General features: G+C 34.7%; 2 protein-coding genes across 6 annotated transcripts; both read right to left on the bottom strand.

Moving 5' to 3' along the window:
- Positions 1 to 7,424: 7,424 nt before the first annotated feature.
- On the bottom strand, positions 7,425 to 93,254 carry LOC143257519 (uncharacterized protein ZK1073.1-like). 3 transcript variants are annotated; one of them, XM_076516291.1, is made up of 14 exons: positions 93,105 to 93,244; positions 91,550 to 91,630; positions 69,294 to 69,344; positions 41,514 to 41,577; positions 34,589 to 34,706; positions 30,145 to 30,207; positions 28,467 to 28,527; positions 27,653 to 27,739; positions 23,194 to 23,271; positions 20,638 to 20,747; positions 20,218 to 20,256; positions 13,953 to 14,088; positions 13,636 to 13,687; positions 7,425 to 11,108 (listed from the first exon to the last, which is right to left on the bottom strand). In XM_076516291.1, the coding sequence occupies exons 1-14, from the start codon at positions 93,150 to 93,152 to the stop codon at positions 10,951 to 10,953; spliced, it is 1,146 nt and encodes a 381-aa protein (XP_076372406.1). In that variant the 5' UTR covers positions 93,153 to 93,244; the 3' UTR covers positions 7,425 to 10,950. The 3 variants fall into 3 exon arrangements, with proteins under 3 accessions (XP_076372406.1, XP_076372407.1, XP_076372408.1); XM_076516292.1 differs by lacking the exon at positions 91,550 to 91,630 and having other exon boundaries at positions 93,105 to 93,254; XM_076516293.1 differs by lacking the exons at positions 91,550 to 91,630; positions 93,105 to 93,244 and adding an exon at positions 73,811 to 73,844 and having other exon boundaries at positions 20,638 to 20,749; positions 23,193 to 23,271.
- Positions 93,255 to 104,971: 11,717 nt separating this feature from the next.
- Positions 104,972 to 209,819, bottom strand: LOC143257518 (protein FAM184A-like). Of its 3 annotated transcripts, XR_013031895.1 has the most exons (19): positions 209,319 to 209,819; positions 159,508 to 159,639; positions 152,345 to 153,051; positions 151,010 to 151,085; positions 150,314 to 150,434; positions 145,962 to 146,143; positions 145,528 to 145,734; positions 142,264 to 142,548; positions 140,554 to 140,675; positions 137,948 to 138,086; positions 132,758 to 132,970; positions 132,141 to 132,294; positions 129,374 to 129,501; positions 125,414 to 125,598; positions 123,938 to 124,084; positions 121,549 to 121,666; positions 119,431 to 119,541; positions 117,397 to 117,473; positions 108,636 to 108,773 (listed from the first exon to the last, which is right to left on the bottom strand). XR_013031895.1 is itself a non-coding variant. In XM_076516289.1 (18 exons), exons 1-18 carry the CDS (start codon positions 209,454 to 209,456, stop codon positions 108,156 to 108,158), a joined length of 3,783 nt encoding a protein of 1,260 aa, XP_076372404.1. In that variant the 5' UTR covers positions 209,457 to 209,819; the 3' UTR covers positions 104,972 to 108,155. The 3 variants fall into 3 exon arrangements, 2 of the variants coding, with proteins under 2 accessions (XP_076372404.1, XP_076372405.1); XM_076516289.1 differs by lacking the exon at positions 117,397 to 117,473 and having other exon boundaries at positions 104,972 to 108,773; XM_076516290.1 differs by lacking the exons at positions 117,397 to 117,473; positions 159,508 to 159,639 and having other exon boundaries at positions 104,972 to 108,773.
- Positions 209,820 to 248,199: the final 38,380 nt, after the last annotated feature.

Here is a 248,199-nt window from a genome sequence, read left to right as displayed (position 1 = left end):
TGTCTACTAATTAATCACAATAAAAACTTGAGCCAGATTTACAATTTTTGTAGTTGTAATAGTGCTATGAAATTAATTTTTTTTCTACTGGTGACATGCTGCTTTTAACACCCCATCACTGTTTATTTCCTTGGTTTAATGGAAAACTTAACACAAACTCAACATATTATGTATGTTTGGGAAGCGTTTTTAGTCGTCTAACATTCAGAAATTATTATACACTTGTGTATGGTACGTACTCAGATAAATTTGCCCCAGAATACTGGCGACATTAAATTGTTTGTTTGTTTATGAATTTCGCGCAAAGCTACAAGAGAGTTGTCTGCACTGTCCGTCCCTAATTTAACAGTGTAAGACTAGAGAAAAGGCAAATAGCCATCACCACCCACCACCGACTCTCGGGCTACTCTTTTACCAACGAATAGTGGGATTGACCGTAACATTATAACGCCCCCACTAACTGAAAAAGCGAGCATATTTGGTTTGACGGAGATTCGAACCCGCCACCCGCAGGTTACGAGTTGAGTGCCTTAACCACCTGGCTATGCTGGGCTACATCAACTTGTAAGTTTAAGAAAGCCTGACCCATCATGTAAAGCAATAACAGTCTTTGTAATAACAGTTATTAAACAAACAAACAACAACGACAAAAAACACGTATAAAAGTGTTAGAATTCACATTATTGGCGGAAATGATTATAATTAAATGTTTATTCGTTTGTTTCTAAAACACTATATTCAAAGCACAACGACAATCACTTAAAGTTGGTGGCCACTGTTTGCAAAATCCATGGTTTTCTCATGGCCAACTCTATGTTGGGGCCCGACATGACAAGATGGTTAGGGTGTTCGAGTCGCAATTTGAGGATCTCGGATTCGAATTTCCGTCATACCAAACATACTCGCTCTTTCAGACGTGGAAGTATTGTATTGTGACGGTCAGTCCCGTTATTAAAAAGAGTAGCTCAAGAGTTGACGATTGGTGGTGATGACTAGCTTACTTCCCTCTTGTCTTATACTGCTAAGTTAGGGACTACTAGCGTAGGTAGCCCTCGTATAAACACACACACAGAGTTTATTATGAAAGGGAGATACATATAAGATAGAATCTACCTTCCCATGTAATTTCATATTCATACGAGTTCACTATTATTATTCAAGGGGTCCCAGAAGAGAAAAATGTTAGAAACCGCTGTTTTAGATGACGGCTGGAAAATCACAGAACTGATTTAACTCAGAATCCGCCAGACAATATGAAATCGATCAATATTTAATGCTTCATATGGTTCTGATAAACATTGTTCCAAACAACTGCAGGAATCTTTGATAAAAAATGAATTCAGCCAACAATAGAACTATGTATATGTATTAATAATTATAATCGTTTTATTATCTAATTATTATTCCAATTTCATTTTATTGAATTTTAAAGTGTTTTACCAGACAATGTGAAACACTATCACTACCAAATACTTCATACAGCTAAAACTTGTTAATTTTTAACTGTTTGTAAGTCTCTTTGGTCAACTTTTCAAATGCTTCCTTATAAAATTGCCCCAAAATGACGGAGGCGGATTTAGCCCGGCATGTTTATTTTGTGATGCAGTTTTGGACAAGGTTGGAAGTTGATGATGATAGGCCTGATTGAGCATACCTCACCTTTTCTGGATGAACCATCATATACAACTACGGACATCAATCCACGAGTTTATACACACCACCATGACACTAAGGTGACAGTGTGATGTTACAGCTAACTTTGTTTTTGAACAATACTTTTTGAAGAACCATGGGCACATTGTCTGCGAACTTGCACAGTCAATATTGCACGGTATCTTTCAATACTACAGAAAAGAAATGTGCTTGGTAACTAGATTAAACAAATCTTGCAGAAGCACTTTCGTGACATAACTATTTCACGACATCTGCTTTATGAATGACCATCTCATTCGCCGGATCTAACGACAGCTAATTTGTAGTTGTGAAAGTAACGTGCGTACCGGAAAGTATTGTACAATTTTGATTCTTAGGGATGCAATTGTCTAGAAAATGTTCATCATACCAAATAGGTGAGCGTTGTTGATGTAATATTTATGGTCACGTGGAAGCAATACATTCTATACGCGGGAAGGACATGTTTTGAACAATTCCGTGATTGATCAGACATTAATTCACAGTGGTGACCCCTGGTAGAAGCACGTGACAACTGTGGTATTTATATTCTCATGATACTCTTAACACTTCTATGCAATTTCACCTTCCTATACCAATCGAGGCCCGGCATGGCCAGATGGGTTAAGGCGTGTGACTCGTAATCTGCGGGTGGCGGGTTCGCATACGTGTCGCACCAAACATGCTCGCTTTTTCAGCTAGTGGGGGCGTTATAATGTTACGGTCAATCCCACTATTCGTTGGTAAAAGAGTAGCCAAAGAGTTGGCAGTGGGTGGTGATGACTAGCTGCCTTCCCTCTAGTCTTATACTGCTAAATTAGGGACGGCTAGCACAGGTAGCCCTCGAGTAGCTTTGCGCGAAATTCAAAAAACAAACAAACATACCACTCGTTTGTGAGATATGGCATATTGATTTGCGAAACTTTCTTTACAGTTACCCATTATAACTAATTTTCTTTTATAAATACGCACCAAAAACTGTGAACATTTACGATGTAACATAATATTGCAGAAACTCAGAGAAAGAACATGCAAAATACATACACACTGGAAGATGAAATCATCTAACGGCTCGCTCAACTCACAAGCTTTTTTTTTTTACAACGATAAACTATGTGTATGTGTGTTTTCCTATAGCAAGGCCACCCTGAGCTATCTGTTGAGTCCACCGAGGGGAATCGAACCCCTGATTTTAGCGTTGTAAATCTGTAGACTTAACGCTGTACCAGCGGGGAACCGATAGGTGGTGTTTCGAAAAAAATAGTATTGATTAAATAGTTCTGACACGGTTAGGTAGATTCATCATCTATGTCAAACTTTGTTCCATTATCAGAGGTCACGAGCTTTGAAGCTGGGTTTTGGATGCGCGTTATCTGTACAGTGGTGTCGCTATCTAGTAAGTTATTATTTGGTTAAGGACACTAAATGATGAGTCACTGATCGATGGATTACGTCATTAACTCAGTGGGCTCCTTGTGGTCAAGGGTCAAGGTATTATGGTTAGGCTATTCGCAAAATGTTGCTTTGTTTGAATATTCGTTTCCACCATATAGTGACTTTATTTGTATTTATCGTTTAATACTAGTATTTTCAAACTATTATAAATTTGATCCAACTGTAACAACATACAGTACTCACAGTTTTTCCAAGTAGATTATGTAACTGCTTAAAAGAGAAGTAAAGATACGTAACGGATGAACGAAAGATAAATGTATAACAAGAAGAAGAAAAATATTTTTATGCAAAAAATAATCAGTTTCCTATCAAAAGAGGGTGCTACGCGCGCAACTGAAATTGTCGAGAAATCAAATTTAGGTAGAGGTTCTCGTCTTTCCTTCGCCTATGGTAAAGAGACCGTTGACCTAAAGGTTTATTTATTGGCTTACATGTTGGCTAACGACCTGAGGGATTCGGAGTCCTCTGAAAGTGAGACACGAGGACTGTTGAAACATTTTTGCAGGAAGATATCTTAGGCATAAGAAAAAAAAGTTACAAAACCTCTCAGCCTATATCATCAAGACACACGAGCTTTATTGGCATATTGTGATCATGTTCATCACGAAATGTTGCTTTGTTTGAAGATTCGTTTCCACCATGTAGCGACTTTATTTGTATTTATCGTTTAGTAACATAATACTGCAGAAATTCAGAGAACATACAAAACACATACATACTGGAAAGCATTGTACAATTTCGGTCCGTAGGGATGCAATTGTTCAGAAAATGTTCAACATACCAGATAGGATTACACGTATTACAACATCTGCTGTGATAACTAGATAGAATTAAGATGCACGTTATCTGTACAGTGGTGTCGCTATCTAGTAAGTTATTATTTGGTTAAGTACAAGATCGGAAGAGAAATACGGTTATTGATAACAATAAGAGGTATAGGTAAAGAAATAGTAAATTTGTGAGTAGATCAGACTGTACACAAAGTTTAGCTCAACAAACGTGTTCCATAAATTATTGGTTACGAGTTGGTAAGTAGTTAATAAGAATTTACTTATTGTGAAATTTTAATTAGTAAGTATCTGTTACTTGTCTATTGTTTGAACAAAACAGGTTTAGTCTGACTCAGTATTGTTTGATAGGGGTGTTTACTATTCAAACTCATATAGAGCTAGTTCTCACAGCATGTATTGTTACCCAATCATTTGATTGCACCTATCAAGAAAACAAGGATGGGAAAGAGGGTTAAGCATTTTTAATCACACCGTTGATGAGTCTACAAATCGTAATGGAACAAGCCCAAAGTAATCAGGTACCAAGGTACTCCTGCTAATTCAAATACAGATAGTACATTTTTGTACTTGTGTAGTATCTTGGTTCCATCTCATACGTAGGTCAAACGTCAAAAATCTCACAATTTAGCTCAACAGACGTGTTCCATCGTACTGTGAGAAAAACAAACAAACTATATTGTGATGAAAGAAGAAAAGAATTATCGATAAAAGTTTGAACCAAGCTAAAATATTCTATGATAAAAGTACAAGTATCAATAGAACATCGCAGAATAATATTTATGTTTCTTTATCCGTGTTTCGAAACATATTTAAAAACTCTACAAATGTTAATAATGTTCTTATTTAGAAATGTATTTAAACTACAAAGGTTAAAATATTATTTGGAAACATATTTAAAACTCTAAAAAAGTTGACATTTTCTTTTAGAGTTTACTTATTGACTATAAATATTATTTTATTACAAGTTACAGGTTTTACAACATGGAAGAATATTGTAAAAACAGATGCTTGTGCGATCATTCTCGGTTACTTCAGAATGTAACTAATAAAATAAACAATATAATATATCCTGTTAGGAAAAAACATTTAATAATTTATAAAAGCTAACAACGTTTATGTTTAGTTACGTAAAAGAATTATATTGTTTGTTTTGTTTTGAATTTCGGGCAAAGCTACACTAGGGCTATTTGCGCTATCCGTCCCTAATTTAGCAGTGTAAGACTAGAAGGAAGGCAGCTAGTCATCACCACCCACCGCCAACTCTTGGGCTACTCTTTTACCAACGAATAGTGGGATTAACCGTCACATAATAACGCCCCTACAAGTGAAAAAGTAAGCATGTTTGGTATGACGGGGATTTGAACCTGCACTGCTTGGATTACGAATCGAGCGTCCTACCTACCTGTCCACACTGGGCTTAGCTTTACGAGTTGAAATCATCGTGACCCGGCATGACCAGGTGGGTTAAGGCATGCGATTCGTAATCTGAGGGTCGCAGGTTCGCGTCACCGTCGCACCAAACATGCTCACCGTTTTAGCCGTGGGAGCATTATAATGTGACGGTCAATCTCACTATTCGTTGATAAAAGAGTAGCTCAAGAGTTGGCTGTGGGTGGTAATGACTATCTGCCTTCCTTCTAGCCTAATACTGCTAATTTTGGGACGGATAACGCAAATAGCCCTGGTGTAGCTTTGCGCGAAATTAAAAAACCCCCCAACAAATCATCGTTTCTGGATGATGCAGTATTTTAACTGATATTTCTCATTAACCTATAGTTTAAATTTTTTGCCACGTTGTATTCTCTTGTAGCTTTGAACACTTCTGCGGGGGTACTTACTGACATTTTTAGAGGTGTAATATGGACATCTACTATACGAGTAAAATGCGCATTAACGTGGTCATATATATCAGATCATCTCATATGTAATATTCATAAATTTAATACAGAAAGTGCATCATCATTTCTGTCTTTGTAGAAGGCTTTAATTGACTAAAATATGAAGTAGGACGTTTATAAAAATGTTCAGACAAATAAAAGAAACTAACCCAACTCCACTTTTTCAGATCATTAATCAAATAAACCCTTGATGAAGATGAATGTGTCTGAGGAGCATATTAGACATATAATGCTTTATGAGTTTAAAAAAGGTAATAGTGCAGCAGAAACTACACGAAACATTCAGGGTGTTTATGGTGCTGAGTCTTTTAATGAAAGAAAATGTCGAAGGTAGTTTCAGAAGTTCATATAAGGTGACTACAGCTTAAGTGATGTGCCACGTTTAGGTCGTCCTCTTGAGTTTAATGATGACTTGCTGCTGGCTGCATTTGATGAAGATTGTGCTGTAACAGTTAAAGAACTAACACAGAAGCTTAATTCAACCCATTCAACAGTTTGCTGTCATCTGCAACAGCTTGGAAAGGTGTCAAAACTTGGAAAATGAGTCCCCCATGATTTGATAGAAGCCAACCTTAGAGCAAGAGCAGACATTTGCATTTATCTGCACTCTCGGGAATGTAACTCACTTTTTTAGACAGGTTAGTGACTGGAGATGAAAAATGGATATATTATAAAAGTGTTAAGCACGCAGACAATGGCTCAGTGCAGGTAAACTGGCTAAAGCACAGCCCAAAATGTACTTCCAACCTAGGAAAGTCTTGTTAAGCGTTTGGTGGGATATTGTTTGTGTAATCCACTTTGAGTTGCTACCATTCAAAGTAACGATTACATCAGACTTCTACTGTCAACAGTTAGAGTGTTTGAATGTTGCATTGAAAGAAAATAGGCCTACTTTGATCAATTGTAAAGGTGTTGTGTTACACCAGGAGAATGCATGGCCCCATAAAGCAATGATCACATCTGCAAAGGTTGAAGAGCTAGACTGGGAAAAACTTCCACATCCTCCTTATTCTCCAGACCTTGCCCCATCTGATTATCATCTATTCCAAAGTTTGCAGAGCTATCTTGATGGAAAATAGCTTGGAACACATGAAGATGTCAATACTACCCTCTTTACATTGTTTTTCTCCAAACCACAAGAATTTGGTAGAAGTGGCATTCAGAAGCTTGTGAATCATTGGCAGGAAATAATTAATAATAATGGAACATACGTTATTGATTAAATAATATTAAATGCTTTTGAAATCCTTTCTCTTTTAATGAACCTAAAATCGGACATTATCTGAGGGATGACCTGATACATTTAAAGGTTATTAAAATTACGGGAGTATGATGAAAAAGTATCGACTATTGTAATTACATAAAGCTCTCCGCACTAAGAAAATACCGGATTAACAGCAGAAATACATACAAAATAAGCTGTACTTAACATATCAACAACAACAAAGGAATTGACCAGAAATTAGGTATTGGTGATTGAATAGGTATCCAGCAATGACAAAACAGTAACTAATGAGTATTTAGGCTTAGTTGATACTAGATTTAGAATTAACTTCACTCTGCTAAATATTGGCGAGAATGAAAGAAATGATAACAACAGTAAAACATATTCTTTTTAAAATTCTTTATTAGATTTTACAAATCGTGCTTCACATTAGAATAATGTACTACTGGTTAATGGGTTTCAGTGACTAAGAAACACAACCGTTCTTTACAAGCGGTCTCGACGATCCTAGTGCCATCTACAACATGCAATGAATGAGTCATATATAAATTCAAACACTAATATCGTGTGGAAATACAAAAAGATACTTTATGCCCTGCAAAAACAACTTAAGACTATAAAAGCTTCAACGCAATTGATTACTTTCAAATTCATTGTGGTCTTAAAAAAATGTATTTCAAAAAATAATGTTCAGTTCCTGTTACCCGCCACTATAAGCTACTTCTAGAACACAAATCGTAGTAATATATTGCACATAAAAAACACCAAAACTAAGCTATAAAACAAAGCAACTTTGGAGTTGATTTTACTTGTATAAAAGTTCTAAATTATTTTTAGGCGATACATTTAATGTCTCTGAACTTAAGCTTAACTTGTTTATTCTCAGTACTTTGTTAAAAAAAGTAAAAATGGAGCCATACTATGACTTTCAGAGTTGTTAGGAAAAATTGTAATCAATTTATAGTACAAATTTTGGTGTAAATATTAGTCGTTAAATGAAATGATATACAATGGACCACCTGTGTTTTAAACCCTAATTTTTAGCGTTATAAGCCCACGGACTTATAGCTAAATTGGTGATGGTAGGTAGAGATAGCGTAAATAGCTCAGTGCTAAAATTTTAATTCAGTATGCAGATGTTGAAAAGGTTTTTGAAAAAGCAAAATCATCATAAATTTATACTTCATAAAGGTTAATAATTAATCCAGTCTTGTTTGTTCGTCGGTAAGCCCAAAGCCACAATGGGCTATCTGTGCTCCGCAGTAAAGCATATATATAAACCCGATTTTTAGCACAATAGGCCCATAGATTTATCATTAAATCACGGGAGGCCTGCTCTAGACTTTTATGTCAATTGTCATTTAGAAATTTTATTGTTATACATTAGGAATTTATCTTCTAACCACGTATATAAAGCTCAATGTTTGATTTCATTATGATTCTTGTTTTATACTTTATATATATACACACACACATATAATATCAATTATAATATGATGTTATTACATTCGAAATAACTGACATTATATATACACACATATAATATCAGTTATTTCGAATGTAATAACATCATATCAGCAGACACTTTCATACGCAAAGGCTGAATGATTACCTGTTGGATTATTTATTGGAATGACTAGGAACATAAAAGGCTAAATCCAAGCATTTTAGTGATTATATCAATGGAGTAAATGAATTAAAGTAAACTGTTTCATCATGGAGCCTTCAGTCCCCATGTACAAAGAAACTTACTTCTTATTCAAAACGAGATTAAAAACAAGAATAAACATTTTCTCTGCTGCTAACGTAGAGGTATTGTTTCAAAATTAGAATGTTATAAAGATACATGATATTTCTAAAAAAACCACAATAAATTCTAGATAGAACACAGTAATTTACTGTGCATTTATATACACCATGATACATCATTTTCCATTTTTAGATGACAAACAGTACGATTTTTTTCTCTTTGTAAGCAATATGTTATAAACTCTCAGTATTTGCAACACTTTTTTTTCGGTAGAATATATCCATACTAAGATATAGATGTTTTTATAATAAGGGGTTAAATGCATGTCTGCTTCCTGCTGTATTGTTTCTATGAGAGGCTAAATGTATGGTTTTTGTTGTAATGTTTCTATCAAAAACTAAATGTTTATATGTTTCATGATATAATGTTTCAATCAAAGGCTGAATGCTTATATGTTTTATGATGTAATGCTTCTATCAGAAGCTGAAGGTTTATGATCTATTATGTGATGTTTCTATAAAAAGAGGTCGAGTGTTTATATGATTTTTCGTAATATTAGTATAATAAAAAAATGGGGTTTATATGATTGTTTCTGTGACGTTTCGATAATAAGAGACCAAGTGTTTATATGGTTTTCCCCTTGCTTTTCCCATAGTAAAAGGCCAGGTATTTATATGATTTTTTTCTGCTTTTCCCATAATAAAAGGCTTAATGTTTATATGATTTTTCTGTGATTTCCCCACAATAAAAGGCTCAGTATTTATATGATTTTCCCCTGCTTTTCCCACAATAAAAGGCTTAGTATTTATATGATTTTTCCTGCTTTCCCACAATAAAAGGCTGAGTGTCTATATGATTTTTTTGTGATTTTCCTACTATAAAAGAGGCTGAAATGTGAATAGTTTATGCTATGATGTTTTGTAGGAAGAGAATAAAAGTGTTTAGCTTATAATGTTTCCATAGGAAGCATATTAAGCCTAAACTATACAACTTATTCATATTTTAAATTTTATCAAAATATAATTCATAATGTAATAAAATTTAGAACAGTTTGGTTGATTCATATTAAACCTATTTGAATGGTTAGTTATTTTTAATATCTTTGTACGAAGTAAAATGTGCGTGTTACCGTAATCACTGTTACAAGTTTTTAAAGTTGTTATCATACCAACGTTACCTTTGTTTTTTAAATAGTTACCGTAATAAACGTTACCTAGTTTTCATAATGTTACCGTAACGAATGTTAGACGTTTTTTTCGCATTGTTACTGAAGCGAATGCTACAAGTTTGATCACACTACAGTGACCTATTGTTAAAAATAGGGATTCTCTACGTAAAAGAAAAAAGAGTGACAGCTTATTAAGCTAACTTCTCTCATGAAATACAGAACTTAAGACACTGAATAAACAGACTCGGTGCAACAATTCACTATAATATATCTATCAAGCTAGATACGTAACAAACACATTAAGACTTCTTTATAAACGTTCTAGAAAATTAGGTTTTATGCAAATATTTACAGATGTGAAAAAGCATTGCTGTTAAGTGCATAATTCTTTCTACTAGCTGTTAAGAACTTGTTGAAATATTCTAAGAGAATGAGTTCCTTTGTGTAAACAAAATCTATTTTTAATTTAGCTAATTGACAGATTATAATATTTTATAACTTGGAATAAAAACAAGTTACGTTTACAGAACACGTGATTAAGGGCCGTCAGTCTTTTAATGGTAACTATGTATCAAGATTAATTTTCATTGCCTTCTGGTGACGAGAGTATTTTAAGCAATATTCTGTAAGTCTTGGCTGAAAAAGAAAGTTAACTAGTAATAGGGTTAAACGCCTATCAAACAATAACGGGCAACTTTGTTTTGTTACTGATTATTTAACACGTGGGGTTTTATATCCTGCATGTATAATAAACATTTTTCACTAATCGACACGTATTTGTACTTGTAGCCGCAATAGTTGAATTAAACACAAATAACAGGAAATCATTCCCTTAGAAATGTACATATTACCTATCGCAAGCTCACATACACCAAACTGTAATATATTAGACGTCGTGGTTTTATTTTCGTAAACTTCATCCGATAAAACAGCATCATATTTCTATAACATTGGCCTGAACTTGTATGTGAAGTCCAGCATGATTGGTTACTTCACTTCTGGACAGCGGTCAGAGAGGTTCTTCTGAGCCGTGGCGTGTCGTAGTCTTCCATGGACATAGTTCTTCGCCGAGGACCCGCTCCAAACGCTGCTTGATCTCCTCCGGAGAATGTTCGTTGTCTCTCGACTCCAGGTAGGGTCACTGAGGTCACTAGTGTTAGAAAGAAAAAACATTCATTATATATATATACACACACACACGTGTGTGTGTGTGTGAAGTATTTATTTTTTATTTTTCACCAGAGGTAAAATTGAATAGAGAATCTGTGACGTAGAGACCTAATGCATTCTTTGATTGGCTGTACCCTTTACTGTGGACTGCAGTGTTTGCTTATTCAAGGCTCATCAGCACAGCTTGAAAGAGCAAACCAAAGAAATAGAGTTAGGCCTCTTATAATAGTGAAAAGTATATAATATCTATGAATAATACGTTTGACGGAATGTCGTAATGTTATTCACGTATGTAAATTAACCTAGGTTACTTTGTTTGTTTGTTTTGGAATTTCGCACAAAGCTACTATCTGTGCTAGCCGTCCCTAATTTAGTAGCTATCTGTGCTAGCCGTCCCTAATTTAGTAGTGTAAGACTAGAGGGTAGGCAGCTAGTGGTGATGACCACCTGCCTTCCCTCTCGCCAACTCTTGGGCTACTCTTTTACCAACGAATAGTGGGATTGACCGTAACATTATAACGCCCCCACGGCTGGGAGGATGAGCATGTTTGGCGCGACTCGGGCGCGAACCCGCGACCCTCAGATTACGAAGTACACGCCTTAACGCGCTAGGCCATGCCGAGCCCTTCTAGGTTACTACATGTGAAGTGAAACAGACTCAAAACACCGCTGGCGTTTGTTTGTTTTACAAATGAGTAAGAGTGATTTGAGAAAAGAAATAGAGAAACTAGGTTTGGTCATTCAGGTGATGGAATCACAACACTGCAAGGTGTAAAGTGCAAAAGTTCGGAACACATAATTAGTAGTATTAAAAATAACTTGTATTAACTAATTGTTTGTTTCTTTTTCCACAATCTTCTTTAGGCCAGACATGATCAAGTGGGTAGAACGCTTGAGTCTGAATTTGAAGTTGGCAGGTTTGATCTTCTGTCACATTAAATATGCTCGTCTTTTCAGCCGTAGTTGAGTTATAATGTAATGTTTAATCCCACTATTCGTTGGTAAAAGAGTAGCCCAAGAGTTGGCAGTGGGTGGTGATGATTAGCTGCCTTCTCTCTACACAGTCTTACATTGTTAAATCATGGACAGCTATTTCAGATAGCTCTCGTCAAGCTTTGCGCGAAATTCAAAACAAACAAACAAACTCAGTTTATTAGGCACAATATAATTTAGTTAGCATTACCAAGACTTCTTGAATAGAACATGTCAATTATTTCGTTTTTGTCCTTCTTGCTAATAATAATCGGTTTAAAAGGTTTTACAGAAAACAAATACATTTTCATAACATTAACATCTACACTTTAATTTTTTAGAAATAGTTTAATATTCAAACTCATATACAGCTAGTTCTCACAGCATGCATCGTTACCCAATCATCTGACTGCACCTATCAAGAAAACAAGGATGGGAAAGAGGATTAAGCATTTTTAATCACACCTTTGATGAGTCTACAAACTATAATGGAACAAGCCCTTAAGTAATCAGGTACCAAGGTACTCCTGCTAATTCAAAGACTTAGAAATTTAAAACGGAATGACTCCGAGTAGGACCCGGCATGTCCAAGTGTGTTAATCCGTTCCACTCGTAATCAGAGGGTCGCGGGTTCGAATGCCGGTCGCACCAAACATGCTCGCCCTTTCAGCCGTGGGGGGCGTAATAATGTGACGATCAATCCCACTATTCTTTGGTAAAAGAGTAGCCCAAGAGTTGGCGGTGGGTGGTGATGACTAGCTGCCTTCCCTCCCTTCCCATTGCTAAATTAGGGACGGCTAGCGTAGATAGCCATCGAGTAGAGCTTTGCGCGAAATTCAAAACAAACAAACAAAACAAACAGACTCCGAATAACGTGTGACTAGCAGAAGCAGAGGCCAATTTCAGTTGAAAGTTGGTTATCTACACGTCATCAGGGAGAGGTTTATTTAAATATAAAATTTTTTATAGTATTTATTGAATACCAACATGTTACTCAGGAAACGTTTGTTTAAATGTAAAGATTTTTATAGTATTTATTGGATACCTACACGTTATCCGGGAAACGTTTGTTTAAATGTAAAGTTTTTTATAGTATTTATTGGTTATATACACGTTATCCTTGAGACGTTTGTTTGAAGGTAAATGTTTTTTTAGTATTTACTGGATACCTACACGTTATCCGAGAAACGTTTGTTTAAATGTAAATGTTTTGTATAGTATTTATTGAATTTGAGTAGTATTTAATACAATTCAAGACCTAACCAACTGAAGTTAAATGTACATAATATTTTTACATGTACTGTTGTTATAGGTTTATAATTGCATAATTTAAACATTTTATGAATGAATGTATATTTACCATTCAGAGATAAAAGAGGAATATACCCTTCATGGCTTCAAGTACTAGAACAGTATTTTTCAAAAATAAAAACAAAAATGTTTAAAGATAAACCCTGAAAACAAATATATTTAAAATATCCAGAATACAGAAAATAACAACAACGTTTAAAACTAAATATTCAAGGTGTACTCACAGTATCCCAGTCCTTTTACAAAGAGAAGCAGGTTCTGGGCAAGCTTTACAGGCTAAAAATGGAAAGAGACACAGAGTGAGAGTGATAAAAATATTAGATAAACAAAACCAAGCTATAGAAATAACAAACTTTCCTGACTGAAAGACTCTTCGGTGTCACGTTGGTATATTTTGAAATGAAAGACGTACCTGGAAAAGACATAACCAAATAGTTTGATTTATACCATAAAATTCAGTTAGAATGCTGAACTAGTTACAATATACGAATGAAAATGGCTGTATTATTAATATTTTTCACGTAGTAGCGCATGTACTTACCGACCCCTGGAGGACGTCACCCACACTGTCTATTTTTAGTAACGTAGCCTTTTGTTTACTCATCCTCATGAACATGTTCTCCACAGCTTGCATGTGAATTGATTTTGCTCCAGTCACCATCATTACATCCGTTGACCTGCAAAGAAAAGTAAGAAGAAGTAGTTTTTGTTTTTTTTTAAGTTACATAGACGTTAATTATTAAATATCGATATTGCTGTACTACAGTGATTTCTATGTCAGTGGGTCAACTGGTACGGAAACACAGCGTGGTATTCATAGCAAACAAACGACTACTAGGCCTAAAATAAAACTTTAACCGTCTTTAAAACCCAAAACGTGCCTGGTAGGGTTAACTCTCCTATATTCAGACGTCTTTTAAATAGGAGCACCAGCGATTAGTTCAAAGCATTCATTTGATCACGTAAACTTTTACGTCGTTCAGGGTATTTTACGGATAACTTCTGCATACATTGTACTACGGTGGAGATGGCTTAGAATACAAACGTTTAGATTTTTATCTTTCCAAGCTTTATTTACATGACGCTGGATTTAATTGAATCTTGCTAATCCAAACTCCTTGATTGGGAATATAAACTAGTCGATACATACACCAGTTCAGTGAGGAGAACCCATATATATATATATCACATAAATGAAAACAAAATGTACAAAGTTCAGTAACATTTCTTCAAGTTTTCTACACGGAAATCCTAATAAATGGTTTTAGGATGACAAGTATATCATCAAATAATCTTATGTATTTGATCTTCATAACATAAATATCTGAATCAGTGAATATGTTTTCATCTCTAAATGATAATTTGTTCTTCCTCTGGTACACTATGTTTCTCCTTCGGTTACCAAGTTTATCAATTTAAATATATGTAATTAATTATTTTCGGTAAAGTTTTGTTGACCGTAAAATTTCAAGTTACTAAGCTAATATTATATGTAGCGGCACCTAGTTTTATCGTATATATGTAGTAGTAAATATTATTACTCTTAGCTTACAAGAGACAACATAGAGTACGGAACAGTAGATATTATTACTGTTAGTTTACAAGGGTTAACATAGAATACTAACGGTAGCTATTATAACTGTTAGTTTACAAGGGTTAACATAGAGTACGTAACAATAGATATTATTGCAGCTAGTTTACAAGAGTCAAGATTTACATGTTTGATGAGCTGACCACTAGGCTAATTATTTTAATGATGATTTGTTAAAATGGAAGAAATGAATATGAGAGTAATCAATAAGAAGTTGTTTAGAAAGTTTTTAATATTGCTGGTAGGTGGCGTATTGGATCCAATTTTTGAAGCTAGGAGCAAGTCTCATAATTAAATCTTCCTTCTCATAGATAATATAGCAAACACATGTACTAAAGATGCGATCCACATATACGTACATTACAAAAATAAACATATTTGGTAACATGTTTGCCTTGTCCATATGGTAGTTTTTAATAAATATCTTTTGTTAGTAGCTGCTCCCGAAACATTTATATTTTCTTTTTACTGTTAAATCCCAAACTTCAAGGGCTGGCATAGCCAGGTAGTTAAGGCACTCGACTCGTAATCCGAGAGTCGTGGGTTCGGTTCCCCTTCTTATCACACATGCTAGCCCTTTCAGTCGTGGGTACATTATAATGTGATGATCAATCCTACTATTTATTGGTAAAAGAGTAGCCAAAGAGTTGGCGGTAGGTGATGATGACTAGCTGCTTTCCCTCACTGCTAAATTAGGGGCGGCTAGCCTAGATAGCCCTCGTGTAGCTTTACGCGAAATTCGGATCAAACCCAAAATATAAATTTAATTATTTTATAAATGTTTCTCTTCTATTTTAATCAGGTTTTAAATGTATGTTATATTTATTTCGATTTCTCAGGAAAATGCTCTACGAATTACATCTTGAGATTAGGGTTCGAGTACTAACTTTGCTCGGCATGACGTTGTGGTTAGGGCGCTCGACTCTTAATCTACGCCCCACCAAACATGCTCGCTCTTTCAGTCGTTGGGGCGTTCTAATGTGACGGTAAATACTACTATTCCTTGGCAAAAGATTAGCCCAAGAGTTGGCTGTGGGTGTTGATGGCTAGTTGCCTTTCCTTTTGTTTTTCACTGTTAAATTGTGAGTCGAGCTCCTTGGCCACAAGGCTAATAAAATGTGAATCAATTTCACAAGATTAATGTTTTTCATTTTTTGCAACAAAACAGATAAATTGATATTAAAGGAGAAATGCACCGTAGGGGGTTCTGGCGTCATCCGTGTTCATATTGGAACATGTAGCCTGACTGATTGGTCCCGTGGCGCGGCCTTGTTAGTAAGACAGCAAACACTCATATATAAATATTGTATTTCTTTGAACGACATACATAGGTATTAGTTTCTCCTCAGAGACGAAAGATAGATTACGTCAATTTTTTAAAGAGAAAGTAAGTTTCTTTTTTATCAACAGTATTTTCGCGTTACGTAATTAAATGAGTAAAAAAGTATGTATTGAAGCATAGCGACTAAATGTTAGTTATCTTTTACTTTTTTTTTTCATTTTGCTTTTTAACTGGGAAAAGGCTACCTTTTTCTGTTGTTTGGCTTAGCACGCCAAGTTCTGTTTGTGCGAAGTAAATGTTTATTTTAAGGCTTATTGGATAACCGATTTGACTGCCAAGTTTTAGCGACTGAAGTCACTAAATAATTTAAATAGAATTTTGTTTTTGTTTGTTTGTTTGTAATTAAGCACAAAGCTTCACAATGGGCTATCTGTGCTTTACCCACCATGGGTATCGAAACCCAGTTTTTAGTGGTGTAACTCTGCAGGCATACCACTGTGCCACTGGAGCGCTTAAATGGAATTACTAGAAGCAAACAGAAGTAAGCAGTTTAAAGATATTCGGAAAATGCTATTGTTTGAAGCTCAAACACAAAGTTATAGAATGGGCTATCTGTTCTCTGCCCACCCCGGGTATCGAAACTTGGTTTCTTGCATTGTAAGTCTGTAGAGATAACGCTTCGTCCACATGGGTGCACCATAAAGGGATATTGTTTGAACAAAGATAAATAAATTATCGAATAAATTTATTTTTCATTTGTTGGGACTGTCTTGTCGGATCCACCGCCTAGTGGTACAATGGCATGTTTATGGACTCACAAACTGGGTTTCAATAACCTTTTCGGGTAGAGCACAGATAGCCCACTGTGTAGCTTTTGTGCTTGATTATCAAACAAACAAATAATAATCGAATCCGTAACGGTGAAGTCTGGTGGTTAAGGCGCTCGACTTGCAATATATGGGTCGTAGCTTCGAATTCCCGTTACCTAACATGCTCGGTCTTTCAACCGTGGGGGCGTTATAATGTGATGTTCAATGACACTATTCTTTAGTAAAAGTAGTAGCCGAAGTGTTGGCTGAGGATAGTGTTGACTAGTTGCCTTCCCTCTAGTCTTACACTGCTAAATTAGGGACGACTAGATACAGTACCAGTATTACAAGACCACCACACTTTCAAAGCTATACTAAGGGATTTTGTGTAAAGGTATGTTGCTGTCAGAGGGGAAAATTTGGAGTCGCTTATCGGCTTTTAGGCTTAATTATCTAAATTCCAGAAATCTATAAGTCTAATAAATAATCAACTAAAAACATTATCTCATCTAATTTATTTATCAAAACGTAATTTCTCAACACATAAAAAAGCAAACTATAAATAATGGAGCGGGGAAAAGTATTGATAACATTTCTCCTGTATTTTATCAAAAGTCATTTTTAAAAGTCGTTCCCCCTCTATACCAAGGCTCACTCTAAGATTTACTGAGTAGAATTTCTCAGTCTTAAAATGTATGGTATTCAAAGCGTTCTTAACGTAACACAGTCAAATGAATTATAATAAAAGTGAGGCGGTAGTTTAACCGTTTGGTTTAGTTGGTGGAAACACTTAACATGACAAAAAGTGCCATTACTCTTGTGCTAAGCCTCGTATTATTAATCTTCAGAAAGCTGCCCCTTCTCAAACCAGTTTGTTTTCAAGGCTTACTTTGTGGTGATACTGCGAATTATAGTTCCTTAGGTACACGATAGGTGGCAAACCTTTTTTTTTTTAATTTCGCACAAAGCAACTCGAGGGCTATCTGTACTAGCCGTCCCTAATCTAGCAGTGTAAGACTAGAGGGAAGGCAGCTTGTCATCACCACCCACCACTCACGAATAGTGGGATTGATCGTCACATTATAACGTCCCCACGGCTGAAAGGGCGAGCATGTTTGGCGCGAAGGGGATGTGAACCCGCGACCCTCAGATTACGAGTCGCACGCCTTAACACGCTTGGCCATGCCGAGCCTGGTGGCAAACCTATAGGGCAACATTTTACTTGCAGGTGTGGCGCCCTCATCAACCATGACCGATAAAGTAAGCATCATGTTGATGAAGTCCGTGTATTGCTTCAGCCGTTTGCTTCCCCTTTTGAAAATTGACGAACTTTGCCTATATAAACCAAACACCAAACAAATAAAACATGTCTACTTTGAAAAATACAAACGGACTTTTCGTCACGATTAGTTCGACTTTACAAAAAAAACAAAACAAAACAGAAGTTCAGTAACATGTAGAAAATATTTATTTAGAAGAAGAGTATAAATAGTCAATTTGTTAATATAATTAATCAGTTTATGTAATGTTTGCTTCCTGAATTTCGTACGAAACTACTCGAGGTCTACGTGTGTTAGCTGTCTCTATCTGGGAGTGATAGACTAGAAGAAAGTCAGCCAACCATTTACCGCCAACTTTTTTACTTTCCTTTATCAATGACAAATGGGATTGACTGTTATAGTATAACGCCCTCACGACTGAAAGGGTAAGCGTATTCGTTAACGCGATTCGAACCCGTGATCCGCATATTGCGAGTCGAGCATCCTAAATACCAGGCCTCACCGTCAAGGAGCCGATACTCGTCTGTTTGCTTGATAATTAAGCACAAAGCTACACAGTGGGCTGTATATGCTCTGCCCTTCACGGGTATCGAAACACTCAAATCACCACACTATTCCAGCCCCTACCCCTTAATAATTCATAGTGGAATTATGTGGTATCATTGTAGTCATTTATGATTTTTTTGTTATTCAACTGTATATATATATAACACATAAAAATAATTGTTTGATATCCTCCACGTGCGAAATTTTAAAAGGCATAGCATCCTATATATCCAACAGCAACCGAGTTCAAAGGGCATAGCTAGAAAAAATAATTATTTGTTTTACTTCTTTATTCATTGTTCTATATTTAAAAGTAGTTTAATAACGTATTTCTAAATAGTAATAATAATAATATATACATATAATGCATAATAATGGAAATGTGATTTTATATTACAAAATATCAGTAGCCCACTAAAACACAGCCAAGACAGGGTCACTTTGTAGAGAGTCAAGTTCAGTTTTATATTATGGGATAAAGTAACATGAGTGCAGTTGCACCAAGAAAATGCAAGTTATGTAATGTTAGTCAGACACGACTATAAGGAAATATAATAAAAATAATAAATACATAACGTTACGAGACTTAAAGCCTCTTAAACTAAATATCCGTAGTTTTTGTTATAATTTGTAGTCATTATAGCACAAAAAAGAATAATTATATTTCGTAATTTTTATGATGGTTACGAGGTGGGTCAATTAACAGATCCTTCAGAGTTATGATAAAGAAAATAACATAAAATATAAAGTCTTACTGAAAACAAATGTATTTAAGAGGTTTTATAGATTAAACAAACAATATTTGAGATTTTTGGGACGAAGAACAGTTTTTGAATCATAACATGAAATCACTTCGTATTTGGACTAGTAATGAAATTTTAACAAACAGATCTTTAATAAAAATATTTCATTAAAAAATCTGTTTTTTTGTGCACAAAAACTTGTAATCTTTACTAAAAGTTTACCAAATTTTGTAAAGATACACTTATTGTATCAAGATTTATGATGTAAATATTTAACGTGTGTGAATGTGTATAAGAACTCATGTATATTTTACCAAGTCCGTTGTCCTTTAATGGCGTACTCATTCAAATTAATTTTTAGGATCCTCGTCAGAGGAGTTAGCAGAAGAAAGACACCTTTCAGTCAGTGACGTCAAAGATTCATTTAAATAAATAACTAATAGTTCCCTGCACAATCTGACCTATTTGAAACAAGAAGATATAAGGGTGTTATTATTTAAAGTTAATTTTTTGTTGCTTAACTCAAGTTTTATCAGTGCTCAAAACTTTACTTACGTGAGATTAGATTCAATTGCAGCGGTTATGTCCTTTCGACTGTAAGAATACACCAGAAGAAAAGAATTAGAATTTAACCAGTATGATTTAAACCCCCTTCAAATATACGTAATAAAACAGTTTTATTGCTTAGAAAAGTAACAAACACACGCAAAAGAAGAAAAACTACGGCTAGCATCTATTACTAATAAAAAGTATGAATATTCCAAACTACTGTAGAACGTTTAAAACAGTTTGATTTTAGGGTTTTGGCTACTATCTAACGATTACGGTTTTGAAGCGTGTAAAAAAAATTAAATATCAGCAGGTTTTTCATTATTAAATGTCATTTTCAACACAGTTAGAGGAAACGAGGTTAAACTAAAAAAATCACTAGTGTTTTTGTTCTTTTTTGGTAATTTATACAAAATCATATCTTACTTCATATAAGCTTCAACGTAACGTCTCAGGTTCAAGGGATTCACTTTCTTTTTAAGTGTTTCTGTGTATTCTTGAATAAGTTTCTCTTTGTTTTCTACTGCCTCAATTTCCTAAACGATGAAATAATTTTAAAAATATGCAGATAAAACGTACGATTCTACGTTGTTCTGATATTTCAAACTTAAAATCCGAGTGAATATGTGACAAGATGTAAACTAGTTAAAAAAAGGACTATTTTATTTCCAGAAATAAACTACGTTTCATAGTTAATTATTGTATTAATGGTAGCGGTAAACATGATGAAGTGTATCTGATCAAAGACCAATCCTTTATTACTGGTGTCAGATAAGATGGTAAGTCGGTTAGAGAAAAGTACAACAAAAGTGATATTTTAAAATAGTGCAATACTAATAGTTTAGGCCCACGTTTAATATCACCAATACAGAAAACATAATGTGGTCCGAACAAATACTAGTTTTCGACATTTACAATCAAAAGTCTTAATATTTCAGGTACAAAGTGTTTTATGTTATCTGAAATAATATTTTATACAATGAGTATTGCCAAAGTTTTAAAACGAGTAGGTCTTAAACCAATCCGACATTTTTTCTTGAAATACAAACGTGATATAAAAGAATGTGTGTTTAACCAACTAAATGTAACCTAAAGATATTTATTTCAGTAAGTAAGAGCGTTACAACAATGAGATAAGGCAGGCAACTTTCGAAAATGAGAAGTCATGCACTAGTTTTGCAAGCTGAAGGTAACGCCTACAGTATAAAGCTTCAACATAATACAATACCAGTTCACACTGTAACAGTTTTACTTTATTCAAAGTTTTCGAACAAATAACGTTACCATGATATATAACAGTTATTTTAGAGAAATATTTCACGTTACCTCCTGCAGGAAGTTCATCAGTCAAGGAGAACACCAGGGTCATCGGCACACACAGATGGACAGACAGACAGAGATACAGAAGAAGAAATAAACTAAAACCTGTAGTATATTAGCTTTACACAAAAATGGGAGTAAAGAGGCAAAGACAAAAATAACACACAGCGATCTACACTGATATTGTTTAGAATTTTGTTAATAATGAGATTTGTTTTAAAACGACAAAGAATTAATTATGAAACTGTTATTTGTTTTACATACGAAGATTGGTTGGATTAAGGACAAAAGAGATTTAAATATATATATATTTCTTTCAGGAAACGTCTAAATCTAGATATAGTTAAAAGGACTAACTTTCACCATCACAGAATTACTAAGTTATAACGTTAGTCACACAAAGCTGAGGAGAGAGAGAGAGTTAATTGTACAAATGTCTCACTGAATTCATCAAATATTCTGGTGATGTTTGTTAAACAAGGTAAAAAAAAAAAGCCCATAAAACTAGAGACTAGAGTTTTAGAGTCCACGTGGATTTATTTGAAATAAAACCATTACGGGACTTTGTTTGTATGCAGTAACTAGCAAATAGGAAATTGTACGATAGAACACACACTCAAAATGATAAGTCATATTGTTTTTTGTTATGAATAGCTATAGGACATGCAATAAACAAAGTTATTTAAAACATAACACTTTGTCACTAGACCAGCAAAGTGGTTGTAAAGTAAGAATTATAAATTCTACATTTTTGTAAAGATGAGGTAATTATTATTCCAGTTCGGTTAGGCATTTGATTAAACTACAGAAATAGAATGGGTAGATTTAAAAATCTGAGAAAGGACAACACGGTATATTGGAAACAAAAATTACCAAAAAATAAAAAAGAAGAAACGTTTCCTAGACAAACAAAGGTAAGTTGTAGAGCTTAAAATAAAAAGAGTCCTTCCTGTATGTGTACACTAGGTGAAGCTGACATCTCATAATATAAATATCAATAATTTCGTAAAACTTCTAAATTGTGGACATGAAAATAATCCAAAACTGACGATATGTCAAGTTTCCTAGCGCGTTCGTTGGGAGGCTCTCAGTAGAGTTTGAGACCCATGTCTACTTTGTTTGTAGTAGTAAGGGTAAATGTTTCAGTATAACTGACAAATAAGATTGGTTAGTCTGTTTAAAAAAAATACAAAGTGCTCAGGTGACGAAAAAACTTTCTTCGTACAGGAAAAGGTAAATAAAAAACAGAAAGAAATATCAATAACCCACTTTGACTATTATGTTTTTTTGGTAATAAAACGACTTCCTGATTGATGCTACTTTCAAATAATCCATTGTTATCCATTTAACACGTTCTTCTGCAACCAGAATAATCCCGCCAATATGTTTCGCCGTTTTCCAATCGCTATATTATCTTGCAAATCGATTGTAGTATGTTAGGGGGCTCTGTATTACTCGAGTTAGGCTTAAAGATTCAACCTAAAACTGTGTATCTTAAACTGACGTATTGCTAAACATTTATGAGGAATCAGCTCCTGTAAACAACATCAATTTATACAGTGGTTTAATACAACTCTTTTTGTCCAATCAGTCACTGTATGTAACAGAATACTAACAAGAATCATGACAATATAGAAAACTAACACTCGTCTTCCATCTTACCGGTCCAAATTTGTGAAGAACAAGAAACTGCTCTGCTGTTGGGTTCACTCCGATCGTTTGTAAGTGCCAGTTCAAAATCTGCATCCAAGAAATAATAATAGCATTAATGTCTGATGCAAGTTTGTTACATTCAAAATTGTTTAAATTAGCCTTCAGGTTCTTGTTCTTTTAGTGGAAACCTACACAATGATTTCTGTCCATTGCGGGAAATCGAACCTCGAATTTTAGCGTTGTAAGTTTATAAACTTACCGCAGATCCACTGAGAGGGCAAGTCTTTCAAGTGGAAATCTATTTTGTTTATTTTCAACATACACGAAGTTGATGTATTCATATATATTATCACTTGAGAAAGCTAAAGCTACATTTAAAGTTTCAAAATATTTACGTACCAGAGACCCACAGAATATATGCTGTTAAATAAGTATCTTTATTGGAATAGATCTTTATAAATAAAGGATTTTTGAAAGTAATACAAAATAATTTTAATCGCAGACACCGAAATATTTTAAGTCCGCTTGTCTTAGGCGTAACGTGAGTTAAGCCTTTATTGAAGTACGGTCTGTATTCGATAAAAATCTCTTTATTTTTGTTTGAATTATTTCGATTATTATTATTATTTTCTATTATATAAATTAACATCTCAACTTGTATATATTATTTTGCTGTAGTTTAGTTAGGGCTAAACTTAATCGTTCTTAATACTATCAAAAATTAAACTTATAATGTGATTTACCGACCTGACGTTTGACACTTTCACAAATGTTGATAAGTTGTTTTTATAATACGGTGTAGAAAAAGTATACTAAACTACATTTACATCCGTTGAAATTAGGTGCATGCGCTTGCGCATATTCAGGAGAGATAAAAATTGAGTATATTATAATAGGTTAAGGATGGAATGATTTAAAATAACGACAGGTTTACTTTTTTAAGAACTAAGAAAGCCAAAGGAAAATCCAATAGCAATATGATAAATTATTTTCAACTTAACAAAAAGAACAACAAAATATTAAAGGTTGTGACTGTTTACAGCCATTCCTTTTATGTCATTTGTAAAATTTCATGTCCTTCATCTCTTTGAAATACATTTAGCTTTATTTTCTTCAATAAATTCTTTGAACACATTATCAAATAAGTTCACCATAAATACGGTACTGATTATTAAATATTTCATTAAAAGAAATTACTCACTTAACAGTTTTATGTTAGTTTTACGTTAACATTTTCTTGGACTAGATTTAAATAAACTTACAATCTGATTAGATTTTTGTTGTTTGTTTGTTTGTTTTAAAAGTACTCTAAGAAAATCTGATACTTGTTGCGGTATACCTGAAAAGAAAAATTACCTTGTTTGAAAACGGGCTATTTAGGTTCTTAGTAACAATATTAAATGCTCTTTTGTTTCATAAAATGTGTGAAACTCAAGTGAAGACCACTACCAACCGACGATTAATCGGTAAGGATGATGGTTGAAAACACAACAATTGTTCATATTCTTAATACGTAATATTAGCATACAGGGAAACATATAAACATGGGAATAAAAATATCTTATTAGATAAACAGTAGTTTTATAATAGTTTAGTTGTTTTTAGCCTCATATTAAAAAATAAAACAAAGAATTTTATTGCATAACTGAAAATACGTCGAGTTTTATTGCTTAAACCCAGTTCAGTAAGTGATGGTAAACACAGTAACACACTACACAGTCTTTATTTTCATTTAGAAAGTCAGTTCAGTCAGCGATGGTAAACACAGTAACACACTACACAGCCTTTATTTTCATTTAGAAAGTCAGTTCAGTAAGCGATGGTAAACACAGTATCACACTACACAGTCTTTATTTTCATTTAGAAAGTCAGTTCAGTCAGCGATGGTAAACACAGTAACACACTACACAGTCTTTATTTTCATTTAGAAAGTCAGTTCAGTAAGCGATGGTAAACACAGTAACACACTACACAGTCTTTATTTTCATTTAGAAAGTCAGTTCAGTCAGCGATGGTAAACACAGTAACACACTACACAGTCTTTATTTTCATTTAGAAAGTCAGTTCAGTCAGCGATGGTAAACATAGTAACATACTACACAGTCTTTATTTTCATTTAGAAAGTCAGTTCAGTAATCGATGGTAAACACAGTAACACACTACACAGTCTTTATTTTCATTTAGAAAGTCAGTTCAGTAAGCGATGGTAAACACAGTAACACACTACACAGTCTTTATTTTCATTTAGAAAGTCAGTTCAGTCAGCGATGGTAAACATAGTAACATACTATACAGTCTTTATTTTCATTTAGAAAGTCAGTTCTGTCAACGATGGTGATTAGTTTCGTATCTTGATAAACAGAGTAACACACTACACAGTCTTTATTTCATGCAGAAGCCTAATATATGAAATGAAACTTAAAAATATACAATCTTTTTCTTCCATAAACGACTCATATTTTGAAAGATATTTGATAAGTTATTTTTGTAGGTGATTGTTTTCAATGTCACATTGAAACGCCCTCTTCTAGTTAAGTGTTCAAATAAATATGGATTTGTCTTTTTTAGACAAGTTTTATATATCAATGTATTTAAAATTGGTACAGTAGTTTTAGAATTTTACGATTCGAGAAAATAAATCTAATTATTTATTAAAAATACTAATTAAATATCATTTGTTCGCATACATTCATTCAAGTACTTCTTTCCTGAAAGTTTTAAGAAAATAAAAGTCCTATAATGCAACACCACAGAAATATCATCAAAAACCTCACTTATTCATGTTTTTCTGTGAAGAACGTGACTGTTTTATTTTGTTGTGTACAGTCCCCAAGCCGGACTGCGATGATATTACGGATTTACAACACTAAAATCCAGGGTTTGTTTCTCTGCGGTAGACACAGTAGTTAGTTTGTTTGTTTTTGAATTTTGCACAAAGCTACTCGAGGGCTATCTGTGCTAGCCGTTCCTAATTTAGCAGTGTAAGACTAGAGGGAAGGCAGCTAGTCATCACCACCCACCGCCAACTCTTTGACTACTCTTTTACCAACGAATAGTGGGATTGACCGTCACATTATAAAGTCCCCACGGCTGAAAGGGCAAGGATGTTTGGCGCGACGGGGATGCGTACCCGTGACCATCAGATTACGAGTCGCACGCCTTAACACACTTGGCCATCAGCAGTTAGTCAAACGCAGCGCTATCTGAAACAAAGAAACGAGAGAATTGCAATTTACAATCCGATTTCATGCCTAAATCATAAAACGATCTAAGGTGGTGCTGACTGGTATAACAAAGGATTTAGTAAAATTCAGATAATTCATTTTGGGCACCTGTAGTACACTTTGGAAACGATTTACGGGTGTGATGTTTTTTATTTTGCGCAAAGCGATTCAAGAATTATCTGTGTTAGCCGTCCCTAATTTTAAAGTGCTGTATTACAGGAAGACAACTAGTCCACACCACATACTGTCAGATATTGGGGCACTCTTTACGAATGAATAATGGGACTAATCATCATATTTAACGCCCCTTCCCCTCCAAGGCTGAATGGGCAAGTACATTTTAATTAGGCGAACCGCGGATTGTGGGTTGAAAGCCTTAAACAACAAGCTATGACAGGCCACCATGTTGTAAATAATATGTCTTCAACGAAATTCACTTTATACCTTAGTATATTACTATTTTACTGTAAGAAAGCGGGAGAAATTGAAACTGGTTTTAATTAAAAATCTTACGATAAAAACTGTACCCTCTGTAACAGAGGAATTACTTATCCTCATTGTTTTCAAAATTGATTCACCAACAATCAATATATTTTAACTTATATTATCAAGTGAGCAGATCTTTTCATCCGAGTACAACGAAAAAGTAAAGCAAGACAACGAAAATAAACAAACAACAAGATATTATGAGCTGTCAGTACATCTAACAAATCCCATTTTTTTTCTCTACTAATTGTTACGCTAGAGCACATATAGTAAGGCTACTCATTCTATTTGACCAAAGAGAAGTCAGCCAGTTAACAACCCTCTATCATCTACATTATAGTATTCAATGCCACTCTTATAACGCACCCACAGTAGTGGGTAATTATTTGTGGTATCGCATGGTTTCGAACCTAACTCCAAAACTTTACCATAGGGCATACATGCAATCTCCAACCCATCCTAACTGAATTCTGTTTTATACGTGAATAGAAATTACTGATTGAAATTTGTTCGTTTATGATAGGATGTCATGGAATGATTTTGTATTATATTAGTTTGTTGTTAAGAGCAGAGATAAATAATGGGCTGTCTGCGCTCTGCCCACCGAGCCATCAGTGTGAGGATAGGGTTAGCAATATTGCACACAAATGTGACCATTTTAAGATGCATAACATTAGCGTGTTTTTATGAGGTGAGTGAAAACAAAAAAAAAGAAAACAACTTTAAAAATGAGTAAAACAGCTATGAACTTTTCTTACCTTGTCCTTGAAATATTCCATCATTCCAACTCCCTTGGAAACGCAATGAATCAGGATAAGTCCAAGAACACGGGAGGGATGAGTGAGCTATATTGTGAAATAGAGAACAAGACAGACAAAATGAAATTTTTTTCACCTATGTTAAATTAACATTAGGGGCATAAAGCATGTAAAATAACTTGTTTTGTTGTTTCAAACATCTGTCAGAGAAGTCACAATACAAAAGTCTCATATATGAGATACAAAAACGGTAGATTAATTTATCATTTTTTCATAACAAAGGAATTTTATCATGTTACATTTTTAGTAGTTGACCTAAAAGATTGAATTAATGAAATAAATATCAAAATATTAACTACAACATGTTTTATTAATATGTACTTAGCAGAAGTAGAAGAACAAATAATTTCTAAAATATGATACAGAAAATTATAATTTCCCCCAAAGCCGTGGAAATAGTGAGTAAACAGAAATGACCCTGCCTCCTTTCAAGTTTATGTGGGTGACTATAAAAACCGTATTTTGTTCGTTCGGCTTGGCTTGTTTTGAATTTCGCGCAAAGTTATTTGCGCTAGCCGTCCCTAATTTAGTGATGTAAGACTAGTGGTAAGGCAGTTAGTCATCACTACCCACTGCCAACTCTTGGGCTACTCTTTTAACAAATAATAGTTCTGAAGGGCAAGTATGTTTGGCGTGAAGAGGGATTTGGACCCGCGACTCTTAGATTACGAGTCGAGTGTCTTAAACACTTGGCCATGCCATGCCTTAGAAGATAGTAATCACTTCACAAAAATCAGATATTTGTATTACTTACAGCAAATCTAACCAGAATATTAGCTCCAGCACCTTCTCCAAACCCTACGACGAGTTTGATCCTAGTGGAAATAGAAAAAGATTAAAAAGGCTAAACAAAACTAAGCCCATTAGAAGTTCTATTTTAAAACCAATTCATTTAAACGAAGGACAGTGAGCACAAAGTTTGTTGTTGCCATGCATACCGTAATATTCTTCGGCTCTTATTAAATGGTTCGAGTTTGGAATTATCTATTATATTTATCGGAGTGTTTTTCTTCTGTTTACTAAAAATTTGCAAAAACTAGAAAGATAAAATTATTCCAAAAAAAACAAAACAGATTACGAAATATTGTTAAAGATTCAGTATCTAAACACTGCAAGTTTTTATGTTAACACTTACATATATTTTTATCGTTGCTTGTATGTTTTGTTTGTTTTTGAAATTTGCGCAAAGCTACACGAGGGCTATCTGCGCTAGCCGTCCCTAATTTTGCAGTGTAAGACTAGAGGGAAGGCAGCTAGTCATCACCACCCACCGCCAACTCTTGGGCTACTATTTTACTAACGAATAATGGGATTGACCATCACATTATAACGCCCGCACGGCTGAAAGGGCGGTCATGTTTGGTGTGACGGGAATTCGAACTCGCGACCCTTGGATTACAAGTCGAGTGCCTTAACCATCGAGTCGTGCCAAGCCTCTAGCTTTGCTAGGTAATTAACAGATCCAACAGTTATTAGATATCTCAACGATGAACTTACATTAAAATGATAAATTACTGAAAGCTTGATAATGAAGTAAACTTTCAGTTAGAGTTAACGTTTGGTTTAAAGTTAAGCCTCGTTTATCTGATCTCCAAGTACAATAACCATCCAATCGAAATTTTACAAGTGGAATTATGTGCAAAGGTTCTTTTTGTATTTGTAAGTTGTCCTTCCTTCAAGTCATTTGACTTGGAAGTTCAAAATATAACAAATTTCCTTTACTAGGGAAACCCTGAAATAATACCACAGTAGAAAAAAAATGAAGATTAGCTAAGTAAATCATCTGATTTAAACTAGCATGAGAATTCGACTTTAAGGTTTAATGAAGACACATTGCTCCTTTCCTAAAAGTAGGTTTAACTTCTTTTAATTAATAGTGTAACATAACATTTGCATTCCGTTTCATCACGTTAGAGAGAGATAGAAAAAAAAGCGATTTTTTAAAATAAACTCATACACCAAATATCTGAGTCATAAAAGTAATTTTGGTCAATTTATTTTAAAGTACAAAGAATTTGTCTAAACATGTCAGAATACAGGTTTCATATAAATGGCATATAGTACACATAGTAATTTCGTATATTTAAAGGTATGCATGTGGTAAACCTTCATTTTAAATGTTATTTAGTAGGGTTCTTAAAGCATCGTTTCTTTGTTTCTCGTAGTCTGAGGGTCGCAGGTTCGCATCCCCTTCGCGCCAAACATGCTCGCCCTCCCAACCGTGGGGGCATTACAATGTGACGGTCAATCCCACTATTCGTTGGTAAAAGAGTAGCCCAAGAGTTGGCGGTGGGTGGTGATGACTATCTGCCTTCCCTCTAGTCTTACACTGCTAAATTAGGGGCAGCTAGCACAGATAGCCCTCGAGTAGCTTTGCGCGAAATTCAAAACAAACAAACAATTCTCGTAGTCAATAGCCATTTGTTACTTACTTCAGGTGGTCTAAAATCTTGATTAATTCTTCGCCCATCATCTGAATTGTAGGATAGGGTACACTAATGGAAAATAGAAAGAAGAAATCTTAGCTTAATCATTCAGAAACATTTGCTACAGATACATTCGCAGAGAACTGTTTGTTGAAATTATTTTCACAATTGTATTTGTGTGTTAAATTGTAATTTTATTTATTTATACTAAATTTTCTTTTTTACTTTTACTTTTGAACAACATTTATTCTGGAGAAAACTTTGACAAATATCTGAAGATAACTTCTATCACCTTAAAAAAGTGTAAAAGAAATTTATGTTCTCAGAACACCAAACGTTTGGGAAGCTATGAAATAAACACGTGGAGCATGTGTTTTTCTGTCCAATAGTCTTATTTGTAGTGGTGCATCATAAGAGCTGAAATGGGATGTGGTTAAAGAAACAAAAGCGCTAAACTATTGTTCAGTGCAATCGACGGCATCATTAGTAATTGTAGTGCTCGCTTTTTAACCAAGATCATTTTAGCTATTTTAATTTTGGTATTGATTTTACATTGACATATTTCCACATTTTACCACTTCTTGTTTTGTTCTTAATATGATATCATTGCTGAAGTTGTTAATATGAATTTTAAAACCAACATGATGTCCTTTTCTTCAGCTTATTATTTAATTAATGTATCACTTAGATTTATTAATTTCATCATTCTAATTGGTTAGTTATTATGCTTAATGTCGATTTGTATGTATATTCTACATTCAGGTTGTGGATTAATCTTTTAAGTTCACTACCATACTGACCCGATTATGAGGCTATTTTTTCTCTAATAATTAGGCTGTAAAATTCATAGTCGCCTTATAATCGCGGCTGACCACAGATCCCTTTTCCTTTACCTTAGCTTATTGCATTCCTGAATATCACAATAGCATTCGTCTGGGCATGTGCTATAGATGTTCGCTCACGGTATTTTATAATTCTATCAAATAATCCACCTGCAGGCTGTTCAGTCATAGTATTGAATTCACTGACCTAAAAATGGACGTTATGAGGCTCAATGATTTCCGTGGTTCCTGAAAAGGGGGTCGCCTTATATTCGAGATCGTTCTATAATTGGGCCAGCACGGTACTTCTTAAATAAGAAGAGCTTTTGTGTGAGAAGATAAGAAAGCGTGAACATGAAATAATGCAATATTTTAATATAATAGAGGGAAAATCACTGAAAAGAAAATATAAGTACAAACACCATTTGGAAAGACGGATAAATAGTATCAATAAAGTGTTTCTGATTAGTAATGTTAAAACACATATTATGTTTGTATTTTTTCATACTCTGGACACGTCTGGTTTGGAAAAATGAAGCTTTACAAATTCTACACAGATGTCACTAAATGGTACCGACTTAATTTTCAAACATGGAACCGATAATCGTTGTTAAAATAAAATAGAGAAAACATGACTAAATTGAATGCACTACCTTCTACACAAACAGAAATTAATTAAATTATAACAAAAATTCAATATATATTAATTAAAACCTACTTTTCTGCACTATCATAATAGTTTTCAAGTATATTAATACTAAATTGTGGTTTCAGCTGTTATACGAACGTAAATGCAGAAGATATTGACAAGACGATGGGTCATTATTGACTGACCTTCAGTGTTAACAAGTGTAAAGAGGTGTCAAAACTGACGATGGAATTGTTTAAGTTTTTAATGTTTGCTGTCACCACTAAAAGAGATCATTTTAGCAAATGCATTCTTATTCAGAGTATGTTTAATCTGGACTTTTGTGTTGGATTAAAAATTATGAAATGACTTCTCACCTTTCCTCTTTGGATCAGTATAAATTAATTATAAAAATTATCATAGTATATTAAGTCTTGTTTTAGTTCTTTAAAGTGTATTTACTGGCATGTCAGTTGCAACTTTACACTGTAACCGTGCTAAAAATCAAAGGTTCGATATCTCATGCTAAAAAAGTGCAGATAGCCCAGTTTGTAAAATTTCTAAAGTTCTTCGCAAAAATGTATTGCGTTTAAGTAGCTGTTTGTGTACAGTTAAAAAAGGTAAAATATAAATCAGTAGTGTTTGGTTTAATCTGAACTTCGCGCAAAACTACACGAGCGCTATCTGCACTAGTCATCTCCAATTTAGCAGTGAAAGACAAGACGAATGGCAGCTATTCATCACCACTCACCGCCAACCATTAGGCTATTTTTTTTATCAATGAATAGTGGCATTGACTGTTACGTTATAATGTCGTCACGGCTGAGAGGGTGAATATGTTCAGTGCCAGGGATTCGAAGCCTCAACCCGCAGATTGCGAGTTAAGCGCTCCTAACCACTTGACCACGTCTGGCCCATATGTTAGTAATGCTGTCTAGAAATGGTATTAATAACATCTAACGTTGTCAAATAGCTTATTTAGCGCAAGTGTTGGAATTAGTTATTTTCAGAAGTGATAGTTTATTGCAGGTTTGCTTACTTAGCTGTTTACGAATCGCGCGTTATGTAGTTCCATACTTATGAATTAGTGATTGTTATGTTACTGAAACCTTCTGAGTTGCATTATAATATTTAGCAGTGTGTGTGGAACGTTTTAAACCTATTCCAGGGTATAAATACGTATACGTCGAAAGTATAGTTCAATACAGTTAAGTCTGAACTGCGTGACATTGTGATTTTAGGTATAATTGGCTTAAAGTGAAATTACCACATAATGTATTGTAATAACAGAGTAGAGAAGAATAATTCATCTTGTCCATTGTGTTTTAAAGCAATCGAACCAACCTGTGTGGACTTTGACGAAAAAAGAGACAATGATTTAAAGCTCTGGATACAACTGTGATAACCAACAGTCTAACGAACATTTGTATATACGTTTGACTTGTTTTAATATAATATTTTAAAACGAGTGAGCTGTGTGCTGTTTACTCATTATTGATATTTTTTATCTACAACAAGTCACTGGCACTAACTGTAAAGAATCCGGTCCATAAATAAAAACCTGAAAATATCCAAATGCAATGCAGTGTGTAAGAATATGAATGAACATAAATTACGGTTTTATCATAGCTTTTCATGTTATTTGATTTTTTTTTTAATAATCACAGTAGTTTATTGAAACTTACCACGTTTTCTACAGGGATTTTACTGAATGCACGAAATCCCAAAATGGGTTCACTCCTTAACCAGTTCCACAAAAGTGGCAACAAGACTATCCAACAGTTTTAATCTATACACTGGCTATTTATTGGACAATTATATAATACTTCATTCTTCAGATGGGCCGAGCGTGGCCTAGAGGTTAGCGTACCGAGGTTTCTGGTTCGCGCCCTGTTACTGTAGAAACGCGCTATGAAATTTGAGTTCATATATACATTATAAAAGTGAGTGTCAAATTCTATTATTCGATTGGTATTGACTACTTGTCTTTTCTCCAGTTTTCCAGTTCGAAATTAGGCACAGTTACCACAGATAAATAATCCTTGTGAAGCACTGAATTTTCGAAAAAAATTAACGTATTAGACGCTAGACAAGACTGCATGTAGTAAAATCACAGTGTTAACAGTTTTGGAACTATAATTTCAAACTATATAAATTAATTCGTAAACGTTGTCTTACGTTTCGACACATACTAAGGTCTTCCTCTGCACTATGGATCTAAACTGAAACGTTTTACACGTATATTAAAACATTCCGCGAATACGATCGAACACAGAAATATAGTTCTAGTACTTTCACTTCATGAATTAACGTATTTTAAAGAACTAGTAGAATCAGATACACGACTACATTATTTTTTTTTCTGTAGCATCCTTACATTCAACGCACATTTACTTAACACTTTAAATTATAGGACATCTGTTTTCAACACTCCAACACAAAACGTTTTTCCTTGATACAAAGTCTAATTTATATTTTCTGTAATATCCCATTCCACAAGAGAATTTTATTTAACTCGACATCTCAAAATATATTTATATTTTATAATATTTTAACCCACAAAACGTTTTGTCTTTCATATCATTGTCCACAATCGGTTTGCCTTTCATATCTTAATCCATAAGACATTTTATTTTTAATACCTTAACCCACCAAACGTTTTACTTGTGATATTTTAATCCACAGTATCTTTTTTCTTTAATACTTCACTCCACTAGTCTTTTCTTTATTATTCAATTCAACTAACCATTCCTCTTTAATACCTATTATCATTAACATTTTATTTAATACCTAATACAGTGCCTTTAATACTTCACCTTCACTGGATAATGTTCTTAAAACATAGACTTTTGTACAAATTTATAAGATTTGTCTAATGCATAAACTATGTGGTTGTTATTGCACATCTGGAAAGAATAATATTTTTTTTTACAGAAATTCCCTAAACGAAAGCGTAAAGCTGCATTGTCCTATCAATTACGAAGCTAGTGGCGCCACCTACTCAGTCGGCCAGTTGGGAGCATTCTCTTCTTGACCAGGAACATCGACGTGGATGAACACCGACCGCGATTTAACTTCAACCATACTTTCATGGTCGACAAAATTCTTGAAGGAATTGTCTAAAAAAAAAAAACAAAGACAAGAAATTTTAATTATGTTTGAAAACAGTATTTAAAGTACCTAACAATAATAACTTGAAGAACATTTAGAAATAACACATTTTTTAAGGGTGACAAATGAAGTTCATAAAAAAAGCAAGTTTAAAATTTAAATGTGCTGGTAGACAACCAATACATTAAGACACGTGGATGTTGTTTGAATGAGTAAACACTTCGGATCAGGGAATTTTTACATATTAAACCGCTTCAACAAAGTCTGATCATAAAATAAAATATTTCGCTGTTAAGGTTCAAAATGTGAGTCGCTTTTGTCAAATTATGATATTCAGAAATACAAACATTTATCCAGATGAACAAAATACGTTTCAAGAATGGAGATTAAATTATACGTTTATTATTTAATTCAGTGTTCTTTGTTCATCATATATTTATTTGTTTGGTCCTTCATTTTTTCACTTTTAAAAAACTAAAATGCGAAATTGTGTTTGTTTGTTTTGGAATTTCGCACAAAGCTACTCGAGGGCTATCTGTGCTAGCCGTCCCTAATTTAGCAGTGTAAGACTAGAGGGAAGGCAGCTAGTCATCACCACTCACCGCCAACTCTTGGGCTACTCTTTTACCAACAAATAGTGGGATTGATCGTCACATTATAACGCCCCCACGGCTGGGAGGGCGAGCATGTTTAGCGCGACGCGGGCGCGAACCCGCGACCCTCGGATTACGAGTCGCACGCCATACGCGCTAGGCCATGCCGAGCCCCGTGAAACTGTAACTATGCGTGCTTCAGTTACTCCTGCATATTCATTTTTTAATTCAGACTAAAATAATATAGTTACAAGACATTGACCAATCGGTGTGTTTTCTGTATTACGTTAGGAATAGTACGTTTAACGTGATTTCTTGCTGGTTCACTAGCTCAACCGAATGAGAAAACGGAACAACAAACTAAGGTATATGTATAAATAATTCGTTATTAATCTTTATCATAATTTTGGAAGATCAACGAAATTACATATATTTGTTCGAAATTAATTATTAAATCCCCTCAATAATAGTAAAAATAAATGGGAAGCCAAATCTAATATTCGATTTCCCACTTATCACTGCGTTTTCTAATTTCGGGGAATTCCACTTCTCATCAGTAACTTCAAACAAGGGCCAGTCGAAAGAGTAGGCCCAAGTTTTATATAGTGGTACAGTGTGTATTATAGTTATACATGTGCTGTGTGAAATTATTTTAATAGTTTTATTCAATGGAGTGATTCTGTATTTATATTTTGTCTGTCATTGTCTAGCTTGAATAACGAGTTCTTGCACCTTAGAAAAAGTCTCTTAGTGAACTGTGGAGGCTGAAGACATCTTAAATACAATTTTTATATGCGTCTGATTTTGAATCCAAAACTAAATTAAGAGGAATTAGAAAGAAAACATCTAAAGGTTACGTCTACTGGTATGTATAGCCTTTAAGCCGTGCGCCAAACATGCTCGCCCTTTCAGCCGTGGGGGCGTTATAATGTGACGGTCAATCCCATTATTCGTTGGTAAAAGAGTAGCCCAAGAGTTGGCGGTGGGTGGTGATGACTAGCTGCCTTCCCTCTAGTCTTACACTGCTAAATTAGGGACGGCTAGCACAGATAGCCCTCCAGTAGCTTTGTGCGAAATTCAAAAACAAACAAACAAACTTTAAGCCGTAACTCTTGAGAAATAAACCACACTTTTCTTTGGAGTATGCGTTCGTATATCTTTAAAGTGATCTTTTCTAACCTATAATCTTTACAGAAACACATTAATTCAAAACAGACCTACTATCGACAATAGGATCTTGATGAGGTAAAGCCTCTATATAGAGAGACCGAAGTAAATTAGTTTGTATTTTTAACACAGGAGGTTTATAAGCGTTTTCCAAAGCTTTCAATTAGGTAGTTTTTTTTAAATGCTTAGATTAAAAACAACTTGAAAAATAAATAACTCAGGCCTGCACTGCTTGAAATGAACCATGAATCGATGTGATTTTTTTCTTGAGTGATTTCAATGTTAATTAAGTGTGGTTTCTAACTTTTCATTTGGCTCTGATAACATTTGCCTCTAACGAAAGTTTTATTTATGTCGTCAACGGACAAAACAAAGTCATATGCATGTAAATTTGGATAAAAGATAATAAAAACTAAAGTAACATATCTAAATAAAACAGTTTTATTTTGTGAAACGTTCTAGGCTGACGCCCTTCGTCAGATAGTAAAGACCGTGAAACGACAGCATTGAAATCAGGATAAGAAAGACGTTGTTAAGCTATTGATTTGACCCGATGGGTTAAGGCTTTCGACTCGTAATCTGAGGGTCGCGGGTTCGAATTCCCGTCGCATCAAACATGCTCGCCCTTTCAGTCGTGAGGGCGTTATAATTTTACGATTAATCCCACTATTCGCTGATAAAATAGTAGCCCAAGAGTTGGCGGTGGGTGGTGGTGACTAGCTACCTTCCCTCTAGTCTTAAATTGCTAAATTAGGGACGGCTATCGCAGATAGCCCTCGTGTAGCTTTGCGCGAAATTAATAAAAACAAACAAACAAAGAAACCTATTTATTACTTTTTATCTGGGTTTTTGTACTCACGCTTAGGGAATAACAGCTACTCATACATATATCGTTCGCCAAAATATTTTAAACTCTGTTGCCCTGACGTTAGAGATATATCCTATTATATTCAGAACGAAAGTGAACTATTTATTGGCACGTAACTTTTTTCAACAAGAGAATTAACACGATCAAGCCGCATTTGCCGCCATCTTTATGAGTGTTAGTCATACCTAGCAACGGTAACTATGGTGTGATTAAGTTGGCGGATCGATCACGTTACGTTGCACAGTATAGTATTCATAGTAAATATATTTCAACCAGTTTTTAATTCAAATATACTAATAAGGGTATATACACAAAGTTATGTGTTCATTACACATTGAATATTTACTTTGATTATGTTTCTCATCAATTTTTGTTATTTTCAACAGCGCGTATTAAATCTTAACTATTATTCTAAAGACGGGCTTTATACCTTTGACTGTATCTTTCATCTAAACCACACAAATTGCGTATAGTTATCTTAAAATATAAACTGCCAAGTGAAGTTGATAACGTTTTTATTTAAAATCCAGATTATAGAATATTGGGAAAAGATCAGAGCAACTCAGGAAGATAGTAAAAATACAGTTTAATTTAGAAAATAAACTGAACAACATAAGCGCTTTCAAAAAGAGGACTTTCTTTTTTCAGAGGAGAATGGCATAAGGAGAGATTGGAAACGAACTAATCTATAATCTTCTAATGAGTCATCGGAAAGCCTACAGACTTGTAATGCTAAAATCTGGCGTTTAATTCCCTGCGATGGATAAAGCGAAGGTAACTAAGCTCCATCTTTTTTAAAAATTAGAATGCAAATTTAATTTCAAGATATATTGAATGTTTTATTCAGCTGTTTAAGAGCCTCATTCATTACGCTTTCATAATTTCTGCGGTGTTAACAAGAGTTAGTGCTAAAATAAATGTTAAGTATAACTATTACTTAATATTCGCTCTTTATATATATAAAACAAAATAACACGTATTTAACTAACTCGAGCGCATGTAGGGCGGACTTATAACAATCCACCGGCTCGTTTTATGACTAAATATTTATGGTACTATTTTGATAAAAAAAGTAATCCTGTAAACAATGTAAACTGTGTAGAACATATAACGAATAATGTGTCGTATAAACTAAACGTTATACAGTGAATATTAAACGTTCTAGTTATCTGTGTAAAGCATACAAAACCGTGAAACATGTCCTTTAAAACTAGTCACTAGGGGAGACAATATATTGATAAACATGTTAGGCGGAATACGAATGCTCGTAAACTGAGAGTTTTTGTTTTTTTATGGAAGTTTTTACCATGTCAGGTTTTCACGAAAACAACTACTATTGCGTTTTCATTTCATTGATAATAAATTCGATATATAAAGGACACGCACGATCTTTTTATTATTATAACCGTAGTCATGATGAATCAGAAATATAGAGGTCTCTCATTATGCCTCGTCGCTGACCAATATGGTTTGAGTGTGAATGACAATTCAATAATGGGTAACGTGATGCAATAAAATACGTATATTACGGGAAACGCCCTACTGAAAATATATTTATTAAAGATATTGCTCGAGTTCGTGGAAAGCTTTGAAAACAGTTAAATTGATCCAAGTGAATCGTTGACGATATGCGCGGATCATTTATTAGGGTTAGCTCAGTTGGCGGTGATTTTGTTATCAATGTTTTGTTTCTACTGTGTCCACTGTTTTCATAGAATATGTTCCGTTTTTACCTGTTTATTTTGCTGGGTAAAGGAGGTGATCTTTCCGTTTTTTTTTTTGTGTTTTTCATAACGCGGTAAGTTTAAAAGAAGACACTTTTCACTTTTGTTTTGGGACTCGCTAGCGGTAAGTAGTAGGCCTCGCTCCAAAAGAAATAACGTAAACTTCAACTCAAATTTTCCTTGTTATAGTTAACCCTAATGATATCAAACTTAGATTAATACACGCAGAAAACGCAACATCTGTAATATAACTTAAAGTGACGAATTTCAATGTGTATTGCTGTTGACAAGTGTGACACAATATTACAAAAATAAAGGAATTTATTAATCTTGGATTTATATCGAGTACTCCATAACCCATACAACAGTGGATCTCGTTAATCCACATGCAAGAAATAACCGAATAACACCAGCTGCTTAGAAGCATACAAAAAAGTAATTAGTGTGTTGTCCGTTCTATTTTACATCAGGATTCAAGAGCGACTGTTTGACATTTTGTGCCTTTTTTATACCCTTGTTTCTTTTTATTTTTGTAAAATACTCGGGCATTATAGAAAAGGTGTTATGAACATGACAGTGTGTTAAACAATTAAGTATACTCAACACTATAAAATCAAGACTTGAGGAAAATCTAATGAGACCTGGGAGATGGTTATCGGTGTGGAATTCGTGCTGAGGATTATGCAAATATGTTTGACAAAAGGTATATTAAGCATTAGAAATAATACTTGTTCGCTGTCGTTAAACAACAAAGGTACCACCTATTGTGTACAGTTTCTGAAACCTTCGATGGCAATGTAAACGTTACTAGGGAATATTTTAACCTGTGAAAATTATTTAGTTGTGTGCGACTTCAAATGCCAGTCTAATCCGGTCCAAGTTCAAATAAAGGTTAAGCTTAAGGTAAGCAGTGTGGGTTTGATATTAGAATATTTAAAAATGGAAGGAAAAGCTTTGTATTCTGGTAAATAAAATATGTACAAGGTACATAAGTATGTTTCTTTTTTAATTTTCTTTAAAAATATACGAGAGCTGTTTACATTAGACGTTCCTAATTTTTGAAGTAAGATATTAGAGCGAAGACAGCTAGTTAACACCATCCGGCTCTTGGTTTGGATACTCTTGTCAGAACGAATAGTGTGACGTGACTGTTATCTTATCATGCACTTATGGCCCAAAAATGTGGAGCACATTTTTCTTTCTTTTGTAAACAGGAAGAGAACCTTATAACCACGCTATGTAACGCATTGGTTCGCGCTCGGCCAATTTTTAAATAAACTACGTTGTTATAGCAAAACAATTCGTTTGTTTTAGAGTGAAACCATGTCGGGCTATTCGCTGTGCCCATCACAAGAAATCGAACTCTGGTATTTAGCTTTGTAAGTTTGTAAATTTATCAGTGGACTGACCAATTAGATAGGGCTGAATGAAACCACATCATATTTACGTCAAATATCTAAACAGAATTTTAAATATTAATAGGTGGGAAGGTCTAGTTGTTTTGATCTATGAAGTAATGGGGTTTGGGCTAATAAATTTTCGTAAAGCATTAAATAAAATCGGAATTTCAATGTTTGATTGGGAAGCTTTAGTGATGTCTGGAATGGGATTTGGGTCTACTGGTCTTTAGAAAACCACTTTTAAAATTTAGTTATCTTCGCCATATTTAGTCACAGCATGATAAACTGTGCCATGAATTTGTGTTTGTGACGTAGCTGCTGACTTTGAAATTTCATAACTGTTATATTGGATCGTGTGAGGTCTAATAGTCAGTGTACCGAACTATGGATCTGTTGTTCCATCATTGGCACTTCGTTTTCGCAAAAATAAAATATGTCACAGTTCTATGCAGTATAAAGGTGACTGTCAATTTCCACTGTTTGGTCAGGCAAGAGTAGCCCTAGTGTTGGCAGTAAGTGCTGTCAGCTTGCTGCCTGTCATGTAGTCTATCCACTCAGAATTAAGAAGGATCTTGAGTATATATCTATTGAGTAACTTTGAGCGAATATCTAAAAAACAAAATGTTATACTGAAGAGTAAGAGCTAGGCATATCTTATAGTGTGTTATAAAACTTTTCACAAATTGCTTAGCGCCACTACACGAATAGAGTATATAACTGTGATCGAAATGAACATAAAAAGAGTCACGTTGTATATTCAATTAAACCCATGTATTTTAACAAACATATAACTAACTAACTCGCTGGAACGTTTTACTCGTGTATACACACACATAAACACACAATCTCTAAGAATAAAATATGACTTGTTAACGTAGATTTATCAAGAAAAGACTTTCTGGATCCGTGACTTACATGTCACACACACACACACAAAGCAATTTGAGTCCTTTTGAAAAACAATAAACAAGTTAGATTAATGTTCTAAAAGAAATATGTTAATCTAGATTTTACAAAGAAAGGAAGAGATTGTTTTAACCCAGAAAAAAAAGATGGAACCTACGATTGCTTCCAAGATCGTGGACTGTGAGGAAAACCGCTTTGTTCTCCACTTTTTCCATATCACCCTAAAACAGGAGAAAAAAAATCGTTCTTAAATGTTAAAAACTAAAAGAGTGTGGTAGAATAAAAACACGTGGGACCAATACCGTATATCTATAATTAATAATTTCAAAGAAATGAGCAAGTAAAAATCTATCATTTAGTTTTCAGCGACTGTAGTACTTGTACGACAGATGTTTTTTATGACAGTTGAAAAAAAAACGAACAGAAGTTCGTTACGTTATATTAAAACGATTTTTGGAGCATCACCACGTCATTGCAGTTAATTTCGCCAAGTCCGGCCATGCTCCACCTGACGACCGTGCATAGTGACAATAGTTCTGCAGTGTAGTTTCCATTGCAAAAGACTATTGTAAAGTTTCATGCCAGAACCACACCACCCCTCCCTGCTGACTTTCCATAAACCATATAGTGACGTTTACGAGGATGATGGTTTTCAACAGTCCCTTTCATCAGTTTGATTGTACAGAAATTCATAGGTACTGCATCCGAGGACTTGACTGGCATGCATGGAATAGTATGACTTTTAATTATCTATCTGCTTGAGATATGGGATGGTTGAACGGATGTTTTGTGTACACGTGACTTGTATTGCTTTTCCAGAGGGACATTACTCTTGATTATGTTGTATAATGTTGACTGAACCAAATGGATAGCTTTTAACATTGAACTTTGGGCTTGCGAATTCTCACCTGTTACAAGGCACTGCACTTTAATTACCGTGTCTGAGTTATGACTTGTTGCAAATCTTTTTATGGATAGTCCTGGTGCCTTATATTGGCCCATATTCCTTTGTTACATACTCTTTCCAAAAGTCATTAAACATCAGTGGCTTCACAATACCTTTATAATGCCAAACAATGTGAAATATAGTTCTGATACATTCTTTTCCACTACAGCTTTATATCGGCTGTAGCTGTGATGGGACTTAGGGGTCTAAATACTTAAAATCACTTCAACATAAAGCGATGTTATTAAAAAAAATGTAAAATAAACTTTCATTTCGTGTTAAGTTTTGCAGTGTTTATATGGTGTATCCATTGTTCTTTCGAACGTACCCTACATGTTCTTTTATTACAAATTTAAAAAATAGCATTTTGTAGGTTATTTGCGTTCCGACTGTGATAAATTTTATTTAAATAAAAAAAGCACTTAGACTGCGGGTGTTTTTTATAATTTTATTTGCCTCTAATGATTTCAAAAGGTAAGCCTGAAATGTTTTGTTTGTTTAGAATTAAGCACAAAGCTACACAATGGGCTATCAGTGTTTTGCCCACTAAGCCTGAAATGTTATTTTTATATATCGACTTGAAATATACAAAATGACACATTAAGGGAAATGTGAAAAACATACGGTGTAAATTATTTTTATCATAAATTACAGCCCTGTAGGTGGTGTTTGTTTGTTATTCAGCGCGGAGCTACACAATGAGTTATATGTGCTATATTCATTACGGATATCGAAACCCCGTTTTTGGCGTTATAAGTTTTCAGGCATGTTATCGAGCGCCAATAGGTGGCAGCACTACTGGATGCAAGATTTTGGCTTTCAAAACGCAACTAGTAAAAGTCATATGAACATAGAATGTTGAGAATATTTCCTGGTCTGAGTTGTGAAATATATAATTTTTTTTTTTCTGTAGCAGTTGTGTAGCAGACATGGAGACTCAACGACTTTCCAAACACGATACAGATTTTACATAAAAAAATGAGTGAAAATTGTTTTTTTTGAATTTCGAGCATAGCTACACCAGGGCTATCTGCGCTAGCCGTCCCTAATTTAGCAGTGTAAGGCTAAATGGAAGGCAGCTAGCCATCACCACCCACCGCCAACTCTTGGGCTACTCTTTTTACCTGCGAATAGTGGGATTGACCGACACATTATAACACCCCCACGGCTGAAAGGGCGAGCATGTTTGGTGCGACGGGTATTCGAACCCGCGACCCTCAGATTACGAGTTGAACGCTTTAACCCACTTGGCTATGCCGGGCCGACAGTGAAGAAAACATTAAAATAAAAATAGGTAACGATAATAAATGCTAATTAAATTTTCGGTTTACTGTATACATATGTGTATTGATCAAACTTCCAATTCTTTTCAACTTATCCTCAGGCTGACTAATACTAATAACGATTATAAATGTATAGAAATATCACACAAGTTGATTACAAGGGACACAAAAGTTGATGAAAACAACCATTTTGACCCACATGTTTACTAATGATTCATTTCTCTGTGCTGTTACTCTTTTCAAAGTTCAGAATGATTCTTTTTCTAGAATTGTTATTGGCCCGGCGTGACCAGGTGATTAAAGCTCTCGACTCGTAATTGGAAGGTTGCAGGTTCGAATTCCCGTCACACCAAACATGCTAGCCCCTTCAGCCGTGAGGGCGTTATAATGTGATGGTCAATTCGTTGGTAAAAGAGCAGCCCAAGAGTTGGCGTTGGGTGGTGGTGACTTGCTGTCTTTCCTCTAGTTTTACGCTGCTAAATTAGGGACGGCTAGTGAAGATAGCCCTCGTGTAGCTTTGCACGAAATTCAAAACAAACCAAACCAGAACTGTTCTCCGTCGTCTTGTCTTTACTGAAAAACAGAACCTTGTTACAAAAATAAACATTTTTAAGTTCAGTAACACAAACTAAGATCAGATCATTGGTATAGCTTTGGGAAATCCATTCTCGATCTGTGTTCTGCAACTTATTAATGGTTTCCAGTGAGCCAGAGATTCTAACCATCACAGCCTTCCCTCCTATACAACAAAGTTAGGTATTTCTAGAATCACTTAACAAATAACATCTTTCTGTAAATTCACCAAAGAACAAGAAAATAGTTTATCATTTCTAAACGTCCTCAAACATAGATTATATCAAGGCTTTTCCACGATTATAATCGTCAGTAATTGATTAAAAGGCCACCTACACTGACTTCTACATACCTTGGAAAGATTCACCCTCACTTATCAAAAATGGAGCATTTTGAAAACTTTTGATTTGTAATGATACAACTGTTTGCAATTCTGGAGACATTTTGATTTCACTAATCTTCTAAAATCCTGTTTCCTTCACATAGAGAACTGTAATTGAAAACACGCACGCACGCACACACAATTATGGTTAGTTTGATGTCCTAGATAATTAAAACAAAAAAAAAAAGACATCAATACCCTTTCTTTAGGTTTCAATCCTTGATATTATCGCTATTTCGTGGATGTAAAACATATAATATTCATCAAGACTTAATGTAATTTTACTCCTGGCATAAAATTAGGTTATCTTCTATCAAATACATTAAAAAATTACTACACAAGTACAAATGCCTTGACCGGGGTGGAACAGGTAGAACACACTATGCCCCTATAATAAAAGAGCACAATGAACCTTCTTACATCTTTCAACAAAACTGACCACATCTCTTGTCATTCGTCTCACATAATTCCGAAGGAAAAAAACAACTACAAAAGAAAAAACGATAGCCCTGTCAGAAAGAAATAATAACATTGTTGGCAACTTTATTTATTCACCAGTGGCATTTCAGTTACTTTATGATTGGCCAGTTTAAATCATGGTTATGATAAGAGCACCAGTCGATAAGTCGTATCTGTTCTTACTTGTTTTCATCTTCAGCTGTAGTCATTTCAGAATCTTAAAACACTTTAATAATATGTCATTTATCATAACAACGGTACGAAAATATAATGTAAAATATAGAATTACAACACAGATTTCTGAGTGCACTATATTATTTTTTAACTTTGTAACATTAACAGTTTTAACACTAAAATCTTGTAATGATGAGAATTATATAAAAATAATACATATCGTTGAACCACGAACTAGAAGCAAGAATCATTTATCTTAACCAATTGGCACTAGAACCTTAGCCAAGTATAAAAACACACTTAATAATCAGAAAAAAGAAAACACTATAAGCTCCAGGAAGGAAACAAATTGAACAAACTCGGACACACTAAGAAGTGTCTCACCATATCGTGGCTGTGTAGCCAAAAATTTCATAAACATTTGGAAACAAAGATAATAAAGACATAAAATAAACATTAAAGATACTTTTATTCAAAAACCGAGCAATAACCTGAGGAAAATTTATTGTGGTGCTTCAACATCTCCAAGAATCAATACGATTGATATTGTATCGATGCAATAGCACTTATTATTATAGTCGAAACGGGAGTGAACATAAATATTACGATCGAAGTATATAACAGTCTCTCATCGTACATTAACAAACACACCATGAGGAATCAATATCTGCTACTTTGAGACATTGCGTGTTTTGTTTGTAGGTAAGCACAAAGCTGTATAAGGGATTGGTTATCTGTGTTCTGCCCACCACGGGTATGGAATTCTCGTCTTTAGCGCTGTAAGTCCGCAGACATACTGCTGTGCCACTATGTAATGAGAACAACATAAACGAAAAACAAATAAGTGTTAATTATTAGTGAACTAAAACCTAGTTTAAAAGAAATCACAAGTGTCATTCTATACGTTTTCTAAATTGGAACAGAATGTCCACCCAATCATCTAGTATTTCATAGAGTTACTTCATGATCACCACATGAGTGAGAAGTCGAAACTTTGTTACAAAGTAAAAAAAAATAAATAAATATATGTATTTCCGGAGTCTCATCTAACGTATACGGTAAATTTCGTCTTCTTACAACGAGTTTCGACAACGTTGTTTATTTAGTACGGTAATAACGTTATGGCCGGTATTTGGTTATGTGCAACTTCGGAGGTTCAGGTGCTAATTATTCACATTCCTCTCTTGTTTATGGTGTTGAAGGTATTCTGTCAAATGCTATATTAATATTAAGAGATCAGAGCATAAATATTTTGTGAATTAATCCTTATTTTTAAGACCATGCGCATGAATATTATAGTATATCACTTAGTGGTAATGTGTCGCATCTCTTTATTTGGTTGTTATACACTCGTAAACAGTTCCATTGACGAATTGTCGCTTTTTCACCTGATCAGTTAATTTAAGCTACGTTTTTATTGTCTAGTGTAGGCGAACTTTTTCTTTTACTCAGTAATGAGAGATTATTAGGACTACCATCATCGTGTATGATATAATGGTCTATGGTCATCATCATGTATGATATAACAATCTGTGGTCATCATCACGTATGATATAATGGCCTATGGCCATAATCGTGTATGATATAACGATCTATGGAGGTTAGTAAATCATTCTTGTATAGATTCTTATCTAGAAGTCTTTCGTGGATTGGTTGTGTATTTATGCATTAATCTCTTATTTGTTCTTCTGAGTAACCTGTAAGTTGTAGTAATTACTGACTTTTGTATTATTTCTAATTTATTAATATTGGACAGTACTGAAGTACTCCTCGCTGAAATTACATATTCATTGACTGAGCGTGTATATTATATACGTATATATTGATTATAATTTCTGTTAATGTTCCATTAGTCTTATTTGACGATCTCGTTATCGTGTTTTATTTTTGATTTGGCTAATACGACGTCTCCACATTAATCTCGAATTATTTTGCAGATATATATAGCACGTTTGTTACGTGGTTTTTTAGGTACTGTTTTACAATTGGTGTCTACAGGAGTGACGTTTTTACTGTAGTTGTGATTGGTCTTTTCTGGTAATGTTGTGACGTACATTGTATAATATGGTTTAGGTTTATCGGATCCTTTGAAGTTTGTTGTAGGTAGGTACGTGTTTACGATCAGAGTAATAAGATTTTCATGATCCCTTGAACATTGTGTACTTGGATGGTTTCCGCACAGCGTGGGAGAGATTACAGGTTCGTTGGTAATTAAAACAGTGCGTCACGCTTACAACTGGCGTTTCTGATTCCTCGACCCAAGATCTCTGATACCAGAGTAAAATGCAGTTTAGTACTACAATATCTGTGTGTTCGGTACCTCGTTATCATGTACTTTGATTTCATTAGCTAGTTTTTGTGTTTAAATAATTCTGTATCGTGTGTTCACAGGTTTAATTTATTCCATATCATGTGTTTATACAAGTTTAATTTGTTCTGTATTGTGTGTTTATACAAGTTTAATTTATTCCATATCATGTGTTTATGCAAGTTTAAGGTATTCCGTATCATATGTTTATACAAGTTTAAGGTATTCTGTGTCGTATTTTTAAACAAGTTTAAAGTATTCTGTGTCGTATTTTTAAACAAGTTTAAAGTATTCTGTGTCGTATTTTTAAACAAGTTTAAGGTATTGTGTATCGTGTGTGTGTTCATTATTTTGAAGTGTATCACGTTGTGTGTTCTTTAATGCTCATTAGATACTTCTTCTCATTTTTGTATTTTGTTTTTATTTGAAATTATGGCTCAAGATAATTGGCTTCATTTCATATAATTGTTATGACGTTGTTCTGTTATTGGCGGGCTATTTTAAATTATCTGATGAAAATAATTCAATGTATGGTCCACGAAAACAGTAACATATTAGTTTATTTCTTTTTTTTACGTGTCTGCACGCACGAACACTATAGTAACGTTTATAATAACACTACCTTTTATACATTTTCGTAAAAAAACTCAATATATGCTGTATGTAGCACACATCAAAATACTGTATTAAAACACACTGATCGATTTACTTTACAAACGTACTTAACTTTCTTCATGTTTATATATAATCCTCGTTCTTGATACTTCACAAAGTTTCTAGGATTTCGTAACGTAAATTTAGAATATTCTAGGCCTGCTCTCACAAGCGTTTTCTTATCTTAACGTCATGCCTTTTTTAGCTAACTTTAAATTACAACGTCAAAAATAGAGCTTATAACAATGTATACCATTGTAATTATCGTATTCCTCACCCAAATTGTAATTATTTCGTTAATTAAATGATGCCCCCGTGTTTCATTACATTGTTTTCCTGTCAGCAGTCACATCGAATAAAGAACTTGTAATGATTGAAATAGTGGTGTTGGTGCGTGTAGGTTTGTTTTAGTTCAAAGTTCATGTTTTTTAGTTATTCAATAATGAAGTTCATGTGTGTGTGTCATACGTTCTAAAAATACCAATCTTAAAATGAGCTCTCTCGACGATGGCAGCTGGCTTGGAAGAACTGGAAACATGTTAAACAGAAAAACAGAAACTGAAGCTTCCATATTCTGCCGCTAGGTTGTCAAAGATTTTTGTTTGCTTGTTTAGAATTAAGCACAAAGCTACACAATGGGCTATCTGTGCTCTGCCCACCACAGGTATCGAAACCCGGTTTTTAGTGTGTAAGTCCGCTGTGCCACTTGGGGGCCGTTTGTCAAAGAAGAAATAAAATAAATAAAAAATTCAAAATTTACCGAAGTAAAACCACAACCTAAACAATACGAAACCCTCACAGTTTGAAATAAATCTGATATCGTGATCTTGGAATATCGCATTCACAAGATCTGTTTCTGGCGGACAGATGGACGAGTTGCCTTTTAACACCTACCCCTCTCCACACTCATACACACACACATCGAATCCAAAATTGGTAAGGGGTCACAGAGGGTAATATGAAATACCCATGACTTAAATAAAATGTCTAACAAACATAGGCTTACTCTAAAAATATTGTACAACTTAGAAAATCTCTTGAAGGCTGGATATGGCCTATTAGTGAGCGTACTTTGAGAGTTAACACATGGCTTGCAGAACACTGCCGAAAAACGCGCTCCGCACTTTGAGGCATGGCATGGGTGCGTTATGGGAGATATGGTCAAATTCCAATATTCGGTCAGAAAAAAGTCGCCCAAGAGTTGGCGGTGTATGCTTGTTGACTAACAACCCCTTCACGTATTTACCAACAACTAATACAAATGTCCCAATGGATACTGTTACAGGTAATCAAATACCTTCTGAAGTTTATCGAACAACATAACCAATTATAAATAGACATACACGTTTATATGAGACTTACTGTATATTATAAAGGTGCTGAATCTGCGCAGGCGCATGACATGTTAGGTTGGGTACACCGAAAATAACACACATGAGAGAGGTTATTTTTGAGACGATACCTAAAAAGACTACAGCTAGGAATACTGACAAGTTATTCAGGAACTGTCAGAATAAAACTTGAAGAGACGAATATATATTTCACGATAAGAAATGAATGACAGTTGTTTGATACCAACTCTTAGTTTTAAGTCATTTCATAATTTACTGTTCTTAACTGAATTTAGTTATTCACGTCTCAAAATATCTCGAAGACACACAGAACTGACCTAACTTCAATTCATGAAGCTCAGCTACCTCATAAGAGTGAGAATTACACTCTACGGAATTTTAAAAAATTAATGTTTAGTGTCATTTTGTACTTCGCGTCAATCTAAATTCTCCTGAGATAAATTTCTCCTTGTTCATAACATGTTCGGTATAAGACCTTGCTGTCTCAAACAGGAAACAACTTTAAATGTATTGTAAACGTCGTCTTATGATTTTACTGCTGTACAGAGCTGTATCGTGAGAAAATTCTTCTGCAGGGGATAATTATTCGAGTTTGTAATTACATGCAAAACTACACAAAGGATTATGTGCATGACTATCAACCCTAACGTTTAGCGTTAAAAACGGACTTATCGCTAAGACACTGTTAAAAATAACGTTTTAAGTTGTTGTTTTTGACGTCATAGGTGGTGGAAGGATAGATGGCGCTTCTGATATGTTTGTTTGTTTATGAATTTCGCGCAAAGCTACTCGAGGGCTATCTGCGCTAGCCATTCCTAATTTAGCAGTGTAAGACTAGAGGGAAGGCGGCTAGTCGTAACCACCCATCGCCAACTCTTGGGCTACTCTTTTACCAACGAATAGTGGGATTGACAGCATATTATAACGCCCCCACGGCAGAAACGACGAGCATGTTTGGTGCGACCGGTATTCGAACCTGCGACCCTCACATTACGAGTCGAACGCCTTAACCTGTCTGGCCAAGCCGGGCCATCTGATATGTAAGGGTCAATTAGATCATGTTAGAAGCATGCCGTTTACCGGAACGTGTTGAGTGTATTTTTTATTTTAACCTTATAAAAATAAATTTATTTTTCACCTGAAACGTCAGTGCCACAAATTTTATTTTTACCAGAAATATGCTTGTTTGTTTGTTTTGGAATTTCGCACAAAGCTACTCGAGGGCTATCTGTGCTAGCCGTCCCTAATTTAGCAGTGTAAGACTAGAGGGAAGGCAGCTAGTCATCACCACCCATCGCCAACTCTTGGGCTACTCTTTTACCAACGAATAGTGGGATTGGCAGCTAGTCATCACCACCCATCGCCAGCTCTTGGGCTACTCTTTTACCAACGAATAGTGGGATTGACCGTCACATTATACACCCCCACGGCTGGGAGGGCGAGCATGTTTAGCGCGACGCGGGCGTGAACCCGCGACCCTCGGATTACGAGTCGCACGCCTTACGCGCTTGGCCATGCCAGGCCCCCAGAAATATGCACAAGCGCTGTTAGCCTGACATATTGAAAAAAAAAAAAGAATTATTCTATTACTATATTTTTTTCACTTTGGTAACATACAGTGGTTATAAGTAACAGTGAATTATTTCTTTGTTCGTTAGTTCTATTCGCTTCTGTTATATTAGCTTCTAAAATAACATACGTTTATATGTTTATTATCATATAAAAAAACTAGGTTCAATATTTAAACATTCTTAACAGGCCCCTCACGAGCTAGTGGAGGATATTTTTGTTGACAAACAAAACTACCCAATCCGGTTTTACTTAATCTGAATTGAAATGTTTTTGACATTTTTATTGGCTACAAGAATGCATTTTCTGCATATGTTTAGTGATGAAGTTTGTTGAAGTGGTAAAGTGACTAAAATTCGTCAGCGCATCACAAACTTAACGGCCAATCACAACAAGAATGGGATTCTCCAAATGAAAACAAATATACTCAGGAACCATTTAGAACCACCGTGGTAGATATTGTACAGCAAGCCGAGTACAGTATTATACCTGTAACTGCTTTTAAATTGTTCCTGTTTACTCATCCTACTGCTGACTACCGTGATGATTTGATCTTCCATATCGAATCGCAGGTGAAATCATTCGTATCTCAGTTGTAAGCTAAAAATTAAAAGGTAATAGCAGAAGCATAAAAGGTTGGTAATTGCTTAATTGATGATGATAGGAATGTGGATTTATTAATAATATACTGAATTAACTGCCACCAGGTAGATCTTAGTACTAGCTAGTGTGGAAACTTGAGGATATTGTATTTTATTTTTAAAAAAATATTAATTAAGAAACGAAAACTTGTTTCGAAGTTGGTCCAAAAAGATACCTCCAAAAACTACCCACTTTGGGATATTCTGGTTGAACTTTTAATATTCAATACACTGTTGTATTAAGACACCCCTTGGCTCCTGAGGGATATGTTAAAACTCATGTACTGTTATTATTGTGTTCTCCGACAACAAGACATGCACTTACTACTAAACCTTTTCTTTAAGCATACCCCACTATTAATGAATTGTTGTGACAAAATAGGGCCACTTAAAAATTTATTCCGATTCATCTATTTCAATTGCAAAGCTATCATATTTTATTTTACAAATGCTATTACGTTTGTCAGTCCAAGTGACATGTGTTGTTTTGCGTATCATTTAGATTCTAGCGTAAGAATAATTACACGCTCCTTTGTTATGTTACGTGCTCAATTTAATTTTGTGTATGCACATTACAATCGAACGTTACGAAGACTTGCACAACAGGTAAACTCAGAATTATCTAACCACATTTCAAGATTTCATCTCAATAAATTCGATTATTTCATTGAGCCAAAGATTTAATTATTGCCGTGAACATGGACTTAGCTAATGACACATTTATTTATGGTTATACGATAAAATAAAAACAGTTAAATAATAGTGATTAATTACAACAAATCTTAATTTCTTAGCGGTCCCTTACTATAAGATTCTCTTAGCGGGATCTAAAGGAACTTTTATACACACACAGACGCCTTATTTCAGATTTATCGTTGTAAGATGAAAGCACAACAAGGCGTTAGCTGCTAGCTATTGATCGCCATGTTGAAGTGAATAACCTTTTCGTCAGATTACTAGGTTTTTGCTACTCAGTAGGCTTAGAGAAAACAATACGCTTTTCTACAACTGAAATATACAATATGCACACACATATATGTTACAGCGAATATACGATAGTACTCTAACATTGAGAGAATAAAGATAGAAACCAAACTTTACTGTTACTTACCTATTGTAACTGAGTACACTATGTTTAGCTATCTTTTAAAACACTAATAATTGATTATTAATATATGTCAACATGAACTTTCTGTTCAATGGTTTAATTTTTTGATATTGGTTTCCGAAAAAAAAGGATGACAAAAGGGTGTAGAGGTGTGTACAGGTCAACAACAACAAAAAGGTGTTAGTTAAATATAGAGATCTAAAGAAACCTTAACTCCACATATTTTTCTATACAGATTGCTCGTTCAATACATTAGAATCAGGCTCCCCGATAAGGGGAAGCAAAGTGGGCAATTGCCCAGAGGTCCGACCGAATGAAACCTGGTTATGACGTAAAGTCCACGAATCACCCTCAGGTCATGTCTACATCATAAAACAATCCAACAGTTTCTGACTTTTATCTGCATATAGACATTTAATACATTAAGAGTGATGGAAATAATAATTTCAGTTATAATTAATATATCTTTGTTACTTTATACACTAAAAAGATATTTGTTGTTACTTTACTGCGTAGGTAAGTGATTTCATCAACTTGTACGAAGACTCAAAACTCTAATGTTTGTTCTAAACATCCGTGGAAATATAGAGGAGAGTTTCGTTATTTGTGTTACTGCCGAACTACTATTCATTTTCTTGTATTATCTCCGAGATAACACACACGAAAGTGTACAGTATTAAAACAAGTCTAACAAGGAATGGTGAGGAATATAACAAAGAGTTTTATAGTTTCAAGACAAACTTCGAAATCGAAGCGATCTTAGCTTAAAATAGTTCTCTGATTCTTCTGTTGTATTTTCTTTTTCTCAGGAAAAGCGTACGTTAGACACTAACGTACAAGAGTGATTGGAGCTTGGTTCATATTAATCGATTTGATTGAAGTAAAAAAACTCACTAAACGATTTCCATGGAGATGGAGACGCAGAACTAGCTTATTTTCCCATCATCTACGCCATACAAAAGAAAGGAAAATCTGTAGGTAGCTTAAGTAATATATCTGTATTTTATTTTATAACAAAACCCATCGACAGAAATTTAGCTTTGGAATTGGTACGTTTTTTGATTTTACCGTTTAAGTTGTAATCTACGTAAAAATCGTCACATTCTTTTTAATTATATTGTAAATAATTCTACCGTTATGCGAATCTTTATAAAGTTTCTTTAACACCTGAAACTTTATTATTATTTGAATATTTTTCTAGTTTAATGAAACGCTGTGGAACATATATAAACTTCTTTATAGACTTGTCTTTAACAGTTTTATTTAAACGTTTCTAGTTATAATTTCGAAAGTTATTTTTATATGTACCGTAAATACACTACAAACTCTTTCCCTATATTGTTTTTATTACACCTTAAGTTTATAAAGTATTTCGTTATTAACTGTTCAAAGGAACCCTTTAACAAACTAGCTCAGTAACACAGAAAGATATCGCAAACATTTTCCACCGCGGGGAATCGAACCCCGCATTTTGGAATTATAAGTAAATAAACCTATAGAACTCATTGGACGAATTAAAAAAAGGTATTGTTTATTTATTGTTAAGCTCAAATGAGGAGCTTGTTGTGCTCTTCCCCTCAAGGCTATCGAAACCTATTTTCTATCGTAGTAAGACCACAGAAATGCCGCTGTGCCACTGGGGGCTGTAAGAGGTAATCAGATGAACAATAAAGTTAGTGATATATACTGAAAACGAAATAAAAGTTACCGGAAAAAATTAAGGACATGTTAATAGAAGACAAAACAATGGTGAAATCAACAAATTACCCATGGTAACAATGTTTAACAAATTTTTACCAATAAAGAAAGTCTAAATTAATTTGTAAGGGGAGTATCTTCTAGAATAGGACGTGAATTATAGAATTCCATAAAATTAAAGAAGATATTACAAAAGATGAAATACAAGCCTTGGGAGAATATAAGAATAGTCCTCAAATTACAATTAAAAATATGTATTTTTCTTATAGCAAAGCCAAATTGGATTATTTTTTGTGTCTACCGAGGGGATTAGAACCTCTGATTTCTAATTTAAGATTAGATTAAATTAAAAAAGACCTAACAGGTTTTCTTGGTTTTGCTGACCAAAGCTGTGTTGATGAGCCTTGAAAAGCCAAAATGCAGTCCGGACTAAGGTACAGCTGAGGATACAACCAATCAAATAATCCAATAAGCCTTTTCGCCACAGATTACACTGTGTAACAAAATTTTTACTTTTTCTTGTTCCTGACAGAAAGTGTTATTTCCCAGTTGCTTATGCCTGAAGTAAATGGATTTGATGTTTTTTTTGAATTTCGCACAAAGCTACTCGAGGGCTATCTGTGCTAGCCGTCCCTAGTTTAGCAGTGTAAAACTAGAGGGAAGGCAGCTAGTCATCACCACCCACCGCCAACTCTTGGGCTACTCTTTTCCAACGAATAGTGGGATTGACTGTCACTTTGTAACGCCTCTATAGCTGAAAGGGCGAGCATGTTTGTGTGACGTTGATTCGAACCCGCGACCCTCAGATTACGAGTCGAACGACTTAACCCATCTGGCCATGTCGGGTTAAGTAAATGGAAAAGACCTATTTTTCTCTTCAAACTTTGCTTTTGTGAGCTGGGAGAGTGTAACGAAAACATGATGGGAGACTGTTTGGGGGCTGATGTATGAAAGTGATTTACATCAAAGTCGCAAATCTCGAAAAACTACTTCTAAACATTTTTGCTCATTTTTGTATAGCTTTAGTATAAATAGATGCAAATCTTGTATCATTTGTTGTTTTATTCAGACCTTATGTAAATGAAGATGTGCAAATTTGCCCGTTTTTACATAGAAAATAGGTTAATTTCTAAATTTCATTATCCAGATCACAAAAGCAAAGCTTGAAGGGAATAATGGCCATTTTCTGTACTTTTACAACATAAGCAATTAAGAAATAACATATACTATCCAGGAACAAAATATGTGTTACATAGTACTAGCTTTTTAAATTTTACCTGGGATGGATGAGAAAAAGGAATCTTTAACACATATATACAATTCGTTTTTTATTTGTCGTTGTTGTTTTGAATTAAGCACAAAGCTACTCAATGGGCTATCTGTGCTCTCCCCACCACGGGTATCTAAACCCGGTTTTTAGCGTTGTAAGTCCGCAGACATATCGCTCAGCCACTGGGGGCTTTAAATAATATACACTATATTATTTTAAAATAACGTGTAATCCCATTCTTCCTCGTGTACGTGAGCACAACATAATGTTTTTATGTTCACATTTTGGAACACTAACAATATTCGCCCGGCATGGCCAGCTGGTTAAAGCACTTGGCTCGTAATCTGAGGGTCGCGGGTTCGAATCCATATCACACCAAACATGCTCGCCCTTTCAGCCGTGGGGACGTTATAATGTGTTGGCCAATCCCACTATTCGTTGGCAAAAGAGTAGCCCAAGAGTTGGCGGTGGGTGGTGATGATTAGCTCCCTTCTCTCTAGTCTTACACATTTAATTTAGGGACGGCTAGCGCGGATAGCCCTTGAGTAGCTTTGCGCGAAGTTCAAACCAAACAACGTTCTGGTGAAATGCTACTACATCCAGGTTTTGGCAGTTATTGTTGGGTCTTCGTGGAAACTGTAATCTATAATCAAACTGGAACTGAACTGTTGATCCATAGGTTAAAAGATAACTTAGGATGTACTGAAGTGCTTTCTACAATTAAAACCTAATGTGCAAGTCTTGTTAATTTCATATATATTTTTCATTTAAATAACAAATACCTGGAAAAAAAATGAAGAAAACGGGTTCATTTAAGTGAAGGTTTCAGTTCAATTTAAGCTTAATTAGTAATATATTTTTTTACTTCCTCTAATATGAGACAGTTATCGAACACGTGTGTTTTAGGGCCTTTTACCCTGTCGCACTAGTTAATTACACTTTGTAGCTCGCGCATTAACTAAACGCGTCTTTACGACACTAAAAATAAAACAAATTGGCAGATGGAGAGGACGTTACAAACTTAATTTTTTCAACGATGTGTAAACATTTTAATAATGAACATAAAATAAAATCATATAGAAATAGCAACGAGAATAGCATAAAAATTATTGGTCGAAAATAAGAACTGAAGGCAAAAGAGGGTTAACTAAATAACGATATTTATAAATTTCTTGGGCTACTTTTTTTTTATTAACGAATCGTTGGATTGACTGTGATTTATAGTGTCCCTATGACTTTAATGACGAGCATGTTTGGTGACAGGAATCCGAACCCATAACCCTCAGACTCCGAATCAAGCGCCCTAACCACCAGGTCATACTTCCTTGTGACAACGTTGCCTGGTTATTAACGCGCCAGGTCGAAATATTTCAGGATCGAGTCGTGGCTCGTGTCAGTGAGTACGTTTCACATGCAATTGTGCAGGCATTATAAGTGTGAGTGTTAATCCCATCATAGGCTTTGAGGACTGCTGGTTGAACACTTTCCCACTAAATATGACGTGGTTAAATTTTGGGGGATTTCTTCCTTCTAAATATGGGATGGCTAAGCCTTGGGGGACCTCAATTGGCCGTTTAGTCTCTGGATTGCAAAACTTGTTATACAGGTTAAAAATATTAAACATTTGTCAAATATAAGCGAGACAGAAAAATAACATGAAAGTATGGATATAAAGTATTGTAAACATCCGTTGTGTGCGTGTTCGAGACAGTTCGGACTTCCTCATCCTTGCTATGACCATAGCCGAAGAAATGGGGTACCAGTGGACCTTGGTTCGTGAACCTTCAAAAGTGACGTGAAACGAAATTTCATTTCCAATGTCTAGGGTTTAGAGTGAAAACAAGAGCAATTAGAAAGACTAGATAATCTCGCCTGGCCGCACATTTTTTGGTTTGTGGTTTGAATGTATACCACAAATTCGGTCCTACTCTGGTCACTTTTTACAGGTATTATCAATAGACAGAGGAAATGACCTATATTATTGTTATAAAAATATTTCAAAGTAATCAATAATCCACACCAGCCTTGGAGAGGATAGTCCTATAAAAAAGACACCCTATCTTCTCACAGAGTTTTACGTAACACCCTATCTTCTCATAGAGTTTTACATAAGTCAGTTTATCACTTTTCGAGATACGCCCGGGGATATACATACACGCGGACACAAGTGCAACATCCTCGTCTCCAGGCCCGGCATGGCCAAGTGGTTAAGGCACTCGACTCATAATCTGAGGGTCGCGGGTTCGAATCCCCGTTACATCAAACATGCTCTTCCTTTCAGCCGTGGGGGCGTTATAATGTTCAGTCAATCCCACTATTGGTAAAAGAGTAGCACAAGAGCTGGCGGTGGGTGGTGACGACTAGCTGCCTTCCCTCTAGTCTTGTACTGCTGCCAAGTTAGGGACGGCTAACGCAGAAAGCTCTCGTGTAGCTTTGAGCGAAATTCAAAACAAACCAAACCCTCGTCCCTCCCCCAATCCGAGTCAAGGAACTTAATGCTGCTGAATTACAGTAGGTTCCGAAAGCTTGTCAACTTGTCATATTGCGCATCAATAATTGAAAATGCTATAAAAAATAACAATGTAAAATGTCTTGTAGAAAACGATTTCTTCAGCTAATTGTTTGTTTAGATATGTCTGGGTTGGACGGCAACTGGAAGGCGTTCTATCTTCGAATTCGTCATTCAAATTGTGGCATTCTGGACAATAGTACACAAGTTGTTTTGCTAGAATTGTTTGAAGAAAACCACACTTCCTTCAGTATTAGTATCTCACGTCATTTCTAACTATTTCTATTGTAAGTGATTTCTAGAAATTATTTAAACGCTAAGGTAATGGATTGTAACTCAGAGTAGTTTGAGACCTGTTGAAGCACAATCTGTGATTCATAGCCCCATAAATCTCATTAAACCAGCTACTTCTGTGCAAACATGTGGCGTTCTATTCCATCAGATATTCATCAAAGGATGGTGGCAAGTGTTATAAACGATTTCGTTTGTGGTTAACACCAAAAGTTGAAATACTGTTTATAAAATGTGGCTACAACAGCGAAAAAATAATTCATTTGAATTTCCTAATAAATGTACTGGAGCCTTTAGGAGTATATTTGAATCTACATACTTTTGTTAAAAAAACAACACTGTATTTGATTTCATGGAACCTTTCTAAGGCAAGTGATATTTAAGGTCACGTATTGTTACTAGTCACAGCACCTACGCATTCTTATACTACACAGTGTTTACATACTATTATATGTACAATGTTTCAGACTAAGTCATCTGTTATCATCTTAAGAAAAACGAGATAATCTATTAGTGCATTCAAGAGAATCAAATTTATTTATGTATTAGATATTTTTAACCATTAAGGAGGTAATTTTGATTTTAACTTATAAACAACAAAGCTACTGAAGCCTTCTTCGCGCCCCCAAGTGACACAGCGGTATGTCTGCATATTTACAACGCTAGAAACCGGTTTCGATACCCGTAGTGGAAAGACAGCACATTGTGTAGCTTTGTGTTTAATCACAAATAAACCTTCTTCGCACTGTTACCGAAACTTTTCACTGAACTCCTTGACAATTGAAGATAATATTTACTGTTGGTTTACCCAAGTAGAAACAAGGTTATCTTACCTAATTACCAATTGTTACCGTTTAATATGATTATAAGCGTAAGATTTCCTAGCAATGACATGTGTAAGTTTTCTGGTTACTAGGGTGACTTCATCACTACAGTAACCATCACACTTCCTAGCAATGACATGTGTAAGTTTTCTGGTTACTAGGATGACTTGATCACTGGAGTAACCACAAGACTTGCTAGGGATGTCCGATGCAGCTTTTCTGGTAACTAGGATGACTTTAACACTATAGTAACCGCCATATTGATATTGGTATAAATGAATATCACCTTTTCAGTATCACTAAGCAGAGTGGCCTTGTTACAGAGTGATATTTTTAAATATTCAATCAATAAGTTCCTATGTTTCACGTGTCACGTGCAGCAGTTAGTGTTGAAATTCTTAATCTGTCTGAAGAGCTAACAAATTTAAAGTTACTGAATGCATATTGCATAAACATTAAACAGACTGTAAGATTATTTTTCCCTTTTGAAGTGCAGTATAATGTAGTTGTTCTATTAGATGCTTCAAACATGAATAGGAACACAAGGGTAAATATGCTTACGAAGTTTGTACTTTATCGGTTTTTGAAACCTCAATTAGGGTTTGGCATCTCAGCTAAAAGTATCTACTGGAAATTCCAAACAATCCATTGTGAACTGTAGGCATATTTGGAATTACAAGCAATTCGTTTCATTACATACCTAAAGTGGACCGTGAGAAATGAACATTGCGTCGACTATTTCAATATACATATTTATCAAACTGATCTTTAAATAGAAGTAGTTTAGAGAACGACTTCTAAATAGATAGAGTCAAATGATAACACACATGTGTAAGTGCAGTTATGCAACGTTGGCACACAGGGAGCTATATGACAGATAAACTATGAATATGACGAGTTGAGCTTCAGTATAGGTGTGAGTTGCGGTATTCTGCAAATAACAGGAGGCTAGAAAAGATATGTTGACTAAAAATAAAATGATCATGGTAACTAGAGAAATGAAAGACACGAATAAATAAGATTTTTATTTTATAACAAATAAACAAACAAAAACGCTGTTAGATGTTACTTATAGCTATAAACTTTAAATACTGGACTTCCTATTATTTTGCAAAATCTGATGGCTGCTAAACTAGAAATGAGTAGAGACTTTTTCAAAGGAGGTTTGAAAAGGTCTGCTATCAGAACAATAAAATTAACGTGAACATAATTGTAAAACAATGAAGCAAATGTTTTATTTATTACACACACAAGGTAAAATTGAGCGCGCTACATTTCTGGTCGTTTATGTAGTAGTGAGTTAGCTTGTCTAACTGCTTCACAATTCCAGGATATATTTATCTAGTTTCTCGTTATATTTATACATTAAAAAATGGTCATTATAACGTTAATCTAATTTGAATTTCTAAAAAAAAGTCTGTATCACCCTTTCATTTTGTTTTGATTTACACTCCAGGGAGGGGTGAATAATACAGGTGCTTAGCAAAGAGTGTATGTAACCCTAGTCTGAGACAAGGATTAAATCATACTTATGATTACATACACTCTGTACAAAAGGCATTAGCTAAATGCAGAACACCAGCTTCGAAATTAGTTAGACTATGGTTCTAGTGTTGTATTCCATAATCCCAATCATCACTGATGATTTTTCTATCAGTTTAGAGGGGATTCACGATAGCTGGTAGTAAAAAATGTCATAATCATATTTATATGTCTGGCATGACCAGGTGGGTTAAGACGTTCTACTCGTAATCTGAAAGTCACAGATGCTCGCTGTTTTAGCCGTGAGAGTGTTATAATGTGACGGTCAGTCCCCCCTATTCGTTGGTTAAAAAGTAGCTCAAGAGTTGGCGATGGGTGGTGATAACTAGCTGCCTTTCCTCTAATTTTACACTAATAAATTAGGGACGGCTTGCGCAGATAGCTTTCACGTAGCTTTGCGTGAAATTCAAAACAAATCAGTTAAGCTTCAGGTTTGTTACAGATAATTAAAGTGAAAAATATAATGTTCATAGTAAGCCTAAAAAAACTGATAATATACTTCATCAAATGTCTAGTTCTGTGCTTCAGTGATAAATATACGTGCTAACATCAATAAAAATCGAGTTTTGTTACTTCTAAATTACATATCAACAAAGGACACGCTCATAGGTTTAGGAGTCAATCTGTACATGAAGCAGTAACTTAGGCACAATAAACAGAAGGTATCTGTCGATTTGTAGTCAGTTAAAACAAATGAACTTTTAAACCATGCTACTTTGGTCATATAAGTAAAATACCCACATTATCAAAGCAAGAAATAGAGAAGAACCAGTGATACTCTTACCCCTACCTTCGTCAGCCAGTCTGATTATCTACCCAAGAGACAAGTCATCTCCATATGTAGTTCAATGGAAAACATGTATGTTTTGTCAGGTAACTAAGCTGAAACGTGCACTATTTTGAGCGATTAATTTCAAGGTGAGTGAACACGTTATTCTAGTAGCACAATAAACTCGTCATTGACGCTAGAACAGTGACCTGATTTCAGAAAGGTTGAGTTATGACTTTGGATTTTTTTGTTTGTTCTCAGTGTGCTATCGATGATTAATTCAGCGTAATTTAAGTCTAGTTAAATATGAGTTAACTCGTGTTTAAAATAGCTTTGTTACCATGGAAGTTAGTGAGTGTGACGTGGCAAGCTTGAAGCAGTCTGTGTCAGTATTAACAAATACGTGGAAATGCTAACACTGATCTACTATCGATAAAAATCTGTTTCCTTCTGAACCACAAACGTCGAGAGTCCATTGTACCTTACAGAATAGTGAAAATTTCATTATTTTACGTCACCATTGTCATCCGCTAATCCTGGCTGTTGATAAGTTCCACAGTAAGTTGGATTTGAATGTCTTGGAGCTCTTCAAAATTTAGAAAGACATTTTTATAAGTATCAAGAATCTGAGAATAAAAGGGTGGGAACTATAGCTTCTTGTCTGAGAGGAAGGCCACTATAATGGTGGAAGGTGTTTAGATCAGAAGTGACTTTCAAAGAGTGGGAAGAAGTTAAAGAGACACTGAGTAATTAGTACCTTGTGTTGTAAGATATCTTATTGTCTAAGGAACTCTTCAGGAAAAAGTACCATGCTAATACAGGGGAGTTAGTTGAGACTATTATTTGGGAAAACTTGTAAATTATGAAAGCATGAAAGAGAACTTGTATAAAATAGGAGAAAAATATGAGAAATGCACATTTCTCTAGGAGAATACTTGGAACGCCATTTTGTTATAACTATTACTGATATGGTTAAAGTTACCAAACAATACGAGTAAACAAGAAACTTTAATAGTGAAGTAATTAAAACTGAACACTGTAATAGACCTGTGTGATGCTATACTTCTAATCAAATAAGGCACTTATCTATGCATTGTCCCAGGAAAATAACACATGTAAACAGAAAATGAAGAAATGAAGGACAGTGTTCGGGATACGAGAGTAGGGGTCAGAGAGGAGGTTTTGAATCTTTTAAAAATCATATCCTTCATTAACTATTTAACAGAAACTAAAATGAATCTGTCAAACCTGAGCCTAAAAATTAATAGGCTGAATGTAGTAAATCACAAGGATACTGTGTGGGATTATACAGTACTAAATGAAAATATATGGCAACAAATCTGGAGAAATGATACATTATTTCAATTAAAAACTTAGATTAAAGGTAACGTGATTTACAGATGGAATAAAGAACTGTCAATCATGAGGATATTTTGAAACAAAACTATTAGTAACAATGTTTGTTTGTTTTTTTAATTTCGCGCAAAGCTACACGAGGGTTATTTGCCGTCCTTAATTTAGTTGTGTAAGACTAGAGGGAAGACAGCTAGCCATTACCACCCACTCTTGGGATACTCTTTTACCAACAAATGGTGTGATTGATCGTAGCATTATAAAGCTCTCTCGGCTGAAAGGGCGAGTATGTTTGGTGCGATGGAGGATTCGCACCCGCGACCCTCAGATTACGAGTAGAGCGCCTTAACCACATAGCCATGCAAGGCCTTCAGCAAAACAAAGTAACCTTAAATTATTTCACAAATGTTCTTGAATTAAATGTTAGGCATGACTGTTTGTTTGTTTGTTTTGGAATTTCGCACAAAGTTACTCGAGGGTTATCTGTGCTAGCCGTCCCTAATTTAGCAGTGTAAGACTAGAGGGAAGGCAGCTAGTCATCACCACCCACCACCAACTCTTGGGCTACTCTTTTACCAACGAATAGTGGGATTGACTGTCACATTATACGCCCCCACGGCTGGGAGGGCGAGCATGTTTAGCGCGACGCGGGCGCGAACCCGCGACCCTCGGATTACGAGTCGCACGCCTTACGCGCTTGGCCATGCCGGGCCAGGCATGACTGACCGCAGATGTACATTGTTACATTGTTCACATTTAAAGAGTAAAGACTGGACAATTAAAGCAACTTGTATTGATATATTCTGATATTTTTATCATTGCAGATTTATTTGACCGTAGCATTATAACCACTAATAACTGTTTAACTTTTACTTTCTCGCAAAGCTTACATGAAGACTATCTGTTTTCTGCCCACGACGGGTATCGAACCGTGGTTTCTAGCAGTATAAGTCCATAGCCACAACGTTGTGCTACTGAGGGGGAGGAGAGATTATGCTTGTGTTCATCATTCATTTATTATTTCCTTCAACTGTTTAGTTTATCTATGAATTTTAGTTTCATTAAAACGATAATTCTCCTTCTACATAATTATTTATATTCTGAGTAAATGTGTAAGTATGTCTGATAAAACTGACACCAGCTTCCCTATCGGTGACTAATAGATCCTCTTCACATTACAGAAGATGTAAATTTATGATCACATGAGATTTGCTCTTGTGACCTACTCAGTGAATAACGACTCTATCAGACATATTAATAAGAGAAATAAGAAGAGAGATTGTCATGAGTTAATTATTGTTGATTGTCACTCAGTAATGTTATAGATGTTGAAAGTATTGTTTGAATATTGTGATCGCTCTATTTTTTGAAATTGGTTTTTCTTTCTTCTTTTTCCTAGTTCTATTTTTACTGATTTATTAAAATTTATGATAAAGTGTATATTAATATTGGTGTGAAGTCCTGGCGATACATTTGTTTATTAACTGTATTGAATTTATTTCTAAGTGTCGTTATTGTGAATAAATTGTGTTTTTATTGTTGAACCCTGATTGTAGCGGCGTGTTCATTTCAAACCTTTGCATGACTAGGATAGATGAATCATCTGCCATTGATGTGTGTTACACAAAGTTTGTTTGTTTGTTTTGAATTTCAAGCAAAGCTACACGAGGGTTATCTGTGCTAGCCGTCCCTAATTTAGCAGTGTAAGACTAGAGGAAAGGAAACTAGCCACCAACATCCACCGCCAAATTTTGGGTTACTCTTTTACCAACAAATAGTAGGATTGACTATTATATTATAACGCCTTCACGGCTGAAAGGGCAAGCATGTTTGGTGTGACGTGGATTTGAACCCGCAACTCTCAGACTACAAGTCGAGTGCCTTAAGCACCTGGCAATGCCGGGCCACTATACAAACTTTGTAAGAGTTGTTGACAGAAACCAACAATGAACTAATGGAAAACATATTGAAATGACATATCTTATATGTAAAGAAACACGAACAACACGTCAAAGCGACGTTTTGGTGTTTACGGAAGTTCAGAAAAAAAGAATACTGTGACAAGACAAGGAAATCACATGCAACATGCCTCAATGTTTTCTTATTCAGGTGTCTACTTTAAGTAAAATCTTATATATCGCAAAGATAGCATATTTGGTTGTTGATTGTTCATTTACCAAGAAACAAAAGTTGTAATCTTAAATTGTGATTGAAAACTTTTCCGCCGGTTGTGTCGTTTTCTTTCAGGTTTTGATAAAGTTTAGCAGTTGTTTTTATACACTCTCCTACTTTTAGTGTACTCTACTACCATATGGTCGCAGATTATTGTTTTAATCATTATTTGAGTAACGACCAGCAGTTAAACTTCCGCAAACTTTCGGTGGCTTGTTTTGTTTTACATTTCATTATTTTTTGGCGGAATGGCTTCACTTGTTTCTGGATATTTTATTCTTTATAGAAAGCTGACTGTTCGATAACTTACCACGTGATTTGATTAAATTTATAAGAAACGGCAAATAAAAAGAATACTGATGAAGTAACTCCTTGCGTGGTTCATCCTCAAGTGGAACCAATGTTGAAAAATAATCTAATCAAATTACAAGCACACACACATATATAGTGTGTATATCCACTGGTAACACGATATTATCATTTATTTCTTCTTCGCTTGATGGCCTAGATAGTGGTGCCCTTGATCTACAGTGAAGGTTATATCCAAGACGTCTACAAGCTGCGCATGTGCAATCCTTGGCTATTGGGGCCCTGCTGGCCAAGTAGAAGAATAAATAATGAATTTGTCAGATATCTGTGGAGTAGCCACATAATATGAAAACGCAAAGAGTTTACAATCACTCCGCCAAACGTAGAAACAGCCAATCGTTCACAATAGCATAAAAGAAGAAAACAACATAATATTTTGGAATTCAGAGAATAGGAAAAGGAATTTCGCTTAGTGGTGATGTGAAATGAAACACAGTAAAATAAGATGTTATGTGAAATGAAACGCGGTAAAATAAGATGTTATGTGAAATGAAACACGGTAAAATAAGATGTTATGTGAAATGAAACACGGTAAAATAAGATGTTATGTGAAATGAAACACAGTAAAATAAGATGTTATGTGAAATGAAACACGGTAAAATAAGATGTTATGTGAAATGAAACACGGTAAAATAAGATGTTATGTGAAATGAAACACGGTAAAATAAGATGTTATGTGAAATGAAACACAGTAAAATAAGATGTTATGTGAAATGAAACGCGGTAAAATAAGATGTTATGTGAAATGAAACGCGGTAAAATAAGATGTTATGTGAAATGAAACTCGGTAAAATAAGATGTTATGTGAAATGAAACACAGTAAAATAAGATGTTATGTGAAATGAAACACGGTAAAATAAGATGTTATGTGAAATGAAACACGGTAAAATAAGATGTTATGTGAAATGAAACACAGTAAAATAAGATGTTATGTGAAATGAAACACAGTAAAATAAGATGTTATGTGAAATGAAACACGGTAAAATAAGATGTTATGTGAAATGAAACACAGTAAAATAAGATGTTATGTGAAATGAAACACAGTAAAATAAGATGTTATGTGAAATGAAACACGGTAAAATAAGATGTTATGTGAAATGAAACACGGTAAAATAAGATGTTATGTGAAATGAAACACAGTAAAATAAGATGTTATGTGAAATGAAACACAGTAAAATAAGATGTTATGTGAAATGAAACACGGTAAAATAAGATGTTATGTGAAATGAAACACGGTAAAATAAGATGTTATGTGAAATGAAACACGGTAAAATAAGATGTTATGTGAAATGAAACACGGTAAAATAAGATGTTATGTGAAATGAAACACAGTAAAATAAGATGTTATGTGAAATGAAACGCGGTAAAATAAGATGTTATGTGAAACGAAACGCGGTAAAATAAGATGTTATGTGAAATGAAACACAGTAAAATAAGATGTTATGTGAAATGAAACACAGTAAAATAAGATGTTATGTGAAATGAAACACAGTAAAATAAGATGTTATTTCATAAACATTTCAAAATATTTTCATAGCACCAGATGTGTTTGCAGTTTGAACACTAGATTATGGGTTTCAAGTTAATCATAATGTTACAATGGAAACAGATAAAACAGTATTAAAGTATATGATACAAGTAACAATGGAAAGAGATAAAACAATATTAATATGAATGATACAAATAATAAATAATGAACTTAGTATGAGTGGAGTGGATTATTATAGTGAAGACATCACGATGAAAACCACAAACCTTTTGTATTAATTTTACTTGAACGACTAAATTGAAATGTTTGAGATGATGTAATAGAACCACAAACTAGGTAAGTGGAAGAGAGAAACAAAATAATTACTTTTCTCGACTTGGTGGTTTTGTTATTACACCTTTTCATATTTCAGCGGTAACTCTTTTTAGTTTCGGGAAACTTAGAGTGACAGCCCTAATTCGTTAAGAGTTTGTCGTAGGGAATAAAGATAAAACAACAACAACTCACGAAAAACTAAAACAAACAAAAAAGATTTGTGTAGATGTTTTATTGGATGCGAGAAACAGCTATCAATAAAAATAACATTAAATGAAAATTAACGACTTGTTGAGGTTAAAGTAATTGTCTCAGGCAATCCACGTATAAAGCTTTGAAAAGGCCTAAGTAACTAGGATTTTGTTTGTTTGTTTGTTTGGGAATTTCGCACAAAGCTACTCGAGGGCTATCTGTGCTAGCCGTCCCTAATTTAGCAGTGTAAGACTAGAGGGAAGCAGCTAGTCATCACCACCCACCGCCAACTCTAAGTAACTAGGAGTATAGGAACTAGTTGTGTTCACGCATTTAATACAGAGACTTATTCGTGCTGGCTTAGATCGAAAGAAAATTGATTCGTTTGTGAATCGGTTCAGCTGAAAGAAAAAATTATAAAAAATGAAGTGTAAAGCCTTCATGTCAAACTACAGATAAAAATAATTTAACAGAATACTTAATAGTTTAATAGTATCAGTTTACTTAAATACCCCTGTCTATTGAATGTTTTGCATTGTTTTCATCAGTTTACAAAATGTTGCAATATTAATATTACTTATAAACTACTGTGGTAGTGATAAAGTATGACATTTAATTATCAGTGAAACATGCTTTACAGTTCATATAAGTTTATACCGAAAAGCTAGATACAAAGATACACATATTGGCTGATGACCCTGAAAATCTAGGTCTGTTTAATGACGTACTTTAAAAGAACGAGTATTGACACCGAAAGACTAGGGCCCGGCATGGCCAGGTGGTTAAGGCACTCGACTCGTAATCTGAGAGTCGTGGATTCGAATTCTCGTCACACCAAACCTGCTCGTCCCTTTCAGCCGTGAGGGCGTTATAAGTGTCAGTCAATCCCACTATTCGTTGGTAAAAGAGTAGCCCAAGGGTTGGCAGTGGGTGGTGATAACTAGCTGCCTTCCCTCTAGTCTTACATTGTTAAATTAGGGACGGCTAGCGCAGATAACCCTCGTGTAGCTTTGCGCGAAATTCAAACAAACCAAACCCTCCACAGCGCCCTCTCTCCATTGAGTGTCCATACAACCACAACAAAACTTGATTCTTGTTTTATTTCATTGTATTATGTTCGTATTTCGATTTGACTTATTAAAGTTGTTTTTTTTAATAATCTCCTCTGCTGACTCCCTCTTTTGACAAACTCAGTCAAATTTCACAAAGCAATAGGTTCACACTCAAGTAATATAATATACAACAGACGTCCTATTAAGCTGACCTGACACCTTGCTCTTTAGGAAATCCATGTAACAGAGTGCACCACAGAGCAGTATGCAAGAAAAATATTACTACAATGATCATGGATATTATTATTGCAGAGGTTTGTTCTCCTTGAGTGGGAGTATGGCCACACTCTTTAACACTCCGTAAAATGAGTAGCCTAAGAATTGGCGGTGGGTGGTGATGACTAGCTGCCTTCCCTCTAGTCTTATACTGCTAAATTAGGGACGGCTAGCGCAGATAGTCCTCGTGTAGCTGTGTGCGAAATTCAAAACAAACCAAACTGAAAGATTATGAGCTATTTAATGGTACACTATTTAAAACTGGGCATTGACAATAAAAATCAGAAACTATTCAGTGACACGTTGTAAAAGAGTTTTGTGAACTCAAAAGCAATGCGCAATTCTACGTATAACAATTTCCACTCACCTGTAGGAAAACAGTCAACTTTCCACAGTTCTGGGTTTGTACTTCATACTTCTGTAAAAGAAAGAAAACACACTTAATGCGGTAATTCAATGTTATAGAGATGAACTTTTAACTATATAAGCATTAAACTTCACTTGTATATGATATTTAGAGGTCTCGTGAATTTAGAGGTCTCGTGAATGTTTAGGTAGAACTTTGTAGATTTTGCAAACTATTTCATTCGTGGATATGTTATGTATAACAATTAAACTTTAGTTACACACATTCTTAGAACCACTGACTGACGAAACCGAAGTTCATGTTAATTGAAGAAACCTCAGTTATTTTTGTTTCATCGATAAAAATTTAATGATTATTACATAATATAGAAGAAAAATAATAATTTGACACATGGTAAGTTTTTCCTTTCCTGGACTTCCCCTTATCATCACACGCTAAAATCTGGGTTTCGATACCCGTGGTGGGCACAACATGTAGCTCATTCTGTAGCTTTGCGCATAACAAGAAAGTTAAAACACCTTTCCCGGATGTTCTACGTGACCCAGTGGGTTATAATGCTAGGATCTAGAGTTTGATCTTTGTGACTGTCAATCACAAAATAACCCACTGTATAACTTGGAGATTAAACAAAGAATCCTCTCCTAAAAGGTTTCAAATCTAGTTTACTGCATGAGGTTCGTTTTTGTTGTCACTGACAGAAGTATGTTTCTCATTTTTGTTGAAATATACTTGGAAGAAGTTGAGAATTAGGTTCCTATTGAGTGGACCAGAACAATCAAATATTATTAGGACACTGTTATAGTTGGCTTTATGGTTCCGCGTTACTCAGTGATGAAATGTGAAAAACCTATCGACGTTTGTAATAACGTTTTTCGACCTCGTACCAGTAGCATGTCGGAATGGGATTGCATTATTAGAAGAACAGCTGATACCAAAACAGGTGTCTAAAACAATAGGAAGTAATCGTCAGTTTAACATTAGTACAATATCTTGTTGCAGAAAGTATAAAATGGAGGCAAATACGTCACACGATCCTTTATTATTTTGTATTTGTTTAAAATAGAGCAGCATGCATTGTATTTATGCTACAGTAAGGTTATCTATGAATGACCGTAAAATATTATTCCAAATGTTCTGTATTGTTTTATTCAAATCAGCTAAGTTATTCGATTACCTCTAACCATCTCGGTTTCTGTATAAACTAGTATACATCCCATGGATTTAGCTATCGCTTTTAATTAGTGGTTTTTGGGCATGTATTTAGTTTATTTAGTTCTAGTGTGTACCTCACCGTTCTTGGGATAACATTCACGCTTCTACATATAGATAAGGATGTCTATTGGTCTGTTGTGTATCATGTAAAGAGAACATCATGAGTTACTGAGCGATACTTTTAAACAGTAACTTCAGTTGATTATCCACAGTACTGATTAACCTTACACTCTTTACAGTTTTCATACAGCTTATCCACAGTACTGATTAACCTTACACTCTTTACAGTTTTCATACAGCTTATCCACAGTACTGATTAACCTTACACTCTTTACAGTTTTCATACAGCTTATCCACAGTACTGATTAACCTTACACTCTTTACAGTTTTCATACAGCTTATCCACAGTACTGATTAACCTTACACTCTTTACAGTTTTCATACAGCTTATCCACAGTACTGATTAACCTTACACTCTTTACAGTTTTCATACAGCTTAAACATAAACATTTCTCAATTTGTCACGTGAAGTATCCTTCACCAACCAAACATTTCATTTATACACGTTCATTATGTAATACTTTTGTCTTGGGGGCCACGAGTGTATGTTCACACTACTGCTGGGAACAGTACAACTGTATGTAATTTAATGGGTATTAGGTAGGTGTGGCACCTTCCGATTAGCTGAATGGCAACACGTCACGTGACTCCACTTCAAAGAGTTCATTTTCATAGAACGAAAGGACAGAATAATATAATATTTGATTACTGTTTCCATACTTATTTCCAACACTACATATTCTCTAGTTTCGCCATTTTACTGACAAAGTTTACAAGCCAAATCACTTAAGGAAGCAACAACTCTCTATAAAACTGTTGTAAAAGTCACTTCTAACTGATTTTGTCTCTCTTTAACTCGGCTACAAGTAATTAGGAAATTTGAAGGGAGCTGCATTTCTTGAACTCAGCATAAAGATTATATTAGATCTCACCCGCCCTTGTGTCCGTACCTCACGAAAGCCACATGAAACAAGGATGCCTCAAGATGCTACCATTTTACCAGTTTTGTGATTGGAAGGCAACAAAAGAGAACGTAAATCACCAGAGCAGTTTTGGCGTGTTCATTCACTTTCAGAGTTGGGCTTCGTTTGGCTTGTTTTGAATTTCGCGCAAAGCTACACGAGGGCTATCTGCGCTAATCGTCCCTAATTTAGCAGTGTAAGACTAGAGGGAAGGCATTTAGTCATCATCACCTACCGCCAACTCTTGGGCTACTCTTTTAACAACGAATAGTGGAAATGACCGTAACTTTATAACGCCCCCACGGTTGAAAGGGCAGCATGTTTGGTGTGACGGGGATTCGAACCCGCGACCCTCAGATTACGAGTCGAACGCCTTAACCCATCTGGCCATGCCAGGTCCATAGTTGGGACTCGCTTAAAACTCTAGTGTTTGTTTTAATTTCTAAGTTGTTAAGCCTGTTTTTTTTCCTATCAAATGAAGATTTTGTTTTATCTTAATTTACTAAATAAAGTGACTTTTTATTTTTTTTATTTAGATACTGTTTATTATTTCATTTATTCAACCAGTTAAATGACTCAATATACCAAGATTAATTGGCCATTGTCCCACTGTTTCGTCTCCTTCCATTTATAAAAATAAAGTCACTATATCTGTTTGACGTCGTATAGTGTCTTGTCTCTTTCACTCCACTCGCGGCAAACTATTAAATCTGTCCTCACAAACATTAGACTCGCGAGCTTATCGTTGTTTGACTATATATTTAATCCATTTTGAATCTTCAAACACGACAGTCCTGCTTCCACAAATATCTATCTTCGTAGAGATACATTTTTATTTTCCAACACTAGTTTGTACTTTAGGTTTCTTTGTCTATTCTAGAAAGAATCTAAGCACAGTAAACATTTTCATATGAGATTTTCAGTTTAGCTTTAGAAGGACTTTAACTATATTAAGCACCCACATATAAAACTTTTAGTTCAACTTTAGAGACTAAACTAGAACTAAGTAAGCGTTCGACAAATCTCATAAAACATTAGTTGATCCTCCACCGACCACTCAAGTTTTGGGCTGTTTAATTCTGCTAAATAAGTTCTGGAGGTCATATGGATTCGTTTATTGGTCGTGTTATTGGCTTAAGATGTGAGGAAGCCAGGCTTCATATCATGTTATAACACACAAATTATGTAATAATAATAATAGCAATACATCACTGTATATTAACCGAATTGAGATTTGTAGCTATGTGAATAGAAAGATCACTGTTGGATATTGGTTGGTGCTTTTACAGTCTGTTCATCAAAATTAAATGAAAAACAAAAAGGACTTCCTAATATTCCCTAGCACAAAGTCACTATACTTCAATGAGGTATTTAAATATAAGAAATAATAAATATATTCAAAAGGTAGCAGTTCATATTAAAATTGAAGAAGACACCTTTCTCGGGCGAATGCAACACGTGTCCACCACTTAGTCCCAAGAAAAATAACCGTGAGAAAACACAGAAATATTTAAAACTACTTATATCACTGCTTGAGACCTACAAGAAGGTATTTTTGTACCAAATCCCATGTGAGTTGGTTGACACACACAAGAATAGTTCACGAAAGCCCTAAATTGTGATTTCCTCGTTGAAATATCGAGCAAAAGAAACAAATTACAAAATTTCCTATATCTCTGTTTGAAACCTGTAGCAAAGTATCTTAGTACCAAATTTCATGTTATTGGACCAAAATACCAAAATATGGCGGAATAATAGTAAAACAATCCTAAAGTTATGTTTTCTGTCACATCTTAACCCTCACTATGATTACTAAAAATGGGTTAGTTCAAAACTTCTTGGTTTCTCAACGTGTGGGACCTTTAGAAAAGTATATTTGTACAAAATTGATTGAAAAATGATCAGAATAAGGCCAAGCAGTTGACCAAAAATGATTGTTTTTTGGATGTTCCGACTCTACTGAAAATATTCAAAATGGTCAAATTCAACTTTCTTTGAGTGAACGTGCTGGGAACATAAAAATTGATTTTAATGTCAAATTTTCATATTTATTGCTTTAAATACGAAATCAAAATACTCAAAATTAGATTGTTCTACCTTTGACCCCATAAGGTCCTTAAAAAAGGTTTAAATAAAAAGAAAAGAAAAAATAGTTTGAATGTTACGCGTTAAGTGATTAACTAAGTCTGCCCGGCTGTTGACAGCCAACATTTGCCAAAGATTAAGGTGTCTGGTAAGTCATTATTACTGTAGTAGTTCTGTATCATATCGGTTGGTACTTACGAGAACGTAGTTTCGGTGTGTTCAGCACATTCTTCCACTGTGTTTATGTAACAAGAAGTGTACTGTAGTTTCTTTGATGGATCGCAGAGCGGAGAGTGTGGGTGGATGAAACAGTTTAACAAGAGACTTCCTGTAACGTGCTCTGAGTGAGCTTTTATGCTGTAATAAGAGTGCATTTTATCGTCTTCCTCGGAAATAGAGTATCAAAATTGATATTATATTTCTCAGAGTACAGTATCAAAAGAATGTAATCTTTGAAGTGAGTTAAGCTTGATAATGATAATACTTAGGGTTGTTAGAAATCACAAATAGACGAAGAAGTGATTTGGTTTGAATATCGCGCAAAGCTACGCGAGGGCTGTCTGCAATAGCCTTCCGTAATTTAGCAGCGTAAGACTAGAGAGAAGGCAGCTAAACACCCACCGCCAACTATTGGGCTACTATTATACTAACGAATAGTGGGATTGATCATCACATTATAACGCTTCCACGACTGAAAGGGCGATCATGTTTAGTGTGAACAGGATTCAAACCCGCGATTCTCAGATCACGATTCGAGCGTCTTAACCATCTGGCCATGCCGGAGCCCTTAAACAAAGATTTTTGAGTTGAAAAGGAATATTCGGTATTATTGAAGGCTACAGTTTAAACACCAGTCAGTGTCAAAAAATATTATATGTACAACCTTACTGCAAATTACAGATCAGGTTGCAGCTAAAGAAAAACAAATAAAAATATATTTGAAACAAATCGTGTTTGAGGAGTTACAACAGCCTGCACCTGAAAAAAGAAAGAAGTAAAGAAACAAAACTGATACCTAATGTTTTTTGGGCGTTACTAAAGGCTTGATTTGGAAGGAAAAAACAACCAAATGAAAACCTTATATTGTATGGCGTGTTACAAAATATTCTAAATAAAGACAAACAGAGAGGCCCGGCATGGCCAAGCGTGTTCAGGCGTGCGACTCGTAATCTGAGGGTCGCGGGTTCGCATCCCGGTCGCGCCAAACATGCTTGCCCTTTCAGCCGTGGGGGCGTTATAATGTCAATCCCACTATTCGTTGGTAAAAGAGTAGCCCAAAAGTTGGCGGTGGGTGGTGATGACTAGCTGCCTTCCCTCTAGTCTTACACTACTAAATGAGGGACGGCTAGCACAGATAGCCCTCGAGTAGCTTTATGCGAAATTCAAAAACAAACAAACAAACAAACAAGATAAACAGAGTAGAAATCTGTGTTTGTTTTTAACAAAGCAAAGTTACATCGGGGTATCTGCTGTGTTCACCAAAGGGAATCAAACCTTTGATTTTAGCGTTGTAAATCCATAGACTTATAAAAGAATCATTATAAAACTAATGTTGTGTAGAGTGTTATAAAGGTTTCCAGTCAATAATACAAAGAAAATTTAAATTTAATTTTATTGAGGTGTTACAAGAGATGCAACTGAAAAAAAAAGTTAAAACGCAGTGTTTAGTGAGGCGTTATTGTAGATTGCAGTTTAAAAAAATAACGAACCTGGAACTTAAGTGACTGTAAAGCGTTGCCAGAGACTTGTGTTCAACGAAAAGATATTCCTGAAATCTAATACTATACAGACCAGTCAAGGTATGAGAGTCGGTAACTCTATCTAGTGCAAACCGTGAATGTAATAATTGTCTTATAAATACACCAGACGACATAACCCTTGAAATATAAAAATTCACATCAGGTGCTTTTGACTTTACAAATTGTAGTTTTTCTCTCATACACACTGATTTTGCTTCCGTTAGTTTAGGGACTTCTTGTGTTCACCCAATTTGCTCAAGTCTGACTTTTCCAATGAGCTTTCTTATCGAGACTTACAGGTAATACATATTTATCTTACAGAAACCAATAATGTCGTATTTTAAGTTCAAATCGTAAAACTGGCAAAGAATAACATCGAATTAGTCTTTATATTTAGTTTTTCACACTTCCTCTTGTTCGATATTGTTTGTGGTGAATAACCTAATTGTATGTGCATATCGCCCCTTCTCTTCATTCTGGTTTTCTAATATTTTAAGAAATTTTGGTTATTACGCAGGGAAGTGCATGTCCTCTCCAGTTTTCCCTTGTAGCAAATGGACGGTTTCTTACGTAACGACCACGCGGTTATTTGTAACGGTTCGACATGTGTTTCGTGTTAATCACACCTGTTTTGTGATATTTATGACACATTCTCAAGTTGATCAAGATGGATGCAAAAAAACATATTGACTGAATACTTAAAAGATGAACATGTGAACAAAGTGACTGGTGCTTAAATAACGAACTAGTATAGAAATATTCTGGAAGCGTTTGAAGAAATACTTGGATTTTATTATTATGTTTGTACAAGTACTATAGACTTGGGTCTATAGGCTTTCTAATTATAGATGTATTCAAGATGTGGAAAGGTTTATAACCAAAATTCTCAGTGAACACTACCTATCGGTCATTACCCTAACACATCACATCATCACCACTACTGATAACGAATAATGACAGATCTTTATTTGCTTGAACTCAAATCGAAATTTATAAACAACCCCGTAAAAGAATTACTGGCTGAGTGGTCATAGTGTTAATAACTAGAATTAACAAAGTGACAGTTTTAATTTAGGAAAAAATAGTGTGGTGAAGAGATATACACTATAGGCTTAGTTTTAAACTTATATTTCAACGGACTCGAAGTTAGAGAAGACATAATCCTTAATATTTGTTTATCATGTGATACGTGATGATAACACAAGTCAAATGATACCAACTATGAACTAAAAACTCGTGACTTATAGTTTATTGTCCAGATGATGTAAGTTTTGTACTGCAGCTACCCCTAACGGCAAGATAATACAACACATTTGTCTAACCAAGAGGTGGAGAGTACATTTTCGTGTAAAGTATGTCTGTGTTTTGTTGTTTGAGAGCAACTTTTAAAGATGTGCTGTTTTTTTGTGTTGGACAAAACTTTACCCTACATTTATTCAACTTAAAGTTGTAAACAAAATCAATTTGTTTCAGATAAAGCTATCCGAGGTCCATCTGTTGGCATCCTGGATTTAGAAATTATAGGCTAAAGAGAAAGTATATAGTCAATATCCACATCGATATCTCCTGTCTGGTAGTATAAAGGAATTTGGTTGTCACATATCGATAACCTACGGCCCAGATCTAGAAAGATTTTTTTTTAGGTAAAGGGACGTAAACTACGTTCCCTCGGAGACATAATTCAGCAAGCTAACCCTCGCCCAGACATACTGTTTAGATTAGTTTCAGTTCTCAAACTTTTCTTCACGACTAGTGTTTATAAGATTAGTCTTAATTCTTAAAACGTTCTTAAATGTTTTTGATAAAATGAGTTGTAGTTCTCCAGAACTGACGTTTATAAGTTTAGTCTTAGTTCTCCAAATGTTGTTGATTTGTTTATCAAGTTATTTAAAATTCCTAAAAATATTCATGGTGAATATAAAAAAAAAAAGTTGAAATTACAGATGGCAATACTGTTACCATTTAAAACTATAAAAACACAGAAACTAAACCTGCCGTCTAAAAATGTGGCTTAATGTTTCTTTAATATCTTGTTTTTTCACCCTGTTTTAAGCTGAGGCTATAGAGTAGAGATGGTATTCCTAAAACAAGCCAGCAAAAAACCAAATATATTTGAAATCTCGTCAGTAAGTTTTATTTCGCATTTTAAATAGCAAAGAAAACATTAACGAACCGTATATTTTAATCGGAATCTTGGATGGTAATTGTGACATCTAAGCATTGTGGGAGGTCCAGCATGGCCAGAAGTTTAAAGTGCTCAACTTGTAATCTGAGGGTCGCAGGTTCGGATCCCCATCCCACCAAACATGCTCACCCTTTCAGCGGTGGGGGCGTTATAACGTGACGATCAATCCCACTATTCGTTGGTAAAAGAGTAACACAATAGTTGGCGGTGATTACCCTTTAGTTTTACACTGCTATATTAGGGACGACTACAGCAGATAGCCGTCGTGTAGCTCTACATATATTGGGATTGCTATGAGCAGATAGCCCTCGTGTAGCTTTGCGCGAAATTCAAACCAAACAAACAATTGGTTTCTTAAAGACGCTTCCTCCTCCTCATAGATTTCTATTGTTTGTGCAAATCCCCCCTGGGTGTATCAGAGGTTGGTTTAGGGACTTAGAACGGCAAAATAAAAGGTTCGATTCCCCGCGATGGACAAAGTGTGTTCTACAACTTTGTACATCCTGCAAGAAAAGTAAAGTTTGAAAAGTCTAGAGCAAAATATCAGGTTTATTATGTTTTGAAGTTAAACTGTTAGTTTTACTATTATTTTTTATACTTTAAAACATCTTCTGTTATTTTTGGATAGGAGTGTGTTTTCTTATAGCAAAGCCACAGCAGACTATCTGCTAAGTCCACCGAGAGGAATCGAACGCCTGATTTCAGCATTGTAAATCCGTAGACTTACCGCTGTACCAGCGGGGGACTGTGAACTGGAAGAGAAACAATACACTGATCTAACGTCATGCTGTTTTACGAATATGTTTATTGACTCTATTTTGTTTAACCTATGCCTTTCTAGATATACTTGTCTTGAAAGCTGCAGCGTATACATTGATTTTGATGACCACTCTCTCAGGGCGTGTACGTGAAAATTGAAATACGAGTGGACGGGACGTGAAGTCCATCTGCACACTTGTAGCTCTTATTCGTCGTTGGACTTGAGATTAGTGATAACATCAAACGAACACGTGAAAACACACCGTCATTAATTAGCTGCTTGTAAAGCAGTCAAAATGCTTTATTTCTTATTGTCTCGATATTCTGTAGTGTAATGTCCGAAGCTTTGAAATACCAGCAACACTCATATGAACTCTGTATCGACTTATGCTGTTCTTGTCACCAGCAGTACAAATAAGGTCACCTATCTTATCTATTCAATTTAAAAAAAATAGTGTTCAAATCTACATTCTCTGAAGGCCCGACACGGCTAGATGGTTAAGATGCTGGAATTGCAATCTGATGATCGTGGGTTCTAGTCACCGTCCCAACACTTATACTCACCCTTTCGTCCGTGATAATCAATCCCACTACATGTTGATGAAAAAAGTAGCCCAAGGAGGTGATGGTAGGTGGTAATGGTTAACTGCCTCCCCTTACACTGCTAAAATTAGGGACAGCTAGCGCAGATAGCCCTCGTGTAGCTCTACGTATATTGGGATGGCTATGAGCAGACAACCCTCGTGTAGTTTTGCACGAAGTTCAAGCTAATCTTTATTGAATCTGTAAAATAAAATCTTCTTCAATGTTACAATTTGGGTGGAAATAGTTTTAAAAAATTGCAAATGGCTTCAAATTGGATCTATTTATATTGCTACAAACAAGATTAACCTGAATCTTTTCTCTATGCTACAAGTGAATGAAGTTTCCATTATAAAACCCTCCATAGTAAAGCTGTTATGTCCAAAGAATATCATTTCTCCCTGATGCTTTCCACAAGCCATTCATTGTGCGAGGACGACAGTTTCGTAGACGACTTCTCCAGGTATGTCTTCATATGGAACAGTTTGAATGCCCACTTTATTCTTCAGTTTCTTAAGAAAGTGCCAATTAGATTGGAGGTATGATGTAAAAACTCACCTTAGCAAACCCTTTTGGTCACGTTTCCAGACAAAGACCTTATTGACTATGTCGCGTACTGTTGTCTGGAGCTAATGGACAGGTTTTACCACTGAACTTTACGTTCGTGAGGCCTCACCTGTAACAAGATGTCATATTTCTTTCACCATATTTGGTGTAGGACTTGTCGCAGGTCTCTTTCTGGATGATTCTAGCTTTCTAAATTAATCTATATTCATTTGTTTTACATTTCAATTAAGTATAAAGAAAACCCTATTACATAAATTCTAAATCACCGATCTGAGCAAATCTTTATGATGTAATTGTATAAACATTTTTCATCGGAAAAGGTTGATTCAAACCCTTCCAAAATGCAAAGGCTTTATCGGTCATAACATACTACTTATGAAATGACATATAATGTTAAGTTGCTGTTCTGATACATGCCGTTCCATTATGACTTTATATACGCTGTGGTCGTCATATAGTTTGCAGAAAAACTCTTTTAAGGATAACGCATTCAAACCCTAAATATTCTTGACATAAAATTAACCTACGGTTTTAACGCAAAATTTATGTTTAAAATTGAGCTTCGATCTTATTTATAATATTAAGCCCACTTTTGTCTTATATTAACCTGAACTTTCGAAAAGACGTAATTCAATGGTATTACACCAATTTTGGAGCCTAGTTCAGATTTATCTTAGGAAGGAGGGGATTCTTCTTTACAAGTTGTATGTTACAGCAGACTCAACTGGCAGCATGCAATGGTAGTATAACGTAAACACATTTACGTTATACCTTCCCTTTACATAGAGGGAGGGAAGGTTCGTTTAACTTCTGAAACAGATGTTTGTTACATCCAGTTTTATAATTACGACTACTTAATACGGGGTAGCTCAATACATATGCCGAAGGAGCCGTACACTATATCTGTACTCTCGTGTATATAAATACACGACGAGTTTAATTGCCATTAATCACCAACGAATTAGATCACAACACAGAAGAAGCCAGTGATGCCAGTATTTGGCATAAGGAAAATTAACACAACTGTAACTGTACAGACGTTCCTCCTAGGCCCGGCATGGCCAGGTGGGCTAAGGCGTTCGACTCGTAATCTGAGGGTCGCGGGTTCGCATCTCCGTCGCGCCAAACATGCTCGCCCTTTCAGCCGTGGGGGCGTTATAATGTGACGACCAATCCCACTATTCGTTGGTAAAAGAGTAGCCCAAGAGTTGACAGTGGGTGGTGATGACTAGCTGCCTTCCATCTAGTCTTACACTGCTAAATTAGGAACGGTTAGTGCAGATAGCCCTCGAGTAGCTTTGAGCGAAATTCAGAAAACAAAAAACAAACATAATCCGTGATGACGAGAAAACCCACTTGTAGAGAGAAATATATATTAAAAACGGCTGGTATGGGTTGAGAAAATTGGATCTATACCAGCTGTTTTTAAATATATAAAAAATAAACATATTGGTCAACAGAACTGTTGTGGAAGATAATTCAGGTATTTTCGAAAAACAAGAAAAACAGTTAAAGGTTTGAAACTCTTGTTTTTGAATGATAAGTAAGCGATACTGTTGCCTGTTTTATTCTGTTAGACACTTCTGTTTATAATTTTATATAAAACAACAACAACAAAGGACTTAAGGTTATCGTTCAAAGCTGTGCAACCAAAAATAAACGAAAATTTTCTCTGTGTAGAAGTGTCTAACCCTGAACTATAAATAGCTACGTAGAGCCTTGCATCACGAGTCTAAGCTACTTGTATACTAACTACGAATATTGGAACAGAACGTGATTTATTACTTATTGTTTAAATACAAAATACACAGAGCTATCTGTCATTCTTTAACAAGTAACCCCGTTACATGCATTGAAGATTACTCTGAAGGTAAGTTAGATGTATCGAAATATTTGCTGTTTCCATGTTCATTACACATGTGGTTCAACTTACATGAGTATATAGTATGACTCGAGTATGTGAATTAGTATCTGTGGGTAAGTAACGAACACGCGCTCGTGTGCGTTCGTGCGGTGTGTGTGTGTGCAACACTTTATTTTTAACGTTTATTAATTGTTGGGAAGCACAAAGAGAAAACAAAACTATGAGCATAGTTTTTACAAAGCCAACACATCAAAAATTTATGAAAATGTTCTTAAACAATGATGTAGTGTTTATTCAATAAATTGGTTATAGAAATTCATAGTTCCATTCTAAGACAAGTCATGACCAAATGTCACCACTTCAAACCTAGTGTTCATGTCTATTTCTCTTACGATATCATGACCAAATCTCACCACTTCAAGCCTAGTGTTCATGGCTGTTTCACTTATATCATGAGCAAGTGTCACCACTGCAAGCCTGGTGTTCATGACTGTTTCACTTATGATGTCATGAAAAAGATTAAAGTTTTATTTGCCCTGAAAGTAAAACTATTTTATTTTGAAAATATTAAACCATTATGGTTGGAATTGCAACGTTTTTTCTTTTTCTTCTAACTTTTAGAAAACAGTTTTCTGTTGTTACTCTAACTCTATAGAAGATTTGTTTCATACTTCCATTTCTTAGTGTATGCTATTATTACAGGCCAATAACCTCTTGTATATTTACAGTAAACCAGTGTAACCTCTTTTAATTTATATAAACTGTGACCAAAATGCTTATATCAGCCTAGTGTTAACTAACTCACTTCATAAACTCGAATGAAATCTGATGAAAAGTGTTACGTTTAAAGTGTATAAGAAGAAATCTAAACGATCACTCAATCTATTAACGATTAATTGAGCTTATATCTGGGAGTTTGTCTGTATGTTTGATTATTGTAAAATTTCGCACAAAGTTACTCGAGAGACAGCTGCGCTATCCGTCCCTAAAGTTAAAATAGAAGGTAGCCAATCAACACCACTGCCAACTTTTGGGCTAAGCTTTGCCAATGATTGTGTAATTGACCGTGGCATTATAACGCCCTAACGATCGAAAGGACGAGCACGATCTTCGACGATATTCGAGCCTGCGATTCGCCTACTGTGAGTCAAGTGCCCTGTATACCAAGCCATTTTTGAGAGTTCTAAGAAATATTGCTAAACCATGGAACACCACAATTACCAAATACTACAATTAAATTGAGGTTTCTGGTAAATTATTGTCGCAATATATTTTGTCGATTCTCTAATTAAACGATGCTAACAAAGTTAATTAATTTTGTTCATGAATTTTCGTTTTTAAAACATGTCTCATTCCCAAACCTCCAGAGTGATGCCAAACGTTTCGTCATAGCTACGTGTCTCAGCTTTCATATGGAAGAGTATATATATTTCAGTTGTAGGTTATCTATTACCTACACGTGTATCCCTTATTTATCTTGATTCACGTCAGATCTTAAAGTTAAAGCCAGATTGCAAATAACGATTTACGAAATCCTGGTTAAATTCACGTTAAAATCTGACATCCACATGAAATACAAATATCTCCAGTTTCAACTTGGTTTTTATCATCACTGAATGAGGGTTTTGCTAGACATATCTTGATTAATTCAAGCTGCGAGAAGATTTCTTTTCGTTCCTTTATTGCTTTTCATCTCACTTTTTCCAGGTTTTGAAAACTCCGTAACAGAATTATTTCAAAACCTGAAACTGAATCGTAACGGAATTACTACATTTCTTGTCACAAAGTTCAGTTTATTTCCATGCAATCGTGCCATTTTTCCGCCATAGAAATGAAATATTCTGTTTTCATAAAATAAATCTCGTCTCTCACTGTAAATCTGATAAACTGACGTATTTTATTTTCATACGATGGCCCTACCTCTCACTATGCTGTTAAATTATTCTGTTTTCATGCTATGAATTATTGTTATGCATCAAAGCTCTAATTCTTAATTAATTATTCACTAGTGTAAAATTTTATACCGTGGGATAATATTAATTTTACACGTCTGTAGAAGCGAATAATAATATTCTGTATTTGAACTTGAGGCAGTGACACATTCCATAACACCTGCAAGTTGTCAGCCCTCAGTTGTTAATACGGTTTGTTATGAATTTCGTGCAAAGCTACACGAGAGCTATCTGCTCTAGTCATCCCCAATTTAGCAGTGTAAGACTAGTGGGAAGGCAGCTAGCCATCGCCACCCACCGCCAACTCTTGGGCTACTCTTTTACCAATGAATAGTGGGACTGATTGTCAAATTATTACGCCCCCACAGCTGAAAGAGCGAGCATGTTTGGTATGAAGGGAATTCGAACCCGCGACCCTCGGATTACGAGTCGAGTGCTTTAACCACCTAGCCATGACGAGCAATCTCATGTATTCTGGTACATTCACAGTCCTATAGTTATGAATTCCGATGTCCCTAATATGTAAGTGATTTTTTAAGTCCACCGTACATTGGTATCCTGAGGGCGCTTACAATCGGCTCCTCATCCTGGAGACTAAGATGGAGGGCAAAAGAACAAAACGACTAAAATTCACAACTTTTCCTCAAGAACTGTGATGTTTTACATTCTAAAACTACATTACAAATACAGGAAAAGAGGTATTATTTAAAACTATAGGGTCCTTTAATGCAATACAATAATATAATATAAACTCCCTCTGAACAATCAACAAACTATTACAGAGAGTTTAATCGTCACACTGATTACTTTATATTTGCCATTCATGCATTTGTTTTTGAATTTCGTACAAATCTACACGGGAGCTATCTACACTATCCGTCCCTAATTTAGCAGTGAAAGACTAGAGGGAAGACAGCTAGTCATCATCATCCACTGCCAATTCTTGGGCTACTCTTTTATCAACGAATAGTGAGGTTGATCGTAACATTATAATTCCCCCACGGATGAAGGGGTGAGCATGTTTACTGTGATGGGGATGTGATCCCACGATCTTCGGATTAAGAGTCGAGCGCCTCAACCACCTGGCCATGCCGGACCCATTCGTTTGATGTTGCTGTTGTTTTTAAAGTGTTGTTAAGTTATATTTGTGTAGTGTATTTCCTGATTTGATTTTCACGATGTGGATCTTGTTAAAGTCACACTGCTGTATTTCTGTAATATGATTACGTCAACATTGGATCTTGTTAGTAGATTATATCTCTGCTTATCTTTTAGTTTAATCCTCGTAATATAGATTCTGTTATTATCGTTAAATTTTCACTCTTTTAACAGCCGAATTTAAACTTCAAAAAAGTTGTTTTGGTTCCAGTAACAGATTTTCTATGATTTAGCTGTACAAACTTTGAAAATAATACATTTTTCTATCACCTTACGATTTTTTTTTCATAAATCTTAGTTAAATCAAATTATTATTTCGTTTACCACAATGAACATTATTAATTATCATGTTTGTTTCTCGTGGGTTCTATAGCGATCAATAAAAATCTCGCGTCGCGATTGGTCTAGAGAAATCTATAGCCAGCGGTTTTCAAGAATTTAAACATAACAAAATGTGGCCAGATTTCAATGAAAATGATTAACTTACGTAAAAGTACAGATGGCGTTTTGTAAAAACTATGTAATGGAGAAAAGTTCATGCCTCGAATTTAACGTACAAGAATTATTGTAGAATATGTGAACATCTCAGGACAATAAAACCATCGAAGGCTTGGGTAACTAATAATCTTGTAAGTTGTTGGTAAACCTAGATAAATAATTAATTATTTTATAACTACCCATTACACTGGATATATAATTACATATTTTGTAAGTAGCAGATACGTACATCTGTGTAAATAATGATTTATTTTGCAAGTTTTTTTATAATTTTTGTTTATTTGGAGCTATACACAAAGCCACATGATGGCTGTGCCTACCATAGGTATCGAAACACGGTTTCTAGCGTTGTAAATTTGCAGAAATACCGTTGTGCCATTAGGGGGCTATTTTGTAACTAGCAGGAACATACACCTACATAAATAATTAATCACCGTATTGTAAGTTACTGGTACACCTAGAAAAATAATTAATCATCTTTTAAATAACTGGTAACCTAGATAAATAATTAATCATACTGTAAGTAACTGGTACACATAGATAAATAATTAATCATACTGTAAGTAACTGGTACACCTATATAAATAATTAATCGTATTGTAAGTAGCTAGTACACCTATATAAATAATTACTCGTATTGTAAGTAGCTGGTACACCTATATAAATAATTAATCGTATTGTAAGTAGCTGGTACACCTATATAAATAATTAATCGTATTGTAGGTAATTGGTACACCTATATAAATAATTAATCGTATTGTAAGCAACTGGTACACCTATATAAATAATTAATCGTATTGTAATAATGTATGAAGCATCAGAAATACGACACATGAGAAAATAACCTTTTAGTTGATAATAGACAAGTTCTTGGTATGTTTGATAAAATAAGAATAATAATATATTTATTAAAAATGTCATGGCCTTGACAGGAAAACCAACAACAGTGTCATTCCTGTAAAGTTGCATGCAAGGCCTTTATTTGATTGAAAACGCCTTAAGCCATTCACTTATACAAGTGAAGCCATTTTCAATTGCAGAACATTTAAGTAAAGCAGTGAGAGGGCGGTTCTCGCTTTCCAGGACTTTTTACTTTGTTAAAAATAAATAGTGTGCTATATAAATTGCACACAGTTTTTTCTTATGATTTGGAACAGTTAGCAGTTTGCGGAAAGACACATTGGATTACGAGAGCACAAAAAATTACATCGAAGGATGTGTCGGTAGATGTTGAATGTAGTATGAAGTACCCTTGGCTGAAGGCCAAGCTGTGGGGTGCTTGTCACGTGCAAGAAAATTCGATCGAAACAATTTATATTCCATATGTTGCTTCATGGTCGAAGTGGACTGAAGATGGGCGACAGGGAGACCGTAAACAACTCGTTTTTTGTTTGTTCCACGCGATATTTGACGAACAATGCTATAGTGAACTTCAGCAAGCTGTAGAATTATTTCACGTGGGATGATTTAATCACCAGATTACTAAATATTCGTCCCCCGCTGGTACAGCGGTAAGTCTACGGATTTACAACACTAAAATGAGGGTTTTGTTTCCAGTTGATGGACTCAGTAGATAGCCTCATGTGGCTGTGTTACAAGAAAACAAACACGCTAAATGCTACTCAACACCTATTAACACGATAAAGATAGTGAGTTTTGTAGAGAAATATACATTTTATATGGCATCCAGAAAACAGAAATGTGCTTTTTATGATATATCACCCAGATATGTGTGCTTCAACCAAATATATCTATAATAACACAATAGAAATCTATTTGCTACTAAAATATTTGGATCATTAACATCTTTCCAATACGTATATTTGTATTTCTCTTAAATTGGAAGACACAACAGTTTTTTTCTTTCATTGATTTTAGTCGAATAAACCCCAGGCAATGTTGCGGATCTAAACAAGTAGGACAATATATTTCTAGCTATTTAGTTTCTGACCCAAACTGGGCTGATGTGCCTTGAATAGGCGAAATCACAGTCTACAGTAGAAACACTGCCAATCAGGGGGAGTATTTACTGAGACACTGCCAATCAGGTGGAGTATTTACTGAGACACTGACAATCAGATGGAGTATTCACTGAGACACTGACAATCAGGGGGAGTATTTACTGAGACACTGACAATTAGGTGGAGTATTTACTGAGACAGTGCCAATTAGGTGGAGTAATCACTGAGACACTGCCAATCAGGTGGAGTATTCACTGAGACACTGACAATCAGGGGGAGTATTTACTGAGACAGTGCCAATTAGGTGGAGTAATCACTGAGACACTGCCAATCAGGTGGAGTATTCACTGAGACACTGACAATCAGGGGGAGTATTTACTGAGACACTGCCAATTAGGTGGAGTATTCACTGAGACACTGCCAATCAGATGGAGTATTCACTGAGACACTGACAATCAGGTGGAGTATTTACTGAGACACTGCCAATCAGGTGGAGTATTTACTGAGACACTGCCATTCATGGTGCGTATTTACTGAGACCTTGTCAATCAGGGGGAGTATTTAGGTCTCTAAGTCACCGATTCTTCTTTTAGTTTCACTTTTGTTGAGAAAGAAAAGAAATATCAACCACTAACTGATTCTCCTTAGTTGTAGGACATGGCCAGCTGGTTAGGGGTCCTCGAATCGTATTCCGAGGGTCGCACCAAACATGCTCGCTTTTTCATCCATGGAGGTGTTATAATGTGACGGGAAGCGCCACTATTCGTTGGTAAAAGAGTAGTCCAAGTGTTGGCGGTGGGTGGTGATGACTAGCTGCTTTCCCTCTACTCTTACACTGGTAAATTAGGGACGGCTAGCGCAGATAGCCTTCGTATAACTTTGCGCGAAATTATAAACAAACCACATTAATATTCATTTCGTTTTTTTCTTTTTCATGCCTACAATACCTATTACCATATCATGAATAATAACGGCCACTGGTCAACTACAAATATACTTAATAATTTAGTAAAAAGTTGTGAATAAATATCCTGCCAGAAACTTAACAAGACTAAAAGAGAGCGTGAGCGAGCGTCACGAGATAGTCACGGAAGGGTTTAGTTATTACTGTTTATCACTCAGTTTGTTATTAAAAGGTATTGTTATAATTTTTTAGAAAAATAATTCATGATGACGAGAAGTCCAATAGAAATAAAAATGTGTTTTAAAGACGGCTGGTATGTGTATTAAAATTGTAATTAAAATAAAGTACAGGACAACGTTTCGGCCTTCTTAGTCATCTTCAGGTTAACATGGTTGAAACGTTGGTTTGTACTTTATTTTAATTAAAGTTTTAATACCCATACCAGCCGTCTTTAGAACACATTTTTTTAATTAGCTTTTTTTTTTTTTTTTTACTTTCTAGTTCTTTTTCCTGGTCCTATTATTAATGATTTATTAATATTTGTGACAAATTATTTATCATTATTGGTGTGAAGTCCTGGTCTGGCAAGGGATTTATTTATTAACTGTGGATTGTTTTCGTTGTCAAACCCTGATTGTAGCAATGTGTTCATTTTAGAACGTTACGGATTGACGTAAATTTTGCTATACTTATAAATCTTGATCACAGAAGTTGCAAGGAAACGACGGCTATTGTTATCAGACGACCCTTAGAAAGTTCCTACCGAAAAAATTAGTTTTCCCTACTTTAAGTAGTTTTCCCCTACCACAGCATGGATAGAGCTTTTTTATGATTAAGAGAAACCCACTTGAAGTAAAACAAACTGGATGAGTGGGTCGGTGGGGTAAGGAAACGTAAATGAAGGGCTATCTACTTATAACCAGCCCTGATTGTGAACCGACAGCAGGTTACTCTTTTCTGACCAAACATTAGGATTTGACCTTTTAGTACTCTTTGCCCTTAATGACATCCTGGAATTTACAACTTGAGCATGTTGATTCATAAGTCATTTAAAAACGCTAACGCGGTTAATTATAATTTGTAATAAGAATACCTTCGCCTCGATACATATCGTAGAAATATGTCAGTATATCTTCCCTGATCCACAGAGATAATATCGTAGAAATATGTCAGTATATCTTCCCTTATCCACAGAGATAAAATGACTTATAGAGGGTAGTTTTCAACCATTGGAGTAACTTTTGTTTGTGTGTTTCTTTATCTTAAATTTCAGGTAAAGTTACACGAGGGTTATTCGCGCTAGCCGTTCTTAATTTTGCAGTGTAAGACTAGAGGGAAGGCAGCTAATAATCACCACCCACCGCCAACTTTTGGGCTACTATTTTACAAACGAATAGTGTGGCTGGCCCTCACGTTATAATGTCCCCAAAACTGAAAGGGCGAGCATGTTTGGTGTGACGGGGATTCGAACTCTTACCTCACAGATTACGAGTCGAATGTTTTAACCACCTAGTAATGCCGGGCCATAGTTGCTTTTAATGTTCACAGAACAATTAAAAAGGGCTAATGTAGACAATTTTTCAACATGGAACGTTCTGGAAAAGCAAAAATAAAAGTTTACTTAGTTACTGTTTACTTAGTTACTATTAGCTTTGAAAATTATATGCTATAATTCAATGGGTGTGATGTTGTATTATTTTATTATATTTTAATAGAATTTGTCTATGTGATTCATACCATATAAAAACATCGAGAGAACTTGATAATATTAACGGAAGAGGGAATTGAAATGGGCTTGCTTTCAGAGTAATATAAAATAATGTTTATGCACACAAACACAGTGCTTCATGAGAAGATCAATATGAAAACGTTTAGCGGTTATTCGTTTATGATAAATTAACGATGCTGCTACGTAGAAAGACGAGTTTTATTAAACAAAACTGAGATATTAAAAACATTGACTGAGATTACCTAGTTCGTTAGTTCGTTGGGTTTTTCTTTCAGTGCGAAAACTCTTTAAGGTGTAAATACGGCAGTGTGGGGCCACAAGAGGCCAATTTGAAATCACTCTCATTGTAAGATTGCCATATTTTGTTTTGCGAGAGAGATGGTTTAGACATCTCATTGGAGTATTCCTTGTCCGAAATCACACACACAAAAAAAAAACACTATCAATATTCCAAACACAAACTGAACTTTGGTTGGCGAGTTAGAAGTTTTCTGTAAACACCTCAATTCGCTAGCTTTCAATGTCATCGCAGAAGAGTCCTTCAGTTTGATTTTATCTCAAAGAAACGGACATGCTGTTAATCACGCCCTTTAAAATTCTAATCATGCTGTTCCTTTAGGTCAAACATCGACTGTATGATTGATTGGATTTCGGACTATGAACCTAACGCTCATGAAAAAAGTGATGAAAACGAGGCAAAAAACTCAACTAAAAACGATGAAAGACGAGAAATGAACACAGAAAAAAATAATATACTTAACAAGCAAGATCCAACAGACGCAATATAGTTGTTTTACGTTTTGGGATAACTTCTCTTTTATCATTCTGTACACGTTGGAAACATCTTTATTCGAAGTACCACAAAATACTTCACTATCTACAGTTGCTCATTTCCTACATCTGTCAATGCAGCATAAACGTTGCTAGGTGTTTAAAAGCTTTGGGCTCGGTACCACAGGCACAGGGATTTTCGACGTTTCGGTATGATATAGATCATCGTCTTCTATTCTGATTTTTCAAGATACCAACTGAGCATTCGAGCACTGTCAAATTTAACGTTATAACACCCCCACAACTGAAAGGGCGAGCACGTTTGGTGTGATGGGGATTCGAACCCGCGACCCTCATATTGCGAGTCGAGTATCTTAACCACCTGGTCATGCCTGACCCCTCCTGAATCAGAAGAAATTATTACGGTTGCAGATAAATCAAGATCCAATAACGGAAGTAATATTTCTAATCACTCAAAACACAAGTTATAACAGAATACATGAAAGTTATGTACAATGTACTTTATCTGTATTTGTAGGAAATTAGTGATAATTTAAAGTTTCGCGTTAAATATATGACGTCTCATCCATTTTTGCAACAAAAACAAACGAACAAGCAAACCATTCTTCGTTTTGTAACTGTGGGTGCGTTATTGGAGTGAAGGTTAAATCACATTACTCAATTACACAAGAATAAGATTACTTTCTATAGTCTGAACTATCACTCCATAATTATTGATGACGAGAAACCCACTCGAAATAAAAATGTTTTTCAGAACGGCTTCAGGTTAAGTTTGTTCTTAACCTGAAGACGACCTAGGAAGGTCGAAACGTTGTTCTCTCCTCATCAGTAAAACTGCTAATATCCATACCAGCCGTTCTGAGATACATTATCAGTCCATAGGTTGTGACGTTATGTACAAATAGCCCTTACTGTAGCTTCGCGAAAATTGTAAAACAAAACAATATATATTTCATACTGCCTTTACGTCTGCGATTCTAAAATAAAGAGTTTCACGATATATTTTTAATGTTGTTAATCGTATATAAGCGGGAAGAACATGAGACGTTACAGAGTAAACTCCTCAATACACTTAGTCATCTCTAAGGCTTTTAACTCCTGTTTTACAACACAAACAAATTTCTTTGGCCGTCATAATTGAAACTACATAGTTTTCAATATTTTAGGGAGTCAACTTTGTCATTAATATACTAGTAAATTTTTTACTCTAAATTCTTTTTTTACTGTTATCGAAAACCTTCACTGACCTTTAACCTCGGCAGTCGTGTGATTTTCTTAAGCAAAGCCTTCACGGAAGTTTGGCTCTCAAAACTTACGAAACTATTTTTCTAAAGTAAGAGACAAGAACCCTTCAATGGTTTAAGAATGGTTAAATTGAAATAACTACTGTTAAGATGTTAGAGGGAATTTGATTGGTTTATACAACACTTCATCACAGCGAAATATAAAGTTACAAAAATAACTCAGAAATTCCATTTGTACATTATTTCTAACATCCAGTTGAATTCTCAAAGCTAAGAGTTTTTCTTTTTATAGTTGTGATTGATAATAAGGTATAGGGGTTGAAGAAACGATAGTCTAGTTGTAGTGATATAGCTATCAAACATTTTGTATCAGAGGTGAGAAAAGTCAGAATAATAACGGTGGAAAGTAAGAAGGTCAATAATGTAAACAAGTAATTAGACCTATCAGTTTGGTTTCAATTTCGTCCAAAGCTACACCAGGGCTATCTGTGCTAGCAATCTCTAATTTAGCAGTGTAAGACTAGAGGGAAGGCAGCTAGTCATCACCACCCACCGCCAACTCTTCGGCTACTCCTTTACCAACGAATAGTGGAATTGACCGTCACATTATAATGCCCCCACGACTGAAATGGCGAACATGTTTGGTGTGACTGGGATTCGAACCCGCGACCCTCAGATTACGAGTCGAGTGCCTTAAACACATGGCCAAGACCTATCAGATGCAATAACATTCCAGTTATTTAATCAAAGCTATAGAAACTTTACAAATCAGAACTTTGTCTGATAAGATAGTGGATATTGTTTACAAATCAGAACTTTGTCTGATAAGATAGTGGACATTGTTTACAATACTGCTGAAGGGGAAGAGAACAAAATTAAATTTCATCACAAAAACCAATAAGAGAAATTCTATTAACACCGTCTTAAGGATGTGTCATACAATATGATATTGTAGTGCAAAGATGTGAAACGTCTTATTTTAAAATATGAGAATTAGTAAATGTTTTCAACCAAACCAGCCCCTAGCGGCACGTCTTCTGACTTAAAAACACTAAAATGTGGATTTTAATATCCGTTGTGGGCAGAGCACAGATGACTCCTTGTGTAGCTTTGTGCTTAACTTCAAACAAAACAGAAAATTAGCAACACGGAAAAAAAAGAAATTCATATTAAATGATGTAAATGGGGCAGAATTACTTATTTGGAGATAATTTTTTAACGTTTTTATTTTTCACATTGTTGTCACATGTGATTATCAGTATCTTAAGTTAATTAATTAAACCAAAAACAGATTTTCCTACATTATTTCTTTAAACGTTTTTGTGGATTCTGATGTGGTATTTATTTTTATCATTGGAATTTTGCAAAGCGAAAAAATAAAACTACCTCTCATGATTAGTGTTCTGTAATAACTTAGTGATTTTTACGTTACCCAGGAAATCTCTAGAAACTCCATCACTGCCATCTGTAACGATTAGGTTGGGATACGAGAAAGACAGTGCAGATATTGGTGCGATTTTTATACACAGGAACATTAATGAGAAATATTAAGCCTCACCTTGTCCTCTACGATTTCTGGCACAGCATTATCGTCTTGTTCTGACATAATGAAGGCGTTTAGCTTCTATTTCCTCCGAGTGTAACAATGTAAATACGCTCACAATCCGTCTACGACTGAAAGACGCCTGATTATCGTGAACCGCGTTTAACACTCCGTGGGAGAGAAAAATCTGAGGCGCCGATGCTTGCGCCATCTGTTGATTACCTATAGATAATTTAACTGCCAATAATATGTATAGTATGTTGAATAACGTTCTCGCACCACTAAAGCAATTAAAACAAGTAAGAAAGAAGTAATAATAAAACAAAACCAACAAGTTCTCGCTTTCAGATCACAGAATCAGAATTAAAAAGAAAACATAAGGGTCATTTCTGCCTAATTTATTAATGTCATCCAAGGTAACCTACATACGCTCCTTGAATAGGTTTGCTTCATGTTATGTTTATCTTTTATAAATGAAAAAAAAAATCGATTTTATAATTATCAAGCTACTAACGAACAGGGAATTCTGTGGTTAAGTGATACATCAAATACTGTGTATGGTATCTATGTATTTTTGTAAGAACATCTAACACCCTCTTTATACATTTCATACATTGTAAGTTGTATGTTACAATAAAGTTACTTTATTTATTATATATGTACATATGCTTGTCTCATGCCTACAAATTTTATACTATATCATAAGTTCTCTGTTATCACAAGTAGACTGTAGAAACTTCACAGTGTCTTATTATATTTTTATTATCACACGTCACTTATAATAATATTCATACTGTGTTGTGATATGTATACTGATGCATGGATTTCCCACAAAACAAAGTGTAGGTTCCGCCTGAAAAGAGGCCTGACATGTATCATAATACATGTTATGGGTTCATAACAGAGAAGGATTCAACATACACAAATTTTACGGAGTGTTAAAGAGTGTGGCCATATTCCCACTCAAGGAGAACAAACCTCTGCAATAATAATATCCATGATCATTGTAGTAATATTTTTCTTGCATACTGCTCTGTGGTGCACTCTGTTACATGGATTTCCTACAGAGCAAGGTGTCAGGTCAGCTTAATTGGACGTCTGTTGTATATTATATTACTGAGTGTGAACCTATTGCTTTGTGAAATTTGACTGAGTTTGTCAAAAGAGGGAGTCAGCAGGGGAGATTATTTAAAAAAAAACAACTTTAATAACTCAAATCGAAATACGAACATAATACAATGAAATAAAACAAGAATCAAGTTTTGTTGTGGTTGTATGGACACTCAATGGAGAGAGGGCGCTGTGGAGGGTTTGGTTTGTTTGAATTTCGCGCAAAGCTACACGAGGGTTATCTGCGCTAGCCGTCCCTAATTTAACAGTGTAAGACTAGAGGGAAGGCAGCTAGTTATCACCACCCACTGCCAACCCTTGGGCTACTCTTTTACCAACGAATAGTGGGATTGACCGAAACATTATAACGCCCTCACGGCTGAAATGGACAAGCAGGTTTGGTGTGATAGGGGATTCGAATCCGCGACCGTCAGATTACAAGTCGAGTGCCTTAACCACCTGGCCATGCCAGGCCATTGTAGAGAGAACCTTTTTATAGTTCTTTCTCACGAGTCTTCTATAAGCCCTTCCCACCAGAAACTACAAGATATTAAAAAAAAGTTAAATTACAAAATATAAATTACATCACATGCTGTTTTTAAACAAAATTAAAGAAAAATCCGACAAAATCTAAAAACCACAAAGTATTTTAAAGACCGCACCTAAAATATCGATCTCGTCTTATGAAAAGTTTAGTGAAAATCTGCCTAAAATGGGGAACCTTAACTTTTATTTCCAAAAATAATAATATTAACAAAAATAGGTGTCAAACCATTCACGCAGGAAACCCCATGGGTCACAGTTTTGTGACAGAAAGACAGTTCTCTGCTTCAGGACATCACAACTGAACTCACAGCAGTCTTTCATGAAATAGAATCGTGATTAAAGGTCAGCTAGTATATTCTAGTTCCTTGTGCAGCTGAACAAAAGGAAAATGTATTCGTATGTTTGAGTGGCTCTTTGCATCCAAATTCGGCTGAAGAAAAAATAACACAAAATCACCAAAAGTTTTGAAATATTTACATACTAACTAAGGAGAGGAGTAACTGATGACTGGCAGTGTTATGTACCACGTTATTTAATACAGGTTTCGTTATCACAGATACCCGTCAAACCTTCAAATTGTTTTATACACGTTCCATTATCGTAAAGCAGTGGTGAACTCCTTACATGTGTTCTGTTATGACATTCCATTTAACCTACTCATTGTCTTTCCCGTGTCTTATTACCACGTTTCTGTAAAACATTACCACAAATTACTTGTGTAAGTTCCCAGCTCTTGTAGTTGTTTTGTTATTAAGCGTCGTTTGTAATATCTTCACATTGTTTTACACATGTGTGATATTGATGTCCACTGATATCCAACGTAAGAGTTAAAAGTATCTGGAAAATTCTGGTCAACAAATGTTGCGCAAAAATTAACTCAAATTACAATTGCAAAGAAAATTCACGAACGTGAATTAATAACTGAAACATAAAAAAATTAATATAATTGTATAACATTTCAATTACTGGCCTTAAGTTTTACTGATTCGCATGTTGTATTTCAGAAGTTTCAGTGCACTGATGTGGTGCGTTAGTATCGTTATATATTATCGATCTGTGCATACTGACGCACCGGCTTGTCGGCGCAAATGAAAGACGTGACGCCATGATCGCGTCGCTTAGCAATTACGTAAAAATTTGGTTTACGACTAATTTCCAATCACTGGACAATTCAACGCCACCGTGGAAAACATTTATGGATGGAGAAATGTGTCATAGCTTTTCCAAAGATAAATATTTGTATAATAGGGATAATAAAATATCTAGAGTCAAAGAACATACTTTAATAAGAAGGTTGTTTGGTTTGTTTTGAATTTCGCGCAAAGCTACGCAAGGCTATCTGCGCTAGTCGTCCCTAATTTACCAGTGTAAGACAAGAGTAAAGGCAGCTAGTTATCACCCCTCACCGTCAACTCTTGGGCTACTCTTTTACCAACGAATAGTGCGATTGACCGTGACATTATTACGCCCCCACGGTTAAAAGGGCGAGCATGTTGGGTGTGACAAGTATTCGAGCCTGCGACTCTTAGATTACGAGTCGAGGGCTCCCTAACTACCTGGCCATGCCGGGCCTCAATAAGGAGGACTTCACAAAAATAATAAAAAAAATTAACGGATTCCAGGGACCGACCTGTTATAGAACAACGTCTTTATTTCTTGATGACAACAAACCCACTTGAAATAAAAATGTATCTCAGAACGGCTGGAGGCCCGGCATGGCCAGGTGGGTTGAGGCATTCAACTCGTAATCCGAGTGTAGTGGTTCGAATCCCTGTCGCACCAAACATGCTCGCCTTGGGGGCGTTATAATGTGACGTTCAATTCCACTATTCGTTGGTAAAAGAGCAGCCTAAGAGTTGGCAGTGGGTGGTGATGACTAGCTGCCTTACCTCTATTCTTACACTGCTAAATTAAGGAAGGCTAGCGCAGATAGCCCTCGTGTAACTTTGCGCGAAATCCAAAAAACAAACAAACAGAACGGCTGGTATAGGTATTAAAACTTTTACCAAAATAAAGTAGAGAAGAACGTTTCGACCTTTTTAGGTCATCTTCAGGTTAAGATAGAGATAGTTTGAAAGTGACCGTTGCGGCACACATGTCATAGGGTCGAGAGTATAAACGGGTACCAAATTGTAGGGTGCGTTGCAGGTGGATGTCAGGTCATTAATTAATGTAGGTATAAAGGTATTCTTTTATATTGGTTTAACTTTGATTTCAGTTGCTGTATAAGTAGGGCTTCTTTGATTTTACGTATGCTTATATTTGTTTCCCTACTTAATATCTGGGTGTTTTCTATGGTTATGTTGTGTTTATTTAATTTACAGTCTTCAAAAACGTATGAAGGTGTTTTTCTGTGTTCTTTTACAACATTTTCATTTAAAAAGTGAAGGCTATGTTTTGGAAAGAAAACATACAGATTCACAGTTATTGTGATAAAGCTAGACATATCTTCTGCAACAAAAGAATAGACGAGGAGTAAATAGAGGCTCATAAACCAGAAGTTCATTATATTTCAGCCACACATCAAAACCAACAGCTGGTTTAGGTTTACATGGCAGAAGGAACAGAATCGCTCACTTCTGCAGCTTAGTACAATTAACCTGTGTAAATTTGGCTTGTTTTAATGTTGTTTTAAAATATAACAATTTTTCTCTCTTTTTGTTTTGTAGGAAAATATGTTTAAAAATTTTACGTATGAGTTACCATTGAAGACAGGGTGAATCCATTGTTGTTTCATTATTTAGTCTTAATGTATTATCTGAAACGTTCATAAATTCACATATAGTGGAGGAATTATATTTCCTTACAGTAGAAAGTGGTACCAGTGTGAAATACAGAATGAATCGCTAGATTGCTGGAAGGACTATTAATAAACTACGTTATTTATAGTTAGATTGTAGTTCAGCGATAATATAAATAATTTATAGTTTTTTTTTGTATTGAACACAAATAATTTTTTTTGTAGATTTATTTTGGTAAAATAAGTTTTTGTTTTCTACAAGTCAAAATTTTTTGAATTCACCTTAATGTTGAAGAAAAGTAGTTTTTGGGTTTGATTTTTACTCAACGAACACACGTAAATTAGAGTAACTCAGTAATAAATATGTATGTATGTTACTTACACCTCAAATTAATAATTTATTATTTACATGGATTAGTTACTCTCAGGTTTCTGCCATAACTGACCACTTTTGTAGTTTTTCTAAACACACGTGACATTTTTATATTAAGGTGATTGCTTTACATCCCTCCAGTGGAACGGTGAAATGTCTGCATACTTATAAATATACAAAACAGATTTCGTTACTCCTGGTGGACAAAACAGAAATAACTCATATTATATATTTATATTTAATTACAACCTAAATTATTATTCGTACAACTGAGTCAGACGATACTGATATTCTCATAATTTTCAGGAGAAATAAAACTATTTTCAATTTTAACGTGGAAATTACTTTGCACTTGGAGTGTTTAACATTTTGGACTCTTTATGTTTATGGAGAAACTTTTAGTGAAAATGCTTTGTTAAAAATTTTGATTTTTTTTTCTACAAGTGGCTCTTAATAATTACTAGAAGCTTGCAAAACTTCGTGAAGAAGCAAAAAAACATAATTATATTCTATAAAAAAACAACAAACTGTTGAATTGTCACCAATTGCTTAGAATATATCTTGACAAGTGATTCCTTGACAAAATATGTGGATAGTATAGTCTGTGAGGTTAGTGAGGAGAAAAGAATCAGAGTATGTTACTCAGGAGTACAGGTGGAGGATATATCTAATAGAGTGGGAGGCAAAATAAAGGAAACTAGCAGAAATACAGTTTTCGTGGTGCATATTGGCAAAGGTGGATCAAGGGAGCTAATTAATTAGTACAATGGCTTCATAAAGTCGTTTAAGGAAAAATATAATAATTTTGTTAGGAATACTGCCCAGACTGAGCTATTAGAACGAAATTGTAAGTAGGTCACTAGGTCTAAATGCTGGGCTTAAGTTAGTATGTAAGGATGAGCAGATAGGTTGGTTGGACTTTGGGATCAGTTCAGCGGAAGTATAATGCTTTTTGGAATGGATTATTTACATTTAAATGTTAGAGAGGCTGGCTTATTTGTTGTAGCTATTAACTCAGGTGTGAGGGAAGTTTCAATCTTACTGGGCAATGGTAAGAGTCAGGAAAACTATATGTAAAAAGAATAGGAGACAGAAAAAAAGTTTAATATAGGAAATGAGTATAGTAGTTATAAGGGTAGGCGTAGTTTTTACTATTGTAATGTCAGGAGTATAAGGTATAAAATAGATGACTTTAGAACATTGGTAGGAATGGGAGATTTTGATACAATGGGAATAACTGAAACGTAGTTAAACACAGATTATGTTGATGATAAAAATTTATTTTAAATACAGGGTACAGATTGTTTAATAAGGATATAGTACCAAAGAGAGAGTTATAAATGGCTTTATACGTAAAATGTCAGTTACATCTTTTTGAACTTAAGGCTATCAAAGATAACAGCAAGAAGGTTGAACCCATTACGGTTTTTATTAGTGGATTTATAGGGAAAAGGCTTTCAGTGGGAATTTGTCTCAGGCCACCAGATGATGTTGATGAAATTAGTGACAAACTTTACAGAAGAGTAATATTTCAGCTGTTAACGAAGTCATAATGATGGAAAATTGTAATTTCAGATATAGATTGGGAAATTCTAGAGTCAAATCACGAGAGAAAAAGGTTTTTAGAAGTTGTTCAAGATGGCTTACTAGGAGGTACGCACTAGAAACAATGATACTTTAGATTTATTGTTAATTTTAAATATAGAAATGATTGAGAAGTTTCAAACTGTGGAACACCTGGGTGCAACTGATCATTGCTTCATTAGGTTCAATGTTTTGCTCCACATGAAGATAAGGAATAATGATATTTTGGAAACAAGTTACAAAAAGCAAATGTTGAAGGATGCGACAAGAATTACCTGTTGTGAATTGGCAGCTGAGTTACTTGGAGAACTGATCACGTGTGGAAAATTTATAAATATTCAAGGTAAATATATTCTCTATAGAAAGAGAAGGGTAGCTGTAAATAAAAACAAAACAGATTTAGGTACAAAGAATATGAGATAAAACTAATGAAAAACATAACAAATTTAAATTGACTGGTATGACAGAAGACTTAGAAGGTTTTAGAAGAGGAAGAACACTGGTGAAATGGATAATTAGGACACTAAAAAGGATGTGTGACAACAGGTTGAGTGAAAATGTAAAATTTAACAGTAAAAATTTATCTAAATGCAATAAGGGTAAACAAAATGTTAGAATGGGGGCTAGGACCTTGAGGGATGATAAAAGGAGACTAATATTTGATGAATATGAGATGATTGCGGTATTAAATTTTATTTTCTTACGATTTTTAATAATAATGACTTAATCAGTATTCCACATTTTGAACAGTTGATAAATGGAAACAAAAGCTCTGTATTAATTCTGAGCTGGTTAATGAAAAAAGGGAAGTTTGAAGAACGATATGGACAAGTAAATATTTTCTCAAGGATTTTGAAGGTAGTTAAAGATTGACTATGTGAGCCAATTCTCACTATTTTTTGTCAGTCCTTGGATAAGAAGGATTAGAAATTAACTAATGTAATTCTTTCTTTCAAAGAAGGTGATAGAAATTGTCCCAGTTATTATAGATCTTTAATCATGCATAAATTATGAAAAAACGTTCAGAAAGCCTTGTAAAAGACGATTCGTAGAGCCATTTAATAAATTTTAGAATTTATTAGAATTGGATAGTCAATATGGTTTCACTAGGGAAAAATCTTGCTACATAAATCTTTCGAAATTATTTTAAAAGTTGCTGTTTATGTAGTTGGGGTTAATAGGTACATATGTCGTGTATGTTGATTTTCAAGAAGCAGTCGACAAGGTGCCACATAAAAGGCTTATAAACATATCTCTATAAATGTTGGAGAATAACTTATCAAATTGGATAAAAGAGTGACTGAATTGAAGAAAGCAGAGAGTTGGTATAAATGGAGTTCAGTCAAACTAGGTTAATGTCATGCGTGAGGTACCTCATGGTTGAAACTTAGGACTTTTGCTCCTTTTGATTCAAATAATCAATAAATTACTTATATTTGTTTACAATATTTAGGTTATGAGTGTTGCTGCCTGTGAGAAGGACTTATATTATTTAGTGAGTTTGGTAAACAAATAGAAAATGGGTTTTCATTTTAATAAGCACAAGGTAATGCATGTGGGTTATCATAATTTAGGTGGAAATAATATTAACAATGTTATGAAAAAAAGGGATCTTGGTGTAGTGGTTGAAAATCAGTCTCTTAAGCCATTCAGCAGTGTGCTGTTGCTAGAGGGAGGACAATTAGGATTTTTGGTTGCATGATATTTACAGAAATCCTGATCTTAAGTCTAAAAATGTTATGATTTTATTGTATATATCACTAATTTAGCCAATTTAGAGTATAGTGTTCAATCTTGGGCTCCTTACCTTACGAAAGGCATTGAGTTATTGAAAAAGGTTCACAAGAGAGCTGCTAGAATGGTGCCTGCAATGGATAAGTTAAGATCTCTGAAATTATTTTCTCTTGAAAAAAACGAATTAGAGTGGATCTGATCGAGGTGTTTAAGATGGTTAAGGGAATTGATGATGTTGAAGCATCAAAACTTTCATACTTAATGGTGAAGATGTTAAAACTAGGAGTCAAAAATATAAAAGTTGGCAGGGTAGAGGTCATCTTCAACTAAGATAGTTTTTCTTAATAGGGCGTTTGGCCTCTATATCTTGTGATGGCTATAAATTTAAGTGAGCTTAAGAAAATGTTTGATAACTATTTGAATGATAAGATCTAGTTTTAAATGTTTTATATTTAATAGTCTTAGTTTAGTTTAGAGGATTGGACAGCTTACTTACATAGACCAATATGTCCCTTGTTGTCCTTAAACATTATGTTGTGTTCAGTCTTCGTGATTTTCTATTTGTACACGCGAGCTGTTAGCAGTCCCCAGAAAACAAAATCCACAATAGTCAATTACGGGAATCTTGGGGACCATTTATGGTAACTACGCCTGCCAGCACAGTGTTCTGGGAAGGTGTCATTCAACCAAACACGAACTTCTGTGCTGCAAATTACCTGTGGTTCCAGACTTCTAGGACACCTTAAGTTACTTTCAAAAAGTAGACTTAATTGTTCTTTGTTGTTTAGAAAAATTCTGTTATTTAAAGTTAATATTGTATGATTTCTATGGTGTTTTGTAACAAGGTTTTGATAATAGTTTTATAAATGATTACCTGAAAATAACTGATTCGTAATAGAGTCGAAAAGTTACAATTTAAATGAAGTAATTACCATACATCTTCAAAATATTTTTTAACTTTACAACATTAGAAGCAACAAAACGAACGATAAGTAGGTAACACCTCAAAAGAAATTAAGAGAAACTTGAAAAAAGTAATTAATATTATTTATCCTCACACTTCATGACTAAATTGTGTGTTTAAATCTGGAAGTTTGTTTGTTGTTAAGAGCAAAACGTAAGTGTGCCGTCTATTGAGCAATAATATTACTACAATTTCTGAAAATATTTCAAATCCATCATAAAACATGCATTCGTTATCTTTGGGCACAGTTAACGAAACGAATATTCACATGTTAATACTTAACTTTTTAACTGTTTCATATTTCAGAACCTTCGTTATCTTTACGTATTTTAATAACATAATGTTTAACAATTATTTAAAAAATATTAGGAAATGGCATTAATCAGAAGAATATCGCAGTATCAATTTGGTAATAATATTAGGGGACAAAACGTACGTATTAAATTACATAAAAACCAGTTTGTTATATATTGTTAATAATTAGAGGTACGAAAACTAATATAATAATGACTTTGTAGCTTAATAAGTAATTACATCAAGGAAGCCGATATCAAATTTAGATTTTATCGAACACATTTTATTAAATAACTAATAAACTGCTAAAAAAAATAATTAAAGAAACAAGTACGTTTTATTATATAATTTATCTGTGTTCCAAATGTGATAATAGTTTTATTTTTTGAGGTAATTTGCCTCATTTTAGTTACATCTGTATCCATTTTTTAGTGTGTGATGAACGGTAAAACATGGAGAAATAAAATTTTCAAAAATGACTAATATCACCAAAACTGATATTCCGTATGAAACAATACTTTAAACAGTTTACATGCGTTTATTCGAGAAATGTTTGAAACATTCAATATCTAGTGTGACCTCCACGGGCTGTGAGTGTGCCTGACACCGATTTGGCACACTTCGAATCTGTCTATCAATGTTATCTTGGGGTATGACAGCCCACTCGTTTACCAGGGCTTTCCGGAGTTCCTGTACATTCTGAGGAGGGTACTGGTGTTCACTAACACGCCTCGACAACATATCCCAACAATGTTCAATCGGATTTAAATCTGGAGATCTGGCGGGCGACTCAAAAGTCTCTGTTCCTTCCTCGTCAAGGAAGTCCATACACAGTTTGGCGACGTGGGTTCGCGCGTTAAACTGCATGAGAATAAACCCATCGCCGATTTCACCGGCAAAAGGCCTGAAAATTGGTTCCAGAATTTCGTCTCTATATCGTTGTGCGTTCAGAGCACCCCTGTCGAGTATGAGTAAGTCCGTGCAGCTAGCTACACAAGAATATGCCTGCCCAGACCATATGGCTGCACGGTGGCGTGCTGTCAGAATAACGCCTCTTGCAGACCGTCTGGCGCTAAGGCGTCCTTCATGCGGTCGATTGCGAACTGTTTCGATCGGCACACGGGTTCCAGTCGAATGCTGAAGGTCATTTCGCAGTGACCGAGCCGTATCTAACCTGTCCCACAGAGCAGTAGTCACGTGGTAGCGGTCCTCTGTGGCTGTTGTGCAGCGATGACGGATCTTCTGCCATAAGAGTTCGTCTCCTGGTAGCGTTGCCAAAGGCGACTGATGACACTTGTTGACACATTGACGGGCTGTGCCACCCTCCTTTGGATCTGGCCATCCACCAGCATCTGAGTCGTCCTGGTTACCTCGTTCTTTGTCAGATGGCGCCTCACTGCTTGGGTACACAAGATGAAAGTACACAGTGACGAAACGAGCTGTAAAAGATCCACGTTGGTGTTTGTTTCGAGAATTAATGAAGAATGCATAGTTTCACGTAACAGCCTTATATAGGGAACTTTGAGTTGTATTCTCCATGAGTGAGGTGAGTTTCGTTTGAGTTGCTTCAAAATTCACTCGCAAGCTTAAAAAATACACTTGTAGACGAACGGATGTTTTTCATACATAAATTTAGTTATGACAAAAATATTCTGAAATATGTACTTATTCCTTTAAATTTTTTGAGCAGTATATATTGATTAATAATTAAATAATCATTTCGATGCTCATCAATTGAATTACTATCGAATTATTTAAATTTTACGAGGTACTTGTTTGTAAACTTGTTTTAGGAAACAACGAGTCATAAGTTTGAAATGGTGAATAAAACTTTGGGTCAACTGTACCTATTTTGGGATTAAGGGCCGTTTCGAGGGCTAAAGCTACCAATAAATATTTGTAGTAGTATACTCATTAAATGATTATTTGAACAAAACTGAGGTACCAACAGCATTATGAGTGCACTGGTTGTTGATAATATTATATTTGGTAAATGAGCTAAAACAAAGGTAAATTGGAAGCCTTACTGGAAAACACGAACAAAGAATCATGGAACATTTCATCGTTATGTCCCACGTACTCCAACAGCAGCAACTAAACTAATGATATGTTGTGAATAAAATATCCACAAAAGAAAAATATTCATTGTATTCTAATTCTGGGATAAAATGGAAGAAGTATATGAGTTTTGAAACATTTCACCACAGAACTAAAATAACCAAAGCAAGACTATCATTTAACGAAAATTTTTTCTAAGTTGTGTTTATTTGTTATTAAGCACTAAAATACACAGTGAGTTATATGTTAGTAATTAAAAAACAACAACCAAAAAACAGTCGTTTTTGAAAAATGTAATTAATGAAGAGAATTAAAATCTTTTTTCCTTACATCTACTAGTTCTGTAAATCCTTTACAAGTATGCATTTAGTTTACAAACATTACAGAACTGTCGTAAAAGTGTTTTGGTTTTTAAAGAAGTATTATACAATGTAGTTTAGTGCTAATAAAATAACAAAACTCCCAAGTAAAGTAACTGCATATATAAATCTAGTTTATTTCAACAAGCTCTACAGTTTAAAATCAACTGTAGATAATAAAATGGGAGTGCAAACAATTATTTTTCAAATTGGTAATAACATCAAAATAAGTACTGATCGATTACGTATGTTTGTGGATCTCTTATCACAATGGTAAATGATCTGATAAACTATACAAAATACGTGATTCGGATCGTACTGTTAAAGGGGAGGACTAAAGTTACAAATAAATATATATGCAGTATGATACTGACTAATAATTATTTTAATACGTTATTAGAACATTAGGGGCATCATAATCTGTTGCATTATAATCATTATTGTTTGTTAACATTTTGTATATAGATTAAAAAGACAAAAAAATAAATTCACATAAAATTCCACCGACACGTAACTCTGTAACATTACATCTGTTTCACGTGAAATGACTTTGAATCAGAGTTATCTCACCCTAATATACACCACTTTACACGTGAGTGTAAAAAAGGGAGAAATACACCAACCTGGCGGCTAGAGTATTGCTAACGAATAAACAAAAATCACCATGTTCTTGATATTCCCACAACGTTATTGGTAAGAATTCACGAGTCAGTTTTACGTAATTATGTTTAATACTGAAGTCTTGTTACACACAGCTTGCCATGTTAGTAACTTATTTACGTTGTTTTTGTTGGATATATAACAAAATAACACAAACGTTTCTCGTATGCCATCTAGAAACCTGATAGCTGCACGTAAACACCAGGGGGCGTGAGTTTTCATACCGTGTTTTAGTTTTTCTGCAACTCGTATATTACTTGATGGGGATAAAATATATAGGTAACTTACAAACAAGGGGTTCCCTTTGGGATTTGTATATATTACCTAGAGTTAAAGTGCTATGACATTTTGTATGGAAATATCTTCTAATTGTTAAGGACACTAGAAAACTTGGTTATATCGAATTTATTCTCACTCAAGGAAAATGCTACTTACTCTAGCAATCAGTTTTAAACTATTATGATAGAGAAGATGGATGACTTGTATGTTAACACTTAACAGAGTAAATAGCTACTAGTGTAACAACTCCAACACTAACAATCAGTTACCGCACTTGCTACACAATACGTACCTCTACATATGGAGAAATGGGTGCTATACAGAAATATTTGCATGTTACAAATGTTAATTTCACTAAACACGTATTACAAAGGCAATACTTTATGAACTACATTAGAATCACAAAAAGCATATTGTAATTACCTATTTAAGATAATAATTAATCATGCTATTCTGTAAACACAGCTATTAGTAATAATAATGTGGGTACTTACACAGAGATAGTAATGTTATTATATAAGTACTAGTGTTAGAACAATATTATAAGAGCCTTTTTAAGATTATAGTACTAATACTATAATATTGTAATGAGTTTTACAGAGATCATGAATTTATTTGTAAGATAACAATACTACAATACAGTTATGAACACTGTTATAGAGACAATAACACTATTTTACAATTATCAGTACATAAGTATTATCACAAGAACTGTTAGAAAGATAGTAAGGTTATTATACAACCATTTTTGTAACAACACTGGTGTGAAAACTGTTACAGTAGCACTATTTTACAATTGTCAGTATTATCACAAGGACTGTTAGAAAGATAGTAAGGTTATTATACAACCATTATTATAACAATACTGGTGTGAACACTGTTACAGAGACAGTAACACTATTTTACAATTATCAGTACATAATTATTATAACAAGGACTGTTAGAAAGATAGTAAGGTTATTATACAACCATTATTATAACAACACTAGTGTGAAAACTGTTACAGAGACAGTAACACTATTTTACAATTATCAGTACATAAGTATTATCACAAGGACTTATAAAGATAGTAAGGTTATTACACAACCATTATTATAATAACACTGGTGTGAAAACTGTTACAGAGACAGTAATACTATTTAACAATTGTCAGTATTATCAAAAGGACTGTTAGAAAGATAGTAAGGTTATTATACAACCATTATTATAACAATACTGGTGTGAACACTGTTACAGAGACAGTAACACTATTTTACAATTATCAGTACATAATTATTATAACAAGGACTGTTAGAAAGATAGTAAGGTTATTATACAACCATTATTATAATAACACTGGTGTGAAAACTGTTACAGAGACAGTAACACTATTTTACAATTGTTAGTATTATCACAAGGACTTATAAAGATAGTAAGGTTATTACACAACCATTATTATAACAACACTAGTGTGAAAACTGTTACAGAGACAGTAACACTATTTTACACTTATCAGTACATAAGTATTATCACAAGGACTGTTAGAAAGATAGTAAGGTTATTATACAACCATTATTATAATAACACTGGTGTGAAAACTGTTACAGAGACAGTAACACTATTTTACAATTGTCAGTATTATCAAAAGGACTGTTAGAAAGATAGTAAGGTTATTATACAACCATTATTATAACAATACTAGTGTGAACACTGTTAGATTACAATACTGTTTTACATATATTAGTATACAAACAGTGTAATGCTATTCTAAAACTTCCATTGTTTGGAATTTGATATCACCATAAGTAAAAAATTCAAAGAATATTACACTTCATTAACCTCACAGTAGGAAACTGAGGTAAATGTCCACAGTATTTTTCAGGTGAATTCTGAAAATAGTTACTAAAATAGTGTAGTTCTGATTCATGTTAATAACTGTGCAAAAATACCAAGATACTGATGAAAAGCTTTTAATATAAATCATTAAATATTTAGAATGAAAACAACCCTGAAGGTACTGAGTAAAATAATGAATAAAAAAGTGAATCATATAAATATAAGACAATACATTAATAATGAAATTTACATTTGAGTGTCAGAATAATATAAAAATCAATACCTATTCAGCAACTGAGCCCAAAATTCTTGTTGGATAATAAATAGTGTGCCAAAGTTTCTTTTTATACATTGTCAAAAGGCTTGAGTAATATGCACAGAAAACAATATTGTAAAACATGTTTTGCTTTGTAAATGACAAACTAGTTCTGCAAAAGCCTGGATTTTTAATATATCTATATTACATATCATGTTGGCTTTTTAAATTAGAAGTGTATTGAGAATTTTATTTAACTTTAGTGTATGTCAGACTTCAATTATGTGTTGCCTGTCATAACTGACTCTCTGTTACGGATATTTCGTCTACGAAGTTACTGCTGGAACTCATCGAGATTTTAGTCTGTTGATGATGGTGTGTCAGATGATCATGAGTTTCACCCTTAGGTTCAACTGGAGAAGTTCCTTCATCACATTCATCAATAGTGCCACACACCAGATGAGAACAGGAGGAGAATAAGGGTGATGACGACCTGTGCAGAGTTTGACTGTTCATTAGTGACGTCAAAGGTCTGTCATTTAAAGCAACAGTCACTTGATCACAGGAATAATTGTCCTGGGTTAAATTGATGCAACTAGTGGTCTTTAGGTCTGCAGGATCATAACTGAAATTCAAAGGTTCAGAGCTATTGCAAACATGGGACTTATGAAGATTTTCTCCTGCCCAACTAGCTCGTTGACCAATAGATCTTAATTTTGGTCTTGCTAGTGGACTCAGATTGGTTCGACAGCTTGAGCTGTTCTGTGAACCTTCAAACATTCCATCTGGGCAGTGACTGTTAGAATTCCAGTTTTGATTAACATTTGATGAACAAGATGTAGATATTCTACGTGATAACAAAGGTGAACTGACGTGTTTCACGACAACATGGTCAATTGGAGGTTTTCTCTTCTAGAGAAAAAAATAAATTCTAACTTGATATATACTATTAAATTCATAATCTGGGTGAGAAAAACAAATACTATACAAGAATACAGAAAGTATGTAAATTATAATTATAGTTATTCAAATAATAAAACTTTAAAAGGAGTACATTAGAAATATTCAAAATAATGGTATTCTTCTAAATAAAGATAAAATTGTTTAGCAATGGTCTAAGGAAACTATTTTGGTAAAACTAATATTTTACTATAAAAATTACATAGTATTTAACAACTTGAATATTTAAAGGTTAGGTCTGTAAAGGAACTGTAAAACATCCTATTGAAACTAAAGTAAAAAGTATACAGTAAAAAAAACACTACTTCTACAATTACAAATACTACTAGTTCCACAGTTGTAACACAACTATCATTACTACATCTCCAATATATTATTATTAACTAGTATTTCCATCAAAGCCACTACTTCTGCCACTATTACAGCTATATTTTTGTTTATTTCTAAACACTAGCTAACCTATCTCCTACTGAACATTAAATATTAAAGAAGTAATTTTTATATCAAGACACCACTATGAGATTCTCATAATGATGACCTATTAATATTAAGTTTGTGATAAATTACATGTGACATGATTTGGTAAGATAATAAAAAGTTTTAATATTCAAAGTTTGAATGGTGAGAATGACAGAAAGATGATGAGTGAAACATTTTATTTGCTAATTAAAAACTATTATTGCAAATATTCACTTGATCTTTTATTTGTGATTTAATATTATTTCTTTCAGAAGTCCCTAATATTGTCATTGTGAATAATGTTTTCTGGTTTGTGATTACTGCTATCACTGTTTTTCAACTTTTGATACTAACATTGTTGTGTTTCTGTATTTGAGTTTGGTTTGCAGATTGAGTTGTTTATTCACATAGTCCTAGCTAGGCATTCTTTTATTACTATTTAATATTTTGTAAGACTGGTGTTTAATAAATTTTCTAATGTCCTTGTAGTAATGTCATTATTTCATAAATTAGACTACTAATATAGCCACAAATATCACTACTAGGGATTAAAACCTGCCTGTATTAACCAGAACTCAGGTACCAGTTTTACTGGGACCTCAAGTACTGAAAAACAGTACCAAGTTTTGTTATTTACTGTATTTCTTGGTACCTCAATTTGAAAAGTGCATGAAAAGGTATCTGTAATTGCAAAAATTTATTTGGTACTCCATCCATTATAAGGATAAGCCCTTTAAAAGATAAAATATTATGTGAAATACTCAAAAAAAGAATCTAAATACAGAATAAGCTTCTAAAATCTATTAAAAACAATACTGATGAATATATTTTAAAATTTAACTATATTACATCATCTTGATGATGAGAAACCCACTTGAAATAAAAATGTATCTCAGAACAGCTTTAGGTTAACCTGAAGACATCCTAGGAAGGTTGAAACGTTGTTCTCTCCTTGTCAATAAAAGTGTTAATACCCATACCAGCTGTTCTAAGATACATATTTAAACTACATCTTATCCACCTAGATGGTTTCTGGAATGGAAGTTGTATGTACTTAAAAATATAAAAATTAATTTTTCTTGTATGAAATTAAAGAAATACTATACAGATTGATTGTTTCATCAGTTAAAAAATATGATTCAAGAATTGCAAGAAAAATATGTTATAGTTCCTATTAATAAGGCTAACTATAATATTGGTATAATTGGTAAAATGTTTTATGTATTAATCATGATAAAATAAAAAAAATAGAACACAAACATTTAAACTTGTTAACCAATCCAAAGATACAGTAATTAATAATTTCATTAAATAAACTTTACTCTAAACAAAATCCTCATGTAGATTTACCTTTTCTTTATGCTTTCCCAAACTTCTGGAATCTCTAATTAAATTTAGATTTATTTCTAATTCAATAAGAATAATTATTAAACAACCTGCTATATTATTAAATAAATTACTTACTATAATGCAAGTGTTAATAATAAAAAAAACATACTTTTTGGATAATAAAAAAATAATGAACCTATTTTAAAATATCTAAAATTGTGAACAAATAAATATTCAAACATTTTATTTCACCACAATTCCATTAAAAGATTTAACCTTTGTTTTAAATTCATTAATAGAACAGTTCTGTTATCCTTTTATAGAACTGGAAGAAAGAAACTTCAGCTTCAAAAATATAAAAGATATATTAAGTTTCTGTATTTATAATAATTATATATTTTTCAATAACCAGGTTTTTAAACAAGTAATAGTTGTTCCAATGGGAGTTAATTATTCTACTCCTATAGCAAATTTATATCTTTACTATTATGAGAATAGATTTACTGAAAATTGCACAGATCCAGATATTTTTACCCTAACGTAAAAATTTATATTAACGTTGTTAATATAAATAATCCTAAAATAAATAATGTTATCAACACCATTTATCCAGTAGAATTAGAAATTGAAAATAATTCAGTATCTAAACATGAAGCACATTATTTAGATTTATAACCATTATAATTTTGCAGTTATTCAGATATCATAAAATTTTGTCATAAATTATATTATCAGTAATGTTGAAATACTGATAAAAATTAATATTTAATCGATTTAATAAAGAAACTTTAAATAAAATTATTAAGCTATTCTGTAACAAATATAAGAGTGTATTAAGTAAATATAAAGAAATAAAAATTAGAAAAATTTTACTAAAAATTTCCAATAACTATATTTAGTTATGAATAAGGTCATTTAATAATTTGACACTACTTTATGCAGATGTACACCTTGGCATACATAAAGGCTTGTTTAGAGCATGATAGTTGTAGTAGACTTAGTAACTGAGTTGTGGTTGGATGGCATACTAGTTTATTTAAATAAATGGACCAGATAGTACTTAAGCTAATTTCATAGTGTTCACATTTTCCCTATTAAATGCTAAAAAAGTTTTTTTTCTTAAATTTTCCCTTTTCTTATTTTCATCTTTTGAAGCTCTACTCAAATAAGTGGTTGAGTCTAACAACACAAAATGCATATTTTTTCTTTATATTCATTGGCTTTAAGATTTTAGCCAGCAGTGTAAATACTTACTTTTACTACTACCCAAAAAGTAAGTTCCTGACAAGCTGTAACTAGTATTATGGAAAAAAATCATAAATGCAGGGAAAGGACATTCTGTACCTAGAATTAGGAGTAGGATATGGAACTTGCACCTAATCTTAGGAACAGAGTTTGTACGTCTTGTTGGTGGTATTATGAGGCAGATTATGTCTTTGAAACTTCACTGTTGGAGAGGAAACAACCTCCTGCAACTGGAATTAACAATAAGAAGAAGCATCTACTATAACAACTACAGAAACCAGACATTACAAGGAGCATCTTGCTTAGGAAAGTCCTCCTCCAACCAACATTAGTCCAATTGGGAAAAAAGCATCAAGGGAAAATGGAAGGAGGGAAACCAGGTGTACCTTCTTTTCAATGAGTGAATAATCATGAGTATGTATGGTACAGTAAATTTCTATACTCACTCAGGAGGAAGCCTTCATTGTCCACCACCCCAACATCTGGAAAGTGGTAAAGACTCTCACACTCAACCAGGAGAAAAAGCAGGAATGTCATATCAAAGAAAGCCCATTGGTTTGTTAGAACTTCCTATTTTAAAGGGTAGAATGGCACTGATTCATTTAATCCAAGGATCAGCAGAGATTGGAAGAAATCTTCTGTTTCACTCATAAAGTCCATGAGTCATGATCAACCATCACTTGAAAATTATTGATATACAGTTTTTATATATAGTAGACATATCACTCGGTTAGCCACCCGTGATTTTGCAGAAACACCCTATCTCAACAGTGACCAGTATATTGCAAACAGTAAATAATATGGGTTTGAGGCAAAGTATGCCTGACCATTTAATCCCAGCTGCAAAATGGGATCCTAACAGCAGTGATGAAAACTAGTAATTGAAAAAAATAAAGAAATGAAAGGAGTGATGAGACTTACCTCAATCAAAGATGAATGGGTGTATATAAAACAGCCATGGGTGGAAAACTATATCCATCAGAGGGAGATACAGGGACACATATTAGCTATGTATGATCAAAGTAGACAAATTGAACAACCTGGTGCAGATGGATGAGAAGGGGACAGAAGCCATAATGAACAGACCAGAGGTGGAAGGTTGATCATCACCTTTGGTAAACTGCAGTGGAAGAAGGTCTGAAGAGTAAAATGCAACATGAAGAGTCAGTCCTTGGGCTGAGGCAATGGACCTGATAAAAGCCAAGCATGTAGATGGAGTTCAGCAACATCTGGATGAATGATATCCAATCAAAACTGATGGAGTAAAGACTCATACAGAGGTAAGGAGGGTTTGTACAATTAAAGTTCAAAGCAGAGAGAACCATGACAGCATAGGCCAAACTGGAATTATAAACAAGACTAGCTATGGAGTGGTTTGAAGGAGAGAAAGAACTTTGAACATGAGTCAAATCAGAGGGTATGTATAGATCTAAAGACCCTTTCAATACTGACTAAATGCATCCACTACCAGAGCTAATGGAGACCAAAAAGAAGGAAGTTTGGTATTCCAACATGTGGCAAAAGCATTGATATGATATGTTTTCATGGAGGGACCACTCTAGGGAAAGAACCTGGTTAGGGCAAGATAATCAGTTTACAACCAGATACAAAGCACCAGAATGATGGCAGATTAAAAGCCACCATGTGTTAAATATGAGCCCAGAAAAGAAAATCCAGTGTCTCAAAACACAGAGACCTTGGTTACTCCTTGCTTGGTGATATAATTGACAGTGGAATTGACCATAAGCACCTTCCCCACAGGAGAGGAAGGAAGTGGGACAAAGCCTGGCAAAATGCTATAAGTTTGAGAACAATGTTGGTATGAGGGCAGACTCCTCAACAAACCACAGGCAGAAAATTCTTCAGAGTTGAGGAAAGTATCCCAACCCACTAAAAATGCATCTCTGAACATATACAACTCTGTATAGGGTGGAGAAAGGGGAACCCCACTGTTGTCTAATACCTGTTGAGCTATCAATGCAGGTTGGCCCTGATCTTGAAAGGAAGGGTTAACTGGATGGCTTATGCAATCCATAGAGAAGGTCTACTGAAGTAAACAAATATGAGCTCAATCCATGGGAATAAGAGCTTCCAAGAAAGCCTACATCCCCAAAAGAGAGAGAGAGAACCTCTTGAAATGTGAAATAATGTGATTTGAGGGCCATTGAAATTGCTTGCTTCATATCTTGTAGATGAAGTTAAGAAGATTTGGCCTGGCTGAGGTTTGAATTGAAGTAAATCCTTAGATAAGTAAGGTCTTGAGTGAGGGTATGAAGAAACTTCTTCATCTTGATCAGATAAAACTACCAAAGGAAGAGATAGGATTCCATAGTAAAGTGAGGAGGGTCCTGAAAATAATTGAACCAAGACAGATCAATGATAGATCTCTAATCTTTTGTCTTATTGGAGTCCATGAAGAGATAGGTACAAAATCTGGATAAAATGAGTACACCTGCTTAATATCTTCTTTGTATAATAGATCTTGAAAAGCTTTGTTAAGATGACTTAGAGTTGAGGGATCCTGGGAAGGAAGAAAGAAAAAAAGGAGGTGACCCATGGATCTTTTGTGAAATGCTACAACACTGCCAAAAAGTGGAGCAACCTACCCCTCACCAGTCTGGGAACCTCTACTATGTTACTGATAATGCTTGCATCTGTGAGCCTGGGTGCAGGAAAAACGAGAATAGGGACATGAATGCCTGGAGGAGGGTAAGGGTCTGGGTGAGAAAGGAGTGCAGGAAACAAGGACAGGCAAATCCTGGGAGGAAATGGGAACTGTGTAGTCAGGAAAGACAAGGAAGAACATAAATAACCCAAATCAATCCTGAATTCCAAGGAATGAGGATGACCCCAAAATGGTATTGCATATAAAGAGTGTCTGACGTAGATCTCATAGAAAAGAATGCATACCTCCCCAGTAAGCCCCAACAACACAGAAGCCAGGTATTGAAGGAAATGGTGGAGGCTGATAGACGAGCCACACTGAACCAAAAAGAGAGGCTCTGAGCTCATCTGAAAAAATTTGAAAGAATTGATGAAAATCATCAGACAGTAAATAGAGAGACGAAAGGTAATATAATGAAGAGAGAAAGGAGAAACCTAGAGAACTGAGCCTGACTAAAATGGATTGAAGTGCCTGGATTCAAACCTTATACAGGAATAGAGGATCTAAGTACTTAGAATCCAAAAATGGACCCACAGCACAATGGTAAGCCAATGCACGTTGATCCCACAAATTAGAGGGATGGGGCATGCCCATATCTGACTGAAATTAGTTTAAAAATTTCTGAGAATTTTAAAATCATATGATGAGTGAAGGAGGAAAAATATAGCAATCAGAAGTTGGAATTTCACTCAATAAAGAAAGGGAGGCATCATAGTTAATGAAAAAATACTTAAAATACTATTTAATACTATTTAACATACTACACAGCTGATTAACAAGTTGTCAAAAAAGGAGTGGAAGCTGAAACCATTGGAATAGTTGTAGAATGTGACCAAAAAAAAGAAGCTACTGGAAAAAGAGACTCCAAATTTTTGTCATCCTAATGGTATCCTTCCTCAGAAACATGTTCAGGATGAAAAGGGTGAGAAATTGCTGGCTGAAAATAGGATTCTAACTCCATAAAAATTAAAATCTGTACTTTCTCAGCAGATGAATGTAAACCCTAGTCTTTGGTAGTTGTTGAATTTACATGACTGACTATCATGAGAATTTCGGTTTGTGACACACTAAACCTCTAATTCATATTAATAACACATACAATTTGGAAAATGGAAAAATTTCAAATACAAAATTATGAAAACAATTGCAACCAAGAATTAAAACGTAAACTGTTGAATAAAAACTTTGGAAACAACAAAAAATTACAATCAGAAACTGTACTCATACTTGGAAAATACAACACATGTCTGAACGATGGTGTGCCAAATGATAAAGTGAGGAATGAGCAGGAATAGCAGAGGGAGCCAGTTGTGACAGTAAAGGTGACACAATACTAGTGGTGGAGAGTATAATCCCATGATATGTACATATTCAGAGAAGGTGCAAAATTGGTGGTACATACAGACTAGTGCACTGTAGGGGAATTTTTTTAGCATTGCTTAGAGGGCAGACAACCATCAAGACAGCTTTGTATGAAAGTAGGTAAGACTGTAAGTGATCAATAGTTATTTATTTACAAACACAAATATAGTGTTTGTACTTGTTTTAAGAACACTGGATGGTGATTTACCTTGGATTAGGTATTTTTGACTATCAGGAAAATAAATTAATCTATCAGAATGTTTAAATTCAACTTTCCTTACCTTGCAGGTAATATTGGGTGTACCCAGAGTAACTACTATTGCTCACATGACTGGTCATTCTCATTTAAGCATGGGGGGCCTGACATGGCCAGGTGGTTAAGGCACTCGGCTCATAATCCAAGGGTTACGGGTTAGAATCCCCATCACACCAAACATGCTCCCCCTTTCAGCCATTGGGATGTTATAATGTGACAGTAAATCCCACTATTCATTGGTAAAAGAGTAGTCCAAGAGTTAGCAGTGGGTGTAGATGACTAGCTGCTTTCCCTCTAGTCTTACATTGCTAATTTAGGGATGGCTAGCGCAGATAGCCTTTGAGTAGTTTTGCACGAAATTCAAAACAAATCAAACCAGGCGCAAGGGATGCAGTAACCTTGAGATACCATCTAAATTACTATTGAAATACACTACTGCATACATTTTTGCACAAGTTGGAGTACCAGTGCCATTTCACCTATGGGTAAAAATATTACAAGGAAAAAGAATAGCCAGAATGACAGTAACTCAATGACTTTCTTGCCCATGCATTATGGGAAACCTGCACATATACAGAATAAATGATAAATTAGAACAACACTATATTAAAATAAGAAGGTAAAACCATAAACCACACTAGCCCCACCAAAACTAGAACTTATACCATTTACACTTCTACTAGTGGTACTACTATTAGTACCATTACTTCTATAACACTACTGTTGCTAACAGTGGTGCTTCATATAAAAACTATTGCTATTACTACTATTACTGTTACTTATGTTACCACCATACAGAGCATTAATCATGTTATATCAAAACAATTTTCAATATGAAAACCAGCAAGTCACATGATAAACATATAAAACCACAGAGGAATGACGTGCATCAGAACTACATTTTAACATTGTTTGACATTTCACAGGTAGTATGATGTCACCAAAAACATATCTTTTGGGAAGAGTAAATAGCAGCCCTTTCCAACACAAAGTATTAATATACTTAAATCACAGATTTGGAATTTTTAAGGTGGGGATATTCTTTCTCCTTAATAGCATTGTAAAACAAAAGAATACGATCACTCTTCGAAATTAAGGGCCATTCAGAAAGAGACCTGAAATAAGTGATATCCAAGGTGTGGTAAGCAAATTGTGATATCTTATAACAGGAAAGAATTTGTAAGCACAAAAATTAGTAATACAAATCTTTTTATTATTCTATGCAACAGTGTCCAGTCATAATGAAAAAGGATCTGTACCTGGAAAAGTGACACAAGTCATATGTCAGAAGTTGCTTGCACAACATATCTGTTCAACCATCTTATACTTCAGGCAGCTGGAAAATGAAACAGATATTCATGCTATTCTATATGAAGATATATCAGTCAAGTCATTAGATTCAGCACTTTTCTATATGGGTGTGGTCAGATTAATGAAATAGGTTCCATCAATTCATCATCCTTATACACTAGATGAATTATGGATAGACAGCTGAGAGGAGTGGTGTGTTTTGGACATAACAGCCTTGTGATAAAGCCTTTTATGATTATAATGGAACCTATGCTGTAGGGTTATTGTCAAGATGCAGGTAGAGCATGATTATATATGGTACAATGAACTTTAGCAACACAACAAGACTACAGAATTACTCTCTGTATTGTTATTGATTGTTTCTGCATTTTTGGAGTATACATTAGTGCAAGTTGTTTGTAATTTAATTTTAAGTAGCTTAACGTTTTGAAATTACTTTCACTTGGGTCGAAGATAAACTTATATTTGTTAATAAACTGAAATGATGGGGGTGAGGCTTCAAAATAATTTTTATATAACATATTCAACTTCTGTTTTATTAAATACTAGGTGTTCTGCTAAAACTACTAGTTACACTTATGAATATACCATGCATTTCTATCATCTTGCAATATTATAGTATTTATTCTGATTTATCGTTTATTCTGTACAAGTGCAGATTTCACATGACAAACTGTCAAGAAATCCATTAAATTTTTTTCTTCTAGCAGCTTTTGTTTTTTTTGTCAATACTGCAAATTGTGCAATGGTGTTGATAGCAGTGGTAGTTCAGATGATATACAGAAGTCTCATTTCTGTTGGAATAAGAATGGCTCATTGCACATGAAGTGTTATAGTTTTGGATTAATCTGAGATTTTTGCAAACTACAGAATGTTGCCTTTAAACAGCCTAGAACACAATTTTGAAGAGTAAGTTTGTAAGAGTATCCATTAAAAGTGACAATCTATTATATGGTATAATGTAGGTATAAATATTGTGTTTGTAAGTGTTTAATATAGACTGTTCACTGGACTTTGTGTCCAAGCCCATTATTCCATATCAAATCAACTCAGTTAGTATGAGATTTAGTATTAATTTGTAATCAATATCCTGATCAAATCTACTGTTATTAAATGGGCCTATATAATAGTTCATGAAAATTGATCCAGTTTCACTTGAATATATCCAACTGCTAATACTTCTACTAGTGCAATTACTACTACAGCACTATTGCTAACACTAGTGCTTTTAACAAAACTGCTAATACTTCTACTAATGCTATTACAGGTACCAATAATAACAGTTAGGCAAGTGTTGCAGAGCACCCTAAAACTGAGCAAACAATACATATCCAGCACCCCAAGTTATTTGAAAACATTGGTTCTAATAAAGGTAACTAATTCTGCTATCACTTTTACTAAATACTACTAGTTCCATGTAAACTACTACTTCGTACCAGTACAACTTTTATTAGCATCATTACCACTACTGTGGATACTTATTATGTAAAGAAATGTTATAATAAATTGCTTAATAATAAATAAGTATATATGTTTTGTATTAGTACATCTGAACAAGTACAGACAGTAGTGAATTTTATTAATAAAACTCAATTTATATTGGTATGTAATAGATTATTTTACAAAAAACAATTTGTTTCATCAGGATGTATAAAGTTGCAAATGTCAAAACCAGAAATAAATATTTTAATATGAACAAACTTAAAATATCCATCAGTAAATAAGTTATGACAATAAAAACCTTGAAAACCACCAAGATATTTAAAATTATTTTCTTAAAGCAGCAAAACCTATCTTTGAGCTCCTGAAAAAAACCAAAAAACATGGCTGCTAAAATAACTCTGTGATGCCCATTAAAAACTGATACTCATCCAAACTTATAACATTTAACAGTACTGAGATACCCTTTAATAAGTCTTGAATTGGTTCATTTCAGCAATGTTTTAAAATTAGCTTTAATAATACTTATTACTCAAACTTACCTTGACAGAGGCAAGAGGCTCAAGAAAACTGACAACAGGTTGACTGGAAAACATACGATTGAAGTTTGTTTCTCTGTTGAGCAGTTCTAATCGAAGATTCTTTTTTTCTTCCTGAAAACAAAAATATTTTTTGTAACTCTTTAAAAGCTTTAGATTAATTCACATTCAGAGTAGACTTTTTTTCACATCATCCAATGCCAAAAGCTTGCAATTTGTTTAAACTCTGTTAAAAGAGGATTTTCCGATATAAAAGTTTCATAAGTTTCGCATGTAATAAAAAGGGAACCTTTTAATCTGTAAGCTCATTAGAAGTGAGTGGTATTAGAATAGGAATGAATAATGTAGACAATTTATAAGTATGAGAAGAGATGCTAGAGAAAATATGGGATGTCATTTTTGTAGACTTCAGGTAATCTGTATCATAACATAAGGTAGGGGGCCTGAGGGGTAAATATCTCCAACAAAGTTTTCTGAAATGTAATTGCATTGTTTTTTAATTTTTTAATGCTTGTTGTGTTTTGCTTTCCCATATTAAGTTAGCTTTGCAATCCAGGTTACATGTTTTCCAAAGATAAATGAGGTTACAACTGTAAAGAGAGAAAGCTAATCTACATGGTTATTACCAATACACATGTTCTTTGTTATAACAGTTTGTTATTACAAAGACCTCTAGTTTTCATCAATCTATAAAAGGCAGAATTTATCTAACAGCTAGAGTAGTGTAAGAATACCCCATCTTCACTAATATGAAAGTTTCTTGTTATAAGTTAGCACTAATCAGAGTCATACCTAAAGTTAAATAAAGCAAGCATACAGAAAGAAGAAACACCGTATAAGTAATTACTGATAATAAAACTCCAGTGTAATCAGAGATCTTTAGCTTAATATTGACAGTGAAAGGAAATCCAGTGTTTAATTAAGGCCCTGAAATTTATCTGCCATCTAGAAAGTATGATATATCTAAATGAACTAAATTAACATGAGAGTTATTGAATAGGTTTTCAAATAACTGGAGGTTTATTCACGAATTTGTTTATGGATTAATACTAAAATTTTTACCAGTTGAGTTGATGTTAAACAGAATAATAAGACTGGATAAAAACAAGATATGCAATCTTTACCCATTCTAGACGATTAACCTTTACTTCAGACTTTATCAATTGAGAAAAAGTCAAAGTTCAAGAATGACTAAAAGCAACATTTCTTAGTTTGCAAAAAACCTAGAGTGACATGCACAATTCAGTGTTCATAACCTGATCAACCACTGAAGGATACTACTGTCAATGTTATTACACAATGCACTACACTTGTATGTAGGAACCAAAGGAGTGATGATAGTAGTGTTTTCTTTTACCTGCTCTCAACACCCAGCTCTTAAAGTCCTTCCACGATGTTTCACATTACTAATTAACTGACAGTTGTTGGCTGCAGAGGTGTCTTATGGGATGAAGTTGTAAGGTCACAGGTCAAAGTTGGAAGTGAGTATAACTCAAGAAACTGCTTTTCATATCAGTGTTTTACACAGTACATCACACAATGACCATAACCTCTAGATTATATACAACATAAACAACCACTGAAGAACACTGCTGTTGACATTATTACATAATTATGAATTAAGTGATGTTCTACCTGGTAGTACCTACTTCAAGAACAGCAAGAGAACAAAGGTAATTTGAAACAAGATCTATTTAACAGTTTTTCAACCATGTGTTACACAAAACCTACACATATTCAGAAAAAAGAATGAATTCAGAATAACTGTTTAACTCCATAGGAAGATAGAAATCCATGGCTTATTGTAGTGTAACAAAAAGTTTATACAGATCTCTATACTGATATGAATGATTTTTTAAATAAAATTTGGTTATGATACAATGTTATGGGTTTGATATAATTTTTAACCATAATTTGATTTTAAGTATACATCACTGTCATATGTTAAGTTTAATTTTAATCCACTTACACTGATGTTTATGTGATATGCATAAGTCATGACAAGAATGTTACTGGCTGGGAGCCCTAACCCTTATCATAGTGTAAAAAACATAATATCATATTAAAAAAAGAGAAAAGAATGTATAAAACCATCAGAAGGTTGTTTTATTATAATATAACCTGAAGTTTGCACACTGAGGCCTCCTTGTCTGTGAGGCTCTTCTGTAACTGACGAATAACTTCCAAATCTTCTGGACGAGAATTACGAGTAGCACATCTTTGTTCTGCTTCCTGCAGCCTTTCAGGTGAAAATTTTTAGACAAATTAAAATCTGTAATATACTTTATATACACACATATATATCATTTAGCAATATAGAATTAAATATTATTCATGCTATTAATTACTTGTGTAACAGCAAATATATACAAGGCTTTGAAAATGATAAAAAAGGAATGTTTTCATTATTTAATTTCAAGTAATTTTTGTATTAACATTTCTATATACAAGAAAGAAGTGCAGTATATCATTAATAATTATATGGCCAAACATTAATCTTTTGTTAAAATAATATTTCTTGTTTAGGTGGATACATATATGATCATATAAATATAAATTATGCTAATATGTTATTATCATTATTAATTAAGTTATCACCAAAAACAGGGTCCAACAGAAAATACAATGTGTTTAGTTGTAATACACAGAGTCAAATGCACTATATTAATATAATCATGTGACAAGAACAACTGTTTTAATCTGGAGTATGAAAGGCATGTATCAGAACTACATTTTGACATTCTTCAATGTTTGATGCCAACAAAAACTGATTGCTTTGGGAAAGGTTTGTTACAACCTTTTCAGATGCAAAATATACATACAATCCAATTATAAGTATTCAGATTGAGAATTTATAATTTATAAGAGGAGACTTCTGCTGTAGTAAAATTTCATTGGAAAACAAAGGAACATGGATCAACTTGTGACACCAGGACCACATGAAAAAAGACTTGTAACACGTTGCAAACTAAAGTGTGGCATTTTATAACAGGTGAGTAATAAACACAAAGATCAATGGTAAAAGAACTTGTCCCAAGCAGCAGTATGTGACATAATCATGAAAGTTCCCAGTCTGGAAAAGCTACACAAGTCACTTCTATGTCATACTTCACACAGTAAGAGAATGAAATGGGTATTCCCTGCTCTTTCATGTGATAACATACTTATCCATTAAGTCACCAGATGCAGTACCTATGAATTTCTGTGCAGTTAGATTGTTGAAATGGGTGGTTAGGCACTGCTATCCTTGTATCCTATATGGAATATGGACAGCCAACAGGGAGGAGTGGTGTTCTATGGACCTATGAGAGGCTTATAAAACAGTCTTTTGCAATAAAAGTTATGGTTCAGAGCTATGGTCTAGATGTATAGTTGTCAGATAGAGTATGACTAGATGTAATGACAATGTGTTGAAGCTCCAAAACCGTTCTAATGTAACACACTCAACCTCTGTACTGTTGCAACGAAAATACCCAAGCTGTAAACAGCTGTTACTTTTCTATTTTTAAATGCTAAAATGTATAGTAAAATAAACAGTAGAAACCAGTAATTCAAAATTTATGACATGTTTTTATCACTTAAATATTAACTAGCATTATTTAATGCCATAAATCAACACATAAGAAAACTAAAACCTCTAACAGTTGGAATGCATGGAATTGTCACATGGGTACTCATTCTGTTATTGATACTTTAAGTTGTAATCTCATTGCAAAAGCATTTGAAGGTTTTCACCTAATCCTAAAACCCTAAATTATGTCAACAATATAAAATAATCTTTATAATTAAAAGAAGTGTAAAAATAATTAAAAGACATTCAAGTTAATGTTAAACATTATAGTCAATAAAATGTAATACAATTATATTTTAATAAATATAATAAAATACAAGTTGCTTACTAATAACAGTTTATCAATACAAAAAGAGCAAACTAGAAGTAATTACAAAAAAACATGGAGATTAAGAATTATAAGAAAAGCATACTAGCCACCTACCCACAATAATCCACATTAATGCTAGTTATTTGAAGATTTAGACACTATTGTAGTGCTTATTTTGGGAAAGGAGAATCATGTATTTTTGTTTATTCTTTCCTAGGTTACTAACGAAGGGTAGAATTTTCTGAATGTGGTATAGGTAAGTGATTCATAATAAACTGAAGAATGAGACTATTATGATTCTCTTTGACCAAAATGCAGAAATATGTTTGATTGAAATTTCGATAAAAATTAATTTTTCTTGAATGATGAACATTTAAATTCAGCACTGCTTCTAATTGTTTTTAAATTTTAGGCTTACACATTAACTTCTGTGATGCTTTGCATCATCTATGGAACATATTGATAATAACTTTAGCAATAAAAACAAATATAAAACACTTGTTTATTTTCGATGGATATGTGTATAGTTAGCATGTGCAAATGAATAATAAGCATGTACATATGTGCATCCTAAGTAGTGAACAGATTAAAAACCCTAGCACGTATCTTTTGAATAATTTTCAACGTACATTTTCTGAAGGAGACGAATCTTATCCTTCAAAAGTCTCTGGGCCTTGTTGAAGTCTGTTAACATAGTTTTTTGATGTTGCTCATACTCAGTAGCTGTCTTCCTGAGTTCTTGTGCAAATCTTTCTTGCCAGTAATTTTCAACATTTCTAATAAGTGAGAGTGGTAAGTACAGACTTATTAAAAATATTGCAAAACTGTGGAACATACCTAAAACTATAAACAAATATCAAACACGACTTATTACCAGATGTAATCAACTTGTGTTATAAGGGGAGAATATCTAAAGAGTGGTTATCATTTATTGAGGATCATTATTTAGTTAAAACTATTGAATTAGAACAAGAAGAGTGAATAATCTTCATAAGTTAAGCATCTGATTTATAAACAATAACAATAACTTATTTTAAAGGATTTTACTAAACGTTTAAAGATGGAGATGGCTGATTTCTAGCTTTAAAATCTAAAACTTAAAACGAACTGCTCCATTTAAGAAACAAGTATGTTCATTAGTATGTTCAGTAGGCCAGAATGTAATGGTCACAACTGAAATTATCTGCTTTAGGCTTGAGTCTAGATAGTTCAGGTATAAAACATTGGTGTCAAAATCCAGGTCATTGTAGATTCCTCAACATGTGGACTTATTGTACTGAGAACTAACTATGGGCCATCTGAAGTGAGTACTTTGTAAATAAAATTATGTACATGCTTGGCTCACCTGGATGTAAAGTGATTATGTGTGTGTGTATGTTGCTGGTTTTGTTACAGACTTACAGATGAGCCTTGATAAAATGTTCTGGATTATTTTATTTATTAAGATTGAGTTAATTTTAGAAATTATATTCAATTAAGCTCAGTTGGAAAAGTACTAGTGTGAAACAAATGCTTTGATTGCTTAATCATCATACAATATAATGACTCATTACAGACTGAGAGAAAACCCCTCATTGTTTAAGTAATCTTTTTACTGTTTACTTGTCAATTTTTAATCAAAACCAAAAATTTACATCATGATAATGGAAGGTTTTATTACCATACCATATAATGTTATTCCAGGAAGTCTATGTCAGGGAATTATTAAAACAAAAAGTCTGAAATTGTAAAATATGTGTAGTGATGTTTCTAAAGGAAATTTAGGAAGTTTACTACAGAAATCAATATTTTAATTAATACATGTATCAATACATATACTAAAATACTTCAATTGGCATATATATTCAGTTTCAGTTTAAGAAAGAAACATTTTACTTACTATGCTTAGTGTACCTAACTTTGTAGTAAATTACAAAAGAAAACTGCATTAAGTCAATTTACAGTGTGATAGAAAACTGCATTAAGTCAATTTAGAGTGTAATAGCATGAACTACCACATCCTGAAAGTAACATACACTGCCATATAGATAGATACTACCCTATAAATAAAGGATTACATTTAATAACAAATACTACAACAAAGTGTATTCTAGATAACTTCCTACCTCAACTGATGACCAGTTTCATTCCGAACTCTAGTAATTTCTTCCTGTTTCTGTTCCAGCTCTCTATTCTTAAGTTCTAACTTATCTTGCAGAGAACTGATTTCTGTCTTCAGCTGGCCGATCTGACTTCTTTCTTCCTCTTGTTCTCTGTTTAAGTGTCTTTCTTTCAGAGCATAAGTTTCTTCCTAATTCAAACATTGTAATTTGACATATATTTTTATGTATATTAACTGAATCTGCAAATATAGTTCTAAGTACACACTGCTTGACATTTCAATAATGTTATATGAAACATTTTCAAGATTTTTGTTGTAATCTGAGGCTGTGGGTTCAAATACCTGTCACACCAAACATGCTCATCCTTTCAGTTGTAGGGGTGTTATAATGTAATAGTCAATCCCACTATTCATTAGTGAAAGAGTTATCCAAGAGTTGGCAGTGGGTGGTGATGATCTAGTTGCCTTTCTTCTAGTCTTACACCCATAAATTAGGAGTGGCTAGTGCAGATAGCCATCGTGTAGCTTTGCACAAAATTCAAAAACAAACAAACTGATTTTATGATTAATTTAACATAAACGAGAAGAGAAAGCTCATGGATCTTGTTTGGTTTTACAAAAATCTTTCTCTTATTTCTGTGTAAGTTAAATATACTATCTCTATATATCTATCTATACACAAATATAAATAATGCTAAACTAACAAATTACTGACTGAAAATCTATTTGATGGCTCATGCTAACTTAATGTTTTTATGCACTAATCAAATGAACAGTTTTAACCAAATAATATAACTTTGCTAGAAGAGGAAAGAACATTGATGTCAAACAAATATTCATCTTCATTCATCCTGATTAAAAAAAAATCTATGTCTTTTAATTTCAGAACTATTTGTTTTGGTCTTTCTTTTACACATTGCTTCTGGAGTGTCTTGTTTCAATGACCATCACAAATTAGCCATTATGTCTTGATGAAACCTTTAGGCACCAAGATTTTTATGGAAATAGTCAATATGTCAGTGTAAGAAATGAATGTCAAGGCTCATATTACAATCCAACTCTTTGAATTTATCAAACATGTTATTGACAATATTTGGGCCTTTTTGTTTTGTAAAAACATTGTCAAGAACGTCTTTAAAGGAAATCCACACTTCTTTTTCAACTTTTCTCATTGTCCTTTTGAACTGTTCAGGCAAAGACAATTTCATAATTTGAGGACCAATAAAACTCTCTTCTTTAAGTTTAACTTTTGAAAGAGCTTGGAATTGCCCACATAGATACTTGAAACAGTTGCTTTCTTTATCTAAGGCCTTTACTAACTGCTTCATCAAACACAGTTTTATATGGAGTGAAGGTAATGTTTGTTTGTTTTTTATCTTGGTTGAAGCAGAAAACAAAGAGTATAGTTGACAGGGGAAGGTTGGGTTGTGTTGCCAGGTAGCATAGAAGAAGTAACCAAGGTTGAACCAACCAGAGTGTTACCACCAAGAGGGCACAACAAGAGATGTCCTGACCCACAGCCATGGCCAGATAGAGGTGGGTAAGCATGATGAAAATAATAAAACCAATCTTGGCTGAAGGCATCAACACTTAAAGTCAAGTGATGGGGAGCAGGTGATCAGAAGAGAGGAGGATTGGTAGTATGGCATCAGTGAGTGAAACCCAAAAGAGAGACCCCCCATAATAGAAAACTTGGGGGGGTGAATAGATCATTCCATGGGCAGAATACAGTCCAGGCAAGATAGGCAGTTCACAAAAAGGTTTACAGCACCTGGTACATGGCAAGCAATAAAACTAACCCAAAGAAAATTGGCCAAATAACAAGGACCAGTTTTCTTATATAAACTGTCATGGGGAACCTGATCCAGGATCCCTTGCTTTCAAACAAGTAAGAAATTCTTTGGCAGCTGATATAAGAAAAATGAGGAGTTGTCATAATGTATCCTAACAAAATTATCCACTAGAGGGAGGGTAAGATATGGGAACAAGTACATTGATATGACTCATCCTTGGCCTATGCACCAGATGGGAAATTATGATTCAGAGATACTCCCCAACTAGAGAGGGAAGCCTCAGTGAAGAGGTGCAGGTCTGGTTTGGGTGGAGATAAAGGAACACCAATGATGATATTGAACTGGTCCAGCCATCAAGATAAATCCTTGAGCAAAGGAGAGAACAGATAAACCATTGTCAAAGTTTTTCATGAGAGGTTCCTCTGATTGTACAAAAACCAACAAAGGAGATGCATGTGTGTGCAACACAAAGAGATAAGCAGTTCCAGTGAAGTCATGATCACCAAACACTATGAGTACAATACAAGCACATCCTGTTGACTAGTAGTTCTGTAGTTCACCAACAGATAGGAGGAGGTTAGGAAGAGCTGAGAAATGAGTTTAAAAACAGTCCCAGGTGAAAAAGATTTTGAGTGGGAGTGAGGAAAACTTTGGAAAAGTTGACAAACACCTTCTCTTCAAGACACTGTACATAGACTGAATCAGAAAGAGAAAAGAAAACAAGACAAGGGCTAAAGGGGAGAAAACTGGAGTGAAAGTCCATGGGCAAAAAACAGAGTAACCTCTGTATGTACAGAACCAAATTTGATTAGTCTGAAGCTGAGTAGAGGAGGAAAGTAGGAATTAAAAGATAGGAAATTGGGGACCAAGTTGAGATACAATTGATTTGGGACAGTATGGAAGCAAAGGACAAAAACAAGGAAAGATAACGGGTAGCTTCAGCCCATGATTCAATGAAATCAGGAACACTTCCAAACTTTAGGGCATAAAAAGAACAAAGATCTCATACTAGGGAAGAAAGAAGTCAATAAGCAGAGGAGTAGTATTGGCCACAGTAGAGAGGTGAAGCAAATGGGAATTACCTGCAAATTTATCTGAGCCTGGTGGAGTGCCTAAGACTTGAGGTTTGAAGGAAAGAGATAGAGATATAGTAAAAAACAAGTGAAAACATGGTTGTTTGGCACTGGAGATCAAAACCAATACCAAATAATCTGTCCCCTCCACACATGCACACACACCCCAAAAACACAAGAACAAAAAAAAAAAAACAGGTGAAGTTAATTTCAAACTTAGAAATTGAGGAAGAGGATTCATTGTAATTATAATCAAGGCTATAAGAATCAGTTGGATGAAGAGAGCAAGGCTTGAGAATCAAGAATGTATCTGTTCAAGGAAAAGATAAACACGTTTGATTATGGTAAGGAGAAGAAGAATTTGACCCAGGAGAAAGACAAAAAACTCTGCACACCTGTGGAATTAAGTTCTGGTAATGAAATAAAGTTGACAGTTTTTTGTTAACAGGAAGAGAAATTCCCAATGCATAAGCAGGAGAAGGAAACAATCAAATTCGTCTCTCTATGCTCCCTTTAAAATGAGGGGAAGAAATGTCTGAATAAGGCCTTGATTGAAATATGACTGTCATATCATCTCCAGTGAACTTGCCACCACAAAGACATAGTTATTACATAACCCGTAAGAGGAAATTATTGACTCACATATTTAGCAGATGTAACATAAACTAATGTGTTTATAGTTTGAAGAAGAAAAGAAAGAAATTAAGTTCCTTAAACATCACATATCTTAATGTATTGAAAAATAAATATATTTTTGATGTATTCAATGCTGAGGAAAATGGCAAGGATTCATAACCAAAGAGAAAGTCAGTGTGCAAAGTGGTGTATCACCATCCTGCTGGTAAAAGGATTTTGCCATATAAAATCATTATATAGCAGCACAACTCATGAGAAATCCAGTGAGATTAGATGGAAGTTGTTTAAAAGGTCAGTAGAATGTAATTTTCTATAATAGAGTAGGTAGCTTAATTGTGCATAGAGGTGTGTATCATCTTAGAATTACAGAAACGTCATTAATCTTCATTAGATCGATATACAAGATTTTTACTGATATATATTATAAAATAAGTATGTACATCAATGTAACTGATAACATACTTTCTGGTGAACTTCTCTCAAACATGCATCTAACTCCATTCTTGCTCTTCTGACTTCAGCTCTGTGAGTTTGGGCTTGCTTCTCAAGTGCTTGTTTCTTCTCGACTTGCAGTTCTTCACGTATCAAACCTAAGCAAAAGGTTTATTAATATTGTCTGTTAAAGATTTAAAATAAAACTACACACAGTAAGAGTAATAAACTTGAGATTACTGAGAATGATTTTCTGGTGTTTTAGTTTTGGTTGATGCTTAGTATTAAGTTAAAGTTTTCAAATTCATTATCACACTAATTTTTTTTTTAGGAGTACAAATATAATATTACATTCATAACAATTATCATCTTTAAAATGCTCACTGTCTTAGAACAAATGCTTTTGGATCATTTTTCAGCCAGAGGTAAAAGAAACTTATTAATCCCTTGATTACTGATTTGCCATATAGGGTATGATCTGCATCTAGCAGTTGAATATTAGTGAGCTGCATATAGTATACAGGTAACAACATGTTTAAAGAAAAATAAACTCATTATTAACCCACTGAGAGATGGGTATAGAGTATGATCCACATCTTGCAGTTGAATATTAGTGAGCTGCATATAGTATACAGGTAACAACATGTTTAAAGAAAAATAAACTCATTATTAACCCACTGAGAGATGGGTACAGAGTATGATCCACATCTTGCAGTTGAATATTAGTGAGCTGCATATAGTATACAGGTAACAACATGTTTAAAGAAAAATAAACTCATTATTAACCCACTGAGAGATGGGTACAGAGTATGATCCACATCTTGCAGTTGAATATTAGTGAGCTGCATATAGTATACAGGTAACAACATGTTTAAAGAAAAATAAACTCATTATTAACCCACTGAGAGATGGGTACAGAGTATGATCCACATCTTGCAGTTGAATATTAGTGAGCTGCATATAGTATACAGGTAACAACATGTTTAAAGAAAAATAAGCTCATTATTAACCCACTGAGAGATGGGTACAGAGTATGATCCACATCTTGCAGTTGAATATTAGTGAGCTGCATATAGTATACAGGTAACAACATGTTTAAAGAAAAATAAACTCATTATTAACCCACTGAGAGATGGGTACAGAGTATGATCCACATCTTGCAGTTGAATATTAGTGAGCTGCATATAGTATACAGGTAACAACATGTTTAAAGAAAAATAAACTCATTATTAACCCACTGAGAGATGGGTATAGAGTATGATCCACATCTTGCAGTTAAATATTAGTGAGCTGCATATAGTATACAGGTAACAACATGTTTAAAGAAAAATAAACTCATTATTAACCCACTGAGAGATGGGTACAGAGTATGATCCACATCTTGCAGTTGAATATTAGTGAGCTGCATATAGTATACAGGTAACAACATGTTTAAAGAAAAATAAACTCATTATTAACCCACTGAGAGATGGGTATAGAGTATGATCCACATCTTGCAGTTAAATATTAGTGAGCTGCATATAGTATACAGGTAACAACATGTTTAAAGAAAAATAAACTCATTATTAACCCACTGAGAGATGGGTACAGAGTATGATCCACATCTTGCAGTTGAATATTAGTGAGCTGCATATAGTATACAGGTAACAACATGTTTAAAGAAAAATAAACTCATTATTAACCCACTGAGAGATGGGTATAGAGTATGATCCACATCTTGCAGTTGAATATTAGTGAGCTGCATATAGTATACAGGTAACAACATGTTTAAAGAAAATAAACTCATTATTAACCCACTGAGAGATGGGTACAGAGTATGATCCACATCTTGCAGTTGAATATTAGTGAGCTGCATATAGTATACAGGTAACAACATGTTTAAAGAAAAATAAACTCATTATTAACCCACTGAGAGATGGGTACAGAGTATGATCCACATCTTGCAGTTGAATATTAGTGAGCTGCATATAGTATACAGGTAACAACATGTTTAAAGAAAAATAAACTCATTATTAACCCACTGAGAGATGGGTACAGAGTATGATCCACATCTTGCAGTTGAATAACACTGCACTGTATACAGTATACAACTCACAAGAATTCTGTGAATGTTTGAAGCAGCTGCAGTCAAAGGGTTAAAAAATAAATTAATTCTGATGCAAACAACGTCTTAATTGAAAAACAAAAGCATTCAAATAAGAAAGCTAACTACTCCTAAGAATGTATAAAAAGTAAGTTCATAATATTTCATTAGAGCTCTTTAAAATATAATACTCATTTACCATATATTCAAATGTTCTTTGGCAAAATAGATAAACAAAAATTTCGATGTTCGACAGTGTAATAGTTTAGTGATCAATTACCATAGAAATGAGAAATGAAACAGTAGCTAAAAAAGAAGAAAAAAAACAACATAGATTTATTCAGGATTAAGAATTTGATTCCAGATTATTCAAATTTTAAAAAAGGAACTTCTTGAGGAAAAAGAGATTATACAGAATGTAAAACAAAAAACCGATTAAAGGAAAAGTAATAAGTGAAATCTTTGACTCAGATCTTTGGACAGATAACAAGAAGTGAATGTAAGTAACATATAAAACAAGTGCAACAAAAGAAATAGTTCATAAACTCACAGAAAAGTATTTAAATGTTCTACATAACTCAATGTAAATGTTTACAGAATTGAAATGAGACTAAACTTCTCTGTTGCTTGGGCACAATAAATATAAAAAAACAAAACATATTTCAATGGATTGGTGCCTATGAAAGTAGTATGAGGGGAAAAATAACAAATTACCAATATGAATAGCATGTTTCTTCTGAAGTCTTTCTCTCTCTTCATTCCAAAAGTGTTCTGATTCTAACGTCACTTGCTCTGTCTCAATCCTATGAGCTTCTCCTTGGGCTTCTAGTTCTTTTTGATGGCATGTCTCTAGTTGTTGCTTTTCTTCCTTGAAATGCAAAAGAACTATTTTAAATTGGATAGACATTATTATTATGTACATGTTATCAAAACATGCATATAGAAAGAGGAGTTGGAACCAAGGTTGCTCTAGTACCCTCACTTTTACGAATTCAACTTACAGAGCATCTGTAAAATGGAAACAAACTGAGCTTGAACAAGCCCATATTGAAGCCGAGAAAGAGCAAGCCTGTAAAGAAATAGAAAATAGACTCAACTTTGATCAACCAAGGCAAAACGACAACTTTAAACTCAATCGATATATTAAAGTACTACCATTAAATAAAAATAAAGTTTATAAATACCTCCAACATTTTGAGAAAGTTGTCCAAACCATGGAATGGTCCACTGAATTTTAAATTAAAATTTATGGTTATTTGAGATAAGAATATGTAACACTATGAATCAGAGACTTGTCCGAAATAAATTATAATACGTAACACCACACATACCCAATAAAACAATTCCTTTTCCTGAAGCTTAGTTTGTAATTTATCAGAGTATGAACACTCTAGAGTGATTATACGTTGCTTATAATCTTCTTCCAATTCTTTAAGTGCCTTCTGTAGCTTAGAGTGTTCACTTTGAGTTTCAGTTTTGATTTGGTTTACCTCTTTCAAATGTTTTTCTTCAGCTTCCTCAGACATCTTTTGCAGCTGAGTTATCTAAAATCAGACACAAATTTAACAAATTAATAAGGAAAGAGAAAAGAACAAAAGAGAAACATTTAATGAATAACATAATAAATATGGGGAGATTTTATATATATCTCCAATAATAAATATAAACAAATACTTTCATGGTTCATCAAAACCATTTTGATTTTAATTAGTTCAAAAATGTCGAAACTGTTATGGGCTGAAGAACTAATTTTAGTTCACACATATTTCCAATTAATTGTAGAGTTGTACAGACATGAATTATAAAGAATTATTGTATGAAATATAAACATGTTGGATTTGCACTATTTTATGATACAATGTGTCTGTAGTTATAAAATTTAGATATGACCCAGCAGTTCAGAAATGCTATCTTAGTTTTCCCACGAGTCTCTAAAGATATATCTTAAAAGTTTTTCAGGCCATCTGAGGATATAGTTTATCTTTTTCTCCATACATTCTTTTAAGGATTTATTTAAACTTTTCTTAGCCCTTTCAGGTTGTTATTATGCCCTTTTTTTCTGAATATGAAGACACATTTGTCTCTCTTATTTATATACTACATTACATTAAAAATTTGTTTACAGTTTTATGTCATATTTTTCAGCATTTTATAATTTTCCTACACTGAAAATAGATTTCCAATAAATACTTACCTGTTCATAGGTGAACTTAATCTTGGGGTGTATCGACTTGATGTGATTGTAAAAACTAAGTATGTGTTCTGTAGATGTGAATACTGAAATTGTATCATCAACATACCTGTACCAGTATAGAGGTGGGTGTAAGGCTGAATTGTTCGTTTGAGATTCAATCAGTGTGATAAAAATGTTGGCTAGAACTGGTGACATGAGATTCCCCATACTTAGGCCATTTATTTGTAGGTAGTTTTGGTTTTTAAATGTAAAGTTAGTTTTGGAAGTAGTGAATTCTATAAAGGTTGCTAATTGGTTGCTGGAGATGTGTATCAATGGGTTGATGTCTTGGATGTAAAGTTCTAAGGCTATCTTGCAGGCTTCAGTTGTTGGGACTACTATCTTTCTTGATATTTCTTGGGATATTTTCTTGATATTTAAACTGTTTTCCTTGTTTTGGATGTGTTTCATGTGGGTTACCAAACTTGGCAAAGGAGATGAGTCACTTCTACTGTCATTTGCTGCCAAGTAGAACCAATGATGCTGGTTATGTGGTACTATGTTTTGTACAACGTTCCCTGTATAACAAGTTACAGCACCATAGCAGTGTAGAAAGTGTATCTCAGAAGGACTGATATGGGTATTAAAACTCTTACTGATAAGCAGAGAAGAACGTTTTGACTTTTCTAGGCCATCTTCAAGTTAACAAAGATGACCTAGGAAGGTCGAAACATTGTTCTCTCTTTATCAATAAAAGTGTTAATACACACACCAGCCATTCTGAGATACATTTTTATTTCAAATGGGTTTCTTGTTATCAAGGAGATACTTACCTCTCTCCTCCCACAATAGCTTTTCTCAATCTTTCAGTGCTTTTTAATACATTGAAAAGAAGCAGCTTATTTCTTAGCTAAGTAATATCTGCATAGATTGGATGAATGTTTGGTGTCATTATCTTCTTGATAGCAGAAACAAACTACTGGTTATACCATGATTGATCTGATGGTATTTGCACTGACTCATTATTGCATCTGTTTTGCAAATATCTCCTACTATCTTGATAGAAAAAAAAACCCAAATTATCACACTGCTTCTCCCATGCTTTATGGAAGGTGATACACATTAAGGTAAACATCTTTTACGTTTCTTTTTCTGGACCTACAACCTACACTTTGAAACAGCTATTTCAAACTTGGACTCATCTGTCCATAACACCTTTTCAATCATCAACAGACCAGTTTTGTATGTTTTAGCAAATTTCCGTTTTTTGATAATATTTGTAGACTGAATTTTTAACTGCAATACAACCAAATATTCCATTATCATTGAGTTTTTTTAATACTGTAGATCTGGACAATTTTCTATCATTTGGTACATGGTAATTTATCTCACGCTTGATATCAATAGCAGTCCTCTTTCTGTCCTGAAGGATACATAAACAAAGACACTTAACATCAGTATCACTGAGTTTAGGTATTCTGTCTCTTCCTTTCCTATTTTTAAATTTACCTGTCTCAATCTCATGATCTAGGGTGTATGTTACAATGTTTGGAGAGCATTTCAAGTCTCCAGCTATTTCTCAGAGAATCCAATCAGCATCACACTAAACTTTCATGTGAATTCTCTGCTCTAGTGAAAATTCTCTATGCTTTTTGGGCCATGATATGACAACAAAAATTGATATACAGCATTAAACACTACATATTAATGCTTGTGGAAAAATGATACATTCTTTGGAGAGAACCTGGTTGGAACAGGGTAAGTGACTGGTCACTAGATTCATAATGCTAGGAACATGACCAACCAAGATCACCATGCAGTGGTCATGGGCCCGGTAAAGAAGATCCAGAGTCTGGAAACATGGATTTGGTTTTCCCTTGCTTGGTGACACAGCTGATGATAAGTTGGAATGAATCATAACCACTCATCCTTTCAGAAGTAAGAAGAAATGATACAGAACCTAAAGAATTACCAAAAGTTCTGGGTTGTTGAAAATGTACAGTAGCCTCCTCAACAGGTCATTAATCATATATCCCCTGGGATTCAAGGAAAGCACCCAAATCTACCAAGAAGGTATTGGTAAACAGATGAGATTCCAAATAAAGTGTAGAAATGGGAACCCCCACTGTAGTCAGTTCCCTGTCAAGCAACAAAGCAATGTTGGTCATGAACTTAGGAAGAAAGGTAATGGAATGGTCCAAAGGATCATGGGAGAAGTTCCAATGGTCAAGAAGCATCCACTGAAGAAAATGCCTGTGATTTTGATCCAAGGGAATGAGAACTTCTGAGAAAGCCTACCTCCCCAAAAGAGAGACTATCCTTGTGCAGTGAGAAAAGAAGGTATGAATATTGATACTGCTTGTCCTATATCCCTGAGTCAAATGGAAAAGGATGAGTCTGATGACCATGTGAAATGAAGAAAATCACCAATGGAATAAGTTAGTGAGTGGAGTTAAGAATGGACTTCTCCAAATGGATAAGGAAACTCCATCCTATTAGTTTCCTAAAGAAGTAAGCAGGCATAACTGATCAATTAGGCATGAAAGGAAGTGAGAAGGAGCCAGCTCTCAATAAAAAAGAAAGTCTGAAGACACAATGAGTGAAAATGAGGGGCAAAAGAGTATACTACTCAAGAAAACACACAAAGCCACAGAACAAGCACCTGAAACTGAAAAACATAATGTGACACTGAAGCAATTGGACTATGAAGAGAGGCACCTGTCACAACGATTTGGTCATCCAGAGTCCCCAAAGTGAGAGGTTAGATTTTATGGTGAAGCAAGGTGGCTCCAGATAAGAGTTCAACTGGGAGTTCATTTTATGGGAGTAAAACCTCAGTTAAGTGAGTACTTCCCAAGTGACAGCCCCTTTGTGTAATGGGTCTTGAATGTATTAGGTAAGATGGCTGGAAGATGTACAATCCAGAAGAGTAAGGATAGAGATCTCGGAAGTGGATAGGGAGGGGAGTGTAACTGAAAGCAGAAACCTCCAGACAGAACCCACAGAATACAAGGAACTATCATGAAGTGTAGCTAAAAATGACATAAATTAAATATACTTAGAGAAAACACTCAGTACTAAAAAATAACAAAAGCTAGAAATTTGTAAAATTTACAAAGTACATAAAAATAATAAACTTTAAAAGTCTTAAATTTGACAGAAAACAATAAGTAACACATAAAGTACAAAACCAGTAAAATTACTCAGAAGTTAAAAGAACTGATAAAACTAAAACCTATCTTGGAGAACATGAGAATAAAAAACACCCAGTTAACAATAACAAAATCTGACTCAAATTTAACCCTGAATTAGAAGTGAGTACTAAAAAAAAAAGGAACTTCCAACCTAGTTAACATAAAGAGTGTAAGGAAGTATAAATAATGAGTCAACACACCCACAAAAATTGGCTGAAGTCACAATTACCCAAATAGTAACTATCGTGCAAAGCCCATATTTATACCAAATATGAAATAAAACAAAGTAATAATCAAACTGTAAATGAAAATTTAAACTAAAGTACCTCAGATATTAAAAGTATTATAAAATCAAACTTAGTAAATATACACAAGTTCATATAAACATGCTAAACATGGGTGTACCTTCTGGGAGGGAGAAATGCATGCTGAAAAACTTATTATGGATCTGTGAAAAGAGAACAATACCTAATCCAGGATATTACATGGAGGCATGGTATCAGGGGGAAAGTTCCATAGAAAGAAATGTGAATTTTCCATTTATGCTACTTCAATGCCTTGTGTCAGCACAATAAGGCCATGTTGACCTAAATAAACTTGATTATTTTACACAGTAATGAAAAAGCATACTGGATACCATACATTTACAAACTTTTGCCGCATACCATTTGGGAAACACTGCACTAGAATGTTAATAAAGAAAGTGAAGATTGTTTTCAAATAGTATAGAAAGCTAGCTGCACCAGTATAGATGGTACAGTAAGATTGGTGGAGAGAAGTCACATGTTCAAAAAAGGATGCAAAACTGATGGGCTATAAAGACTGGTATGCTATAGCAACATTTTTTAACAATAGTAAGATGGCAGACCTGGACTGAGATGGTTAAGTGGAAGTAGTATCATTTCAAAAATGCTTCTAAATTTTTCTAATTATATCTTGACAAGCAATAAGTGTATATCTAATATTAGAAGAATTTGATACTGAAATTAAGATAAATCATAACCCGAGGATTAAGAGATAAATAAAAAACTTTCAATAATACACTGTATTATAAAACCATGGCTATAAAATATCAGATGTTTGCAGAAGTAGCTTGATTTTTAAAAAAAAATATTTACTGATATACAGAACCAAACTGATAAAATTCATTTAACCTGTTCCATCAACTCAGTAATCTTGCTCTGCCATCCTCTCTTGGATGCTTCAAACTCCATTGATTTTCTGGTATTAGCTTCTTCAAGAGCTGCTGTACCTTGAGATGTGATTTCTTGTTTCATTTGATCAAGTTCTTTCCTGTAAAGAGAAAACACAGCTTACACAGAAAAATGACTGCTGATATATGAGGGTAATAAAAAAGAAACGTGATAAGTATGATTTTATTTCTTATGAAACAACTCTATATGACTACAACCAATACACACACACACACACATATATATATATATAAACAAATGCTGTTGAGAATGTGAAAACCAAGCTTGGCTTCTCAACATGATTCCAATCAAGTATGATGGTTTTGATAAATAGTTCTTTGAGCTTTGTTATTGTGTGGTAAAATGCAGGTGTGTTTTTTTAACGTAACCATGTACATTTATTCATCAAATATAAGGAAGAAAGGTTCAACAGAACCACCTTCAGAATATTAGAAAAGGTGAAAGGCATAAGGCACTATGCTGGTATGAAGAGAGACTCCCCATTAAACATTCTAAATACATTGTTTATACATCAAGAGATATGAACTTGGCATTTTAATTTTACTAGAGAGTGTCTTTTGGCAGTGGACATACTGAACTATTAACCTTTGCTGGTCATAATTTATTCATGTCTAACATTTGGGAGGAACAATATGTTTTTTGAATCTTGTAAAACTAAATTATAAACACAAATAATTTTACTTTAAACTTGAAAAGCTTACATTTCAATTACGTCATGTTCATATACATAGATATATTAAAAAAGAAAGATCTCTGCTTTACTACTAAATGGCATACATGTTAAATTATAAATCAAGGTGTTTACTACAATATTACATGTAATATGTGACACACTTTAAAATCACAAATATGATAGATCTAGTGTACACCATTAAACAAGATTTTTGCTATTTCTATGAAACAGTTATATGATATTACTAAATCACAAATATAAAAATATATCTACATGAACATGAATACATGCTTTTCAATGAGAATTATGAAATTATTACTAAATGTCAGATGTACGTTACATTAGTAGGTGAAACATATGATACATAACATAATTACTCTCGATGTTATGTGAACACAGACAACATTGCTAGGGGACCAAAGGTCAGATGTACTCTCCCCCTTTCTTTTTCAACCAGAGGAAAGAATGTATTGCTCCATACTATGAGTGATGTGAACTTAAGTAAAACATGTGCTTCTTTAACAACTTAACTTGCCTCACTGTATCACTGATAAATTTAAACTGCCTAACTGTTGCATTGAACTTTGACAGTAATTATGATTGTATGTTGCTAAGTAAACTGTATGCAACAATATTAAATGAGTGCATAGTACAGTACTGAACGTAATGTATGATACATTACTGAATAAACAGCTTTTGTTACTTTGGAGAATATGGGAATTTCAAGCACTTTATAGATCATAGATATTATCAGAAAGTAGACAAAATGTTAGTTTTATATTAATATACTCAAACCTACAAAGACAATAAGTTAATAAAACATTAACTACATAAATATCAATTTAATTTTTTTAAGGTTTATACATATATGTATATAACATTTAACACATTGGCTTCCAAGCCTATTTTGCTGATACTTTCCAGGGTCCCACTAGTCATTTTACAATTACTTTTTAAGAAGATCATATATATGTAGCTGTTGTGTCCCAGCCAATAAGTGGCCCTTTAAAAAGAAAATAGAGCAAGACTCATCAGTGGGTCTTACTGGCAGACTACCACAATCCACTGGTGGGTCACGTGGGAGGCAACGCATTAAACAAGGTAACAGAGAATCAGTGTGGATGGAGTGAAGAAAGGTATATTAATGTTTGGTTTGTTGCAGTATATCATTTTTAAATAAAGAATCTTAAATATCTGGGATAACTATGAACTACAGAAAATGGACAGAAATGTATGTATTAACCAAGATACATCTTTTAACACAAAGTACTGGGTGACATGTAGACCAATCTTGATGGAAAGATTAAAATCAACAACAGAATATTTTTGAGTTATATAAGTTTGTTGATGGATAATACCGACACAACTAGCAATGTTAATAACTTAATTTTCAACTTATGTTGAAAAGTCAGTAACCATTCTGATCTAAAACATCAACTGTGGTTATTTCCTTTAAAACTAACCCCTTTGCTAGTGCATCCTGTTAGTGCACATTGTGGGCACTTTTTCAGATTTCAGGGGCATTTGAGAAGAAATACTTTTGTGCTATGGCCCTTGAAAGTGTCCTCAGCTCCCATATTGGGAACCATCTTATATATGTACATATATAATGAAAGGAAAGCTCTCTAAATACTGAATTTGTAACACACAAATTTCCAAATGCTCATGTTATATGTATATTTAAGAAACAGTAAACAAATCTCAAAATGTTTATGTTGTGTGTATATGTATGTTACAAAATTCACTGTGTATACATACACAAGACCTTCAATAGATCATCATTCTAAGATATAATAAGTACTGTATACTTTAGTCACATACTGAAATAATGTAAGTATTCTGATTGACAGACTGTTAAATCTTAATACAATACCTCATTTCTTCCTGCCAACTTTTATTCAATGAACTGGTCAGTTGCTCCTGTTGTTTGACATGTTCTTTTTGAATTGAGACCTTCTCTTCATCCCAGATCTTCTGTTTAGCAACAAGCTCTTCCTAGTAAGATTTATGGATTTTTCATTATTGTCCTTGCACAAAACTATCCATTTAACTCATGGAAACAATATTTTGAAATAAGGAGTTAATAAACACGTGTACATTAACGTATATGAAATAGTATAAACATTCTATACATAATATACTCACTGAAAGTTTTAAGTTCAAGTTTTGTTTGTTTTTGGATTAAGAAGGTCATAAATTTAATTGTTTTAGCTGGATGAATGGCTGAATATTTAAAGAGCCGATTAATAGGCAATACATAACTGCAAGAGCAATATATATGATAAATGTTTGCAAATCTAATTTTTAGAAAGTTAATAAGGACTAGTTTAACACAATTTACAACTTAGAAGTAAAATGAAGGACCACACACTAGCAAGCAATACAGATGGAATGAGTTAACTGGATAATAAAGTTTTGAGCTTGGAGTGATAGACAATGCACAATTGTAACACACAAAGTCTGGCACTCAAAATCCAATACTCAGTTAATTCAATCAAGTGTGTGTGGTGGGGGAAGCAGGGTCATTAGACAAAGGAGTTTTTGTATTAATAGTAACTAATTTATTTTTAGGTTTCTCTAAAATATTTTTGTTACTGTCTTTGTACCAAAATAAATTTTCTTGGTAAGAAGTCATGGTAAAAATAATCTTGTCACCAAAGTGAAACACGTTACAATGCCTCAGGATGTGATATACAATTTCTTCAGATGGTTTATACGAGAAAAACTTTTTCGTGCTTTACTATTGATATACTCCACATTTTCCCACTCTTGCCTCTCATGTATCAACTTTGTATTTATTTACACATACACTTCAAACCACGTTTTGCAGGTTCTCTTACTGTTATCTTTCTTAGTGATATTTAAGTGTGCTCTGTATATACAACATTAACAAACATCACCCTAAGAAAGGTTAGGCCAAAAGACTGTGTCAAATTAACGACTGTGTCCTAGATTTTATATCAGATGTAGCATTTTTCTTTAGTTCTTAAACTTTATCTAAAGCATACCCCAGGTCTGTTTTTAATAAAGACTTTGTGTTTATAAAATGTATGGAGAGAAATAGTTGATGACAGCTACATACAAATATAAAATATTTGTGAACAGATTTCCTTCTAGATTCCCTGCAGAAAGCTGAACTATGTAAGAGTCACCTCTCCTAGTCTGCAAAGAGTAAAATAATAAAGAACAGGAAAAAAATGTTTTATTTAATAGTGTGTTGTTTATATGGGGAAAACTGGGACATGCCTTTTACTTCAACTAACATAAAACTGCTTGAATAACTTTGGATTAGTATGAAAGTTAAAGAATGAGGGCTGATGTTATAAATAATAATAACATGCCTGATTTTCTCTGTGTTTCTGTTATCATAGTTGTTTCCATGCTCTCTTCTGATTCTTATATATGTCAGTACATATGTGTGTTTTTTTTTATAGCAAAGCCACACTGGACTATCTGCAGAGCTCACCAAGGGGAATAGAATCCCTGATTTTAGCGTTGTAAATCTGTAGACTTACCACTGTACTAGCAGGGGACATTGTCAGTACAAACTTTGCAGCAACAGAATGAAGAAAATATTACAAACCTGAGATTTATGAAGACTCTCTTTCACTTCTTTTAGCTCACTTTTAGTTGTTGTGAGGTTTTCTTCCAGTTGGGTCACCTGTAGTGACAATGATGTTACCAGTTTTTGAGTACTATTCAAATTCTTATTTCTTTCATCTAAAGCCATATGTAAACTGGTGGCCTTTTCATCCTCTTCTTGAGACATATTCTTTAACTGTTTTTCCAGGTTAGCAATAATCATTTCATATTCCTGCTTCTGTGATTCCACCACTTGTCTTTTGTCTTTAAGTTGATTTTCAAATTCCTTATGCAAAGGTTAATATATAATTAGTGAAGTAAATATAGAAGAAAAATATAATTCATTACAACACAGAAAACCTTTATTAAAGTAGAAATGATACTTTTAAGAAACAGTATATATCATTTTATTACAATTTACAGCTTTTACAGTAAGGAAGATTTGTTTTTAGAACAGGTGTGACATTTTGTTCACTAGTGCAATCATTCTCATAATGAGTAGACAAGTTTAAAATAAGGATAAAAATGTGTGTTATAGCTTGTGCTTGGAATGGCTTTCAGTGGTTGAAATCAGAGAGAGAAATTAAAATATTACACATAATTTTTAAAATATCATCTATTCTTATGTTCAAAAACGCTGATGTGAACTATTCTGTATCTTTCTTTGAAGTGTAATTTACAAGAATGGGATAAGTGAAATTAAATAATAGGTGAATTAAACTTTAATACAGTAAAAAAAACACAATACAATTATGTTTCTGAGCTAACAAACACACAATATACATGAATGCTGTCACTTTAAAGAAAAGGTTTAAATTGCTTGAGCTAGTAAAGTGACATCTCACAAATGTAAAGGAGAATTAAATATATTCAATTTATTATTTTAAGTAAATGATATATTTTATTCAAATCCTAAGTCAGATTGACTATATATGAGATTTGAAACAAACTGGTTTAGTGAACGTAACTTACCTTGAAAGTGTATTGGTTGATATAATTTAACATCTACTACAGAAATGAAAGCCAAAACTTGTCCTAATGAGTACTGATTTGCAATTTATTCTGTTACAAAATTAAACTTACAATAATAAATTTAATCAAACTGGAAGACATATATAAATTAGAGTGAAAAATGTATCTGGGTTAAAAGTCTATAAAAATACTAAGGCTTCTAATTTTAACATATAACATTTTCACTGAAATCGAGTCACATTTTGTTATGTTTAAAATGTTGACAACCACTGGCTATAGATTTCTCCAGACCAATCACAATGCGGAATTTTTATCCAACTTTCTAGAACCCAGGAGAAACACTCCACTAGTTAAACAATGGTTAATAGGTTGCATGACATGTCATTTCTGAACAGTATTTGTTTATGCATGCATTTTGATACTATATCTTTGTTTTCAATATTTATCACTACAACAACAACAAGTTGTGTAATGGACCTTTTAATGACAAACCATTAAAAAAATCACCAAAAAAACGTATTACTCATATTTTGGAATAAAATGGGATCTGCACAAAGTATGTATCATTTGTGTTGAAGAGTTGAGGCAATGGAATAAAGGTAAAAAAAGGTCTTTGTCTTTCGGAATTCTACCCTAAAAACCACAGAGATAACTACCATTTTTGCTCACATAAAATACAAGACTACAACACTTAAAATAAAAATGGCATTTCTTATTTGAACCTCCAATCTGCTGTTGTTCATGGACTAGATGTACCTGTACCTGCTTCATGAGAGAATCTTGTTAGAGTTTCATCTGATTCTGAATCTCAAGCCAATAAAAATGATGATAGTAAATGTTTTCAGCCTGAAACGTTTATTGAACCACAACTTTTCACACAAGGTGAATTCAATGATTTGGTTAGGAATTGGACTTTCCAAAGGTTTCTTCAGAGGTTTTTGGGTCTAGACTTTGGGCTGAGAACTTAGTTTCACTGGGGACATCATTTTACTGGTACAAAAATAGTGATTGACAGAGTTTATAACATACTTTTTGCAAAAAGATTCACTGGTTTATTGAAAAAATATTGCTGAATGCTAGGAGCTGCAGTCTAAGAACCATGTAAATGGTAATTGTTCAAAGATTCCTCCAAAAGAGGTCTAAAAGATATTCTCCTTGAGAATAATAACATATGTACATCTGTTTATGTTGTTCATTTGGTTCACTTGAAGAAAGTGTACAAAAATCTCGAATTTTTTCTTCGTAAAGTAAAATACAAAGAACATGGTTAGCTTCTTTTTGGAGACTTAAAAGCCCTTAGTATGTTGTTGGATCAATAACATTTTTATACAAAGTTTCCATATTTTTTGTGTGAAATGAACAGCAAAGTATGAAATTCAGAACTGGATATAGAAGCAATGGCCACACAGAGTCATTCTAATAGCAGGATCAAAAAACATTGAACATGAAAGTTTGGTTAACATAAAGAAAGTCCTGTTACTTCCACTTCACATAAAGCTGGACTTCATGAAGCAGTTTGTAAAGTCCTTAGACAAAGAAAACGACAATTTCACATATCTATGTGAGCAATTCCCAGCTCTTTCAGAAACAAAACTCTAAGAAGAGATTTTTTGTTGGACCTTAGATTAGGAAATTATTTTGGATGAAGAGTTCAAAAAGAAAATTAGAAAAGTTGAAAAAGAAGCATGTATTGCCTTTAAAAACGTTATTAACAAAGTTTTTGGAAACAACAATGACCCAAATTACAAAAATATTGTCAATAACATGCTCGATAAATTCAAAGAGTTGGATTATAATATGAGCTTTAAGGTTCATTTCTTATACTATTGGTTATTTCTCTGAAAATATTGGTGCTGTCAGCAAAGAACAAGAGGAAATGTTTCATTAAGACATAGGGAAATGAGGAGGATGTGACAGGTAATGTGGAACATCAGCATAGTGGCTGATTACTGCTGGTCATTGAAACGAGATATTTCAAGTGCAATACATAAAAGAAGGGCCACAACATGTAGTTTTGAGACTAAAATACACAGATTTCACAAATAAAATCAGGGTGAATGAAGATGCATATTGTTTGACATTACTGATTTTCCCTTCAGTTTGTCTGTATTTCTGTTAATAAAGATAATAAAAATATTTCATTGTGGTAAATGAAACAATAATTTGATTTAAGTTTTTCTTCCCAATTTGTAAAAAATTCGAACCTAAAAGGAAAAAAAAAAGACCATTATTTTTTAAATCTGCATATCAAATTACAGAAAATTCATTATTAAAACCAGACACACACACACACCTCTATTTTGTTCTTCATTTTGTGATCCCACTGGTTATTTATGGTCACAATTTGAGTTCTGTGTTGTTCTCTCAGTTCTTGGAGTTGTTTTTCATATGTAGCTTGTACAGCTTCTTCCCTTTCTGAACTTTGACATTTAAGAGCAATCCTCTTTTGTTCAAACTGTTCTTGAAGCCTGTTCTTAGACCCTTCTAACTCTTCCAGGTCCTTTGTGTTAAAACAATATTATATCTTTAAGATATTATTTTTAATGAAAACAAAATTTTCCAAAACTTTTAAGTTTTGACACAAATTTAATCTAGTGTTTAAAACTTTTAACTGGGAATTAATAAATGGAAATATAATGATTAAAACTCCAAATGAGAGACAAAGATAAAACAGTTATAAAAAAATTATAATGTTTTTATCAGATACTTTACATTTGTAACACAAACCTTTTTCAAGTTTGATATATTAGAAAGTAATTCTGCTTCTGTCTGTTTGGCAGATGTTTCGGACTCTGACTTTGATTTTTCTAGTTTTTGAACTTTTTCTTTTAGCATTGCAATATTCTCTTTAAGATTGAGAATCGTAGTCTCATGTTCCAGTTTGGTTGCTTCCAGCAAAGAGATGTGATCTGAATAACAGTAACATTCATTAGATGTACAATGTACAGAGACGTGATTTTAACAATGGCAATATACCTTAGATGCACTGAGTACAGATATATGATTAAATAATGACCACTCATTTTAGATGTAGTCAGTACAGTTATATGATTTAAATAATGGTCACATACTTCAGATGTATTTGGCACAGAGATATGATTTAAATAATGGTAAGATACTTTAGATATATTTGGTATTAATGGTAACATATGTTAAGCTTCAAACCTTTGTTAGTTTTAGTTTGTTTTACCGAATGCTTCTGAAGAAGTCGTAAAGTGAAACATTGAGTATTCAATGAAATAGAAACATTTTGTTGTTATTAGTCATTTATATCTAGTATTAATACATTAATTGTACTTAACACAGAGATTTCACCAAAATGACAGCAAAATATGTTACTGTATTCAGGACACAGGTTTGATCAAAATAACAGTATTATGCAATCTAAGTAACATACTTTTTTTCAACTCAACACAAGGATGTGATCCAATCAAAGGCAACATACAGCTAAAAGTATGTACATAGATCACATCATTGTAAACAGAATTAAAATATCTGTTAATTACAGTACCTAAGGAAGCTGCACAAAAGATTATTGAATTATCATCTCTAACAAAGTGACCTTCCATTTCCTCACTGATCCACCTACTAACATGACCTACAAGCATACACAGTGTTTCATCTGACACTATTATTTTATAACATAAAACTTAATAGATATACCTACATCTTCTGTGCAATACAGTTGAAAACTGGGCATGTTCCTAATGCTTAATTAATTGTTTATAAAAATGTACAAAAATAATGGAAGAGAAAAAATGTTTACTCTATTATGTATTAGGTTTTTTTTTAAAAAAGTCATAATTTTTCTGTTTTTCCTTAATGCAAGTATGAAAAACATTAGTCCTTATATTTCTTTTTAAATGTGTTTTCTGAAAAAACAATGAACATATTAAATGTTAGTGTTAACAGAAAAATTTCTGTTAGGATGTTCGTTCAGAGAAGTAATAAACTGGCAAACAACAATTTATATACATAATGAAGAGGTTTATTTTTGTAAAATAACATATGCACACCTGTGATGTTTTTCTTTTACTAAATATATGAAGGGTATGTAGTTGTTTTACATACAACTTACTTTAAACATCATATACACAGATGACAAGCTAAACTTCAGGATTTGTGAAGGCTCAACACACTTCTGTTCTATAGATAGAAATGCAAGTTAATTTTACTACATATATCATAGATATTTCATAATAAAACTGAAGACCAAATAAGAAAGGCATCAGGAAAAAAAAGACAGAGCATCCCTTCTCTATTAATTCTAAGTTGAACATTTTTCATTTTTTGTTCCACAACTTCTACATGTTATGTAGAACTTTCTTTATTTAAGAAAAATAAATGAGTCATAAGAAACAAGTGATTAGCATATGATAAAGAAGCTATTGTGGAAGTAAATATCTCTGAAGAGAGAGTAGATGTCATAAAGCCACCACCATAATTTAAATGCTTTAAATATTACCAAATTCCACAAAAAATAAAAAAAATGTAAAGTTATAAGGTTTTAAATGTATTACCATTCATCTGTATAATCTGTTTCCTAACTTTATCCTTTTGATATTTAAGACGTTTAAGTTAGAATTATGTATACTGGGTTGTTTGAAATCATGCATTACATATAGGTACTGCAATGGACAAGTTGAGCAGTTGTATAACATTAGTGGCAGAGTGTAGAGCATGTGGATTAACCCAGAACCTGGGCTGAAACTTTGACTGCAGGAGATTTTTTAAATGTCTTGAGTCCTTATTTTGGTGCCCAGGTAATGATAATTTCATCACTAATGGTATATGAACTGAGCAGATGGTTAAATAAATTGCTTGGGCAGATTTTTAACTCAGCTGTTAAAGAAATATACCTTATTTACTCAGCTGAGCTAACTCCTGTAAGAGACCTTTCAGTCTTAATATATTTTTTATTACAACATTAGCAATTCTCATAGTCTTCCTCGGAAAACTCCAGGTAATGTTGATGAAGAGAAAAGATCCGAGGGCACTTATTACAAAAATCTCTAGAGGTTTTTGGAAAATGTACATCAGCAAATCATAATGTAAACAAGACTTTAGTCATATATATAGAAGTACTAAGTATAAATCAAAGGAGATCATAGGTTCACTGTACCAGATACTGTTTAGAACTTATATGGCTTGTGTTCTGTTATGGTCATCTTATTTAAGAAAGAGTATTGAGTTATTTGAAAGAGTTTTGAGGACAGCTAACACTATGATTCCAGGTTTTAAGGGTTAATGTACAAGAATAGATTGAAATATCTTGATATATTTTTGTTGGGAAGAGAAGAAATCAGGGGAATGATAGAGGTGTGATTTGTAGGAATATCATATACCATAAACCTCCTATATTGATATGGGAATCATTCCAACATTTTAAACTATATAACTTCAGTTCTATCAATGAAACAAGCCAGGGTACAGAAAGCAGAAAGTTGCTAAGATTACTTTGATCTAGTTACTTTATTTTTTTAGCAGGTAACATTTTCTCCACCCACAAAAACTGGAATATCTTTTTTGACCAATATTGGTGTTGAGTAAAAGCTACTGCCAACGAATAATCTCAAGAAATGGAGGTTACAAGGTAATGACATCCACTGGACAAAATAAAGCATGTTAAAATTCTAGGTTTGTGCACACTTTCTTGGTTCAGTTCTCCATTAACAAACCTACAAGAAATGCATACTTACTTTTTGGAATGACTATCCTATTTAGTTTAAGAGTATTCAACTGCAAGATAGATAGGGGGCAAAACTAAACACCAGTGGGTATGATTACTGTTTTTCTTTTATTTTCTGAATAAAGGTTATATTCATTTGTTCAAAATGTGTCAGTTTGATTATTTGCACACTAAAGAGAAATAGCAGTCTAACTGTCTCTCTCGCTAAAACTATTGTAAATTTACTGTACAAACTCTGCTGTTATTGTAGAGTCCCCTGGTGGGCCAGCAGTAAGTCTATGCATTTACCATACTAAAATCAAAGGTTCAATTCCCTTTAGTGGCACAATGTGGCTTTGCTATAAAAACACACACAGTTATTATAAAATAATCTATCTGACACTTTTTGTGGAATTGGTCCCATTTATAAATACCACAGAGGTTTTCATGATCGTCAGAGATTTGAAATATATAAATCAAGAAGACATTTCATAAATAACTCTGCAGGCAGTAAGAATAGAGGCACATATTTAAGGAATTACAACTCAGAGTTCACTCCACATAAGGCTGTGTTACTTTTCTAATAGAGGAGTTAACCTTGAACTGTGTAAAAGCTGCAATACTGAACAAGTTTAAGAGGGAATTGGATCAGTATTTTAGATTTTAAAGTTGGATATAGGAAAAGAATTCCTGTATATTGTTTGGAGTGGCATGATAGTTATAAATGGATTAGCCTAGATGGATTAAATGGCCCTTTATTAGTCCTTGAAAATGAAATGTGTATTATTTGTGATTGGTGTACAAGATTCTTGGCTTGAATGTGTTGTTGGACTGATGTAAATGACTTCTGAGAAATGCATTGAGAATTTGACAGCTGTCTGTAGAATGAGTGTATATTTAAAGTTGCTATGTTGTGTTGTGGATGCATGAATACACCTTGACTGAGTAGGAGGATATTATAGCAAACAAGATGAGTTATTTGCACTGGTGATACGGGTCATGGTAGTTTAGTTAGGTACAGCATTAGTCCCACATACATATAATACTAGTGGGTTTAAGTCACAGGTAGAGAAAACTGTTTAACAGCCAACTATTTTTAATGAAGGACAGGTTATCATGTTTAACCCAGAAGAAATAGTATCACTGTTACAAATTCAATAGTATAGTGACTTCAAGCATATTTTATGGATTAACACTTTTTGAAAAGGATGGTAAAAAATGTTTTGAGTTTTTGGTATAATTATTTTCTATCTTTGGTGTATGTTTCCACAGCTTAATTTATTATAAAGGACTTTAAACACTAAAATGTTCAAGGACTTATTAACCCTCACCTTTAGAATGTTTTGCATAAGCATTGGGCAATAAGAAATACCTCAAATGATAATAAATACACAAAGAATATCTTACTTACGTGCTTTGGTCATCAAGTCCTGTGTATGTGTTGTGTAGGAATTTTTCAGTTGATTTACTGTTGCCTCTGACTGTTTTAGTCGAGGTGTAAGTTTCAGTAATTCCTCTTTGCTTTTTGTCATCTAAGGAGTAATACTAAATTAGGAAAATATGTTTGTAATCCTGTACATGCATTGTCCTTGACTTAATCAACAACTGTACATCAAGTAAACTATTTTTGTGGTTTATTACTGCTAAGTCTAATGAGGAAATAAAAACACATCTTCACAAAAAATATAATATTAAACAATTGTTGAGGAACCTAAATGTAATTATATCAGTATAATGAAGTCTTATTTAAAATGACATGTTAGGTATTTGTCTTTCAAAATGCTATAATGTGAAAAATCTTGCTAATAAATATTTTTCTTCTCGTATTTTGTCTACAGATACGATACAGACACATTTTAAAAACAAATATTTTGCTGTCATATAGCATATGTAATCACTTCAAACAGTGATTCTTTTCTTAAACCAAGAACAACTTACAACCTTACAATGAAATGTATAACAGGAGAAATTTTATGTTAGTTGAAAAAAATAAAAAGTAAATTGCAAATGTAAGTGCTAAGTTGAAAGAAACTGCACAACAATTACATATTTAGTTTGGATTAATTCACTTAAATCAATAACATGAATTACTTTCTAAAGTATTTACCTGGCTCTCCAGTAGCTTAATGTGTTTTATTTTGCTTTCAATTTTTTCCTTCAATTGATTGTTTTCAGCTACATAACTACAAAGAAAAAAACTGAAATTTATACATCTTTACAAATGTATATATACATGGTATAAGACACATATTACACTTACAATATTTTTATTTATCTAATATACAGTTTAAAAAATCTATAAAGACAATAGCTTATGCATTCTTGGCCAAAGTCTAGCAATGTTGTAAAATGTATTAAAATGTATGAATATCTTTATTAAATTAACAAAAAAAAATTCTAAGGCTAATAATTAATTAATGTAAAGACTAAAACATAAATTTATAGTTTCCTATGGTACACTGTTTTCTATCTCCAACCTATTCCATTTGTTATACCCAACAAACAGCAGAAATCAGTATCAATAAATACATATGAAATGTTAAACTGTGTTAATATAATTAAGTGATTGTATACAAGGTAATAATAATCGTTATTGTAACATTGTCTTTTGTTTTGAAAGGATTAATTGTGATATATAGTTTTCGATAGTTTTAATCAGTTTAATGTGCACTTAAATATAAATTTCTACAAAAAGTGTGATAGAAGGAATATATAGATTTAACTTTCCATGACTTCAATAGCAGGAAGGCTGAGGATGTCTCTTATAATTTATATTTGTCCTTAAGGCTTAAAAATTATGACAATATTTCTTTTAAACAATTACCTTAAAAATTATTCTTATATTAAATTGTAAACTTTTAGCAGTTGACCTGTTTTCTTTGTGCCTAAATATTAACAGTAACCAACTCAAATATTTTGCAGGATAAAAGTCAAACATCTACGCATAAATCATCAAGCATACATTCACTGTTCTCAATCCAACAGATATTAAAGAGAAACTAATGCTGGCTTTTAACTAAGTAAACATCAGATAAGCCTACATGTCAAGGAAAATGTATAATTTCATTCATTAAAATATTTATGCTTGAAAATAGCAAGGAATTATGAATTTGGACTGAGATGGGTCAAATGACTTCAATTCACACTTTAGCAAGTAAAATATTTAAAGGTAGAATAATAAGACTTAAGAACTATCTGTTTGTTGAGAATTAAGCACAAAGCTACATAATGGGCTACCTGTGCTCTGCCCACCACAGGTATTGAAACCTGCTATCTAGCACTTTAAGACCACAAACATACCACTGTTTCACTTGAGGGCAGACTGACGAAAAAATAGTATTGTGTGTATCAACAGTTTCTACTGAAACACATATCACACAGTATTAAGATCATAGAACTAATATTGTGAAATAAAAATACTGATTGATAGTAGCTCTCTTACTTTTCTGCCTGTTTTTCATTTTCTTCTAGCTTATTTACCAATTCATCAATTCTTGATTCAAGTTGTTTTTGTCTGTCCAAGGTTTCCTCCTCCCACTTAAGAAAGGACTGAGTTTCAAATAAATTCTCTTCTTTACTTAACTTTCCTAATTCCTCTAGATAGTATGACTTTAACCTTTTTATATTTGATTCAAAGTAACATTTAAGTTCTTCCTTTTCAGATTGTAATTCATCTAGCTGTTTTGTAAGTTCCAGCTCAAAATCTTGTTTCATTTGGACATTTTCTAGTTTCAGATGTTCACATTGATCTTTCAGGTTTTTGATATTTTCATAGGCTTTATCTAATTCACTTACAATATTGTTATTTACCAATTCAAAGTGTTTATTTTGGTCATGGACAAGGTTCTGCATATCCTCCTCACACTGGTTGTGTAACACTCCGAGAGAAGAAACTTTTTCTCGTAGAAGTTCCTGATGAAGGATCTCATATTCTTTTAGTTTAGCCTGTAGATCAGCTTTAGAATCTTCAAATTCCTGAGACAATCGAGCAAGTTTCTGAGAAGTTTCATCTTCCTGTTGCTCTCTTGCCAATTGTTTCTCCTCTAGTAGGTGGAGCTGTTCTTCTAGATAAGCTTTCCTGTGTTTTTCTTCTTTTAGAAGAGATTCCAGTTCCTTAATTTTACCTCGTAGCTCTACTTCATGATTTGCCTGCATGTAACAATGATAAACAAAATTATTTTAATAAAGTTTTCCTTATTTTAAATAAAAAAGGGGAAATCAAGAGATGTCAAAATATAAACTTTTTATTTGGTTTAATATCAACTATTAAAACATATAGTCGAAAGATTTTTCGACTCTGATAGATTTTCCATTATGTGTTTTCATTTAATTACTCTGTAGTGCATATGTACAGAATGGTTAGTTTTTGTACAATTTACAAACCTTATGATGTCGTTATTTATGTTTCTCAATAGATGGCGCTCACTCAAAAATATAATTCAAGTTTTTATGAATTTTTCTACTTCATTAACTTAATCCATTAGGCAAGTAAAACTGAACGGAGATTAAAATCAAAATCCGTAAAGTATTTAGTAAGTCGTAAAAGATTAATTTAAATGAAATTTACATTTTACTTTATTTATGCAGATTTTTGGAATAGTAAAATGAACTGGCAATTACTCAGGGGCAAAAGAAAGAAAAATAGATTTAACGTTTAACAATTTTACTGCAAAATTAGGGAACAGCGGAGAACAAAGTGAAAATCACAGAGCCGTTTAAAAGCACACGGCAACAGTCACACAAAGCTGTTTATAGATCACAACCACCCACTGGTGCGCTAACTGTATAGTAGTTCCTGTTAAATCTGTCTACAAACAATTCAGCTACAAAATTAACCTAACTGACACCCCGCCGAGCTGAAAACGCTTAGTAGGAACGAAACAATTTAACACTAGAACTGTGAACTATCTGTAGCATATTCCAACGAAGAATAGCATTTTAATGAACTTAGCGCACTTGAAAGAAAGAAAAAAAGATAAAGCGATGCACAAAAACAAGTTAAAAAAAATAGCATTCCGTATAAGGAAAGCGACTTTTTATCCACCAAAGATTCAAGTATTACATATAAAAGATTTAGTGATTTGATATTCACATTATTTAACCAAGAAACGTTTATGATAAATTTACGACATTGTAATAGTTTGAGTTGTGCAATGCTCAGTTGGTGTGCGAGGTGTTCAAGGTTTGGTCATAAGCTCAATGGATGCAAAGGTTATATTACCACAATATAACCAAAACAGGCAGATATTTAAGTTGGATCTTTTGGTTAAATAAAATGAATGTATCTTTAAGTGTTTGAGGTCAATATACAGAATAGATATATTACATAATGTTTTGGGACAACAAAGGATCTGTTGGTCCATCTCAGCTGTCCTACCCTCTACGCAAAACTAAAACTATTACAACAAATTAAAACCAGTCCTTATAATTCATATACATATCAAGCTTTCTTTTAAACCCACTCACATTAACTGTCTCCACAATATCCTAAGGCAGCTCATTCCATAGGCCAACCACCCTATTGGAAAAATAAAACTGTCTTAGCTGAACAAATATATCTCAAAATCTAGTAGAAGGCGCAGAGAGCCCTCGTGTAGCTTTGCGCGAAATTACAAATAAACAAATAATTTTGTAGAAGGTTCATTCGTAAGAAAGAAAAAAAAACAAAACTGGCCGATAACAGTTCGTGAAGACATCAGAAAAACTTTAACTGCTCCTTGCTAAAACATGGCAGACAAAGGTAAAACAATTTTGATGCGTACTGAGTAGTTACAAAAGTTAAATTAACAACGAACTATATATTTAACTTTGAACCGATAGTGAGAAGGCAACTAGTCAACTCCGTTTATTGACATCTCTTGGGTTAGTGCATCCAAAAGTAGGGTTTGTTCGTTACTGTTATAACGAAACCACGACTTCAAAGAGAGGAGTCGCGATATGATGCTAAAAGGGACGCGAGCAACTAATCCTCGGGTAGGATAACTATAAGGTCATGTCCGACATCTCCTGGGAAATACTCTCTCCTGTATAAATACATTTACAAAAAAAAACACAACACATCTACGCCAAATATGTTTATTTTGCTATGTTTCTTACCCCCTTCCAATGATTTTTGAAAAAAAATAATTGAGAGCATATTTTGCTTAATTCAAAGCGCTAGCAAAGTTATAATATGGGAAACCTATATTCACATTATACGGTGATTCCTTTCTCTTATTACTTCTCATAAAACTCTAGTTGTTCTGCGACGGCTCAACACTTTCTACATCACTTCAGTTCCTTTGAAATCGATCCAAATATTTTACTTTTTCCAATCTTCCATCTTCGTGCGTCTTATAATAACATGATAAAATTTATTGATCTAAACTCTAAAAGTCCCCCGCTGGTACAGCGGTAAGTCTAGGGATTTACAACACTAAAATCAAGGGGTTCAATTTCCCTCGGTAGACTCAGCAGATAACCAGATGTGGCTTTACTATAAGAAAACACACACACTTCAAGCTTTCAAAACTATATTACATAAAGGGGTACCATTACTCAGAGAAAATAAAAAAAGGAACATAGAGAGGGCTAAAAGCAGTAATGCATATTTTGAGGGTCATCGTTAAAACCTTAACTCTTTTGTTAGTTTCACCTTTACAGTTATTTTTATTTGATAGATGACTGTGATTTTTTGTGATTTCTAAATATTTTATGAAATTAAAAACGATTTTATTCTATATATCAGGACTCTATCTTGTCTGCCCCCAAGTGGCACAATGATATGTCTACCGACTTGTACTTGTAGAAACCGAGTGGTGGACAACGAACAGAGAGCCTTTGTGTAGCTTTGTACATAACAAAACAAACATAACCTGTTTATAACCAGATTTTACGTAATTGTTAGTAACAAACATAGAATAAATGGGATCCGAATTATTATCTCATAGTGTGAAACATCGACACAGCACTTCTTGACAAGACATTAATTTAATAGCCAGTTTTTTTTTTGTTTACAATCGGAAATACAGAGCACTATATGTATACATCTAGTGATTTAAAACGTCTTACACACAGGTAAGTTATGAAGCACGAACTTAACTAACAACAAATAATTAATTTATCAAGCCTACAGTGACACAATGGTAATTCTGAAGGTTTATGATACTAAAAAACAAAAGAAAACGGGGGTCGAAACCTTTGATGGGCACAGCGCAGACAATTAGCTGTGTAGCTCCGTGCTTAACTACAAGTAAACAAATCAGTTTGTCACTTCCACTTCTTGGGCTACTCTTTTACCAACGCATAGTGGGACTGACCGTACCATTATAACATCTCCATAGATAAAAGGGCGAACATGTTTGGGGTGACGGGGATTCGAATCCATGATCATCAGATTACGAGTCGAGTGCCTTAACCAGCTGGCCATGTCTGGCCCTTCATAAGTGCACTTGCTACATCGCCATATATTCTTTATTTTCAAGTTCTGTTATTGTTAATGTTGCCTACAACACTTACAGCTATACTTAGTAGCTAAATTTTCGACCTTAAAATTTATAACACTTTTAAGTAATTTCCATATGGTTGCTTTTATTAAAATGGTTAAATCTGCACTTATTTTATTAAATATTAGTGGATACTTTATTTCTGAAATAATTACTTTAAAAGATCGTTGGGAATTAGAAAAAAAATTATTTATTTTACTTATTGAATTTATTTACAGAATACACAAATACACCTACTGTTATTCTAGCCCATACTGGCACAATGATATGTCTCCGGACTTATAATAAACAAATACACCTACTGTTATTCTAACCAATATTGGCACAATGGTATGTCTCCGGACTTACAACGCTAGAAACCACGTTTCGATACCTGTGATGGGTAGGACACAAAAAGTCCTTTATGCAGCTTTGTGTTTAATCACAAACAACAAAAGCCTATTAATCTCTCACTCATTAGTCCTCCCCTGTCGGTTTTGCGGTAATTATCAGGGCTTATAACGTAAGCAATCTGGTGTTGGTACCCGCAGTGGTCAGAGCAGAGATCTCCATTGACAGAGAAACAAGCAACCAAACCACTGGTCTTGACACATATATTATCTGCACTACGTTTTCATTGGAACAAGAGAGTGATCTGAGTGATGAAGATTTTCAATAATACAGGCCTGCGATGGTTTTATTATCGTGAAATCTTTACATGTTCTACGGTAATTACTGTACGCTGAATCCGAAAATGATATGCATTTTTCTCTATCACGTACAGAATTTTCATATAACGTCATATATGCTTTTACGTAAGTGAATTATTTTTACTGAAATAAGGTCACATTTTGCTATGCTTAAATTATTAACATCCACTGGCTGTAGATATCTCCAGCCTAATCACGACGCGAGATTCTTAGCCTTCGATCCAGAGAGTGCCCCCCGCTAGTGTAAGTCTACGGATTTAAAACGCTGAAATCAAGGGACCGATTCCCATCGGTGGACTTAGTAAACAGCCCGATGTGGCTTTGCTTTAAGAAAACACACACACTCGTTCCAGAGCCAACAAGAAACACACCGCTAATATATAAGCGTGTTATTTCTGTATAGTATTTGTAAGTGCGTGGACTTCAATACTATATTTTTTCTTTTCAACATTATTTATTTATTGCCAAGACAACATGTCGTGTAAATGACCTACAGACATTCTGTTATAATTGTGGATTTTTTTTTATAAATAAACAAAGGCAAAACATGAAATAATTTGTCAAAGAAAAGGTATTAAGCATATTATGGAATAAAACTTGAGACCAAGACAAATCACGTGATCCGCACAAACTTTGCAACGTTTGTGTCAAGGAATTGAGACAATGGACTAAAGGTAAGAAAAGACCTTTGTCTTTTGGAATTACAGTGGTCTGACATGAGCCTAGAAACCACAAAGATAACTACTGTTTTTGCTCATTTTTTATCCAAGTCTGCTATAAGACTTGTTGCTCATAATACAGTTTCATCTGATTCTGAATCTGATGTCAACAGATATGATGATAGAGATTGTTTTCAACCTGAAACGTCTGATGAGCCACAATTTTTCATATAAGGTAAATTTAACGAGTTGATGAAAGATATGGATCTTCCAGAGATATGGGTGTCCAGACTTCACGCTGAGTACTTTTTTTTTTTTTATCCAGGGACATCATTTTACTGGTGTAGATATCATGAGAAAGAGTTTATAACAAACTTTTTGCAAGAAGGTTCACTGGTTTACTGAAACAATACTGTTAAATTAATATAAGGTGCTAGGAGTTGCAGTCTGGCTGGCTACTTTATATGCTGTTGGTAAACAATCCGATTACACAAAGTTTCCATGTTTTTTGTTTGAATTGGACGTTAGAGCAAGAAATTCAGAACTGGATAAAGAAGCCATGGCCACGCAGAGTTATTCTAATAGCAAGATTGAAAACCATTGAACGTGAAACTTTGGTTAACACAAAGAAAGTCCTGTTACTTCCACTTCACATAAACTTGGACTTCATGAAGCAGTTTGTAAAGTTATTAGACAAAGATGGCGACAAGTTTCTACGTGGGCAATTCCCAGTTCTTTCAGAAACCAAACTTAAAAATAAGATATTTTGTTGGGCCTCAGGTTAGAAAGTTGACTTCAGAAGAACAGTTCGAAAGAAGCATGAATTGTCTTCAAAGATGTTACTAACAATTTTTTAGAAAACAACAAGGACACAAAGTACAAAAATATGGTCAATGTGAGCTTGGAAGTTCATTTCTTATACTCACATATTGACTATTTCCCTGAAAATCTTGGTGCTGTCAGCGAAGAATAATCGAAAACGTATCATTAAGACATCAAGGAAATGTAATGGAGGTATCAGGGAAGGTGGAACATCAGCATAATGGCTGATTATTGCTGGTCATTGAAATTAGATGCTCCAAACGCAATACATAAAAGAGGGATCACAAAAGGTAGTTTCGAAACTGAAAGACATAACTTCACACACACACACAATGAGGATAAAAGACATAATTTCACACACACACAATGAGGATGAATGAGGATAAAAGACAACTTCACACACACAATGAGGATAAAAGACATAACTTCACACACACAATGAGGATGAATGAGGATAAAAGACATAACTTCACACACACACAATGAGGATGAATGAGGATACATATTCGAGTGTTATCAGTGTTCTTCCCTTTTCTTGAGTTTGTTTGTATTTAACTAACATAATAATAAAAATGTTCATTGAGTTAAACGAAATAATAATTATATTCAAGTAAGATGTTTTTTCCATCCAGATTTGTAAAAAAAAATCCTTACGGACAGAAAAAAAAACTTTCGAAACATGCATAACTGAATTATGAACAATCCATGACTAAAACCAAAACAATACATTTAAAGTTTAAAGTCTAAATTTGCAGGTCTTTGTTATTTGTGTAACAGTGGTTTGAAAAATGATGACCAATACACACACCATACGTTAATTTTACAATATAATTGCGCTTGCCTCGTGGAGGTTTTATAAAATTATCGCGATGTTGATAATAATATTATACATTATCAAATAACAGTAAGGGTTTCACTGAATACTCTAGCAGTGACGAATGGCTTTAAAACCTTTGCTTTGTAGTAAGAAATCCTGTAACGAGTTTCTGTCATCAGTTGTTGTATTCGTTCTTCGTGGGCTTGTTTAAGAGACTGAATCAAAACATCTTGGTCATCCAGCCGAGTATTCAAAGTGTAAATAACCTAAAATACAACAACAACAAGAAAACGTTATATATATATATAAATATATATGTATATAAACAACATAACCACAAAGAAAAGTCCCAAATTGTAACTTATACCTCTTTATCTAACAAGTAAATAAAACAATTTGCATTAAATTATACTAATGTGTTTTTATTCATATATACATATATAGTATAACGAGACTTTAGGTATGATGTCAAATCCAAAACTAAACAGGTAGTTAAGGCACTCGACTCGTAATCCGAGGGTCGCGGGTCCGAATCCCCGTTACACCAAACATGCTCGCCCTTTCAGCCGTTGGGGCGTTATAAAGTGATGGTCAATCCCACTATTCGCTGGTAAAAGAGTAGCTCAAGAGTTGGCGGTGGGTGTTGATGACTAGCTGTCTTCTCTCTAGTCTTACACCGCTAAATTAGGGACGGCTAGCGCAGATTGCCCCTCGTGTAGCTTTGCGCCAAATTGAAAACAAACCAAACCGAATCCAAAACAAGTGCAAATACGTGGGCGGAGCTTATTAAACTTTCTGAGAAACATTTATATATAAAACATGTACATACATATATATGAGATTATTTCCGCAGGGTCCCCAAAAGTACCGTTTTAAGAATGAACAAAATTAACAGTAACAAACATATTTATTTCTTGTTTTTGGAGTTTATATGCCATGATGCATTGTATCCCGCAGACTGCATCATTTTTCTTGTGATTTACGGCATGCATACATTTTACTGACGTCACAACAGTACAAACTGCAATGTGAAGCGTCACTTATGCAACGTAATTTTAGTGTCTATTGACTGACTGACAGACAACATCTTACTGCATAGTGGTGCGAGTTGTTAAAACAGGTGATCACTCCAGGCCTACGAACCTCCTTCGAAGAAATCAACGCAAAGAAAATAAATTCTGGCACCTGTGAGATTTTTAACATACATTTAAGATTTTATAGCAGTCTCTAAAATGATAGAGAATACACACGTACGTGTCAAAAGTTAAATCTACTTATGTGCGATTATTCCTTAGCAGTTTCAAGGGCAAGATTCATACATCAGACCAATATGCCCTTGTACGTTTTACTCCACCTCACTTACTGAAAAAATAAAAATTAAAAGTCGTCAAATGTGGCTGGAAATCGTGCTGTTGTACACGCGATTAAAGCCATCGGGAGCTTTACTGAATCATTGCGTAAATACTAAGCCTACTACTATTTCACAGAAAACTCAAAACACCGTACGAAAAACAAAAATACAACAACAAAAACTAGTGTGTACTTTCCTGTTTTGATAAAAGTATACTTGGAAGGTTCTATTGTTTCTTACAAGTTGAAAAGAATGTTCTAGTGATTACTGCGAAAAAAGGGAACGACCGACAAGAAAATTGTGATCCGCACTTTCAGTTGAGAGTGTGTTATATATCAAAAGGGTCACGGTCATGTCAAACTATTCGATAAGAGCAACATGACAAATGGCGGAGGGTGTTGTTAACATTTTGTCTCTCCTCCATTCCTATGAATTTCGCTGACCACAATGCTATAATTTATTTCTGCAAATATACAACCATTCGGCATACAACCAGAACGAAACCTCGACTGCAGGTGAACAACCACTGCTCTAGTATACCAGTTCAAGGTTTGGGACGGCTAACTCCAGGAATAGCTTAGCGCTAATACCTGAAATGAACCAAACATTTTAAGTCTCTTGTTACATGTGGAGAAGTTTTCAATTTAACTTACTATACGTTGCTGTTATGATACGTATAGTAATGGCTTTAGTTGTAGGTTGTCTACTTTGTGGTTCAATTTTTAGTCTGTTAGCCCAGCTTACGTCACCGCTGTTTTTTAAATAGTTATGGTTGAAGTTACAGATTATAATTACGTACCAGAGGATCACAGACGCTCCTCTCTCCAATTATGCAGGCCAGAGGGCAGTCTAGGTAGCGTGGCGCCATCTTTAATTTCGAACACAGACTGAAGGCAGAGAGCAATTTAAATTGTTCATTTATGTATTTTATTGTTTGTTAATTAACTTATTTTGACGTTATTCAATTACTTAACATTTTTAACACTAAACTTCCATAGAGACTGGGTTTTCTACAGTGTAGGCCAAGGGTAAAAATTACTGCTCGACACCAGAATAACAATAGCAATGGTTAAACAATTAATGCAAGCTAATTTTAGTACCAACGACCTGGTGATTACACAAGTTACTCAGATTTAATAAAAGTACTCTAAAATAACTCAAAATTATACAAAATATTGATTGCTTTAATCACAGTCGTTGAGTTACAAAAAGGCTGTAAAGACTTAACTAACGAAGCCTTATGCTTACCTTTTAATATAATTTAATAGCTATACAATGGACTATTTGTGCTCTGCCCACCATAGGTGTCGAAACCCGCATACCACTGTGCCACTGGAGGGGGCAATATAATTTAATAGTGGAAGAATGTTTTTTTAACTATTAAATGCGTGTGTGTTTTTATTATAGCAAAGCCACATCGGGCTATCTGCTGAGCCCACTGAGGGGAATCGAACCCTTGATTTTAGCATTGTAAATCAGTAGACTTATCGCTATACTCTCTGGGGGGGGCAGTATTAAATGCACATCATGTTTGTTGTTTAGAAACTTTGTTTAATAAGACACAACCTTCGTAAAAAAATGAACAAACGTTATATATCATTGATTCCAAACCATTTCTTTGCTGAGGTCCACTTAATTATAATGACCAGAAAAAACACTAGTCATTGAATCTTTATTAACAAAGGAAAACGTCATTTCGAGAAGAAAATACAACTTTCCAATGCTTAGCTTAAAAAATAATTAATTCGGTGTTTTAATACAAGCAGATTCACCGAACAAAATTTCTTGAAACAATCTTTAGTACACAGGTGTTGCAAGTGAAAAAACAAACAAATAAGGTTTTGGACGGAGGTCGTTGAATACCAGCCGCATACTGGTAACCATATATAAAATATTTGAAATTCGAAGCACAACATTTAAAACTTTGATATTTAGAGATATCAATAGAGCAGTGTTAATTCGTTACATTAAATATAAGAAAATATTTAGTACCAGAGACTCACAAAATATTTGCAGTCAAATTAGTGTCTTTACTGTAATGATACTGTTTAAATAAAGGATTTTCAGAATATCATGAAAGAGCTCTAAATGCAGACATCAGAATATGAATAGATTATCTATTTAGATTATCTTATATAGCAATGTGTTACTGAGTTTAGATTATCTTAAATAGTAAGGTATTTAGACGATCTTAAATGCTGAAAAATAAGAGAAGTTAGATTCTACAGAATCAGTGTCATTAAACAGTCTAATTTATGATAAATTATATTTTATACAGTAATCTTCTCTAATTGTAACCATTTCTTATTTTTATTTTATGATTGCTTTTCAATATTTTTATTTAGTTTTCAAGAGTCGCCTAGTGGTAAATTAGTGGTATCTCTCACCAATTCTCTAATTATGGAATAAGGCAGAACCCTTTTTATCTTTTAAGGATGGTGGGACTATGACAATTATACACATAAATGCAACTTGCTTGTGGAGTCAGGATGTACAAGAATTCGTAAATACATTGAAAGCAGCTGTAACATTAACCATGATTTTTACTTGAAACAACTTTGAAATACAAATCTACAAAAATATTAAAGTCATAAAATTCTTCTCAGCAAGTTTAATGACGCATACAAGATGGAAAACAACAACAAAAACGAAAAGAAGTAGCGAGTGAACCTACAATAAATAGGCTCGGCTCTTTTATTTTTTCGTAATCACCAACGTACTTCTGAAAGTACTTATGTTTTGGGCTCGATATATATACTCTCCACGTGCAAGACATCAAACTCAGCTAAGCCTACTCTGTCTAAAAACACACCCTGACGCGTGGGGCTGTTCCCTACACTACGCATACTACAGTGCAGGCGAACGCAAACTATGCAGGAGGCAAGGCATTATTAAACGAGTTATTCGTAGTCTCGCTTGTCTAGCCACAACAGTGGATTCATTACGCGATATTCTGTGCTTAGCTTTTCTTTTATGATGCTGTTATTTCTCAGCTGAGAACAACAAATGGGCTTCTGTATCGTTTGGGCTTCTATGAAGTACACTATCTGATTGATTGTGTTCTCTACAGGAGTCAAACAAAACACCTATTTTAGCTTTTGGTAATACACTATAATCATTACGAACAAAGGACTTTCAAAAGCAGCACTTGACTTTAAGTGATGACGTTCGACCTACGTGATATTAATGTGTGACGTCACTGCTTTTGTTTCGCAAACACCCAAACAAAAACAGCATTGTTCGATTAATAATACGACATCTGAATAACCACGTACAATAGAAAATAAATGTTCAATAATGCTATACAACATTTTTAGTTCTTAGTAGTTTTATAAGTCAATGACTTGTTTGCTTGTTTGTTACAATCAATAAATAGACCGCCAGAAGTATTTTAGAAAATAATCATAGAAAACAAACGACTCGGCATGGCCAGGTGGGTCAAGGCGTTCGACTCGTAATCTGAGGGTCGCGGGTTCGAATCCCCGTCGCACCAAACATGCTTGCTCTCTCAGCCGTGTGGGTGTTATAAGATGACTGTCAATCCCACTATTCGTTGTTAAAAGAGTAGTTCAAGAGTTGGGGGTGGGTGGTGATGACTAGCTCTAGTCTTACACTGGTAAATTAGGGATGGCTAGCGCAGATAGCCCTCATGTAGCTTTGCGCGAAATTCACAAACAAACAGAAAACAAACATTTGAAACCTGATGGACCCATGTAACCCTAAATTATACTTACTAATTTTGATTTCATTTTTAAACAACAAAATTTATCAACCACACATTCGCAGCAACTGCCACTAACTTTTGGTCTCATCAAATCTACATGAAACGTAACAGCAAAGTGTTATATCTATAATAATAAAGGAGCGCGTATGCGTGTGGGACTGTGTGTGGCTGCCATAACTCCAAGTGGAAAGAACCTAGAAACCTGAAATTCTGCACACATAATAAGTGGACAGTGAGGGAATTTACTTGAGCGTTATTACATAACCACGTGCGTGCATGAGCCCGCGCATCTCTTTGTGAGGTAAGCAAGCGAAAAATCATATAGAAAAGAATATATGACCTCTGTAGCTCCGATAGAAAATAACATAGAAACTTGAAATTTTGCACCCATATTAAGTGGACCCTGAGGGTATTATTATTTATCCATGTGTGTGTACGCATACGCATCATTTTAATGAGGCAAGCCAGCTAAATATCACATTAAAAAGAAGTAGGTTATTTTATATTATAAATATAAATCACAAACAGACAAGCACATGTGTGTGTGTGTTGTCTGTGTATATGTGACCACTACAGCTCCAAGAGAAAAGAACCTAGAAACCTGAAATTTTGTATGCACATTAAGTGGATCCAAGGTACATGGCGCATGTGCATCTTTTTAACGAAACAAGTTGGTGAAAAACAACAAAAAAAAGCGATTCTTTATATTATAAATTATAGATTTAAATCCCAAACAGACAGATAGACACGTGTGTGAATCATCTTGATCCAACAACAGCTGCACGTGTTTGACAAGCTCGAAAGCAAAAACATAACTTGGAAAGTAATAAAGTTTATAGATTTCAACAAATAAGTATTTCTAAAATTAAAAAATAAGCACACGAAGAAAGACCTCAGTTGAGAAATTCTGTTGTTACTTATCTTACACATAGTTGCCTTAAAGCCTAGGACAGCAGGTAGTATTATTTCTTTTTGGATGATACAGTTCAGATCACTAAAACCTGTAATGAGGAATACATTAAGCACTATTAAAAAAGTGTATTACCGCTTTTACCACTTGGTGTATGGCTTTCGATACAGCTACAACTAATTCTTTCACCATACAGTAATTGTATTTACTGTTTTTAATGTATTGCTTTCACCGCAAAACATTAAACTGGAACAGAAGAACAACGAAAGTATGAGAGGTAAATTGCAAGACTTGACCAAACAAACTGTTGAACTAGTAGGTCCGTAATGAATTTATTAAATGTGAGATTTCAAGGTAATTACAAATCACTCAAGAAAAAAATTGAATGTGAACGTTTAACATAACAAGAACGTGTGGTTAGCGCGATCGGTCTGTGAATTTTAAAATTCATGGTTTGCAACCCGTTACCTTTAAAAACGTCCTTTATATTTTTGGGTCGTGAGTGTGTGTGTATTTTCTTATAGCAAAGCTACATCGGGCTATCTGCTGAGTCCACCGAAGGGAATCGAACCCCTGATTTTAGCGTTGTAAATCCGTAGACTTACAGTTGTTCCAGTGAGGGATGGGTCGTGAGTTATAAGAACAATAATCAAGTCCTAGTATTCTATTGAACAAGATTAGTCCAAAGTGTTATGGTGGGTGCTTTTAACAAGTCGTTTTTCATCTAGTTGATCAGTTAAAAATTGAAGACGTCTGTGTTCAGATAGTCCAGAGCAATTTTATATAAAATTCTGAAGCAATCACAGTAGCACAACACAACGCGCAATAATTAACTGTATCCTAAACAGTACACGTATAAAGATGATGCAATATATACCAATCAATGAAATAACTGTATTTATACACATGAATAACTGCAACGAAAACTAAGTATAAACTCTGACATTATTTACAAGATGCGTTTATAATAAACAATTAAAAGGCTTAACGTAAGTCTAAGATAGGTCAAAGAACGAATTGTTTCTAAAGACGACACTATATTACATTTTCCACACGAATACTGAAGTTTAGGTCTATGTCCAGGAACAAAGGGAAAATACAAAAGTCGTTGATTCATAACTGCCTCTTTGGTTTTACATCAATACCTTTTGTGCTTTCCATAACAGTTCGTAATCGTTGGTTGACAAGCAAAGTCGATTATTAAATGTTTTGGAAAAACACCGAGGGGAATCGAACCCATGATTTCAGCGTTGTACCAGTTGAAGTATTGAAGCTGATAATATATTTAAAATCATCACGCCTTTAATTATATCTAGTCTTATTCACTTAGATTAATTGATTAAAACACCCGAGAACAAAATGTTTTCTTTTCTTTTTTGATATGGCACATATTGATTTCTCATAAAGATTCTCTTGAATTCTTCTATGTTAACTCTATCATTGATAAATTAGTCCAAACTCTTATTGTATTAAAACATTTTGAATTAGGTTACAGTTATTGTTGTTACGTCAGAGAAAATCCTTGTTTGAAGAATGTTTTAATCAGTAATGTCTTTAGAATAACGCCCGTTGTTAAAGCTTGTACCACATACTTATATACTTGGGAGAGCAGTCACCTTCCTACAACTGTTTGCACGCAGTGAAGGGTGATACAGATGTGTAACGTTGTGGGCTTGAACACCCACATCTCGGTCCCTTAATTTTTAATTTTCTTATGTGAGACTAGCGAATTGGAGATTAAGACTGATAGACGGTGTATCCCTACCGCAATGTGGGTCCTACTTCCTAAGTCACCTCTAAAACCTAGGATATATTTTATAATCCCACGTTGTAGCTTGTACCCTAGGATCCGTTTTTTAAAATATGCAACGTATTTTATTTCATGTTAATGTGTTTTGGTTGATGGCTTGAAAATTTTATGATTATAATATAGTTTTATATATAAATAAAATGAATAAGTGTTCATATTAGAAAAACTAAAGAAGAAAAACATTTGTGGTATTTTTAAGTCCGTTTAACTCAACATTCAGTAACCTAAGTTAATTTGATTACATAGATAATATTGTGGCATTACGTCAAGTTCGTTTACTACACTATCTGTTTTATGCTGAGTTGTAAATTTATATTTTTTTAAATCTATTTATCAAATACAAAAGTACGTGTACACTCGCTGCTGTGTACTGCAGTTTCGCCAACTTAAGGTTCACCAGCACAGCTATATTAGACCTCTGGTGAAAATAAAATATATCTGTAATATCGTTACGAAACACAACTTATAAAACTTAAAAAAAACAGCTACAAAATTTTAATACGATACTACTGCATACGAATGTGAAAACGAAATAGTATTAATTCCTTAAAAAATACAATTTATAGATTAAGTACGTACGATCGCCTTACTATAATTACTAATTAGTGAATACTTCTTGTTACTAGATACTAATTACTTTATATCTCATTTCAGCTACTAACTTACTGCAAAGATCGTTATTCGATTATGGGGCTATTCGTCAGAAAGGTGGGTGTACTATCTGGTCTGGGGTTCTCCCTTTTAGGACTGTGTTTGTTTGTTTGTTTTGGAATTTCGCACAAAGCTACTCGAGGGCTATCTGTGCTAGCCGTCCCTAATTTAGCAGTGTAAGACTAGAGGGAAGGCAGCTAGTCATCACCACCCACCGCCAACTCTTGGGCTACTCTTTTACCAACGAAAAGTAGGATTGATCGTCACATTATAACGCCCCCACGGCTGGGAGGGCGAGCATGTTTGGCGCGACTCGGGCGCGAACCCGCGACCCTCAGATTACGAAGCGCACGCATTAACGCGCTAGGCCATGCCAGGCCCTTAGGACTGTGAATCAACGGTCTGAATGGTACCAGGAAGGTTATAACGATTGGACTGACCTTTGTTACTGAGTGTGTTATCAGTGAGGTAGGTATACAATAATTAACTTCTCTTTCGTTTCCTCATGGATGTCTATGCCCAATTATAGTATTATCACATCATGTATGTCCTTCTTATTAGGTATGACACACAGATCGGTATTATAGTATCATTTCACGTTACAATTATAGTATTATTATAATATCATGTATGTCCTTCTTATTAGGCATGACGAGATGTTATAAATAGATCGGTATTATAGTATCATCTACACGTTACAATTATAGTATTATTATATCATGTATGTCCTTCTTATTAGGCATGACGACATATTACACATAGATCGGTATTACAGTATCATTTCACGTTACAATTATAGTATTATTATATCACGTATGTCCTTCTTATTAGGCATGACGACATATTACACATAGATCGGTATTACAGTATCATTTCACGTTACAATTATAGTATTATTATATCACGTATGTCCTTCTTATTAGGTATGACGAGACGTTATAAATAGATCGGTATTACAGTATCTTATGTGTTTGTTTACCTGTACTCTTACTTATATTGTTTTCCTTCGCTACTCCAATATTAGTCCTTTATGTATGTATAGATATATATCAGACTTCAATCTAGAGACAAAGAGAAGACATTATTCTGGAGTATAACAAATACAAAAGACCTGTAATACCGATCTTTCTGGAAAAGTGCATCGTGTCAAAATACAAAACATCACAACAAAATGGAATAATTATATAATAATGGTACTTTTAGGTGAAACTGAGTTTTTCGAAGAGTAAATAACATATGTCCACTACATCATAATGAAAGATTCGATCAGTAAATATTTCGAAGTAATACTAAATTTCTCTGAAATAGAGTTCGTGCAAAGAAAGAGACTGGACTATATAAATATACGTGTATAAGGTCTACGAGTTCTGTAGTTATTCTGTCCCAGTCTGAATAAACATCACGTTATATACTTGAAATTACTACGTCATACGTTCAACAAGACTTAAAGAACACTTGAAATCTTCCATTCGTGTATTTGAACACATCGCCAAAAAATAACTTAACCGTTTTTTCAGATGTTGTCATCACTGACAAAAGAAAACAATAAATTCTAGAAAACTTAAAAAAACCTAACATTAATAAATAAAGTGGTGTATCTTACAGTTATTCTGATTTTTGTTTTCTTTGCTTAGCTTTGGTTGATGTTTATTAAATTATTATGACGTAAACACTGTTTTCAAGCTCGTGAAAAACGATTACAATTAATTTACTCACCATTCGACATTGGTATTGGCTTATTATACTTTTTAACACTTCATTCTAGTCGCATCCATTATTAACGAGATGTTCCGCTTAATCCAGAGGTCACCAGTTTGGCTGTTTGTTTGTTTTGAAATTAAGCGTAAAGCTTAACAGTGGGATATCTGTGCTCTGCCCACCATGGGTATCGAAACCCTTTTCTCACGGTACCATTCTGGCTGAATACAACAAACACTATTTATGTAAGTGATTTGTTACAGCATCAGTTATCTCAGCTGGCTTGATAAGCTCTAAATACAGTGATATGTCTCGTCGCACTGGAAGCGGTGAACATAGTATGGTTGGAATACTATCAATATACACTCTTTATTACACTGTTGTTTAATGACGTAATACCATTACTGTCACAACCAGAATTATTGTTCCATTCTATTCATTATTTGCCACCCAATGATGTTTGGTGTACACAAATAAACATGTGGTTTAACCAAATTGAAACTTTTACGACAGAAGCCATAGAAACACTGGTTTAGTTTATCACAGCGACCAAGCGATCCATGGTAAAGTCCATAATTATCAATATCAATATAATCTGATGAGTGTTTGTGATTAATATGTAAAACCTCGAGCAGACAGTAGGCTTAGTACCATAATTACAAGTATAATAGTACAATACAGCACAAGTTATAATAAAATCAGTAATTATTTATTTATGGAGTTCTGAGTCCTCTTTAATTCTTCATAGGGTAACCTAAATTAATTTAGGTGAGTTGATAATACTATGGTAGTGGCCTAATATATTATTCAATATTATACAGGGAACCAAATACTAAATGGATATATATACGCACATATATTACAGAATTCTTTTTTTTTTTTTTTCTCATCAAAGCTCATATTGAAAATATTATCAGTGATGTATATGGCTAAAGCATTCTTTGATTGGCCTTACCCTCTACTGTGAACTGCGGGTTCTCCTACTCAAGGATCATTAGCACAGCTCGGGAATGCAAACCAAATAATTACAATTAGACCTCTTATAACGATGTTACGTATGTACGATTATTGAGTATTGAGTCCTCTCGAATCTACCATACAGTAATGTAAGAGGTTTAGCTGTATTTCTTTGTTTTGCTGACTCAGTTGTACTGATAGATTGAATAGGTGAGACTACAATCCACAGCAGACGTTACGACCAATCAAAGAATGCATCAGGCCTCTATGGCACAAATAATATTTTCAGTTTTGCCTTTGCTGGAGAAATGTGTAACATATATTATTACGTTTACACTGTAATGTTTTCTTGTGCAAAAAACTCTTGGCGCAGTGCAGTCGCAAACATGTCAGTGGTCTGTCTCCTATTTCATATAATGCTTAGACTAGACTTTCGCTATATCAAAATTAATATTAAATAAAAATGTTTTGTAGCAATTTTAAATTTTCAAGTTAACACTAATATTTACATAAAATACTGTCTGTAAACATTCATTATGCTTACGCGTTAAAAATATATAATTTGGAGCAATATTTACATCTCGCATAAACTGGTGTGCATTCAGATGTTTAGTCATCTTTGCTACCAGTTGTCTAGAATCAGGTCACGGATTAGTCCTATAATAGAGCTCAGAATTATGAACCTGGCGAAACGCGTTCGAGTCCACAACATACCACAAACCTTCCTCGCACTTTAAGCTGTGAGTACGTTATAAAAATGACAGTCGATCCATTATCGTTGATGATGGGCGATAGGAGCTCTGACTGGCCGCCTTCCAGTAGTTCAAAATAAGCCCATTAGTGCCCACTGTCCTGTGTACAGAACTCTAAAATGTCTCCATCAATATTTGTCACATATAGAAGGAACAAGCTAAAACTTGTCTCTGGTTAATTTTACACTTGTGCACACAAAAATAAACCCTCATTTGAAGCTTTGAAAGACGTGCTTGGTCTTACTTGACTTACTTTTAATCAAAATAGGATTTGAAGAGCAGAAATGTTGTTTTAATTTCGTTGTAACTTATATAAATTATTATTTTCATTATAAAAATACAGTTTAATTGTTAAGTTTTGATATAGCTTTATTTCCTTGATGTTTTAACAATTTAAACTCCTTGTTCCCTCTACGAGATATTAGGCTGTGAGGATTAAAGTTTTGTAAAATAGGTTTCTCTCTTATCTCAGGAGCCTGGGTATGAATGGCTTTCTTGTATTATTGAAACAGAAGTAAACGAACCTGTTGACATTTTTAGGAGGACAAGCACTGGTTGAAAGGCCCAGCATCGTCAGGTGGTTAAGGCGCTCTACTCGTAATCTGAGGGTCACGGGTTCAAATCCCCGCCATACCAAACATACTCGCCATTTCAGCCGTGGGAACGTTATAATGTGGTGGTCAATCTTACTATTCGTTGGTAAAAGAGCAACCCATGAGTTGATGGTGGGTGGTGATGACTAGCTGCCTTCCTTCTAGTCTTACACTTACGAATTAGTCAGAATTTCAAGACCACTAACTTCAGATATGTTTATCTTTTTTTATCATTAAACTTGATGCCAAGATTCTCTTAATTTGGGAGGGATATGTAAGATACAGTCACATTCTGTGTCACAATTTTTAATGAAGATTTTAGGCTCACTCAAAGAAAGTAAAAACAATGCATAATAAATTTGCCGAGAACAATTCCATATTATGAGCATGGCTATCAGATAGACTCTGTGTATTAATGGGGCAAACTTGTAATGTAATCAGAAACTACAAAGGATTAAATTTCACGTATTCCAGTCTGAAGCATCGTGTTATGACAATGCTATGCTTGTACTTTCATGTTCTATGTTTTTCGTACTTTTCTTCTTTCATTGTACTTTAAAAAAATGGAATACAACACTTTATCTACAGGATCTTAAAAATGGTGAGGAATTGAGAGGAACCGGATATAGTTAACGTGCCATGACATCTGTGCCAGATCGCTTTGAAGAGAGCCTCCATGAACGACTTGATGACATTACCAATGGTATCTTAGAGACAATGCAAATTGTTAGTTTTAACTTCTGGTCAGAAGATGACGACTATGCTATAATAGATACTACACATATCTTTTAGTTGTGTAGATTTCAGTAAAAGATCATTTCACTGAATTACACAGTCAAATTACATGGTATTTAGTACTTTAACTTATAGCAAAAACAATTTAAATGTAACTTATGCAACGAAATGTTTCATATTTGGGCTAGAAAACATGCCGTTGATAACAATGACTGACTTTATTTGGAGAGGAAAGTGAATGGAAATATTAATATAATACTACCTTCTTTTGTGTATATATTCATTCCTTAACGTTAGAAATATCTCAAGTAATAACAAATTCTCTCAAGTATTCATTCTTATTTTTCATGTAAGAAAAATTTCAGACAAGAATATATTGATAACTAAAAATATAAGAAAGAACATGAAGAACACAAGGCTCCTTATTTTTAGACTTTGGAAATGAAGCTGTGGTCCTTTTCTCTAAGCACTTCCATCTTATCTTGGAGTAAGTTGGTATTGGGAAGGAGAAGATAAGTGTTGAGTGGGGCCGTCTGAAGGCACGAATGTATTCAATGTTAGTACACTTTCATTAATAAGAATGCAATAACATTGCCCAGTATTCAAACTTTTTGTATCATTGTAATGGAACTGATATAACAAAACTGAAATGTAGAGTGATCATTTGAATTTTTGTAAATATAACTACTGTTTCAACTCACAATGCTATTTTTTAACTTATTTTCATATGACACCAAACTCACTCATTTGAAAGATATATATAAAAGTTCTTTTTTTGTCAACACTTTTCAAAAGCATGTAAGTAAAATTTGTAAGTTGTTTAGAGAATCCACATTACTGCATGTAAACTGTTTGTAAATGTATGTGTATGTTAAGAAAGACTTTTAAATATTACTTTGCTGATTGCACTAGCAAAATATAAAAATAACAACACAATATGATTTTAAATTAACACAAAACAGGAATAATACTGCAATTCTCATGATGTTCTCTTATATGTTTCCACATATATTTCATTACTTAATTTTAACATGAATAGCATTAAAGTCCAGTTATGGGCTGCTATCATCCCTAGGGTTATGGAGGAGTTATCTAACACGTGTAGACTCTTTGACTAACTGCTATCTGTACCAGCCAACTCTCCTGAGGCTGACAGAGAGTCCAGTAAGGTGAAAATGGTTAAGAACAATACGAGGTCTTGTTTGAGATCTGCTAGGATCACCGATCAGCTTCTGGTCATGCTCCACTCATCTTCAATAAGTAACTTTGAACCCAGAACAGCTTTCCATGGCCCGGCATAACCAAGCATGTTAAGGAGTGCGACTCGTAATCTGAGGGTCGCGGATTCGCATCCCCGTCGCGCCAAACATGCTCGCCCTTTCAGTCGTGGAGGCGTTATAATGTGACGGTCAATCCTACTATTCGTTGGCAAAAGAGTAGCCCAAGAGTTAGCGGTGGGTGGTGATGACTAGCTGCCTTCCCTCTAGTCTTACACTGCTAAATTAGGGACGGCTAGCACAGATAGTCCTCGAGTAGCTTTGTGCAAAATTCAAAAACAAACAAACAAACAGCTTTCTATATATGAAATCCAGGATCATTTCCTCCAAGGAGTACAAATGCAAGCAGAATACAGATTAAGAAGTAGGTGCATGAGGGTGACGAAGAAGGGATGAAGGAACAATTCAAGAAATGGATGTTGGGATTTTGTTGGATACAGATTGAAACTGACAAATATTACATTTGTTTTCATTATTTATTTTGATTAGAAAAGGACAATACTTTAAAGGTGAACAAAAAGTTACTGTTATACCATGCTTTATAGAAAAATTAAAGATCGTATATGAGATAAAGATCAGTTACTAGTTTGTTGTTACTTGTACAGTTAAAAAACTGAGGATATTTAGCTACAGGAACTTTGTGTGAAAAGATAATTCCTAATAAATGTTTTCTATAAAGGCGGTTGAACTTGGAGAACATTTACAAGTAAAATAAGACCTATCTCAGTAGTCATTGATGAAAACCAAAAGTTCCACTTAGTTTAATGAAAAGACATCTTTGTATTGACTACTGGTTGAAAAATCTTGGGATCTTTTCCCATGAAGAAAGTGAGCAGTTGGTCAGCTGTTGAGGAAAAAAAAAGAAAATTCACGTAGACTAACCAGCATCTGTTGCCGTATACAAGTTTATATAGAGACGGACAGATCTAATGAATCTAGGAATCAATACAAACAGAATAGAGATTCAGATATAAACAAATGGTGGCAGGCCATTTCTTTGTAGATGGTTGATGTAGTAGTTTTTGACTCTTGGCTAATTCATCGTAAAATGCAAAAATACTGATCTTCTTTCCTTTCGAAGGTACATTGTGCGAAACTTACTTCAACAAGTGCAGTAGCATCCTAGAATAAGAATTTAAAAGAATAAAATAGTGTATACCTTGTATCAAAACAAGGCTCCAAGACATTAGGTATGATGGTATGAACCATGAACTTATCAAGACTCTCAATTAGAATAGATGCGCTAAGAGCAAATATAGTAGAAACTCAATGTTGATGTCTGAGAAATGTAACGTTGGACAGTGTTCCAAATATTATAATACATGAAATAATAAAAAAACACTTGTTTAAAAATATTACACACGCTGTTCATTCTAATAATTTTCAAAATCAAGTATTTTTTATCTGGAATATTACCTTCCTATTGCCAATAAAGCTTTGGTTATACAGGAAATGTTTTCTTATCTTCCCTCTTTAGTCCTTCATATACCACACGTCCTGTGCACAGGACATGACAAAAAACGTCAATATAAAACTTTAGAATACATTTACACGTTTCAGGCAGTATTCAGGACTATAAAAAGAGGTAAAATACGTAATTTCAACATTACAACTAAAAAATAAATAAAGTGGGCATTAACGTAGCAGGGACAACGACAAATAGCTTTAATACCTACTTGTCATATGTACAAACTACAAATACACTTTGAAGTCTCTCGACCTTTACAGTCGTCCGACACTTATATATTAATAAGTAAAGAAAACTTTTCACAAAGGGAAGTAAATGTAGGGATGGCTAAGATCAATCCTCCAAAAAACAATGCAAACAAGATAGTGGAAATGAGATTTGGATCGTCCCTAAATAACAGCATAAGCCAGTACTAACATACAGCAATATATAAAACTATTCAGTCGCAAGTGAGTTTAATTTATCCTGTTTTTATCTGTTAACATTCTATTATAAATACACATTGTAGTAAAATGTTAGCAGGCGAAATAGCTGCCTTTCCTTGCTTCCTTTTCTGAAGTTTTTTTTCTTTAGTTTTTTTCTTGTTTTTCCAAATGTAGTGTTTTAATAGACATGAGAAGGTTTTATTTATAACCAAATTCTAAATACAATTACGTCCTAATTATTTATCTATTATCGACTGGTAGTTCTTATTTCATTTTTAATTAAGTTTTTTAAAGGAATACAATATATGTGTAACTAAGATAACTAAGGGGTAATTATAACATCGTTTACACAAGAATTATGATTTTTTTTATCATTATTTGCTATTAATTATAGTTATAAAAGGGGACACTCCATTTGAAACAACGCTGTCTCAATGAAATTGGTTGATATCAATGTTTTGATTTTTGATTTATCGTGTGATAAAAAAAAGGTAAGAAAGAACAAGGAGACCAAATCTCTTGCAATGATATTTACGGATATCTTCAGAGCGTGTGACTCAGACACTGCACAGATATTGTTATATCTAGTGATATATAGTATTGTAATTTTCCGATGACCTATGTCATTTCCATGAACAATCCGAGCTATCTTTATATAAGCCTGCCTGGTACACAATAAAGGGAACAATTCCGCTACTCTGGATAAAATGAACATGCTTGAAAGGTATAAGAACCGCGAGAACGTGTAGATTAAGCTCATAGTTTTAATTAAAGTATTGCAGAGAACAGAGAAACCAAAAGTTGGAGTACGTAACAAGAGATAAATAAACGGCTTTAATACATTGTATAAAAGAAAGAAGCCAAATGATGAAACACATATTAATAAATCAAAGACAAACTGCCCTAAGAAACTATATAAAACAGTTAAACCAGAAGACAAAGTACATATCAATAAATAAATAAACGGCTTTAAGACATTGTATAAAATAAAGAACCCAAGTGATGGGCTACATATCAACAGATAAATAAACGGTTTACATGTTACGGAACAAGTATTACCACCCTCACTTCATAGTATACCTTACCCTTACATTTCATAGGAAACTCCCCCCAGTAGTACAGCGGTATGTCTGTGGACTTATAACGTCAGAACCAAGGTTTCGATACCCGTAGTGGGCAGAGCACAGATATACCAATGTGTAGCTTTATGCTTAATTTTAAACAAATAAACACAGCGAGAAATAAATATTGTTTTAAACCAAGCTTGACCAATGAAGAGGCAGAAACGTGCAGTCAAGGTAGTGAAACGTTGGTAAATTGTGAACCAATCAAAATTAAGATCACTCATGAAATAAATTCGTGGCGTATTAATGGAATAATTATTAGTAACAAATTAGATTGAGAACTTTTAATACATACAAAATTTAGTGAGGTTTATTAACATTACGTCCAAACATTAGCTTTTATGTAAGATTGCTTAGAATGTTGTCCGCCTGTACATTGAAAGTATAAAATGAATTTTATAGACAAAGATTGGAAAAATATTCGTTGATTTCTTAATCGAGACTCCCCATTGATTAAAGAAGATTGGTTTCATTAAAAACGTCAGTGATATGACGTGAAATAACTTAATTCAAAAGCAATTTAGGTTTAAACTTAAGCTTATTATAACAACATTGATAACTCTTATAAGGTTTCAGGCACCCTCCTCCTTTTCACAGCTCCCTTGAACCTCCGTCACAAAAATCGTAATGGGAAGACAGTAGTTAAACTATTGCATCGGGATAAATGCATTTTGTCTGTCATGGCTCGTTTTATTTCGATAAAAAGTTATGTATATTAACCTTAAAGAAGTCGAAAAGGCGACACGTTGGTTTAAATAAAAAAATGTTCTTTTATATGCATCTGTAGTGTAAAGCGTGTTTTTTTTCATAACTCTTATCCACATCTGGCATAGACAGGTGGTTACGGCGCTCGACTCCTAATCCGAAGGTCGCGGGTTCGATTCCAGATCAAGCAAATTCGCTTTTTTTTCAACTGTGGGGGGCATCATAATGTGACAGTCAATCCCAATATTCCTTGGTAAAAGAGTGGCTCAAGAACTGGCGGTGGGTAGTAATGACTAGCTGCCTTCCCTCTTATACTGCTAAATTAGGGAAGGATAGCGCGGATAGCCCTCGTGTAGCTTTGCGCGAAATTCAAAAACCAAGCAAATTTTTATCAAAATGTGTGAATCCCGCCAGTATACTCTACAAATGTTGAAAGAAAATAAAAGATTTTATTTTGTTTCCAGAAATCAAACGTGACGTAACGTGCCTCACACTGGCTTTCATAGAGGTCAGACAGACACGTGCCCTATGTTTGAGGACATCTAGACTTTATGGTATTTAAAAACAAAGTCAAGCAATGAAGAATAAACAAAAATAACGTTATACGAATGATACACCTGATATATTAAGACGATTTAAAGGTAAATTTTCAACAAATTTAATAATTGCTTTAGAAACTGTACTTTGGTTAGGTATAATTCCTGTGTGGTTGGCATATTTTTAAACTTTAGTTTTTGAGTAAAAAATGAAACAAAATATGGGGGTCCTCGAACTCAAGTTCCTCTCGGTTGTTCGGCTGTTTCCGTGACGTTTTACAATTATGACGTAATAGTTGCCAAACACGCTTCGTTGCGCGCCGACCATTGTGTTCCTTTCAGTGCTGGTGTTTTATGTAAATCTATCGGTGCTTTTTTCGGATTACACATTTTGTGAGACTATATTTTGTCTTGATATTGCGACTTTATGTTTGTTTTATGATAACATGGTTCACTGCGTGGCTTATGGTTGTAAAAACGGTTGGGCGTCGGGAAAAGCTTCTTTTCGTTTCCGTGCAAGGAGAAGGAACCGGCAAGGTGGCGACAGTGGGTGCGGATGGTCAATAGGAAGAACTGGACCCATTCACATCATGCAAAGCTTTGTCGAGATCACTTTGAACGCTCATGTTTTGTGTCGGATCCCACTATTTTGGGTTCTGTGGGTTTCAAGCCAGGCAGGTTGAGATTGAAAAAAACCATCGGCAGTAGACAGGATCGTCCCCACCATTTTTCCTCGTGTAGAGCTGAGGACTGATCTCAGCCTGCAGCATACAGGTTCCACCCCTTTGAAGCCATCACGAAAAAAAACAAACTTAAAGGTATGTGTGCAGTATAAAGCGATAAACAATAACTAATATAATATAATAATTTAAAAAGTACAAGTTTTTGAAGAATGTAACTGGACATACACATTTCACATTCATGAGCATGTTTTGCATTTGTGGCACCTAAAAGTAAGTTAAACCTTAATTTCCTAGTCTAGACAGTGGACAAATCAATCCCAAATAGAGTATATTCCAAGTGTAAAAGCTGGTAGATCATTCTGTAAATGTTTTTATATCATTTTTAAATACGGAAAAGTTTGAAGAATTCCACTTTTCAAATTTAACATTTCAAGATAAATTAACTATTCGAACTGCTACATCTAGTTTGATTTTATAGACAGAATTACGACGTATAATTGAAATTCATTTTGTTACGAGTCATAAATACCCCGTACAATGATTGTGGAAGAGCCGAGTATTAGTTACCATAGTCGGCAAAGTATAAAAAATAAAACCTAGTCTGTGATACCAATAATTTATAAACACCAGACAGGTTTCGAGATGCTTGAAACTGCACGTGAATAATACAGACCATATTTGTTGTCATGACTTACGCTTACCATTCTTCCACTGGAGATATGACCGACTCACAACCGGCCTGGACGCTATCAGTATCACTCACAGTTTCACTACTCTCGCTCGTGGAACTGTCCTCATCACTAGAACTTGTTAGATCTGTGTCAAAAGTAACTGTTCTAGGTTCGTTCAGAGTAGGTTCGAATTGATATGGCGCTACTCGACACTGTTCAGAACACAAAGTCAAAACAGACTCCGCCTCTGTTTCTCCGTATGAACTGGCCATGTTTATTTACATTCAACGCGCTGGCGTTGGCGGTTTGTTTGGCAACTATTACATCACAGTACTTTTCCTAGCGGCAAACGTAAAAACAAAAACGTTCGGATTGCCGCTCGGAGAGGGCTCTTTCTGCACCAAGTTCTATGTTTCATTTATTAGCACATATTTTTTATAAAAAATATGAACCTGCAAAATTAATCAGTATGAGTAGTTCTTTTGACTGGAAAGTTTTCTTTTTTTCTGTAAAATTCACCTTTAAAACTAACATAATTTCAGGTAACATTGTTAAACATATATAAACTGTCCCACTGAACATTATAAAACATTATTTCGACTTTACAAACGTCTAGAAGAAAGCTTGCTAGTGAATTTTCGTGTTTTCAACGCGTTACGTAAATTTACAAAATAATGGCGACATACATATATACAGAAGGGCTACTTGCACTAGTTTTCTTTATTTTTGAACTGATTGGTGAGAGGGCGGGTACTTAAACTACCAATATAAATTGTCAACTCTTGGGTTATTCTAATAGAATATGTGAGCTTGGCTGTCACTCTCATAGCGCGACCACAACTCAAAAGTGTGAAACGTGAATCTGCCGCAAAGTAACTTGACCTATGGATACACAGTTCAATATGCTAAAACTGTCCCGCAAGATCCTTTTTCAAGAAACACACTTCTTGCAAATAAACAAAATATTGTAACTAGACATATTAGAAACGTAAAGAGGAACTTCTCAGAGGTGCGAACTAACAAGTATGTATGAAGACAAAAAGTAATAATAGCAACTTATTTGTAACGGAAATGAAACATCGAGAGATCTTACAGCTTTAAGCATGGTAAGACTAGATTCTTTATAACTTTTCATACATAAAAGCTCTGCAAATCACTGTCTTTGAAACTCATAGATTTGATTATCTTCGCTTATAAGATATGTTCACGAATTCTAGATTTCCGGAAGTCGTGCTTGTGCCAAGTCCCATAGGGTTGTTTCTCTTATCCAACATCTATCTTATCTATAGTGCCAACTTCAGGCAATTCGTTTGTTTCCGTTTACCCAAACCAAAAATTCATCTGTATAATTAATAAATATATTGTGGCCATCTACGAATACCTTAAAAACCTAATATAACATTTTAAAGATAAAGTTAATCAACAGAGTAACTAGACATGTTAATCCTTAATTTCTCAACTAAAAGACACAATGTCGATAGTTAACTTCGATAGTTTACAGCGGTAAGGCTACGAATTTACAGTGCTAAAATTAGGAGTTCGATTTCCTTCGGTGGGCTCAGCAGATAGCCCGATGTGGCTTTGCTATAAGAAAACACACAAACACTCGTTATAAATCGGAGTTAGGGACTGGAAAATCGCAACTTATAACGAACCGATGTATAACGGGAAATTTTTCCCCATAAGAATAACGAAAAAAGAGAGGATAGAAACCGTAGGAACGCAAACATTTCCAATGTAACGCAAAGCTGAATAATTTATCCTATAACAAAAGATGAAGTATCGTATTTAATAAATTAGGAAAATGTTGGGTTTTACACTAAGCAACAAAAATACAGTAGCTGTACTATATTATAAAACAAATAACGTACACATACCCTTATCTAATTCTGAGATGAAGAACTTTTAAACAGTATTTATATTTACCAAACACTCCTCTGGAAACCATTTTTATGAGCACTCTGAAGCGGTCCTGTACACTTTAAAACATTTTTCTTTTTCTATATTTTATCCACCACCCTTCCAACAAGTATGAAATTATATTACTCGCTGTAAAATTGCCATCGTTCAGACAAACAATATTTTTTATAGCGTTCAAGTCCCTTCTTTACAAAGCTATCAAATAAAAATCATCCCCCTCCTGCCACACCCATCTGTTACATCTCTTTCGGAATTTATTAATATTTCTTAGTTTAATTATATTTTACCTATAACCAATAGAAAGCGATGGTTTTCATCTATCAAATCAGGTATTGTATAACATACACAGTTTATTCTCATGGGAAAGTTAATGAGCAGCTTGAGTGAATTTGTAACTGTTCTTGTCGCATCGTTAGAAAACCAGAAAAACTTTGGAAGTTAGGGAAAATTGTCTACTTTTTGCATGTTATTAGCTTATGTTCTTTGGAGCATTATTTAAATTCAAATATTTAGTGCATTACTACCATTCATATAAAAAGTAGGGTTAAGTGTCAATGACAATAAAAATATTTTTTGTATGTGAAAGATTTATAATATTAAATGTTAGACTGCCAAATCCCATGAACATATATACACTATAATGAAAGTTAGAAGTATATAATCTATAAAGACTTTAAATGAGTACAAAGAGGTCCCGTGGTCGGTCGAATTGACCGAGCCCATGTTGAAGGAGTTAAGCTGAACGGAGTAAATAACTATGAACGACGTATGTGCTGGGAAATTTTACATTGTGTTACTCAAAAAGTCAGCGACGTAAGTGTGAAACAACATACAACGCTTCAAATTATAGCGAACACCCCTCTGTATATAACCAATAGGTCACGTCTCCTCTTACTTAACGTAGTATTTGAAATTATAATACTCTGATAATAAAAATATTTTAAAATAATTATGGTGAATGAGGTTCCATAACAAAATGAAATAATTCCAAGTTACAAATCTATAGTTAGAAAAACTAAAACGTATAGCCCATAAATAAAATGTATGGTACAGTTTAATCTCGGAACATACAAAATGATCTAGCATTTTACGCAAAGCAAATAAACATTAATGTTTACATCTAAACACAAAACAGCTTACTTGCCAATAAATTACAGTAAAAATTACTTACAAAAATAACAATTGTTTACAGTTTATCAACCTCATTGATAGTTTTGAAACATGTTTAACACTTTTTCATCTAAATCAACACTTAAGTTACTGTAGTAAGATGGATGCTTTTGTTATGAGGATGTTTTCGCGAAGATGTACAGTCAGTGTACCTAAGAAGCAGTAAACACTAGAGTAATCCATGAAAAACATTGCGTAAACAGCAATCTATACATTCTAAAGAACTCAGCAAATACAAATTAAAAAATATCACTAAGATCACATATATTGGTTTGCTTTGTTTTGAATTTCACGCAAAGCTACTCGAGGGCTATCTGTGCTAGCCGTCCCTAATTTAGCAGTGTAAGACTAGAGGGAAGGCAGCTAGTCATCATTACCCACTATCAACTCTTTAGCTACACTTTTACCAACAAATATTGGGATTGACCGTCACATTATAACGCCCACACGCGCACACACACAAACACACACACACATATATATACATACACAGCGTTTGGAATTTAATATCTATTTAACAGTTCAATCACTTCAAGATGGCTAAACATTCGTCATCCAGAAACACACACACACACCGTATCAGGAAGCGTAAACTGTCTGTATTATGTGTGTAAAGTGTGTAAAAACTTATATAACCATCTGTTAAAAGTATAATAATAAATTCATGACGTATCAGATGAAATTTGGTGAAGGTCCACCCACACTCGGCAAAGTTGTTACATGGACAAACAACAAACAGTACTATTGTATTTATATAGATTAAACAGGCGTTGATAAAATAAGATGTGAAGGTTAGTTTAGCGAAATACAGTTGATAAACAACCACCGGTTTTGAAATGAATGCTAAAAAATAACAATAAACATTCGGAGCATTCATTTAGAGACCATATCTAGGAATGTTTAATGGACGCGATTTAATACAGGCAATTAGATATTTTCTAAGAAAAAAACACGATACAATTGGGAAAAAATGTATTACGTATAACGTAAAATTTACTTCTAATTCGCACAACCTGTTACAAATACGTTGTTACGTTGTATACCAGTATAATAATATAAATTCTATTTCGGTACAGTTTGGACATTATAGTGTGCTTAAATCAGCCGAACTTGGCTTACACACTTCTCGACATGTAAACTTGTTTATTTTTATGACGCTTGTCTATAAACTAGCTATGTGACTTACACAAATGTTATAACCTTAAGTAAAGACACAACCCTTCCACAGAAAAAGACTGTACTATTAATAAAATGCCATGTTTTAAGTTTAATTTGCTTGAAACAGTACAGTGCATAACAGAAAGAGACTATAAAAGACGCATACAAACAAAACCTTAAAAAATACAAGACAAACTTGAATTTGAGTTACTTTCTATACAAGAAAACAAGTGTTTCGCTACATAAGCGTTTTTTAGTATATTTGGCAATAACAGTATTCTGTAACAAACGTTCACTATATTAAAGGCATTAGTTTAATCTGTACTTCTCAGGCATGACATGGAGTACTTAATGGTAATAACATTTATACTCGCATTAAGATAATCCATTACTTTATATTCGCTTAACTAACTTCTCTTTATGAACCATTTCTTTTATTTTGATGCTATCTTCAGGATGTCTGATTACACTGGCTTTCCATCTAAACCATAACGCCTTTTTAATGTCTTTCAACTCATCGCAAATTAACTAAGGAAAGAACAGAACTCCTTCACACCTTCTGATGCCATGCAAAAATACCAGGAAACATTTTACTTTTCAATACAAAGAAACATCAGGCCATGAGAGAAATCACCGTTCGTAAGATGTACCATTTATAGATGTTTAGTTGTTGGTATATTCAATATTTAATAAAATTAATACATAGACAGCTGTGACGTGGTTTCACCATCTGATTTCCCTACATTGTTAAAATAACCTTCAACACCTTACAGAAAAAAATTGTTTAAAAAATTAATTTTCAGTATCGGGCTATAAACAAAACAATTTGTGGACTCGATAGATTTTGATCCAGCTCTTAAGAGTTATTAAATATTTACTCAGTGAGCTATTATTTTGTCTTGTTTTGAATTTCGTGTATAGCTACACAAAGGCTATCTGCGCCAGTCGTTCCTAATTTACCAGTGAAAAACTAGAGGGACGACAGCTACTCACTATCACCCACCGCCAACCTTTGAGTTTACTCTTTTAATAACGAATAATGGGTTTGACGGTCACATTTCACACGAGTGAAAAGGCAGCTATGTTTGGTGGAACGGGGATTCGAACTCGCGAGTCTCAGAACGCGGGTCAGGGGCTCCAACTGGTATGAGCTTTCAGTTTAATATTTTTTTCATAGCAGAGTACGAGCATATGTTTAACTTAGGATAAGTCTGGAATAAAATTACGAATATTCAAAAACTAGTTTAAGAAACGCAAACCTCCACAAAAGTATGTGCTGTTTGATATCATTGTGCGCAGGCGTGTTTATAATAGGTATACCTTATACTTTAATAAATTATAAACGTTTATTTGTTTTTACATTTGTCAGTCATCTGTTAAAACGGCAATATCCAGTGAGCAACATGACCAGCACACACTTCACGGAAATGTTTGAGCCGAATCAAAAATCAGGCAACAAGTGTCACAAATGCTGCACATGTTTAATGATTTTATATAACACTTTACATACAAACCAAAAAATCACTTATTTTACATTTATTCACAATTTTGTGTCGCGTGCAACCAGTGTTTGAAAGGGACCGGTAGGCGGTACCAGTACTTCATATATTTGAAACAGTTGCGTACCGGCACTTGTCATAATAACTTGAAAAATGAACCGAAGTGCGTGTCGTCACTTTCTTCTTTGTACCTTTTACACAACTTTTACGCGTTTCAGCACTTTTTTTCTTTTGCCATTTCAAGTACTGTTTGTAATGTTAATTCATTTATTTTATGAACTTTTCCAAACAAACTTTGTGAAGTACAGTTTACACCTTCAATGTAGAAAAGTACGCTGATGATTAAATTTTAAACATGTAAGACACACACAATGTATAATTTAATGAGTTCAAACAACATTCTATTCACTAAATCTCATCACAACATTATTAAATTGTTTTTTTAAAGCTACATTTTTCGAATAATCGGATGTTATTTTCTGATTGTCACAAACTGATTCATGAAATAGAACTAGCATAATTTCAACTTTTCTACTTAACCTCATGATTAGGTACAATTAAATACATCGAAAGGTTTTCTATTTTCCGATTGTGACAAACTGATCTATGGAATATGACTAGTTAATTTGAACTTTTCTACTTAACGTCATGGTTAGGTACAATTGAAGAAAATGAAATATTTTTATTTTTTATTTTATGAAAACTACGAACTCAAAGAATGATTAAATTCAGGCCAAAGCTCATGATTCTCCCTAGTGGCACAGCGGTATGTCTGTGGACTTACAACGCTCTAAACTCCGGGTTTCGATACCCGTGGTTGGCAGAGCACAGATTGCCCATTGTGTAATTTTGTGGTTAACTTCAAACAAACAAATGAAAAACAAGACTCATGATAGAATTCATTACTATACGATTAAGATGGTAAACAACTGAAATAAAATATATGAATAATGGCTTACAGAATAACTTGTTCATTATTTTTTTATTTCAGGAAAACATCTTAATTAATTATCTTAGATATACCATAAAACTTGTAACTGAAAATATAAAAGAGCTGGATTTGTCCAAAAGGAAAGCTACACCATTTTTACTTATCATTTGTCATCTCAGCGATAAGACGTTATGATCCTTGAAATTGTTTTCAGTATCAAGTAGTTTTACGATAAAAACGTTTCTACAAGCTAACACAATAGCACAGTTTGTTAAGTTTCACAATACTATAGAATGAAAAGACTGAATAACACATTGATCTGAAATAGATACAGTCTTCTCAGGTCACTTTTACACATTTCCTGTAGTTAATACTTTTATTTTGTTTAATAATGGCCAGACATTGTTATCCTTTGTAAAACGAATACCAAAGCATACATATAAACCTACATCACTATGTATGTAAAATCTTTAACTTTTACGCGCAAGAATAATATAATAGATTAAAGAGTTCGGATAATCTTAATTTTTAAAATAAAAAAATACTGAATAAATCATTTAAGTGCCACTGTAGAGTTCCTGCTATCGCCAGCTGTTAGGCTTATCCTTCACTGCCACGTATTTTCCATTTAAAAGTCACTGTTTACAGTAAACGTAATAACGTTTTTCATAAAATGCCACGATAATCAACCTGATACTGGAAAACATTTAAAATATTTCAACATGCAAGGTCTTGTTATATTCACACACACAAGCGTTAAAGATCTTGGGGTAAATTTAGGAGCGGACGCTACGCAAGCTGTAGTATATTTTAGTTTCACCCCCAAGTGTCACTCACTTCAAAAGTTCAGTGTCGTCACCAGTTTATACTTCCAGCCTAAAGTGTGACACCATATACCATACGTGTGTCTGTTTATGTTAGGAAAAATACAACTTAATTAATATTAAGAAGACGTGGACATCCCAAAGGAAAGGTAAAAGGTACACACGACTCTCCTGGGAGTAGTTTTCTAAAGAATAAGTAAACCAGAATCTAAGTTGTCTGTTAAATCTCTCGTGCTGGTTCCTTTACTATTATATTTACTTACGAAATCTAACATGTTTTGTTTTAATGTTATTATGCTAATTTATAAGAAAATAAATCATGAAATGTTCGAGAAATGATGGACTATATACTGATGATCTAAAACCATTTAAGCTTCATGAATTAAGTGACAAAAAAGGGGAGCTGACAGTAAAATATGAAGATTGCTGTTAAATTATTATGTAAATTAAATATATCAGCTGTTATTACAGGTCTCTAACGTATGAGTTTGTATTATTCTACACCTATATAGTAGTTTTCATACATACTAATACATATACACTTATTGTTAAGTGGAATGATGAAGCCAAGATTGGACATTCGCTCGCCACGTGACATATCTGAATATTAAGTAGCATATTACTTCAAACACACTCGCGACATCACATCACCTTTTCTATATATAGCCGGAAGAAAACTTGGTTGTTTGCCAAAGAAGCAATGAAAGAATGGATAAGAGAGAAAAAAACTATTCAGTTCTCATTTCTATGTTATACGAAGGTTTCTGAAGTACGTACACTATTTTTACTCAGTGAATATTTATTTTTTGCACTTTATATACCTACAGTCTTCAAAAAGCAAGTTTTTTACAAAGTTTAATAAAAACTGCAATCGTATGCCCTGTTTTGTGCACACCATGTTTGAAACAAATATCCTGTAGCCATAAAAAACAACAACAGCAGGATAACATTCACTATTTTTGGATCTCCAATACTGTATTTTAGTATTATATAAATACATTATAATTATTGATAGGAAAGTATGATTACCTGGAAGGTTTGCATTACTAAATATCGCACACACATATTAACGCGGAAATTATTCATTCTTCACCGGTTGCTTAGACCAAAGCTCGTTTGTTTGAAGTTAAGCAAAACACTACACAAGGGGCTATTTGTGCTCTGCCCACCACGAATATCGAAATCCGGTTTCTAGCGTTATAAGTTCGCAGACAAAGAAGAAAGCAACACAATAGACTATCCGTATTATGTTTTATGTTGAATCGAACCCAGGATGTCTGCGTTGCAAGTCCGTTAACTTATCGATGGCCTACTGGTAGACATAAATATAACACATTTCCCATAAGTTTAATGAAAAACTACTTGTTGATGAATAATCAATTATTATTGTTATTAAGGTTGATTTCTTACAACAACAATCGGAATGGCAACACGTAGTCCAATGTAAGCTGGCTTAAACAACCAACTACAATGGTAATGTTCAATTCAACAAGAGACTTTATATAAATATAAATTTTGCGCGAAGCTAACTGCCATTTATTTAACACTAATTCTGTATATTGAGGACTACACATATAAACGTTATCAGGTGTTTGATTTATATTGTGTAACAAAACAACGACTTTATGATTATGGATTTTTTCACAAGGGTCTGTCTTCACATAATGAAACCGTTTGATTATGTAACATGATTTTCACAGTTTTTATGATAAAGTAAAAATTAAAATTAGGAAATGTTAACACATCTCACTGATAAAGCCCCTCGAAAGGGACAGCGGTAAATCCATGGATTTACAATGCTAATATCAGGAGTTCGATTCCTCTAGGTGAACACAGCAGTGAGCACAACGTGGCTTTGCTGGGAGAAAATGTCACTTTGAATTAAAAATTGCTAAGTTTTTTTTTTAACAACAAATTTAAATCGTTTAAAATGAAGTACTTCTATAAGATTGTGGTGCGAGTATATATATATATTCTGAATCTGTACACCTACACACAAGAATAACACATACTGGTTTTAGACAATTTGTAAAACATGAACAATGTTAATAAGTTTTTGTTTCATCTCTCCATATCGTTTGGAGCCCAGCATAGCCATGTGGTTAAGACGCTCGACTCCTAATCTGAGGGTCGCGAGTTCGAATTTCCGTCAACCATGTGGAGTTATAATATTACGGTCAATCTCATATTCGTTGGTAAAAGAATAGCCAAAGAGTTAGCGGTGGGTAGTGATGACTAGATGCTAAATTAGGGGTGGCTAGCGCAGATAGCCCTCGTGCAGCTTTGCGGGTAGTTCAAAAAGAAACATATCGTTTGACGTTTCACATTACTCATTCTATGCTTTCTATATTGTGATAAGGTTAGCATAATGAGAAACTGATAGATGTTTCAGAAAAACTTTCGGCAGATAAAAGTAATCCAACACTGGGCAGTAACGTTTCTTTATCACCTCATTTTTAAATTATTAATTATACAGTCAGGTTTTTCTTAAGGTAGACTTGAATAGCGAAGAACCAAAGTAATTTAATACAAAAGATAAGTGGAGTCATCCCATCCAGCATCATGATTTCTTCACCTTTTATATTATTGATTCTAAGGATTCAACATTTATACATGTTAACGCAGTCGATTTCAATATACAGAGAGACAAACCCTGGTGGAATTTAAATTATAGTGCCCCCTGTGGAAAAGAACCTGTGTTTCCATAACAAACGTATATATATATATATACATGCATACATGCACAACGAACGTAAATATAGGGGTCGCAACTTGGAATGGAGTGATTTTATTGTATTTCTTGTTACTTTATGGTCTTTTTCTCAATTAGTGTATACCCATTTTTTCTGTTAACATTTTTCTTCGTACATGATTATGTGTATTTCTTTGTGTTTACATACCTACATAGATACGCTTTATACAATAATATAGTAATAATCGTTTATTGGTTGCCCATTCAAGTTGTCTTTAAACGCTATTAGTCACAATATAGTAAAAGCAGTTTCCAAAGAAAATCTTATTAATATTTAAAAATAATAATAAATTATAACTTATTTGAAAGAAAAAAACATAAAAACAATTGACTTAAATGGTAAGGAAATTTTCGGTGAGACAAAAATAATACAAAGTAAATATAAAAGGCCTCAGGGACATTATCCTCCAGGAAAGCATTTTTACTACGAATATGAATTTTGTATCAAACTGTGTACAGGGAAGGTGTTTAATCAATCACCTTTCAAAATTCTTACTTAAAATTGCCTACAGCTGTTTAAAGAAACCTCTAGGTGTCTTGGATATATATACTAAGAATTTCATACATTTACCAGAAAAGACCATAATTTAATGGTAAGATATCAAAAGGTCCTTTGTATAGCTTCGCCTATATATTTTATATACATAATCAAGAGAACGTTTCACCACGCTCCACATACATAATTATTGTTTCTTACCTTTTTGACTAATGTAACACAAGTGTTTCTATTACGCCACTGCAAGAATATTAGTAATTGTTAACCGAGTTACAAATGATTGGTGACTTCTACAGCACCATCGTGCAAACGAATCAATAAGTTACTATTTCTGGCAGTTTGTCAATTATCACAATTGTAATAAACAGAATGTGCAGAAAATACACGAATTATATGGCAGCCCTTTATTCACAGTAATAGCAGTATATTTCAGTGTTTTCGAGTCTTAATTTTCTAATATTCCAATATAAAAATCACCTCTTTCTTTTACGCTTTGGTCCGTCATGGCCAGATGGTTAGGGCATTCAATTCGTAATCCTGTCGCACCAAACATGCTCGTCCTTTCAGCCGTAGAAGCGTTATAATGTGACGATCAATTCTACTATTCGTTGGTGAAAGAGTAGCTCAAGAGTTGGCGGTGGGTGGTGATGACTAGCTGCCTTCCCTTTAGTCTTACACTATTAAATTAGGGATGGCTTGCGGAGATAGTCTTCGTGTAGCTTTGCGAGAAATTAAAGAAAACAAAACAAGAAAAAAAGCTCTTACATTTATGGTTGAATATATAAATCTCGTGAAATATAAAAACTTATGAAAATGCATTTAACTCCTACAATATTTTACGTCGAATAGATCTTTACAGTATGACATTTCCGGTTTGTAATCTCGTCAATTTATTACCGAAAAAGCAAAACACAGTGTGCGAGCATATGTTATAAACAGAACTTTATACACTGAATACGCTGTAAATGCGAGATCTGCATGACATCTGACACTTTTAAAGGGGCTTTATTCAGTGTTGTCCTCTGATAACCAATCAGATCTGTTTTATAGGGCAATAAAAAAAAGCGAGGTCAAAATCAATAAATTGTACTGAAACTCTAAATCAAGCTATTTCTTAATTCGTACTCTAATAATTACTTGATTTTCACAGAATAGTACTATTAACTGATGATAAAATAGTTGATGGAAGGAATGTTTGTAGCAGGAAGACTTGCTGCCATTGTCATTTCAGGACATAGCCATTAATATGAAAAACGTCTTGTAAGGTTTTACTGCGCCAATTCATATATAGAACCATTACATAAGGGAAAGACAGTACGGGTTTACTTTTCATGTTCAATACGTAGTGTGCATATCCTATTACAGAGACGACATATTTATAAACCTACATACATAGGTGTCGTTCACATTCTACAGTAATGACACAAGCTTGATGAATACCTAGGCCTTTTCTTCCACCACCAATGCCGCCCAGTGGCACAGCGGTTTGTCTGCGTACTCACATTCTTAGAAACTGAGTTTTGATACCCGCGGTGGGCAGAGCACAGCTAGCCCATTGTGTAACTTTGTACTTAATTCCAAACAAACATAAATCCACCACCAAATGTCGTTGTTTAAGATGGTTCTTGTTATGGATTAATGCAACACACAGAAGTTAATGTTATCCCACACTTTACGTGCTTTAGATGTCCGTAAACATTAAGCAATTCAGAGGCACAGAAATCCATGAGAGATTAATGTGATAATTAACTAAGAAGTTTTCAAATGGTATGTCAAGATTTCCCGTTTGTACTTGTATTCTTAGAGTGATATGAGGGATGTCATGATGTCTTGGACACGTGGTTGGGTGCTTTGTGTTTGATGGTTTCCTACCATAGTATATGGTATAATGGTGTCACCAAGTCTGTTTCATAGTTTGTGAATGGTCCACTTTGGCATTTTCTTTTCCTCCAGTGGCACAGCGGCACGTCTACAGATTTACAAAGCTAGAAACCTGGTTTCGATACCAGTGGTGTGAAGAGCAGACAATCCATTGTGTAGCTTTGTGCTTAATTACAAAGAATTACGTTTCTTCACTCTATGGATGTTTAACCCAACGTTGCAGCTACAATTTATTACCGTCGCAAATTTCTTAAAGAAAACATTCATAACATCCTTTGCCTAACTTTTGAAACATTATATCACTGGCAAGACGACAATAAATCATAATAAGTCGCCTTGGACTTTGTAGCAGATATACATTTAGATCAATCTTACGAAATGCTTTCATTTGCCATATGCCATCCGTACAACTTTGGACAGTTGGCCTTTCTTTCAATTACAATACTTTGAGAAAAGTTTGTAATCATTACTCTCGTATGTATATAAAAAAAACTGTATGGTTTTTTTTTACAGTTCTAAGCGTTCTTCAAAGTTTAGTCGTAATGGAACACTGTATTATTAGCTTACTTCTGGTGACAAGCCGTTTAACTTTCTGAACCAACTTCAAATCTTGCCTTTTCAATACGAACCAATTCAACGTAATAGCATAAAGAACATTCTTCTTTTGAAGCTAAATTTTTTTATTGTAACCTTTGTTTCAGCAACCAAGTACAGATACATGTATGTAATCAAATTATGTGACCAAAATGAACTGCACGACATCAAAAGAAGGTTGTTTGGGTCGAAATTTGGAAAGGAAACATCAATAGTCACACTTTGCTTAAGGGAGACACTATAGGTATCTAACAAGTAACGGGTGTGCCAAAATAATAATATCAAAACTGCTAATTTTGAAATTTCTTTACTTGTCAAGCACTTAGAAAGGATTAGCTACTGACAAAACTCAATTCAAGTATATAATTGGATCAATAATCAAAGTAAAAGACGAAGGATGATTGGACAAAATGATGGCCACACCCACTTTCAGCTTCCACAGTGTCAAAAACCACCAATTTATGTAATGCTAACCCACCTATTCCCACCTTGTTTCCTCACTTTTTGGTGCTCCCATTCCTATTTTCTAATTTTTTATTTAATTTCTTTTACAAATGTTTCATAGCTTTTTTCAGTACAAAGTGTCGTAAGTGACTGAGCTCTTGGCCTATCCTTCTCGTAGTTTTTCTTAGAGCTAACTCTAGACAGTACAAAATGTCGTAAATGACTGGGCTTTAGGCCTATCCTTCTCATAGTTTTTCTTAAAGCTAACTCTCGACAGTAGAAAGTGTCGTAAGTGACTGGGCTCTTGGCCTATCCTTCTCGTAGTTTGTCTTAGAGCTAACTATCGACAGTACAAAGTGTCGTAAGTGACTGGGCTCTAGGCCTATCCTTCTCGTAGTTTTTCTTAGATCTAACTCTCGACAGTACAAAGTGTCGTAAGTGACTGGGCTCTAGGCCTATCCTTCTCGTAGTTTTTCTTAGAGCTAACTATCGACAGTACAAAGTGTCGTAAGCGACTGGGCTCTAGGCCTATCCTTCTCGTAGTTTTTCTTAGATCTAACTCTCGACAGTATAAAGTGTCGTAAGTGACTGGGCTCTTGGCCTATCCTTATCGTAGTTTTTCTTAGAGCTAACTATCGACAGTACAAAGTGTCGTAAGTGACTGGGCTCTAGGCCTATCCTTCTCGTAGTTTTTCTTAGAGCTAATTCTCGACATTTCTTGGTACTGTTACAATATTTTTCTTTTATCTAGCCTGTGATTAATGGCTAAGGATTGATTTGCATATTTAGTATTAATGTTTCCAACCTTATATCTAGTCTTGCAGTAACGCTCTCTTCCCTGGGATATATTGTTTAACATAAGACTTTTCCCCTTTCTTTCCTTGAAAGGCTTACTTTAAAAATCACAATGTTGGGAATACGTCATATCTTTTGCCAAGGAGGTTATTTATGTAGCGTTATTGTTAAACAATGTGCAGCCAAAGAATATGACAGTTCAAAAAAGAAATTTTTCAATTTTCTCGATGAAGCAGAGCAATTATTAAAAGAAATAAGCATCGAAATAACATCCAACTCTATCCGGAGAAACGTCTTTATCCAGAGAAGTCTCTAACGCAGAAAGTTAACAGAAAGTTTAGCATACATTATGATAATGTTAACAAGATAATAAACAATGACTTGAAGATGATGAAAGCTCACAAGTCAAGTTTTCAAGGTTCCAGTTACAGCTCGAGATCTTCGGTTGTTTTCGTTTGAAAGATGGCCGACAAAAATGGATTCAAAACAATCCCACTCAAATACACACCTCTCAAATCTTTGTGTAGCTCCAACATACTTTCGTACCTTCCGCCTATTTAAAAGCGGTTTGCAGTGGAAGATAACTACTATTAAAATGCCCATGTAAAGCTTCTCAAGAAGTGCAGTCTCAGATTGATCTCCTAACTTCCGCAGAAGTTTGTTAAAACAGAATTTACAGTGTAGGACATTATTGAATAACTAAGAAGGAGGACGTTTTTCTAAATGTTTTTTTGTTTTGAATTTCGCGTAAAGTTACACGAGGGCTATCTGCGCTAGCCATCCTTAATTTAGCTTATTTAAGACTATAGGGAAGGCAGCTAGTTATCACCACCCATCGCCAACTCTTAGGCTACTCTTTTACCAATGAATGGTGGGATTGACTTCACATTATATCGCCCGGACGGCTGAAAGGGCGAACATGTTTGGTGTGATGGGATTCAAATCCGTGACCCTCAAATTACGAGTCGAGCGTCCTAACCACCTGGCCATGCCGGGCCTCGTTGTTCTAAAAACAGCTTATATTTAGAACATCGGTTTTATATGGTTTATTTATACGGTTGGCTCTATCGACAAGCTTCCCCAGTAGCTCAACAATAAGCTTAAGTATTTATACGTTAAAAATTGAATTTTAACATATGTAGAAGTCACACGCAGACAACTTGTTATATAGCTTTGCTTGAGCACAAAGAAAGGAGAGAAAACAAGAAAAAAATGCTTTCGTTTTGGGGCCTGGTCTTTAGGGAGTTCGACTCTCAAACTGCGAGTTGTTGGTTCGATTCTTGTCATCAAATGCGATCTCCCTTTCAGCCGTGGGGGGCATTATAATATTACGGTCAACCCGACAAACTCTTGGTGAAGAGTAGTGCAAGATTTGACTGTCTTCCTATAGTTTATTACTTCTAAATTATGGATAAAGCAAACATAACCGTTAGAAAGGTCTTTAGTATTAACAAGCTTAATAGATAACTTTAATAAGTAACTAAGACAGATATAAAAATAGTCTGTCTGAGTTTTCTGTCCTAACACGTTGAATGATAAATATAAATATTTACTGGTTCAAGTTAGACGAGTTAAGAAACTAATGACTACTTTTTACAATACTTCCAATACTGCAAACCTTTCCGTAAAATTTGAGCATACAAAAAAATATAGGAATAAAACTTATATATGTAGTACAGGTGAATATGTTTCCTTCTACAGACTTGAACTGCAAAGGTTTTTATGTCGATGCTAAAAACAAAGAAATACGTAATACGCTGCACGTGACACTGAATTTCATGTAATTTCCAAAATTGTGAAACTCGATAAGTGCAACTTGCACATGATTGATAGCCATTTTATAGGTTTCTTTACAAACTAGGCCCGGCATGGTCAGGTGGTTAAGACGCTCGACTTATAATCCGAGGGTCACGGGTTCGAATCCCTGTCACACCTAACATGCTCGCACTTTCAGCCGTGGGGGCGTTATAATGTGAGAGAAGTACCCCAGGAGTTAGCTGTGGGCGGTGATAACCAGCTGCCTTCCCTCTAGTTTTACCCTGCAAAATCAGGGACGGCTAGCGCAGATAGCCCTCGTGTAGCTTTGCGCAAAATTCAAAAACAAAATGAACTTTACAAACTAAAAGTAGGTACCATGTTGACTTTCATACTATTCAAACTCATTTGTGTATAAAAGATACATAAATATAAAAGCAGTAAATATAATACGTTATATATATCACAGCTATCTTTTTCACCGAAGATATCATTGAGAAGAGAATTTGTGACGTAGAGGCCTCATGCATTCTTTGATTGGCTGTAGCATTTGCTTTGAAATGCAGTTTCAGCTATTCAAGGTCTGTTATAACGATGAAGCGTATATAATACGTACAGTGTTTTATCATTATACAAGAAACCATCGGAGAAAAAGGAAAATTTTCTAACATTATATATATAATCACTAAACAGCTGGTTCACTGTATAATATCGAATAATGATTTAGGTGAAATGTAAATTATTCACACACCTAAACTTAGATTACAGTATGGTGATTTACCAGGACTCAAAACCCTATAGATATTCATTTAATAACTGTTAAAAGAAAGGCGCAGTTAGTATATAATGTTTAAATAGGTTTACAAATACATTAATGAGTAAAAAAAAATGGCTAAAATCTAAAAACGTATGCAAGTCATATCCTGCTATCCCTTGTTTGTTGTTACACATCCAGAAACTGACGCAATGAATATTACATTTAAATGTTGTGGTATTTGAATAACTATTTAATGATTATGTACCCATGTTATAGATTTTTTTTTCTTTTTCACCAAAGGCTACTTTAAAATATCTCATAAACACCATAAGCATTTTATGTACTTCACCATTATGAGAGTTCTAACTATATTTCATTGTTTTGCTGACCAGAAGAAGGACGTCCCAGCTCGAAACGTTGTAAATATTAAAACATCTTTTTTTGGTAGAATAATTTTTCTTTCTTTTGTTTACGTACGCATTATAAATATATTTTTATTTAATGTCATTGAATATTGTAATAATAGAACGTTTCTTCCGAGGTGTTTATGGTCATACGAAAAAGTTTCTCAATTCGAGTGTATCGCCAACATCTGTAATACATATATATAATATTATATTTGTATTTTAAAGGTGTCACAAGTATTAAACATGAATCCCTAACAAGGAAAGAATGTATAAGTCGCTGCCATTCTATGTTTATTGCATACATTTGGGAATTATCATGCTTGTTGTAACTCGCTCGTGACGAGCACCAGGTTACATTTTGTGGGAGTTTCAAAATGATACACACACGGTTTTAAATAAATATCGTATGTAAGTCATATACTGCTATTTCATGTTTATTGATATACATCCAGAAACTGACGCAATGAGCACTGCATTTAAATATTGTGGGAGTTGAAAAATGGTGTTTACATGGTTTGATATATAGAATGTCTTTCACTAAAGCTATTTGAGTTATTTGTGATTTTTGCTTAACCAGCAAGCTGTAAGAGTAGCTATTAGTTTCTGCTATATATTATTACTCCCGTCACCGGTGGTGGACGGAGGTTATGGATTTTCCCCTGTGCGTGTGTCTTTGTCAGCAACATTTCTCAAAAACGGTTGAATGGATTTGAACAAAACTTAGTACACATTTGGAATATGACCCAACTTAGATCTGAGTATTTTGTGGAGGGTAAAGGTTAGAGGTAAAAGTCATGAAACTCCAAAACATCCCTATCTGCTAACACGGCGACCGATTTTTCACACTATTTTTGCTCTGTATCTTGATTTTGATGAAACTTGGTGAATATATATAAAATATTATTACTAGTTTTTTATTTTAGTTTTTCAAATCATCAAAGAAGGTCGTTGAATTTAAACAATGTTCAGAAAGTGAACTTCAATCTTAATATACGCGCTGCAGGATGAAGGTCAACTTGTATTCTAAGTTAAATATCCTTCTAGACTCTAGAGTGACCATTAGTTTCTATTTATGCTCAGAGCATTGGCTAGCTCCGATGTAGGCTATGCAGGGTGGAGATCTATTTGCTTGCTAAGTTACCTGCCTTTATTAGCTGACTAGTATTTCCTAAGCGTGTTCAAAGCACTGGCTAACTTTGATATCACCTGTATTCAGAGAACAGTGCTGTTTATCCTTTTACTCAAAAGTTGTTTTGATTCTACGCGACAATAAACTTGCGTTTTTGTGACTATTTCGACACAGGTTAATTTTATTGTATTTGGTTCGGCTTATGTACAAAATTAACAACTAAAAATACACGCTAGTGCTGTAGATCATCTGTATGCATCCTTATACAAAAACAAGTACTATGAATAAGATTAACATGTTCAAGAATTATGTTAGCACTAATTTCTTTCTTCCGGATTAACAAGATAACGTCATCACCCTTTACACTGCTCTGTGTATAATCCCTCCTCTTGTCTTAACTAGATTAATTAGATTTCATTAGCTATTCAGTAAACGTAGGCTTAAGCCTACATATCGTAATAACATTCTCAGTAAACAACAACTTCCTTCACAGCTGCGGACTGAAATCATCCAGGTATACCAGTCTATTTCTGACTAATATTCCTCCATAATTTTAGGCAGTATCTTCGGCTACCTATCATGAGGGATTTGACATGATTTAACACTAATAATAAGCACACACTACATTTTGTTCAAAGAAGCCAGTTACATGTGTCTCTTAAGTGGATGTATACTTCGAACATTTTACTCTATTTCACAATGACCACGTGATCTGCTCTGGTCTATCCAAGTCTCGAACGGAGCAACGGTCTGTCATGCCAACTGTAATATACGAAAATCATCTGTGAGCTTCTTCACATACAGGAAATATGAGTATGTTCATATATAAATGTATATATTCTAGATGAATTCGTGATTAATTAGCGCAGCCTTCAGCATTTAACCTCAATGTTTCGGACAAATAACTATTGAATAAACTCAGTGATGCTAAGTTTAAAGGTTTTCAAAGGCAAAATTACTTGTAAAATTGGAAAGCAATTACATGTGAATAAAATCTTCACGATTCCAGCTGCGTCTTGCACCAGGAATAAACACAGAAATCCGCCAGCAATGAAGAGAATCTTTATTAAAAAACGAACGGAAATATGATTGATGGTAGGAAATATGCCAAAAGTTAACGAGTTTAACTGTATCTAAAGCACTATCACTGTGTCAAATTTCATCAAAATATGCCTAAAAAATTTCAAGATATTTTTGTCACATAAAAATATACATGTGTTTGTATACTTACATGTATGGAACATAACTATAGTTAGTAACGAGGTCTATCACATTACTTGCAAAACATCGCCTACAGAAGAGCTAATAATGTTCTCCCTTTTTCAAAATATAAAGTAAGCCTAAATGGTATATACATACTGTTTCTAGCCTAAGAGTTTGTATCAGTTTACAAAATCCAAGAAATGGAATCAAATCTCTATACCCTTGAAATCATGTCTATAACAGAATCCCTCAATGTCAGCAACCCTAACTTGCTAGAAATTTCCCCCAAGGGAAATTTTTTTCTATTTTATTCTATCAATAATAACACACTTAAAAAGTTTAGAGAATCAAGATCAAGTGACGTTGTATATGACGCAATACTGTGATCTTACAACTTAAATTTCGTTTTATTTTTACTTTCTATTACAAATCTAAACCTTTGTAAGATAATCTTCAAAACTATCTATCTCTATTTGTTTCATATACATATGTAATACAAAAGAGCATGTACGCATGAGTGTATACTCAAAGATACACGTACGTTACATAAATCACATAACTAGATTAAAATATATTTCACGAGTATCGTTTATTCATTGTGATGAATTAGTTTCATTGACAATACATGGAGAGGGTTAGGTGCGTTATATCAAAAAGACTTTTGAGCCTCATCACGTCATTACGATTACAGTCCATGTCGCCAAGTTCGACGCCACTGAGACAGTAGCCTTGAAGCCTTGTTTTCAGTACCAAAGGTTTAGTCGTGAAACTGTCGTACACAAAACATATCTTTCCTAGCATACGGTTTCCCATAGTTGATTTCAACAGTCCGATCGCATAGAAACCTATAAGCAACTTGATCGGCATGTTTTTGCACGGAATAGCACGAAATAGCACGAAACAGGCTTCATTTTTTGGCTGCTTGATATGTGACAATTTAAATGGAGGGTTTACTTGAAGTCATCATATCTTGGTGAACCAATATCCTATTAGCCTCGTCCCTCTATAAGCCAGTATTTACGTGTGGTGCGAAAGATCCAGAACATTAGTATGACAGTCAACAGTGTTAACTTTGGTAAGTACGCCCCCGATTCTCCACTTGAGCTTTGTTCTATCGTTGAGATTTCTTATCAAGGTTCACATACACTTCGTCAAACGTCACCATGTACTGCCGTTTCTTGAAGACTAGGTACCGTTTATTTCCAGTTTTATACACTTGGTAGCCCTTTCAACATCTTGTGTACACCGAATAAGTATCACTCTTTCAGGTAAATAACCTTCATGATTATGGTGGATACTTTTGTCTGGGACATGTGAACAACCTTTGGTACTCATGTTGGTGTTCGTGGATTTTCATCTGTTACGAGATACTGCATTTTGCTTACCATGATTAGGGTGAAATTTCTTTCAATTCTTTTGTCCACATGGTCCTGCCACTCCAAGTTGATTTGTATTCTTCTGTCTTAGAGCATCATCAAGTACAAGATATACCACCGTCTTTCAAATTCTAAGTCCCAGATCTGAAAACACCTTTCGTGATCTGAGTGTATGAATAGTTTATTTGAAAGAGCTTTTTCATAAACGATCTATTTTCTGTGGCACCACACTGCTTATGAAACGCCACATAATGTCAAAATGTAGTCCTGATGTCGACTGCCATTTTATATTGGTTGTGACTGACACATGATTTGTTGGTGTGAATGTTCAAAATCACTCTAATATAACATTCTTAACCTTTGAATTGGAATATAGTTGCTGCTAATAGCTTATAACAAAGTTATCGAAGTAAAGTTTTCATCAAGTCAGTTAGCATGAGAAAGTTAAATTCAGCCCTGATAGTGTTTCCGATCAGTTGGCGGAGAATGTTAGAGAAGATCATATCCATGCTTCTCTAAGTGCAGCGCCAAGATCTATGACATCACACGGTAAATTGAGCGTTGATGAATAGCTCATTTGGTTTGTTTGTTTGTTTTGAATTTCGCGCAAAGTTCCACGAGAGATATCTGCGCTAGCCGTCCCTAATTCAGCAACGTAAGACTAGAGGGAAGGCAGCTAGTCATCATCACCCACTGCCAACTCTTGGGCTATTTGAATACAAAGTGGTTAAGAGGTCGGTTGACAAACAACGGGGTGACTGGCTGCATATTTTATAATATCGTCTATACTTTCATTCACACCATAAATGAACAACTACCGAAGCATGTGGCCCGGCATGGCCAGGTGATTCAGGCACTCGACTCGTAATCCGAGTGTCGCGGGTTCGAATGTTCGTCATACCAAACATGCTCGCCATTTCAGCCAATTCAAAATAAACAAATAAAATAAACCGAAGCAGGGTTTAACTATTTTTATACTAAACATATAATTAAATCCAAGTCCTCTGTGAAGAGTAAAGGTACCTAATGGAGTTGTTACAAATTCTGATGATCTCAACAAACGTCTAAAAACAATGCAAGAAATAGGTCTTCTTGATTTTAAGTCAAAGTCATAAAGTCTGTTGTTGATCGGAGTACTGTGGTATAGCAATCGCTTTTAGAGTTGGTGAACCGGGTTCGCACCCGTGCAATACCATTAAATACTAATGGACTTAAGCTGTGAATACGTTATAAAAATGACAATCAATCTCTTACCGTGGACGGTAGCATTACGGCTGTCATATCTCTGGCCAAGAGTAGAAAATTAAGGACAACGGCAAACAGCCTGAGTATTTTTGCCATAAACACAAATACACTTTATTGTTCCTTATTCTGAGGTCACTGATTATCACACAACTTGTTATCCTGAAGTCCAGTAGATAGTAGACTAAACCTAACGTAAGTGTTATCCAAATATTGGACATTATGAGAAATAGTTATTCTTTTTCTTACCTTTCCCAGGCTTTCTAACATAAAGAACAGTTACTTAATAATGTGCCCGAAACCTCACCACTACAGACCATAATACACCAAAAAGCTTACTTAAGATTTCCAACATTTGAACAACATTAAGAATCTATACTTTCATCAGAACCCTCAATCCGACACTATCACATAATTTTCAATTACCAAGGCAGAAACTGAAACATCTGAAGGAAAAATGAGGGTAGTGCTTTTTCACAGCGGGTAACATGCTTAAAATGTGTTAAAATAGTCGTGTGTTCTCACAACAGGACATGCAAAAAATACATACAACTAACGTCATATGTAGAATTGGATGAGGTGTCAATATTCATAACATACTAAATGTTTTTTTTCTATCCTCCAGAATTATACAAAAAAAACTACACATTATACCTATATTTCTAAAAACAAGCTAACACTAGCAGAGAAAGGTTCATAAACAATTTATTTAACATTGTTAACAACAAAATTTAAAATCCACGAAAGTTTTCGTCTTCAAAATTTAATTGACGAAAAGTCCTTGACTTCATTTTGACTCATGTGATCGTCTCATGGGACCATCACTGACCAGTCATCAATTTGTGTAGCTAACTGAAACGGCTGCACCAACCGAATAGTACAATCCAGAAATGTTTCTCTTCTTGGCCCACGCATTGTTTCGTAGCATAGTCTGATTTCTTGGTAAGACCAGGTCTGACGTTTTCGTCAATCCATTACACGAGATCTGTTTCCATTTCAGACCAGAAACCAAGTTTTCGACTCCGAGCAGCTTGTTTCTGCTTTATCGGGATTTAGATCCAATGGAGCTGACCATTTGACCCCAGCACACTTCATTCCTGACAGAATTTCACTCGACTCCACTGATGATCAAGAAGTTTCCTTCATTTTTTGTACTTCGCTTCAATGATTGTTTTGAATATCGCACAAACATATACGAGGGTTATCTGTGCTAGCTGTCCCTAATTCAACATGGTCCTGCTTGCCCATGTGATTAAGGCACGCGATTCGTAATCAGAGGGTCGCAGGTTCGAATCCACGTCACACCAAATATGCTCGCCATTTCAGCCGTGAGGGCGTGATGATGTACGGTCAATCCCACTATTCGTTGGTAAAAAGAGTAACCCAACAGTTGGCGATGGGTGGTGATGAGTAGCTGCCTTCCCTCTAGTCTTACACTGCTAAATTAGGGACGGCTAGCACAGACAGCGTTCGTGTAGCTTTGCACGAAATTAAAAACAAACAAACAAACAAACAGTTTGGTTTGATTTGAATTTCGTACAAATATACACGAGGACTATCTGTGTCGGTCGTTCCTAATTTAGCAGTGAATGGCTAGGGGGAAGACAGCCATTCATTACCATCCACCATTGACTCTTGGGCTACTCTTGACCATCACATTATAACGCTCCTACGGCTGAAAGAGTAAGCACATTTCGTGGGAGGGGGATTCGAACCAGCGACCTTGAGATCGCGAGTGCAGTGTCAGTGAAACATAAAACAAACAAACAATCGACCACAACAGTATCATTATCTTCAAAGGGGAGATTGGAATCATGAATAAGAAATAATCAGTTTCACAGTAAAGCTCAAAAATGTAGTGTTAAAGTAGATGCACTATGCATTACATGGTGACTTCCATAGCGATATTCGAAATACAAATGTCACTTCTGCAATAAATATATAAGAAGGACTGTATAATTCCACATAGATTTCAACATTTTCATAAATATTTAGTTGTCTCTTTCGCGTTTTAGGAGTTGTGTCGAGTTTCACTCATCGACATCTATCGAAATAACCCTAAACCACCGATTCATGGAATGATTACCTTGTTGACCATCCTATGATCAGTACTAAAATATTCTAGTTTGGCTCTTGTGGCAGATCTTGAGATTATTATAGCTTAAGAAAAAAAAAAACTATTTCACTTTGGTAAACAAAATTTCACCATCGACGATCATATATTTTATTCAGAAAAATCCGTATATATTACAAACTGTTTGGAAAACAACTAGCGTAGCTACTTGCTCAATATGGTTTCTGGCAGTTTCAACCATCATACCAAGTTTATACGTGAATGAAGCTACTACACGCATTACCTGTTCTAGACAGTGACCAATGATCCTAGCATCCTACCAATATCTTTTTTCACCTACAGACATTCTATTCAAATTACCAACCCCGTATTTCTGAAGAACTGTGAAAGAAATTATTTTTATCGATAAAACCAACTTAGTATGTAGAATAATATACTTTTGAAACATGACGTAAAAGGCAAAAACCGTAAAAAAATATCCATGGGGAATTCACTCACAAACCTCTCTGTCTCGGTGTTTGGGTATTGTATGTTCGTACCCTGGAGGGTCAGGTTCTCTTTGACCTCTTCCTCCTCCCCGTACTTATGTGGTCTTGCAGTATTTGATAGTGATAGTTACTTCATTTTTGGGTAAGAGTGAACTAAATATTACTCCGATCCTTTTCAGGGCAATGTCCATGTATTGTGGTACATATATGGTTATTATTTTACCCTATCAGCTGGATGTCAAGTTTGTTGGTGGCACTTTTAAAAATTTTTTTATTCATTATATATATATATATATACATACAATATTTATTTATTTATTCAAAAACCTCATAAGTTTGTTTATTTGTTTTTGAATTTCGCGCAAAGCTACACGACAGCTATCTGCGCTAGTCATCCTTAATTTAACAGTGTAAGCTTAGAGGGAAGGCAGTTAGTCCTGGACTACTCTTTTACCAACGAACAGTGTGATTGATCGTCACATTGTAATGCATCCACAGCTGAAAAGGCAAGCATGTTGGGTGTGAGGGGGATTCAAACTCGCGACCCTCAGATTACAAACCTAGCGCACTAACCACGTGACCACTCAGGGAGAAAAAAAACACCACCACCTCATAAGTATTTATACACATGAAAATTATAATAGCCCTAACATCATTTCTTTGGTTTGCTAACCCTAACGATTCAGCCGGCATTACTTATCAAAATCACTGAAGAGCCTGCGAGTACGTATATGTTTAAAGCTGAAAACCTAAGAATAAAACATTTAATGGAAAAGGAAAACACTGTATTTGAAACGGACAATGCAGAATTTTCCATAAACAGAAAGTTAAAGTTAACCGTACGTTGAAACATGCCGTTCATTTGTTGAATTTCGCGCAAAGCAAAACGAGGGCTATTTGCGCTAACTGTACTTAAGATGGAGGTGATAGATTAAGACTACTCTTTGTCAACGAATAATGCGATTAACCGTCATACCACAACGTCTTCTTAGATGAAAGACGAGAATGTTAGGTGACAGATTTTGATCCTGCAACCCACAGATTGTGAGTCAAGAGCCCTAACCACCATGGCTCAACTATACTCCATTATTATATAATTACAAGGAAATCGTAAAATAATTTTATAACAACCTAATGTGGAATGGGTATTCTTTGAAATTTAGGAAAAAATAAAGAACTAAAAATAGGATATCACTAAATTAATTTAAAAGGCTTCTAAGCTCTCCGTGGAAATCTAAAATGACATCCAATGGAAGATAAGAGAAATTGGGGACCTTAATCTGGCAGTCTCAATTGTGTTCCTTTCTAAGCCACGATAATACAATTTGATGAGCTTTGTAAACATTGTGTTTCTGTTAAAACAAATATGTCTGTATTTATAGTTAACCATAAATAACGCTTTCCTCATGCGTATTGCCGATAACGTCATGAGTAAACCTAAACATTTTATAACCTTCTTTTCCATAGAGATAACCTTCAAATAATCGGTACATAGGGATTACCTTTTAGTGTATATAACATAACACACGGACAATATGGGACAATTTAATTCTTCAAGGGTATCCTTTCACAATAACCCTTGAAATAATACCTAAACACAAGTTTGTTCCACTGCAAGTAATCGATTCTTTTCTTAACATTCTTGTAAAGTGTTGGTCTCCATTATTGCCGATGGGCACACATTCCATAAACATATCAAGCTGTTATTAAAATAAAAGTGTTATAAACTAGGCCTACCTGTCTTTTACATATCGTAAACTTGTGTCCTCGTGTCTTATTACAGTCATAATACAGCACAAACAAACCAGATTTTTGTCCCCTCAATCAGCCAGAAATTAATCCTATAAATTTCAAATATAGCCTCATTTATCCTTTTGTCAACTTAAGACACCTAAACGTTAACCCTTCGATCTATCAAATTATTCTAGTGGGTTTTCTCTAAATTATTTCCAATAGGTCAATATTCTTGTTTAGATAGAGACCAAACCTGTACATACTAATCCAAGGAAAAATAAACTGGTGAATTTTTATAGAAATAATTATCTCTTTGAATTTCGAATCAATATGTGATGTATTATATATTTAAAAACGGCTGGTACGGATAGAGAAGGCACTATTAGAGGAGCGAACAACGTTTCGACCTTCTTCGGTCATCGTCAGGTTCACAAAGAAAGGAGTTACTGACTGGTAGCTGACCACATGTTTGAAGGCAGTTGTGTAATTGAGTGTAGGAATGTAGAGGGCGTGCTTAGATGCTGGACATATTTATTAATATAGGTATAAAGGTGTTCCTTTGTATTGGTTTATTTTGGGATTGAGTTCTTGTATAAGTAAGGCTTCTTTAATTTTGCGTTTGTTTATGTTTGTTACTTTATTTAGTATTTAGGTGTTTTCTATGGTTATGTTATGTACATTTGATTTGCAGTGTTCGAAAACCCATACCAGCTGTTTTTAAATATATAATTTTCTCTACAAGTGGGTTTTCTCGTCTTTACAGAATATGTGATGTATATAGATGCACTATACAGTTCTATTAGGTTTATTTCTAACAACAGAATTCTTCCTCGATGACTCCAGTAGTTTATTCATGATTACGTAATGATCATTTCCTTCAATTAATTAATCCACTGAGTGGATTCCAGTCTCTCTGTCTATAAGATGTGTGATCCAAATTACGATAAACCAACTGTAGTAACTTGCACCTACTATAAATAAAGGCCATTTTCCAAATGCTTCTTCAACTTTGCACTTTAACTAAGTTATTCTGTAATGTACCAAAAAACCATTACCGGTAAAATACTCAAGTTTAATGTCATAAGCAAACTTTACTAATTAATTAATTATTCCCCTACCAATATCATTAACGTACGTAACAACGAAACAGAGACCCAATCACTGTGGTATTCTACTAGTGATAAGAGTCAAGTTTGATTGGACTCCATTTATAATTTTTTGTTTTCTCTCGTACAACCACCCTATAATCCAGTTAACTATTTGTTCTGCAACAGTACGAATTTCTTAGCGTATCTTCTGTGTCGTACCTTATAAAACTTTTTTTTTTAATTTAATTACCCCAAGTCCACACAAATCATTTCCATTATCTATAAAATGTGTAAAATACTCGAAATAATTAACATACCTGTAAAGCAAGATTTATCTTCAGTGATTCAATGCAGATTTTGTTTTTCCATAATACATTTCACCACATGATTTTTATTTTATCAGATTCTCTGGAATTTGTTCCACTATAAAACAAGGACTGATTAGCCTAAAATTTCCAGGGCACCTCTCATCGTCCCATTTAGAAATACAAGTAGCATTAGAAACACTCTAATCATTGTCCACTATATATTTACCTACCAAAAATGAAATACTATATTTATGTTTCTTTTTTATAACAAAACTGCACTGGACTATCTGCTGTGTCTATCGAGGGGAATTGAACCCATGATCTTAGCGTTGTAACTCCGAAGACTTTCCGCTGTCCCAGCGGGGAACAAAATGAAAAAGAGAGGCCGTCATGCCTGTACCATGACTCCATTTAAAACCATGGGAAAAGGTTTGTTTGCTCCTAGTGTTTTAAGGACTCTTTCGATCTTTCTACTTTCAGGTCAATTCCAAAATTTCTAATAAATCCGTAAGGTCAGGAATATTTATATAATATTTTCTATTGTAAACACTAAAGATAATAAAACGTTTAAAAGTTTAGCAGTTTCATACTTTTCGTAGATTCGAGGGTTCAGTTCCCATATTAATATTTTCTTATCTTCAGCATACTTAAAACAATCTAATTAAGTATTATCTGCCAACTATTTCTTATGTCGTTTATTTCTGGATTTCTTTTCAAACGATATCTCTAACTTTTCTATAGTCCTGTAAATCCTCAATTCAATTATTTTAAGTTTTAGGCTTATGGCATGTATCCCTAATTATGCTCTTTATGTATTTAGTAAGTAAGGTATCAAGTTTATATTACTAATATACAAATTTGATCTTTGACGTTTCCATGGCAAGCCCTCCTAGAGGTTTTTGCTGAGCTAGTAAAAACTGCTTAACAAGTGAACGTACTTCCATGTAAAGAAAAACGAACATTGGGTTATATTTTATCCCCATTTATTAACACATTAACCATACTGTTAATTTATGTTTATTCGGTTGTATTACGGTGACAAAGCAGTACGCTTACAAACTTACAACACCTCAATTCAAGATTCGGGAATTGTCCGTTGTGGACACAGCGTATAGCCCAATGTGGCTTTACTCTACACACACAAAAAAAACAACAACACAAAAAACACGATATATATAATTTATATCTATATATATCAACTTTTAGCGTGAATAAGTTATTTACGATTATATTCTCGAACTGCTGGATTATAGACACAGTTGAACCTTTTCCTTCTGACACCATTATTATCATACTAACTTAGGCAGTCAATTTATGCAATCTTTTGCTAGGAACGAAATTCAATTTTATATTAAGAATATCCTACTTTTTTCAAGTGTTATACAGTAAAATAATAATAATAATAACACTCTGTTTAATCCTTCGGGCTGTGTTTAGGTTTGGCGGCCGACTTGACATTTCAGACTTACGTGTTTTATATTTTTGATATTTTGTGTTGAAACGCCAGTTAATAGTATTCTAATCCTATGGCATTTTGCAAGAAAACGGATCATTCGAGCATCGCTGATGTTAAAATTAATATTTAGGTTAGCAACTTGTAATAGTAAAATATAATACTCAACGGGTAGACTACAAATGTATTTAAAATGTCCATTTTATAAGCTCCATCCAACTTATAAATATGTATGTCCTTGAAGAAAACCTGTCTTACTCGTACTCATTATTAGACTCAAAAATTCTTGTGAAACAGGCCTAAAGATAATTGCTAGTTATACCATTACTGACGAAGTTTATAGCCTACTTGTAAATTTGACTTTAAACTGAAGTTTAAAACAAGATGTTTATCTTACCTTTGTTAGCTGTGCTATTTTTTTCGACATTTTGTATAAAAGATCTGGCGGCATGCTACTAGGTTCGGACCGTTTTTCTTTCCAACAGTTTGCGTGAGTATTATGAGAGCTAGCTCTATGGTCCCGTCTGAAAGCCATCTCGAGCTCGCTTGGCTGCTATTAAGCTTTTCGGTTACTTACACAAACAATAATCGCATAACCTCACGGTGTAGCAGACGACACAGAGAGAGAGAAGTAGCCAACTACAACGTCTTGCTTTTCTTGCCTTGTCGTTAGGCTTACTGAAAGAGAGTATAGTTTTACATATTAAATTCACCAAATAACTTTTACTTCATTAACTTAAACGACGGCAAGATAAGGAATATAACATATCTAATTCACTGCAATAATTTAAAGAACGTTGCTGTTTTGTGACAAAATATTATTGTTTTTTTCTGAGTATTTACAAGAGACTACATTCATCTTTAAATCTTTAATGGCTAACGTAAGCCTGCAGGTCACGTCATAAGCTCCTGCCAACAGGTTTGAAACTAGATCGAGCAGGTAGCGTTATCTGATGGTTACAAAGAGAACTTAACTAATAATATTTTGCTGGATGTTTATATTTAACACAACTTTTTATGCTATACTTTATATAAGAAAACATTATTTTGCTTTCATTTAATATCACGATCAGCTTTACAGTGGAAATGTTTCAAGCAATTGAACCTGAGACGTTTCAGCCAATAAGAGCGAACCATCTTCAGGCAATGTACGAATGTGATTTTTATACATTTTATAAATAATTATTGTTACATGTTTACTATTAAATACCAACAATTCACACATTGTCCGAAGACAGCCCGTTTCTATGATCTGCGGCTTGTTTTTATAAATTTTGAATTTCGCGCAAAGCTACACGAAGGCTATCTGCGCAAACCGTCCCTAATTTAGTAGTGTAAGACTAGAAGGAAGGCAGCTAGTCATCACCTCCAACTTTTGGGCTACTCTTTTACCAACGAGTAGGGGAATTGATAGTCACATTATAACGCCCCCACGGCGTTGCGGGATCGAATTCCCGTCGCACCAAACATGTTCGCCCTTTCAGCCATGGAGGTGTTATGATGTGACGGTCAATCCCGCTATTTGGTGGTAAAAGAGTAGCCCAAGAGTTGGAGGTGATGACTAGCTGCCTTCCCTCTAGTCTTACACTGCTAAATTAGGGACGGCTAGCGGAGATATCCCTCGAGTAGCTTTGCACGAAATTCAAAACAAACAAACAAACAAAATTACCAGATTTTTAATGTTGAACTTCATCCATAGCTACTCGAGAGTTTACTGTACTTGCAGTTTATAGTTTAGAAGTGATAATCCAGACGGTAGGGAACCAGCCAACTAAAAATAAGATTGACAGTTACATTATAATGTCCTCACGACTGAAATGGCGAACATGTTTGAAGATGAGACTCTAACATCCGACCCACTACTACAGCTGCTCTTTTTAATAACTTTTATATCTCTCGAGATCATAAAGATCTGTTTCATAATGTTTCTACGACAATGGAAATCTAATCAAACAGATCATAATATATATATTTATACAGCAATGTTAGTTTTCCTTACATGGAAAATTAGTTTAAAACATTCTTTCCAGAAATTTAACGTTGAATTATTTCAAATCAATTAAAAAATTGCAAGAATATTTGAGGACCTTAATGGACTGCATCTGACTGTCGAATAAACGACGTCATAGCTTCTATACTGTGATGTTCTTCCTCATTGGCCAATTTTTATTCAATAGTCAGTATTAAAATTCGTAAGTTCACAAAGTATTAGTTCTTTGAAATATCCTACATTATTTTACCTCCTTGTTAATTCGTATCAGCTGCTCGACAGGGCCAGGTGATTAGGATACTCGACTCGTAATTTGAGGGTTGAGGGTTCGAATCTCTGTCACGCTAAACATGCTCGTCCTTTCAGCCGTTGGAACGTTATAATGTTACGGCCTGTTCCACTACTCGTTGGTAAAAGAGTATTTCAAGAGTTGGTGGTGAGTAGTGATGACTAGCTACCTTCCCTCTAGCCTTACACTGCTAAATTAGGAAAAGCCAGCGAAGACAGTCCTTGAGTAGCTTTACGCGAAATAAAAAAAACACAAACAAATAATTCGTAACACTCCCAAAACACAAAGATTAATTATTCAACACTTTGAGAAAGAACTAATGAAATTATATCGCTACGATCACGTCGTAATGTCAATACTGCTTGAAAATATGTTTAGCTCAAAGGGTGAAATCCCCTTCATTCTAACCTATAACGAAGGACTGTTCATTAGTACAAAATCTAGAGCTCAAAACCATTTATTCACCCTTCCTTCTTTAGATACACAAAACCCTCAGAAACCAGAATGAAAAGAAGGCTCGGCTGTTTTATAATGTACAACAATGCCATAATTGTTTGTTTGTTTTGAATTTTCGTGTTCAAGGGCAAAGAACAAAATATAACTGACAACTTTACATGAAGTAGGCCTAAAGCCGAAATGTTGCAAATTAAATCCACTTAATAAGAGTGTAGAAAGTATTTTTAACTTTTATTTTCTCGTTGTTGAATTTTGTTAATAAACTCCACTCTTCAAATAACACTATCTTTGATCGATGAAATAATATATGATTGTTTGTTTTGAATTAAAGTAAAAGCAAATTACAGCCTATAAACGCAGGACGTGTTATAAGTTTTTTCTGGTTGATATATGTTATTGGATATCATGATGTCGTCCAATAAATGACTCTGCGAAATAGATACATTTCTGTTTTATTATTATTATTAAATTTAACTTTTACGTGGCTTTTTTTTTTGAGTAATGAGTTTCACTTGCGTGCCCCTTGCTAGTACAGCGGTATGTCTACGGATTTACAACGCTAAAATCAGGGGGTCGATTCCCCTCGGTGGGCTCAGCAGATAGCCCGATGTAGCTTTGCTGTAAGAAAACATACACACACATCTCACTTGCGTTGTTAAGAAAAGTGCATTATGTTGTAATGATGTTACCGCCATCTGTGATCAGCAAAACTAATGATAATTCTTCTGCCGAGTATAGTCTTTCATCCTTTTCTCATGACATAGTTCATGTATATAACAAAATGTCCATGTGTTATCCTGGCGATAAATTATTTCTGTTTATTATGCCAACTAACAGCATTCTTAAAACCTCTACGTACATGGATCTAAAGCTTACATCATTGTATACACACTAGGTATAGTTATTTCAACAGCAGAAACACATTTGTTCTCTACAACAGGCAATTAAATGTGTTTACTTTTTGGTACAACGTTATTTGACATTACTGTCCTTGTTTATTAACGGATTCGGATATTACAATTTAAGAATTAGTGCAAGTAATTTATCAAGTGTTATCTTCTCTAGTTTAACAACCAACCTTTAAATCAGTAAAGATTTCTGGTACACTCTTAAAAAAATGGAGATTTAAACTTCTTGATATATCTGGACGTTATAAACGAATACATGTTATGGACTAGAATTTATGTTGTTTCTTTTTTTTCAAACAGATTGTTTTTTTTTGTTGTTTTCTTTTAATTTCGCGCAAAGCTACACGAGCTAGCCGTCCCTAATTTAGCGGTGTAAAACCAGAGGGAAGGCAGCTAGTCATCACCACCCACCGCTAACTCTTGGACTACTCTTTTACCAACGAATAGTGGGATTGACCGTCACATTATAACCCCCTATGGCTGAAAGAGCAAACCATGTTTAGTGTGACGGGGATTCGAACCCGCGATCCCCCGATTACGAGTCGAGTGCCTTAACCATCTGAAAACAGAAAAGAATCATTAATGTTTTTAATAAACGAAAGAAAATGAATTATTTTGAATTGCACATAAATTTGTTCTTGAAACACGTGAAGCATGAAAATGTAGACAAATTTAGATAAATGTATGCATCTCACACCCTTTTTTTGTTAGTTTGTTGTCTTAGTTGAAACGCTTTCCTTATGCAAATTAAACTCACGTGTCCCTTCACATGAGAGGAGGGTTAAAATCGATAATTTGTCTTTCCCCCTCCCCAGTGGCACAACTGAATGTCTGCGGAGTCACACCATTAGAAACTTCTAATTAATCTTCTATGCTCTAGAATATTCATAGGTTTTGTTTAATATTTTATATATTCACAATTCAACCATTTGCTTTACCAATAATTTAACACGTGTGTAACTATTTGACAAAGAATATTGATTTTTCACTGTTATTTGCCTTACAAATATTTTCCTTGTTGACCTGATATTTACATTTTATGTTCATGGAAATTCAGATTAGATTATTGTGTTTGTATTGAGAATGAGTTAATTACCATGACATTTAACTGACTAGATACTAAACTTTGACTAGGCAGGACATCTAGGTAAATATTATAAATTTATCTATAGTTGCTACGTGTTAAACTTTGAACTTTATCGCGGATGTCAGTGATGTGGCAAAACAAACATCCCTCTACCAATCTTAAGCAGATGTTTTGTTACTTTCCTGCCTTATTTAACTGTGCATCACTCATAATGATCACAGATTATCTATAATGAAGCAGATGAGACTTTGTTAGAGTGTAAGCAGTTGATGTTATTTGGATCTGATTCCTTCTGGAATTTCAATGCATTGATGCCTCTGGTTAACATGATGTTAATGTAACTGGCGAAGTTGTCTGTCAAACTTTAACCCTCAAGTGTTTATGTGTTTCTTCTAAAAGAATAGAAGCGTCCACTAACGATAGTAATGATTTGGTTCTCATCAGAATGTCTATTACAGAATATGTATACGTTTACTGTGGCTTTGGCAGGACTGATGACCAATGACCTTTCGATATTATTGTACCATGTTATCACCTTGCTAAGAGATAGTTGCGGTTTGATCTCGAGTTTAAATGTATTAGATCTTCTCTGCACACCGGAATGTCCACGAATAATGTTAGCACACATTATGTCTATACCTATTATTGCTGTTGTTAGCACACAGCAATAATAGATAGTTGGATTCTGTCGTAGGCATCTTCCAGATCAAAAGCCACTGCAAGGCTGCTTTGACCACCTTCAAAAAGTTAGTAAAAGTTGATATTCCACAGCAATATCCACTTAGTGGTTCAATCTTGTGCAATCCCTTCAGATGCAACCTTTTTGAGACATTGCCAGTGTTTCGTAAGACGATAATTCGGTGGTCTCTAAGACGAACAACGATCCTCCATTGGTTGTGTAATGACCTGGTGCTCTTAGTGGGCACCCAAGTATCTTGTCTAGTTTGTATTAATATTTCGTTTGATATGACCAAAAAATTAATGGTTTCTTAAACATCATCTCACAGTAATTTCTTTTTAGGCACTAGTTACCGTCATCATTAGCTTCGAAACTAGTCAACTGTAACACATAATAAAGATTTTATCTTTAATTGTACTGAAAAACGTCATTTTTGTGTTTTTTGTTTACTGTTAATCATGATTTCACAGCTTTGTTTCAGATTTGAAGATAATATAATCAAACCTGACAATAGACGGCATAAAATATATCTCAGAACGGCCGTTATGGGTATTAACATTGTTATTGATAAGGAAAGAACAACGTTCCGACCTTCCTAGATCATCTTCAAGTTAACCATCTTTTCTTGATGACGATAAAGATTCTATAGCATTTCGCATCCGCTCTACGTAACTGTAGCATATCAAAAACTGAAGCCAACAGCCGTATTTACTAGATCACACATCAAGAACCACTTTATTATAGAAATACAGGAAGTAGTTAACAAATTTGGCGTTAGCGATTAAAGTTGTACAACATTCCGGTCACACATTACGATAAACTATGACAAATTTAGTTTACAGCCGTAAAAAAGCTCGGCATGGCCAGGTGTTTAAGGTACTCGATTCATAATCTGAGGGTCGCGGGTTCGAATTCCCGTCGCACCAAACATGCTCGCCCTTTCAGCCGTGGGGGTGTTATAATATGCAGACAATCCCAGTATTCGTTGGCAAAAGAGTAGCTCAAGAGTTGGCGGTGGGTGGTGATGACTAACTGCCTTCCCTCTAGGCTTACACTGCTAAATTAGGGACAGCTAGAGCAGATAGCCCTCGAATAGCTTTGCGCGAAATTCAAAACAAATCAAATCAAACAGCCTAAAATGTCTAGAAAGACATTGTTTCAGCCAACTTTTCTGATACTGGAGCTCAGTAGTTTACAAACTAAAATGCCAATTTTGTTTTGAAAGTTTTATTGGTGGAACAGGGAGAATACTGTACATATTCGCAATATTTCGATGGCATCAACAACAACAACAATCAGATAAAAGTCCTTTAGTTCAACACATTACGACAAACACAGTTTTCTCTCAATCAACACGGATCTTCTTCACAGAATAACTGACAAGATAAAGTATTATTTCTTTTCACCAAAATACCAGAATAATTTACAATACATAGTATTTCTTGTAACTAAAATACTTTCCCCGCTGGTACAGCAGTAAGTCTACGGATTTATAACGCTAAACTCAAGGGTTCGGTTATTCTTGGTGGACTCAGCAGATAGCTTGATGTGGCTCTGCTATAAGAAAACACACACACACACTCAACGAAAATACCAGAATAATTGACAAAAATAGTTTTTCCTTTCACGAAAGTACAGAAGAACTGTACTGATTATTCGATTCAGACATAATTTTAAGGCAGGAAATATTTAATATTTATTTCTTGAAAAAGATCAGATATTTACGTAATATATCAGTGTTACTCTTATAACAAAATTAATATTCTGTAACTATGTTTTTTCTTTTTTTAGGGAAGTGTAAACTTGTCCCGTTTACATGATTTTTATCATAAATTTTAAGCCTACTAATAACATTTGCAGTTTACGTGATTTTTCTCATAAAATTTAGGCTTATTAATTTGGAAAGTTTCGTCAGCTTTCAGGATTTAAATTACAACTTTTTGAATGTTAATTTTCTAACACAAGTAGCGCTTCAGATAATTTTCTGTTTTCTATCTTTCGATCCAACTGACGTGTGTTGAATCAAAGGCATCTTGACATCTGAGTTGCTTTTTGGGAGACCAAGCGATAGATCTCAAATACTATTTTTACACGTTTCCTATTTTAAATCCAAAATGGACAAATTAAGAGGAAGATGGAAAAGAAACAACTGCTGCTTATATTCTTGTTATAATAAACTTAGAACTTTCTGATCTAGCCTGGGTTACACTTTATCTCGTTATGTATCCGTAGTTGTCATACTGACATGTTTTGTAAGAACCCGGATGAAGACGTAATAACACTGATTCTATTCCTGAAGTACTCTGGTCGTTTATATATAAAGTTTTATAAATAATCCAGTTGTAAAACGTTTTTCTCAAAATCTTCAATTTATATATTTATTTCTGGAAAGACCATAACAGGACCACGTGTGAGAGGTCGTGTCTGTTTTACTTTGTGTTTTTTTCTTATAGCAAAGCCACATTGGACTATCTGTTGAGTCTACCGAGGGGAATCGAACTGGTGATTTTAGTCGTGTTCGTTTTCATAATAGTAGTTTATTTTTTAAAGTGTTTGTTAATCTGTAGGTGAAATCTATTATTATTTATAAATTCAAGATTTTCTCTCAAAAATTAAAAATAGCATAGTTTATGGAGTATGTAGTTATTGTTAGAAATATGACTAAGTAATTCTCGTTAATGTTCACTTTTCATTTACTAAGAAGGTAGTCATGAATAATATATTAATTTCTATGCAGAAATTCATTTCTAACAGTAGGACATAGAATTTAATGAAAAAGAAAAATCTATCGCTTGTTTAAATATTACAGTAAACTTTCGTTTTCACGCGATAATGGTATGGTATTTTTTACCACATTTGTTAAAATTCTAGAAAAATAATTTAATCTCTATCTTTTAAATGGCAAGCATTTATACTAAATATCTTTGCAATAGATGGCGGTAGTAAAGAAAGTTTATATTGTAATATATTAGTTTTTTAAACTATTTTTCAAATTTTCGATAATTTATAAATATTTATTAAACAGAACAAGTGGGTTGACGAAAAACTGTTATTTATTATTTGTGGTGTTATAGAGATTGTTAGACTTGGCGTGGATTGGTGGTTTAATATGTCCACATGGATGACGGCATCGAATCCTGTCAGCGAATAAACAATCCATTCCAGCTGTCGGGGCGTTATAATGTATCGATGAAACTCATTTTTCATTGGTAAAGAAGTAGTCCAAGAGTTGGTGGTCTTAACTAGCTGCCTTCATCCTATCTTGTTTATCACTTTTAAATTAAGGACGGCTACCGCAAATAGTCGTAGAGTAGCTTTGCGCAAAATTCAATAGTCCAACTAACAATGAATGTGTTCACTGTTTAAGCATATTGTTGCACAATAGGATACACTCGTTGTGATTCTGCGGGGATCGAATCCAGAAAGTTAACGTTATAAGTTCTTAAGTTAAAGAAAGAGATCTGTTGGTGAGAAAATGATGCTAATAATACAAACAAAATCAGTAATTTGAGAACAGTGGAAACTACAACTGAAAATAAATCGACGAATTAAAAGTTTGTGCAAGTAGAAAAAATGTTACCTATTGGTCATTAAGGGTGTATTTTCATTCCTTTTTAGAATACAGTAAGTCACTTTTTTGTAAATAACACGCGGAGGTTCTTTAAACTTTCTAACCGCGTGTTTCACACAAAAGGAAACTAGATCTTTTGTGACATAGTGATCTTTTAATATATAGTCTAGGACAGGGTGTGGTCTAATAGCTAGCGTACCCGTATTGTGAACCAAATAATTCCTGATTCACTCCTCACTGCAGCAAAAAACAAACGTGTCCCATAATTAGGAACAATTGGTGTCATACAAGAGAAACGATCAAATCCCACTATTTGGTCAGGTGAGAATATCCAAAGAGTTGGCGGTGAGTACTATTGACTAGTTGTCTTGCCTCTAGTCTATCAGTTCAAAATTTTGAATGATTTAGAGAGGGTATCTCTTATTGCAATGGTTTGAGAAGGTAACTCTTACTGTAGTGGTTGTGAGAAAGTAACTTTTACTGTAATAATTTGAGAAGGTAACTCTTACTGTAGTGGTTGTGAGAAAGTAACTTTTACTGTAATAATTTGAGAAGGTAACTCTTACTGTAGTGGTTGTGAGAATGTAACTTTACTGTAATAATTTGAGAAGGTTACTCTTACTGTAGTGGTTGTGAGAAAGTAACTTTACTGTAATAATTTGAGAAGGTAACTCTTACTGTAGTGGTTGTGAGAAAGTAACTTTTACTGTAATAATTTAAGAAGGTTACTCTTACTGTAGTGGTTGTGAGAAAGTAACTTTTACTGTAATAATTTGAGAAGGTAACTCTTACTGTAGTGGTTGTGAGAAAGTAACTTTTACTGTAATAATTTGAGAAGGTTACTCTTACTGTAGTGGTTGTGAGAAAGTAACTTTTACTGTAATAATTTGAGAAGGTAACTCTTACTGTAGTGGTTGTGAGAAAGTAACTTTTACTGTAATAATTTGAGAAGGTTACTCTTACTGTAGTGGTTGTGAGAAAGTAACTTTTACTGTAATAATTTGAGAAGGTTACTCTTACTGTAACTTGTACAAAGATACTGAAACCAACAAACAACTTTTTTGTCGCTCAGACAGTTACTATTGTTAACTTGTTAATTTCTACATGGAAGTATTGTGCAACTGTTATTGTTGAAGTAACTAACTTTGATGCATTTTTAGGTCTGCCTTTCTATATTTCTTGGATGTTTCTGACAGTGAAAAGATAGATGATTTTAATATATATGGTTGATTTTAACAACACAAAGGAAGATGGTTGTAATATGTAAGCATGATTGTTCTGGACACTAAAGAGAACAACAACTTCTATGCACATGGCTGGTCGTGAGAGTAGCAAGATAGATGACTAACATAAATAGTTATTCTTGACAGTAGAAAGAGAGATGACTTCAATATAAATAGTTGTTCTTGACAGTAGCAAGAGAGATGACTTCAATATAAATAGTTGTTCTTAACAGTAGCAAGAGAGATGACTTCAATATAAATAGTTGTTCTTAACAGTAGCATGAGAGATGACTTTAATATAAATAGTTGTTCTTGACAGTAGCAAGAGAGATGACTTTAATATAAATAGTTGTTTTTGACAGTAGAAAGATAGATGATTTTAATATAAATGGTTGTTCCAGCCAACAGAAAAAGAGATGACTTTAGCATACATGGTTATTCTTGACAGTAGAAAGAGAAATGACTTTAGTATACATGGTTATTCTTGACAGTAGAAAGAGAGATGACTTTAATATATGTGGTTGTTCTTCACTATTTGGTCAATAATTTCTAAAATATTTAAATGCGGTTTGTGAATCGTAATGAATTACATTTTTATTAATTTTGTAATTATTCAGGAGACATTGTTGTTGGTTAAATATTTATTATTTAGTGATCCATAGGTTCTGTTTGATAGAATGCACCAACTAGGGAAGAGCGGGTAAGCAGCACGTGCGTGACTGCTAGGTTTATCTTGTTTGAAGTGCCTATTAATAACTATATGTCTGTGCTGTTTAGTCAAACCTCACAGAATAAGTGGACAGATATTACATTTGTTCTGGTCCAGTAGTTACGGATCTCGAGATGTTTGCACTGTAAATTAAACCACGTCCAGCGGCTGAACTGAACAGATGACTTTCGCCCCGAGAGACGCATCAAAGTTGCCGCAGACAATTGGGAATCGTCTTGTCAAACAATCAGCGAGGCCCCGCTTCTCGGCTCGGCCGCCTAACATCTCTAGTCACCGCTGTCTATTCTCTGTAGAGGCCACGAGACGACGAAGCGGTATTAAAATTTAATGTAGAATAATTGAATGCACTTAATCAGGTAATAGGTAGCACCAGCAAGCTGTAGACAAGTGGAAACCACCTGGTTTGCAAATAGTATTTAGATATTGGCTTAAATTCAGTTCTTAATATTTCATATATTATAATACTACCTATTTTGTACTTTAATTTACATAAAACGTAGATTCCTTCTATAAGACAGAAATGGTGGATTTATCTTACATATACATCACAATATATTGAAATATATATAATTCCCCGCCTGTCTTAAGCCCCTATATGAATTATGGACGAATAAATACACGCAGTTGCAAATCACAAGACGCAAGTGATAATTACTATGTAATATTACACTTCTCTAACTTGCAATGGCGCCATTAACAAAAAGGGGAATGCTTAATTCAAGTGACACTGGAGGGCGCTGTACGACGTACTGGTTGAATGCTGAATTCCAAGCATCTTAAACTTTTATTATGCGTTACGTAGTAATATTTCTCAACTGAAATTATTACAGAAAAAAAAAAAAGTTCAATGTCAAGTGCACAGTGCACAGAGCACGTGTCGAATTCCTACTTATAACGTTCATTGTAATCTCTCAAGACCAACATAGAATAATCAGAGGACACTAACATGTTACTTATTTGTTTTCGAAAATAACATTTTTTGCTTCTTACAGTTTACTTGTTCCACTTAGAATTAAGTTAAAAAAAGAACCAAGCCTGAGAAAGAAACAGCAAATTACAATCACTGCATTTTTTTTTCAGATAGTGTTTCTTGTGTTTATATGAAAATAGTTGTTGTTTTGAATTAAGCACAAAGCTACACGAGGTTTATCTGCGCTAGCCGTCCCTATTTTAGGACAATTCGTGAGTTACTTCTCTACAAACAATTAATAGGATTAATTGTTTCTTTATAACGCCTCTGTGGCTGAAAGGGTGTGTATGTTTGGCGTGACGGGGATTCGAACCCGCGCCCCTCAGATTACGAGTCCCTAAACAGATAGAGAAGCTAGTACAACATTAAAAGAAGTTTTTGTATTTCGGGGTCACTTGAAACTGTTTACCACTTCAATAGAAAGAAACGTTATATGACTTCTCAGCACAAAGGATGCGCTATTTATATGTTGAAACTAATAGCAGGAATGTACTATACTACTTGTTAGACACAAATGATATGTGACACTTCATGTTCAATTTATAATCATACACTTTAGGAACAAAGTTTCACTAATTTAAAAACACAGAAGGTAATAAGGCCTTCAGGTGTATATAAAACTATACGTTTTAGTAAAAAAGAGAAACTACTGACGTGGATATTTTAATAGGTTTACAGATCAGTAATAATATGTTTCACATGGTAACATGTACAAAATACAGATGTAGACTGTTTAAGAGGTTTAAAAGTTATTAGTGATGTGTTTCACATGGTAACAAGAACAAAATACAGACGCAGACAGTTTAAGAGGTTTAAAAGTTATTAGTGATGTGTTTCACATGGTAACAAGAACAAAATACAGACGCAGACAGTTTAAGAGGTTTAAAAGTTATTAGTGATGTGTTTCACATGGTAACATGTACAAAATACAGACGCAGACAGTTTAATAGGTTTAAAAGTTATTAATGATGTGTTTCACATGGTAACAAGGACAAAATGATTCATAAACTAAGTGTTAAAATATGGTATACTGTTAATAGTAATAAACGTCATTAAGTCATTCTTTGTTTATTATAATATTTACCAAGACAGTTTAATTCGTTATTTTTTAGACGGATTTCGATCAGCGAGATGTGTATCAACGGGAACAAACAGGCGAAAATATGTTTGGTTGATTTTATTGTAAGAAACTTTGTGGTTACATCAACTGGCAGTTTGCTAAATTAAAACAAAACCGAAGTCGAAACGTAACATTTTTCTTTTTGGTGTTTCTAACTTTATCATAAAACCATTTTTGTTTGTGCGACGGTAAGATTTACCCACCAACTGAAAAGAGGTGTAACAGCTAATATTTAGATAATTGATACGTTGGAAGCTACAGGCCTGAGAAGGCAGTATACTTTATGTACATATGAAGAATTAATACGTTTTAAGAAGAAGTAGTCTACTTTACGTGCTTCGAACAAACCGTACATATGAAGAATTAATACGTTTTAACTTTTCTGAAAGTTCTGGATATTCAGAAAAAAAATAGTACGTAGTCAGATATTAGTCAGACACGTTCCATGGTAATGGATTGGGACTAAGTTTTTGATGAACCCATGAAATATCACATTAATTATTCGATATCAAGGAACAGATATAATTTGTAGATAATGCTGCTATCTTAACTCATAATAAGAACTTTGGATTTCTAGCTTAGGTTAAATCGTAGGCTTAGCGAAAATAATTTGTTTATAAATCTTGAAAAGGCTTAAATGACACTGTTTACAAGTTGAAGTAAATACGTGAAATAGCTTGAAAGATGTTGATCACCGAAGTTTTGTATTCAAACTGACCCAAAATTAAACTGGTCTAAATTTGTAGTAACCAAAATACAAATAGTGGCAAGGCACGTAGATATGATAAATAAAATAAAAATATTAATTATTATAAAACATTTGACGACTTTATTTTAAAGTATTATTTATCCGTAATTAACACACGGTGCTCCGCTGGTACGATTCTTCTCGGTGGACTCAGTAGATAGCCCGATGTGGTTTTGCTATAAGACAGCACACACACAGTTGAAATACGTAAATACTTATTGTGAAAGCTCATAAAATTTAAAATAAATCTTTTATTGTTTCTTAAAAAATAAGATCCATGAAAATAATTTTGGGCTCAAACTATATGTCATTGAATATATACAAAGTATGAAATATTAAATAAATGGATTGTTATTTAGTGGGTAGATTTACGTTCACGACAATAAATAAACAAATGAATAAAAAAAACAATATGAGAGAAACTTTCCCTTTAGTGTTTGAAAAAAATATTTATTAGATTTGTAATTTATTTAGTTCTTTTTATAATTACGGCCAGTCATGGCCAGGTGGTTAAGGCGCTTGATTCGTAATCTGAGGGTCGCGGGTTCGAATCCCCGCCGCACCAAACATGCTCGCCCTTTCAACCGTTGGGGGTTATAACCCACAATTCGTTGGGAAAAAGAGTAGCCCAAGAGTTGGTGGTGGATGGTGATGACTAGCTGCCTTCTCTCTAGTCTTACACTGCTAAATTAGGGACGGCTAGCACAGATAACCCTCGTGTAGCTTTGCGCGAAATTCAAAACAAACAAACAAATTAAATTCACTATGAAAGTTGAAACTGGCAATGAAAGAAGTAAGTTATTTTATTGTTTGATTTTTTTACCGGACAAACAACCTCTCAGGGTTGTGTAATGTTTGTGAACATGCCTGATTTTTCATACTACTGTTGTTTAATTTAATTGGATTTAATTGATAAATGTTTAAGTGTAGTATTTTTTTCTTTTTTTGTAACACTATTTATGGTGATAACAAACGGTCGCAGTGGACTAGTAATTGAATAAGTTTCTGGTTTGGTTTGAATTTCGCGCAAAGCTACTCGAGGGCTATCCGCGCTAGCCGTTCCTATTTTGGAGTGTATGACTAGAGGGAAAACAACTAGTCATCACCACCCATCGCCAACTCTTGGGCTATTCTTTTACCAATGATAGTGAGTTTGATCGACACATTATAAAACTCCCACGGCGGAAAGTGCGAGCATGTTTAGTGTGACAGGGATTCGAACCCGCGACACTCGGATTACGAGTCGACAGCTTTAACCACCTGTTCATGCCAGGTCGTAAGTTTCTGTAAACAATAACTTGTGTAAAGAAATAACTGTTCTGCCATAAATATATCCGATAAACGAGTAGTTCTTAACATTAAGCTTTCTTATTGTGTAACTGTGACTTCACTTGGCTCGGCATGGCCAGATGGGTTAAGGTGATGGGATCGTAATCCGAGGGTCGTGGGTTCGTATTCCCGTTACACCAAACATGCTCGTCCTTTTTAGCCGTGTGTAAGTTATAATGTCACGATCAATCCCACCATTCGTTGGTGTAGGTGTAGCCCAAGAGTTGGCGGTGCGTGGTGATGACTCGCTGCCTTCCCTCTAGTTTTACACTACTAATTTATGGACGGCTAGCGCAGATAGCCCTCGAGTAGCTTTGCGCAAAATTAAAAAACAAACAAATAAACAAAGTGATGTCACTCATATAAATATAAACGGGTTTAACGTGATGATAAAAGATCCAATAACTTACACTAGTATCTATGACAAGTTTTATCAACACTTCAGCTTGCGAATCTACACACTGTTTAACTACTAATATTTATCTTACAAACCATGATTCTGACGGCCATGCAAGACGTATCATAGTCTAGCGATAACATGTTTGAATGGCAGTTTTCAGCAAGAAGTAAATATATGGACTTTCATAGAACATCAGACTTTGAGTAGTCAAGTAGAGCATTCTATATAAAACTTTATTTGCATAGAGGTCGAGTGCGCTTAGTTAATGAACGTACCAATTCTATAGTTTATTATATTACGAAATAGGTTTCATTAATGTATTTACACAAGATACGCCGTAACAAATTTCTCAACAAACATAGTAATTCTATACTTTACGTTTTATTATGACGTAGGTTTGACTGGTGTACTTATACAAAATGGGCCATAACGAATTCCTCAATAAATATACTAATTCTATATTTTCGGCCTTGTTATGGCCATAATTGGACTAGGATTATTAATAAAGGATGTGTCATAGAGAATTTCTCAACAAACATAATAATTCTATAATTTGTGTTCTATTATGACCAGGTTTTATTAGAGTATTTATACAGGATGTGTTATAACCAAGCAGTAATTGTATAATAATTCGAATAATTTTTACGTGTGAAGACTTTGGACTTTTATAATGCTAGAGTGAAAGAAATATGCCGATTGTCCTTTAATTTTACTTTATTGAGGATTTTGCTTTGGTCTACACGTTTACTGCATTATTGTTCTGAGCTAAATCATTTTGATATGTACATTGGAAACTCAACCGTCTCATTGTTTCTGAAATAAAAGTTTTCATTACAACGTGAACTATGCTTTTCTTTTTCATTTAGAATACAAGCTGTTATAAATATTTTACTTCACAAGGTAAAATAATTTTCTGATGTTTAGTTTTTGCTGTACATAACACATAATTATTTTATAAGTTAGTTATATTTTTATTACGTTATTTTTGCATTATAAATTAAATTTTCAACAAACCTTTTGGCTTGATGTATGGCGGTTTCGATAAACTCGATGGGTAACTTTTGGTTTGTTATTTTGACAAAGCTTACAATAAATTATCAAAGTTTATTAATTACTACACTTGTTTCTTCGTTTTTTTTATTTGCTTGTTTGTTGTTAAGTATGACATTACACAATCTGCACTGTGTTCACTACGGGTATTGAAACTCAAAGTTTAACGTTATAAGCCACCAGAATCCGCTGAGCCATCAGGAGGAAGAGCTAGTTGACATCAGGAATTAATTAAATGGTTTTATTAATTGGAAATTCTCTAAAAATTGACTGTCAAGTGCTGAGGAACCCATTGAATGAATACCAAGCACGTGACTTAATAAAGACTGGATAACGGGTGATTAGTTCGATGAATCTCACATAATGCTAATCTAGAGCTACCTAATCCAACAATGTCAAATTCTGAAGAGATAGGCAAGAGGTCAGGTAATTAGTCGATAGTACCCATCACTACTTTTTACCAACAAATAGTGGGATGGACCGCCACTTTATTCGCCTCTACGGCCAAAAAGGCGAGCACGTTCGGTGAGAGGAATAATTACCACGACCACGAAACTCTAAATTCAACGCCCCAATCACCAAACCATACCAAGCAGATAAAGAAAGGGACCAAAGCATACCAAGCAGACAAACAAAGGGACCAAACCATACCAAGCAGATAAAGAAAGGGACCAAACCGTACCTAGCAGATAAAGAAAGGGACCAAACCTTACCAAGCAGATAAAGAAAGGGACCAAACCATACCAATTAGATAAAGAAAGGGAGCCAACCATACCAAGCAGATAAAGAAATGGACCAAATCATACCAAGCAGATAAAGAAAAAAACCAAACTATACCAAGCAGATAAATAAATGGACCAAATCATACCCATCAGACAAAGAAAAGGACCAAACCATACCAGGCAGATAAAGAAAGGGACCAAACCATACCAAGCAGAGAAAGAAAAGAACCAAACCATACCATGCAGATAAAGAAAGGGGCCAAACCATACCAAGCAGATAAAGAAAGGGACCAAACTATACCAAGGAGGTGAAGAAATGGGACCAAACCATACCAAGCAGATAAATAAATGGACCAAACCATACCAAGAAAATAAAGAAAAGGACCAAACCACACCGAGGAGATAAAGAAATGGACCAAACCATACCAAGCAGATAAAGAAAGTGACCAAACCATACCAAATGGCAGATAAAGAAAGGGACCCAAACATACCAAGCAGATAAATAAAGGGACCAAACCATACCTAGCAGATAAAGAAAAGGAACAAACCATATCAAGCAGATAAAGAAAAGGACCAAACCATACCAAGCAAATAAAGAAAGGGACCAAACCGTACCTAGCAGATAAAGAAAGAGACCAAACTATACCAAGCAGATAAAGAAAGGGACCAAACGATACCAAGCAGATAAAGAAAAAGACCATACCATACCAAGCAGATAAAGAAAGGGACCAAACCATACCAAGCAGAGAAAGAAAAGAACCAAACCATTCCAAGAAGATAAAGAAAGGGGCCAAACCATACCAACCAGATAGAGAAAGGGACCAAACTATACCAAGCAGATAAAGAAAGGGACCAAACCATACCAAGCAGATAAAGAAAGGGAACAAACCATACCAAGCAGATAAAGAAAAGGACCAAACAACACCCAGCAGATAAAGAAATGGACCAAAACATACCAAGCAGATAAAGAAAGGGACCAAACGATACCAAGCAGATAAAGAAAAGGACCATACCATAACAAGGAGATAAAGAAAGGGACCAAACCATACCAAGAAGAAAAAGAAAAGAACCAAACCATTCCAAGCAGATAAAAAAAGGGGCCAAACCATACCAACCAGATAGAGAAAGGGACCAAAATATACCAAGCAGAAAAAGAAAGGGACCAAACCATACCAAGCAGATAAAGAAAGGGACCAAAGCATACCAAGCAGACAAACAAAGGGACCAAACCATACCAAGCAGATAAAGAAAGGGACCAAACCATACGAAGTAGATAAAGAAAGGGACCAAACCTTACCAAGCAGATAAAGAAAGGGACCAAACCATACCAATTAGATAAAGAAAGGGAGCCAACCATACCAAGCAGATAAAGAAATGGACCAAATCATACCAAGCAGATAAAGAAAAAAACCAAACTATACCAAGCAGATAAAAAAAGGCTCCAAACCATACCAAGCAGATAAATAAATGGACCAAATCATACCCATCAGACAAAGAAAAAGACCAAACCATACCAGGCAGATAAAGAAAGGGACCAAACCATACCAAGCAGAGAAAGAAAAGAACCAAACCATACCATGCAGATCAAGAAAGGGGCCAAACCATACCAAGCAGATAAAGAAAGGGACCAAACTATACCAAGGAGGTAAAGAAATGGGACCAAACCATACCAAGCAGATAAATAAATGGACCAAACCATACCAAGAAAATAAAGAAAAGGACCAAACCACACCGAGGAGATTAAGAAATGGACCAAACCATACCAAGCAGATAAAGAAAGTGACCAAACCATACCAAATGGCAGATAAAGAAAGGGACCCAAACATACCAAGCAGATAAATAAAGGGACCAAACCATACCTAGCAGATAAAGAAAAGGAACAAACCATATCAAGCAGAGAAAGAAAAGGACCAAACCATACCAAGCAAATGAAGAAAGGGACCAAACCGTACCTAGCAGATAAAGAAAGAGACCAAACTATACCAAGCAGATAAAGAAAGGGACCAAACGATACCAAGCAGATAAAGATAAAGACCATACCATACCAAGCAGATAAAGAAAGGGACCAAACCATACCAAGCAGAGAAAGAAAAGAACCAAACCATTCCAAGAAGATAAAGATAGGGGCCAAACCATACCAACCAGATAGAGAAAGGGACCAAACTATACCAAGAAGATAAAGAAAGGGACCAAACCATACCAAGCAGATAAAGAAAGGGAACAAACCATACCAAGCAGATAAAGAAAAGGACCAAACCACACCCAGCAGATAAAGAAATGGACCAAAACATACCAAGCAGATAAAGAAAGGGACCAAACGATACCAAGCAGATAAAGAAAAGGACCATACCATACCAAGGAGATAAAGAAAGGGACCAAACCATACCAAGCAGAAAAAGAAAAGAACCAAACCATTCCAAGCAGATAAAAAAAGGGGCCAAACCATACCAACCAGATAGAGAAAGGGACCAAAATATACCAAGCAGAAAAAGAAAGGGACCAAACCGTACCTAGCAGATAAAGAAAGAGACCAAACTATACCAAGCAGATAAAGAAAGGGACCAAACGATACCAAGCAGATAAAGATAAAGACCATACCATACCAAGCAGATAAAGAAAGGGACCAAACCATACCAAGCAGAGAAAGAAAAGAACCAAACCATTCCAAGAAGATAAAGATAGGGGCCAAACCATACCAACCAGATAGAGAAAGGGACCAAACTATACCAAGAAGATAAAGAAAGGGACCAAACCATACCAAGCAGATAAAGAAAGGGAACAAACCATACCAAGCAGATAAAGAAAAGGACCAAACCACACCCAGCAGATAAAGAAATGGACCAAAACATACCAAGCAGATAAAGAAAGGGACCAAACGATACCAAGCAGATAAAGAAAAGGACCATACCATACCAAGGAGATAAAGAAAGGGACCAAACCATACCAAGCAGAAAAAGAAAAGAACCAAACCATTCCAAGCAGATAAAAAAAGGGGCCAAACCATACCAACCAGATAGAGAAAGGGACCAAAATATACCAAGCAGAAAAAGAAAGGGACCAAACCATACCAAGCAGATAAAGAAAGGGACCAAAGCATACCAAGCAGACAAACAAAGGGACCAAACCATACCAAGCAGATAAAGAAAGGGACCAAACCATACGAAGTAGATAAAGAAAGGGACCAAACCATACCAAGCAGATAAAGAAAGGGACCAAAACATACCAATTAGATAAAGAAAGGGAGCCAACCATACCAAGCAGATAAAGAAATGGACCAAATCATACCAAGCAGATAAAGAAAAAAACCAAACTATACCAAGCAGATAAAAAAAGGCTCCAAACCATACCAAGCAGATAAATAAATGGACCAAATCATACCCATCAGACAAAGAAAAAGACCAAACCATACCAAGCAGAGAAAGAAAAGAACCAAACCATACCATGCAGATAAAGAAAGGGGCCAAACCATACCAAGCAGATAAAGAAAGGGACCAAACTATACCAAGGAGGTAAAGAAATGGGACCAAACCATACCAAGCAGATAAATAAATGGACCAAACCATACCAAGAAAATAAAGAAAAGGACCAAACCACACCGAGGAGATAAAGAAATGGACCAAACCATACCAAGCAGATAAAGAAAGTGACCAAACCATACCAAATGGCAGATAAAGAAAGGGACCCAAACATACCAAGCAGATAAATAAATAGACCAAACCATACCTAGCAGATAAAGAAAAGGAACAAACCATATCAAGCAGATAAAGAAAAGGACCAAACCATACCAAGCAAATAAAGAAAAGGACCAAACCGTACCTAGCAGATAAAGAAAGAGACCAAACTATACCAAGCAGATAAAGAAAGGGACCAAACGATACCAAGCAGATAAAGAAAAAGACCATACCATACCAAACAGATAAAGAAAGGGACCAAACCATACCAAGCAGAGAAAGAAAAGAACCAAACCATTCCAAGAAGATAAAGATAGGGGCCAAACCATACCAACCAGATAGAGAAAGGGACCAAACTATACCAAGCAGATAAAGAAAGGGACCAAACCATACCAAGCAGATAAAGAAAGGGAACAAACCATACCAAGCAGATAAAGAAAAGGACCAAACCACACCCAGCAGATAAAGAAATGGACCAAAACATACCAAGCAGATAAAGAAAGGGACCAAACGATACCAAGCAGATAAAGAAAGGGACCAAACCATACCAAGCAGAAAAAGAAAAGAACCAAACCATTCCAAGCAGATAAAAAAAGGGGCCAAACCATACCAACCAGATAGAGAAAGGGACCAAAATATACCAAGCAGAAAAAGAAAGGGACCAAACCATAACAAGCAGATAAAGAAAGGGAACAAACCATACCAAGCAAATAAAGAAAGGGACCAAACCATACGAAGCAGATAAAGAAAGGGACCAAACCATACGAAGTAGATAAAGAAAGGGACCAAACCATACCAAGCAAATAAAGAAAGGGACCAAACCATACCAAGCAGAGAAAGAAAAGAACCAAACCATACCAACCAGATATAGAAAAGGACCAAACCATACCAACGAGATAAAGAAAAGAACCAAACCATACCAAGTAGAGAAAGAAAGGGACCAAACCTTACGAATCAGATAAAGAAAGGGACCAAACCATATCAAGGAGATAAAGAAAGGGGCCAAACTATACCAAGCAGATAAAGAAAGGGATAAAAACCATACCAAGCAAGATAAAGAAAGGGACCAAACCACAGCGAATAGATAAAGAAAAGGACCAAACCACACCGATCAGATAAAGAAATGGACCAAATAATACCAAGCAGATAAATAAAGGGACCAAACCATACCAAGGAGATAAAGAAAGGGACCAAACCATATTTAGCAGATAACGAGAAGAAGCAAACCATACGAAGCAGATAAAGAAAAGGACCAAACAATACCAAGCAGATAAAGAAAGGGACCAAACCGTACCTAGCAGATAAAGAAAGAGACCAAACTATACCAAGCAGATAAAGAAAGGGACCAAACGATACCAAGCAGATAAAGAAAAAGACCATACCATACCAAACAGATAAAGAAAGGGACCAAACCATACCAAGCAGAGAAAGAAAAGAACCAAACCATTCCAAGAAGATAAAGAAAGGGGCCAAACCATACCAACCAGATAGAGAAAGGGACCAAACTATACCAAGCAGATAAAGAAATGGACCAAAACACACCAAGCAGATAAAGAAAGTGACCAAACGATACCAAGCAGATAAAGAAAAGGACCATACCATACCAAGGAGATAAAGAAAGGGACCAAACCATACCAAGCAGAAAAAGAAAAGAACCAAACCATTCCAAGCAGATAAAAAAAGGGGCCAAACCATACCAACCAGATAGAGAAAGGGACCAAAATATACCAAGCAGAAAAAGAAAGGGACCAAACCATACCAAGCAGATAAAGAAAGGGACCAAAGCATACCAAGCAGATAAAGAAAGGGACCAAACCATACCAAGCAGATAAAGAAAAAAACCAAACTATACCAAGCAGATAAAAAAAGGTTCCAAACCATACCAAGCAGATAAAGAAATGGACCAAACCATACCAAGCAGATAAAGAAAAAGACCAAACCATACCAAGCAGATAAAGAAAAGAACCAAACCATACCAAGCAGATAAAGAAAGGGGCCAAACCATACCAAGCAGATAAAGAAAGGGACCAAACCATACCAAGGAGATAAAGAAATGGGACCAAACCATACCAAGCAGATAAAGAAATGGACCAAACCATACCAAAAAGATAAAGAAAAGGACCAAACCATACCAAGCAGATAAAGAAATGGACCAAACCATACCAAGCAGATAAAGAAAGGGACCAAACCATACCAAGCAGATAAAGAAAGGGACCAAACCATACCAAGCAGATAAAGAAAAGGACCAAACCATACCAAGCAGATAAAGAAAAGGACCAAACCATACCAAGCAGATAAAGAAAGGGACCAAACCATACCAAGCAGATAAAGAAAGAGACCAAACCATACCAAGCAGATAAAGAAAGGGACCAAACCATACCAAGCAGATAAAGAAAAGGACCAAACCATACCAAGCAGATAAAGAAAGGGACCAAACCATACCAAGCAGATAAAGAAAAGAACCAAACCATACCAAGAAGATAAAGAAAGGGACCAAACCATACCAACCAGATAAAGAAAGGGACCAAACTATACCAAGCAGATAAAGAAAGGGACCAAACCATACCAAGCAGATAAAGAAAGGGACCAAACCATACCAAGCAGATAAAGAAAAGGACCAAACCATACCAAGCAGATAAAGAAATGGACCAAAACATACCAAGCAGATAAAGAAAGGGACCAAACCATACCAAGCAGATAAAGAAAGGGACCAAACCATACCAAGCAGATAAAGAAAAGGACCAAACCATACCAAGCAGATAAAGAAAGGGACCAAACCATACCAAGCAGATAAAGAAAGGGACCAAACCATACCAAGCAGATAAAGAAAGGGACCAAACCATACCAAGCAGATAAAGAAAGGGACCAAACCATACCAAGCAGATAAAGAAAGGGACCAAACCATACCAAGCAGATAAAGCAGATAAAGAAAGGGACCAAACCATACCAAGCAGATAAAGAAAGGGACCAAACCATACCAAGCAGATAAAGAAAGGGACCAAACCATACCAAGCAGATAAAGAAAAGAACCAAACCATACCAAGCAGATAAAGAAAAGGACCAAACCATACCAACAGATAAAGAAAAGAACCAAACCATACCAAGCAGATAAAGAAAGGGACCAAACCATACCAAGCAGATAAAGAAAGGGACCAAACCATACCAAGGAGATAAAGAAAGGGACCAAACCATACCAAGCAGATAAAGAAAGGGACCAAACCATACCAAGCAGATAAAGAAAGGGACCAAACCATACCAAGCATAGATAAAGAAAAGGACCAAACCATACCAAGCAGATAAAGAAAGGGACCAAACCATACCAAGCAGATAAAGAAAGGGACCAAACCATACCAAGGAGATAAAGAAAGGGACCAAACCATACCAAGCAGATAAAGAAAAGGACCAAACCATACCAAGCAGATAAAGAAAAGGACCAAACCATACCAAGCAGATAAAGAAAGGGACCAAACCATACCAAGCAGATAAAGAAAGGGACCAAACCATACCAAGCAGATAAAGAAAGGGACCAAACCATACCAAGCAGATAAAGAAAAAGACCAAACCATACCAAGCAGATAAAGAAAGGGACCAAACCATACCAAGCAGATAAAGAAAAGAACCAAACCATACCAAGCAGATAAAGAAAGGGACCAAACCATACCAAGCAGATAAAGAAAGGGACCAAACCATACCAAGCAGATAAAGAAAGGGACCAAACCATACCAAGCAGATAAAGAAAGGGACCAAACCATACCAAGCAGATAAAGAAAAGGACCAAACCATACCAAGCAGATAAAGAAAGGGACCAAACCATACCAAGCAGATAAAGAAAAGAACCAAACCATACCAAGCAGATAAAGAAAGGGGACCAAACCATACCAACCAGATAAAGAAAGGGACCAAACCATACCAAGCAGATAAAAGAAAGGGACCAAACCATACCAAGCAGATAAAGAAAGGGACCAAACCATACCAAGCAGATAAAGAAAAAAACCAAACCATACCAAGCAGATAAAGAAAAAACCAAACCATACCAAGCAGATAAAGAAAGGGACCAAACCATACCAAGCAGATAAAGAAAGGGACCAAACCATACCAAGCAGATAAAGAAAAGGACCAAACCATACCAAGCAGATAAAGAAAAGGACCAAACCATACCAAGCAGATAAAGAAAGGGACCAAACCATACCAAGCAGATAAAGAAAGGGACCAAACCATACCAAGCAGATAAAGAAAGGGACCAAACCATACCAAGCAGATAAAGAAAGGGACCAAACCATACCAAGCAGATAAAGAAAGGGACCAAACCATACCAAGCAGATAAAGAAAGGGACCAAACCATACCAAGCAGATAAAGAAAGGGACCAAACCATACCAAGCAGATAAAGAAAGGGACCAAACCATACCAAGCAGATAAAGAAAGGGACCAAACCATACCAAGCAGATAAAGAAAAGAACCAAACCATACCAAGCAGATAAAGAAAGGGACCAAACCATACCAAGCAGATAAAGAAAGGGACCAAACCATACCAAGCAGATAAAGAAAGGGACCAAACCATACCAAGCAGATAAAGAAAGGGACCAAACCATACCAAGCAGATAAAGAAAGGGACCAAACCATACCAAGCAGATAAAGAAAGGGACCAAACCATACCAAGCAGATAAAGAAAGGGACCAAACCATACCAAGCAGATAAAGAAAGGGACCAAACCATACCAAGCAGATAAAGAAAAGAACCAAACCATACCAACCAGATAAAGAAAAGGACCAAACCATACCAACGAGATAAAGAAAAGAACCAAACCATACCAAGCAGATAAAGAAAGGGACCAAACCATACCAATCAGATAAAGAAAGGGACCAAACCATACCAAGCAGATAAAGAAAGGGACCAAACCATACCAAGCAGATAAAGAAAGGGACCAAACCATACCAAGCAGATAAAGAAAGGGACCAAACCATACCAAGCAGATAAAGAAAAGGACCAAACCATACCAAGCAGATAAAGAAATGGACCAAACCATACCAAGCAGATAAAGAAAGGGACCAAACCATACCAAGCAGATAAAGAAAGGGACCAAACCATACCAAGCAGATAAAGAAAAGAACCAAACCATACCAAGCAGATAAAGAAAAGGACCAAACCATACCAAGCAGATAAAGAAAGGGACCAAACCATACCAAGCAGATAAAGAAAGGGACCAAACCATACCAAGCAGATAAAGAGAAAAGAAAAGGACCAAACCATACCAAGCAGATAAAGAAAGGGACCAAACCATACCAAGCAGATAAAGAAAAGGGACCAAACCATACCAAGCAGATAAAGAAAGGGACCAAACCATACCAAGCAGATAAAGAAAGAAAGGGACCAAACCATACCAAGCAGATAAAGAAAGGGACCAAACCATACCAAGCAGATAAAGAAAGGGACCAAACCATACCAAGCAGATAAAGAAAAGGACCAAACCATACCAAGCAGATAAAGAAAGGGACCAAACCATACCAAGCAGATAAAGAAAAGAACCAAACCATACCAAGCAGATAAAGAAAGGGACCAAACCATACCAAGCAGATAAAGAAAGGGACCAAACCATACCAAGCAGATAAAGAAAGGGACCAAACCATACCAAGCAGATAAAGAAAGGGACCAAACCATACCAAGCAGATAAAGAAAGGGACCAAACCATACCAAGCAGATAAAGAAAGGGACCAAACCATACCAAGCAGATAAAGAAAGGGACCAAACCATACCAAGCAGATAAAGAAATGGACCAAACCATACCAAGCAGATAAAGAAAAGGACCAAACCATACCAAGGAGATAAAGAAAAGGACCAAACCATACCAAGCAGATAAAGAAAGGGACCAAACCATACCAAGCAGATAAAGAAAGGGACCAAACCATACCAAGCAGATAAAGAAAGGGACCAAACCATACCAAGCAGATAAAGAAAGGGACCAAACCATACCAAGCAGATAAAGAAAAGGACCAAACCATACCAAGCAGATAAAGAAAGGGACCAAACCATACCAAGCAGATAAAGAAAGAGACCAAACTATACCAAGCAGATAAAGAAAGGGACCAAACGATACCAAGCAGATAAAGAAAAGGACCAAACCATACCAAGCAGATAAAGAAAGGGACCAAACCATACCAAGCAGAGAAAGAAAAGAACCAAACCATTCCAAGAAGATAAAGAAAGGGGCCAAACCATACCAACCAGATAGAGAAAGGGACCAAACTATACCAAGCAGATAAAGAAAGGGACCAAACCATACCAAGCAGATAAAGAAAGGGAACAAACCATACCAAGCAGATAAAGAAAAGGACCAAACCACACCCAGCAGATAAAGAAATGGACCAAAACATACCAAGCAGATAAAGAAAGGGACCAAACCATACCAAGCAGATAAAGAAAGGGACCAAACCATACCAAGCAGATAAAGAAAAGAACCAAACCATACCAAGCAGATAAAAAAAAGGGACCAAACCATACCAACCAGATAAAGAAAGGGACCAAACCATACCAAGCAGATAAAGAAAGGGACCAAACCATACCAAGCAGATAAAGAAAGGGAACAAACCATACCAAGCAGATAAAGAAAGGGACCAAACCATACCAAGCAGATAAAGAAAGGGACCAAACCATACCAAGCAGATAAAGAAAGGGACCAAACCATACCAAGCAGATAAAGAAAGGGACCAAACCATACCAAGCAGAGAAAGAAAAGAACCAAACCATACCAACCAGATATAGAAAAGGACCAAACCATACCAACGAGATAAAGAAAAGAACCAAACCATACCAAGTAGAGAAAGAAAGGGACCAAACCATACCAATCAGATAAAGAAAGGGACCAAACCATATCAAGGAGATAAAGAAAGGGACCAAACTATACCAAGCAGATAAAGAAAGGGACCAAACCATACCAAGCAGATAAAGAAAGGGACCAAACCACACCGAATAGATAAAGAAAAGGACCAAACCACACCGATAAAGAAATGGACAGAGATAAAGAAATGGACCAAACCAAGCAGATAAAGAAAGGGACCAAACCATACCAAGGAGATAAAGAAAGGGACCAAACCATACCAAGCAGATAAAGAAAGGGACCAAACCATACCAAGCAGATAAAGAAAAGGACCAAACCATACCAAGCAGATAAAGAAAGGGACCAAACCATACCAAGCAGATAAAGAAAGGGACCAAACCATACCAAGCAGATAAAGAAAAGGACCAAACCATACCAAGCAGATAAAGAAAAGAACTAAACCATTCCAAGAAGATAAAGAAAGGGACCAAACCATACCAACCAGATAAAGAAAGGGACCAAACTATACCAAGCAGATAAAGAAAGGGACCAAACCATACCAAGCAGATAAAGAAAGGGAACAAACCATACCAAGCAGATAAAGAAAAGGACCAAACCATACCAAGCAGATAAAGAAAAGGACCAAACCATACCAAGCAGATAAAGAAAGGGACCAAACCATACCAAGCAGATAAAGAAAAGGACCAAACCATACCAAGCAGATAAAGAAAGGGACCAAACCATACCAAGCAGAAAAAGAAAAGAACCAAACCATACCAAGCAGATAAAAAAAAGGACCAAACCATACCAACCAGATAAAGAAAGGGACCAAAATATACCAAGCAGATAAAGAAAGGGACCAAACCATACCAAGCAGATAAAGAAAGGGACCAAACCATACCAAGCAGATAAAGAAAGGGACCAAACCATACCAAGCAGATAAAGAAAGGGACCAAACCATACCAAGTAGATAAAGAAAGGGACCAAACCATACCAAGCAGATAAAGAAAGGGACCAAACCATACCAATTAGATAAAGAAAGGGAGCCAACCATACCAAGCAGATAAAGAAATGGACCAAATCATACCAAGCAGATAAAGAAAAAAACCAAACTATACCAAGCAGATAAAGAAAGGCTCCAAACCATACCAAGCAGATAAATAAATGGACCAAATCATACCCAGCAGACAAAGAAAAGGACCAAACCATACCAGGCAGATAAAGAAAGGGACCAAACCATACCAAGCAGAGAAAGAAAAGAACCAAACCATACCATGCAGATAAAGAAAGGGGCCAAACCATACCAAGCAGATAAAGAAAGGGACCAAACTATACCAAGGAGGTAAAGAAATGGGACCAAACCATACCAAGCAGATAAATAAATGGACCAAACCATACCAAGAAAATAAAGAAAAAAACCAAACCACACCGAGGAGATAAAGAAATGGACCAAACCATACCAAGCAGATAAAGAAAGTGACCAAACCATACCAAATGGCAGATAAAGAAAGGGACCCAAACATACCAAGCAGATAAATAAAGGGACCAAACCATACCTAGCAGATAAAGAAAAGGAACAAACCATATCAAGCAGATAAAGAAAAGGACCAAACCATACCAAGCAGATAAAGAAAGGGACCAAACCATACCTAGCAGATAAAGAAAGAGACCAAACTATACCAAGCAGATAAAGAAAGGGACCAAACGATACCAAGCAGATAAAGAAAAAGACCAAACCATACCAAGAAAATATAGAAAGGGACCAAACCGTACCTAGCAGATAAAGAAAGAGACCAAACTATACCAAGCAGATAAAGAAAGGGACCAAACCATACCAAGCAGATAAAGAAAAGGACCAAACCATACCAAGCAGATAAAGAAAGGGACCAAACCATACCAAGCAGATAAAGAAAAGGACCAAACCATACCAAGCAGATAAAGAAAGGGACCAAACCATACCAAGCAGATAAAGAAAGGGACCAAACGATACCAAGCAGATAAAGAAAAGGACCATACCATACCAAGGAGATAAAGAAAGGGACCAAACCATACCAAGCAGAAAAAGAAAAGAACCAAACCATTCCAAGCAGATAAAAAAAGGGGCCAAACCATACCAACCAGATAGAGAAAGGGACCAAAATATACCAAGCAGATAAAGAAAGGGACCAAACCATACCAAGCAGATAAAGAAAGGGACCAAACCATACCAAGCAGATAAAGAAAGGGACCAAACCATACCAAGCAGATAAAGAAAGGGACCAAACCATACCAAGTAGATAAAGAAAGGGACCAAACCATACCAAGCAAATAAAGAAAGGGACCAAACCATACCAAGCAGAGAAAGAAAAGAACCAAACCATACCAACCAGATATAGAAAAGGACCAAACCATACCAACGAGATAAAGAAAAGAACCAAACCATACCAAGTAGAGAAAGAAAGGGACCAAACCATACCAATCAGATAAAGAAAGGGACCAAACCATATCAAGGAGATAAAGAAAGGGGCCAAACTATACCAAGCAGATAAAGAAAGGGATAAAAACCATACCAAGCAAGATAAAGAAAGGGACCAAACCACACCGAGTAGATAAAGAAAAGGACCAAACCACACCGATCAGATAAAGAAATGGACCAAACCATACCAAGCAGATAAAGAAAGGGACCAAACCATACCAAGGAGATAAAGAAAGGGACCAAACCATATTTAGCAGATAACGAGAAGAAGCAAACCATACGAAGCAGATAAAGAAAAGGACCAAACAATACCAAGCAGATAAAGAAAGGGACCAAACCATACCAAGCAGATAAAGAAAGGGACCAAACCATACCAAGCAGATAAAGAAAAGGACCAAACCATACCAAGCAGATAAAGAAAGGGACCAAACCATACCAAGCAGATAAAGAAAGGGAACAAACCATATCAAGCAGATAAAGAAAAGGACCAAACCATACCAAGCAAATAAAGAAAGGGACCAAACCGTACCAAGCAGAGAAAGAAAAGAACCAAACCATACCAAGCAGAAAAAGAAAGGGACCAAACCATACCAAGCAGATAAAGAAAGGGACCAAAGCATACCAAGCAGATAAAGAAATGGACCAAATCATACCAAGCAGATAAAGAAAAAAACCAAACTATACCAAGCAGATAAAAAAAAGGACCAAACCATACCAAGCAGATAAAGAAAAGGACCAAACCATACCAAGCAGATAAAGAAAGGGACCAAACCATACCAAGCAGATAAAGAAAAGGACCAAACCATACCAAGCAGATAAAGAAAGGGAAACCAAACCATACCAAGCAAATAAAGAAAGGGACCAAACCATACCAAGCAGATAAAGAAAGGGACCAAACCATACCAAGCAGATAAAGAAATGGACCAAACCATACCAAGCAAATAAAGAAAAGGACCAAACCATACCAAGGAGATAAAGAAATGGACCAAACCATACCAAGCAGATAAAGAAAGTGACCAAACCATACCAAATGGCAGATAAAGAAAGGGACCAAACATACCAAGCAGATAAAGAAAGGGACCAAACCATACCAAGCAGATAAAGAAAGGGAACAAACCATACCAAGCAGATAAAGAAAAGGACCAAACCATACCAAGCAAATAAAGAAAGGGACCAAACCGTACCTAGCAGATAAAGAAAGAGACCAAACTATACCAAGCAGATAAAGAAAGGGACCAAACGATACCAAGCAGATAAAGAAAAGGACCAAACCATACCAAGCAGATAAAGAAAGGGACCAAACCATACCAAGCAGAGAAAGAAAAGAACCAAACCATTCCAAGAAGATAAAGAAAGGGGCCAAACCATACCAACCAGATAGAGAAAGGGACCAAACTATACCAAGCAGATAAAGAAAGGGACCAAACCATACCAAGCAGATAAAGAAAGGGAACAAACCATACCAAGCAGATAAAGAAAAGGACCAAACCACACCCAGCAGATAAAGAAATGGACCAAAACATACCAAGCAGATAAAGAAAGGGACCAAACCATACCAAGCAGATAAAGAAAGGGACCAAACCATACCAAGCAGATAAAGAAAAGGACCAAACCATACCAAGCAGATAAAAAAAAGAAAAGGACCAAACCATACCAAGCAGATAAAGAAAGGGACCAAACCATACCAAGCAGATAAAGAAAGGGACCAAACCATACCAAGCAGATAAAGAAAGGGACCAAACCATACCAAGCAGATAAAGAAAGGGACCAAACCATACCAAGCAGATAAAGAAAGGGACCAAACCATACCAAGCAGATAAAGAAAGGGACCAAACCATACCAAGCAAATAAAGAAAGGGACCAAACCATACCAAGCAGAGAAAGAAAAGAACCAAACCATACCAACCAGATAAAGAAAAGGACCAAACCATACCAACGAGATAAAGAAAAGAACCAAACCATACCAAGTAGAGAAAGAAAGGGACCAAACCTTACGAATCAGATAAAGAAAGGGACCAAACCATATCAAGGAGATAAAGAAAGGGACCAAACTATACCAAGCAGATAAAGAAAGGGACCAAACCATACCAAGCAAGATAAAGAAAGGGACCAAACCACACCGAATAGATAAAGAAAAGGACCAAACCACACCGATCAGATAAAGAAATGGACCAAATAATACCAAGCAGATAAATAAAGGGACCAAACCATACCAAGGAGATAAAGAAAGGGACCAAACCATACCAAGCAGATAAAGAGAAGAACCAAACCATACGAAGCAGATAAAGAAAAGGACCAAACAATACCAAGCAGATAAAGAAAGGGACCAAACCATACCAAGCAGATAAAGAAAGGGACCAAACCATACCAAGCAGATAAAGAAAAGGACCAAACCATACCAAGCAGATAAAGAAAAGAACCAAACCATACCAAGCAGATAAAGAAAGGGACCAAACCATACCAAGCAGATAAAGAAAGGGACCAAACCATACCAAGCAGATAAAGAAAGGGACCAAACCATACCAAGCAGATAAAGAAAGGGAAACCAAACCATACCAAGCAGATAAAGAAAGGGACCAAACCATACCAAGCAGATAAAGAAATGGACCAAACCATACCAAGCAGATAAAGAAAGGGACCAAACCATACCAAGCAGATAAAGAAAAGGACCAAACCATACCAAGCAGATAAAGAAAGGGACCAAACCATACCAAGCAGAGAAAGAAAAGAACCAAACCATACCAAGCAGATAAAGAAAGGGACCAAACCATACCAAGCAGATAAAGAAAGGGACCAAACCATACCAAGCAGATAAAGAAAGGGACCAAACCATACCAAGCAGATAAAGAAAGGGACCAAACCATACCAAGCAGATAAAGAAAGGGACCAAACCATACCAAGCAGATAAAGAAAGGGACCAAACCATACCAAGCAGATAAAGAAAGGGACCAAACCATACCAAGCAGATAAAGAAAGGGACCAAACCATACCAAGCAGATAAAGAAAGGGACCAAACCATACCAAGCAGATAAAGAAATGGACCAAACCATACCAAGCAGATAAAGAAAAAACCAAACCATACCAAGCAGATAAAGAAAGGGACCAAACCATACCAAGCAGATAAATAAATGGACCAAACCATACCAAGCAGATAAAGAAAAGGACCAAACCATACCAAGCAGATAAAGAAAGGGACCAAACCATACCAAGCAGATAAAGAAAAGAACCAAACCATACCAAGCAGATAAAGAAAGGGACCAAACCATACCAAGCAGATAAAGAAAGGGACCAAACTATACCAAGGAGATAAAGAAAGGGACCAAACCATACCAAGCAGATAAAGAAATGGACCAAACCATACCAAGAAAATAAAGAAAAAAACCAAACCACACCAAGGAGATAAAGAAATGGACCAAACCATACCAAGCAGATAAAGAAAGGGACCAAACCATACCAAATGGCAGATAAAGAAAGGGACCAAACATACCAAGCAGATAAAGAAAGGGACCAAACCATACCAAGCAGATAAAGAAAAGGGACCAAACCATACCAAGCAGATAAAGAAAAGGACCAAACCATACCAAGCAGATAAAGAAAGGGACCAAACCATACCAAGCAGATAAAGAAAGAGACCAAACCATACCAAGCAGATAAAGAAAGGGACCAAACCATACCAAGCAGATAAAGAAAAGGACCAAACCATACCAAGAAAATAAAGAAAGGGACCAAACCGTACCTAGCAGATAAAGAAAGAGACCAAACCATACCAAGCAGATAAAGAAAGGGACCAAACCATACCAAGCAGATAAAGAAAAGGACCAAACCATACCAAGCAGATAAAGAAAGGGACCAAACCATACCAAGCAGAGAAAGAAAAGAACCAAACCATACCAAGCAGATAAAGAAAGGGACCAAACCATACCAACCAGATAAAGAAAGGGACCAAACTATACCAAGCAGATAAAGAAAGGGACCAAACCATACCAAGCAGATAAAGAAAGGGAACAAACCATACCAAGCAGATAAAGAAAAGGACCAAACCATACCAAGCAGATAAAGAAATGGACCAAAACATACCAAGCAGATAAAGAAAGGGACCAAACCATACCAAGCAGATAAAGAAAAGGACCAAACCATACCAAGCAGATAAAGAAAGGGACCAAACCATACCAAGCAGAAAAGAAAAGAACCAAACCATACCAAGCAGATAAAGAAAAGGGACCAAACCATACCAAGCAGATAAAGAAAGGGACCAAAATATACCAAGCAGATAAAGAAAGGGACCAAACCATACCAAGCAGATAAAGAAAGGGACCAAACCATACCAAGCAGATAAAGAAAGGGACCAAACCATACCAAGCAGATAAAGAAAGGGACCAAACCATACCAAGCAGATAAAGAAAGGGACCAAACCATACCAAGCAGATAAAGAAAGGGACCAAACCATACCAAGCAGATAAAGAAAAGAACCAAACCATACCAACCAGATAAAGAAAAGGACCAAACCATACCAACGAGATAAAGAAAAGAACCAAACCATACCAAGTAGAGAAAGAAAGGGACCAAACCTTACGAATCAGATAAAGAAAGGGACCAAACCATACCAACCAGATAAAGAAAGGGACCAAACTATACCAAGCAGATAAAGAAAGGGACCAAACCATACCAAGATAAAGAAAGGGACCAAACCATACCAAGCAGATAAAGAAAGGGACCAAACCATACCAAGCAGATAAAGAAAAGGACCAAACCATACCAAGCAGATAAAGAAAGGGACCAAACCATACCAAGAGATAAAGAAAGGGACCAAACCATACCAAGCAGATAAAGAAAGGGACCAAACCATACCAAGCAGATAAAGAAAGGGACCAAACCATACCAAGCAGATAAAGAAAGGGACCAAACCATACCAAGCAGATAAAGAAAGGGACCAAACCATACCAAGCAGATAAAGAAAGGGACCAAACCATACCAAGCAGATAAAGAAAGGGACCAAACCATACCAAGCAGATAAAGAAAACCATACCAAGCAGGGACCAAACCATACCAAGCAGATAAAGAAAGGGACCAAACCATACCAAGCAGATAAAGAAAGGGACCAAACCATACCAAGCAGATAAAGAAAGGGACCAAACCATACCAAGCAGATAAAGAAAGGGACCAAACCATACCAAGCAGATAAAGAAAGGGAAACCAAACCATACCAAGCAGATAAAGAAAGGGACCAAACCATACCAAGCAGATAAAGAAAGGGACCAAACCATACCAAGCAGATAAAGAAAAACCAAACCATACCAAGCAGATAAAGAAAGGGACCAAACCATACCAAGCAGATAAAGAAATGGACCAAACCATACCAAGCAGATAAAGAAAAGGACCAAACCATACCAAGCAGATAAAGAAAGGGACCAAACCATACCAAGCAGATAAAGAAAAGGGACCAAACCATACCAAGCAGATAAAGAAAGGGACCAAACCATACCAAGCAGATAAAGAAAGGGACCAAACCATACCAAGCAGATAAAGAAAGGGACCAAACCATACCAAGCAGATAAAGAAAGGGACCAAACCATACCAAGCAGATAAAGAAAATACCAAGCAGATAAAGAAAAGGACCAAACCATACCAAGCAGATAAAGAAAGGGACCAAACCATACCAAGCAGATAAAGAAAGGGACCAAACCATACCAAGCAGATAAAGAAAGGGACCAAACCATACCAAGCAGATAAAGAAAGGGACCAAACCATACCAAGCAGATAAAGAAACCATACCAAGGACCAAACCATACCAAGCAGATAAAGAAAGGGACCAAACCATACCAAGCAGATAAAGAAAGGGACCAAACCATACCAAGCAGATAAAGAAAGGGACCAAACCATACCAAGCAGATAAAGAAAGGGACCAAACCATACCAAGCAGATAAAGAAAGGGACCAAACCATACCAAGCAGATAAAGAAAGGACCAAACCATACCAAGCAGATAAAGAAAGGGACCAAACCATACCAAGCAGATAAAGAAAGGGACCAAACCATACCAAGCAGATAAAGAAAGGGACCAAACCATACCAAGCAGATAAAGAAAGGGACCAAACCATACCAAGCAGATAAAGAAAGGGACCAAACCATACCAAGCAGATAAAGAAAGGGACCAAACCATACCAAGCAGATAAAGAAAGGGACCAAACCATACCAAGCAGATAAAGAAAGGGACCAAACCATACCAAGCAGATAAAGAAAGGGACCAAACCATACCAAGCAGATAAAGAAAGGGACCAAACCATACCAAGCAGATAAAGAAAGGGACCAAACCATACCAAGCAGATAAAGAAAGGGACCAAACCATACAGATAGAAAGGGACAAACCATACCAAGATAAAGAAAGGGACCAAACCATACCAAGCAGATAAAGAAAGGGACCAAACCATACCAAGCAGATAAAGAAAGGGACCAAACCATACCAAGCAGATAAAGAAAGGGACCAAACCATACCAAGCAGATAAAGAAAGGGAAAGGGACCAAACCATACCAAGCAGATAAAGAAAGGGACCAAACCATACCAAGCAGATAAAGAAAGGGACCAAACCATACCAAGCAGATAAAGAAAGGGACCAAACCATACCAAGCAGATAAAGAAAGGGACCAAACCATACCAAGCAGATAAAGAAAGGGACCAAACCATACCAAGCAGATAAAGAAAGGGACCAAACCATACCAAGCAGATAAAGAAAGGGACCAAACCATACCAAGCAGATAAAGAAAGGGACCAAACCATACCAAGCAGATAAAGAAAGGGACCAAACCATACCAAGCAGATAAAGAAAGGGACCAAACCATACCAAGCAGATAAAGAAAAGGACCAAACCATACCAAGCAGATAAAGAAAGGGACCAAACCATACCAAGCAGATAAAGAAAGGGACCAAACCATACCAAGCAGATAAAGAAAGGGACCAAACCATACCAAGCAGATAAAGAAAGGGACCAAACCATACCAAGCAGATAAAGAAAGGGACCAAACCATACCAAGCAGATAAAGAAAGGGACCAAACCATACCAAGCAGATAAAGAAAGGGACCAAACCATACCAAGCAGATAAAGAAAAGGACCAAACCATACCAAGCAGATAAAGAAAGGGACCAAACCATACCAAGCAGATAAAGAAAGGGACCAAACCATACCAAGCAGATAAAGAAAGGACCAAACCATACCAAGCAGATAAAGAAAGGGACCAAACCATACCAAGCAGAAAAACCAAACCATACCAAGCAGAAAAGAAAGACCAAACCATACCAAGCAGATAAAGAAAGGGACCAAACCATACCAAGCAGATAAAGAAAGGGACCAAACCATACCAAGCAGATAAAGAAAGGGACCAAACCATACCAAGCAGATAAAGAAAGGGACCAAACCATACCAAGCAGATAAAGAAAGGGACCAAACCATACCAAGCAGATAAAGAAAGGGACCAAACCATACCAAGCAGATAAAGAAAGGGACCAAACCATACCAAGCAGATAAAGAAAGGGACCAAACCATACCAAGCAGATAAAGAAAAGGACCAAACCATACCAAGCAGATAAAGAAAGGGACCAAACCATACCAAGCAGATAAAGAAAGGGACCAAACCATACCAAGCAGATAAAGAAAGGGACCAAACCATACCAAGCAGATAAAGAAAGGGACCAAACCATACCAAGCAGATAAAGAAAGGGACCAAACCATACCAAGCAGATAAATAAATGGACCAAACCATACCAAGCAAATAAAGAAAAGGACCAAACCATACCAAGCAGATAAAGAAAGTGACCAAACCATACCAAATAGCAGATAAAGAATGGGACCCAAACATACCAAGCAGATAAATAAAGGGACCAAACCATACCTAGCAGATAAAGAAAGGGACCAAACCGTACCTAGCAGATAAAGAAAGAGACCAAACTATACCAAGCAGATAAAGAAAGGGACCAAACCATACCAAGCAGATAAAGAAAAGGACCAAACCATACCAAGCAGATAAAGAAAGGGACCAAACCATACCAAGCAGAGAAAGAAAAGAACCAAACCATTCCAAGCAGATAAAGAAAGGGGCCAAACCATACCAACCAGATAAAGAAAGGGACCAAACTATACCAAGCAGATAAAGAAAGGGACCAAACCATACCAAGCAGATAAAGAAAGGGAACAAACCATACCAAGCAGATAAAGAAAAGTACCAAACCACACCCAGCAAATAAAGAAATGGACCAAAAAATACCAAGCAGATAAAGAAAGGGACCAAACCATACCAAGCAGATAAAGAAAGGGACCAAACCATACCAAGCAGATAAAGAAAGAGACCAAACCATACCAAGCAGATAAAGAAAGAGACCAAACCATACCAAGCAGATAAAGAAAAGGACCAAACCATACCAAGCAGATAAAGAAAGGGACCAAACCATACCAAGCAGAGAAAGAAAAGAACCAAACCATACCAAGCAGATAAAGAAAGGGGCCAAACCATACCAACCAGATAAAGAAAGGGACCAAACCATACCAAGCAGATAAAGAAAGGGACCAAACCATACCAAGCAGATAAAGAAAGGGACCAAACCATACCAAGCAGATAAAGAAAAGAACCAAACCATACCAACAAGATATAGAAAAGGACCAAACCATACCAACAGATAAAGAAAAGAACCAAACCATACCAAGTAGAGAAAAGAAAGGGACCAAACCATACCAATCAGATAAAGAAAGGGACCAAACCATACCAAGGAGATAAAGAAAGGGACCAAACCATATCAAGCAGATAAAGAAAGGGGCCAAACTATACCAAGCAGATAAAGAAAGGGACCAAACTATACCAAGGAGGTAAAGAAAAGGGACCAAACCATACCAAGCAGATAAAGAAATGGACCAAACCATACCAAGCAAATAAAGAAAAGGACCAAACCACACCGAGGAGATAAAGAAATGGACCAAACCATACCAAGCAGATAAAGAAAGTGACCAAACCATACCAAATGGCAGATAAAGAAAGGGACCCAAACATACCAAGCAGATAAATAAAGGGACCAAACCATACCTAG

The sequence above is a fragment of the Tachypleus tridentatus genome, chromosome 7, assembly GCF_004210375.1.
Source record: "Tachypleus tridentatus isolate NWPU-2018 chromosome 7, ASM421037v1, whole genome shotgun sequence".
NCBI classification, from domain to species: Eukaryota; Metazoa; Arthropoda; class Merostomata; order Xiphosura; family Limulidae; genus Tachypleus; species Tachypleus tridentatus.
The sequence above is the reverse complement of the archived record's forward strand: the minus strand, read 5'-3'. Positions and strand labels throughout refer to the sequence as shown.

Bases quoted from the DNA above. Each gene is read 5' to 3' on its own strand.
- LOC143257519 (XM_076516291.1), bottom strand. From the start codon at position 93,152: ATGTCAGAACAAGACGATAATGCTGTGCCAGAAATCGTAGAGGACAAG. The intron at 30,208-34,588 runs GTAGGTGGCGCC...ATTTTCCATTAG, and splicing joins GCTCCCAACTGGCCGACTGA to TGTACCCTATCCTACAATTC. The intron at 27,740-28,466 runs GTAAGTAATACA...TTCACAATATAG, and splicing joins ATATTCTGGTTAGATTTGCT to CTCACTCATCCCTCCCGTGT.
- LOC143257518 (XM_076516289.1), bottom strand. From the start codon at position 209,456: ATGGCTTTCAGACGGGACCATAGAGCTAGCTCTCATAATACTCACGCA. The intron at 129,502-132,140 runs GTAATTTGTTAT...CCTTTTGCTTAG, and splicing joins GAAACATGCTATTCATATTG to GTTTGATACGTGAAGAACTG. The intron at 121,667-123,937 runs GTACGTTGAAAA...TTCACCTGAAAG, and splicing joins ATTCGTCTCCTTCAGAAAAT to GCTGCAGGAAGCAGAACAAA.